The 248324-nt window shown below is 38.7% G+C and overlaps 15 protein-coding genes and 3 long non-coding RNA genes across 30 annotated transcripts; 10 read left to right on the plus strand and 8 right to left on the minus strand.

Annotated features, from left to right (window-relative positions):
- The first annotated feature begins 253 nt into the window (after positions 1 to 253).
- On the plus strand, positions 254 to 9722 carry LOC122664590 (probable plastid-lipid-associated protein 14, chloroplastic). The gene is made up of 14 exons (XM_043860469.1): positions 254 to 309; positions 452 to 766; positions 875 to 918; positions 1001 to 1079; positions 1228 to 1344; positions 1827 to 2009; positions 2115 to 2201; positions 3215 to 3321; positions 3416 to 3503; positions 4681 to 4761; positions 4851 to 4927; positions 5657 to 5792; positions 7605 to 7667; positions 9044 to 9722. The coding sequence occupies exons 2-14, from the start codon at positions 464 to 466 to the stop codon at positions 9668 to 9670; spliced, it is 1992 nt and encodes a 663-aa protein (XP_043716404.1). The 5' UTR covers positions 254 to 309; positions 452 to 463; the 3' UTR covers positions 9671 to 9722.
- A 1222-nt stretch (positions 9723 to 10944) lies between these two features.
- On the minus strand, positions 10945 to 21757 carry LOC122664693 (splicing factor SF3a60 homolog). Of its 2 annotated transcripts, XM_043860638.1 has the most exons (13): positions 21486 to 21757; positions 21212 to 21325; positions 20089 to 20193; positions 19185 to 19327; positions 18953 to 19049; positions 18342 to 18506; positions 16121 to 16192; positions 15467 to 15625; positions 14969 to 15046; positions 13945 to 14073; positions 12486 to 12632; positions 11502 to 11675; positions 10945 to 11388 (listed from the first exon to the last, which is right to left on the minus strand). In XM_043860638.1, the coding sequence occupies exons 1-12, from the start codon at positions 21657 to 21659 to the stop codon at positions 11529 to 11531; spliced, it is 1530 nt and encodes a 509-aa protein (XP_043716573.1). In that variant the 5' UTR covers positions 21660 to 21757; the 3' UTR covers positions 10945 to 11388; positions 11502 to 11528. The 2 variants fall into 2 exon arrangements, with proteins under 2 accessions (XP_043716573.1, XP_043716572.1); XM_043860637.1 differs by having other exon boundaries at positions 10945 to 11675.
- A 7553-nt stretch (positions 21758 to 29310) lies between these two features.
- LOC122666202 (glutamate synthase 1 [NADH], chloroplastic) lies at positions 29311 to 62617 on the plus strand. Of its 2 annotated transcripts, XM_043862349.1 has the most exons (23): positions 29311 to 29324; positions 49336 to 49748; positions 49950 to 50069; positions 50283 to 50396; positions 51305 to 51457; positions 51995 to 52095; positions 52273 to 52369; positions 52872 to 52981; positions 53677 to 53780; positions 54037 to 54216; positions 54346 to 54689; positions 54771 to 54841; positions 54933 to 55402; positions 55633 to 56502; positions 56892 to 57046; positions 57346 to 57507; positions 57625 to 59226; positions 60074 to 60289; positions 60448 to 60716; positions 61015 to 61320; positions 61439 to 61706; positions 61880 to 62137; positions 62346 to 62617. In XM_043862349.1, exons 2-23 carry the CDS (start codon positions 49362 to 49364, stop codon positions 62607 to 62609), a joined length of 6621 nt encoding a protein of 2206 aa, XP_043718284.1. In that variant the 5' UTR covers positions 29311 to 29324; positions 49336 to 49361; the 3' UTR covers positions 62610 to 62617. The 2 variants fall into 2 exon arrangements, 1 of the variants encoding a protein (XP_043718284.1); XR_006333508.1 differs by lacking the exon at positions 62346 to 62617 and having other exon boundaries at positions 61439 to 61801; positions 61839 to 62031.
- Positions 62618 to 66632: 4015 nt separating this feature from the next.
- LOC122665264 (probable F-box protein At3g61730) lies at positions 66633 to 70429 on the plus strand. The gene is made up of 8 exons (XM_043861369.1): positions 66633 to 66742; positions 67905 to 68104; positions 68200 to 68244; positions 68353 to 68517; positions 68745 to 68792; positions 69455 to 69625; positions 69874 to 69981; positions 70221 to 70429. Exons 1-8 carry the CDS (start codon positions 66654 to 66656, stop codon positions 70301 to 70303), a joined length of 909 nt encoding a protein of 302 aa, XP_043717304.1. The 5' UTR covers positions 66633 to 66653; the 3' UTR covers positions 70304 to 70429.
- A 1180-nt stretch (positions 70430 to 71609) lies between these two features.
- On the minus strand, positions 71610 to 100012 carry LOC122663738. Of its 2 annotated transcripts, XM_043859377.1 has the most exons (4): positions 99999 to 100012; positions 80643 to 80741; positions 79523 to 79689; positions 71610 to 71836 (listed from the first exon to the last, which is right to left on the minus strand). In XM_043859377.1, exons 2-4 carry the CDS (start codon positions 80710 to 80712, stop codon positions 71819 to 71821), a joined length of 255 nt encoding a protein of 84 aa, XP_043715312.1. In that variant the 5' UTR covers positions 80713 to 80741; positions 99999 to 100012; the 3' UTR covers positions 71610 to 71818. The 2 variants fall into 2 exon arrangements, with proteins under 2 accessions (XP_043715312.1, XP_043715313.1); XM_043859378.1 differs by lacking the exon at positions 99999 to 100012 and having other exon boundaries at positions 79523 to 79665; positions 80643 to 80775.
- On the minus strand, positions 95688 to 96020 carry LOC122666066. Its single transcript, XM_043862176.1, has one exon. It carries the CDS (start codon positions 96018 to 96020, stop codon positions 95688 to 95690), a length of 333 nt encoding a protein of 110 aa, XP_043718111.1.
- Positions 100013 to 101833: 1821 nt separating the features above from the next.
- Positions 101834 to 111368, minus strand: LOC122664167 (putative E3 ubiquitin-protein ligase UBR7). Of its 3 annotated transcripts, none has more exons than XM_043859875.1 (6): positions 111303 to 111368; positions 111097 to 111177; positions 110776 to 110934; positions 108443 to 108703; positions 102219 to 103076; positions 101834 to 102095 (listed from the first exon to the last, which is right to left on the minus strand). In XM_043859875.1, the coding sequence occupies exons 2-6, from the start codon at positions 111175 to 111177 to the stop codon at positions 102006 to 102008; spliced, it is 1449 nt and encodes a 482-aa protein (XP_043715810.1). In that variant the 5' UTR covers positions 111303 to 111368; the 3' UTR covers positions 101834 to 102005. The 3 variants fall into 3 exon arrangements, with proteins under 3 accessions (XP_043715810.1, XP_043715809.1, XP_043715811.1); XM_043859874.1 differs by having other exon boundaries at positions 111097 to 111189; positions 111303 to 111345; XM_043859876.1 differs by lacking the exon at positions 108443 to 108703 and having other exon boundaries at positions 111097 to 111189; positions 111303 to 111345.
- A 7201-nt stretch (positions 111369 to 118569) lies between these two features.
- Positions 118570 to 121930, plus strand: LOC122666067 (putative RING-H2 finger protein ATL21A). Its single transcript, XM_043862177.1, has 2 exons — positions 118570 to 119293; positions 121456 to 121930. The coding sequence occupies exons 1-2, from the start codon at positions 118570 to 118572 to the stop codon at positions 121914 to 121916; spliced, it is 1185 nt and encodes a 394-aa protein (XP_043718112.1). The 3' UTR covers positions 121917 to 121930.
- A 687-nt stretch (positions 121931 to 122617) lies between these two features.
- LOC122664168 (replication stress response regulator SDE2) lies at positions 122618 to 127240 on the minus strand. Of its 2 annotated transcripts, XM_043859878.1 has the most exons (4): positions 126600 to 127240; positions 125866 to 126505; positions 122903 to 123032; positions 122618 to 122866 (listed from the first exon to the last, which is right to left on the minus strand). In XM_043859878.1, exons 1-4 carry the CDS (start codon positions 127220 to 127222, stop codon positions 122850 to 122852), a joined length of 1410 nt encoding a protein of 469 aa, XP_043715813.1. In that variant the 5' UTR covers positions 127223 to 127240; the 3' UTR covers positions 122618 to 122849. The 2 variants fall into 2 exon arrangements, with proteins under 2 accessions (XP_043715813.1, XP_043715812.1); XM_043859877.1 differs by having other exon boundaries at positions 122792 to 123032.
- A 2933-nt stretch (positions 127241 to 130173) lies between these two features.
- Positions 130174 to 134658, plus strand: LOC122664171. The gene is made up of 3 exons (XR_006333303.1): positions 130174 to 130386; positions 130572 to 130620; positions 134595 to 134658. It is a non-coding gene; the product is annotated as an uncharacterized LOC122664171 (long non-coding RNA).
- A 6808-nt stretch (positions 134659 to 141466) lies between these two features.
- LOC122664169 lies at positions 141467 to 143393 on the plus strand. The gene is made up of 3 exons (XR_006333302.1): positions 141467 to 141530; positions 142776 to 142861; positions 143351 to 143393. It is a non-coding gene; the product is annotated as an uncharacterized LOC122664169 (long non-coding RNA).
- A 7163-nt stretch (positions 143394 to 150556) lies between these two features.
- LOC122664905 (long chain acyl-CoA synthetase 4-like) lies at positions 150557 to 162226 on the plus strand. The gene is made up of 19 exons (XM_043860931.1): positions 150557 to 150789; positions 152402 to 152465; positions 152602 to 152691; positions 154230 to 154286; positions 154563 to 154611; positions 154824 to 154900; positions 155250 to 155289; positions 155373 to 155467; positions 155854 to 156021; positions 156131 to 156241; positions 156337 to 156424; positions 156646 to 156712; positions 158076 to 158151; positions 158260 to 158377; positions 160140 to 160385; positions 160486 to 160625; positions 160837 to 161019; positions 161125 to 161244; positions 162106 to 162226. Exons 1-19 carry the CDS (start codon positions 150638 to 150640, stop codon positions 162139 to 162141), a joined length of 1977 nt encoding a protein of 658 aa, XP_043716866.1. The 5' UTR covers positions 150557 to 150637; the 3' UTR covers positions 162142 to 162226.
- Positions 162227 to 163888: 1662 nt separating this feature from the next.
- LOC122664907 (internalin I) lies at positions 163889 to 183572 on the minus strand. 3 transcript variants are annotated; one of them, XM_043860934.1, is made up of 7 exons: positions 183568 to 183572; positions 168285 to 168522; positions 167425 to 167579; positions 166336 to 166553; positions 164823 to 165438; positions 164167 to 164670; positions 163889 to 164051 (listed from the first exon to the last, which is right to left on the minus strand). In XM_043860934.1, exons 2-7 carry the CDS (start codon positions 168458 to 168460, stop codon positions 163933 to 163935), a joined length of 1788 nt encoding a protein of 595 aa, XP_043716869.1. In that variant the 5' UTR covers positions 168461 to 168522; positions 183568 to 183572; the 3' UTR covers positions 163889 to 163932. The 3 variants fall into 3 exon arrangements, with proteins under 3 accessions (XP_043716869.1, XP_043716868.1, XP_043716871.1); XM_043860933.1 differs by having other exon boundaries at positions 163889 to 164045; positions 164155 to 164670; XM_043860936.1 differs by lacking the exon at positions 183568 to 183572 and having other exon boundaries at positions 163889 to 164045; positions 164155 to 164670; positions 167425 to 167577; positions 168285 to 168422.
- Positions 173798 to 188425, plus strand: LOC122664908 (spermine synthase-like). 3 transcript variants are annotated; one of them, XM_043860937.1, is made up of 11 exons: positions 173798 to 173922; positions 174236 to 174450; positions 174570 to 174614; positions 175400 to 175476; positions 175644 to 175766; positions 180461 to 180565; positions 180672 to 180744; positions 180924 to 180995; positions 183613 to 183808; positions 184421 to 184550; positions 188155 to 188425. In XM_043860937.1, exons 2-11 carry the CDS (start codon positions 174267 to 174269, stop codon positions 188251 to 188253), a joined length of 1104 nt encoding a protein of 367 aa, XP_043716872.1. In that variant the 5' UTR covers positions 173798 to 173922; positions 174236 to 174266; the 3' UTR covers positions 188254 to 188425. The 3 variants fall into 3 exon arrangements, with proteins under 3 accessions (XP_043716872.1, XP_043716874.1, XP_043716873.1); XM_043860939.1 differs by having other exon boundaries at positions 174236 to 174421; XM_043860938.1 differs by having other exon boundaries at positions 173908 to 173922; positions 174245 to 174450.
- LOC122664909 lies at positions 176246 to 180218 on the plus strand. The gene is made up of 3 exons (XR_006333397.1): positions 176246 to 176647; positions 176997 to 177001; positions 180018 to 180218. It is a non-coding gene; the product is annotated as an uncharacterized LOC122664909 (long non-coding RNA).
- A 1344-nt stretch (positions 188426 to 189769) lies between the features above and the next one.
- LOC122664906 (endoglucanase 6-like) lies at positions 189770 to 193408 on the minus strand. Its single transcript, XM_043860932.1, has 10 exons — positions 193177 to 193408; positions 192867 to 193137; positions 192363 to 192575; positions 191832 to 192032; positions 191426 to 191515; positions 191144 to 191308; positions 190777 to 191061; positions 190333 to 190681; positions 190198 to 190249; positions 189770 to 190077 (listed from the first exon to the last, which is right to left on the minus strand). Exons 2-10 carry the CDS (start codon positions 193086 to 193088, stop codon positions 189774 to 189776), a joined length of 1881 nt encoding a protein of 626 aa, XP_043716867.1. The 5' UTR covers positions 193089 to 193137; positions 193177 to 193408; the 3' UTR covers positions 189770 to 189773.
- A 15694-nt stretch (positions 193409 to 209102) lies between these two features.
- Positions 209103 to 217297, plus strand: LOC122663673 (plastidial pyruvate kinase 4, chloroplastic). Its single transcript, XM_043859290.1, is given in 7 exon segments — positions 209103 to 209156; positions 210324 to 210419; positions 212755 to 213203; positions 213725 to 213955; positions 213957 to 215378; positions 216314 to 216462; positions 217239 to 217297. Coding segments are annotated over 5 exon segments (2295 nt in total). The 5' UTR covers positions 209103 to 209156; positions 210324 to 210362; the 3' UTR covers positions 216450 to 216462; positions 217239 to 217297.
- A 1616-nt stretch (positions 217298 to 218913) lies between these two features.
- LOC122664321 (cyclic nucleotide-gated ion channel 1) lies at positions 218914 to 234170 on the minus strand. Of its 3 annotated transcripts, none has more exons than XM_043860097.1 (8): positions 234060 to 234162; positions 230445 to 230590; positions 226896 to 227469; positions 225389 to 225601; positions 224438 to 224715; positions 222195 to 222288; positions 220271 to 220513; positions 218914 to 219689 (listed from the first exon to the last, which is right to left on the minus strand). In XM_043860097.1, exons 2-8 carry the CDS (start codon positions 230471 to 230473, stop codon positions 218991 to 218993), a joined length of 2130 nt encoding a protein of 709 aa, XP_043716032.1. In that variant the 5' UTR covers positions 230474 to 230590; positions 234060 to 234162; the 3' UTR covers positions 218914 to 218990. The 3 variants fall into 3 exon arrangements, with proteins under 3 accessions (XP_043716032.1, XP_043716031.1, XP_043716033.1); XM_043860096.1 differs by having other exon boundaries at positions 218915 to 219689; positions 220271 to 220507; positions 222177 to 222288; XM_043860098.1 differs by lacking the exon at positions 230445 to 230590 and having other exon boundaries at positions 218915 to 219689; positions 220271 to 220507; positions 222177 to 222288; positions 234060 to 234170.
- Positions 234171 to 248324: the final 14154 nt, after the last annotated feature.

Here is a 248324-nt window from a genome sequence, read left to right on the forward strand (position 1 = left end):
GGGTGCCTAATTAATGGATTGACAACGATGACATGGAGAAACCAACAAGAGGAACTCCCATAGATATTTGCAGAGCAGACGCAGACGTGAGGAGTCCCCATGGAAAAACACCTCAAGCGCTCTCTAACACGCAACTCTCACACTCTCCCTTTTGGCATTCTTCCCCTCCACGTATATATACTTAAGCTGTTCTGTTACGCACTGTTACACTACTCAGCTTCTCTCTCATTTTCATTTCGCACCTTTGTTTTAATTGTTAATTTATTTAATTCGCACGCCATTCCTGGTACTGGAGTAACTGGACCGCTGGTTAGTAATCTCCCGCCAACTCTCTCCCCCCCCCCCCCTTCTACGTAATCAAGGAGTTAAGAGAAGAGATGGTTCCTGTGGATCCGGAGGTTGATTCAACATATGTGATTTATCGACCTAATTTTTGAATTTGGATGTTCAGAGTTTGTAGTTAATGGCGTTATGTGGAATTGGATTCAAACCGGGATCGGAGGGTCTCGAATTAGTATATTTGAGAGGAAATTCGTCGAGAAAACTGATTGCAGCAGCTCGAACAAATTGGAGCAGCACTTATCGATGGAGAACGCGTTGGGCAGTAAGGTGTTCGACGGAGAGAGCCGCCTTTCCGTCGGAATCAAAAGAAAATGTGCAAACGGCTGGATCTATTTCCATGGAGGAAGAATTGGAAGCTGTTACGAAGTTTAAATTGTCCGATTTTACGATATGTGATTGCGTCAGTATTGGGCTTGGTGGTAGAGTACGTAGAATAGTGCATAGTATGTTATTGTTATTTTTATTTTTTAACGGTAAGGAGATTTTTATAGTGGACGTGTTTCTGATTCTTTTCTGTTTTGAGATATGACAGGCAGATGAAGTGGTTCTTGAAGCGATAGTGAAGGATTCTCACAGGTTAGTTTTAAGTTCTGTTGCTTATTTCTGATTTGATTTGGCAGAGAAGTGTTTCTTAGAGGCTGGAATCATGCATTTGCAGCCCATTGTATAACAAGAAAGTTGTGCTTCGACGACTTACTAGTTCTCAAGCCCAGCGTAGAGGGAGGCGAGCCATAGAGGTTGATGGATGGCTTGTTTTTTCACCTGTAGATATATAGTTCTGAAATTTTCATTGTTTATTGCTGCTCTGTGTTGGTTGATAATTAGATGTCTTCTTTTGTTTTGTTTTGTTTTGTTTTGTTTACATCTTTCTTAATTGTCTTGCAGGTACTAAAAAAGTTAGCCCGGCGCAGGCTTATGTATCATTCATATTCAATGCAAGTCTATGGCTATGTTTCTCCATGTACTACTGATGACCGCAGTTCATTTACCCTGGTTCATGGGGTAGGTCTCTCAGAAAATTAATTACCAGAAGCTGATGAAATCATGAGATGTCAACAATGCGATTTGTTGGCAGAAAAGACCAGAGAGAGATACGTTGCCCCTGTCTTCACTTTATGGATGATTCTCATTAAGAGAGTAGAAACCAATGGGTCTCTTATCCAGTGGCCTCTTTGGAAAAGATGAGGCATGACTCAATGAGTTTAATGGTTATAAACTTATTATTATCCATAATAGGAAATTTGTCCCTTTGTGTAAGAATTATCTTACCGGCCACTCTTTGTTTGTGGGATCAGGGGCAAGATGTTCTCTAGGTCCCTGCCTATGACATGTATGTCAGAGGCAGGGAAGATGTAATTTTCCCCGTCCCATTCAGTGCCATAATTTTCAATTAAGTAATTCTTATCATTTTCATTTAGAAAGATTAAAGAATTCCTCAACGCAGCCCAATGGAGTGAGAAAACTACTTATTTATTCATTTGCAGTATCATGGTAGTTATTCTCTGAGACATTGGCTTCAATTATCGGACTGGCTTCCAACCTTAGAAGCTACTCTAGCATTGGATGAAGAGTGCGTTAGAAAGGTGGGGGATGACACTGTTGGTGGACCTGCTATTTCTCGACAATTGCGGCTTACACGAATTTTAATGAGGGATCTCTTAATTGGAGTATGTATTAGTTTATGTAGTTGTAAACAGGTTAGGTATTATTTGTACAACCACAGAGGATGTCTGGATCAAAATAATTGTGTTTTTCTTGTTGACCTTTCTCAGGTGAATTACTTGCACAGCAATGGACTTGCCCATACTGAGCTAAGGCTAGAGAATATACATATAAGCCCGGTGGATAGGCATATTAAAGTGAGTTTCAATTGCATCTGGCCTTTATTAGAACTGTTACTGCACGTCGTGCAAGGGTGGTCAAAGTAGCCGGTTGATGCCTTGTTGTTTTGGCATTGTAAACTGATATTTTGTTGATTGTTGCGTAGCAACTATCTAATATAATATTTATTAAATTTCACTCGTTTTTTACTGCATTACTAATATTTTATTTTTACTTATATAAGTGTCAAAAGCTTTATTCAAATAATAAAGTTAAGCAATTCTGAGATTCAAATCTTCTGTCAGTATAAAACAATTTCCACTTCCACAAATCTTATATAAACACCAAATGGAAGACTGTGTTAGGGTTTGGTCGGTGTATAGATAGCTAATCCACTATCATGTACACACACTGACCATGCTTCCTTAATTGGTGAACTGCTGGGTTTTGATTTACTAGCTATCATCTAAGTGGCGCTTTAGTGTTACTCCATGTTGCTCACTTTCATTGGTAGGCAAGGCTAATTTTTCGTAAGTTGAGTTAAAAATGTGTCTTAGTATGTGAACATATGCATATCTGCCTCTCTTTCTCTCTCTGCCGAGTTCTTGCGATACAGTTATGTACAAATGAGTCTTTAGGATGTGTGAGATATGTTTTGGATGGACAAACAATTTTCCCAAATATTTTGCAATTCGAACTTGTTGAACTGCTCATACTGTTCGAATTTATGCTGTCTTCCCAAGTCTGTGTTACGTTACAGGACCAAAGAAAGTTGGTCCTAGAACAATCACAAAACTACAAAATTATTAGCTCTACATCCTAGGCTACCAATCCAGTTGTCTCATTCAATACTGATCAAGTAAAAGAAGGACTAAGTTTGATTTGGGTTGGAATTTAGGATAGATCAAGATGGTTTGATTATGTAGAAGAATGTATTTTATGTTTCTTAGATGAAAGAGATGGAAAAATTTCTTGTTGGGCTAGTTTGATTTCATCCTGCTATCTGTGCCTTACTTGTCTATCTGTACATTTTTAAAATAACTTTTAATAGGTGGGGATTCTAGGAAATGCTGCTGATTTCTATGACAATACTCCAAATAATAGTGCTATGGATAGTAATATGGAAAGGCGACGGATGATGATTGCATTCGACATGAGGTAGGATGGGAAATTGTTGATGTGTCAGATTCTTGTGTGTGAGTTTTGTTTGATATGTTTTTGAAGCATATTTCTTTTTGTGTGTATTTCTTAGATGTGTGGGGTTTATGATGGCAAAGATGGTGCTTCGGGAGCTGATGGACCCTTTGATATTCATGAAGTTCAAATCTTTCCTCACTAGGGTACAACATGCCACCTCCCTTTTTAAACTTAATTTCGCCATGACTGGTTGATGAAAATTTATTTGGATTCTTTGTCGAATGCAACAATACCATTTTGTGAGCTTAAGATTTTGGCCTTTGGGATCACTGGAACGTATGTATTGAACTTATGCCAGATAAATTGACAATATGCAGGGATATCATAAGCCTTTTCAATGGTTGGTTTGCTCTAATTTGCATTACTGTTTACATCCTGAAACTTGGTACTATAGCTGTGCAGTGGAGAGACTAAAACGGTGAAGCTTATTGTCCATTATTATGGATTCAATGAAGTTGCCATGCTGGACATATGTTGAACTAATTTATTTATCGAACTATTTGAGTGCTCTATGAGTTTTTGCAACTTGGAAAGTCTTTCTTCTGCCCTCTTCCTTCTCTTTTTCTACAACAACAACAACTACTAAGCCTTATCCCAACTAAATGGGAGTCGGCTACATGGATCCGTGCAAAGCCAAAGAAAATAAATTACACAAGTACAAAGAAAGGAACACAGAAACGTCAACAACAACTCAGAAATAACCCACCTAAATGGGGTTGGCTACATGAATCCTTGCCCTCCAATCAGCTTTATTTGAGATCATACTTAATACAAGACCTAAACCATGCATGTCTTTCTTCACTACTTCTCCTAAGGTCATTTTCGGGCTGCCCCTACATCTTTTGGTTCCTTCGATCTGGATCAGATCACTCCTCCATACTGAACCCCCACAGATAGTTCCATGTAGTTTGACTTAAGAAGCTCCTAGTGTTGAAATTTACAAACATATCCTAGTGGCTAGTTTGCAGAAATTTCCAGAACTGTTTGATAGTTCTCTCCATGTATTTGCTCAATGGTTTTTATGCTGAAAAGATGGACACAACCAGTTTTAGGTTTACTTACCAACTGCATAAAATTTAGGATTTAGCTTACCAACTGCATACAATTTCTAATTTTGGCACCTATTTATTCAAACCATATATTAGAGTCTAATATGCAAAATTGTAGTGATCATTGTTTATAGATTTTCAAAACGGACATTTGGTGTAAATGGTTGTTTTAAACTTAATCTGGATAGATTTGGTCCTCAACAGAGTTTGCATAATTGTTCATTGCTTTCAGCTTTTAGTACTGAAGTTTCCATCTTCTCTCAAAGCGCAGGGAAACAACCCATCATGCTTGCGTGAATTTCTATTGCCAATCCTTTGTAAGAGTTCCCCTTCCGGGAATGCTGGATTGCAAGTTAGTATCAACCTTTTGTAATCCCCAGTTTCTAGAACCATTTCCAAATTTTTACTTGTAGATCTAATGGTTTTGTATCTTTTGTGAAGATACTTGATCGGAACTGGGGAGCAGGTTGGCATCTTCTATCCTTGTTGCTTGCGACAAAGCCTTCTGAGCGATTAAGGTAGACATGAGTTAGAATTGATCTCTGGAATCTGAATTTCACTATTTCAAAATGCAATTTTGCTTGTCTATTTCTGGATGTCACTATTTCAAAATACACTTTGCTCGTAATATTTCTGGATTTCACTATTTCATAATAGAATTTCGCTTGGTATGTTTGTATTTCTCATCAGTTCTGCCAACTATACTATCCTGGGATGTTCAAGTTACCTTAATTATCTAACATGTAGGTGCTTGTCCACTCATCTCTTCTGGTTGGGGTTCTGGGGCTATATACTTACGGAACCGTTGATTGGTTTAACTTCCAGCTATCACTTATCTAATCCTTCCAGTTTTACATTGCTCAATCCATTGCCACTACTTGGGTTTTGTCTGGGAAACCCTGTAAACCTAAATGCCAAGATGTTCATGCTTGTATGTTAATAGTAGAATATTAAGGTTCCAGGAAAATAGTCATTCAACGAATGCATTAGATATGGAAATTTTTTAGATTGAGTACATATTTTCTCTTTTAAATGTCATTTGAATGATATTGAAAAAACTAAAGAAATATATTGTTTTCTCTAACATGTTAGCTGTTGTCTTAATACTGGATTTTTTTTTTGTTTTTTAAAATCTGATATAAATGTATACTTCATAATTATTAAAGAATGCAAACAAGAAGTGTGTTTATGATCCTGTGTTGTAGATAATGTTACTAATGATTGTCATGTATTGGGTTATCAAGCAGTTGTTTAGATTCCCTGAGGCATCCTTTCTTGTGTGGACCAAGATGGCGTGTAGATGCATCGATGGGCATCATCAGATGGGGTCTAGGTTCAACTGCTGTTCGAATTACAGAGGAATATATTTATGTCCGGCATCAGGTAAATGGTTTTTTTTTTTTTTTTTCTTATTTTCTGTTGTCAGTAACTCTTTTACAACTTTGGCATTTTATGGGTTTTTGAAATAAATTATTTAATTTCCTTGTTGCTAGTTTCCATTTCCTTTCTTTAAGCACTGGCAAAGACCTTATTGTAGGTACCTATGCAGAGACTTTTAATACCCTTCCATATGTCATTTATTCTGTGGAAGCTGTATCAGGTGTACAGATGGGTCATAGGTGAAGGAAACTGAATATAGAAATAGTAAAGCTGAAGCCATATTTAGGCCATTGTAATGATATGGAAAATGCAGCAAGGACACAGTGGATCTGCAATTCCTGACCTGAAGTATCCAACCTGGTAACACGGGGTTCAGCTGGCATTTTCAACCCAGTTGGTATTTTTTATTATTTTTGGGTGGTTGGGGGGGGGGGGGGAGTGAACCTTGAGCACTTAGCTCCTACCCTTGGTGTGCAACCAACTCTATCTGAGCATTTTAATTAGAACTTGCCGACCTGATCCTGCAACCTGATCTCTGGCTTAGATTGGATATCAGAACCAAGAATAGTGGGTTGTGTGTTTAGTTGTTATCCTTTTTGATTCCCAACCCAAACTTGATCCACTGCTACTTGTGGACACATTTATCTGCAATACCCTACTAATACTTCCACATTGCTTTATCAATATTATGAAAGGGTCATAAATTGTCTATTCTACTAGAATCCTTGTGTTGAATTATCTAACTGGTATATGAAAATGCCAACTGCTATACAAACCCAAGGTCCCAGAGTTAGTCAATTCGGTATTCTTCCTAACACCTTGGAATGTCTTTAGAGGTTAATAGTTTCCTGTCTTTCACTGGCGTATATCAAATGATGCAAACGCAATGGTGTAACTCACTATTGCTATTTCCACCAACATGGTAAGAGGAACACAACCCACTCACCTGGAAATTTGTCCATTTATTCTATGATTTCCAACCATCCAGAACAATGTGATAGATTGGATTGATACAAGCTTTCATGTGGAGGATTTCAGAACAGTTGCTTTTCCCATTGGACCTGATGTTGACTATCACATTGTGCATGCGCATTGCTTGCAAAGTCATTTCTGACTCACATACCCTTCCGCAGTTTGAAAACCAAACTTTATTGGAGTAAACCAAGGTTTGAAAACTCGTTTTGTTTGCTGATTCGGTCAGACCGAGATGAGCGAAATACCGAAATTTCAGCCAAATTTTGCTGAAACAGTGTATTTTTTTCCCATTGGTTTTGATTGGCCATTTCGGGGGCAAATGGCTGAAATTAGCAAAATTTCAGCGAAACAGTGCTAATTCTGGGTTTCGCCTTGGACATGTCGAAATCAGCAAAATTTCACCATATGCATTAAATTGTTTCTCCCCTAGGAACAGGCTTATTGTTGTTTCTTGGGGCCTACCCCTCTCCTTGCTGCAGCCCTCTGTCCCCTCTTTCTGAGGGATGGGTATTGCTTTTCTTTGTCTTGATTCTTCTGTAATGCTTTTTCTTCTTCCACTATTCTTGGGGCTTCCTGTATTTCTTTTTCCTTTTGGTAATGGATTTTTATTCACCCAAAAGAGGGGGGGGGGAATTGTTGGATGGAATAACCCTTTGTATTTGTATCTGTCTTTTGGGAGTACCAAATCTTATTACTTTTTATATCTTCAACCATTACTGTACCCTCAGTCCCTCACTAATTCCTGGTTAACTTCGATCATCAAATTGCTGGACAACTAAAATAGATGAAAAGACGTAAGGAGCAGAAGGTTTTCTAATGGTTTTATTTTCCTGGTCTTAGCGTAACAGGCTCGCTTACTTCATTGAATTGATGGAGATGTTGAATCCTTACCCAAAGACTAAGGTAACTTCCTATCTTAACATTATTTCTTAAGTTATTTTTTTTAATTCATTGCCCATCCTCCTGTACTGTGCTTGGGATTGTACAATTGCGGCTTCAAATTGACTTCTGTTCAGAGAAACCTGATGGTGTTGAGTGTCCCCATTACCTTAAGAGTGTTTCCCTGTCAAAAATTGAATTCATAATTTATTTGTTTGAAGCAGTTTAGGGTTTTCTTCAGCTGTAAATAGGAAATACAGATATTGTTTTTGCGAACAGCAGTTTCAATTGGAAGATGGAAAAATTTAGCTGTCAGTCAATAACCTAAGTCTCTGACCAGAGCTGGCAAGGGAATTTGCAACCAAGGGAATTTGCACACAATGAAATGAATGATAATCTCCTCTCACTTTGATTTGATAGTTGTAGGGAATCACAACATCATCTTCCTTGCTGAAGTATTTCTATTTGTTAAACAGCTAAACATCCTTCATTATAGAGAATTGCAATAGTATCTTCCCTGACATTTGTAATGAATATTTATCTTTCTTATCTAGAAAATGTAAATGCTATGGTATCTATCTTATCTTTAATAGACATTTACTTTTGTGGAGCATTGCAGTCATATCTTCCTTCCTCGGGAGACCCAAAAAAAAGAAGGAAGAATTGCCAAACTGCCTAACTGATGGCAATGTACAGGCCGCACTTTAAATCCCTTCATAGAATAAAAAAGGTGTACCCAGTGCACGAGGCTCCCACCACTGCAGGGTCTGGGGAGGGTCATAATGTACAAGCTGCATTTTAAATCCCTTCACAGGATAAATATGTAAATAAACCTAGATCTGAAGTTTCTTCAACTTCTCTAGCCCGGGGGCACTGTCAAAATTTCTCATATAAGGAAATTAGGTACCTTCTCATCCTTTCAACAAGTATGCCAGAGTTGGCTTGGTCAGTGAACTTGGACAATCATTGATACAAAATCTTTAGTTTTATGGATCCCTTGTCCTTTCCAATTAAAGTCTGTGTTTGCATCATCATAATCAGATGCCTTATGAGAAATTTGCATTGTTTCATATGGACTTCATCGGCTTGAAGGAAATTACCTGCTTCATCTCTCCCATCCTTTCCCGGAACCAATGTGATTTATAACTCCACCTAATTTTTTGGAGTTTGAAACTCAATGAAGTGAGCAAATACATCATCCGTCAACTTTAAATCACAACGCAACCCTATTATCAGAATATCTAAATAGTGTGGCCTTTGGGTGTGGAGGCGATGCACTAATTGTTTGTACAGAATAATGGCTATAAGACAAGTGTAAAACCAACAATGGTACCTTTTTCCTTTTCTAACCCCTCCCCCCTCAATCTTGTCATAATTTATACTCAATTTTGAATCTGCAGAACTGGTTGAAGTTCCTACCAGGAAGATGGCGTCTGTTGTACAGTACAGGAAGGCATATAGGGTTAACTCTTCGCCAGACTTCTTCCAGAGTTCTTATTGGTGATGTTCACCTTACTGTTACACGAAATTCTAATTCGACAACTACCCTCTCTGTCACCTCTGACATTTGCTTCACAGTTATTATTGGGCGGGATTGGCCCCATGACAAGACTGGGATAGCCGGGAAATTGCAGGTGGGCTCTTTAGCCAGATTAACTGCTGGCAGGCGACTATACCTTAAGGAAGAGAATGCCAGGGGCTCCAGCTCACCTAAGGCTCAAGAGTCATCAGCTCAAAAATTGTCCAGTAGAAAGTGGAGGAGGGCAAGCCCAGTAAAGGAGCTTCCATCAAGCCTTCCAGTGGCCAATCTTGGCTCAGGTGAGGTCGAGATGACAATGAACCTTGATGATACATCACTACAAGAGGTTAATGTTGCAAGCAATGTACTTCGTGAGGTCCAGTTGCAGGTCCCGCCAGAAATGTTTGATGTGTCAAAGATTATCTGTGGAACTTATTTGGATTCTAGGCTTCTGGTTCTTCGTGGGGTGAATGGATCTGCCTTGCTTTTCACTAGATCATGTGTATGAAGAGGAAACTGGTAGATGTAATTCTGTATGACAACCATTACCTGCTGTATCATTTCTTTGTACTGTCGAGGTCACATAGAAGGAAAGGAAAAGATTGGCATGTGCATTCAAAAATTAAGTTACTGAATCTATTTGGTTCAGGGGACGAAACAATAGTGCAGAGTTAATTTTAATGGTTAATTCAGATTTGGGCAAGAGATCACTGCCTGGTCTCGTGGCCCTTGCACCAGCATGGGGCTGATGAGAGTGCACGCAAGGGCATCATGGGTGGAAATTTTGATTTCACAAGAGGTGGGGCTGTAATTTTGCGTGTTCCTATGTCTGGGAGTAGGAACCACGTGAGCAGGCAACAGTCTTTTTTCGTTCAGATTTATCATATCCTTCTAAGAAGCTTTAAGAGAACTCAACTCTTTATGCTGCAATATGTTTCCCAGAACAATTGTTGACCACAACTAGGAAATGAAAGTCAAAGACTCAAAGGTATTGCCATGTTCAACCAAACAACGATGTGAAGGAAATCTCTCCCCTCATCCTATTTCATCATTTTTCCTTCTCACACAGCTTTCTTGGGAAGCAACGTAACAAATCTTATGTATTTCTTCCTCGTTTTCGACATTAATTTGGCTCACAGGTGAGCATATTTGAGGAATCCATACTATTGGTGCCATCGCACTACCATTGGATTTTATACATATCAGATGATTGACAGGGCATTTATGGTGAATGTCCAAAAAACATCGATTGTAATCGAGTACAATAATGCTGTGATATGAAACCTTAAACATATTATCAAGTGGTAGATAATTAAATCAGGAAGGAAAAAATCAAAGTGACACCAACAAAGTATTAAGGTTTCGCCCAGAAGACCATCGGACCCTTCCAATGAGAAACCTTAACATATTATTAACCATGGTTTTATTATCTTCCATCTTCAGGGCACTCTTCTAATTATTATCTCTTGTCAGAATTTGAAATCCTGCCAGTATGCTACGACACCAACTCCTCCCCTCCCTCCCCCCCCCGCCCAAAAAAAATAAAAATAAAAAAGGGTTATGAAATCATACTTGAGGATCAAATCAGCCAAAATCGATCTCAGAAACCCTAAAATCATCCCCTCATCTGAAAACCCAAAGATCCATTGAGAAAAACCTTAGAATCAGCTGGACCGGAACGTCCAGAATTGGGATCAGCCACAGTTGATTCCGATCGATCCAATTCTGATTTTTGGAAGTCTTCAAAGTTAGAAAGGGTCGGGTGGCCCATGGTTGAGGATATGAGCATGTATGCCATGCCAGTAAAATAACACAGTGGTATTAGGAGTGAGCAACACATGCAACTGTTGAGGGCTATTAAAAAGGGTTCTGATTCTTATTAAATGTCTGTCCCCTGAACAAAATTGCAGAGGCTGCCGTTCATACAGTAAATTCTCACTAGGTTACACAACAATGTATTCCTAACCGTTTCAACACTTTTTAAGTAACAAAAACTAGGCCCAAACATGCTATCACTTCTTGAAGCTTTGCCATGAAATCCTTCTCTTCCATCGTTTCTTCTGGACAGCTGTAGATGACTTCACACAAACCATCACAAAAGCTACCAAAGCACCGGTGCCCGCCATGCTCCTTCCCCACCAGTTGAACCTTTGAAGGATAAGTCCTCGCTGTTTGCATGATTAAGAGATCCCATGAAGAAAAGTAGAGGTACTCAATGCAGTTGAACTGTCCGTTGGAAAACAACCAAAAGGCAAGAAGTATGTCTCATTAAAGGGTCAGAACTTTAGAATCTCAGATTAATATGAATTTAAGCTCAAACAGTATCATTTCGAACTTACAAGGAAATGAAAGACACCTATAAGTCCTTAGATCAGGCCCTGGCGTTGCAGATCAGTGTATGTCTTCTTGTTGTAGATGTTACCTTCCTTGTCTTCATACTCTTCTTCAAGATCCGGACGCCACTTATTTAATCCTTGCCTTTCATGTATCCTCTCCCACAACAATCTTGCTTCCTACATTGAAGAGAAGTATCTTGGATCAGAGTATGTTTGACGTGTGTAAAGTTCTTCAACTTTTTTTCCCCCTTCTCTTTGTGCACGTATGTGTGTGTGGACACTTGGAGTGGGGTTACAAGTTGTGCGGGCTGGGCCAGGTTTTCCAAGACCCAGATTGAACCTGAGGTCACTTATGATCAGCACAAACCTGGAAAAGAAAAGGCGGACCAACCTCAGACAACATGTTTTTGGGGCCCAAGTAACAGTGCCATGATTCACGTGGGAATAGACTTGCACAAGGAGAAACTCTGTTTCCAGGGAAAAAGTTCTCAATATAGGCATGCTTAATAGGACAATAATATCTACCTCCACCTCTTCTTTTCCTGAATCTAGTTTTTTATACACAAACATTCACAAAATAAGTGATATTTAACATCTTTACAGGCCGTATAAAAACTAGAACTGCATCAGTGTGGTCTTAAGTACCACAGTAGTCCTTGGGTTGAGTCTCACAGGATCTATGGCATGAAATAACAGAAGCACATTTTATGACTACACGACAAGATTTGATCTGATATGGAATGATTCTAAAGAAATAGGGAGTTCATTGTTTGGTATTTTCTTGGTAATTTATTGGACCACTGACAAGAATATGCAACAGAGATCTGCAGAGTAGGTTAATCTTTTGGCGTATTAGATTCCCAAGGCAGAATACAATGATTCGTTTACTACGGGAAAATTTCCTCAATATTTGACTGGGATCAGAGAATCAGACCCCAAAATCTAAAAAAGAAACTTTAGTTACAAGATAACAGTGAGACATCATACCTTTATTGATGTAATTTCATTGAAATTCTTGGTGTTTGGAATCCCAAGGCAGCGCATTCCATGCTGATGACGCCACTCCTTAAAGTGCCGCTCAAAAGCCCTACGGCCCCAATAGCTATGATTTCCACATATTTCACACTTGAATTCCTGAAAGGCAGGGTAAAACCCCATCATATCAAACGGTACATCATATTTCTAAGCATCTGAAAACCAGGAGTTATTTTTACTCTCTGTCCTAAAAATAGTCTTGTTTGTAAAAAACCTGCATTTTAGGGAGGTTGGAGTCAATGCATTAATTACTCACTAATTCAAAACCTGTTTCCAACATCTACCCATATTAGTTTGGCTTATGTAATAGAAAGAACAATTATGACAGGTGAATACAATAAATGTGTGGATGATTAAATAAGTAAACTATGGGGAATCCAACAAAACTTCGTATCTTCTTGGCTTTTAAAACGAACAAACATTTTGGGGCAGTGAAAACCTCAAATAACTTTCTTTTTGGTTGTGTTGGCCTTTGGCCACTTCTTGTTGTTGAACTATATATCAAGTAGACATTGCTATTTCTTTCTAAAAAATATGTTATTCATTAAAAAAGAAAAGATATAACCAACATGTATGTCACATGCTTCCGGAGTGTTGTGTGATCAACATATTCCTTTAAAATTCGAAGGAAAATTTTATAGGATGGAAATCAACCAGCAATAATATATGAAGCTAAATGTTGGGCAGTGAAGAAACATCATATAAACAAACTTAGTGTAGCTCAAATGAGGATGCTGAGATGGAGGAGTGGCAACACTTAAAAAGATAAAATAAGGAATGAATAAATTAAAGCTACTTTGAGGTGGATTGGACATCTGCAATAGAGGCCTTTGAATGCTCCAGTACAGAAGGATGATTTGATTAGATTGAAGGAGCTAAAAGAGCTGTGGTAGGCCTAAAATGACTCTATGGGAAGTGGTGAGGAAAGACATGCATAGCGTGGGACTAGTAACAAGTATGGCGTTGAATAGAGCTGATTGGAGAAGAAGGATCCAAGTAGCTGACCCCATTTAGTTGGGAAAAAGTTGAGTTGAGTTGAAACTGCTAAGATAGAGCAATGGTGCAATTTTGAGAAAACTAAGAAAATTGATACATGCACACATGTATAAAACACATTTATACATGAAATTTTTATTGGCAATTGGATATATTTTCATTTACATAATACATGAACTTTCTATTGCAATTAGATATATTCATTAATTTCTAGAAAAATATACAGGTATAAATATATTTCATATGTAACTGATCTGGAAAAAAAATCAACTAGGATATACAGAAGAAAAAAAAAAATACAATTGCCAATGAAAAATAGTAGCAGTAATAGTAATAATAATAATAGGATGAACCACTACCATCCATGCTACCCAGTGTGAACTGTGGAGGCTTCTACAGATGATTGAAATAATACCTGACCAAGACCATGAAGCTTATACAACCAGTAAGGAATAGGCTTGCCATCCCATCCCATTGGCAACTTGAGAGGATTATAGATCTGTTGGTCTTCTTCATCACTTTCAGTATCAGCTTGTACTTCTTCCTGCTTGAAATTTAAGAAAGTAAATATTTTTTATTCTCCAACAGCAGAAACAAGAGAACAGAAAAAAAAAAGATTTGGGCTTGACCATTAAGAGATTTTCAATCCCAATCAAACTACTCAGGGAATAATTTACTAGTCACCAATTTACAGCTCAACTCATGTTTTAGACAGAAAGTAATGTAACCAAACCACAGTATTTGTAAAGGAAAATATGTTTCTAAGTGAATATGCATGATGGATCACTACATTGGTTAGCTTGAATAGAACCTCCCTTTATCCCTTCTCTTTCTCTTTGCACAACGAAATTATATCAATTGGAAGAGGTAACCCAAAAGTAGGAGCCCAGGACTAAGAAAAACAAGAAGTTCAGATAAAGTCAACTTTGCTTATTAAAGATCCTCTCTTTTGAACCAAGACCTAAAAGCCTAATGACTAAATATTACCTCATTGTATTTTCATAATCAAGGCAAAGGTTTATAAATTCTTCCCAAACTTTTTCTTTTCTTTTGTTCTTTATTCCTTTGTTATATTTTTCTCGTCATCTGAGAGGTAAACCATTTCATTGACAATAAAAAGAAAGGGAAAAAAAATATATTAATAAATAAATCAGTAAATCCCTAAATAAAACAATACAAATAACAAAGAATCTTCATTGGTTTGTTTCCTTGACAAAGGACACACCAGCTAACCCCACTTAGAGATTATAATTCGTTAGTGTTTAGAGATTATAATTCTTGAGTGTCTCATAGACAAGCCACAAATATATTAGGCAGTAAAAATTCCACCCAGAAAAAGGGGAGATACAGCCAAAAGAATTTGCCCGTTGATTTCCACAAACAATATATAACATTAATATAAACAACAAAATTTATCAAGTATGAAAGTGTAACATCACCTCTTCGCGCTCTGCTTCCATTTCCTCGTATGTTAAAGCCTGTTTCTTCTCAACATTTTCTTTAGTTTGCAATATTGTCTGCATATTATCACAAATAAAACCATCAAAATCTTCTAAAGATACACATAGAGGTTTGTGTGCATCTAAGATTGCTATTTAGTGGTGTTTGTCACCCTGGTCCAAGGTTTTAAACCTCAGTTTGCACATCAACTTTCGTCCAGGTCGAAATCAAATGGAATCCTTATCATGGTAATTTCCCCCCAGAATTTTATATATATATATATATATATATGCTTCTGTTAAGATTTAATGGGTATCGTAAAAACTCTCAAATATCAAAAATTCAAAACAGCTGAGAGCATAATGGATTGAAATTTTAGAAACTCTGCTGGAATTTAAAACCTTGGCTGAATCAGAGAATATTTGATTTAAGCTGTGATAAAAGGAAAACTGGACCAAGAGATAGATAGAACTACAAAATATATAGAAGATGCAAACCTCAGTTAGCAGTTCACACAGGTGTTTTATCTTGGCCTCTATCAGAGCAATCTCTTTTGAATTATCAATCTGTTGTGAAGATGCAGCATTACCATTTTGTTCTAAACCACGTGAGAACTTAGCAAAATGTTTTCTGTCCAATTGCTCAAGAGGTGTATGCTGAACAAAAGGAAAAAAGTAATTCAAGTTAAGCAGGATAATAAATCTTCAAATATTAAGGTTTCAAAAGAAAATTTGACCAAAACATTATGCCTGATAGTTAGAAACCTTTTCTTTTGCATAGGAAAAGCATGTCAGTCATTACAACCTTAGTTGTAGTTCTATGTCTGATGGGCTGAACAGCCGGAACTACAAGACCAATTGTGGGCAACTTATAGGATAACTGAAATCAAAACTAAATATGAACTTAATAAAAGAAGACTGAATGTAATATAGTTTTTAAATTTAAAATCATGCAGAATCTTTCTACATATAATAAACCCAGCAAATGCAATTGGGGCCTCAGAAGTAGAAATTGCATGGATAAAAAGACATCAGCTAACAGAGAAAAGGCATAGCTTTTAACGTAAGCACACAAACAGAGAGTTAAAGCCTCTGTTTCAAAGGAAAAAAGTAAGAGAATTAAAGCCTTCGACTGAATTGGAGAATTAATACCTTTGTGAGGAAAAGCCTCTCAGCACGTTGCTGAACAGTACCACCAGCTTTCAGTCCTAAAGCAGCCAATGCCTGAAAGAGGCGAAAAGATGGGAATTAACATAATAAAAATAAAAGGAATTTTCAAATTATATACTTCAGTTACTCCAGACAAATGGACACATAAACCGGAGAATCAAACCTCAGTGAACTTCATATCACTGGATTCTCTAACTTTTGGGGTACACAGATTAACAAAGTTAATCAAAACTAGTAAAATTCACTGTACGGGGTTGGTGCCTGTGGTGGCATAGGGTTCACAGTGTACTCACTGTTATTGTTGTATCACTAGCTTGTACATTTATCCCCCACCCCCACCCCCACCGCAACCCCTCCCCCCCCCCTTGGGATGCAGCTCCAAGAAGGAAGAAGAAGAAGAAGAAACCCTGAACTTAGGGTTTGAATAGGGAGCCGTAGGTTAGGAGTTATATTTTCATACTTAGTTTATTTTTATGTTTTTTAGATTGAACCGGGTTGAAATTGGTCGCATCCAATTGGTTCAATGGGTCCAATGGGTTTAATTTAAGTGAAGAGCTCCTATTGGCACATAGGTTCTTATATCCTATTGGCTAATGGGGAATCTTCTTTTAAATTAATTGTTTTAAGTTAGAGTATTTTAATTTAAGTTAAGTAGGGGTAGTTAGGACATTTTAAGTTTTAAATTAGTCCAATTAGATTTAAACCTCTCCCTTCCACGATTTTGTGAAGGAGAGGCCTTTAAGTTGTAATAGGATTTGGCCTTAGGCTTTTATTATAAATAAGAATATCGTGGGAGGCTCCCCCACAACAGATTTGAATTTAAAAATACAAATTTTCGTGGCTGTTTGCTGCTCCTTGCTCTTGTGAGTGTGTTGCATCCTTGTGGGCTTATCAAGGTGGAAGGGTGGGTGGAATCCTGCGACTCCTTACACCGTGACGGCAGGGAGGGTCTCTCTTCGAAGGTGATTTCATCCTTCATCCCTCAATTTACTGCCAGTGGAATCCTATGGTGAGTTGAGATTTAATTTTCTGTTTTAGCCTTCCTTCTCCTTCCCCAATCAATTCCTCTTTTATTTTCTGTTTTGATTCATAAAACCCTAGTTCTATAAAACCCTATTGAAACCCCAAACCCTAAAATCCCTCTTCTCCTTTAAACCCTAAAAAACCCTAATTTTCTGCTGGGACATATTCAGCCATCAGAAAACCTCCCTGCTGCAGCCGAACCTTCCCCCTAGTCCCTCTAACACTCGACCTTAACCCCTGCCCCTGAATCCTACTGTAAACCCTAGTTTTGGCTATTTTCCTAATTTTAAAAACCCGAAACCCTAATCCTAATTTCTGCAGGATTTTAAAACTTATTCAAATTCAGATATTTTTATACCATTTGACCCTCTAAACCTGCAGATTAAAACCCTATAAACCCTATTCCCAAATTCCCATCCTAAACCCTAATTTTGCCCTAAAACAGCCTCTACTCAGTCCTAAACAGCAGGCTTGACCCAAGCTTGATTCCAATTGGCTCCTAGTAGGATTATCTCCTATTCTAGGACTACATTACCCCCCCCCCCCCCAAAGAAAAAAAGAAGAAGAAATAACTAACATTATGCCAATGGTAGTAGGGGTTTAATGTTTTTGAAAACAGAAGTGGCAGAAATCGGTGTTCATGGAAAACTTCTGCCATTTTGCATGATTTTACTGTCATTTGAAAGTGATTTAATTAATTTTCCAATGATATCAAGTTCTCGCAAACCCATGACAATATGAGAAACCGTTGTTTTTAAACCAGACTGAATGAGCAGTTGAACCATAAAAACCCCAGAATCAAACACATCTTTGGTTATCGGCTTTCCAGTTAGAACCTCTGTTTTTTCACTGAAAACCATGGTCAAACTGGGAAAACTTGAACTGGGCATGTTGTTAATTTGCTGTCTAGCCCAGTTTAAAAACTATGAGGGAAAGTAATGGCCAGATCACTGACAGGGATTCAACTTATTGAAGATTCTTCCTTTTTAAATCAAAGTACTTTCCTATGTTCAGATTCTTTATATTGGAAGTGTACTTAGACATCCAAGGTGTGGCTATGTCTACTTTCTTCGCATATCTTTTCTATTTTATCCAATTGATTATGCAAGTCTTTTGTGCTTTGGTTGAAGAAAAATGTAGTCTGTTGGCCCAAAATATGGTAAGTAGAAAAGGTGTTAACCTCCTTTAATCTTTCAGGTCCCACTTCGATTAGCTCCTCCACACTGCTGTAGTAATCTAGATCAATTACAGAATCCAGAGATGAAGCATGTCCATTTTCTGGACTCTTATTTTCCCATCCTTGTATCTTACCATCCATCCAGAGTTCTTCAAATTCAGTTTCAACCTGCAAGAAGCCAGTCACTATTTCAGAATGGTGATATAGCATAAAGCAATTGAAAGACAATGAACCTTAACATAATTAGTCAGTCCAAATCCCTATTGTTATTTTTTTAATGATTTTTTAAAAGAAAATCCACATAGTTTATCACTATTACTAACATCTAGGATGGCCTATCCTCATAAACAGAAGTAAGAATTAAGCTTAAAACCTGAAACTGGCCACTTAAACTAGAGAACTTCACTGCCCTAAAGTTGGCATCATAGGAAAAAAGTATCCCATAGACACATACATTTAATATTGTAAACTTAGCAAGATACAATAAAGTAAGAATGCACTTCAGAGTGCCTATAAGATCATTGACATCTATGCAATGGTACTAAATCATTTGTACAGTAAACTAACCAAAGCAGCTAAGTAATGAAAAATACAGAATGCAACTGAGGAAAAACCTTTGAGAACACCCTGTCAAGGTCTTGCAAGGGCTCCTTGCGCTGAAAGAAATATATTAGATATTCCAGTAGATGCTCCAAATATTCCCGATACTGTCTACAGAGACAAAAGCAACAAACAAAAACAAAACTATTACTTCATGTCAAGACATAAAACACACATGAAATCTTAGTAGAAGTGGAAAAAATATCTGTCAATTTCTATAGCAAGCAGAACCAATAAAAGGATTACCTGGTTAACTTATGGTTGCGAGGGATTTTATGTGGTTGTGCAAACACATCCAGGTAGGCAGAGTACTCAATGGGCTCTCCAAACTTAGAATTAACATACTCATTATATAATTCATGCAAGTCCAGGTATCGGCCAAAAGCTTCCTGAAAAAATAAATCTCGATTAGTGAAAAAAAAAAACAAAAATTTTTTTTTTTTTGGGAGGGGGGGGGGGTGGGTGGTGGTGTTGGGGGAGGTTGCTTGTAAGAGGGTAGGTAATGATGTCGTAAATAAGCTAGATATTATAATAAAAGGGAAAAATTAGTCTCCCGATTTCTTGCGTTGGATTTCATTAAGAAGAGCAGTGGACCAGAGTAAGCAACATAAAGTGTGATGTGAAGCAAATTGGTCAAGTTATTTTCTTTTTCTCTGGATATGGTTTAGTTTGCCCATGATTTACATATATAAAATAAATGGCCTTGACTACAACTCACCTAAGGGCTGTGTTTTTTTGGTGGGGGGTGATGGGGGAAGAGTTCATATTTTCCAATCACTTTGATGCAATTTTACAGGAGAGAAGCAGCATTTCCAGACAAAATGACAGCTTAAGTGAAGCTCTTGGTGTGTTTCTTGCATATAATGAAATTAATCACAGGAACAGAAGAAAGTAAAAGCTTTCTAAAACAACATTTTAGTAAGATAAAGAAAATGACAGTCACAAAAACACTCATAAAACATGTTATTCATGAAATTTTTTGCTCAAAATTGTACAGCACAGTGCAAAAGGAAAGGTGTCAAGCAATACCTATTGAGACTACCACTAATCATCCTTAAATTAAGTGAAGATGCAAAACACTTCCACTGCAGTAAGATACTGTCACTAAAAATCAGAAAGAGGGGTGGGGGGCAAAAGATAAGAGTGTTACCTCGCCACTGAACTCAACATGTGGTTCTTGTTTGAGTAATTCTTCATACTCCTCCCCCGCATCAACAACACGTGCAACTGGATGACGTCTGTGGTACTCACGAATCTGCAAAGGTTGCATAGATTTAATTTTCATTAAGTCGTGATTACATTTCCATTAACATCAGTGAGAAAGCACAAGTTGAGGGCTGGCAAAAGATACAAAGGCACTAGGCAAGGTAGTGAGAAACACGGCAGGACTTGTGATTTAATGAATTAATGGCTCTAGATAGAATTGAATGGTGGAACACGTAGCCAACCTCAAGTATACAACAACAGCAACAACAAGCCTTATCCCAACGAAATGGGGTTGGCTACATGGATCCTTACCCTCCAATCAGCTCTATTCAAGGTCATACTTGATACAAGGCCTAAGCTATGCATGTCTTTCCTCACCACTTCTCCCAAGTCATTTTGGGTCTCTGCCCCTGGGATCTTTTAACTGTATCTGAATCAAATCTCTCCTCTTTACGGAGCATCTAAAAGGCCTCCGTTGAACATGGCCATGCCACCTAAAATGATTTCTTGTAGCTTATCATGTATTGGAGCTACTCCCAAATCAGTTCTAATTTGACCATTCCTTACTTTAACTTTACTAATTTTGCCACAGATCGACCTCAACATCCTCATCTTAGCTACACTAAGTAAATCTATTTGATGCTTTTTAACTGCCCAACATTCCACACCATACATCATATCGCCAACCTTAAGTCTTTAGATGGGATAATGCTTTGCATGGGTAACTTGTATGATCAATTCTAATATTTTATTAGAATGAAGCCCATTCGTCTCTCTTTCAAGTTTCAGTTTTTTACAATTATAATAACTGTTTGAGGGTGGACCTTGGTGGTGGTAGAAGTGTAAGGTTGCTCCATCGTGACCAAGTGATCACAGGTTCGGTCTCTGGAAACAGCGTCTCTGCGAAGTGGGGGTAAACCCGAGTACGTTATGGCCCTCCCCAGACCCCGCAGTGGCGGGAGCCTCGTGCCCTGGGTATGCCCCAATGAATGTTTGTCGATGAATCGTTCGTGTGAAAATCAGAATGAGAAAAGGAGAAAGATTTGAGTCGAAATAAGCGTACTTACCTCTTTCAGTCTGTCATAAAACGCACTAAACACATTGGTTCCGGTCGCAGTCTGACCTCCGAGAGCAGCAATCTCGTCCTTCCTTGCGTTATCTTTATCTTCGTAAATTTCATTCTGCAAAATAGTGATATTCATTAAACAAATCAGGGTACTCTAGTTGAACATTAAGAAACAGAAAATTTCAGATAGAACTTCAATTATGGAAGTGAAAAAGAAGGGGAAAACTTTGTTTTCACCCACTTTCGAAATTACAAAATAGGTATAGGAGACTCACGAGTTTCTCAGTGGTGGAAATGATAGAATCGATCATGTTTCGAACACGGTGACTTTGAAACAGACGTTCCCGGTTTGAAGCAGGCTCTTTCTGGAGGTCCTTCACTATAAGCCGTTCGAGTCGCTCTACTTCCTCGTGACCTGCCCTCGTTACTTCCAGGAGAGTCGAAGACATTTTCTTCGAATAGGGGCCTTTGATCAGCTCCTCGAATTCGCTTGCAGGAATAGACTGAATCGATCTAGGGTTTAGTCGGAACTAACAATAACGTCCGGAGGAAGTGCCACAACCACCTCTAAGTTTCCTGAGGAAAGGAAAAGCTCATCTCTTTTTCCATCCAACCAAACGTATGAAATCGTAATGCAAACGGACCGTCAATGCCCGGGCTTGGCCATGGTTGGCCTCGCTTTCCTAATCAAGATACCGACTCACCGTCCAACTATGATCATGGGTTTTATGGCTTTAATAGGAGCTCATCAACTCAGGGCCCAAGCTCAATCCGCTTTTAACAAATCCTATGGTTCACTAACTTCCAAATACAAGGGCTTTTTTTTTTTGTTAAATTTGGGGAAAGGGTTCTCTGACCAAGTTGGCATGAGGGGACATATCAATGAGATGTGATAAATTGCTATCATACATTGGAGGGCAGCGAGCTCATTTCATATGATGAAGAGAAAAGAGAGAAAGAGACAGAGAGATGCTAGCATACCTTGTCCCAGCAGCTAGAGAACTTAATACCATGGACAAGTTTCTCTTCACCTTCACCGAGTGGCGGGAGAGGGTAGGAGGGTATTTTGGAATATACTAAAACCATAGGAGGGGTTTGTGAATCCTAGGATGGTGGGTGAATCATCTTTTATGAGTGGAAGAAAACTTTGTCCTTATTTAAGTGTCCTTTGTTTATTTCCAAAAATTGTTGAAGATGGATACAAAATTATTTTTAAAAATAATTTGAAAGTGATATCACTATGTTGCACAGTTTTTTATTATACATGAAATGACACTATTACCTTCATTATATATTGCATTGTGGTATAATGGTCACAAGTTTGAATCGGGAAACAACTTTTCTGCATAGTGGGGTCCATTATGATCTTCCCTGACCGGTGGTGGGAGCCTTGGGTTCGGGTACACCCTTTTTATTTTGAGAGGGAGAGATGGGGGGGATTCACCGAGATTAAAATTCTTTGTAGTGTGGGCACCTGGTGGTGCACTGTAGTGCGGCTCTGAGAGCTCGACATGTTGGAAGAAGCTTCATCCAATGATGCGAGCACGATGCAAGGTTCCGTTGGATGTCGCATCTTCCTCGTGTCGAGCTCTCAAGTCCGCACTACAGAGGATCTTTTTCCGACTCACCGAGTCACTGTCAAAGTTAAAACATTGCCGCACCGCGTCGATGCGATCGAACTCAACAATCCGTTAAAGAGCAAATTTAAGTCTCATAAAATGTGGAAACTCAATCTGTCTCTTCAAGTTGGGGACGAAGAGCAGGAAGGGAGCTTGGTAGGCGAATCCGATCGCCCTTATTCGCGGGTCTCCATTGCAGGTTTATTGAGAGTAAAAGAAAATGTGCTAAATAATTTTTCCTTAATTTTAACCCGAACTGTACTATATTTCATCTGATTCGGACGGTTTCCATTTCTGCTGTTTTTTACTGCTCTTATGGATGCTTCTATCTGAGCAGAGTCCATGGATTTGCAGCGTCTCTGGTTTCTGGTATGGTTTGTATGCTTCTGTATGATCAATAATGCCCATTAAGGGTCTTGTTTATTGATGTGATTTCCTTTTTCATTTTGATTTTGTTGAGTTATTTTGGTCTTGACTATTCACCATTTTACTAGACTGTACGCATTCTCGATGAAAAAGCGTTTTGTTCACCTTGAGCTTCTACTTCAATGGGCCAAGAAAGTGGTAATTTGGAAGTTCTCCAGCTACAAAATTTACTTCTTTATATAGAATTAAAACGATTAACTGAGGAATATTTTGATTGATACTGGCTTAAATTCAGTTAAATTTAGAAGAAAGAATCTTAAAGTTATAATATAACGTGAAACTCGTCTGAGGGAGAAATGCTCATGGCCGGCTGTATCAAGTTATGTAAGAACCTACCCGAAAAAGGTCAATTGAACAATTTGACATGGTACATTTTCTATTGTTGTGTTGAATAACCATTTGAAAATGCCTAAAGGAAGCATCATGCCAAATGAACAACACTGGTTGAGTGTTGGGAGTCAATAATGAACAGCTGTGTTGAATTGTTTCTTACTTTGTTACAAACTTACAATAACTATACTCCCCCCAATTTCTTTCCATTTTTTTTTTGTTTTTATTTACAGTTATCTTTTGGCTTGAAAGATTGCTGGGAATGATTTGATAAGGTCTTTAACCTTTGTTGTTTGAATTTGACTAATTATTTTTATTATTGGCAGGGTTTAAAATCACTACCCACCATCAATAATCTCCCGAAGTTTAGTGATATGGTTGATCTTTAATGGTTTTCTGGAGAAAATCTGAAAAAATGGGTAGAAATATTACAAAATAAAATAGAAAATAGGGCAACACACGTCACTAAAGACACTTTTCTAAGACTGATTTGTCCCACTATTTTGTCAAAGCAAGATGATGTAAATAGTCTCAGAAAATGTTGTCTTCAGGATACGATGCCCTTCGCACTAGTGTTGAATAAGACTGCACTTCTCATCAACACTACAGATTCACATAAATATTGTCTACACAAAATTAAATATGTAATAGAAAAAACTACTAAAACAAAGTAAACCTAACAGGCTTTCCAACGCAGCAGACCACTCACAAAAAAGTTGAGTAATGAAAGATATATGAAAGAATGAAGATTACTCTTTAAGAAGATAGAGGAGAGAGAAATCCCAAAAGGATATTTATGAGATTACAATAGGTAGTATTTATGGTTTTTGAATGGACACAAGACATGTCTCTTTGTCTTGAAAAGACACACCCCTTATGTCTCATGGAGACAACAATGTCTTGAAGACATCTATAGATAGAGACTAATCTTTTTAAAAAAAGATACAACTCTATCTCTATTCGTACTTCTTAAAGAATCAATATTTATATGTGAATCTGTAGTGTTGATAAGAAATGCAGTCTTTTTCTACACTTGTGTGAAGAGCATCATATTCTGAAGATAACAATTCCTTAGAGCATTTGCATCATTTTGTTTTTACAACATAATGGGGGAAATCATTGTCTTAATGACAATATCTTAAGTGACATGCCTTGCCCTGTTTCTTATTTTATTTTGTTCCATTTCTAGCCATGCATTTCTATTTTATCCAACAATTTTAAGGCATTGATATTTTCAGATAAGAAATAGTTTTTGGGCAATAGTCACTTTCTGTAGATGTTGAAAAAAACATTAGAGAAATTGCTTCAACAGCTTCCAATTGAAGAGCAATCTCATTTCTGGGACTCAAAGGCAAATGGCCTTAACAAGAGCATTAATGCTTATGTAGTGGAGTCCAAGGAACATGGTGAGAATTCTGGGAAGAATATTCAAAAAAAAAAAAGGGGACAAAATTCAAGTCGAGACTTGAAGTTAAGAAAAAATCTAAAAGAAAATATGAGAGAAAGAAGGAAAAAAGTCCTTGTTTTGTTTGTGGCTAAACAAAGTCATTTTGCGAGACATTGACGATACCGGAAACTCTGTCCAAATATATTGTATAACGTACAGCCATGTTCATAATCTGATCATAGGTTTTTATTTTATGGATCTTGATACTATGGGCCATTGGATAAGCATTTATTTTGAAAATATTATTTAAAGAGATTGAAAGTTACAAAGAGAAATAGAGTCGTATCTACTTTAAAATATGTCTCTATCTAGAGGTGTCTTCAAGACATAATCTTGTCTCCTTCAAGAGTTAAGACAAAAGGGTGTCTTTTTTAATACAAAGAGACATATCTTGTGTCCATTCAAAAACTATAAATACCACCCGTTGTAGTCTCGTTAATATCCTTTTACGGTTTATCTCTCTTCTCTCTTCTTAAAGAGTGATCTTCATTCTTTCATATCTCCTCTCATTACTCAGTCTTATTGTGAGCCGCCTATTGCTTTGGAAAGCTTGTAAGGTCTACTTTCTTTTAGTAGTCTTTTTTATGCCATATTTAATCTTGTGTTGGCAATATTTTTATGTGAATCTGTAGTGTTCATAAGAAGTGCGGTCTTATTCAAGACTTGTGTAAAGGGCATTGTATCATGATTCATGGAGACAACATTTCCTGAGACCATCTTGATGCAGGTCTGAAGACTTATGTTCGGAAGAAGAAGAAGAAGTCCAAGTAGTCCAAGTAGTTGTTAGTAGTTAGTAGAAGTCTATACTTAGTTTTATTTTGACGTAATTTGTGTTTTAAATTGAACCGGTCCAAATCTGATTGAACCAGTGGTTCAATTTAAGTTTTAGTTTAATTGTTTTAGTAGGTCATGTGACAACTTAATTGTCCCCCCTCCTCTCCTTGGTTTTGAGCGAGGAAGTGTTGATGTAATAAAAGTTGGCTAGGGGTCTTCTACTCCTGAGCTGAATAGGATGTTGGCCTTTTGGCCCTTATAAATAAATAAAATCGTGGGGCTCCTCTTTACCTCACAATCTGAAAAAATATTCTACTAAGCTGCTGCTGCAACTTGTTTTCTCCAAGGAGAATTGTCTTGTCTTTGATCAAGGTTGACGGAATCGGTGTTTGATCCGATTGACACCTTGCAGTGGGAAGCCCAAGTGGTTTATGGTTATTTTTATCTTCTTCATTCACAGTTCTACATTCAAGTTCTGGTTTCAAGAATTCTCTACATCAACAAATCTGATATCAAGCTTGTTCATCATTAAACAAGTAAGTCTGAATCCCCCCAAATCCTGGTCACCCTTCTTAATTTCCAAAGTCCTCAATTTATCCTAGACCATTCCAGCCATGGGAATTGTCTCAAATTTTGACCAAGACCTCATTGAGGACTTGATCCAGTTTTGGTTCAATTTTGACCAGCCAAAGTCCTTCAACCAGCATTCCCCCTTTCCAAAACCTAACCCTAATTCAACCATTCCCTTCTCAACCTTGCTACCGATTCTGTATAGCAGTCTCTCTCTCTCTCTCTCTCTTTAAAAAAAAAAAACGTAACCTTCACTGGAACACCCCCATATATCATATAACCTTAACCCTAACCCTAAATTTAGCTGTTTCCATTAGTTTAACCCTAACCGAGTTACCTTTTGAAGAACAGATCCTTGTTTGTCTTCTAGGTTGATTACTTCAATTTAGAACTACATTACATCTGCATCATCTGGTTTTTACAAGATAGTGGTGGAAGTCACTGCCTTAATTCAATGTCTTAAGTGATGAACCTTGCCCTATTTCTTATTTTATTTTATCCCTTTTCTAGCCATTTCTTCTTCCAAGCTGTAATATACCACCTGTTAATGAAGTTAGTTAATGGATGTGGGAGATTTTCAACCCCTTCATTATTTTTGCACATCTTCTTAAGTTTTTCTGAAAATAGAAAAATGCACCATGTAGTGAAAAAATATTGGTGACACAATCCAAAACTGTGCTTCAGACCTTACAGTACAACAGTGTACAAGATGTTCTCAGACAATGCAACACCAAACAGTAGCAACGCAAAGGCAACTAAGGATAGGGTGCAGCAGGATTAATCCAACGGTGGGTGACTGACTATGAGTCTTGTATTCATCCAAAAAAAATATATATATGAGTCTTGCCAAGAGGTTTCAGGCCATACAGAATAGTTGCCCCTCTGTTGGTAGTCACACAACATATAACAAACACTGGTTATGCTAGAAAACTTCCCAACTGATTGAGGTACTTCAGTACAGCAATGAATACAGTTTCTCTCACAAGATTTATGTCAAACAGAAATGGTGTAACAATAGGTACAGGACATGACTCAACATAACAGCTGGTAATAGTAGCAGAGAGGGAGATGCAACCGTCCAGACCATTGCTCGAATGGAACTGCAGCTGAACATCTAATGGGTGGAATGGAGTGTGCAAGGCATAGAGTTCACTCCTCCAGTCGCCACCTTTAAAAGAGAACCCTCTTTCTTCAAAAATCAACTCAAAATTCAAATTCTTCTTCTTTTTAGCTAACGAAATGATGAAGTATATGACTATATAATACTGCCCTGTCAAGGAATTGACAGCTTTGCCTCTTTACTTACCCACTTGTTTTCATTTGGCTTTCTTTTTCCAACTTGTCTTGGATTAGGCTTGCTTCATGTGGGCTTTGGACTTTGGAGTGGGCTGCCAAACCAGAAGTGTTCTTAAGCTCATTGTCTTTTGCTGCCAACTCTGAAATACATTGGGACTTTCTCTTGATCTTATTGTCTTAGTCCCATTAGACCTCTAAACAGAATTTTGGAAGCTTAATTTCTCGCCAAAATTCATTGTCTCTTTGTTCAGCCGGGTTGAGGTATTTTATGTCACATCAATCACTCTCCTTTTTGAAAACAGCTTGTCCTAAAGCTTGCAATGTTTTTAGGTGGGAGGCCAAAAGGCAGTTCAACTAGTAACACACCTATGAACCTTGCTGGCTTGTAAGGATTGGTGTGTGGAACCTCTAAACTCAGTTTCTCAACTTCCTTTTGAGAGACTATATTCTCATCTTATCCTTACTTGTCATCACTTTCTTGTCCTCATCTTGCAACTTGTCGCAATCTCGTTGCACAAACAGTTGCTGTTGAACCCTGGGGGCATTCATTTGCATAATGACCCATGGTATGGCACTCACGACTCTCCACAACGACATTGTTTACTTGTGCTATATGCTTGACAGCTTGTGCAATTGTTTGAAAATGATGCAAGCTTGAGGACTAGCTCTTTTCAAGAAGGGGAGCTAATGTAGTACTGTTTGTATTTGAAAGACTCAATAGGACCCAAAGATAACAGCAATGAGAGCACAACTGCTACTCAAAATGGAACAGGAACTTGAACAGAAAATGAAAGACACACTATGACTCAAAAACAGAAAAATGAAGAGGATATGAACACAAGAGAACTAAAGGTTCAAGGGAATAAGACCAAGAACTTTATAGAACCAACACAACAGAAACTTACACAGAAATGGAAGACAAACCATGGTGCTCTGCACGTCTGGCAGCAATGGGGATGGAGATGCAACTGTCCAGTCCTACACTCGATCGAAGCTTTAGCTGAACATCCAAAGGGGTGGAATCTTAGAGTTCACTCCTCCATAGCCGCCACCCTCAAGGAGAGAGCCCTCTCTTTTCAAAAACCAGATTTCAATCTTGTTAGCCAACGAATGAAGAAGAATAGGCTATATTAATATTACGATACCCTATCAAAGGAACTGACAGGTTTGCGCCTTCTCTAATAACTTTGTTTCATTAGGCTTCCCTCTTCTAGCCTTTTTAGGTTGAGCCTGCTTCTTGTGTGCTTAGGAGTGGGCTGTAAACCAGAAATGTTCTTAAGCTCTTAACTTGGGCTGCCAAACCAAATACGTCTGGGCTTCTTGGACTGGGTTGTCACACTCTAATCTGAAGTATATTGGGGCTCTTCTCTTAGGCTTGTTGATTTAGCCTCCTTAGACCTCCAAATAGAATTTTGGGAGATTAACTAAGTTCATGTCCTCATCAAACTCCCCTTCTTGAAAACAGCTTGTCCTCGAGCCTGAATGTTTTCAGGTGAGAGGCTAGGAGGTAGTTCAGTTGGTGACACACCTATGAACTCCCTTAAAACTCTCTTGGCAGTTGCAGCAAGTCTTTCCAATTTCTTGTTTCAGCCTTGCTGACTTGTAAGGATTGGGGTGTGGCTCCACCTTTAAAATCAGTTTTTGAACTTCCTCCTAGCTTCCCACTTGAAGATGATGCACGCTCGAGGACAAGCTCTTTTCAAGAAGGGGAGTTTTAAAGAGGACATGATCAACCGCTTGGTCAGATGATTGATGGCTTGCCGGTTGGAGTGCATTACCCCCAGGAGGTCAAGGAATTGACTCTCCTAGTTTGCATATTGTGCCAAAAAAAGGCACTCCCTCCCCCCCTTGGTAGTTGTAGGTTTCTGTTGGCTTGTCTTAGCCTTCCCTTTGTAGCTTAGATTAGCAAAAAAATAGAAAAACTGCCATAACTTGATCGAACGAAGGAAGGAAGAATTTTGGGGAGAAGTTAAGCTCTCAAAAATTCTATTTGGAGGTCTAAGGGGGCTGAGGCAACAATCCAGAGAGAAAAGCCTTAATGTATTTCAAAATTGGTAGCCCAAGTCAGTAAGCTCAAGATCAATTGTAGTGTGGCAGCCCACTCCAAGAAAATCCCAAACTAGTTCTTGTTTACAACTCACTCCTAAGCCCACAAGAAGCAAGCCCAACCCAAGAGGTTTAGAAGAGTGAAGCCCAAAATAAGACTAAGCTGATAGGGAAGGGCAATGTCGTCATTTCCTGTGATAGGGCAACATAATATAGCCTATTCTTCTTCACTTATTGGTCAAGAAGATGGATTATTGAAGTTGATTTTTATTTTTTGAAGAGAGAGGTGCCTCCTTGAAGGTGGCCCATCGATTTTGATGTTTACCTAAATACTCTTTTTTGAGATGCTTGCTAATGTGGTGAAACAACAGCTCCCTCAGTGGTGACCTAAACTGTAGGAAATAATGGCTGACATCTCTGTGCCACTTACCGGGCAGCACAGCAACTTCCACTGTGAAATTGGCATCATTTTCTTGCCTTATTATCTGGCATTCTGTATTAGTTCATGCTTATCCACATATTTCTCAATTAACTGGGGCCATTTTAGAAGTATGTGGACAATTCTGCGCTATGATGACTTTGTCTTTGAACTAGTTGGTTTTGGCTTGGACCAATCATATGTTACATTTCCAAGGCATTTGTAAGTCTGATATTGCAGTCTTGACATCTCCTTTGCCCCTTCCCCCCAGCCATTTAATACTTGTAGAGTGACTGGATGCAGTGGATAGTGTCCTCACTACTCCTAGATTGTGCTATTTCCAGGTACAGTTTAGGTTTAATTTCTTTTTCTCATAGAATGGTCTCTGAATTGATCATCAATTGTTGTGACACTGAGATATAGATGAAACTCCCTCCCCCCACTCCACCCTGTAAATGATGGTCTGTGAGATTGATCATCTTGAAGTGTCATGAAGCTTGCAGCTTTGGCCTTTTTAAAAAAAAAAAAAAATCCTTTTGGTGTGCATGAAGAGTGTAATTTGCTTAGACTTTGGGCCCTCTAGGGCCTACAAGATGTATTTGCATTCTATACAGGATCGGTGACTCAGAATTCCAATTGTTTGCTTAAATTTGTTTTCTGTATTCTTTGGCCAAATTATCTGTTAGAAGTCTGACTTCCATCTCAAACACTACAATTAGTAACAATACTTCGATGCAATGATGTCTATTACTGTATTAACTTGATTTTCTTGCTCCTGAAGATATATAATAGTAGTATATCTTCCATTTGATCAAAATCTGCTCAAGTGGACTGGAGACACAGAGTTCTGTCCAATGCATTGGCTACCTGACTCATCCAGTGGCAGTGAAATCACAATGATGTATCGGAGGAGGAAAATACTACGAGCTGGGATCCTGCCCCTCAGTGGAATCCACAGGATCCCACCAGTGCATGTGCATCACAGAGCATGTGTTGTGATAGGATTGTAGACTGGAGATCATTTGCCTGGATAAGGATGAAGGAAGTGCAAATTCATGGGAATGAAGCACTATTGGGAAAACGGTTATGGTGATTTGAATGTGCATTTTGGAAGGATGTCATAGAAACGAAGTATGGATAAGCAGCTCTGGGTGGAATCCCTTAGACAGTTACGATGTCATATGGAAAGGGCTTGGAAAGGGATCATGTTTGTTAATGAAAATTTTTTGAAAATCAAAATTGGTAGTTGGTAAAGGTATGAGAATTAGAATGTGGTCTGATTGGGTGCTATGAAGAAAGGTGTTAATGCGATAAATTCCCTAGAAGTTCATTGAAAGAGAGGTTGAGTTGGTGGATGATTATAGTTCCTGAAGTGCAGATTCATGGGAATGGTACTTTTTTCACTGTGGAGATGTTACAAGGACCTGAACTGGGAGAATGGTTTGGAAGGAGTGCAAATTAATTCTGATGCAAGGGATGGAAGGAGATTGGAAGTGATCCGATCTGTTTTCTTTTTATTTATTTATTTATTTAGGGCGTCAAACCTATTTTATTTTAGCATGGTCTCTGTTGGATTGCAGGTTTCAGATTTGAGGAAGTATTGGAGTAAACTAGTGCTGCCCTGTGTTGAAGTTTTTGGTTCACTTTTGGCTTTTGATAAGCTTTTAAAACTAGATAATCCCAAGACTAGAGGCTTTCATTTGACAAGTAGACATGTCATGTGAAAGGAAGGAAGAGACTGCAGCTCATCATTTTATTAATTGTGTGTGCTTTTATGATTTGGAAAGTGTTTACCAGGCTGTTTCATCAACAATGCCTGGTGTGTCCTTTGGAAAGAAACTCATTTTTCTGCAGTGGACTGATGTTTTGTTGGGAAAAGGGTAGAGATTCTGGTATATGCCTTTGGAATTTCTGATTTCTATGGGCTGAAAGGAATATAATTTTTTTTTATTTTTTTATTTTATGGGAGAAAGAAGCTTCAATGGAATTTACAAGCTTAGTTTCAAATCAGATAACTCCTTTGGCAAAAGTGAGGAAGGAATTCAAGACTATTACTCTAGATGTACTAGAAAATTATTTCAGTTCTACTATTGAAATCATGATAAACTATGAGAAAGTTATTTGAGGTGGCATGACTATGTTCAACGGAGTCCTTTGGATGCTCCAGTATGAAGAAGTGAATGAACTAAAAGAGCCAGGGGCACACCTAAAATGACCTTAGGAGAAGTGAGGAAAGACATGCATAGCTTAGGCCTTGTATCAAGTATGACCTCGAATAGAGCTGATTGGAGAGTAAGGATCCATATAGCCGATCCCATTTAGTTGGGATAAAACTGAGTTGTTGTTGTTGCTGTATTGAGTCTTGTTGGGAAATGCATATTTTCTCTTTCAGTTTAATGAAATTTTACTTCAGCTAGTTGCTCTATTGCTCTACTGCTTTATTGTTTCAATGTAAATACTAAAAGTAAAATAAAGTAGGAAAAATCCTTCACTCTTACATTATTTTACAGATTTTGGACATAAGCCAGAAGTTGTAAAACTTTCTCTCAAGACTTTTTAAGATCTATCATTGCGCTTCCTACAAAACATAGTCTAAGTTCATGCTTGGAAAATAAGAACAAGAAGCATGTGTTCTTAGAATGGCCAGGAGCATAGGATCTCCTGTTACAGTGGGATCCACCTATTTATGGGATGTAGGGCCACTATTTTTTTTTTTAAATTTAATGAAAAAGTCCCCACCATTTTGTCTGGAAAACGAGTGTTCCTAATTTTTCAGCAGATGGTTCATATCTTGTGTTCAGCTTCAGCCTACCTACCAGGAAAGTTTAAAAAACAAAAAAGTTACCTTAAAAAGAGGGAAGCAACAAACAATAAGAAATAACTATCTTAAGGGAATGTAACAAAGATAATTCACGTGGTGGAATTGTCTTGGTCTAGTGTTGTCATTTCTTGCCTTTTTACCATAAATTTTCTTCCGACAGATGATGGTCCATGCTGATGCTTTACCCTTCTAAAGCCATTGGAAATCTGTGGTCAGGGTTTTAGTGCACGGTATCGGAATGGGTATCGGCAATATGCAAAATCGATAAGATATTGATATAGTATTGACTTGGTTCGGCTGTATGAGATAAAATTACCCTTGAATTTTCTTTAAAAAATGAGTTTTTTAACCATTTTACCCCTTGTATGTCCCGTGCTATTGATATAATATCGGCATGGTATCAATATCGATGACTATTAAAATTGATACGTTACCGATACTTCGAACCATGTCTGTGGTAGGTGAAAGAGAATGCTTCCACCAAGACCTACCCCTTACCTCTCATTAGAGCAGCTACCAAACCTTTCCACTGGTGTTTGGTATAATCATAAATTCTTCATTAAACCAAGGGCCTAGTTTTTGAAGCTGACCTTTTCAGTCACGGGATATGAACCTTTTTCCTTTATGCAATAGTTTTCATGCACGGCCTGCATTGAGTACAGTTGGATGGCCCCGTCCCAATAAGACAGGCTTGATGCTGTTGATGGGGGAATTTTCCGTGCACAAGTACTGTTCCTTTTTGTTTTTAAAGGAAATAAAAACATGAATTGAACGAAGGAAACAGAAAATCTACAATATTGTCCATACAATGATCCTGCATTTTTGGCCATGGGATATGACCCTTTGATTGCAACAAAGAAGGATGTTTCGGACTTTTGTTAGTAGGGTCTGGGAGCAGGGTTTTAAAAGCCAGAATCGGGCTCTTAATCGAGTCCAACTAGTTTTAATATGATTTGGATTGGAATGGGTCGGAATAAAGGTTGTACCCAGTGCACAAGGCTCCCGCGTTTAGCAAGGTCTGGAGAGGGTCAAATGTAAGCAACCTTACCCCTGTTTCTAGAGAGGCTGTTTCCAGGACTTGAACCCATGACCAAGCGTTCAGCAAATGAGCACCTGACCAACGTGTCAAGCACGACCTTCAGATTAGACAGAACCCTAAAAAAGCTATACAGAACATTGTGCGAGAAATGGGTATCAGATTAGCATTAGCGGAAGGCAATACCGATTATGAGGTGATTCCGTATCAATTGATCGGTATGGATCAAGGGTAAAAAGGTAAACATAAATTTTTATTGACAATCAAGGGTGCAATTGTCTGATACATGCCAATCTTGATGCCGATTTGTCGGATTGGATTTTTTTTTTTTGAACCCTAAGCTGGAGTTAAGTATGAGGGAGGGCCTTGGTGCAACGGTAAAGATTGCTCCATTGTGACCAAGTCACGGGTTCAAGACTAGAAAAGGCCTCTATAAAAACAAGGGTAAAGCTGCATACATACATTATGACCCTTCCCAAACCCTGTAGCTACGGGAACCTCGTGCACTGGGTAAGCCCTTTTCTGCTGGAATTTATTATGCTGGTTCATTGTTCTAGAGTTCTTTTAATTGGGGATAAAAAAGATTCTCTAAGAGAGTGACGAAAAACTTTTGTCTTAAACCAATGCAAATTTTGTTTCACCCCATTTATTAGTTCTAATTTCTAATATATATGGTCCTTGTGAAAGGAGCACAACTGTGCAAGGAACGTAATGTGCCGGTGTAATATCCTTAAGAGAACTATGGATTTGCTTGCGCCAAATACGGTCAATCATGATTTCAAGATTCCCAAGTCTTCTTTAAATAAAGAACTCTAAATAAAAAAAAGTTATTTAAATCTTTACTTCTTCCTTTTTATTCTGATTTCTAGGGTTGTGAGTTGAGACTAATTCCAATCCAATTCAAATCGAAATCGATGAAGCCAATTATGTGTTCAATCTCGCATACCTCCAGATTACGTTTCGGTCCTTCTTTATAGTATATATTTCTTCAGTTGTTACAACGGATGACTACAAATTGATTTAATTTGAAAACTAATTACAACAGATAAATATTGAACAGGTCAAGATTAAGTTTAAACCGTATCCTTAATATCAGTTAGGGTTTTGAAAATTGGGATTGGATCGGCCGAGCCTGATCTTTATTCAATCCAATCCAGCTTGGTGGCTAACCTTCCAAAAATTAGGATTAGTGCATTTTTAGTTAGTTAAAACACATTTAAATGTCGTCTTTTTGGTCATCCCATTTTCTTGGCATTTTCTTTATTGGTTTCAGTGATAAAAATAAAAAACTCAAAAAAAACAGCAAAAGTTGTAAACAGGTTTTTTTTTTGAAAAATTTAATTTTGATTTACAAAAATACTAATATAATATTATATAAATTTACGCATTAAATGATCATGAATTTGAGTCAGAAAACAACATCTTCGTAAAGTGGGGATAAGACTGCGAACATTATGATCCTTCCTACACCTCGTAGTATTGTATCTAATGCACGAGGCTCTTATCACTACAAGGTGTAGGAAAGGATCATAATGTTCACAGTCTTATCACTACGAGGAGTAGGAAGGATCATAATGTTCATAGTCTTATCCTCACTTTGCGGAGATGTTGTTTTTGAACTTGAATTCGTGACCGTATTTTCAACTGATCCATTCCATTCTCAATTCTCATTTTAACTAACTATGATCCTTCCAGACCGGAAAAACAGATCGGATCCCGAGACTGAGTTTGAAAACTCTGGTACGATTTTGCAATCACGTGTCCAATTAACCCAACCGTTACTTCCAGGTTTGCTAAAAAAAAAAAAAAAAAACCAGATAAAAAAAGGAGGAATAGTCTTCAACCTATAAAGCTCCTCAAAGATCGTAAAAGGTAGATACCAGTGGGGGGTACAGTGCAGCAACAGTACATGTCTTTGACCTTCTGTGATTGGTTGGCTCCTCTGCCTTGTCAAACGGTAATACGCCTTTTAATAAATACTGTAAACAAATAACGGCACGATCCCTCCTTCTCTCCGACCTTCCAAGCCTTCTCTGCGTCACTTTGTGGATACAAAAAACAGATCTCTCAAGTTTCACCCCAAACCAAATTCTATTCACCTATTTTTATATTATTATGTTTTTCTTTTCTTTTCTCTTCTATCCATTTCTTACATTTTAAATATAATCTATAAATACAATTTTAAGGATTAATGGAATTTAATCTAAAAAATAAATAAAATGAGCCAATTTTCTATCCATGTACGTCTATTGTCGTTTTAAGTCGTAAAAAGTTAAACATGTATGATCAAGGGAAAATCAACCATCACATCTCATTTCTCCCCCTTATATAATCTCGAAAAATACTATAATTTAGTTGGGATAAGGCTACGTTAAGTTAAGTTGAATTGTATACGAATTAGGAATATATTATAATTTTCTCTTATTAAATCTTTAGCCTCAAGAAATTGGACAAAAATTCGATGATCAATCGGTCATTATCAACAATGGAAATAGCGGCATTTGTGCCCCTTTTGATGGATTAAAGAAATCATTTATCTACGTGGTCAAAGTTAATTAAGTAGATTAATATCCAAATTATAAGATTTTTTCCTTTTTTTTTATGATACGAAAGGGGGATCTCTTGGGAGCCTGTCACTTTACTTTACAAGGCTCCAACCAATTGTGCTAGTAGTTGGCCTCAAATTTTGCCTCCTATGACGTTGACTATGAAGAGTGTGCTTCTGGTGTGTTAAGGGTTTTTTTATGTTGTCAGCCATGTTATGTAGGGTCTTATGATCTCATACTATCTTCTAATTTCTCTATCTTATTGGTTATTGAAGCCACCAATCCTTTCATTCTCCCAAAGGTCACATTTCATTTCCTTGATTTTTATTTTCGTCCATATAATACATCATGACCACCATTACATGCATTTAAGTATTTAACCTAGTCTTTAATACTATTAAAATAGAAATATTAGTCCTTAATCTTGTCCCCTTAAAGATAATTCTATCAAATAAATATTCTTTTCTTATATTTTTAAGATATTAGAGGAAGGTTTTCGTCAAACAGTTGCACCATATGAAGCTCACCCACATTTTTTTACCTAATAGTACATGGATCAAGTGGACACTTTAGATCACTTAACATGTAGGGATATTGTTTAAATATATATATAATTTTTTTTCCCATGACTCTACAAGTTAAAGATTCCTTGATTTATTTATTTATTACATATAAAGTACATTACCCATCATTGATTATCTTCTAATACCAAACTTATTGTAAAGTAAACCAACCAATTAATTGCCTTTCATTATATACTATAGGTGTTATTTAATTTTCTTTCTTTATCTCTCTTCCTTGTCTTTTTATGACTCCTTGAGCTTAATGACTTAAAATAAAACTCTAATAACATAATAAGCCAGATGTAATTCATCTTTAAAGTTTAATTTCCCATCTACCATTTTTTCTTGTCTCCATTGTTTATTTTGGATAAAAATTCTCTAAAATTTTCCTTGTCTTTTTATGACTCCTTGAGCTTAATGATTTAAAATAAAACTCTAAAAAGTCCACTTTTCTCGCCTCTCTATTGATTACTGTGGATAAAGATAAAATATGAGGAAATGTGTTGAGGTACAAAACTGCTTTTTCTCCTCTTTCCCTGTTTATTTCTTATATTTTAAGTCTTCCACGAAAGATACGTCACAGAATCAATTTTTGCACGGCTGAGAAGCCATTTTCAAGTCTTGGTTTGGAGTTTGGGCAATACCGAACCTATAGATTCTAATTTTTTTTACTAGGTTTGGAATACCCAAAGCTGCAAAATTTTACCAAATTAAAAAGCTGTGTAGGAAGCAAGTACCTATATTGGCCTATTAAAACTACTACTACACTGGAGGGTTCGTTAGAAAGAGGTGTTAGGTATCTGCTTCTTCTTCTTCTTCTTTGTTTTTTGGGTTGTTGAGATGCTTGTCACATCATTGAACTTGGGATTCATAAAATAGATACTTTCATGGTAGGTAGTTTTGGGATCTTCCATTCTCTGTAGCTACCATAGGCCAAAGAAGTATACCTACCACGCCACAAGGAAAGAATTAAGAGTGTGTGGCTGATGAGGTTTCTGAAATTCAATGCGTGCCTTCTCACCTAACCCATATTTGTTGATGTCATGAAGGGTTTTGTAAATCTTCTTACTAATGCAGGAAATTATGGTAGGTTTTGGTTAGAAATTCGACTAAAAATGTTGTAATCTCACTATATGTTTGGGGAGAGATTTCCTACAAAGGCAGTGTAAGAAGGAATCTGTATAATATAACCAATGAAAGGTTGAAAAATGATTTAATCCATATGGGATTTACATGAGACCTACATGATCAGAATAGAAGAGAGAAATGTCAATGTGGGTCCTACAATTTATTATGTGAGGAGGGTATAAAAACATTGATATATATACAAGGACAGTGTAATAATCTTTTTCCTATATGTTTATTGGGAGCCTTGATCAACTATCCGTTTGTTCATATACGATTTTGTGATAATACGTGTCCTTTAATTTGCTTTCATAAATGCCCTTTAAGCACTCTTACTGGCAGCATGGAGGGGCATTTATGGAAACAAAATGACATGTATCATCTCAAAACATTACATGAAGCATTCATGTATGGGTAGGTGATCCTATTTCTATGTTGAATCGTTATCCCCTCCAATTTGTTGCTTCCTCTAGTTCCTCCAATCCCTCACATGGGGGTGGAAATGACCACCTACCCCCTGCCCAAAAACACTACCCAAGGTGAGGTCCACTCCCCCCTATTAGAGGAATTGGAGGTGCCCGCGAATTAGAGGTGATAATTATTCATGTTTATGTTTATAGTCTTCTATTCATTAGGATTGAAAAGGTTGTTATTTCACTATATGTTTTTGGTTAAAGTCTTCTATTCATTAGAATTGATAAGGCTCATCTCACTATATGCTTATGGCTAAATTAATGTCTTTTATTCATTAGAACTGAAGAGGGCGGGCCTTGGTGCAACGGTAAAGATTACTCCATTGTGACCAAGTGACCACGGGTTTGAATTTGAAAACACCCTTTCTGCGAAAACAGAGATAAGGTTGCGCTCATTATGACCCTCCCCAGACCCCACAGTGGTGGGAGTCTCGTGTACTGGATACACCCTTTTATTCAATTGAAAAGATAAGGTGTTGAATACACTCAAATACTCAATGTTGAGATTCAAAACAAGAGACTCTGAAAAAACAAAGAGAACCAAATAATAACAAATCTAAGGGCAATGAATTTGCATATTTGTTTCTATTGGACTTCACCATCACCTTCTAGTATATCACAAACCATTGACTTATAATTTTATTTTTTTAATCCCTAGACCTCATCCATGCATCACAATCCTTTTTTAGTGAAAAAATAAAGCAGAAAAAAAGAAAATATTTGTATTTATGACTATTTTGGTACTAACATTTTTGACATGGTCTTCTCCTCATGTTTCAACTTTCTTTAAAAAGGACAATTATAGTTGTTGTTTAATGGTGATAAAATAAATCAAAACCATAATATTTATTTAATTATTCTATGTGAAGCTTATAATTGAATCCACTTGTTCTTATTCTTCAAAGGAAAGCTCAAGCTTCCTAAGTCTACAAGTTTAGACTTATTATGTAACAAATTTTTATTGGTTAACTTTTGCATGAAAAGATCAAGTTATTAATATTATCATTATTTTTCTAATTGTAATTTGTATGCTACACATAGTAATCTATAATTTTTAATATATTGTCTTATTGATAATTCGATCATATTAAATTTACAAATTAATAGTATCTACAAAATGCCTTGACCATGATTTCAAAATGTTGTACTTTGTTAGAAAAATGCACAACAAAATAGAAATTAATGGAATCATCCCCTATAAAACATCATATAGAAGAGTTTTTTCTTGGCCTTTTCCTTTATTTCAACTAGACATAGAGTGTGTGTGTGCGTGCCTGTAGTCATACTATTTATTAATATCTGAGCCATTTGCCTTGTAAGCACATTTAGAAGCCATAATTAAGTTTGGATATATAATATTAAAAAAAATTTAAAAAGAACTTTATTTAATTTCTCTATTACACTTTAACTTAAAAATATGGGTGTTACAACTATTGTTTATATATTTAATTAGGGAGAATGTTTTCTGTGCCGCAGTGCAGGCTGCGCCCAGGCACATGGGTTTGTCACTCAGGGGGGCAGGGTGGTCATTGAGTCTACCCTATATGCTTGGGCGTAGCTTACGCTGCAGCATAGAGAACAACACCCTATTTAAGAGCTGTGAGGTATTAGAGATCTAAACACATGTTTGTAAATTTTAACTTTTGACTTATAAAAGATTCTTATAAGTAAAGCTAGTATATATGCATTAGCTAAAGCAATTCAAAGATGATGGCTATTAATTTTTTATCATCCAAACTAGTCGAGATAGAAACCACTAGCCATGGAAGTTTTTGCCCTTTTCTATATATGTCATGGTAAACATAGTTATGATGTGTAATGAAGAAGTTTAGGAGCTTGATTAGGTAAAAAAAAAATTAATTTAGAGTAAGATGGAATTATTAATTTGTTCTCTCTACCTATGGTTAAAAATGAAAAGGATGATCAATCAGCTTTATGTTATTATTATGCCAATCCAATGGTTTAGAATTAAATGAAATTAAATTAAGAATGGCTGAGCTGATGGGCCATGCAATGGTTGTTAGGTAGGTCAATGAGGATGGTGGACAATATTGCAGTCTAATGTACACTACTTTTTTTCTTTTTGGTAAACTAATTTACACTACTCACACCTACCTACTTGTTGGCACATTGTTTAACATTAATATGAGGTTTAATTATTAGTGGGTTGATACATATCACATCAGTATATCGGTATATGTAGTGAAATACATGAGAAGTTGAGAACAAAGGAAAAGAGAAGGAAAGAATAATAAAAGGAAGTATAGTCTAGGTTCTCTTGGTTGAAAGAGAATAAAGTAACTTTTTAAAGGGAAAATGCCTTGCATTTTTTGCTTCATTATTGGGTTTATATTCTTTAATGTATGTCCGTTACTTATTTGCTTGAAACTTCCAAGAACCCTAAAAGGTAATATTTGTTCCCCCATCTTCCATTAAAAAGAATATCTTCTTCTTATAGTTCTATTCCTTTTAAGAGATTTTGTGGTTTAAAAGAACAATCTTATCAGTCATACCGACAACAAATCCAACCATACCTTTTAATAAATCTTGATAGAATGATCCAACAGTATCACAGAAAATAGAATACTTTTTACACTCTAACAACAATTTATATCTTTGTTAAATTCAAATTTTTTTTTGATTTATAAGAAATATTCAAAGAGATCATGGGTTCAAGTCTGGAAGCATCCTCTCTACAAAACAAGGGTAACATTACGTACACTATGGACCCTCCATAGGGCCCAGACCCTACAGTGGCGGAAGCCTTGTGCACTTGGTCGTATGTCCTTTAAGAAATATTCATCTTTGTCATGCAAATTATGCAAATCAAAACTGTCCTTTGTGTATTTCCGAACAAGCAATATAGATGAACTTGGGTTTCATAAAAATTATAGAATCTTTGGCATTATTGAACAAAATGCTTCTATGATTTTGATGCTCCAAATATAATGCCTTTAAATGATAGGATACAGTGGTGGCACTATTAAGTTAAAGTAGCTCTTTTAACATATGCATAGAATATCTATATAGTTTTATTCTTCTTAATGGGAACATCTTCATTTGGCTATGGTTTCAAACATCAATCTAGTTTCATGCAAATTAAAAAAAATCTCTACACGTGAATCTCAAGTAATGACCATTTCCTTTTTACTTCTTTTGTTAGGTACAATGGAAGATGACTAATTAAAATAACTTTGTCAAATGAATTACTCTTTCCCATATTATCGAGTATTCAAAAAATTTTCATTGAATTTTAAAAATTAGCGAGAGGTTCCTACACGTGCCCATGGTAAGAAATTACTTGACGTGACAACTTAATCCATTACATGTTTAGAGTGGCAAAATATTTTGAAATGGAAAGAGAGGAAAGTGGTTTACATTGTTATCTAATTTATAAAACAGATTTTCAATTTTGATTGTAATGCATGTTTGGTAATGTTTCTTAAAAATGTATTAGTAGAAAAATCTAGATTGATTAAAGACAATTCCCATAAAGCACATGCATAGAAAGTTTTTTGTTCTTTTGTATATTTTTCACATGTTTGGTTCGCAAAAAAAAAGAAAAAGAAAAAGAAAAACTACGATCTATACGACCCTATTTAGAGAGGTTTCTTAAACAATCCACTCTCATTGTAATGCATGGACAGATGAATTGATCATTCTAGCTTTTAGATTGAAAGATCTTGCATACACAAAGGTTAGATAAAAAACCCTAATCTAAGAACACTTGTAAACCCTCCACATAAGCGAGGAGGACCGTGTATGGATGAAGAATTCTTTTGTGTGTACTAACTACACTTATAGTCTCTACTAGTGACCCTTTTATGGTGGCTTCTCTTATTCGATGAGACTTCCTACAAATTTGGCAGTCTCCCAACGTATGCATATTGATCTGTGCCAAATGTCACCATTTTTGTTGCAATCCTATTTGATTGAGACAATCTACCATCTTAAGTGGCCTATCCTCAACCACCTACAACCAAGTCAAGCTTCTCTTAACGTTTTTAAATGATAATCATAAAATTTAATTTTTATTCGTAAGAAAATAATATAGCTTTTGGTTATTATCTATGTAGCAAAGGAATGTGACATTGCCGAAAACATAGGACAAATTCGAACCATTCCCCACTGAGAGTTGGGAGAGTGCACAATATTGTTTACGGTATTGATACACATGCATAGATGGGATAAATGCCGATACGTACAATGGGGTATTTGATTGAATCGGACTCTGAAATTTGACAAGTGACTAATCTAAACGATATTTTTTTAGTACTCATATTAACAAATAGTAGTGATAATTATACTTTTAAAATTTAATCTTTAATTTTCTTTTCTAATATAAAGAATTTGATTTTATAGTAAAATAAATTTTGAAAGTAATCAAATTTAAAATATTTTAAGAGTTAATTACACAATAATTACTTGATAAAAATTATAAAAGTTTCCGTCTTACTTTTGCAGTAACATCATTTCCCTTCAAACTAACACAACCCCACAGGTTCTTGACTTCTTTACCCCAGACGTAAGACTTTGAAAGTGGGCTGGGGAACAGGTCACCTAAATCCAAAACTCTTTCATGATCTTGACATAGACTGAATAGTGTACGATGTGGACATACATTGTCCATATGCCATACTTAGCCAACTTGAAGCATTATTGAGAAATGTTTCCTTCATTTGATAGATCTTGGCATTGGTGCTTGATAAGAAGAGATAAAAGATGTACCTGATGAGGTCCTCATTAAGGGTCCCATCCATGGCTTCTACTCAATTTCCACTCCAAAGTGAAAAGAGAATCTCTTCATCCAAGGTGATTGAAAGTCCAAAAATACCCTTTCTGGGTTTAATTGAAGGGTCAAATCGAGTAGATTAAAAGATTCTCTTTTCGCCATGGTTAAAGGAAAACTTGATCCTATAACATTACACAATCTTGTATGAGATGCAATTGATTGTATCGTATCGATTTCAAGGCCTATGGAGACACATACAAAATATTAAAATGACTTGATTTGAATGAGATCCAATCCATTTTGTGTATACGAAAAATGACATGAAATGTTTGACAAATAATGACTCCTATGAGATTCATTAATTGGATGGTCCACAAAATTTCCTATAGACGGTTAGCCATAAGATTGAAATTTGATGTGTAGATAGCTCAAATGTTTATCTTGATAAAATGTCACACATAACTTCAAACCTAAAAATGGTAAAAATGAACAAATAAAATTCTTTTAATATTTTGGATGTACTATCTAAAGAAACTTTTCGCCGGACTTCTTTCCCCTTCTTTCTTATGGCAAAATAATCAGACCAAAAATCCAATAACATTGCAAACAAAATTCAAAGACTCGTACAATACTAATTTGGTATCTAATGACATCAAATTAAAGTCATCAAATCACTATATATATACTTAGAAAGTAATGGGTGTATAAAGCATTGTATCAAGTCATAAAGAAAGTTCTACAAAATTGGATATTCTTAATTAGTGAAAAAATTAATTTTGTTTCTATTTTCGACTTTAATGCGGCAAACCGCCCATGAAAACAATGGATTATGGAGTTCAATTATGCAACTAGTGTTATAGCCTCTTGACCTTGACTTAGAAATTTTCGTATTATTAAATTTTGTTTTAAGGGTTTGTTTGTTTGTCAAGAAATGGATTAAATAAAGAAGAGATAAGGAAATAGTTAATAAGATATATGTAGGATAACATGATATGATATATGCATTTGGTCTTCTTATATATGGAAGGTGTAACTCAGTTCTTAGTTGGTTGAAATTCCAAATGAGGCCAACCAGTTTGTTACTAGTCATCAGTCACCACTGCCAGTGTAGTTTTATTTTAATTTTTTGGTAGAAGTTTTTATGCACGGCCTACATTAATTATTGTTAGATGAGACATTTATGTCTATTCAAATTGACCACAAAACCCCTACACCTCCTATTGAATGAATGATGCATGGAATCTGATCTCCTTTCCTTTTTTTTTTTATTTATTTATTTTATCTATGAGCGCTACAGTTTAAAGTTACAAGGGAGGGAGATCGCAATCTGTGGGTTCCACAGAAATTAAATTATTGGTCAGCTCACAGAAAACATCTCACTTTCAAATAGAAAATTTGTCGTAGATTTGCTAACATCATCCATGCCGTCACTTTGCGTGATCAACAACCTAAAGAGTTCTTTTCATTTTAGGTCACTCCGACTTAATAAAACTAATAAAATTAAGGGAAAAGGTTCTGTGAAACAGCGGCATATGGAGTGGACTAATGAAGACCGATAAAACAGTTTTAAATGTAGAGGGTAGAAAGGTCATTTCATGTGAAGAGAAGGGAGATGGAAATGGTACTCTGCAGTTGGCTCAGAAAATACTTCCCTCCCCCACCCGGTGAATGGATTCCCAACCACCACCAGCGGGCAGTGACATATATATGGAATGGACCAATGAAAAGTGATAAAACAGTTTCAAATGTAGAGGGTTGAAAGGTCATTTCATTAGGTCATAAAATATTTACCCTAAAACTAAAGGTCTAAATTTCCCTCCCCCACCTGCGGAATGGATTCCCACCATCCTAAGGTTGATAAACCCTCCTAAGTTTTAGTACTTTTCATAAAATACCCTCTGATTGAACCCCCTGCACGTGCATCTGAACCCGCCTTGATAAATGGATTCCCATTCACCGTGGTTGAAGGAAAACTCGACCCAAAATTAAATATCATCTTGTGTATTGACATGCAATCTTCTATTTTTTATCCGCATGGGAGGGTTTTTCTGAACCTATAGTGTTTCCAATGCCCCTTCATAATGGAATTATTTATTTAATTTTTTTAAGAAAGAAACAAAAAATCTCTTATAGAAGACGTAGGAAATGTCGTAGGTTCATAGACACTTTTCTCTTTCATATTTCCATGTATTCATGCATCATATCTTTTTTTATGGAAATAAAACTTAATTAATTAAAAAGAAAATTAGCTACACCTATTCATACCGTTCTATTAAGACTTTTCCTTCTACTGTTTACTGTCCATTTATGAACTATAGAGATCCTATCTCTATCTTGTTTGATAATATTTGCAAAATAAAAATATTTTATCAAACATAACTCATCTAAAGAGAAAATTAAACATTTCCCATGACCACCTTTCACTATTCCTTTGTTTTAACCATTGAATCATCTGCATGCAATCTTGCTCCTCTTGTAATTTGAAAAATAGTCCTTGAACCTTTGATTCTTATGGGTTCCCTATACGATCTTGATCAAAAGATACTAAAGTAAATTGTGAATTGAATATAAGATTGTTGTTCAGTAAGAGTAGCTTGAAGATGGACCAAAATTACCATCACAGGTAATAACACAATCAACCCCATGCAAATATCTAGGGTAAAAAAAAAATACATAAATACGGAGAATGCGGTATAATGTGAGTTATTAGTCCACCGCTGAATTAAATGTATATGTGATAGGGGTAAAGTTTCATTTTCTTAAACAAGACTTCATTTCTTGATATCCATAAAATGTAGAAAAGACATAGCAATCGTAGATAAGATCCATTTCTTAATTTTGAGAGATAGGGATCATCATGTAGGGATGTCTAGGAACTTCATAGATAGTTTATGGTTCACAATTGGTTTCGAAATTTTGGGTCAATATAGTTTAGACACTTTAAGTATGTAAATGCATTCTCATATGTAAACCCTAATGTAACACCCAAAAGGGAATTGTTCCCTATTCAAATCCTATTTGGGCATTTCAACAACCTTGATATCTTTCAAGTTATGAACTATAAGAAAATTATTTTTATAAAAATGGTTTACACACTATAGATTGTATATATATATTTTTGTGAAATATTATTGTTACAAGGGTATTTTACTTTTTTAAACATAATATGATACTTATTTTGCCACATGAGTAGATTATGTGCCAATTTCAACCGTTGGATAGAGAAGACAGTAGATAGATTAGCCACGTGTTAAATTTCAAAGTCTAGTTTGATCGAATATCCCCTCGTGTATTGGCATGCATCCTGTGTATGTGTATGTATGAGTACCAATACTCTACCTATTATGGTACACTCTCCCACTTCTGAAAAAAAAGAGAAAGTTTAAATAAGAAAAACCATGATGGCTCAAATCTATCTCGTAATTTTTGAAAACGTCATAAACACTTGTAACACCAATAACTATATTTTCTTTTTATTTAATTTAATGGCAAAGAAAATTCTTTCAGTGCAAGTGAAAGGAATCCCACTACGTGATGTCCTAATGATGTATGTATATACGAATGTCCAAATTATCTTCCCTATTTTTCAAGGAATTCCATTTGAACTCCAAAATCCATGAAGGAAGAGATTCTCATTTCATCACGGGTGACAAAATATCTACAACAAGAGTTGCGGAACAAATTAACAAAAAAAAAGAAAGAAAAACTTCCACCCCGAGTCTCTCTCCCCTCTTTTTTCTCATTAAACAAGTAGATTTCATTCTCTCTTCTCATAAAATCTTCTCCCTAAATATACGTTAAAGGGATTTTCTTATTGACATCCTCAAGTTATTAAATAATTTGTAATCTTATATTTTTGCCCTTTTAGTATTACACAATTTTTCCATAAGGATAAATAGTATTTCAAATATATACTAGAAATATATGCATGACAATGACATCTTGTTATAATAATATAAGGGAGAGGGTTCTCTACACTGTTTGAGTACAATTTCAAGTGAATGAGAGAACCCCCTTTAGAATCTGACAATAGGGAGAAGGGTATTTATGATATCACCCCTCACATGAATAATGATATGTTAGGGGGTATGAAATTTCATTTTTGAGCTAGTGTTATACATAACTTTTACCCGTAATATATCGATATGTCATTTTATAATTATTAAAAAAAACTCTTTTATACTCCTAATTTACAAATTTTGAAAATAGAACTAAGAACAATTAAATGGCGGTGTCAAATTCTAAATACACTTATAGAGGTGTCATTAGATACACCATACAGAAGAGTCACTAAGTTAAGATAGAGTCACTAATTTAATATTTGTAAAAAAATAAATGCATCGTTCGTTCGTGTCATATACTTATATTAGAACGGAAAAAAATTCTCTTCGGCAACACATGGAAGATGCGACATCTAACGATGTCGAATTCAAAACTGGGTCAATTGAACTTGCTCCATTGGATGAATCATCTTCCACGTGTCAAGTTCCGGAGCTCACATTGCGCCGCATCGACAGATGCGGGCAGCAGAGATTGAGGATTTTAACCCTATCCGAACCTGTGCACATGGTTTCAAGGTATTAGTATCGTATTAACCGTATTCGTCTCTATGATCGGATTTAAGGTAAATTGATCTAAAAAAATAAGTGTTTTTTAGAGAATTAAGTGGCAAAATCAAAACCGCCAGTTCCGGATCGATATCGGCATTGGCCGGAATCATACCGTCATTTAAATCCATGCATGTGCATCGCTGCTTCATTTGAGCCAACAACTTGAAACAGAAAGTTACGCAACATACGAAAAATCTTCTCCATCTGGCCTCCATCTGGCCTCCATGAACTGAAAGTACAGGCGAGGATTTATTGGAGGTTTCAATGAAAAAACGAGGGAAATTATTGTATCCTGTTTTTGTGTTGGCCTTTTCTGGTATTTCTTATCTTTTTCCCCTGTTTGACTGGTAAAATCCAATTTTGGAGTATTTGATTTTTGATTTTACGGAGAACGAGCCGCGGAGGCTCGGAACCGAAGCTGCAGGCGGCTAGGGGAAAATCTGGGGGCATCGTAAAATTGTCAGTTATAGGGGGATCCACCATGAGCGGTTGTCGCGTGCCGCATAGATTTTATATCCACGTGCCATTACAGAGAAGTCCGAGCTGTCACTTTTATGGAAAGAGAGAGAGAGGGGGGGAACCCACAGACTCTATGGTGAGTGTAGAGTAGTTCAATTGAAGGAGGATTGTAAATGTCGGTCCCACACTTCCCTTCTCTATTCGACCCTCTTCCTCTATAAAATGACATGTTTTCTCCTCCTGAGAGGAGAGGAACGAAGCCGGGATTGTCGGTCGAGTGAGAGGAACTTCTCGCTCTCTAGCCCCGCGCGCGCTTTCTCTCTGATTTCGCTTTCTTTTTTCTTAATCTGTCTTCAATTCTCCCTTCTTGGAGCTTTTTGGATTGAAAAATCAAATCGGTTTGAGGCTTAGATCTGAAAGCAGAGGCTGCAAATCTGCAAACCATAGACCGGAAATTCGGTGACTGCTCGGATAGTAGGTTGAAAACCATTCCTTTGCTCAAAATCGATTAGATTCTCTCTGTACGCACTGTTTTTTCGTGTTTTTGGAGCTTGAAAAGAGTACTATGAGTGAACGAGTTCAGAGACTTGGTGAAGAATCTGTTGAAATTGTTTGATCTGACTAATTCTGCGTTTATTGTTGTAGAATCGGAGGAAAAGGTGATTCGGCCGTGAGAAGGACACTTTTTTGGTGAAAGTTATTGTGAGAGCTGGCATTGAGAGATTGATCTTTTTTTTCTCGTTCAAGCGCTTGAAGCAAAATATATTGTTGAAATAAAACTAACTGAGAAATCGATCAATAAAAACAATTCTTTTCCGCTTCCAGTATACAAACTCAAAAAAGTTCTCCTTTTTCACAATATGTCGGCTTTATCCGGCTCCGCTCTGCAACTCCGAATCAAATCAGGAGCTTTTCCTTCTATTCACGGTTCTCCGTCGAATCATCAATGTAATATTGTTCCTTTGGGTAGCCATGGGAAGAAAGTCTCAACTTGCTCTGCTACCAAACGGCAAAACGCCATGGAAAACAGGTTCTTCGGGACAAGATTGCGTTCACCCGCTTCTGAACGTTTACATCTATGGAGATCGGACGGTCCTGGACGGCCGCCGGTGCTCAAGGTGGTGGTGCGTTCGGCATTGTCGCAGGTTCCTGAGAAACCACTCGGTTTGTATGATCCGTCCTTTGACAAGGATTCATGTGGAGTTGGATTTGTGGCCGAGTTGTCGGGGGACAGCAGCAGGAGAACTGTAAGCCCCCAGCCTACATCTTTTTTATCTTCTCCCCCTTCCCCTTTCCTGTCTGTAAGTTCTGTGTCGCAGTTGTTTTCAACTTGGCTTGATTGCTTTCTGAGCAATGAGTGCTCTTTTGACTTTTTGTGTTCCCCCCTCCGTGGGTATCCTTTCAGTCCTTGTTGTATTTGACTTAATATTAGCGGTTTCTGTTTGCAGGTAACAGATGCATTGGAGATGCTGGTCCGGATGTCACATAGAGGAGCATGTGGCTGTGAAACAAACACCGGTGATGGAGCGGGCATTCTTGTGGATCTTCCTCACAGCTTCCTCGCGGAGGCACGTTCTCCAATGTTTTTTTTTTTTTTTTTTTGTTTTCCTTCAAAAAAAAAAAGCTTTAATTGTTTTGGTTGGTAATGAATCACATAAATCGGGGTTCAATTACCCTGACCTGGCAATATTATTGGTTTTAACTTGATCTGTTGCTTGATGAATCACATAAATAAATCGTATTCTTATTTATATTTATCTTCCCTTTTTAACCTTCACCAGGTTACCAAGGATGCTGGGTTTCAGCTTCCCCCACCAGGCGAGTATGCAGTTGGTATGTTCTTCTTGCCAACATCTGAGACTCGCAGGGAAGAAAGTAAAACTGTATTCAACAAGGTAATTTTGTTACTCTAGAGCATTAGTCATGAACTCATTAAGGAGTATCCCAATTAGGTAGGATTTTGCTTTTGCAGGTATTTCAAATCTTATAATCTGCAATATGATTTTCTTTTAAAGGAAGAATCATAAAAAAATTTTGAAAGTCTGCTCCCGTGTATGGCATGCTTAAATGACATGCTAATTGATTTAAAATCAATTCATTTGTGTCTTATGTTTGGTTTATCTGTAAATTATTCAAATTATCTTCTGTATTTGCTTATATATTTATGTACACAGACAATTTTTTTGTTTTTTATGCATCTAAACATCTATTGGCCTGTATTGTTTGCCAGAATAGGTTAGAGTAGGATTTTACACTTTTTAATTCGTGTTGGTTATTGATTGTGAAGAGAAAACTTGATATGAAGGCTAGTGCTCCATCAGAAATTCTGAACCTGTCTCCAGGAGGGTGGGGGGACTGACCCTAAAAATGACGCCTTCAAGACTGTTCTTATGTTGGTGTTTACTCTTGAATAGATATTTAAATTTGTCATACTATTGCTGCCTGTATCTACACTTGCATCTATCAGCAACTCTCATCTGATATTTCCTAGATGTTGATGCCTTGTGTATCAGTACATCCAAAGGGATCAGAGAGAGAGAGGAGAGAGGAAGCACTCCCACTTCAATGGGTGTTTTTACCTAATATTGTGCCTCCCTCCCCCATCCAAAAACAGCTACCATGGAGCATGGATCCTAATTTTAGTCTCCACTATTAACTGCCTATTCATCATAGGTGATTTTTGGAGTAGAAGATAATAAGATGTAATCTTCCATTGTTTTATTTGACCTTTCTATTTGCAAATTCCTGTTTGGATTTTTTTTTTGAATACATTATTTACTGAAGTTCTTGATTCTACATGAAGGTTGCTGAATCATTGGGGCATGTTATTCTTGGTTGGCGGTCTGTTCCAACTGATAACACAGGACTAGGCAAATCTGCTCTGCAAACAGAGCCTGTTATTGAACAAGTATTTATTACCCCAAGTTCTAGATCGAAAGCTGATTTTGAGCAACAGGTAGTCACCTCTTTTGGTTATACTTCTTCTCATTGCATTTCATTTAATTGTGACTTTTAAGTTAGAAGACAGTGTATATTGTTTTTTATAGTGTATACTGCAGTTTTTAAGGTAAAAAAAATTCACTTTATCCGGGGGCGGGCCTTGGTGCAACGGTAAGGTCTCTCCATTGTGACCAAGTGGTCACGGGTTCGAGTTAGGAAACAGCCTCTCTGCGAAAGCAAGGGAGGCTGTGTACATTATGACCCTCCTCAGACCCTGCAGTGGCGGGAGCCTCGTGCACTGGTTATGCCCTTATTTTATCATTCACTTTATCCACATGCTTACCAGCCCACTATAATTCTGCATCTAACTATGTCCTGCACTTGGTTGATCCCCAATAAATAATTAGCTTGACCAGAGGGTCTTAACGAATCAGGAGCAGTTTTTCTACTTAACCCCATTGGAGATCTCAAACCCCCACCCCAATGGAAACAATGCTTGTGTGCTTAACTATTGTTTATCATTGTTTTTCACTTTGATCTCTTCATATCTCAGATGTACATATTAAGGAGGGTTTCAATGGTTGCTATTCGGGCTGCTTTAAACCTCCAACATGGTGGAGTCAGGGACTTCTATATATGTTCTCTCTCTTCAAGGTGTGGTTTTTTGGGAAGCCTTATCTGGTGCCCCCCCCCCCCCCCTCTTTAAATTTCTGAGTTAGGAAATGTAACTTTTGAGGACATTACAGCTCAGCATTGAGATAATTTATTATTTTTTTTTATCTCCTATTTTGAGAAGCAGATAATTAATGCTTTCCACCTCTTTTTTGCCAGGACTATTGTTTACAAAGGTCAATTAAAGCCAGTTCAGTTGAAGGATTATTACTATGCAGATCTTGGCAGTGAAAGGTTTATGAGCTACATGGCCCTGGTAAATATATTCTTTATGCCCTTGCTTCTTTCTCCACAAACTTCATTCTTCAACAACAAGCTGCATGAGGTATTTAATGGTAACAACAAAGATGTAAGGTTAAGCAACAAGTTCTAAGGCATCGAAGTTTGAATGATTTTTACGTGCTTGTACTCTTCTTGATTACTGTTTGAATTTGGATGCCGGATTGAATGCCTTGGGTGAGTTGGTGTGAAACCTTATTGCCGAGTAAACCATGTTGCAGAAACCTGATGTAGTGCTCCTCTCTATGGTCAATTCTTGAGGATAAGACTTGGAGGTGGAAAAGGAAATTGATTTGGTCAAGGTAGCTTAGGGTTCTCACAATGTGTTGCATTGGCACTGCAGATATGGCAAATGTATAATATTTATTGGGTGTCCTGAACCCAAATCTATCTTGCGATTTCTTGTATGACTTCTCCATACCATAAAATGAATAGATGGAAATTGTCAGTGACATTGTGGATATGTTTCATTGTGGCAGATTCACTCTAGGTTTTCAACAAACACTTTTCCTAGCTGGGACCGTTCTCAACCCATGCGTGTCCTGGGCCACAATGGGGAGATCAACACTCTTCGAGGCAACGTAAACTGGTATGTGCTCAGTTCCTGTGGATATAAAACCCTCCTTTTTTATTTTTGGGGAAATCCTGGTGATTTTCTTATATGTAGGAATTAAGGAACTACTAGCTGCTTACAAATGAATGTCCTGTCATTCATTTACAGTTTTTAATGAGTTTGCTATGCTAAATGGTTATAAGCATGGCTATCAGGCACTATTATGGAATTAGTGTTGGAGTTTAACAACCCAGTGACTAAACTTGCAAGAAAATATCTACTTACTAATTACGCCAAGTTGTATATTATGGGAAGAAGAACACTACCCAGTAACGTTCCCCTGCGCCCACACACGGGGTGGGGAATGACCATCTTGCCCCTCTTGATGGATGCCCCTGCACGCCCCCTCATTGGCCCCCGCCCTGGTGCAGGGGCAGGGGCAGGGGCCACACGACCGGGCAGCATTATTTTTCTTTATATTATTAATCATATCATTGTCCTCCTCCTTACCTGTTTCCTGTTATCTATTTATTGCACAATATGATGTAGATATACTATGTTTGGTATGCCTAAGAAATTTCTCAATAAATCCAATTCCTAGATCCATGCTGTGTAGTTGACATTGCAAACTTAAAAGGTTTGAAGAATATCACCAGATCATGAACTTTTGTTACATACATTGGTTATGGATTCCTAAATTCTGGGATGCTGATGAATTTTCCTTCAAACAGGATGAAGGCACGTGAAGGTCTGCTGAAGTGCAAGGAGCTTGGATTGTCGAAGAATGAGATGAAGAAGCTTCTGCCTATCGTGGATGCTAGCTCATCTGATTCAGGTGAGACTGTAATCTAACATGGTGCCATGCAAGTCACATATTTTTGCACACGTGCTTGCACCTGCATATGATTGCAACTGCATATGATTGCGATTGTTTCTAAACATAAACAATAAAGCTATGTTATGTTAAGGAAATATATATACAGTACAGTACCTAAGGAGAACAGTATGGGTGAGGAGGGCGGAAGAGGGACAGCCCAGTCTGCATTTGTGAGAATTTCCATTTGTAACTGGAACATGTCTGATCTTTGTAGGAGCTTTCGATGGTGTCCTTGAGCTTCTGGTTCGAGCTGGCAGAAGTCTTCCTGAAGCTGTCATGATGATGATTCCTGAAGCATGGCAGAACGACAAGAATATGGATCCAGATAGGAAAGCCTTGTACGAGTATTTTTCTGCTCTTATGGAGCCATGGGATGGGCCTGCTCTTATTTCATGTAATAATTCTAATTTGACTTTGTTCTGCACAGTGGTCCCCTTGTTTGAGTTTTGTATTTATGCTTCATTGCTCCTTGTTCCTCCATGAATAAGAATTTATTTGTTCTTGCATTTTCTGGAATTTGTAGTTACTGATGGCCGCTATCTTGGAGCCACATTGGATCGAAATGGATTGCGACCAGGTCGCTTTTACATAACTCACAGTGGGCGTGTCATCATGGCAAGTGAAGTTGGTGTTGTAGACATTCCACCTGAAGATGTTCTTCGGAAAGGAAGACTCAACCCTGGAATGATGCTTTTAGTAGATTTTGAGAAGCATATTGTTGTAGATGATGAGGCCCTGAGGAAGCAGTATTCTCTTAAAAGACCATATGGTGAGTGGCTTAGCAGACAGAAGATAGAACTGAAAAACATAGTTGATTCTGTTCCCGAGTCTGACAGGGTTCCGCCAGCCATATCTGGGGCCGTGCCGGTGAGTACATATATTTTTTCTCTTGCAATTTCTTCTGTTTGGGAAATTTGGTATCTGGTGTAACTATATATTTATGTGTAGGCTTCTGGCCACGATGAGAACATGGAGAAGATGGGTATTCACGGTCTGTTGGCTCCATTGAAGGCTTTTGGGTAAGTAAATCCTGAAGCCTTTCAGCCTCCTTGCACTTCTTGTTCTTTTGCATTTCTGCACAAATCCGACCTGACTGCTTTCCATGTGCAGTTACACAGTTGAAGCCTTGGAAATGCTGTTACTTCCCATGGCAAAGGATGGAACCGAGGCTCTTGGCTCAATGGGGAATGATGCTCCATTGGCGGTAATGTCAAACAGAGAGAAACTCACTTTTGAGTATTTCAAGCAGATGTTTGCTCAGGTGACGAACCCACCAATCGATCCAATCCGGGAAAAGATTGTCACCTCTATGGAGTGCATGATTGGCCCAGAAGGTGATCTGACAGAAACCACTGAAGAGCAGTGCCGTCGTCTCTCACTAAAAGGTCCTCTCCTATCCACTGAAGAAATGGAGGCCATCAAAAAGATGAACTACAGAGGTTGGCGGAGCAAGGTTCTTGACATTACTTATTCTAAAAGTCATGGTAGGAGAGGTTTGGAAGAGACATTGGATAGGATCTGCCTTGAAGCACGCAAGGCGATCAAGGAAGGTTATACGATACTGGTTCTGTCAGACCGAGGTAACGATTCTCAATTTATGAAACCCCTGATAAAACCTGTATCGTGAATGAACAAGCTTCATCCTTTTCTTGAGGAAAAAAAGGAGGGGGATCGCAACCATGTCAAAAATTGCTTAGTTGTCTAATCAAAGTTTCAAACATCTTTGTTCTTTCAACTGACTTAATATAACTTTTTTTAATTTCCATTTTCATTGCCATTCTAATCTCCATTTTTCACTATTCTGATGTAGCTTTTTCATCCAATCGTGTCGCTGTAAGCTCCCTGTTAGCTGTTGGTGCTGTCCATCACCATTTAGTCTCGAAACTTGAGCGAACTCGAATTGGATTGATAGTTGAATCTGCTGAGCCACGTGAAGTGCATCATTTCTGTACCCTGGTTGGATTTGGTGCTGATGCTATATGTCCATACTTGTCCATAGAAGCCATTTGGAGACTGCAGGTTGATGGTAAGATCCCCCCTAAAGCAAATGGTGAGTTCCACTCTAAGGAGGACTTGATGAAGAAGTACTTCAAAGCAAGCAACTATGGAATGATGAAGGTTCTTGCTAAAATGGGGATATCGACCTTGGCCTCTTATAAGGGTGCTCAAATTTTTGAGGCTCTGGGTCTTTCATCCGAGGTGATCCAGAAATGTTTCAATGGCACCCCAAGCAGGGTTGAGGGTGCAACGTTTGAAATGCTTGCTCAGGATGCACTTCGATTACATGACATAGCTTTTCCAACTAGGGTCTTGCCTCCTGGAAGTTCAGAAGCTGTTGCACTGCCAAATCCTGGAGATTATCATTGGAGAAAAGATGGAGAAGTGCACCTTAATGATCCTCTTGCTATAGCAAAACTTCAAGAGGCTGCCAAAGCAAACAGTGTAGCTGCATATAAAGAATACTCCAAGCGCATACAAGAACTCAATAAGACCTGCAATTTGCGGGGGATGTTAAAGTTTAAGGAATCAGAGTTTAAGGTTCCTTTGGATGAAGTTGAACCTGCTAGTGAGATCGTGAAGCGGTTCTGTACGGGGGCCATGAGTTATGGCTCAATATCACTGGAAGCGCATACAACCCTTGCTATCGCCATGAACACAATAGGGGGGAAATCAAATACTGGTATTGATCAACACTTGAATTTTATTAGTAAATTGTAGTTGTTTGAGGAAGTCTTTTAACTGTTTGGCAATTCTCGTTATGTCGTCATTTTTCAGTTATTGGAATTGTTAAATACAGTAATCACCTTGACTCTCTCTTAACAACACCTGGAAATCCTTTTTATTTGTAAATCTAGGCTTACATACGTAATTTAGGTTTTGGGTTATTGGGATTTGATTTGTTTTAGTAGTTTTTTGAGGTAGCCTAGTATGTATGCTTGAACCTTTTTTGGGGGAGGGGAGAGAGGTCTAGGTATTGATGGTTTAGAACACTTTGCTAGTTCCTTGTCATTTTTATTTTAATTGCCTGAGTTGTATAATTACTAATTTCTTATGTTCTTGTTACTAAAGGTGAGGGAGGTGAGAATCCATCTCGAATGCAGCCTCTTCCAGAGGGTTCAATGAATCCAAAGAGGAGTGCTATTAAGCAGGTTGCCAGTGGGAGATTTGGGGTTTCTAGCTATTACCTTACAAATGCTGATGAGCTACAGATAAAAATGGCTCAGGTAATTGTTAGATACCATATGTAGCCAGGTTCCATACTGATTTAGATATCTTATTGTCAAGGTTATTTCCTACCTATACCCTATATTCCTATTGGAACAGAAGTTCCTCTTGTTTATGTGGTTATGTTATGGGCAGATGTTGCTGAATCTGCAAAACACCTTCTGGGTGTCTTTGCATCTTTAAGACTTTAACTGATACACCTTTGGCATTTGGTGAGGTTATATGTAAACTGGAATTTTGCTTGTTCATGTTAGGTGGAATTTTTTTCCCTGAAATATTAGGTTACCTTTTCACACAGGGTGCTAAGCCAGGTGAAGGAGGTGAACTTCCAGGCCACAAAGTTATAGGAGATATTGCAGTCACTAGAAACTCCACTGCTGGTGTGGGGCTTATTAGTCCCCCTCCTCATCATGATATCTACTCTATTGAAGATCTTGCCCAATTAATTCATGATCTTAAGGTACAAATATACATCAATTGTGTGTGTGTGTGTGTGCCTCCTCTTAATTGCAGGGCATGTAGCTGTGTTTTTGAGTGGTTTTCTGTAACTGACTTATTTCACATTTATATTCCATAGAACTCTAATCCAGGAGCTCGAATCAGTGTGAAACTGGTGTCTGAAGCTGGCGTAGGAGTTATTGCTAGTGGGGTCGTGAAAGGCCATGCTGACCATGTTTTGATCTCTGGTCATGATGGAGGAACAGGAGCTTCACGTTGGACTGGTATCAAGAATGCTGGGCTACCGTGGGAGCTTGGTTTGGCTGAGACTCATCAGACATTAGTTGCAAACGACCTTCGTGGTCGAACTACTCTCCAGACGGATGGTCAACTTAAAACTGGAAGGGATGTGGCCATTGCAGCACTTCTTGGTGCAGAAGAGTTTGGCTTTAGCACTGCACCTTTGATAACCCTTGGCTGCATCATGATGCGTAAATGCCACAAGAACACATGCCCTGTTGGTATTGCTACACAAGATCCTGTTCTTCGTGCGAAATTTGCCGGAGAGCCTGAGCATGTCATAAATTTCTTCTTTATGCTAGCTGAGGAGTTGCGTGAAATCATGTCTCAGCTTGGATTCCGAAACATCAATGAGATGGTTGGTCGTTCAGATATGCTGGAAGTTGATAAAGAAGTTATTAGGAACAATGAGAAACTGGAGAACATCGACCTTTCACTACTACTAAGACCTGCTAGCGATATTCGTCCAGAAGCAGCTCAATACTGTATCCAAAAGCAGGATCATGGATTGGATATGGCTTTAGACCAAAAACTTCTTTCTCTATCCAAATCTGCTCTTGAAAAAGGTCTTCCCGTATATATCGAAATGCCCATACAAAATGTGAATCGTGCAGTTGGAACCATGCTCAGCCATGAAGTCACTAAACGTTATCACATGGCGGGTCTTCCTGCAGATACAATCCACATCAAGTTCAGTGGGAGTGCTGGGCAGAGCCTTGGAGCCTTCCTCTGTCCGGGCATCATGCTTGAACTTGAAGGTGACAGTAATGACTATGTTGGGAAAGGATTATCAGGGGGCAACATTGTAGTTTACCCTCCAAGAGAAAGTATGTTTGATCCTAAAGAAAACATTGTGATCGGAAATGTGGCTCTCTATGGTGCAACAAGTGGGGAGGCATATTTCAATGGGATGGCAGCTGAGAGGTTTTGCGTGCGCAATTCAGGAGCTAGGGCAGTTGTAGAAGGTGTTGGTGATCATGGATGTGAGTACATGACAGGTGGTACTGTTGTTGTGCTTGGAAAAACTGGGAGGAATTTTGCTGCCGGTATGAGTGGTGGGGTTGCTTATGTTCTTGATGTTGATAAGAAGTTCCAATCTCGGTGCAATCTTGAGCTGGTAGATCTTGATAAAGTTGAGGATGAAGAGGACATTATGACACTAAGGATGTTGATACAGCAACATCAGCGACACACTAACAGTAAATTGGCTAGGGAAGTCCTTGCCGACTTTGAAAATATTCTTCCAAAGTTTGTCAAAGTATTCCCAAGAGATTATAAACGGGTTCTTGCAAACATGAACGCTGAGAAAACCAATAGAGAAGCAGAGGAACAAGCTGCCAGAGAGGCTGAAGAACAAGAGGAGGCAGAGTTGATGGAGAAGGATGCATTTGAAGAGCTCAAGAAGTTGGCAGCTGCATCCTCAAATGGGAGTGCGAGTCAGGTAATGTGATTTTACTTTTAACCATGACCTCTGTTGAGTTATTCTTATAATAAATTCTTTTAATTTTCCATTCTAGCATATAGGTAGGCTACTTTAGTGGACCAAAAGGACAAGAGGCTGTGGTCTTCATCTGTTTCCAGTTTTTTGTGATTCTTGAGGTAGAGCAAGGAAAGATGTCCAAGAAGAAAATTTTCAAGCATAACGTTGGTTATTGGAATGTCACAATCCTTGGTTCCCACAAAACTGGTTTGGTCCTTTTTGGGTCTTCTGAGTTAAGAGACAAAGTGACATGACTATGAACCAAATGACGGACTAGCTAACTAACATGGAGTGCCAATTTTTCATCCAAGAAAGTAAATGGATTGATTATGTTTTTTCCTTTCCTCTGGTAATTAGTTTATTTTATACTCATGAAACTAGGTTTGAAGATCAGGGAAAGACATGAGTGCTTATGATTTTGTGAAATGTATGACTAGAGAGGGGATTGGGTAGAACAAATTTTTTGTAGCCAGACCTAGTTGGGATAAAGGCTTGAAGCCTTGAATTGTGATATGTCCACCAAGTCTACTCACTTATCGACATTCTTGCAGCAAGCTGCTCGAGCCAGGATCCTCCCCCTCCAATCCTTCTTTACTGGTTTTTAGAGTTTTTATGTCTGGTTCATTGAAATTATATATTATGGCATTTGTGGGAAGAGCATCAAAGTTTTGTTATTTCTGGGTGAATACATAACATCCTTCTCTGTCTGGATGTTACTAGATTCCAAGTTGTTTAAGGTTTCCTCCTCCCCCCACTTTCTTTTTTCCTGATTAATTGTCTGACAACAGTTCTGTGTAATTCACTGAAGGTGGCACAGGAAGAACCAGTAAAGAGGCCAACCCGTGTTGCTGATGCAGTTAAGCATCGAGGTTTTGTTGCTTATGAGCGGGAGAGTATTTCATACAGGGATCCTACTGCTCGGATTAGTGACTGGAAAGAAGTTACGGAAGAGTCAAAACCAGGAGAACTTTTAAAGACCCAATCAGCTCGTTGCATGGACTGTGGAACTCCTTTCTGCCATCAGGTTTGTGGCATAGAGCTACTGTTTATATGGTTAAAATATCTTCCCCTCTTTAACCCCCCCACCCCCTTTGAAAAGAAAAAAAATAAAAAATTTGTGGCAAGGAATGGTCTTCTCATCCAATTTTTTCTTTGTTTGTTTCTCCTTTCTTCTTAAATCAGGAAAACTCGGGATGCCCCCTTGGAAATAAGATACCAGAATTCAATGAATTGGTATATCAAAACAGATGGCGTGAGGCATTGGATCGGCTCTTAGAGACAAATAATTTCCCAGAGTTTACTGGCAGAGTTTGCCCTGCACCTTGTGAAGGTTCTTGTGTTCTTGGTATTATTGAGAACCCTGTATCTATCAAAAGCATAGAGTGCTCCATCATAGACAAGGCTTTTGAGGAAGGGTGGATGGTACCTCGACCTCCCCCTGTGAGAACTGGGTATGCTTTCGCTTCTCCATAAGCTTTAACTCAAGGGATTTTTGCTCTTTTGATAGATTGATTTCTCTACACTGTTGAGATCCGCTGCACTCCAGTTTGGAGGCCACTTTGTAAAGATTCTCAAATAGTGATGTAGATGCTCCCCTCCCCCCTTGCCTCTGCCAAGTAGGGTACCTAGTTGCTCTTGTTTCTGTGGGAGTAACCAAGTTACCCATGAGTATACCTTTTTTGGTGAACAGTATCTGTAATGTTCAATTTGTTTGAAATAAGAAGAATCTGTCTGTGCCTCTGAATGCAGGAAGAGAGTTGCTATTGTGGGTAGTGGGCCATCTGGCTTGGCTGCTGCTGATCAGTTAAACAAAATGGGCCATCTGGTGACTGTGTTCGAGCGTGCTGACAGAATAGGGGGGCTTATGATGTATGGGGTTCCCAACATGAAGACTGATAAGATGGAAATTGTTCAAAGGAGGGTCAATCTTATGGCTGAGGAAGGTGTCAATTTTGTTGTCAATGCAAATGTTGGAACAGATCCATTGTACTCTATGGAGCGTCTTCGTGCAAAGAACGATGCCGTAGTTTTGGCCTTGGGAGCTACAAAGCCAAGGTAATTGAAAACAAAAACTTGTTGAAATCCTTCATGCTATCTAGATCAATATCCACCATGAAGATATAATTTAGCCATGCAGCACAAAACAAAGATCTCATGGGCTGCTTCTCTACAGGGATCTTCCTGTTCCAGGACGGGAACTCACAGGAGTACATTTTGCTATGGAGTTTCTTCATGCAAATACCAAAAGCTTGCTGGATAGTGACCTTCAAGATGGAAACTATATATCTGCGAAAGGGAAAAAGGTGGTGGTAATAGGAGGGGGTGACACCGGCACAGACTGCATAGGGACATCAATCCGGCATGGCTGTTCCGGCATCATAAATCTAGAGCTTCTCCCTCAGCCCCCTCAGACCAGGGCTCCAGGCAACCCTTGGCCACAGGTTCGATCCTTTGACTAGATACTTTAAAGCAGCTGTTCTCTAAAACAGCCTAATTGGGATAGTTTCTCTCTCTCTCTCAATTTTGCCTCAATAAGACACTGTTAGTGCAGTGATTCATTCTTTTTTGGATTAGTGAAGTGATCCCTTCTATTTGTCCTATTCTTGTTGTGTAGTGGCCTCGCATTTTCCGTGTGGATTATGGCCATCAGGAAGCAGCTGCAAAGTTTGGCAAAGATCCGAGATCTTACGAGGTCTTGACCAAGCGGTTTGTAGGGGACGATAATGGAGCTGTGAAAGGACTTGAGTTGGTGCGAGTACACTGGGAGAAGGATGCCAGTGGTAAGTTTCAATTTAAAGAAGTTGAAGGCTCTGAGGAAATAATTGAGGCTGACCTCATACTTCTAGCCATGGGTTTCCTTGGTCCTGAATCGGTTAGTATTCTCCATCATCTATCTGTAATTTCCTTCTGGACCTGGTTGCGGCTTTGTAAATTAAAACTAACTCCATAAGTGCATTTATTCAGTTTCACACTTCACTTTGGATTCAAATTGATCTAAGAAAAGAAAATGCATGTGTTACGGAATTTTGGACTCACCTAGTTTTAACTTTGCAAATGTTTGTATCGGTGGATATTCGCAGACGATTGCAGACCAGATAGGCTTGGAGCGTGACAACCGTTCCAACTTGAAGGCCGAGTATGGACAATTCTCCACTAATGTAGAAGGGGTCTTTGCGGCTGGGGACTGCAGACGTGGACAATCACTGGTGGTATGGGCAATCTCAGAGGGCCGAAAAGCTGCAGCTCAGGTTGACAAGTATCTGATGACAGGAGAAGGTGGGGATCTCAACATAGCCAGTGACAATGAAGATGTCAAGAACAGCAAACTTACTGTAGTGACATAGATGACCTGCAAATCCCCCGTCTCCTTCGAATTCAACCCAAAATGAGAAGAAGATATGTTCAATGAACTTTATACTGAAATGGGATCCTGCCCTGACCGTAGAGGGTGCCAACAGCAAAAGGCACTTGGGCAATGCGGGATGCGTGGAATTGAGAGAGATGGAGGTGGGATACTTGTTGCAGGCCAGGCCAGGCGAGGCGAGGCGAGGCGAGAATCGTGTTGGGTGGAAGATTTTGCTGTGATTATTATTATATATAGTTTCTCAAATTTATTTTTTTGTGGAAAGTGGAAGGCCGTCTTTTTTGTGGTTAAGCGAATAATGTACAGTTTAATATTTTTTTCTGCAAATTATATGGGGCCCTTTTTATTTATGGGTCAAGGCTGATCTACACTTCTGTTGGTGTCATGATGCCTTGTAACCCAAATTTTATGGGACTGAAGTGCCCTTGTCCTCTTCTACTAGTGTTTGATAAAGTTAGGGGCATAATTGAAAAGGGTTTTGATGTTGATATGTGTGTTTGGCTTTGGCTTTCACTGAGTAATTGCACACCAGACTCAGGTTATTTATCAAATTGCAATTAATTCTGCTTAAATCATTTTTCGCCGTTTCTTTTTCCTTCCTTTTGTCTCACCAGGCCACCACCATCTCCTTGTCTCCGACATTGTCTCTCGATTGTTGCCATTGATTTTGACGGGGACATATTTTTGTTGTGTGTTCTCAAGTGTCAGTTGATATCCATTCTTTTTACCCGGTAAGATGAAACTTTATTGAGGAGGATGTGACGAAACTGAGGCTTCAGAGAAACAGAGCTTCAAAAGCCAGGGGAGAGCTCGTAGTGATGGTTTGGCTACAAGGGAAGCCTTCATCAAGCACCAAATCAAATTGGATCCTAAATGCATGAGATATGGAGAGGAGTTAGAATCCGTTGATCACATTCTTATCCATTGCCCATTCGTCCAATCATTTTGGTTTGGATGCCATCTATCTAGGGGTGTAAATGAAAGCCGAAATTTGTTTTCGTATTCATGCCTGTATCAGTTTAGCACTATCTGAATCCATCCCAAAACTAAATGGATGCAGATACAGATAGGTTATAGCTATCCAAAAAGCTATATTTATATGTAAACGGATAAAATATCCGATTCGTATCCGTGTCCGTATACATTTAGCACTATCCGAATCCATCCGATAGCTAATCGGATGCGGATGCGGATATAGCACTATCCAAACCGAATCCAATCCGTTTACAGTCCTACATCTATCTCTTAAACCATCTCAAAATCGAAATTCTTCCTTTTCAAAATGGGTAAGTCAGAGGAAGGAATTTTACAGAAATGGAAAATCAGATGGTAAGAGGATAGAAAGCTTGGCAAGTTTTATTTCATGGTACCTCTGGAAATCTCACAATGAAGCAACTTTCAGAAGAGAGAACAGATCCCGATTAAAGTGATTTCGATAGCCCAAAGAGCTCAAGAGGAATTCCTGGAGGACCGAGGCTCTTCTACTATCCCATCTGTTCACTCCCTTCAACAATGGACCCCTTTGAGTCCTTTTTTGAAGATAAATTGCGATGCTTCGTATGACCCTTGAGATCACAGATGTGGAATCGGAGTAATAATTAGAGATCACAATGGAAGTCCTTGCTTGGCTAAATCAGTAGTGGCATCGTTTAATGATATCTCTGAAGGGGAAGCTCTAGCGGTAGATATGGGATGCTGAAGGGTATTGTGATTGGAGTTGAATATCTCATGGTGGAATCAAACAATAAGAAGATTATATTCTACCTAAATGATATGGGTAAAGTAGTTCCTCAAATCTCTACCTAAATGATATCGTTAGGGCACATGCCTTGCCTTGACGACTCAGAATTTTTCCCTAAACTATTAATATTATGGGAGAGAGTTCTTTGAGCAAGCAACATAGAGGAGGAGCGAACCAATGAGGTGCGACAAAACAATATCATCTATTGATAGCAACGAGGTCATTTCATGTGAGGAGGAGAGAGATAAGCATAGAAGTGCTAGCATACCCTGTGCTGATTGCTCAAAGAAAATATTATGGGCAAGAGATCATTGCATGATCCCGTAGCATCTACACTAACACAAGGGGCCGATGAGAGGCATCAACATGGATATAATTTTTTATTTTCATAGAGGCGAGTGGTAATTTTGTGTGATCTTGTGTCCGGGCATAGGCTCCACACATCCAAGAACCTTTTTTTTCCCTAACATGGGAAAAGGTTCTCTAAGTTGTCATGTGGGGTGTGCAAGCAATTTTGTATCTATCTCTCTCCTCAACAGAAATGACATCGATGCCCCTCATATGTATGATACCATTTTGATGCACTTCACCGGTGCGCTCCCCTATGCCACTTGCTCAAGAACTCTTTCCCATATTATATATAGGGAAAAAGAATACTGCCTAGTCGTTTGTAGCCTACATCCAAACACAATCCCCTCCTGAAATGACCATCATGCCCTCTATAAAATGAAAAATCCTCCTTAATCTATGCCCCTACCCTACGTGCTCCCATTGCCCCCTCCGGCCTTCTCCCCCCCTCCCCAAAAAAAATAAAAACTGTGCACCCGCGCGTTGTACTCTTAGTTAGTAAGTTCGGGAACGGCAATTGAACGGGAACGGATACGTACGGCAATTAAACGGACTAGACGGATACCCCCCCCCCCCCCCCCCCCCCCCCCCCCCCCCCATACACTTTTAAAAAAACGGGCATATATTCATTATATAACATGCATTCACCACCTAATAAACAAAATAATATCATGATTTTATAAACTAAAATAAACACAATAATATAATATCTTATATTACATCTCTAAGATTAGCACTTAAAATATCAAAATATCAATAAAGTAGTCTCTAAACGAGAGAGACCCACACCCCATAGGGGAGAATGGTTTTTTTTTTTTTTTGGTTGAACCATAGTGGAAAATGTGAGAATTTTCAACCAAAAGTGAAGTTGAGGTTAGATTTCCACAAAATTCCAATTTCAGACAATGAGAATAAGAATAAAACAGAAATAAGGAGACCTGCAAGGCATCTTAAAACGAGAACACAACAACTGAAGCTAAAAAAAAAAAGGAAAAATTATGTGATTAACTACAAATGAGAATAGGGAAAAAATAGGGAAACTTGTTGTTTACCAAATTAATTAATCCTTGTAGATAAGAGTGAAACAGAGGATAGGTGAACGTGGATTGTGGTGAGAAACCGAAAATAAAAAAGGTTTCCCGTTTCTATTTTCCATGGAGATGCAGTTGGAACTTGTGATTTTTCGCTTGATTAGCAAACAATACGAAATAGAGAAAGGGATACTAACCACAGTGGAAGAAGTTCTTCCGAAGAACAACAGTGGAAGAAGAAATAAACAAGGAGAAACCGCCGCCTGCCGCCGTCCGCTCGCCGCCATCGCCGCCGCCGCCGCCGCTGCGCCGCCGCCGCTGCCGCTGCCGTCGCCCGCGTGCCCCGCTGTCGCCGATGTTGTTGCCGTCGAAGCTTTGACGATAGCAGTGTTGAAAGGAGATGGAGGGGCTGCCGCCTGTTGCCTTCTAGGGTTGGACTTTGGAGTGAAAACGCAAATCACAAAAGAAGAGAAAGTGAAATCGTGAAAAATTCTAATCTTTGGGGTTTTTTTTTTTTTTTTTTAAAAACATTAGAGTAAAATTTAAAAAGTATAAAAACGTATAATACCCGAATTATACGAATATAATACGCGATCGATTAAAAACGTGTTTTTTATAAAAATACGGGAAAGTGCGGGACGGGAGTATTATGCGTTCAAAAATTTGGGTACGCAGTATAATACGCGTATTATACGCGTACTTACTAACTAAGGTTGTACTAGCGTTAGTCTGTTCATCAGGAAACGAAAGCCTACATCGCTGGACAAAACTACCCTTGGATACATTTCCTTATTCTTTGTCTTCTTTTTAAAATTTTCCATCCACAGGCCCACACTACTGCGTCTATATATAGCCGTTTCGGTTATTTGGCGCCTCTGTTCTTCGAATCCCCTGTAAGAGGCAAATGGGGAAGCGAATACGAAGAGGCAGCTCGATTTGCTCCTGTTCTTCTCCCCGATCGAGTTCTATCAATCCAAACTCTATTTTCTCCTGGTAATCTGTCTTTCTCTCTGCAAAATTGAATTGAATTGAATTCGAAATTTTGAAGTTTTTGACTAATCGATAGTTCGATTCTATAAGATCTAGCGGTAATTACTGTATTTCAAGGTCAGAACCAGAAATCCATCGGAATCTTCTTAATTACCTATACTATTAGATCTTACTTTCTGAAGTTATTAAGGAATACTACGTCCTTTCTGATCGATAACATCAGATCCGACAGTGGATCCATAGCAGTTTACTTAAGAACTAATACTGTATAAGATGTTAGCGAGATTACCGTCATTTTATCCGGAATTCCAGTTTCTGATGCTTTAGGGTCTTCAAACTAGTGAACATACTGAGATTTCAATCACTGCAATGAAAAAAGCTTTTCATCCGTCGTTATGACATTCAGTAAAATTGGAACAAGCGGATGGATCGCCATACTTCAACTTCAACGGATTTGGTGAACGTGCTTTCTTTTGGACAAGACAAGCTTTTCTCTCGGAAGGTTATTCCTCAGTTTCCGGTAGATTTTGTTTATAGCACGAAATTCTGACCATCATAATTCGTTCGTTTTCCAAAAGCATTTTCAGCTTGGAAGTTCACTGATCTATTGATCATAGATTTCAGATTAGCTTCCACTAGTAGAACAGTTTTCAGAACCTCAAAACACTGAAACTCTTCTCTGGAAGGTTTTTTAGTTCTATTTGCAACCTGGAATCGGTTTTAGCTGAACCTAACACATTAAATGAAAATTTCTTCTGATCTAGAACTGTGATCCCCGTTGAGAGGTACGAAACAAAAGATACTAGCATCTTCGTATGTGCTTCTGAAGTTTTCGGATTCGAATTGTTGAAAAAAATTGATCAGCATCCTCAACAGATCTTGCGATCTAGATAGTTTTCTCTAAAATTTTGTTTTCGTTTTTTAAATAGTAACTGCCAATATAGTTTTGCCGGGAATGACGCTCACTCAAAAAGGTAAATGCCAACTTCCGACTATTTAAATTTTACATCGGTTGGAGAAGGATTTGCGAACTACGATATCCTAATACCTGAACCGTGTGAGATGAGCTTCTGTATTTTTTTGTTTCGGTGAAGATGATTATATCGTCTCAGGTGTTACAATTTCTTTTTCGTATCATTTTGATTTTTCGTGAACTCGTACGAAGGTATGAGGAGGACATATGGACGGAGATCGCGAAATTCTTGGACGGAATATCTCTGGTGATGCTTGGAGCAACGAATCGTTGGTTCCATCACATCGCCATGCAAGAATGCGTATGGAAGTTTGCATGTTTGCGAGATCTTCGAGTCCCGCAACCCGAACACGTGGATTTCAAGTGGAACAAACTTTACACCTCAGCTTTTGGTAAAGTTTCAATTAAATGACATTCCATAGAACAGCCATAGTATGGTAGTGTAATACACTAATACCTCACTTCACCAACTTTCGATCTCTGACAGATGGGAGTCACTCTTACTCATTTCATCAACAAGACAAACACATAGGTGCGTTGAATCACCTGTTGAACACTGAAGATTCCATATAGATGACCATGGCTTAGTTTAAACAATCAAATATGTTTTCAATTAACTTTGTTTTCTACGGTTGAGTAGATTGGATGAGAATCGGCGCGTTTTCCTTTGTGTCAACGGTTGCCCTGCTGACGGAGAAGCTGTCCTCTCCTGTGGCAATCCCACAAGGAGGAGGCACAGAGCAAATGGCGCGGGAAACTGGTTCTTGTGTCTTGAGCAACATTAAAGCGGGAATTTGGATAGCCGGTAAGTTTTTGTTTTTGTTTTTTATTTTTTGATTCCCTCTCTAAACCGACTTTAATGGCCTCGCTGCTGGTCTTGTTAATGGTGTCATTGCTCATCATTAGAGGAATCAGGCGCGTTGCAGCCAGAAATTAACTATAGCATAGCACTAACCTGTAAAGCGAACCTTTTTTGAATAATGAAACTCATTATAGAGCTGATTGAGTGTTCGATGGGCCCTTGTTTTTCAGATCTACAGCTCGTAAGATGCCCTGCCTGCAACCTCATCACATGCGAAGGTGAGAATGTTTTTCCGTACCTTCGGATTTAAAAGCTAAACGCCCTGCTCCCTTCCCAGTAGATTCCCACTTCCTACAGACACGGAGGATATGGCAGTTTGAATAATCCAGCAAGGACAAATCCAATAAAACAGACAAAGTTTCTCGTTTCGATCACCAATTCAATGAATTATATATCGCTCTCAGCCAGTATATTATTAGCAGGATAATCATTGCATGAGAATCTTTTTCTCCCAAAGCTGTGGAACATCTACGAATTCATTATCATTTGCTGGATAACTTTAGGATCTTGCATCTATTTGAGCCGGTGTTTTCTAGGTTACGTTGTTTCATATGAGATGGAAACCATATCGTGAGAGAGACCTTCGACTTCGAGTCTCTCGCACAACTCAGTGCTATGAAGTATAAACAGCAATCGCTTTGTTCAGGGATTCAGACCTCCAGATAAATTCAAAATCTCTAGTGGTGGTGGGACCAACCAAGATGGATTTAGATTGAAGTGGTAGAATTACTCCAGGCTTACTAATCTGGTGTCTACTAGAGCCTCTGCTGAATGGGGTGATAGAACAACCGACCCTAAACAGGGAGAGCAGCAGGTTAATGGGTCTACTTCTAGAAAACGCAGGTCCCTGACGTAACTATTCCTTGCAAATTTTCTGCAGGAACGATGCAGACGTTAGATGCAAGGCACATAGAGCTTTTCCTAAACGAGGAGTACAAGAAAGGGAGCTGGCAGTATGAAGAAATTGGATGCCACGAAATAAACAAGCACACAGACGGAGCCATGGCAGGCATTTTTGACATGAGGCACCTAAAGGATTCTTCTACCTCTGGTAACTGTCTTCAGTCTCAATATAATAGCGAGCTTAACACAACTGAAATAACAGAACTCGGGTCCAAAGCTTGGACTGTACATCTTAGGTAATTTCACAAGCAGTTGTTGAAATCCCTTTGGTTGTCGGACTTGGAGTACACAATCTGGTGTTCATGCACTATAATAGTCACCAGCAAAGTAAATTTTTTCCTACGATTAGCACTGTATTGCTTTATAACCGTATTTAGTATACAAATTGAATGGCAGGGGTTTTGGATCTCAAATCATGGGTAGGGAAGCCCAACGATTGGCAACCCAGGGCCCGAGTTACTTCACATGCAGTAGCTGTGAACACCAACTTGCAACAGAATGAAGGTGCATCACCACCAATTTTGACAAAGTTCACTCTCTCTCCCTCTCCTCTCTGCCGATGCTCATCAATTCATTTAAAACGATGGAGCTAACAACAATCAGAAAAAAGAACAAATTTTTTTTCCCTGTTATTTTGGTCAAACAGGAGTCGAGATTTCTATTAGATACTTTTAACATGGCTACTTTTCTTACCAAAAAAAAACATGGCTACTTTAGCTAACTCTTTCTGTGAACCTCTGCAGGAATTCATGTAAAATACCAAGCAATGAGGGCAGGAGCTGGAGGTGAAATTGTTTCAATACGAATCTCTCAGCAACTTATCTGATAACCCAGATAATCCAGAAATGATGCAACTTCTTGACAATCAAAAAGTGTAGTTTGCAATGTAAAGAGTACAAAAAAACCAAGTTCAGGTGCTTTGATTTGTCTTTTATCCTGTCCTGAGCATGCATTGTTAATAACAACCATAGTTTTAAGGGCAGAAAGATCTTGCTTTTCTTTTTTCCACATAGACCCTTGCAGATCTTGGGAGAGCACAATAAAGTCTATCATCTGATTCGCTCCTTTTCGACTCTCCACATCTTTTCGCAAGTATATTTTCTCTGACTACTCAACACCAACACATATTGGAACTGTTTTAAGCCCAATCCAAGTGGTCTCACTAAGTAATCCAGACTAATCCGAAAAAGAAAAAAAAATCTTCTGGACTAAATATTTGGACCACAATCATTAAATCACCACCCTGACACTACACATGCAGGCTATAACCCAGCAACTGGCAGCAAACCAATTAAGGGATAATCCAAAAGTAAATGTCCTATAATTAAAAAATTAAACGGGCTCAGTTTGGATGTGAATAGAAACTTGAATTATAGCAAAAGAGCCTGTTCTCAGATATCCATAGTATGTCAGTAACCTTTGTAATAGACTGCATCATGGGTTCTTCAATTATAATATATTTGCTGAAGCTTGTGTTTGCTATACATTCTTGGAATGCATTCATACAAATGCTGAAATGCATTCCTAACATAGAATTAGAAGGCTGTTTGGAACAGGATATTCTCGTTCTCAGCCAGAAAGCACGTTCCAGAATGGGTGTGTATTCTCTAAAATCCAAAAACGAGAATGCATACCCAACATCTCTTGTTTTTGTCTCAGAATGTGTTCTCGACCTAGAATGCATAGCAACCATGATTTTCCTGAACTAAAAACCCAGACTATGTGAAAATAAATGCTAGCCCTATGAACACGTAGGGAGGGCAAAATCTACAAAACTGGCCCTACCTGTTACACATGGACTTCAAAAAATAAGAAAAATAAAAAGTGAAAAACTACAAATCCCACATGTAGAAAAAGAGGGGGCTGGTTTCAGAGTTTGTAGCCATACCTGTTCCAAGGGTTATGATGTTTCTCCTATGTGAATTGTCAGTTCTACGGATGGCCAACTCTAGCTGTTAATACTTCATATGTCATTAAAGCAGTCCTTTTTACCTTTTCTGATTCCTCTTTACAAATCAACGCAACTTAAAAGTTATACCAGTATGAAGGCAGAAAAATTAAAAGATCAGTAAAGGTCATTCCATGAGAATGCAACTGTTTCCATGATAAATATGAAAGACATCAGAGCTCACTGGTATCCCATAAAAGGCTCATTATAATGTCATTTTTCTTTTGTTATTGTAGAGTAAAATTCCCAACTAGTCCATCCCATCTATAACATTGTATAAAAGAACAAATTTCCCTTGAGGTATATGTTTGATATTTCACAAAAGAAAGAAAATTAAAGGGGAAAAACATGCCAACATACCATCCTCTGTTGTTGGAGATGTAGGTCAAAATATCAGAAGCAGCCACCCAACTGCCAATATATGAATAGGAAAATAAATAAAATAAGAACAGTGAAAAAAAAATTTGACTAATTTGGCCACAAATCAGGAAAACAACAAACAAACAAGCATTAATATTTTATTACATGAACACACACAAAGAGGAAAAACATTTAACCAGTAGTACCCTAAGGCCTTCCTTGGAGGATCCTACAGCCTAAATTAGTGATTCAGATCCTATGAAATAAAAACTATCTTCCACATCATTGATTATGCGACGAAAGATACTACCAACCAGAATCTGAAGAAGAAGAGAACAACTGGAAAAAGCTATCTAAACCCAAGATGGATTCAGTGTGTGTTTCCACCGTGGCCTACCTTTTATTTATATAAATCTGTCCAACAGCAATTGTATACCTAGTAGGAATACAACACCTAATTACACAAACTAAAAAGGAAACATGAAGGAAGGTAAACTCAGACTCAACTTACTCCACAACAAGGGCACTCAACTCCTAAAACATCTTAACACTCCCCCTCAAGCTGGAGTATACATATATCAAAAGAAAGCTCCGGCTTGGCCCAACAAGAATAGAAATTAAACACAACACCAAACGCCAATGAGCACGTAAAGAAACATCATTCATGAATCAATATCAGCTCAAGCACACAAACCATTAGCAATATCAGTAGATAATAACCGTCGTATCAAACAAATCCAATCAACAACGAGCAAAATAAGCGGTAGTAAACAAAAATCGCAATCCACAATATCATAACAGCAACAACAATATCAAAAGCACTTCACAAAGAAGGCCAGTAGTAGGTAGTCAATCTTCTCAAAGATGGATAAAAATGCAGCATCCAACAGTTACATCAAAAGCCCTTATGAGGGAAGGCAGGTAGTAAGTAGTAGTGAGATTTTTCCTTTGAGTGGTGGATAATTGTTTTAATTCTTGGGCTGGGTATTGAGATGTGAGATTTTCCTTTGAGTGGTGGATAATTGTTTTTATTCTTGGGCTGGGGTAAGGCGGGAACGTCCCCCTCTTGTTTTCATCCTTTATTGGAGTTCTTTATTAATAAAAGCTTAGGGGCTGGCCTGTGTCCCTGTTAATATTCAGGTTTTTAAAAAAAAAAAAAAGTAGTAGTCTGCTCAAACAAAGGCAGATATTGAGCCCCAAACAAAGGTCTCAGATAATAACTCCATTGATAAATAGGCAGTATATGTAACTTTGGACTAGACAACATCAGAAAAACTCCAATGATAAAAAGGTAGTATAGGTTACTGCGGACAGATTGGCAGTATAGGTTACTGCGAACCTGATTGGCAGTATAAGTTACTGCGAACCAGATAGACAGTGTAAGTTACTGCGAACCAGATAGACAGTATAGGTTACTGCGAACCAGATAGACAGTATGGTTACGGCGGGCGGACTAGACAACATCAGATTGTTATAGACCAAATAAATATGAATTGTTGTTGAATACCATCTTCACAGATAAATTATTGCTGAGGACATGAACAAATAAATAATTGCAATCTTCAGATAAAAATAGTCTTGAGCTAATGACTTGAACAAATAAGAGAATAATAATCTTCAATAGCAAATAATAGAATGATAATTTTCAATCTCCTCCTCATGTGTAGAATTACACGTGGACAAATAATGTTCACCAATAATCAGCATGTTTAAAGGGTATTTTGGAATTTGAAAGATGAGAGGACACAAGGGGATATGTAATGATTCACAAGGGATACACTTGGAAACAAAAATAAATTAAAGGAGAGGAGGGTAAATCTTTAATTTGAGAAGCCAAAAAAGGGTATGACCAGAATTAAGGGGAGTGCAAGGGTATACTTGAGATTAAAAAAAAATTAAGAGACAAATTGAATAAGACGCATAGGCAAAGGTAAAATTGGAAAACAAAGCAATAAGAAGAATCTAAAAAAACTTATCGTCTTCAACCTCACGCTAAACAGAAGTACAGAATCAGCATAGCCAAGAACCACTTTGATTCAGTGATATACTGATATCCCCCCATCTTCGATCCAATCGGCCGAGGGCTTCAAACATCAAGTTGCCTCACCAAACCACATTGATTCCAGCCGGATTTAGGTTCAATCTTCAACAATGGAGTGGTAAAGTCTAAATAGCAATCGAACAAACAATAGAAGTCAGAACTAGACAAGAGGGCTCCTTCATATAGACACTAGTCCATACCACGATGAAGGAGGTGGTGTGGATCTTTGTTGAGGCGGATAACCAACAACCAAAGTGAAAACCATGGCGCTAAGAGGAGGTGACAACCAGTACCAACATCTACCGAAGAACAAGAACAAGGACAATAGCAATCAAACAACCAATAGAAGTCAGAACTTGTGATCGACATCAACGATACCACAGAAACACCTTGAATCAAAATCAGATTCGTCTCCAATACCGTAGAAACTAGCAGCAGAAACCTTTTTCAAGAATGGAGTGAATGTAGATGAGAACCTAGATTCAAATTTCGGCGGCAAAAGTGGGAGAAATTAACAGAGCAGGTATGATTGAAACAGTAACAGTAGTAACTTTTTTTTTCTTCTTCATCGCTCTGGTACCATCTGACGAAAGATTATACCAGCCAGCATCTGAAGAAGAAGAGAACAATTGGAAAAAGCTATCTAAACCCATGATGGATTCAGCGTGTGTTTCCACCGTGGCCTACCTTTTATTTATATAAATCTGTCCAACAGCAATTGTATTCCTAGTAACATCACCTAATTACAAACTAAAAACAAAACTAATATAAAAGAAAGTAAACTCAGACTCAACTACTACATGACAGGGACACTCAGCTCATTTACACACGCGATGTATAAAAATAGAATATTTCATATACATGCCCAAGTTTTCGTCATATTTTCCAATGATCATACCAAGTTATATCCAAACATATACCACATCATAGTTGTCACAGCATCTAAGCGACCTAAGGCGCTGGAGAGGGTCCAAAAACATGGCAAGACCAACAAGGCGCACAAGTCGACCAAGGCGCCTGGACGCCTAGGCGGCACCTAGGCAACGCCTTGACAACTGTATACCACATTGTATTTTTCCAATCCAGAATTTACTATGGTCCAGAATAAAAAAATTTAATCAATTATCGGGGTCTAAGCAGGCTGATTTCAAGTATTATGAATGTAAGAAGGTGCTCCACTATGTGGCAGAGCCAAAAGCCAAAAGAGGTGAAGTATGTTTAAACAAGACAAGATAACAGTGCAAAAAAATATAACTAAAGGATCAGGAACTTCAATGTCCATTGCTTATTTGACGACTAATATTATGGAACATCTTGTGAAAGAATAAAATTCCATAAAGAATCATTTAATCCAGATGCTTGAGATTGACTAAAACCATGGCATGTAGCAGAGGTTGAGTGAGGAATCACCAGATGTCTACTTCATTCAATATGAAGCAATGCTGTTAAGTAAACCACCAATTGCAATCAGATATTATAAATTTAAAATTTTAACCGTGAGACTAAATAGCTGCCCTGCCCCAGATACGTCATAGGGTAAAACGGTCAGTTCAGGCTCTATTCCAAGGTGAGTGGACCACCGGATTGCATAGGGAATAAAAAGCAAAGGAATTTCTGGATTGGAGGTACTTTTGGAGAGACTTGAATCCCCACTACCATAGTATATTAGGAAATATTTTTTTTTTTTTTTTTTTGGTGGGGGGGCGGGGGGGGGGGGGAGTTGGATTCAAGTTTTGTTGATTTTGTAATTGTTCTTGGTCACTTTTATTTTGTCCACATTAATTTTACTTTATAAATAAGTAGTTAAAAACTATCAAAGGTGTTTATATATATATATATATATATATATATATATATATATATATATATATATATATGCAAACTCCACCTGGTTTCAAGTTCTTTGCAGCTGAGAATAAAGTGTGCCGTCTCAAGATTCAAGAAGGCTCTCTATGATTTGAAATAGTCACCAAAAGCTTGGTTTAATAGAGTTAGGCAAGCTATGTTAAAGAATGAATACTCTCGAAGTTAGGTTGAGTATACCTTGTTCATCAAATCTGACGAGCAAAATCACTGCTCTTATTGTCTATGCAGATGATATCGTTGTGATAGAAAATGATCAAGAAGAGCGACTCATGACCTAGTTAACACAACAATTTGAAATCAAAGGCATTCTAAAGTTCTGTTTGGGTATTGAAGTGGAATGATCAAAGAGAGGAATCCACATCTGTCAGAGGAAATATGTGCTAGATTTACTGAAGGAGACTGGAATGCTAGGTTGAAAACCTGCTGACTCTCCAATTGACCAGAATCACAAGTTAGGGGAAGATAAAGAACTTCCATTGCTTGATGCAAGGAAGGTATCAAAGACTAGTGGGAAAATTGATTTATCTCTCCCTCACATATCCTGACATTACATATGCAGTTTGTGTAGTAAGCCAGTGTATTATCAGTGTTCCGTATCGTCAGGAATCTGAAGTCTAATCCTGAAAAGGGGTTGTTGTTTACCAAACATAATCACTTAAGGATTGAAGCCTATACTAATGCAGACTGTACTGAGTCTATGATGGATAGAAGATCCACACAAGATACTCCACGTTTGAGGCTAGGAACTTAGTCACTTGGACATGTAAAAAGCAGTCAGTTGTGACTAGATCAAGTGTTGAGGCTGAGTTCACGGCTATGGCCCAAGGAGTATGTGAACTCATGTGGTTCAAGGGTGATGATTCAATGAGACTATTATGGTGCTCATAATCCAGTTCGGCATGACCGTACAAAGCATGTTGAAGTTGATCGAACTTCATAAAAGCAAAGATCAACTCTGGGTATATCTGTACACAATTCATAAGGACTGGAGATCAACTAGCAGATGCGCTAACCAAAGGAGTCAACCCACAACAATTTCATACTCTTCTAAGCAAGTTAGGCATGCATGACATCTATTCCCCAGCTTGAGGGGAATGCTAGACTAGTAGTCTGTGGGGGTATACATGTCCTTAATTGTAATACCCAACATTGTAAGGGTGTTCTTGTACCTCTTCCATTTACGAATATATGTGTGATACTGTGTAGGTCAAAGGACAACAGAGTCTTCACACCCATCTCTTCTTCTCCTTTCTTTTTTCCTTCCTCTTCCTCCATCGACTTGAACTGAATCTGTATCTTACCAATTCTGGTCCTTTCCTGGTAGAATACACACACTATTTGTAACTTGAGGTGCCTCATCCAATTACAGACCTCGACCTCTTCAGCAACAAGCCCATGCTCTCCATAGGACTCGATAATCAATGAAAAGGTCACAAGAGTGAGAGCAACTTCTTGTTTTTTCATCTGTTCAGCCACATTCCACATGGTTTCCCAGTGACAAGTTCGGCCAAGAGTTTTGACGAGTTATTCATATTCAATGGAGATAGGTTTGTAGTGAGGTTGGATGCGAGCTCAATTGAAGAACAAAATAATTCAGTGTCCGACTTCAATCGGCTTCAAAGAACGTTGTAAATGAGTTCAGAGGTGGCGTTGATTCGCATCTTGTTAAGGGTTCGATTTGTGTAGGAAACGCAGCGAACAATGTTGGAGATGTGGTGGATGGCAGCAAAATAGTCGTACTCGTAGCTTCCTGCTTCGTTTTCTCCATGGAAGTTGTTGTCTTCAAGATGGGAAGTCTAGGTTTTGAGAGATCACAAGAGATGGATTGTTATAGAAGATGATAGGGACAGAGGACCACTTTCTCTGGAACAAGAAGAGATGAATCTTCTAAGAAGAGGAGCAATTGCAGAGATAGGAAAAGATCAGAGAAGCAGAGGAGCTCCATTGATCCCTGCAGGTGGATCATGCTACAACCTCTTGCAATCATAGTTATCAAGGCGACGCCTTGGGCGCCATGGCGGGCGCCTTGCCGCCATGGCAGTGTCGCCTTGAATTTTGCCTCTCTAAAACGCCATGGTCGCTTTCCAAAAGCCTAGTTCGTTCCACAGGAACACAAAACAAAGCAGTGTTGCCAAACACATTTCTACTCTTTTTGTGTTACTGTGGAACAAAAGATTGGCACCAAACAGTGCACGTAAGAGGTCCTAGGAGATGGCCTGACTCATAAGCAAGGCATGGGTTCAACTTTTCCTCATATGCTCTTCTAGTTGAAAACACGACACAGAGACCTGCACATAGAAGGGACACACCTAGGTATATCATCTCAAATGAAGTTAAGAAGTGCGTGCCTAGCTAGAAATAATGCCTATGCAGCTGCCTAGTTGCAATGCCAACCACTAAGTTATAGCTCATCCATCCTGCAATTGCCTACACATCCTAGGCCCACTTAGGCATCAAATTGGCATCATAGTACTTAATCAATGTTTAGTAATTGGATCTGAAACATGGAGACATTTTACATAATGCTTCACTACTGAATTTTCTTTAAATATTTTCTTTGGTTATTGTTGGTACAGTATTTAAATTGTTTAAAGATGAGATGCTTTCGACTACTTCTAGGTAAGACTCCTAGCAATCTATTGGAGAGGTCCTAGCGTGATCTATTCTTATTCTTAAAAATTATTGGTCAACAAAAGCACAGGGAATGTGAGTATGGACAAGAAGTTCTTGATGCATTTCCAGATACAATCTTCCAACTGCCCTTACTGCTCTTTGTTAAAGTGGAGAGATGAAGCAGCAAGTTCTTGATGCATTTCCAGATACAATCTTCTAACAGCCCTTACTGCTCTTTGTTAAAGTAGAGAGATGAAGTAGCAAGTTCATGCTTCCCCAAGTGTAATGCTAAGCAAACACACTCCGATGTCACACAATTCAAATCTAAACAAAAGTCTGAACTGGATGACTCCCTTATGAACAAGAGCCACATTTTCTTCTGATGAAAGAAAGCAGAAAGGAACCCTCTTTTTTGCCACAAGGCAGAAGACTACAGGGATGAAATGTGCAGCACAAGGAGATGAAAATGTGTCTACCACACTGGACCCTTTTGGCCACTACTCAGACTGTTTTCTAGGAGACCAGTTGACCCAAGGGTGTTCAGGAAATACTACTCTAGGAAATGCATAACTAAGTGGTGGCTTGGGGTTCTAAATGCACCCTGATGACCAGTTGACAACCTAGGTATGGTTTTTGGCTTGTAACTACCAGGCAATCTTGTTAAAATGATAGACTAATACATTTGAACCATAGTCACATGGAATACATGTCATGAAGAACCAATTGAGCCAAGACAACATATGTAAACCACAATGATTGTCCTCTCTGAGAATCCTCAAATTTTAAGGGACTGATTAAAGCATTAAAGACCCATTTACATTCCAAATTTTGGAATATGGTGACAGCTTACAAAGTCTGATGTACAGTGGACAAACAATCTGGGATAGACAAAAGGAAAGGAGGACAATCTTTGTGGGATGGAGGGAATAAAATTATTCTTCCCCCTGTACTACCTACATCAAAAACATATACTAAATTAACAAGGCGTATGGAAAAGATTGAACCCATTCAATGCATGAGGCAACTGCCTAGGCCCACCTAGGCAATCACATATGCTACCAGCCAGGTCCATCACCTCAGGCCTTTGGCCTTCAGGGTGTTTTATGGCACTGACCCTCAGCTACCACATCCAAAATTCTTTCTCAATAAGTAACATCCAGAAGGAAAATAATTGTCAATATTTTACTCCCCAGAACAAAGTACCAAGTTATGCATACCAAAATAGCTTCAATCTCCCTGTCAGACACTGGCGTGCGTTTTGGCTGATCAGAAGCCCTCCCTCCCGCAGAAGTGTTGGTAGGTGCCCCTGAAGCTCCCAACTTGGAAAAGAAAGTTGAATGAACACCTCCAGCTGCGGATGCTGCTTCAGGTTGGGAAACAGAGCCTGTTCATTGGTAACACACAGCGAACACAGTGGAAACTCAGTAACACAAAGGCGCACATACAGAAGAGAGAGAGAGATAGAACTCTAATAGAAATGGGGCTTTATATTCCCATAGCTATGCTTAGATATCTGTCAGTGTTCAAATACAGATAACGAGGGTAGTCGACATAACAAATTCAGAGTACCGTAGTTGAAATGCAGTCCATTCAGTTTGTTTTGATTTATTATAAGATAAATTTCTAAAACTATTTAATCCAATTTATTCCATAAAGTATGAGAAACATGTTTAGTTCAGTAAATGAAACCAATATAGAAAGAGCATAATTAGATAAGCTTTTAATGAATGAAAACCATGTAACAGTACCAATTGAAAAGCCAAAGAAACTAAAACGTTGAAAGGATTTGCTATGACACAAAATGATTCCATGTGAATTAAACGTGGGTTATATTTCACATCTATTAATATTTTCAATCTAAGTTCTTCCATTTGACAAGGCCATGAAGATAGATTTTAAATTTGTTGCGAAATTGATTTGTGGCAAAAGCACAAGCACAATTTGATCGATTTAGTACTTCGACTATCTGATTAAGATTTCGTTACAGTATCTCAATGGTGTGTGTTTAATAATAATCTCTGGAATTTCCACATAAAAACCATTACGCATTAATTTGATCTAACCCGATCGAACTCATGGAAGGATACATTTTTCTCAAATCACATTAAGAAAGCAAATTATTGGAAGGGAAATATATAAATCAAATGATTTGTAAAGTAAACAAAACAATAAAAGCAATAAAGGCTCAACAATCTCACATTAACGAGTATAGAAAGAAGTTTCCGATATGAGAGGGCAATAAAAATCATAAGATTCGAAATCCAAATGAAACCTGAGCGAGAGGAGTCTTCAGATGAAGGAAAAAACGAAGAAAACAGAAAAAGATAAAGAACATACCTGAAGGTTTTGGATGTCTTTGAGGGAATTTAATGAGTGGAATACGCTTCATCGCCTGGGCACCTGTCATCTCTTGCTTTTCCTCTCTCTCTCTTTCTCCTCCTGTTCGTATCTTTCCTTGCTTCTTTCTGCTCCTTTGGCGAATGGCAAAGGGAAGGCGCCGGGGGGTTTGACGATATTGTAAAGGTAGAAGACTATGACGAAAGTACTAAGGTGTAACTTGGGTGCACATCGAACGTGTGCTGAAGCAGTCGCCATTCGCCACCATAGTATCTTTCAAACGCCTAACTACAGATCGTCTTATCTGGATCGTGAAGCTCTTGTGGGCCATCTTTTCCATGATTCAATTTTAGTTTCCAAGTTCCACTAATAGAGGGAGGGTGGACCTCAGTGGGCAGTGTGTTTGGGCAGGGGTAGGGTGATCATTTTCACCCTCTGTATTAAAGGAACTTGAAAAAATAGACTTGGGAAATGAAATAGATAAAAATACTCGGGATGCAAGGTGCGTCTAAACACATGAGGTGGGTGAAATGAACGATGTACCCCTACTAATGATCAAAATCCCACCCTTGTCCAACCCCATGTGTCTTTGCCTGGCAAAATTTTGTAGATTTGGATATGGATGGAAAAAAAAATCTCTACAGATGTATCATCAAATTCAGTTACATTGGATTTTGCCAAAATAAAGCTCTTAAAAATTTTGTGAGAAGAATGAAGCTTTTACAAAAAGGTTAAAGGTTTTACTAGAAGACCAAGGTACTTTGAGGACATGGAAGGAATAGAAATCAACATTCTAAGGGCATATCAGAACTTCATCAAATAAGGAGAATTTTATTCCATTTTCGTGTGCTTAAAACACCACACCATATTGTTTCTTCTCTGATCCACCGACTACAAAACTTTTCTCCTATAAGAAGATATAAACGATTGAGAATACAAAGAAATATACCAAAGCATGGGAAGTATATAATATTGAATCTAAATCTAAAATTTGATTTGTGATAATCTAAACCATGTTTTAGACCATTATGGTTGAAATCTCCATACATGATAAATTTTGGTGTCCAACTATAGATGCCCTCTAAACCTAGTTTTTTATCTACAACCACCCTTCGATTTCAAGTAAGGGTCTTTGGAGCTAATTCTATTTACTTAAAAATAGTAAAGATGCCTCATTTGTTGGCTTCAAAGTGATTGCTGCAGTGTTAGCCTAGAAAATCTTTTGCCTTAAAATAAAATAATATCATCCACGTGGCCCAATACCCTTCCAATGATGTAAAGAGACTTGGTAGTTGAAGGTTGGAGCACATTCAGCTAGTAAAGATGTAAAGAGACTTGGTAGTTGAAGGTTGGAGCACATTCAGCTAGTAAAGCATGGAGAGAAAGGGAGATGGAGTGGAGGGAAAATAAAAAGAGACACAAGAAAAAAAGAACTGAGAAGTGGGTCTGCATAGCTAGATTTACTTGCTTGGTGTGATTACGGTAGATTATTTTTTTGGTTAAAGTGTAACCACGGTAGGTTATATCGAGCTTGGCACCAAGACAGCCCGAAGGACAAAGACGTCGGCTATAACCTTCATACAATAAGGCATTTTGGGTAATGAAAAAATTACCCTAATTATGACATTTTGTCTCATATCTATTATGCCACATAGGATGGTGACAACTTATCTTCACAATGTTTGATTTTACCAAGCTAAACCCTAATATTTGATAGGGAAAAGGAACCGCATGATGCCATTGTGTGGATTCCTTGGCATGCCCTCTCACATCTCCTATAAAGGTTGTAAAACCTAAGATAGTGTGACAAACGTTTCCATTGCGGTGGAGGAAAATTTTCTCTTTTTTATGTAGCAAAAAATATTGCAATAGACATGTACAGTACTTAACAAATACAATAATATCATCTAAAATAACATTTTATATGTGGTCCTAATTGCAATTATGCGTTACTATAGAAGAGGCAATTATTTTTCTTAATTATAAGATTGATCTCTGTTCTCAATCTATAAATTGGTAGCAATGCCCATTAATTGCTAACCCTAGATATTAAATGAATAAGAAAACAATCAAGATTAACTAGGAAGATCAAAGTACTTGATAATCATCTTCTTCAACTGATATGATCCAAATATGAGTTTGTTATCAAATATCTTGGTCATGTTTACATGTTCAATGATTCGTCACGTTAATTGTGTAATTAAATTCTAATATTATAAATTACTTTAGAATGAACCAAAGTTTGATATGTCATGTGAGAGCCAAAATCTACCAGATTTGGAGGTGAGTTCCATGATTCTCCCTTGATGATAGTGTATAAGGAGAGTGTTTCCCGTCCGGGAGCATAACCTATGTCGACAAGAAATACCCAATGATTGCCCTCGAAAAGGAATCGTTTCAAGCAAAGGGCAGAAGATCATTTCAAGGGGGGGAGAGAGAACAGGGTAGATTCGAAGGCTCTAAGCTGACTTGGTCTACTTTGGTGCAAAAAGTGAGATCTGGGGGCATAGATTATTAGATTCTTGAGTTAGTGTTAGTGGATGACTAATGAGATCTGATAATGATGAGTAGATTAGACTAAAGGCAATGAAGTTAGAAGGATGGACGACTTATTAGTATATACTCTTAGGAGGTCCAAACTGATCATAATCCTTAGCTTTTTCATTTAATTTCTTCATTGTGGTAATGTCGTTTCCTTTAATTTCCACAAACAAAGAAAGAGAGAGAGAGTAAAGAAACGTCTTTCATAATCCAAACACAACAAGACAATAAGAGTGAATTAAACGTTCAAAATCTCAAACAACCCATTGACCCGGTTATGTTGCGTTTAATACTGGAAATCTAGAAATCCCAAAAATAAGGGAAACGAATTTAGCTCGTCTTCAGGGAGCCCAGCACGCCCAGGGTGCTGTCAGGGGGCATTCAGCGGCTGAGCTGGGCCACACAATCAGAATCGTTGAAGACCGATTTATCCCCAATTCCAAGTTTTTAAAACCTTGAGGTTTGTTATTGGTAAAGCCTAAAAAGTGTTGTGGTGATTCTTTGGCGGGCCGTTGCGCCTACGAAACGCGTTAGAATGATCTAAAAGCATTGAGATTTTCATTCCTGATATGTATTTTGACATATATTGGGGCAGGTCTATAAACCAGACCGGGTGGTTCTCTTAGGTTTCTAGGGGTAGTTTTGTTCTTCATGAGTTCGGGTTTCCTTATAAAGTGCTATTATCTCTTTGAGAGGTGTGTGAGATTTGAGGGTTTGTAATTTTTGCTTTAGATAAGTAGTGAAATCATTCTATCGCTCGACCGTAGATGTAGCCTTCCTACTTGGGGGTGAACCACGTAAAATCTGGTCTTGTGTATTTGTCTTCTCTTTATCTTCTTTTTTCTTCTGCAAAATCGTCATTTTGGGCATTGTTTTTCTACCAGGGGTTTTCTCCACTATTTTAAAAATGGGATCGATCAAATCAACCTCTTCGGATTAAAATCGGCTGTGATCAATCTTAATTACATACATTTAACTGATTCTAGGATTTTTGGAATCACGAGGCTTCAGACATGAGAAACCAATTTTAAGATTTTTGGGTCGGATCAAAATCTACAGGGACACATTCGACCCTGATTCCAAGTTTTAAATCCTTGGTCCTCACTAATCCGACCCAGACCCAGTCTTGCATACTTTTCTTGATGATATAGATGGTGGTGGCCCACTGGGGGGGTGGGGTTCACTCTCAAAGACTGGCTCGACTAGACCTTCAACTTCATGGGACTTGACAGATTAACGGGCCCACTGGGTCGGGTCTCACATTCCTTGAGAGCTTTCCGCGTTGTTTACTTTGGCCTAAACTATTTTCAAAGAGTAACCCTCTCTATAAATATGGTCTTCTTCACTTCACTCCTTCCAAGTTGCAGAGTTCCTTCATCCTCTCACCTTGTCTTCTTTTTCTCTCCATCTCTCTTTTTTTCTCAATCTATGGCGAACTGTTGCTTGTTTACCTGCTTCAGTACTGCAGGAGTACTCAAAGATGAAGAAATAGCTGTGGAAGGTGCAACTACCAAAGCAAAGGATCCTAAGTATATTTGCAGAGATGATCACAATAAAAAGCCTTCTTCATCCTCCATTAAAGAGGGTTCTCCTGCTCCTGCTCCTGCTTCTGCTGGAAGAGAAGAACGAAGCAGAAAACAAGTAATTGGGTCTTCAGGAGGAGTGACTAGAGTGAAGATTCTACTTACAAAGAAAGAGGCAGCTCTGCTTTTATCTAATTGCAAAGTTGAGGAAGGATTTCTCAAATTCAAACTGAGTGATCCTCAGCTTCAAAGGATCAGTCGAACCACTTGCCCTACTACTACTCCTTCCAGAACTGTAAAATTTCCGACTAACCCTGATCGTTGTTCTTGGAATCCAGCTCTCGACAGTATCTCTGAAGAGTTCTAAATTCTCAATTAACCAATTCAGATTCATTCATGGATCGGTTCTTGAATCGATCAAGGCCGGGGTTCACGATAACTTTTACTTTTAAAGTTTGAAATCTTCTCAGTTATGATGTATGTAAATTTTTTGTTTTTGAATTCAAAGAGACGAGAGGGGTTTGATGGATTTCGGTGAATGCCCAATTCAAATCAGAATCCACATATTCCGATTCTAAGTCAATTCCTGTAACCTCTTTTGAATCGCCAATACTAATTATTTTCTTTTAATAGTCAATAAAATAGCTGAAAATCAATGAAAACATATGTCTTGTTGCAGTAAGATCTCAAGTTTACTGAATCAAAACCCCAAAAAGATCACAAATTTTAAAAAGGAAGTGGGTTCCAGCATGGCCCCAGCACCAGCACGGGCCAATGGAAGAATGCATGGGAGCTGTAGGGGTGAGATCTCCAACTTTCACAGGGCAGACGAAAATTATCTTTTCCAGTTTACTGTCCGGCCCAGTTCCCTAGTGCCTCTAATAAGGGGGTGAACCCTACTCGGGCAGAGTGTTCGGGCAGGGGTAGTAGGGTAGTCATTGTGCCCCCCTTGTTAGAGGCACTGGGGAACTGGCCCCGACAGAGACCTGTAGGGGATAAAGAACCGGGGGCAAGCGATCATTTTGCACCCCCATACATTTGGGGACATGCTGCGTATTGTGTTTCTTTTTTAAATTGCAAATTATTTAACACCTCAAGGGTTGTCAATAAGAAAACCCCTTTATAACAAATCCATGCCACATTGGCCATGCTTTTATAAAATCCAATTAAAGAACACAGATGACATTTTCTAAAGATGGTTACATACAGAGTATAGTGTAAAAATATATGGTCTGATCAAAAGCTAAGAAGAAAATAGAAATATGATTGTACATAATAGGGTAGTCATTGTGCCCCCTTGTTAGAGGCACTGGAGAGGGACTGTAGGGGATAAAGAACGGGGCAAGCGATCATTTTGCACCTCCATACATTTGGGGACATGCTGCGTATTGTGTTTCTTTTTTAAATTGCAAATTATTTAACACCTCAAGGGTTGTCAATAAGAAAACCCCTTTATAACAAATCCATGCCACATTGGCCATGCTTTTATAAAATCCAATTAAAGAACACAGATGACATTTTCTAAAGATGGTTACATACAGAGTATAGTGTAAAAATATATGGTCTGATCAAAAGCTAAGAAGAAAATAGAAATATGATTGTACATAAACTGATAAAAGTAGCATCATAATTCCAATACAAACATGTCATGTAGGATCTTTTGCCATCAGAATTCATAACTCGTGCAAAAGGGAGATAGGAAAATAAAAAGAATTCTCCCACCAAATGATTGGCTTCACGACTAGGGGTGTAAATGAATAGCTGAAATTCGTTTCCGTATCCGTGTCCGTATCTGTTTAGCACTATCCGAATCCGTCTGAACGCTAAACGGATGCGGATACGAATAGGATATAGCTATCCGAAAAGCTATATTTACATATATACGGATAAAATATCCGATCCGTAGCCGTGTCTGTATCCGTTTAGCACTATCCGAATCCGTCTGATAGCTAATCGGATGCAGATGTGGATATAGCACTATCCGAACCAAATCCGATCCGTTTACAGCCCTATTCACAACTCAACTTAATTTGGGAGGTTAGCATTTTTAAAGAAATGATGTTCTATTTTAGATAAAGGAGCTTTTGTATTTCAACTTGGACTTGATATGTGAGGTAAGGGATCTTATAGTTTAAAAGATTGGAGTGTCCATCCTGCAACTTTGCATGCATTTCTAGGGAGGCGAACTGTATCATCCATTCTCTAACTCGGAAGGCTCTGTCTTTGGCAAATAAAACGACTTAGCCACTTTCCACTCCTTGGCTTCTTGATCTTTGTAATCAAGAAGCCTCGTGCTTCTCTTGCCACCCCCTTGCAATAAATTTTGTATTTACCAAAAAAAAATGGTATAAAATTTTATAGGTGTATTTATTATTTAGAACTTGACTAATTCTTTTAATAGCCATTATATAGTCTTATTTTTAAAACTCTTTTAAGACAAGGGTATAAGTGTTTCCAAAACCAAGTTGAAAATGACACATCATTATATCATTATCAAAAGACTTAGTTCTTACCAAAAAAAAAAAAATCAAAAGATGTCATTGTCATATGCCTATTTTTCCAGTATATATGTGAAATGACATTATTACCTTCGTTTGGAGAAGAGTTAGTGATATTAAAAGGGCACAAAAAGTAACGTTACAAATTATTTGACATCTTGAGGGGTGTCAATAAAAAATTCCCTTTAAAAATAGAACTGTCTAAATGACACCTCTACCGTGTATTTAGAACTTATAACTTTCATTTAACTGCTCTTTTGTCATATTCTATAAAATTCTTTAGCTTAAAGGTAAAAAAAGGTTTTTAAAATAATTTGAAAATTGATTTCTCGTGTCATTATCAAAAGGTTATTGTCATGCAAATATTTATAACCTTACTTTTTGCCCCTTGTTGTATTCTGAAAAATTATTTAAAATTTTCACTACGTTCAGATAAGAGTTGTACTCGTATGGAACTCTTTGTTTCTTAGTATGATCTCTATCATCATCTCTTTACATTTACATTAAATACAAAGGGCAAAAAAGTAAGTAGATTCCCTACGGGAAAAAAAAGTATGTTACACTTAATCTTAAAAGGGCCAAAAAAATAAGTTACAAATTATTTGAAACCTCAAGCGGTGCCAATAAAAAAAATCCCTTTAAAAATTGAATCCTGATCCATAAAATCATCTTATTCAAATTGGAACTTGATATTGGCTGACTCCAATTAACTTTTGATCCAATTTAGATCGAATCAGAATCGATGGAAACTAAATTTATACCAAATTTTAAGTTTTTAATTAACTGATTCTAAAACTTTTGCAATGTTTAAAATGCAGAATCAGCCTTCATGAACTCTAGAATCGATCCACAAATCCAAAAACATGAAAATTTTTAGGGTTTTAAGTGTGAATCGGCCATATTGGATCGGTTAAGATTGGGATCGATCACCGATCCGATTCTTGATTTTTAAAACCATGAACTTTTGGAACTAGAATCATGAGGCTTCATATATGAGAAACCAATTCTAAGATTTTTGGGTCGGACCAGAATCGGTTGGGACACATTCGACCCTGATTCCAAGATTAAAATACTTAGTCCTCACTAATCCGACCCAGACCCAGTCTTGCATACTTTTCTTGGTGATATAAACTGTGGTTGCCCTAGTGGGGGGCTCACTGAAAAGACTGGTTCTGGACCTTCAAGAACTTCATGAGACTTGACGATTGACGGGACACGTTGGGTCGGGTCTCACATTCCTTGAGACCGATGCCGCGTTCTATACTTCACCACAATTTTGGGAGAGAGTTTAACCCTTTCTCTATTCTATCTATATATATCGTCTTCTTCACTTCACTCCTTCCAAGTTTCAGAGTTCCTTCTTCCTCTAATCTCATCTTCTTTTTTCTCTCTTAATCTATGGAGAACTGTTGTTTTCTTAACTGCTTCAGTATTGGAGTACTCAAAGATGAAGAAATAGTGGATCCAAAGCATGTTTGCAGAGATCATCTGAACAAAAGACCTTCTTTCTCCATTAAAGAGGGCTCCCCTGTTCCTACTACTCCTGCTGGAACTCATCATGGGAGAGAAGAACGAAGCAGAAAACAAGTAATTGGGTCTTCAGGAGGAGTGACGAGAATGAAGATTCTACTTACAAAGAAAGAAGCAGCTTTACTCTTATCTAAATGCAAAGTTGAAGAAGGACTTCTCAAATTGAAATTGAGTGATGATCAGCTTCAAAGGATCAGAGGAACCACTTGCACCAATACTACTCCTTCCAGTACTGTAAAATTTCCAACTAGCCCTGATCATTGTTCTTGGAATCCAGCTCTCGAGAGTATCTCTGAAGAGTTTTAATTAAATCCAATTCAGATTCACAATAGCTTATACTTTGAAGTTTGAAATCTTTTCAGCTGATGTATGAAATTTTTTGTTTTTAATTCAAAGAGAAGAGAAGGGCGAGGAAAACTTGGTCTGAGGGATTCCCGTGAATGCCCAATTCAAATCAGAATCCACATATTCCAATTCTAAGTCGATTCCTGCAATTCTCTCATTTGAATCGCCATTACTCATGTTTGATCTTCATTTTTGTAATTATTTTCTTCTTTTTAGTCAATAAAATAGCAGAAAATCAATGAAACCTGTCTTGGTACAGTGAGATTCCAAGTTTATTGAATCAAAACCCCAAAAAATCACAGATTTTAAAAATGGGAATGGGTTACCTGAAAGGCAGAGTCCCTTGCACCAAATGGGCCAATGGGAACATGCGCCAATGGGAACATGCGCAGAGGTATCAATAGGGGTGAGATTTTCTGGGGTGGGCGATCATTTTGTATCCCCTATGGCTTTTCAGGGTTCTGTTTCCTTTAAAAAAAAAAGTTTATTTCTTCTTCTCCATTTCAATTTCTATGGTTCTGATCAATTCCGATTATTCCAATCTGATTATGCCTTGTAATGTTAGACTCTTTGATATACATTTCTTGTATATTCAAATGATAAAAATAGTTGTTTTTATTGTCTAATGCAAAATCATCTTTAGAATACATTCCAAGAATGCTATCAAACACAGCTTTAATCTCAAATCCCCCCTAAAAAAAATTTCATATCTATCTAAAGCAATTAATAAATAAATAAAAATTTCATCACAAAAAAAATAAAAATATAAAAAAATAAAAAAAAAAAAAAAAAGGAACTCTATCCAAAGCAATTAATAATATCAATAACGGTAACAACGGTCATATTAAGTTATCAACGAGCATTTATGTGGATATTAAAGTGCGATCCAAGTATGTGGATGTATTTGTTTATCTTTTTCTGGGTTTTTCTGCAAAGGTGAATCAGTCAATTCCTCAAGACGTAAGTCGACAGCTCTGCTAAATTGGACTATGTCGCTGATCCTGCGCAACTTGAGAGAAAAAGCTTTGGGGTCTTGCGATTGCCCTTTTGGTGAGCCAAGTGGGAAGGGCCCATCGTGTCTCTCTCTTCTCTACCTCATCATTTCATAATCAAATTTATTTTGAAGTTATCTTTAATTGTATCCACCAAAATGGATGGCTGAGAGCCTGAGACTGATGGGGGTGGGAAGAGGATGCATTTGGAGACGAAGAAAGAGTCAGCGCACATACACAAGATAAAGATTTATGTGATTCATCCCCAAGAAGATAGAAGAAAGAGTCAGCACACATACACAAGATAAAGATTTACGTGATTCACCCCCAAGAAGGTAGGTTACATCGACGGTAGAGTCCAAATCTACTATTTTCTTAAAGAAATTACAAACTCTCACACACCTATCTCAAAGAGATATCCACTGCATACAGCTTTTTCACATGTATATAGGGGGGGGGGAAACCCTAACTTGCAAAAGTACAAAACTATCCCCAGAAACCCACCTGGTATGGTCTGAGACATGAACCAACATAGGGTGAATTATTTATCAAATCGAAGATCTCGACAAGCTTTATAGGAAAGAGCGCCTTTGGTGCTAATGTATGCGTGCTTTTTAGCCCTTCTTGCGTGTTTCAAAGGCGGAACAACCCATCGAAGAATCACTGTACTTTCTAGATTAAAACAGAGATCAAGCTTCACCACTAACACTCTCATGACTAGATTCACTTAAGCCCAATGGCAATCCAAATCATGGATCAAGGTATCGATATCATTATCCGTATTGTCGCTACCTAATATCGATACAATACTAATATGGATCAGGAGTATGAGAAAAAAAAAAAAAAAAAAGGGGGAAATTTACGTCTAACACCCCTATGTTTTTAAACAATTACATCTATTACCCTTAGAATTTAAAAAATTATGTTTGTACCCCTGAGTGCTCTCTGTTATTTTTATTTTGAAAAGACAATATTACCCTTTCTTATTTGTTATTAAGGAAATTTATGTTTACCATCCTTGTGGTTTCAAACAATTACGTCTACCACCCTTGAATTATTTTTTTAAATTCATAAAAAAGGTGTTTTTTTTTACATATTTACCCCCATTGTTTGAAACACCATCGTCTCAAAAGGGAAAGTCATCGCCCACATATCCTCTGCAAGTGATCGCAAAATGGAAGGTCGTCGGCTCTCAAACCCTTGTCGCTCCAGATAATAGGGTATGCAACGGTAACAAGGTTGGATGGAGTGAGTTTATTAATAGCAAATAAGAAAGGGCAAAATTATCTTTTCAAAATAAAATTAACAGAATTAGCACTTAGGGGTACGTACATAATTTTAAAACTTCAAGGGTGGTAGATGTAATTGCATAAAAACACAGGCGTGATAGGGATCGTTATCCTCTCCTATAACTACACGGTGCAGTACTGCATCGTACGGCGCAGCAGAGGCCTTGTGGCACAATGGGCCCCATATGGTGCACATGGCCTCTGCAGCTACCGCAGGATGCAGTACTGCTCTGTGCAGTAACTGCATAGGATAAAAACTCAGCGTGATAGACGTAAATTTCCCTTATGTAAAAGCACCTTCATTAAAGGTATTATGGGCATTTAGTTAATATTTAGGCGATGACATCATCATTTATCTATTCTCATCTAATGGTAATGGTACGTTACTACGTTTGTAAGAATCTTTCAAAATACAGGGGAGGTTTAAGAAATAGATGAAATTTCAAGGGTGGTAGACATAATTATTTGAAACCATAAGGGTGATAAACGTAAATTTTCCAAAAAAAAAAAAAAAGGAACCATTTTTAATTTTCCGTCAATCCGTGCCCGATATCTTTTGATACCCTGCCTGAATCGTAGTGGTATCAGTTGTTACCAATACTAATAACCTTGATAGCAATGGATATGTCCTCATGCCAAAAGGAATAATGACAACCCAATGAGAAGAAAAACTCTTGCCTTTTGCGTTTTGTGGGGGTTATTATCATCATTAGGAAGGGAAGGGAATCTTTGAATAAATTGGGTCATGGTTTGAAAATCAAATCTAAGAAGGCAGAATTTGGATTCGAATTGGCTTACCCTGATTTCAATTCATGCCACTTTGAATTGGAATAGAGATCTCTTTCACTTTATTCTTTATTTTTGATCGATTATTTTTAATCAATAAAATGGCAGAAAATTCAATAAACGTTTCTCTTGTAGCTACATTTATAGGACTTTTTTGAATCCAAGATTTGTAAATCATTTAGTTCTTTTCGATTTCAAATCTAGGGTTTCGGTTAATTCTGACCGATTAGAATTGGTAGTAATTTCTTGACCAAAAATATAGTTGTTTACTATTTCACGAAGTCAATCTAAAATTGAAATAAAAATCATATCAAATTTGATATAAATTACCTCGAATTTGCCTGATTCACATCTCAACATGAAGTGGGATAGACGATATGCAAAAATTAATACCTAAGAATGAGTGAATGAATTATAATGGAATAGTTGCGGACAGCATCCCTCCCCCAACACAGATCTTCTACGGCGCGTTGCCTTGTGCTGCACAGGCACAAGGCAGCGCACATTGACTGCCTTACCCTTGCCCGTGCCACCTTATGTCTGCGCAGTACGGCAAGACGGACAACCCACGCCGTAAAAGATCTGGATCCCTCCCGCGCACCTTCTGGTTTCTTTTCTTCTTCTCATCATCTATTCGCTTTCTCACCTGAAGTCGTGATTTGGATGAACAGGTACAGTCATGCATGGGGAAGTTTCATGGATCTCATATTACAGAGATGAACCTTCCCCATCACTGCAACCTGGTTCATACCAATCAGAGCCTTAGGTGTTGCAGAGACGAGAGATTGGTTTCTTCTTCCTTTCTCATGTGCGGCTGGGAAAGAATTGTAAGACAGAAAACAAACTTGCTAACCAATTGTCTCAGTTTAGGATCTCTACATAATACATATACTTACAAGCCACGCATTGCCAGCCCATACACACCCCCACCTCCTCCGTGATTTCAGGCCATTTATGTTTGTAGTGAATGGGGCTTTCCTATCTAATGCATACAGGGTTTGCTTGCTTCTGTGGCTTCTTAAAGATCTTCCATTATTTACTTGTGAAGAAGGAAGGGGAGTACAGTCTAGTTCAAGTGCAATGACTGAAGGTAGGGGTATCAAGAATCGCTATCCCCTCCGATTCGCTGCCCTCTCCAATTCCTTCAATTCCTCCGATTCCTCACATGGGGGTGGAAATGACCACCCTATCCCCTGCCCAAAAACACTGCCCAAGGTGGGGTCCACTCCCTCCTATTAGAGGAATTGGAAGTGCCCACGAATTGAAGGTGATAATTATTCGGGGTTATCAATCGGTCCCAGTGATTTAAGATTTTGCATCATTTTTATCATTTAGGTAATCGGGCCTTGTAGGTTAGGGCATGAACATGTTTCTATTCAATCAATCACTTACTAGTCCATAATTAAGCTATAATCGAACTAATTTCCTGATCAGGCTATAACAGATCCTTAACGGGCTATCATTGGGCCTGCTAAATAGGTTTAAAGGGATTAATCATCAATCAAGGTCAGTGTTCGACTAAACACAATTAGTAATCGGTCTAATTGATCTTGGGCTTCAACCGGTGGGTTCAGATCAGGCCAACTTTTGACACCATAAAGGTCCTAAGTGAAGGACCTTGTTGCGTGATACCTTCTTTGCATCATTTGAACTCCTTGGTCTCCCTTGACCAGAGGTGTGGGAAAACTCTAAACTGCTACCAGTGCAGAGAACCCCTGTAGGACAATTTTATTTATTTTTTGGGTTGTATAGAATCCTTTGAGCAAGCGACGTAGAGGAGCACACCAATGAGGTGCGAAGGAACAGTTTTGTACATGAAAACACAGTACGGTCATTTCATATGTGAGAGAGAGAGAGAGAGAGAACACGCGTACCCAAAAATCTTTTCACTTTTTGTTGGTTAAAAAAAAAATATAGTTATGTTGATTAGTTGTCCATGTAATAAAGGGATGTTAAGGCTATGTTTGGATGCCAAGAAAAGAGAAGAAAAATATAGCTCTCTCGATTAGTTATCCATAAATTAATTATTGTGTCATTTTCTTATTATGTTTCCGGAAATCACAAGACAAATTTGAACCATGCATTTTTATGATTTTTTCAATCTAAATCGTTTGAAACCGATCAAAGTTAGGAGAGTGGATAGTATTATCTACAGTATTGGTAGCATGGACATACATGGGATAAATGCCAATACAATGACATTAGAAAAATAATAGAACCGAGTGACAATAATAATTGATTTTTTATTTTTTTTTAAACTTTTAATTTCAGGCTTGCTACAAGTTAGGAAAGTTGTCAAGCTCAACCCGCCATGTTATTTATGGAAAACTCCCAACTCCTAACCCGCTAACTCCTCAATTACTATTGGTTCAAAATCTCACAAGACCTAGGCCGAGTCGCCTCAGCCACTTATCGATGATCCCACCTTGGCTCCACCCTATAGGACCAGCCTAGGGTCACCAGGGGATGCAGATTGTCTACAGCGCAACTGCCCGTCTTGCCTGTGCTGCACAAATATAAGACCACGTGCAAAGACCACCTTACCCCCACTCAGGCAAGGGTAAAGCGATCTTTACGTGCGACCCTGTGTCTATGCAGCTGCGCCGTAGACGATCCAAATCCGTCACCAGGTCCACCACACTTATTTGGGATTTGATTTCGTAGCTTTGACTAATTGAGGTTTGTCACATGCAAACACATAGCATGAAATCCTGTTTCTCCAATATACAAAACAAATGGTTCCAAAAGATGAATGGTCTCACTTTCTGATCCCGCAACCTAACCCCAAATTCTTGTCTGCCATCTTTTCTTTCTAAAGTTTCCATTGAACAAAGATCTTGATTCCTGCCTCTTGCTTGCCCAACTAACAACACAAGAGGAAGAGGGTCAAAAAGAAAAAATTAAAAGAGAGAGAAGTGAAGTAGAGGGAAGGGTTAGAAGATAGATATGAATTTAATGCAGATCTCTTTCCCCTCGATCCCATCAAACCCAGAATCAGATTTGGATCGGAGCCGATTCTGATTCTGATTTTGATTCTAATTTTGATTCCGATTCAATTGAAATCAGTTGGAATCAACTTAAACCCTAGAAACACAATAGGAATCTATCACTCCGGACGGTGAGAATTGGCTGGGATCAACAGGAATCAATCAGAATCAGCTTGAACCCGATAAACGAGTAGGAATCAATCACTCCGGAACAGCGAGCATTGGATTAGCCGAGTCAAATTGATCTGGAATCGGCTTGAACCCTAGACACCTAGTAGGAATCGATTACTCAAAAAGGATAAGAATCGGGATCAGCCTCGGCTAACTCGGCTAATCCGAGATTTCACCTAAAGAACAAGTGATCAGTTTACACCCAAAAAAAAAAAAAAAAAATGGGCTCAAAGTATAGAGAATTAAAAGTTTAATTACAAGTAACTTGCTTAATTTACATTATGGAAACTTAAGGGAAAAAGAGGAAAACAAGATGGTACAAAAATGGAGGAAGGGGGGGGAGGAACCTGGGCTTTGTGAGGGGTGGGTGGGAGGGGGGAGAGTCACCTGTTCATATCATGTACTTCTTCAGGACTCTCCATGATACACTCCAAAGAGGGTTTCCATGCTTCAGTTCTTCCTCTCCATTTCTCCAAATCTTCTAATAAATCTTCTAAGTTCTTCCCTCTCTTCTCCTTTAACTGAAACATCAACCATTCCAGCTCCTCCTTTGTCAATACTATCTTCACCCTGAGACCACCACCACCTTCTTTAATAAACCCATCTCTTCCTTTTCTTTCTGCTTCATCATGTCTCTGTTGCTGTTGCTGTTGCTGTTCTTTCTTCTCCTCTTGTTTTTGTTGGCCAATTCTACATGTCTCCAAGCAATTGCCCATGATTTCTTAGTAATCAGTACTTGAAAACTACCTCTCACTTCTCACTAAGATTTAGGGATGGAGGAGAAAAGTTACAGAAAAGAAATCTTTAAAAATGTGTTATCTTTGAGAATTCAAGTGGTGGTGCCCTGTCTTGAGGAGGAGAGGGAAATGGTATGGGTATTTAAAGCCTTCAATGGGGGAATGTTAATATTTTAGTTTCTTATTTATTATTTAATGTGATATGATTAATAGATCTCTAATCAAAATTTAAAAGCAAAAAAAAATTAATAGAAAAGAGGTACGTGGACCTGCGTTCCTTCCTCTGCTTTTCTATAGCCTCAAATTTTTCTACGCAGAGTGACTTGAGAAGGAAAGAGACGATTTGCTGATAGAGACGCTTTACTGTACTACTGTAGTCATAAAGTCCCTTCCATGGGTTCCTCTGTGGCGCACATCCCAAGGTTGGGAGCATCTTGGGATGCGGTCCAAGTACTCCCAGCCGTCGATAGTGCGTTGGACATCCTGAGGCGCCATAGAAGATCAGGGTGCAGGGATTACCGCAACTGACACAACTGCCCATATATTTCCTTAGATCTACTAAAATGCCATTCCTTGCCGAACCACTAAGGGTCGTTTTGGTTACAAGCAAATAGGGGAAAAATATCACCTCAATTCCCTCTAATAGAGGGAGGTGGATCCCACATCGGGCAGTGTGTTCGAGTAAGAGATAAGGTGGTCATTTCTGTCCTCTTATTAGATGGAATTGAGGAAATTGAGGGGTAGGCAAATTGAGGGAATAAAGATCCACAAATAGGAGGTTTGGATGGACATATCTTGGCCCTGAGGACGAGTAAGGGTTGAAAAGATTTCTAGCCTTGAGTCAGGGTCGGGTCGGGCCTGAGCCCAGCTAAAGAGACTCAAGGTTGGGCTAAGGTTTAATAAAGTCCGGCCCAACCCAACCCTCTTGCAGCCCTACTCTAGCTCTCTCCCGGATGAAATTTTGCTTGGAGTGTTCCTGTTACAAGGCTGGTAGCCAAAGAAATGAGAATACTACCTAGTTGCGTGTGTCGCGTAACTCTTGCGCTTGGACACAGGGCCACGCAAAATGACCACCATGTCCTCAACGCTCCACACGTGATCAGGTAGCGTTATTTTCCCTTATTTAATACATAAATCAAAAAATTTAATTGTTTTAACGGTTTCATGTTTTAATACCCAAACCGAACCATTTAACTAAATGGCCTCACTTTTTTAATTCAAAACCAAATGATTTATTAAATGATTTCTTTGTTATGATTTAAACGGTTCAGTTCAATTTTGATAATCGGTTTAGATTTGGTTTTGACACCCTTAAAAGTATTATTGAAAGTTAGAAGAAACATAACTTTCTTGAATTCAAAAAATCAGATGGGAAGTGAAGTGAAACCTTCCTATTTTGTCCTAAGTTTATGGTTGAAAGATCTTTTCCTCTGCAGCTGCTTAAAATGACCCCTTTCTTCTTCCGAAGGAAAATGTCCATATCTCTTAGAATTCTAAGGGAAATGAATTTGTTGTCTAACAAGGATAGAAGATAGAACCAAAAGAGCTCACAACATCCAGGATCTTTTGTCAAACGAACAGGTGAAAAATCAATTTATTATTTTCTGATTGGTAATTTTTGTTTTTTAGTCTAGCAAGATTAGAACATATATCTAACACCAAATTTTGTCACAAGAAAGGGTGATATGATAATTTTGACAATATGATTTATGTTCGTTTGTATATCCTCTCATAGTCTCATGTATTGGGCGATCCCTTTGTACTTTTAACCAGTCATTTTCTTTTTTTTTTATTCAATGGGACTCTCAAAACTTTGTTTTGTCACTTAACTGGCCCTGTTTTGGACTAAACTTGACATAAGCACAAGAGACCTTAGGGTCTAACCTAACATAAAATTTCAGAGTATTTTTGAGTTAATCTAGAAATATTTTCTAGATTTGTTAGACTGCAAAACTATTTCATTTTTTGGGGAAAGAACACCACCCGATCGTGTTAGACACATCGTCTCTGTACCTTGACACAAGGGAACGCAAAATGATCACCAGACCCCTGAATCAGATCCTCTCCAACGCACATCCAACAACAGCTGAAGAGGATCTAAATCTAGACTGAATAAGTTCAGACTGAACTTTGACACGCACGATGTCTCCAGACGACCGTTACTTTCTTGTTAGTTTTCTCTTCACGTAATTAAGACCAAAACATAATAGTCTGGAACTTCTGGAAACTTCAAATTCCCTCACAAATTCAAAGGGGAGCTCTTCTCTTTTTTTGTTTCTTTTAAACATTTTCTCATCTTGGAAGAAGATTCAACTTTCACTAGCCTCCCCTCCCCTCCCCGCTTTAGTGCCACTTAAACCTCAGTTACCCAAAATAAATAAATAAAACTCCAAAAACTCTCAGTATCGTCCTTTCCCTTCAACCCTTTTCCCTAAAGAAGAAATATAACAACTAAAGAATCTCTGGAATCTATTCCAAGTCAAAAGAACCATATCTCTGGTCAGCAATTTTGAAAATATGCCCACTCAAGTGAAACAGTTAACCATAATTTGCGCAACATAATTGTTCCTCTCATGTTTAATTAGACTAGCTTGTGTAGTATTATTAGTACATAAAAGTTACTCTTGGGGGGATTAAATTTCCACTCAAGACTAGTGGCCCAAGTGTTTGAAGACTTTAACAAGGATAGAAATTTAGGTACATGAAACCATACAATATAAAATGGAGAAATTATGAATTTTTACATGGCCCTCTAAGCCTTTTGGAGGGTTTGTCTCTCATAATATGACTATTGGTTATGTGATGAATTTTGGACCTCTCATGTAAATAATCATATGAGTCAACTATTCAACAATCTTCTTGTATTTTTCCCTCTATATTTTTACCCATTAATATTCAATTTTAATTTTCCAATGTTTCATAGCTTTTAAATCTACACAAGAAAGCCTTTTTCCCACCAACGGAGAACAGATTTAGATAATGATGTAGACAACATTGTCCAAGTTATGAAAAAGAACTTCTAGAGATAGGCCTTGCCAACCTCATAGAAAGCATATCTAAACACATTACATAGGATCGCGTGGGCATAATAAACCCCATAAAATAGGAGGATGAACTATGAAGAGATAATTATGATCCTAATTCTTGTCGATTTGAATTAGTTGATCTATCCAACAATCTTCTTGCATTCTTCCCCTTGTATTTTTTACCTATTAACATTCAATTTTAATTTTTCCAATGTCTCAAAGCTTTTAAATCTACACAAGAAACCCTTTTCACACCAATTGAGAGCAGATTTAGATAATAATAATAATAATAATAATGTGGACAACATTGTCTAGGCTATGAAAAAAGAAGTTCAAGAAATAGGCCTTGCCAACCTCACAGAAAGCATATCTAAAAACACATTACATAAGATTGTGTGGGCATAATAAACCCCATAAAATAGGTGGACAAAGAGATAATTATGATCCTAATTCTTGTCGTTTCGAAATGGTTGATCTAGAAAGGGTTTCTAAGGTTAAGACAATTCCGACAGATTCACGTTGAATCAGAATTAAAAAAACAAATGAAATCGGCTCAGGCTAATCCAATCGAGAGGTTGTGCTACACAAGTTGTTCATAACTATATAAATGTAATGCTGATGGATGAATGACGCCGGTACTAGTAGACCAAAACAGAAGATTTGATTATCCTTTTACTTAAAATTCTCTTTTGTTTCGCTTTCGCAGATCGGTGAGGGATCAGAGTTAGGACTCAGGACAGCGATGGTCAGATCACCTTTCTCTCCTGTGAGCCTTTGACCCAGTCCAGAAAGGGCCAAAGATGCAGGTGAATGTGAACTAATATTTTACTATTTTTTTCATTACTTCATAATCTTCTCTTTGGTTTTTTTTTTCAACTGGAGATGACTTAGAAAGCGGTCGGGATTGGGATCCCCGCCCCCGATTTGACACTCTCTCTCTCTCTCAGTCTTACAGAGACAATTATTTTCGTCCTTCAGTAGAAGACTAGCAGGTATTGACGGGGTCATTGTGTAATTTGATTCGGAATGAGGTTCCCAAATGCTTCTGGCGTTTGTGATTCAAATGGAATATCATATACATCACCGTAGCCTTTTATGCTTGAATGGAGGAGATAAAATTGACTCTAGGATAGGACCGGCATCATAGACATATATATCCCTGCATTCTAAGGCAAACGCAGTTTAGAACCCAAACTTATAGCCAAAAGCCATCGCCATCTTCACCCTCTAGTCATCACGATTTCATGAATCAGGCGATTGGTTTCGTTTCCCTAATGTGAATGGAAGGACGGATGGGTGAGAGAGGGAAAATAGCTTAATAGAGAAAGCTGAACTCTTCTCATGAAAGAGAAATTTTAGGTCTTACTTCTCATTACAGTAGCTTAAGGCTGTGTTTGGTATGCATTTTTGGTTGATTTCGCATTATAGGACTAAAAACAAGAATGCTTTACAGGTTGATTTCACATTCTTGGACGATATAAACAACTTAATATGCATACCAAACGCTGCCTAAATAAACATACAATGTTGATTAACTGTTACCAACTGATTACTATAGACATCCATTTCATCCACTACTACATTAAACCCTAATATAACTTCTATTAGGGTTTAATTAACTACCCGTTTACATGAAACAAATCGTGACAATGCAATACTCCCCACACCATCTTCACGTAAGAACATACAGTGCATGGCTCATGCAAGAGTTCTGCATGTGGCGGGTGTTCGTAACACAGGATCTGATCGAATCATCTGATTTTTGTACAAAAATATCCTAGATGCCAAGAATATATCAATTCCAGAGCTAATTCAGATCATGATCTGATTCGGATCGAAATAATCGTTACCAAATCCTAACCACTGCTCATCATTGTACCCCACTCATTGATGCACGGATGCTCCGTCTCTTCATATAAAATTTAATTTTGAACAAAAGTTCTTAAATAGTATGATAGAGAGGTTGCTAGCATACCCTGGCCTAGCGGCTCACCCTCCTATTTCCAATTAATGCCACTGAAACACATGTGAAAACAGCCTTGACCAGTTCATATTTTCTGCCACTCCCATTTTGTCTGAAGAATGTAAAACTAGTTGTAAAACTCTCTCATCTCTCTCGAACTGCTCAACATCATCGTCCCAACCTGTATCCATTTGGGCTGCAATGAAGGAAAATATTGTTGAGGGATCTAAAAATATCTTACTGTTCTTACCGAGTTTTATGGTTTTGATTTCATGTTGGCCGAACAAGGGGGATCTGTTATAATTTGTTTGTCTGATTAAGAAGCATTGGTTTTGATCGAAAAGGGGAAGTGGGATAGGAGTTTCAGAGATCAAAATGGTGTGTCATCAAACCTCTGAAGTGATTATCTGTTCATAAAATATAAACTACCAAGATGGGAATTAGGACAACCAAAACACAGACGTGAAAAGCAGATCATCCGAGAAAAAATCGCCTGCATATAACTAAAATTATGGAAAAATCCGGATCAAACATTCTGTATAATTAACAACCACCGATAAACAAGCTATCTCTAAATGCAAAGCAGAATGGTTTCATCAACCTTGTCAGCACCTAAGAAAGGAGCTAAGAACCTCAAGGTTGAGGTACAGTTCATCAACTGATTAAGTTTACTTCGAAGAAAAGAATAGTTTATGTTGTTTGTCATAGATAAATAGGTATCGAACCAGAGAGATCACAGATTAGAACACAAACATCATCTGAGTCGATTGAGTAGGATCATAAAAACAATAATGAATCATAGAAAGATGAATAACTGATCAAGTAATCATAATATTAAGTACTACATATCGGTTGAGCAGTCAAGTAACATTTCTACAAATATACATGCTTTCAGAATTGTTCCCATATCTTTTCCAAAACCGTTTGCAGCAGTTTACAGTTAATATATATCCAATATATGATCCAGGTAATAACTTAAAGTATACGACGGCGCTTCTTTGAAAGATTTTCAAAGAACTGATGGACATCAGCAGATGTGATTGGTTTTGATGGGTCAGACGACACCTGCACAGACAATTATATAACAAAAGCTTAACACATACCCTTGCCTTTCCCTTGTCCATATCAAACATGAATTAACAGATACGACAAACCAAGTAATAACACCTTAGATCATTAAGTACATACCAGGAAGGATCGTAACTCATTTTGCATATCTGCAATCCCATTCAGGATCTCTATTTTCTGTACATGGCCTAATCCGTTGAGAAAATTTAACTCAACTCCTTCCTGCTGATGCAACTTCTCCTCCCTCTTCTGCTTTGCCACTTTCTCATATTCTATAATTGAGTCCTCCCTGTCAATCAGAAAGCCAATACCCTTGTGGGTATAGAATTCTATACAACTTTCACACCTGCAGAGAACATCTCTCCAGTTTTTTGAGAGGAACAATGGTTTCTCTTTCTCTAAGAGAAGTGGAGCTACCCGCAGATCCACTCCAAGCATGCATTTGGAACTTGCACCAGCATTCTGTGAGCACTTGTTTAAACCCATAGTTTTCAATGGTATTTCTGCAAGCAATACACCCTCCTTACTCGCCTCATTTACAAATTCACAAAGGGGAAGTGAACAGTCCTTTCTCTGAGAATGAGAAGAGCTGCTACCATTCTCCAGCTTCCCAGAGGAACAAATTGAAGGTGCATCCACTGAAGCATTACCTCCTAAACCGATATTTTTCTCAGACAGCTCTCTGAGAGATCCACCTTTTTCGCCTGGTATTTTTTCAGTATCAGTATTGATAAGTGAAGGATCACTTTTTGATGGCTCCAAAGAACAAATGCTACTATCAACTCTCGCAGAGGAAGAACTAGCTGACAGTGCATCTCCCAACACATTACTTTCTTTGCTAGTGCTTAGTCGAGCATCACTTGGCCTCAATGGTATCCAAATGGTTCGAGGATAGAGGGTCAAGAAAGAACAGATAACAACACATGCTTGACAGATGAAATCTTCATATAATGGTTCATCTTTGTCATCTCTTGGTATCTATAGCATGAGCAGAAGTAAGACAAGACATTTTACTTCGCAATGACATCAATTTAGAAAATCTGAGTACAAAGTTGGTGTCAAAATCTAGGAACATCAGAGGTCAACCACTAAATATGATGAGACAAAATGTGGAGCTGAATTTAATGAATGATGTAATTTATTGCTGCATCTGCAAGTGCTACAATAAATGGGAGCAAACACAAGTCCCATGCGTTATCAACAGATTCAAACATACAAATAAATATGCACAACATGTGTGTGTTTCTGTGTGTCTGTCTATCATACAGCCCAAATGTGGGGACTTCCAATGGCAATGCAGGAACTTTGATGCGATCACGGGTCCGAAAACCCTTAAATTTGGATGGCTATGGGTCCACGATTAACAAATTAATCAATTTCAAAGGAGCAATGTCAAGTTTGTGAATTTGGAGAATAGATATGACTCTTTTAAGCAAGAAACAAAGTCAGGGACAAATTAACTTGGCAGGGAAAGGACTTACTGAAATTTCAATTGAGAATAATGTTAAAATAAAATAACTCACCAAATCAGGGACTCTTGAGTAAAGAAGGACAAAGCTGTCGTTACTTATAATTGAAGGAAGTATCCATCTTCAACCTCATGAATTTACCTCCCAGCAGTAACCCAACCTGCTCTTTCGTAGAGGAACTCAGCATCCATATGGGTTCCGATTGAGCTGGGATTTTTAGAGGCCAGAGACTTGATGACCTACTGAATAAACGCAACCAGCAGTCCAGATAATTACCAGAAAAATCAATTAGAGCCCAGCAAGTACTACCAGGTGGTAGTTGCAAGTTTAGGCATGAACTTAGATGAATCCCCAAAGTCCACGCACATTCTAACTCTTTCATCTTTCTTTGGGACGGGTACTATATTGGCCAGCCATTCTGGGTACCTCACAACAGAAGGTGAATTGGGGGACTATACTCTAGGGTTAGGGTCGTCTTCAATAAGATTTCTGTTAAAGGTTACTACTATGATGAACATAGTTGTCACGGCGTCACGGCGATCCAAGTCGGTGGAGGGGTGTCACGTCGATATATCGACATGTCGCCCGCCATGGCGAGCATGTCGACCATGTTTTATTTTTTATTTTCTGTATTTTTAATGTCATTTAGTATGCTATAATACATGTCCTATAACATCAAAAAATCAACATGAAAGTGTACTACTAGTATACTATGGTTTAATTCATGAAAGTGTAATAACTATTAAATCAGTGAATAGTGAATAGTGATGGACTACTGGCTGTAATAACTATTAAATCCCTCCCCCCTTGTCTCTCGACTCTCTCCCTGTCTCTGTGTGTGTAAGTGTAACTGTGTATGTGTGGGCCTGTGGCTGTGTGCCTGTGTGCAAGGTAAGAAGAAGAAAAAATCAAAAACAAACACCTTCTCTGTGACTGTGCAACCCTGCAAGGCAAGAAGAAGGAAAAAAAAAACAAAAAACAGAGATAGTTCGGCTGTAATAAATCCCTCCCCCCTTCTGTCTCTCGACTCTCTCCCTGTCTCTGTGTGTGACACTGTGTGTATGTGTGCACTGTGCAGGGCAAGAAGAAGAAAAAAAAAATACATTCTCTGTCTATGTGGAAGCCTGCAACTGCAAGGCAAGAAGTCCCAAGGTCTGCGACTGTAAGCAAGCTAGTTGCAAGGCAAGAAGAAGAAAAAAGAAAAAAAAAAAAAAAACCGAGAGGACTATGGTTACAGCACTGACTGGAATAAATCCCTCCCCCCTCTGTCTCTCGACTATGTCCCTGTCTCTGTGACTGTACAAGCAAAGAAGAAAAAAGAAAAAAAAAAAAAAACCGAGAGGAGTCGAGGACTACTAACTGAAATAAATCCCCCCCCCTCTGTCTCTCGACTCTCTCCCTGTCTGTGTGTGTGTACATGTGGCTGTGCAAGGCAAGAGAAAATTTTTTTAAAAAAAAGATACTACTGGCTGTAATCACTACCAGAGGCTGGGAAGAGAAGAACGGAAGAAGAAGAAGAGGTCTGCCTGGGAGGAGGAAGAAGAACCAAATTAAAAATAAATAAAAAATTTACTTACTTGGAGAGTTGGAGTCCTGGAGGTTGCCGGAGAACTGGAGAAGTTCGAACTTCGAACTTGTTCGAAGGCTGCCGAGACTCGAGAGTTGCAGGAAGCGAGGAAGTTACCGTTGCCGGAGTAACGATCCCTCTCCTCTCGATTTTCCCTTTTGCGATTTCTATTTCCCCCCATTAGGGTATAAGTTATTATGTTTAATATTTTTAAGTTTTATGATAATGTGTATTGCAGGTGTAACTTTTCAAGTTACACCTCCAATACACATTAACGAAAAAGCATCTAAGTTATTAAATCGTTTTATATATATATATATATATATATATATATATATAAACCTGACTTTTATACATTAAATGTTCAAATATCGATCGACATACCCATATATCGTGGTATGGCGTCCATGGCGACGCCATGGCGAAGCCATGGAAGCCATATCGCTCGATATTTATACATATACCATGGCGGACCTCGATATGCCCTTTCCCCCAGCGCCAGGACGCCATGACAACTATGGTGATGAATACCTCATCTGAACTCTGTACGTGTTCTGATATCCTTAACTATTAATCTTGATAAGCCTATGTTTCAACTTGATATCAAAAATATTTTTCTTTATGGTGATCTCGAGGAAGAGTGATGCAGGTGCAATAACTTGGACCAACCCAAACCCATTTGGGCATCCAGACGGAGATGAACCAGGTCCAATTTATTTGGGAAAATATTACGTAATCTTTTATTTTGGGTAGGATACATAGGACGGTAACTTGGTAGTTTCCTTGTTGGATATGTTTCTTTTTTTGTTTTAGGCTATGTATAGGTTTTCTTTTCTTATTTATATGTATGCTGGTACCATAAAAAAATACACAGATTTGAGAATGGAATGAATCAAGTTTTGTTGAAGCCTACGTGACCTGGTGTGCGTTTGCAAGCTTCTTCTCCTCCTCCCCCCCCCCCCTTCTTCTTATGCATTCCTCTCTCCCCTGCAACCCTCAGATTTCCCCTGCTCTACATCAAAGAGGTGTATATGAAGCAACCTCCTGCATATGTTGTACAAGGGGAGAATGCATCAAAGGTTTGCCATCTTTACAAGACTATTTATGGGTTGAAATAGTCCCTTGTGTTTGGTTTGACAAATTCAGTATGGTCATTGGTGGTTATGGGTTCACGCAGTGCTTCTCTAATTATTTTGTGTTTGTTCATCGGCATGGGTCCAAGGTGGTTATTCTGGTTGTGTATGTAGATGATATCATAAATTCTGGTGATGATTCTTTTGGGATTGAGGATGTCAAGGGCATATTTGCATCGACACTTTCAAATGAAAGATTAGGGAGAATTCAGATATTTCTCGGGTATTGAAGTTATTTGTATTACTAAGGGAGTCCTATCTGAGACTAGGGTGTTGGGCTCTAAGCATGTGGATATGCCTATGGATCCTCATCTGAAGCTTGGGGCGTGTGATGATAAAGAATTTGCGGATAAATATCAGTATAGGTAGTGCTGATAGATCTACTTGGTATTGTATGTTTGTTGGAGGAAATCTTGTTACATGGAGTAAGAAGCAGACTACAGTGGCTCGATCGAGTGCAAAGGCCAAATACAGAGCTATCGCACATACGACAGCTGAAATGAAGGGATTGAAGTCTCTTATTCAGGAGTTGAGATTCTCAATTTACTAAATCTAAGGTGATGTATTGTGATCTATATTGCCAGTAATTTGGTTTTCGATGAGAGCTATAAGCATATTGAGTTCGAATGTCATTTTGTGAGGAATGTTGTTATGCAAAAACTGATCTCTACCCTGTTTGTCAATTCAGAATCCAAATGACAATCTCTAAGACTAAAACAGAGTTGAAAACAAACTCTACTATCTACTAGTGTATCTAACTTCAATTAATAAAATATAAAAAAAAAAAAACAAATTACCAAAATATCCTAATTATTCCTAAGTGTAACTGCATCAAACTTTAAAAGTTTTTTATTATTCAAATATTTAATTATACCTTTAAATTGTCCATCTATGAAAGATTACTAAGTTGGGCTCTCACATTTGTGCTAGATACAACAGAGTGACAAACTATACAGACTTTTTTCCCTTTTTTTGAGGAAAATCTATAGCATAGTTGTCAAATGGCCACCTAGTTGACACCAAGGTGACAAATGGCCCTTGAAGCCCAAGGCTCCCAGACCCAAAACCCAATGATCTTGCCTTTTAAAGTCATAAACTAAAATCATTTCTCCTTTCTACCCGTACATAAATATCTCAATTTCACCCCTTCATGCACTATATTTTGACCTTTACAACTATAAGAATACATGACAAATATGTGGAAAATATGTCCCGAGATATAATATCCGGCATTCACCATGAATGCCTTGGCATCAAGGTAGCTCCCCACACATGTGGTCATGTGGCTCACCTTGCCACCATGACAACGATGATGTATAATCTGCGTTCAAAAGGCAAGAGATGGGGAAGGAAATGATGTATATACTCAGGTCTTACCTTCTCCTAAACAAATAATAAGGCATGAATAAGGTATATAACATTATAAATGTAAATTAAGCAAGCAAAAATGAGTAAAACGAATTCTAAAAGAAACTTCGAACAAAAAGGTCATTTAACAATATTAAAACATGATAGCAAAAAACAGGTCATGTAATCTATTGCAACATTGCAAAATATGATTGTCCCAAGATGTGTCTGGGCATGTCAAAGTAAAATGCACAAGGAAATGTGAGATATTTATAAGTAGAAAGTGCCTTACAAAGCATATCAAAAGCTAATAAGATTTGGTTCACCCAAAATGTAAATATCAAGGAATTGATGGATTTTAATAGGGCAGAAGTGGTGGGTGCAAGATGACATTGGTATCAATTTTGAAATAAATGTTATAGTAATCTGGGAAATTACATATTCACACCAACCCAGTCCCACTAACATATCATAGAGACAAAACTGCACCAACTGAGCAAATACTAATCATCCAAAACTCATAAATGTCCAGGATTTGGCGACTAGCCTGACATTGACAGTATGGTCAAAGTGATGTCAGAATTTAGTCCATTAAGAAAAGATCTCTTTGGTAAATCAGTGAGTTAAGATCAGTCAGATAAGAGGGCCAGGGTAAGCGACGCTTCGCCACCTGGGGAAGGTAAAAACAATTATACTATTAACAGTATGGGACAAGAGTCATCAGGACTTATCCCATGCAAAACCAAGATAACAATATTGATAGACCAAAAGAAATAAAGAAAAATGTGCAACCAACTGAATATACATAGTAACTATAAGCCATACAACCTCATCAGGAGATTCAAGACCCAAATGGTTCTCATGAAACCAGTCCTCGCAGACGCAGCACTGGATCATCTCCACCTGTTCTTCAGCATCTGGATCTGGGTAAGGGCGATTGCATGTGCAGTAGGAACCTTTGAAATTATGGTTGTACAAATTTCCCATATTCTCAGGATCTTTATTTGCAAAAAGCTTGCAGAAGAACACCCCAAATTTTGAATTTCCACAATCACACTTGAAGTTTCTCTTTGTCCATAACTCGACAACCTTATCAAAGTAGCATAAGGCAATAATCTCCATCAATATTTTTATATGAGTATGACATGTGATAAACTTCAAGAAAAGTTACACATATCAAACCATATTGGTTCACAGGTACATTAATAAATAAGACACTTTAGCAGAAGGTTTTGCAAGGAATTCTATATTTTCCATCAAGTTCCCAAATTGCTAAAGAAAGTTCTCAGGCAGTGTATACAGTACAAACAAAAAAAAAAAGTATAGACCTGATTGCTTCATGAATTTTCAATTTTTGCCAGTCCAAAGCAAATGCGAATTAAATTTGAAGGAGAGGGTTCCCCACACCTCCAGTGTGGGGGAATCTCACATGCCATACCAATGGCAATGCAGAGAACGGTATCATCCACATAGGACCCACAAGGTCAGAACAGGAGAGAGAAAACACACTGTGACGTGGGAAACTTTTTCGTATATTTTAAAAAGAAAAGGTAAACTGTAATAGAGCTGCATTCTTGTCTGGTCAAAAGATGCTACTGCGGGATGATGGATTTCATCTAAAACTGAAATTAAAGTGATTCAGAAGCAAAGGCATGGTTGCCCAGTTTTCTTTCTGCAGTCACTTTGTTCCTTGAGTTTCTAATTTGAATATCAAAAAGTTCAATATCTGATATTCGGTTGAAGGACTAAGTTCTTCTAGACTGTGTCCAGACAGAGATACAAGCATTACAAGCTACTATATGCAGATTAACAACCAAGCATTGTTGTCTTCATCCATTCCATCCTCACAACAAGGTTCCTAAACAGATTTTTGTCACCCTTTAATCTTATATTCTGCCTTTAAATGACAAAATTTATTATTCGTCGTTCAAATCTGATAAAAGCTCTCCTCCAATCGAGGACTTTATTAAAGGAAACTTCCAAGAGCCAATATGAAGTTATTAAATTGACCATCCTTCTGTTGGGATATTGTAATTATCCCAAATACTCCAACTTGGCTTTAGTGATGTCAAACATGGACATTTATGTGTCAACCTAAACAATGAACACCCTGGTCATGATGGTTTTGGGAATACTACCACATTCTGTTGGGATATTGTAATCATCCCAAATACTCCAATTTGATTTTAGTGATGTCAAACATGGACATTTATGTGTCAACCTAAAAAATGAACACCCTGGTCATGACCTGAAAGATGTTCATGATGGTTTTGGGAATACTACCACATTTTTTGAGTGTGAAAAGGTTAAATTTCCAAGGAGCTCATGATGTACTTTATATTGGAGAAGCAAACATCGAGCATTTACTGAATTAGAAGTATTAAGTAACCCTCTTGAAGAGCAACAGAAAAGTTGGCAATAACAACATACAAGCTTCATTAAGCCATGGTTCTTCATGTAATGACGGATGCCAATGACTTGGAAGAAGCTCATACATCAAAAGGTTAAAGTGATCAAGTCCAAGCTTCAAGAGTTCATAGGATAAGATGCTTTATTTGTATATAAAAATGTAATCCTATGTAACAACTCCAACAGCCTAGATGCCCTTTATTAATGCACAATAAGTCACTCATAAAGAATAGGTAGTCATAGATTTATACCTTTTTAGATCATTTACCTCCTCAATCATCTGCTATTCTTAAAACTAACTTTCTTAGACTTAATGGTTGCTTGAACCTCATCATCCCACCACCAAGTCTCCCTAGGGGCATGACGGATTCTTTTCGATTCCCCTGGGACCTCTTTAAGAACTTTCTTCAGGTGTATGTGAAGTTAATATCACTGCCAACCTAAATAATTGGTAACCAGCTGAAAACACCCAGAGAATGGGGAAAAAAATAGTGTGGATTGCTTGAAGGCTACAAACAGATGCATCGTACCTTATACTGTAAAAATATTGTGCAAAAAGGTTTTTGATACAATGCAGTTCCAATGAGAACTATAGAAAACAACCATTGCATGATTGGTTCAAGAGCACAAGAAAAGAGATGGAATTAAATTAAAGGAGACCTAGCAATGTTAAGCGAAATATAGCCACTCAACATTTTCTAGTTTTCTCACCAAAGTATGACACAAAAGTTGTAACTTAAAAAAGTGATTACCTCGTGTCCATCATGGCAAGATAGGCTACATGCAGTGCAAAACCCAGCATTCCCGTCTGGAGTACAAGTCAGGCACGAGAAAATCGCCTGCCTCTTCATGTAACCTTTGTTGTAAGTGCACTCCTTACCATCGTCCCCTCCCAAAACCAAATCCGCCTCCTTCGAACAATAACAGAAACTTTGAATGAGAGCAACAACAGCAGTAGTTAAAGACAAATCTTTAAGACAACAAACGAGGGTTAAAATAATTGTAATATTAAGAAGCTTAGTGTCAATATATAGATAATGTATTGAACGCCGCATAAGGGGAAAGAAAATCACCAACTCCCGTTCTTCGACATCATTAAGGTATTCATGGATTGTCACTGTCTGCTCTGACTCCTCTTCGAACACATCGTCCATCTTCGCTCGAAGCTAGACAAAATGAAAAAATGCAAAGCAATCAAAATTAATAGTCAATTGAATTCTCTTCTGTTAGCAGAACCTAATTAAGAAGAATAACGATTTAAACCAAAAGGCCAAAATACCTGAGGAGGATGCCCTTGGATAAGATGAAACCCTAGATCCTATTTAATCTGATGGTTAATAGAGATTTCCAGACATTTTTAGCAGTAATAATTGAAAGTTGAGCAGGAGAGCTACAGAGACGAAAGAGGGTTTTGATTTTGAAGAAGATAGTCGAGAGAATACATGAGGATGAAGAAATGAGAGAACGAAAGAGTGCGTAAGGCTCGCACTGGCCTTAGATTTGGGTTGGCTTATTTATATTGGGGTACCTTCGACAACATTTTCCCGCCACAAGGTGCCAGAACTGTGAAGGATGGTTTTGGACGAATAAAAAGAATTGAATTCCCTCTACCCATAGAGGACGGATCATTTATCAACCAATAGAGGAAGGTTCACCCAACATCTTATGGTTCACAAATCTCTCTTAGGTTTTTATATGTTTCAAAATATCTTTTCTATATATTTTCCCATCCCCTCCCGTCTTGCGGTTCACCGTGGGTTGGGGAAACTCGATCCAATAAAAAAGGCGTGAATCCTTCAATTTTAAACTTGGGAGAAATAATCCTTTCTTTTTTCTATCAGAAAAAAAAAAGTTGTCAAATGGATCATGTAGATCATTAGGTGCAAATCATGGTTTTAAGTATTGGTATTATAGCGATCGAGACTGATATTGATATGAAGATTCTTTTCTTTCTTTCTTTTTTGTTGGGGGGGGGGGGGAAGGGAGGGGGAAACACTGTCAAGCTCTATGATGCCTGCATTTAAACACAGAAAGAGCAATATGATCACGCCGTCATTTATGAATGAAAAATCTCACTCTTGATGAATACTCCCGTGTTGGTGCAAGTACCACACAACCTGGCAGAGATCCTCCTCCACCATTTTTTTTTATTAAAAAATGGATGTTTTGATTTGTATCGACTCAACATGGCCGATATGTATCGGTATCGATATCGAATACTGGGAAGTAAATCTATTGCTAATTTGGGGCCTTGTATCATAACTTCCATTTTATCCCTTTATGTATCGTATCTTGTTATTGTATTTGGTAGCAAGGGATGGTGGATCAATGGACCTAATCTATTATTAAAATTTGTCCGACGTGATTTATTAGTCACGGGTTCAAGTTAGACCCAAAAACAGAGGCCACACAAGACCATAATGAAAAGTTTTGGACCTGTATTGGGATTCTTAGCCCATGGGCCAGGCCAGCTTAGTTAGGGTTGAGACCTGGGCCTTGCTCAAGCCCAATTTTGCAGGGCAAAACTGGAGGTAAAAGCAAACCTGCTATTTTTCATAGATACTTTAAAATCGACAGCAAAAAAGCATTAAGCATACAATGGAAAATAGAGGGTGGAAGATTTTTTAAGGGGATTTTCTTATTGACACTTCCAAGTGTTAAAATATTTGTAATTTTACTTTTTTGTCCTTTTATTACGATAAACTTTATTTAACGAAGATAATTAATATCATTTCACATAAAATCTAAAAAGTGCATTAAAATGATTTTCACTTTTTTGAAAACTCTATTTTACCTTTGCATTAAATAACTTTAGGAAATAAGACAGGGGACAAGTTATAAACACATATAGAGTTGTCAGTCAAATACTCTCATTCTTAATACATAAAAAATCGCACAAAAAATCTTTCATTTTGACCATCGTCCAATTGATAAATTTGAGAATTACTCACGATGCAAGATTGGGGAGAATCTACACATCACATTAGTAGCGGTGCATAGAACGGAATTATTCCTATGGGACCCAAATGGATCAAGAGAGAGAGTGTCTGTGTGTGTGTGTGTGTGTGTTTGTGGGTCCTATTTGCTAGGTAAAACCTCCCTTTTTCTTTAGTTTTAGTTTTAGTTTCATCATTTGACATCCTCTTGACTTTTCTTTATTTTGTATTTTCAATTGAGATGTGTGATCCCATATCTTTAGATGATGATCACACACACATCTTTTTTATTATGTTGTTTGATTGTATGTATCTTTAATGTGTGACCCTCATCTCTTCTAGAAGAGACTTCCCACTTGCATGTTTCCCCCTCATCATATTCCTTATTAGATTGAACCAAAAAAAAATATTCCTTATTAGAGGTTTTGGAATGTTTTCCATGAACATACGTCATGTTTCATCCTCTTTATAAAACCAATTGTGTCCATACATTCCGAACATTATTCATGACCCCAAACCCCCCATGATCATTCATGTATACTAGGTCTATGCATCTTTATGTTTGTAGTCTCTTTGGAATACATATAGACTAGGTTTTTTATTATTTTCCATGTCTCCATATTTGCTGCATTTTCATCTTTTTACTAAGGGTAGGCCTAAAATGATTATAAGAAAAGTAGTGAGGAATGATATGCAAAGCTTAGGCTTTGTAGCAAGTATGACCTCGAATAGAGTTAATTGAAGGGCAAGGATCTACGTAGCCATCCTAATTTAATCGAGTTAAGATTGTTATTGTTGTTGTTGTATGTAGGTGACTAACTTTCAACTCCGTGAAAGGGTGAGCCGTAGGAGAACCAATTAATTGACTCTATTACAACCATAGTAATATGTATCCCTAGTGGTGCATATATTAGTCTTAGTTGATATCGACACATACTGGGTGGATCTGGGTGGATTTGGGAAGTATCAAGCCGATTTGATTGGCCTGGTCAACTTTTTAACCAATTCACTCCATCTATATCATATTGGTATCAAACTCTGACAATACCGATAATTATCAACCGATATGCCGATACGATACCAATAACCATGATTATAACATCTAAACTTCCACAAAATAAACCTTGGAGAGAATGCAACACATCCTCGATCTTCTCCAACAAGACACTATATATGATGTCACGTTATTAATTTTCTTATTAAAAATTTTTTTGGTCAAAATAATAATTCAAAGCTTTTTTGGGAATTCTGTAGTTGGTGGAATTAAAAGAGAGATCGACATGATTGCTTTTGACAATGCTTCAACCTAAATAAACAAAGGCCCGATTATATACAACGGTTAGCGCGTTAGAACAGGCAAGGGATGAACCCAATTACAAGTAAACTGATCTTTTTTCTTTTTAAATGAATTAATTTTTGTGAGCTTGAAACGCTAAAATGTATATAGATTTACTAATGAATAAATGATTTGACTCACTTGAAGGCTTGAACAAGACCATTTAATAAGTGAATACATGGGCAAATATATGATTAAATATTAATATAATTTTTGGGAGAATATTCTTTGTACCGCAGCGCAAGTTGCACCCAGGCACATGGGCCTGCCACTCAGGGGCCAGGGTAGTCATTGCACCCAACCCCATGTGCTTGGGCGCAGCCTGCGCTGCGGCCCAAAGAATAGAACCCCATAATTTTTTTAGAAGAATAAACTTTAAATTACTTATTATAGAAAGAAAGAAAAAAACCTATATTATTTGTGAAAATGGTCAAGTTTCAATATCCTCCTTCTTGGACAGAGAGCTTATCTAGTTTAAGCCCTATTTGCCCATTTATAAGCAAGAGATACTTATGCTCTAGAGCTCTTAACAAAATATATACATGCAAAACATATTTTTAGTTGAAACATATCACACAAGATATTAAATAAATCCCCATAACAACCCTTAACATTCTCTTTCATTAGTCAATTTACAACTTCTTGACAATCCATCCAGATTATTAAAAAAATATATAGATTCAAAATATTTCTTTAATATTAAATAAACCCCTAGACCAGTCCTTAACATATTCTTATCAATGACTTCTTGACAATCCATGAAGACTATAATATGCAAACACTCCTGTTCTTGCGCTCCTTGCAGTTTTTTGATTTATTCGTCATAGCTCTTAGTTGATACCAACTGTGATTTCGATACGGATTGGTCGTATCAGGCCAGATACCTTTGTTTTTTTTATTTTTTAATAATTTTACCCTCCCTTGTATTGATAGCACTGGCATGTAGGGGCCGGGTATCAAATCCTAAATCGAATCGATCAAACCGACTGAAAAACCCAATCAAAACCAAATTGAATCCTTATCGGACAATCTTCGGTTTGGGGTATTATGGAATTTGATGAAAATTTACTAAACCAGACCAACAAAAAAACTACATCAAACATGGAAAATTGGACCGAAACCAAATACAACTGATACCAACCCAAAAACCATAAAGCCATGTTTTTTTCCTTAATCATGTATACACGGCAAATTGAACCTGATACTAGACCAGTAAGAGTAAACCAAAATAAAACGAATCCAAATCGGACTGAATCCAAAATGAACCTTCCCTTATTGGTTTGATTTTGGATTCAACCATTATCACCTTGAAACCGATTCATCCTAACCAAAATTGCGGGCCAAGCAAACCGATTGATACCCCTACTGCTATGGTAACGGTCAGGCATGGCCAATACCAATATGATTCGACTGATATGATTGATTCGATATTGATACCTTGACTTGTGAGACCTAACGGACACTCTTTTCCTCCCTAGCCATGTAGACCATCTATTGATGAACCCATTTCCTAAGCCATGAATAGTGTGGCTTGGGAGATTCCTCCCACACCAGCGGCATGAGGAATCCTCTTCCTCTTTTTATGAAAAAAAAAAAAACCGCTCCAATTCGAGTGAATCCTACGCCTAGAAATAGAAGCATGCAAAAATACTATTCCACCCTCATTCTAATAAAATAAAAAATCTCATTCGTATTGATACCCATGCACAGCCCAACTAGGCAGTAGTCTCTTGCCCTTCTTTTACTTTATATATGGGTCAACATTCTCTATGGAGAGCATGGCCCTTGCGTGCATGCAAGGGCCAATAGCGGCAGAATTTTTGTCTTTCATGGGGGTATGATGATCATTTCACCTTCTCGGTGTCTAGACGTGGGCGATACATTTTCCCATACAGAATTTTTCTACATTATATATAGAAAGTTATTTTTCTATATATATTTTCTATGTTTGAATTTCTCTTCCGTAGTACCACTAGAGTACAGTCCACTAGGGAATGACTCAGTTTTGACTATTGATTCAAGAAGCAAGTTTGAATGAGTCCCAGACTCCCAACCCCTAGGCCCAGTTGTTGTCAATCATTCCCATCGTTCATTTTCCTTATTTTCTGAACTTTTGAATCTAAGGGGGCATTCAATATTTCAGCCTGGTTTCATTCCGTATGGACAAAAGTAGGCCGCTTTCATAATACGGAATCAGATCCTCATCCTTCACGCGTTTTCGCAGTTGGTGTGTCAACAACATCTTCCCTACATCCAGGGGTGGGCCATGCTCCTCCAATCTTCTTCCTTTTCCCAGACGTTGGATGAACAATTGGGACTCCACAGCTGTTTCTGTTAGGCCTTAATTTGAATCTTAAATATCATTAAGTTCAATAAGTTAACGGATTTATGATTTTGATTTTTTCTTAAACAGAACTTTCCACCCTCTCCTCACCCCAAAAAAAAAAAAAAAAAACCCTAAAAAGAGGAAAATTCGCTAACTCCCTATCAATTAATGTAGAAGTATACTTTTGACATCTCAATTAACATAATTATAACAAAAAAAAAAATAAAATAGCACATTTTGAGCAAATATAGCACACATTTACCAAAAAAATAAGATGGAATTAACATCTTCTAGTGTCCATGTCCCATAGGAATGACTCAATTTGTTGCAATCTAGTGATAGTTATCATAATTTTAGTTATATACTTCTTCACAGGTACCCTTTTATACTGATGATGAAAGCCCATAAATTTTTTTTTCTTCTTTTCTTTTCTCATTCTCTAAATATATTATACCATTCATTTGTATTTCAAATCGATCAACAAATCTCAATTTGGATGATTGATTACACCAAAATTCATGACAAAGGTTTTACATGAAAGCAAAGTTCTTAATGAAATTGACTATAAGTTATGGGAAAGAGAATGCTACTTAGGCGTGTGCGGCGTGCTATTCCTACACCTTGATACAGGGATGCGCAAAATGATTGCTGCATTCTCATGGAAATGAAGAATTTTTCGGAGCACGATAGTCATTTTGTATGCCCTTGCGTCTGGACGGAGGAGCAACACACCGCACACACCCAGGTAATGTTCTTTTCCCCTCAAGTTATTAAAGAAGAGGGTTCTTTGAGCAAGTAGACCTACCTCGATGGCCCATAGAAAGGTTTTATGGGAAAATGTTATTTGAGTTGTGGGGGTACATTGACACTCTATCTTTATCTCTCTCCTCAAACGAAATGACCTTGCTTCCCTTCTAGTTATGAATCCATTCCATTGCACCTCATTAGTGTGTTCATCTATGTCACATTGTCGCTTGCTCAGAAAACCCTCTCCCATAAGTTATTTATGCATTTGTATTCATATTCATCAAAAGGGTCCATTTAATTGGATGTAAAATGCCCAAGTAAATATAATTGACGGGAAGTAGTTTTTTGTCGGTGAGTGTGGCCTACGTCAACACTCCCATGTATCTATCTCTCTCCTCCTGAAAACAAGAGGGTAGAGATGTCTTTTCATATGGGAAGGAGAGAAAGAGACTCATGAAAATGCTAACGTAGACCACAATTGTGGACATAGATCTTTTTCCCATAATTGACTTTACCACAATGTTCCATGCTTTAAAATTTTATGTTTTCATGGTTATCCATTATGAATCAAGCGGAATATGTGAAATTGATATATTTTTTTTCATGCTTAGTGAAGTATAACTCTTCACTAAATCGATATCCACCCTATTAGAAATTGAAAATAAAATGCTCTTTTTTTTTAAAGATAAACATATGGTATTAGCTAGTATAATTTAAAGCAAATATCTATTAATTCCAATAAAAATAATAATTAATTTTTGTCTTCCTCTGCAACTATTAAATGTTCGAGAGTCACAAGCCGATGCCAGTCTGACTCTTACCCATTTCATTTCATCACACAGCCTTAAGCATGTTTGATTCATTGACTTCCTCACCGATCCAAAATTATTCAATAGCTGTGAAACTCCGTTAGTAATCAGGTATCACAGAACCTGGTTTTAAGGGTTTGATCAAGACTTGAAAGCTAAGTAAAAGTCAAGGAGAGAAGTGTCAAGTCTCTGTTCATCACTTTTTTGACCTTTTTTTTTTCTTTCCCTGGAGCTTCAATGGTTGGCAATAACGACGAAAGTTCCATCCTTCCCTGGGTTTTATATATAACACAAATTATTTTGCTTAGACTTCATTGGTTTAGCCTTTGAAAAATCTTGTAAATTTGAACTATTAAATGCTTCTGAAGTTCTGATGAATGGAATTAACTAACATGGATTCCTCACTCGTTCTCTCCTTTCTCCTTTTCATCTTCTTATTCCATTTCAGTTACAGGGTAACAGGTCAAAAGAGTTGCCAGACTTATACCTGCAGCGACAGTACCGGACCGGCGATTCGATTCCCTTTCAGAATAGAAGGGCTTCAGCAGGAGACTTGTGGATACCCAGGGTTCGACCTCAAGTGCAGTAAACAGAGTAATACGATTCTGGAGATTCCGTCTTCAGGAAGGTTTTGGTTACAAGAAATCGATTATACCAAACAGGAGATCGGCATCGTCGATCCAGATAACTGTCTTTGGAGAAAATTACGTTCTTTGAATCTCTCTGGTTCACCTTTCAAGGGATTTTACTACGAGAACTATTGGATGGTTAAGTGTTCGACGAAATTGACGATGGTTTCTGTTCCTCCGTCGAAGTTCATAGATTGTATGAGTAATTCGAGTTATAACGTTTGGGCTACGGCTTCAGAGGTGGATGCGTTGATGATGTTACCGATGGGTTGCGAGCTGATTGCGACGATGTCGGTTCCGGTTCCTTGGTCGGGATACTATGAGAACGGTGATCAAACCTCGTTTAATGGCCAGAGAGAAAACCTTGTGCTTAAATGGGATGAGCCCTATTGCGCTGATTGTGAGGCGAAGGGAGGGAGATGCGGGCGGTTGCAGAGCAACTCCAGTCTTGAAGTTGGATGTTTCGATGTTTCTCGAACTCGACACGGTGAGTCACTCACTACTCATTACTCACTTTCTATTTTTTTCTGAGTTAATCTTCTAATCTTTCATTAGTTTAAGGCTTTACTCTGCTAATCATTCAGCTTGTCTCTCTCAATCTCTCTTTTTCCCTTACAATAAGAGAAAGAGAACGCCACGTGCGCCCTGACAAGGGGTGTGCAATGACCGCCACACTCTCTTGGAACTACGAAAATGATCAGGGGTGTAGTGGTCATTTCACTCACCCTTGTGTCAAAACGTAGGGTGACATATCTGGTTTGATCGGGTGGCATTGTTTCTCCCTTAAAATAAGTTTTGTTTTGATAGACTTAAAATAATTACTACTAAATGACTATAATTGGATGAGCTAATTATTGATGATGAAGTCTATGATTTTGAAAAAGGGTATCGGATTGAGCGTATCAGCCGATATTTGTCATGTTCGATATTGATATCTATCTTGTATCGGTAAAATATTTTTAATTGGAGATAAATCTATCTAAAAAATGATTTTTAATCAAAATTGAGGGCTAAACCATTCGGTTTGGCATCGATACCAATCTAGATACCCTTCGTCAAAACCATAAAGGAAAGAAACAACGTCTCTAAAACCCCAACAAGGTTCCTCATCCAAGGGTGTCAATCAGGACGACTCTAAGGAGCGAGTTAATCCCAAAACTATCTCATTTCTTAAACGATTCAAAATTTGGGATCTGATTCTGTTTAATAATGGATTGGTCCGGTTTCAGTATCTTAATGGTTACATTTAAAGAAGTCTAATATTCTAAAGTATACAAATAATTGAATATATATAATTTTAAGCATATGAATAATCAAACGTCAACCTTTATTTTTTCTTAATAATTATGATATAATGCTTATAAGTTATAACTATTAAATACTAACAATGTGGGAATGTTTTCTCGCGTCATCTCACATCTTGATCATATGGGTCTCGCAGAGACATTCTCTTTCCCCCTTGACCATATGAGCCATCCAGTTGATAAAACCTTCTCATGCTGTGATTAATGTGGCATGGGAGATTTATATAAAAAAAATATTTTGTATAAATTAAGCCCCTCCCCTACACTGTCAGCAGGCATGGGTAACCCTCTCGCATCTAACAATTAGCTAGGCTAACCTTCTTGGAATTAAAGCTAATTGGATCTTGGTTTGGTAAGCAACAGGCTTAACCGCTTCCTCTAAATTACATTAATAGTTTGATTTAATTACAAGTTTAAAGTGCTGATTTGATTGGAATGGTTAAACTTGTCTGACATCGCTATTAAATCAAATTAGGCTAAAGTTAGCCATGTAATCCAAGATTCTAGCTTGCTTAATTTGGATTTCTATTTAGATTTTTTTGGCCAACCACTGTCATCACCTTAAGATTCTTTAAGAAAATAAAGGTCGCTAGCAGTTGCATATAACTTACCAAAAATATATAAAACAGATGTTCGTAACAGTGTTTTATTCTTTATTTTTAAGGTTTTGAGATATAAAGGGGTGGCACCTGTTGTACCAACTCACCTAAGTTGTTTTTTTCTAGGGTAAGGGATCTCTATGCCGCCAGGGTACCTTACGTTCTCTCACAGAGATTTTTATATTCATTTGATTAGAACCGAGTTGTTTTCATCTAATTGTATTTGACCGAGTGAAGAGATTCCATCTCTCTACTCTTCATCATGAGCAGAGTTTTAGTTCACGGTATACTGATCTGTATCGGACCAATACTAGATCAAAAAGTCATTTTTTTTTCACCAAAAATCTAAGGTTCATGTTAAATCACCGATACCGTATCGATCAAGTGTAGATATCGGGCAGCACGGCGGATACCAATATGGACTAGGCAATTCCTAAAGCCCTGATCATGATTGAAGAGAATCCATTGTCTTTACATTTGGGGAAAGCAAATTGAAGCTAGAAATGTTTAAGGCTGTGTTTGGTATGCATTCTTGCAATGAATTCTAGGTCAATTTTGCATTCTTGGATGATAAAAACAACTATTTATTTTTATCAGTCGAAATGCGAAATCGACTTAGAATGCATTCGAAGAATGCATACCCAACACTGCTGTAATGAAACATTCAAGATGAAAGAGTTCCATTCCAAGCTGCAATACTCAAACTCATTCTTGGAAGAAAGAGATGAAAAGCTGAAATTTTCTTTTGTTGTACTTTTGGGGGAAAACAGGATTACCAAGGAGTGTGAGCTATGCAGTGACCATAGGAGTTGGCATACCAGTACTCTTATGTGGGATTGGGCTTGCATGCTATGTTGGTGACAGGGTCAAGAGATACAGGAGACGCAATACTCATGTAGCAGAGGCTGGATCCTCCTCCATCATCAATTCCCAGCCCATCGTCATCGTCGTCGGCCTCGACAACACAACCATTGAATCTTATCCCAAAGTGGTACTCGGTGAGAGCTGCCGGCTACCCAAACCTAATGACAATACATGCTCCATCTGCTTGGCAGAGTACCAGCCCAAGGAGACACTCAGAACTATACCACAATGCCAACACTGTTTCCATGCTGACTGTATTGATGAATGGCTTAGAACCAACGCGACCTGTCCCCTGTGCCGGACTTCTCCAGCGCCACTGTCGTCTGCCCATTCACCTCCATAATCTATCTTCTTCACTACCTTTCTTTAGATCATAATCTGTAATTCTTTTCTGCCATTTTCTATTTTTATCAATTTTGTGAAACAGTGCTTCACAGTGTTTGTATATAATTTTGAGAGCAATATACAAGTCTCAGGTCAGTTGGTTATATTAGAAAATTGCTTAGGATTTTTTCTCAGATTAACATCAATATTAGTGTTTGGATTTGATTATGGAAGTTACTTATTCACTATTGTTATGGAAGTTTTCTCTTAGTTGATGGAAAGGATCCAATTGTTGCCACGTTGCAAATCTTTGCGGATATCTCATCTCTATGTTCATGGATGACCTAATGATCTTTGTAAAGATAATTCGTAAATTCCTTTTAGTTGGAAGCATGGTTTTACGCACGGTATTGGATCGGATATCAGTCACCTGTTAAAATTGATACAATACCAATACGGTATCAAAACCGTTACATATCATCCGTATCAGGCAATATAATACCAATACCTCAAACCATGGCTGGGAGCCATAGATTAATTTACTATTTATTTGGGTTGCATATTAGAGTTTCCTATATGATCCATTTGTCTATCTCATCTAGATTTTATTCATAAGTTCAATTTAAAGAAAACCCTTGCCTACTTGTCAACTCATCTGGGCACCGACGTGGCGGGTCGCTTACAGTTACAGGGGACGCCCTAGCTAACCCTGCTCAATATAAAAATGCCAAATATACCATACGAATTTTACAAATTAATTTGACAGAATGCAAACTAATTATCATTTGATTGCTACAATTCTTTCAAACAGGTACATATCCAAAAGCCAACGTAACTTTTAGGATTGTTCAGACACCCAAGGTTGATACATGTTATGCAGACTTCATTGATTTCAGAAGGTAAAAATTTCTTACATAATAGAACAAGTTAAGATTAAACATACAGAATAAGCTCATTTCTTGGCAAGAATTAAGCATACAGAATAAGCTCATTTTTTGGCAAGAAGTTTCTTGGGAAGCATCTCTACAGGTGTTGTTTTGAGCAGGAAAAGCCTAGCAGCACGCTCCTGCAAAGTACCCCCACATTTCAATCCATGTTTTTGCAACTCCATCTTTAACCTCTCCATGCCAAGAACCTAATGAGAATAGCATTTATATTAGTAGAGACGAAGGAACAATAATAACAGACAGCAACAACAACGGGAAAACTATATTACAGCAATTACACAAATAACTAGTGCAGCAATTGCCTAAATGAACTAATAAACAGTCATCTTCAATCGTTTCACTATGTATGAACTAGTGTATAGCTCACTGTCCATTTGCCATGGCTTCTTGGTGAAACCCACTGTTTGTAAATATGTCATATCCACCACATAATTAGAAAATATGTTCCTTAAATTATGTGCAGGAAGGAAATTTCCATTTCTTCCCATATGTAGCACTGTAACATCACCCTCATATATGCCCCCTACCAACAAGTATGATATATATAATTATCATCATTGCAGTAACAGAATCTGTGATTATTCTTGTTTTTGTCTGTAACTGTTATTTTAGGATAGTGAGGTGTCAACTGTTTGTGACACTCCTCATTAACAAATTATCATAACCATCCATTCTCAGATATTTCTTTTAATCTTGACTGCTATTTTGCAATCTTGAAAACGTTCTCCTCATCATCCGGCGCTTTCATTGGAAAGACCTCAACAGTACTGTACATCTCCTCAAGGGTATTGTACCTCTCTCTCTCTAAAGTTCCCAATCATGGAATTTGAAAGCTCTTATCTGAATCTCTAGGTTAGAGATGATGAAGTTCCACAGCTAAACGCAGTGGCTCTGGTGACCAGGAAACTGCACGAGTGTTGAAGCTATATCCGCTTTGGTCGTCCTTGCTGAGCACATCTGATGCAGTTGCATTAGACATTAAACCCGTATGGAAGCCTTTATGCAAGCTTGGGAGGCCCATGAGGTGCTAGTGCCGATCCAACGGGCTGAAATTGACCTTTAGGTAAATACATTATAGGTTGGGCCTTTAATTTTTGGGGTTTCATACATGGGATTAGTAGTTAAGGATGCTAGATTAGGATACCTAATAGTGTGGTAAAGTTCAATTTTGAATTTATTTAGGACAAATAAGGAATGATCATATTAGAGCTGATTTGGGAGTAGCTACGATACATGATAAGCTACGAGAAAGTCATTTGAGGTGTTATGGTCATGTTGATGCAGATTCATCATCGATATGGGCTTATTTCATTAGAAATAAGTCTAGGGTTGGGATATATATATGTTGGGCCTTTGATCCCAAGGGTTTTTTATGTAATAGGCCACTTTTATGGGCCTCAAGTTGGGGTACATGAGTAGCATACGGGATTAGCCCTATACTTAGTTTATTTTCATGTTTTTAATATTTTAAATTGAACCGGTCCAAAGCTAGTTTGAACCAGTGGTTCAATTTAAGTGATTTTATTAGTTTTTCTTTTAATTGTTTAGTTGGGGTGGATTAGGACTCTATTTTGAGTCTATTTCAGTTTCCTAGTCAGTTTAAGTTAGCTAATGGGTTAAGGATTGGGTTAGGCCTTTCTTTTTTAGTATCTAAGTTTATTTTTGAGTCTTCTATATAAGTTTGTAAGGGAGGCCAGCATGGAACACGAATTTGATTAATAAAAACTCAGCTTTATACTTGCTGCCTTTGTTGCTACCTTTGCTCCATCGTGAGTGTGCCTTGTGAGTAATATCTAGGTGAAGGGATTGGTGGGATCTCCAATCGACTCCTTACATCATGAAGATCGGGAAGTCTGCTACTTATCTCCTTGCATCTTGTAGATCGGGAGACCCCATTGTATTTTCAAAGCTGCTGCCATTAAAGATCTCTTCAAATCCAGTAAGTTTGAATCTCAACTTTGTTTAAACCGTCTTCTTCTCACTCCTATCCTAACTAGGATTCCTCCATAACTTCAAATCTGTCCATTAGTTTCAAACCAAACTTTCAGCATACATCCCTTACATCATTATTGACACTCGATCCAAGTTTCATCAAACCCCCACCACCCTAAACCCTAGAATCCCCTACTCCCACCTCCATTAGGAATTGTCTCCAATAACCTTATCTTGCTGTCCAACTCATCTACCTACTTCCATTCACTCAAACATCATAAAAACTACACCATTAGACTTCCCTACACCTGCCTATCATTACCATATAAGAAAACCCTAACCTAAACCTAACTTAACCCTAATTTTGACCTAAAATTCAATTCTGACCCAAATTGCAGAGTTTCAAAACTCATCCAAACCCTAACCTTTTTATACCATAATAGCCCTCTAGACCTGCCCATTAATACCCTATAAACCTCTTTCCCAATATCTAACCCTGATCCTAGTTTTGCCCTAAATTACTAGACCCTAACCCAATCGGCCAGCCTTTGTGTGTGACCCCATTACCCTGGTTCCTAGTGGGATTACTCCTATCTAAGACTACGTTACATGTTCAACGGAGAAACCAGAAAGTCCCTCTTAAATTTTCCATTTTAATTCAACAATAGTTTTAATCCTTCCCACCAGAATTCCTAGAAACATATGCCTGTTGTCCCCATAATACTCATAATTCAACAATCCTAACCCTTCTTACCAGCAACAGATCACAACCTACAGTCATTTTCCCTCCTCTCTCCACCCACCAACCCCTTAGTAGCTTCAGTTGTGCTATCAACCCTGCATTATGATGTAAACGTACAGGGAGGACAAAGCCAACATCTTTTTAATTGTTGGGTTTAAATTCAGATTGATAACATTCAGTTGTCATTTAGAAAAGAAGTTTTCATCTGTACATATTTCAAGAAATACAACCCTGTAATAGAATTATGACTTGGCATGAAGTATTAATAAAGTACCAAAGAGTAACATCCTGATAACATAAGCCAACCCAACAGAAACAAAACACATATGTATCAAGGGTAAAAGTACCTCCATCTCTGCTGCCGAGTTGAATTCCTTGAAATTCAATGGCTTCTCCATATCTGAAATGCTTGCATCATCAACCACCATTTCATGATTTTCTGATTTTAGCTCAACAGAATCACATAGTTCGGCAGCAAGTGCTCCGCCTTCAGAACCTTTCCCCTCTCCCATACCGGTTATGCTTGTAGCCTGACCAACTTCTTCACGATTGTCAGTATCCGGTTCAAGAGAATCAGTCCCTTCAGCATGAACACCTTCACTTCCAGAAACTGCCACCTCCAAATCAGATATATCAGGGCGTGGAACAATTGTCTCCTTGGAAATCCCAAATTCGAGCTCAACAAAAACCTCTTCTTCAGGATGAATTGCTTCACTTCCGGGAGCTTCACCTAGTTCAAAACCCTTTCTATCGGCGGCAACGTCATTTTCTTCCTCCAAGTTGCTTTCTGTATAATCCCCACCAGAGGACTCCCCTTCTGGTTGTCCATCAGAAACCGAATCCGAACTTGAATTCCCATCCCCTTCCTTACTGCGTCCTGAGGAATTTCCATCATTCAAAATAACGGATTTTTCATCATCGTCATCTTCACTTTCAGCCTCATTCTCCTCATCGCTATCGCTCTCATCAAACGTTCGCTTACCCATCCTACAAGAATTAACCATCAAAACCAGAACAAAATGAACTCCCAGGGACCCAAAAAACAGGGGAGAGGGAAGGAGGTGTTAACCTAAAATCTTACCATATCTTTACCCGCTTCGACTCGGGCCCGTTATCAGTGGTGATCTTACGCTTCGAGCTCTCGTGAAAACTGAAGGCCTGCCTCACTGCTGCTTCAACCTCTTCCCTGCACTTGGCCGAATCTTCCCTGTACTTCTCGATATACTTCTCGGATTCACCCGACCCCGACTTCTTAGCCGCTTTGGCCTGCTTCTTAAGGAAGTCCTCAGCAATCTTCTCCAATTTCCGTTCCTCAGCCTCGGCTTTCCACTCTTCCAATTTCTTCTCCGCATTAACGTGCCGAAGCCTTCGACCGCTCATATCCCTGCACGCATCAAAGTTATTGGTCTTCTTTTGACCGGCTTTTGTGGCAGCGCCTCGGAGGAGAGACCCAAACCCTCCTTTCCCCCCAATAAGACGCAGCAAGAGATGAACAGAGGGGAAAAAACCATCTTCAGAAGCTACAATTAGGGTTTCTTCCCTTATATTTCGACAACCGGTGCACAATCGTTGATGCTGCGGAGGGATACTGGTTAGGTCGTAGAGATGAGCCTTTAGGGTTTCGCCTGAGATTGTGGGGAGTGGAAATTTTAGGTCTACAGATTTTCCATCCAAGAGACTGACAAATAGCTGGAAGACCGCCATCGAGCGCTCAAGGAAAGTCGATCGGGGACTAGGAATGGGTGGTGACCTTGTGGGTGAACTGTGAAGGTGAAATACCGTTTGACCTTGTTATTGATACGAAGAGAAAACTACCCGGTATATATATATAGAAGTAGGAACTGGCCGTTCCTGAGGACCAACTGGTCAGACCGGTCTCAACTCTCGAGTGTGAAGATTTAACATGTGTCAGTTTATAAACGATCTGATTTGCTACTGGATGGGTTCCAGTAAGATCAGACGTTCGTAAGATGTTTGTTTGGGTGCAACTTGAACCGTATTTCCCCGATCCAACCTGGTTCAACCCAATGTCTGTTGGAGTTTAACTGGGTTTTCCTATAAATGGGCTGGTTTTCTTATGGTTGGAGCATAATTGTGGGTTCGGTTTTGAAACAGGCTAACAGCCTCACCTTACCTGCAAACTCTCTCTCTCTCTTGCAAGTCACAAGCAATCGCGCTTGCGGAGACCGGAAAGGCTTGAAAGTGGAGAAGGAGATGAAGGATGATCTATCTGATAAGGACAGGAGCTTCCATGTCGATCAGTATCTCCCGAGATGGATCTGTCAGAACTGTCGTCACACTCTCTGCGTCGTAGGCGTCGATTGATATGATGACAAGTTCTTCAATGACTCTTCTCGTTCTGGCTGGGCTTTCTTCTGTCGTGTTGCTTTGCTTTACTTCCTAGTTGATTACAATCATCCTGTGCTTCTCACAAATGCTGAATTAATTGTTGCCTTTTTTGAATATTTGAGTTCAAATTTGTTTCAGACATTTCTTGTTGAGCATACCCACTTTCGCTTATGGAAATGATACATAAAAATGAAATTTCACTAATGTGTAAATATTGTTTCATTTGGAGACCTCTTCGATAAGCAGATGGGATTTTTAAAACGGTTAACTTGATTATAGTTTAGGCTCCCTGAGTACCTGCGATTTTTGAATTCTTTTATGGGTAATTTGAATCGAATTGTCTGGCTGTGATTTTTTTTTTTTAATTCAACTGGTTTACACAACGCCTTTTCTCCTGGAATTTTTACAGGAACTGTCTGAGCTGGCTTCTTATCAAGTGTTTCTGGTTCTTCTTAACTTAATGGAGATAAGGAAGGACATATTGTGATGTATGTTTAAACTATCTATACAAGATAATCAATTATAAGCAATCATTTAAAATTTACTCTTCTTATTCAGCACATCAGAAAACATATAAGCAGCTTTCTATCATTCTCGGGTCTGGACCTGATTGATGAATCCTTTCCCCATAGCCTCTTTTGATCCCTTTTTGAATTCATACCTTGCAATGCAGCCATTGATGAACTATTAAAAGGAATCTATCAATCTGCAACTTTAATACGTGCCTGGGGACATTATGGCATTGGATGTCTCTTTTCCTCTCTTAGTTCACTACATTTGGGACAAACATTTGCAGGGATGCAGGGATTCTCAGTCCATGGGATGCCAGGGATGGGGAGTGTGTTCGGTTTGACTCCGATGAATGTGCTTCCAAAGCAAAGAACTCAGGCACAAGGGGTACCTCCTCGGCCCTGCAGTAGCTCCAACCAGCCTGATACAAGCCAGAATGGGAGGACAATGGAAGAATCATTTGTGGTGTTACCTCCTGCTGCTGCTTCCATTTACAAGTGTGGATCCACATCCGATGGAATAATACCACCCCATTATGGAATATCCAGTAGCCCCTTGCAGCCAAACAATCCTGGTTTTCACTCAAGCATAACTGTCCTGAAGCACGCATTTGAAATTGCCTCCACCCAGACACAGGTATATTTAACCAATTTGCACACACTCCCATTGGCATGCTTTGTTGATCTTTCAATCTTGGAAGTTAGATTTTTCTTTATGGTAATTGCAAGCAAACTTAAATTTCAGATCTCTCTCTCTCTCTCTCTCTCTCTCTCTCTCTCTCTCTCTGTGATTGTGTGTGCATAGGTTGAACAACCTTTATGCCTGGATTGTATGCAAGTGCTATCTGATAAACTTGACAAAGAGGTGGAAGATGTGAACAGGGATATCAAAGTGTATGAAGCATGTCTTCAACACCTTGAGGAGGCATGTGATGTTCTTAGTGAGGCTGATTTTCTCTGAGAGAGGTTGAAGGTTCTTATTTGACTTCCCATGCTTGGATTTAAATTCGTTTGGAATGAAATCATTGTTTTGTTCATTCATTTGGAAGATTGATAAATCCCTTATGGTGTCAAATATCATTGTTTGGATCGTATATGGTACCAACATCACTTCATAACCTTTTGGGTGAAACAAGTTGATTGGTATAGAAAGATATGCATGCCCAGGCAATGGGGGGGGGGGGGGGGGTTTCAGTATAAATGGTTATGGGTTCCAGTCCAACTTCAGAAAATAACCTTTTGTGAGGAACATTGTATTGGATGACACTCTTCTGAAATGTGACTAACCCTATAAGATTGGGTCGGATTAAAAGTGGCAATTGATGATGGGCTCTCACAGGTTGTCTTTCACTTTGATTGTCAAGTTATTGTGATCCTTCTATCCCTCCCCCAATTAAAGTCTCCACCATTATGATGGATATTAGACTTCTATTACCATGCTTCGAGTCTATCTCTTTCTCTTTTCTAGGTACAGATGACAATACTTGTGCCCATGCTATTTCTAAGTGGGCTTTGTGCTACCCTTATCTGGGTTTTTGGAAGTCTTCCTTTCCGGTGGTCCTACTTGGAATTGTACTTTCCCTTTTGCCTTCTGGGCAGGCGGGGTTTTTCATGCCCAAAAAAAAATAAAAATTGGGAGACATCTGTCTGCCAAACAGGGAATTTCCATGAGACTAAGACGAAAAACGAGTAAAATTCTACTATATACACCATGAAGCTAAATTTGAATCTCAATATTTATTAAGTTTGAGTTGCAAAACTATTTTCTCTAATATTCATGTTTATAACATGTTTACCAAGTAGTATGAACTGAAAAAGACGTTGGTGCAATTTCTACATTTGAATATCGAATATATTGTTTAGTTAACTCTCATTACTGTTTAAGGTTGAAGAAGAAGAGCGAAGACTTGAAGTAGCAATTGAACAAACTGAGAAATAGTGTACAGAGGTAAATTCTGAGCTGAAAGAACTACAATTGAAATCCAAGCGCTTTACAGAATTGGAGGAACGGTAAGTTTGAAGCCTTCTAGTCATTGATAGTACTTTGAATATAAGAAATGGTTCAGTTAACTAATTGCACAAATTTGCGTTTTTGGATTCTCTTGATTTGGCAAAATGCTATGTATGATTTTATTTCCTCACACAAAATTCTTGATTCTTCAGTGGTCCAATTTGTTGCTTTGGATGTGTCTCAGATATTGGCATGAGTTCAACAATTTTCAGTTTCAGTTAACTTCACATCAGGTATGTTGAAAGCATAGCATGCTAACTCAACTTGACTCCCAAGCATCAGGAGTCGAGTCAATATGTCAACTTCAAATGCGTGAGACTTGGCCAAGTCAATCCTATGACTCGCGCTGAGTTCTCAATGCTTCCACCAATTTCACAAAAATGCTAATTTGTAGGAGTCTAATCCATCATGTCGAGGAACTCAAGTGATCTGGCAATCATTATGCCAACTCAATTTTTTGGTTAATTATGAAAAAACTAGTATTTAACCACAAAAGTGTTTAAATTCACCAAAAAAATGCATGTGACATAATTCGTAATTGTGAAGTCATGAGTCATATATTGTCATTTGTCACCACCAGAAGATGACCGTCAATAGGCACAAGAAAGGGTATCTCTAGGAATCCTATCCTAAATAGGGTGCTACCAACAATTGTACTAATCTACATATGTCTCTCGCCCAGAGATTTTGTTTGCTGTGGGAGTGATTAGCCCCAATTTTTTGCAGTGGACATCCCTTCAGCAAAGACACTGAGTACACCTTTCGACATATCAATATGCTTAAAAAACTTTAAAACAAGAAACCAAACCATACCACTACGACATAAACAGTTCTAGTTGTTGATCTCCAACAATAATATATGTAGAGAACCTAGGACCTGTAACTAGTAACTCTAGAGAGAAGAAAAGAGAGAAGAGAAGATGGAAATTGTAAAATACTTGAATTAATTAATTGATAGGTAAGCCCCTCTATTTATAATAGAGGGGAAATTACAAATAGACTAAACTAGGTGATGTGGGACTAAAACCCACATTGCCGACTGTACCTAATAACATAATAAATAAACTAACCCCAAAAGGACCAGAATACCCCCACGGTATTCTGGATTACATATTCCAACACTCCCCCTCGAGCTGGATTATACAAATAAGTAAAGAAAGAAGATCCAACTTGAACTAAAGAAAAAAGAACTCCAAATAATGCTAACACTCCCCCTTAAGTTGGCGCATATACGGTACTAATGCCCAACTTGAACAAAATGGGAAAAAACTAAGTTGCAGCAGAATCCAGCTTGACATATGAATGCAGCTCTCAAATAAACCTTCAAGAACTTGAAAAAATAGATCTTCAAAACTTGGACAGACATGATCAACAAACCGGGACTGAAATGTCTTCCAAACAAAGCAGCTTTCAATGATCTTCAGTAGCTATCCAGTGATGAATCTCCGATTGTCATAGTGACTTAGCATCTTGAAGTGAAATAACTAGAGCAAAGAAGCAAAAAAACAAACTAAATCAGGCAAAGTGGAAAAAATACTGTATCAACCCAACTGAAAGTCTTCAAATAGGCAACAACCAAATATCTTCAATACTCTTCAATACTTCAATCTCCCCTTTACGGCAAACTTAACCCAATAACGAAGGATACCCAATGGCAATGGTGGAGAAAACTGATCTTCTATGTTTTGCACCAATGTTCCTGCAAGTTCTGTGTTCTGCAATGTCTGCAAGTGTATTGTACATAATCCCCCCCTCACGTGTAGTACACGTGGACATAATAGAGATGATGTAAGAAATAGGGCAAAAACGTAATATTTCAAAATTTTCCAAAGGTGCTATGAGTAAATAAAAATGAAGGAATGGCAAAATTATAATTTACCAGAAGTTTCCAAAGGTGTTACGGGTAATACCAAATGTATGGGATATGAAGGGAATTAGAATTATTGAAAAAAAACGGTGTTGGAAAAAAAGGATGGCATGGCTGTAATTTGATGGAAATCCACTTTTAAATACAATCCAAGCCAAAGGGTAAACTGGTAATAAATCAGAATTTTCAAAGGTCAATTGGGTAGTCAAATAGGGGAATGTATGAAAAAATAATGGCAGTTCCGTAAATAACCAGAATTATGCAAGGGGCCCTTGATAAATAAGAAAGTAATGGATCATGTAGGGAATTAGATTTATTGGTTTGGGAATGACAGAATTGCAAATAACACAAAGTTGAAAAAGGAATGGCATTCTGGTAAATATGGTGAACAGTATAGAATTCCTTTGAAAGAAACAAAGAAGACCGTAGGATGTAGGAGTAAATAATTTCAAAAAATAAGGGCAAAGCTGGAAACTCAAATAAGGTAATGATGGCACATGATGACATGAAAATTTGGAGAATGGCTTAAGTGAAATAAAGAGAGAAAGGAGGGGTAATATATGAAACCAGAATAAAAGAAAAGAAAGCCACTTACGTTAGGAAGGTTGTCTTCAACCTTCAGTCACGAACAAACACCTAGTGGAAAGAAGAAACTCAGATCAAGAGAAAATCCACGATGATCTTTGTTTGGCCTAAAATTTCATGGTAGAGTCGCACTCCCGTGCCCTATTAAACCCAGGTGGTAGTTCCTACAAACAAGAAGCTCCACTCAAATATTTAGAGCCCCGAAATCAGATCTCGCGGTAAAACAGGGAAGCAGGTCAACTGCTTTCGACTTAATCTTCAAAACAGAGGTTGGTTTGGGAGATGAAACCCTGGATTAGGATCGCCTATGTGGGGTATTGCCTCATTAGGATCTCAGGCCAAAACCAAAGAGCAGCAACAGCAATAATTGAAGAACCGATGAACCATCCAAAATCAAACAAAAGGGTTTCAACAATAGAAAAGCTCCAACATTAATCGACTACAGCGTGAACCAGCCAGAAACCAAATTCGAAAAAAAGGAGGCGATAACCAGAGGCGGAAATATTGTCTTCAACCTTTGAACTCAACGAAACACCATCAAGCAGAAAAAAATCATCAAAAGTCCAAAAAGGAGAGCATGATTGACTATAGATCGATCAGCAAAAGTTCTTTGATCAAACCAGAAAAAAACTTGGTTCGATCAGCAGAAATTAATAGCAGCCGAGGTATAGAAGCAAATCAGAGGCAGCGAGACTATGTCTCTCAAACAGAGGCAGCATACGATCGAGAAAAACCCTCTTTCAATCACCAACATAAAAAACCCATACGAAACCCTAGTTCTTTTTTTTATGAACTAGGGTTTCTCCATAAATCGGAGAACCTTGAAACGACTCTCAAACCGGCAATCTTGGAGAGAATCAGTCACTGGTTGTCTAGCTTTGATACCATGTAGAGAACCTAGGACCTGTAACTAGTAACTCTAGAGAGAAGAAAAGAGAGAAGAGAAGATGGAAATTGTAAAATAATTGAATTAATTAATTGATAGGTAAGCCCCTCTATTTATAATAGAGGGGAAATTACAAATAGACTAAACTAGGCGATGTGAGACTAAAACCCACATTGCCGACTGTACCTAATAACATAATAAATAAACTAACCCCAAAAGGACCAGAATACCCCCACGGTATTCTGGATTACATATTCCAACAATATATAATATTATTATTATTATCTTTACTACTTAAATAAATAAAACCCCTTATTTAAATGACTCCTCGCAGTGGTAGGAGCCTCGTGCACTGGTACGCCCTCTTTTTTTAAATGACTCCCCGAGCCGAGTCTTTGACTCCCCATTCGACTCAACTCATGAAGGTCCTGAGTCAAGTTAAAAATTCAAGTCAGTAAGCTATGGTAGAAGTAGTTTTTTGTCTTGTTGTCACTTCTCATCTTCATCATCACAAAATTTTGTTATCTTAAAAGAGAAACTATAGGCAAACAGCACACCAAAAGAAAGGAAGTAATGGTGGCGAAAGAAATACTTCCCTAGGGCAATATGTAGAATAACTCCTTCCATTCATGCATTTGAGTTCCTCGCGAATTAATTCTAATTTGAATGCATAGTGCTCACACTCTTGGTAGGAATACAATTTCCCTTTCTAGTCCAGTGAAATAAGCATCATTGGTAGCCACTGTTTGATGTGATAGTGGAATTTATCCTTCTTATTAAATATTTACTCAGAATATTCCATTTCTCTTAGTTTTTCTTTTACTTCTCTATCATGCAAATGTTTACTCTTAAGATTTTTCAATTGACAGGAGGACAGAGATTCCATTTTGGCTAAGATTGAAATCTCACTAGCAAATTTGGAATTGTTAAAGCACACCAATGTGCTCAATGATGCATTCCCTGTTGTAATAAATCGATCAGAAGAGGGACAAAATCCCAAAAGCCAGGATCTCCATAGAGCGTTTAAGAACACAATCTAATAAATAATAGAAAATAGGGATAGAACCACTGACCTTGTTTCGCATCCATAGTGATGATGATTGCAGCGGACAATAAAGAATAAAGATCTAGGTGCTTCCCCTCTATTCCCAAAGTAACTGGCCTGATGAGAATACCGAATGCGCAGGGACGACGAACACTGAATATCTCCCTCTCTTTCTAGAATGCACTCCTCAAAAGCAATTGAGAATAATAAGTTGTGTTGGGTAGAGGGGGGACCTAGCTCTCCTTATATAGTAATCCCTATAGGGTCCGACTCATCACACCCCAATAGGAATCTATCCGGCCCACACTAAGCCACCCACATTAGACTTCTAATATAACTTAATGACCCCACTTTATTAGACCAAAACCCTAATTAGCCTGGTTTAGGGATTTAATTATGTCCATATAGAGTTTTATTAGAATTAAAATTCTAACATTCTCCCACTTGGACTTACATTAAATTCCTTATATTTAAAAGGATTTAAAAACGATTTGACCAAAACAAATCACGTGCTAACAACTCTTTAAGAAAACTTTATGTGCACAATTTTTAAAATAAATTGGTCTAGAGGTCATATTAGAAAGTCAATCCTATCCCATAGAGTTTTAGACATGAATCATGGCGGTAATCGCATCTATGATCAAGCGACACGAGCCTTCCATGGTCACGAGAGCCCTCAACTCTACTAACATGGATGCAATGTGGTAGTGTGGCAACGAGATAATACTCACGTAGTGATTCCTTATGTATTATCCGTTTATCACCCAAAATTTCTCTTCTTTAAGTGGCACAGCTCACTAGAGAAATAAACTTCGTGATTCTAACGAATCGATGTCTCATCTTGAATAACTCGAGTTTTACTTTATGTGTTACAAGACATACCTTTAGGCTAATAACTTAATGCCCCAACTTGCTTAAGGTTAACACATTCCTTAAGTCTTTAAAACTAGATATATATACATCATGTCAATAAATGAAACACCCAAGTGTTCAAAAGAATTTTGCATGCAATGACAATCGATACATATAAGCCAAGATTTACCACACGGTAAAAATTACGATGAAAATAAACTTTATTTTACAATGGAGCAAAACAACTCCCACTAACCAACCGCATCCCATGATGCACCTAAACCCATGCTTATGACATGTCTTTCAAAACACAAGGGCGAAGACCTTAGGTTAGGGATCTATAACCATATCATCTCGTATTAATATGCTCCACCGCAATGTCACCTTTCTTTATCGTCTCCTTTATGGTCAAATACTTGACCTTCATGTCCTTAGACCCTCTAAGTTCTTTATTGTTGTTTATAAACAACACAAAGAAATCGTTATTACTATATGTCCGGATGGGTCTATCCACAGAATCTAAAATGGTCAACTACTTTATGAGATTCTGAGTCAAATAACCCGAGTAGCAACCCCATGGCATGCTACAAACTTTACCGTATAGTCAATGTGGTTACCAATGTTTGTTTTGTATTGCTCCATAATACTACCCTTCCTTGCCATTAGAAAACTTAACCGGATGTGGATCTCCTATCATTCTCACAAGCTAGCAAGGTCGAATCAGATGACCCACTAGCTTGAGTTCAGAATGTGTCTTTATGTTACATATAATCTTTTGTCCCCTACAAGTACCATAATACTTTCTTGCGCAAGAACCTGGCTAAGACCAGGATCTCACCGATATCGCCAAGAAGACCCATCACAAAAGTAATATCCGATCCGCATACGTGAGCATACATGATACTACCTAGTGCGCTAGTATAAGGCACCTCATTATGTCATCCTTCTAGACTTCATTTTTCGGCACCGTGTCGAGCTCGGTTTGAGAACATGAACATTCTCGTGTTTGCAATCCAAAGATATCGAACCTCTCCGAATACGACCAACATAAGCCCTCTAAGAAAAACTTAGTAAACGACGAGAACGATCCCTATGGATCTCAATGCCAAGGACAAAAGAAACCTCACCAAGGTCCTTCATGTCAAATTCCCTAGATAATAGTTGTTTTCATTTATGCAACATCCCAAGGTCACCGCTAGCAAGCAGGATGTCATCCATATAAAATATGAGAAAATAGAATTTGCTCCCACCGACCTTGTGATATATACACTCGATCCGCTTTGTTTTCCACAAAACCGAATGAAGTCACGACACATCCAAACTTCAAATACCACTGCTGGAAGCTTGTTTGAGACCGTAGATAGACTTCTTGAGTCTACGCAAGATGGTCTGAACCATCCACCGCAAGACCCTCAGGTTTAATTCAACAAGCTCCCAAACATCATTATGTTTCATCGATTCCACCTCATCTCTCATTGCATCTAACCACAAATCTAACTGAGAACTAGAAACAACGCCTGAATAAGTAATCGGATCAACCACACAACCAATGTCGTAGTCATGTTCTCTCGTATAGACCTCATAGATAGATGGTATTTCGAATTTCTCCCCTTGATGGATTTCCGTGATGGTGCTAATCGCTCACCCCGAACCGAGAAATCTCATTGAATCGCATCAATGATAGGATCTCAATCGCATCCCGATTGAGAGGAATCTCATCAGTGCTACATGAATGTCAAGGATAGTTATCAATATCAAGCTCCCGAACTCCACAGGTGTAACTAATGGCGTGGTATGCCCCACATCCGTCTGAATAGGTAGAAGAACATGTACCAATGTACCAACCATGTCACTATCTCGAACAGTCTAAGAACAATCATTCCTTTTGGCCATATCAAATTCCAGAAACTTCGCTGCCTATAAGTCCATAATTCTAGTGTCTCCGTAGGGGTTATAAAATTTATATCCCTTCGAATGATCTGGGTAGCTAACAAAATAGTAATGAGTAGTCCGGGATCCAACTTGTTCAAAGTCGGATAATATAGTTTTACTTCGCAGGCACCCCAAACTCTAAGATGATTTTCGGGTTTAGTAACTACATGGTTAAGGATACAATGAGTAGTTTTCAAAAAACTTCTCCCATAAGAACTTAGGTAAAATTTGTCTTACTAATCATACTCTTCACCAGTGCGGTTATGCCTTTCGGCGACACCATTTTTCTCAGGACTTCCTGGCATAGTAAATTGACCAACTATCGCAGAGTCCTCTTAGTATTTGGAAAATAGGCCCTTAAGCTATCCAGCATCGCCATGTCTGCCATAATACTCACCCCCACGATCGGATTTAACAATTTTAATAACTTTCCCCAACTGTTTCTCAACTTTAGTCCCAAAAATCTTGAACTTGTCAAGAAATTCAGACTTTTTCTTTAATTAAGAACAGATAGCCATATCGGGAGTAGTCGCCTGTTAAAAGTGATGAAATAAAAAATTTCTACACAATGTGGCTGAACAGGGACCACTGATGTCAATGTGAATGACCTCCAACAGGTCAGAACTATAGACTACAGTTTTCTTCTTTATCTTGGTCATCTTTCCCTTACATCAGTCTACATAAGTTTCTAGATCACTTTCGAGAGTAGGTAGGATGTCAGACTTTATCAGTCTTTCCACTCTTGCCTTAGAAATATGACCTAACATTTTATGCCACAATGTGAAAGACCGTTCTTTAGGTAAAGGTCTTTTGGAAACAACGTTTTCAATATTATGGAAGGCGTAGATATCATTGGGAGATAAACACAGTCTGTACAATCCATTGGACGTAATGTAGGAACCAACTTTATTTGAAACAAATTTATCATACTGTTCTTTATTTCAAAATGGTAACTACCAATGTCCAACACTGAAATCGAAATTAAATTTCGCCTGAAGGATGGTACATAAAAAGTATTCTTTACAGTCAAATTAAAACTAGAAACTAGTAATAAAATGATATCTCCCACGAACTTTACGTCAATCATATCCATCATTCCCTATGACAAGTCTTGATTCATCCTGATTTGGCCTCTTCCGGTTTATGAATCCCTATATGGTAAAAGCAACTTAGTTAGTTGCCCCGCCGTCTAGCCTCCAAGTACTGGATGAGGCTTATGATAGATTGGACTCACAAACAAAAGCCAAAGAATCGTTACCTGATGGCCTGGGTTTTGATAACCAAGTCTTGTATTTGTTGCAGTCCTTCTTTATGTGACCCTTCTTCTTGCAAAAGAAGCAGCGATCACTCTCTTTCTTGAAAGAGTCTTTCTTAGGTCCCAAATTGTTAATCCGATCGCACTCTTTATTGGCAGACTTATGAGTATGGTTTTTAGACTTTTCACTCTCATGGGATTTGGAAATAACAAGTAGTTTCTCTTCCTCGGATACAACCCTAGAAATAAGGTCATCGATACTCCAGACATCGTCCTGGGAAAGGTAGTTGGTTTTGATGATGTCAAAATCAGAAGGTAGGGTATTAAGAACTTGATGAACAATCAAGGCATCAGGAAGAACAATATTTAAAGCTTTGATTTTGGTTTGATAGTCAATCATCCAAACAATATAATCCCTAACACCCCCAGAACCATGGTATTCCATATTAAATAGCCCTTGCAGAAGTCTCCCAATCTTAGCATTCGATGAAACTTGGTATCTCTTGGAAATTGCATCCAGCAATACTCTGGCAGTACATTTATCAGGTAGACCACTCTTAAGGTGTTCCGGTATCGACCTCTTTATAGATAGTACAGCTAAGCGATTACTCTTTTCCCATGCAGAATGCACAAATTTTTCATCCTCAGTACTATCAGCTGTTAGGTCCATTGGTTTATCTATAACAAGGGACGTATGCACATTTGCCATCTTTATGGCAAACATAATGTCCTCTTTCCACTTCTTAAAATTTGACCCAGTAAGAATCTCAATAGTGACCATGTTATTATTGACAGAAAATGTGACTGAAAATTTAAACAATGAACAGTACAATAATCAGCATGATGCAAGTACAGCTTGAAACCTTATAAGCTAATGAGAATTTTACACACATCGTTGTGAAAACACCTTTGGGCTGAATTCCCAACATGCAATTGTAAAAATCCCTACATACCAGTGGCCATGGGAATACAGCTCAACTTTCAAAATCCACCACCTTTGGGTGTGCAGAATTTTAGGGTTAGCCTATTCATATGCATACTGTATATGTACCCCTTCAAGTACCAATACATGACCACCACCTTTGGGTGTATGACCACACATTAGAGTTGAAGGACATCCCACAATCGTATGAGACCGGTGTTTCATAAATCCAACAAGGAAGGTCGCTTTGGCGGCTGCATCCTGTCGAACCCATGGAACCCTCTCTTGGGATATTCCAAAATTACTTACATCCTTAAACAAATCGTGTTATTTTATACTTTATGACAAGGGGCTTAACTGTCTCAAAATTAACACAAATATGCCAATAATATTGTTCATCAAAGTAGGTATTCCAAGAAGTCGAAAATTAGTTCGGTTCCCAATGGAACGAATCGACAAATTCCATAATAAGGCATGCATCAAAAGAATACCAAAAATATTTAAAATATTCATATCCGATCAAAACAGAGGGCACCACTGTGTAGAGCACGAAAAACAGAGCCAACGCAAAAACGGACCCCAAACGAGTCTCGTAGCCCCGTAAAGTCTGGCCAAAGTTCAAGTCAAAACGGTTGATCAGACTGGTCAAACCGGTCCGAAAGTCAAACAAAGCAATTTGGTTCAACCCCCGGTCCGATCGAACCTGTTCAAACCCGGTCCAACCGGGTTCGGGTCAGACCAAAGCGGGTCAGTAGGCGGGTCAACGGGTCGGGTTTTCGGGTCAGAAATCGGGTTGGCCCGACCCGGGTGGCGCACGTTAGCATCGCCTATACATAGAATCAGGCGCACGATAGCAAAACCCAGATTCTCTCTTTTTTTTTTCTTTTTTTTTTTTTTAACATCTGCCGGCGAGTGAAGATCACCCGCGGCTGCCGCCGGCGCGTGAGAGCGCGTCCGGCAGCCGCCGGCGGTGATCCACCCACCGAAAACTCTGATTTTGCGAGCTCTACGCCCCCATGTGATCAGATCCGTTTCGCCGGCTAAAAAAATCGGCAGAATGCCAGTGTCCGTACGGGTTTTTGAAAAACTGGAAAAAACCCTAAAAACCTTGATTCGAATCAAAAAATTTTCGATTCCCTTATTATGTTCTATTATTTTGAATCCATATAGGTTCAAGAACGGATCTATGGAGGCTCTGATACCACATGTTGTAATAAATCGATCCGAATAGGGACAAAATCCCAAAAGCCAGGATCTCCATAGGGCGTTCAAGAACACAATCTAATAAATAATAGAAAATAGGGATAGAACCACTGACCTTGTTTCGCATCCATAGTGATGATGATTGCAGCGGAAAATAAAGAACAAAGATCTAGGTGCTTCCCCTCTATTCCCAAAATAACTGGCCTGATGAGAATACCGAATGCGCAGGGACGGCGAACACTGAATATCTCCCTCTCTTTCTAGAATGCACTCCTCAAAAGCAATTGAGAATAATAAGTTGTGTTGGGTAGAGGGGGGACCTAGCTCTCCTTATATAGTAATCCCTATAGGGTCTGACTCATCACAGTCCCAATAGGAATCTATCTGGCCCACACTAAGCCAGTCCACATTAGACTTCTAATATAACTTAATGACCCCACTTTATTAGACCAAAACCCTAATTAGCCTGGTTTAGGGATTTAATTATGTCCATATAGAGTTTTATTAGAACTAAAATTCTAACATTCCCTATATGATAAGATGGAGAATTCCGAACTATTAACAATTTTCGACTTAGCCGCCTTCCTAAAATATCGGTATGGTCTGTCAAGAGGAGGCTATGTGTGAAATTGATTTTGAGGAATGCTTATGCCATATGGACTGAAGCCCCGTCCTCTGCTTTTGTACTGTATCACATGGCACAAGTCTGTGACACTTGCAACCACCTTCTCTGAGTTCTATCTGAGATATATTTAGAACTGAGATAAGAAGATGAGGGTAACCATCCAATCCATGGAATTTTGTGTTTGATCAGACCAAAATATGGAAAAATGTCGAAGAACATTCTGATGCCGGATAGGGCTCAAAACAAGACTATGTTCTTAAGTGAACACTGAATTTGGAATTCTGAGAGACGACTGGAAGAAATTTCTTGCAAGAACATTATTTTAGTACTGCTCTTCAAAAATTGGAAAATTGATTACATTAATTCTGACTTCTATTATCCGTGTCTAGTATGTGTAGGCTTGAAACTGAATTTTTGAGTGAGAATCAATGAAAATCCTAGGTCTCTATTCCCCAAAAAAAAATAAAAATCCTATATATTCTTCTTTTCAAACGTAGACAGTTGTCCTAGTTTAGTGAGATCCTTCCAGATTAGCGGAAAATCCTAGATGTTTTTTCCGAATGTAGCAGCTTCACAGGTGGAAATGTTTCTTATATTCAATTATCTTTTAATCAACCAAGATCCTCAGTCCATCTAATCTCTTATACAGGGGTTGGTTAGGTGTGAATTGAGAGCTTGCTGATTGGGTAATCCCATGTGGTGTACTATAGCCAATAGTTGCTCTCTATTACAAGTCTACAGGTTGGGTCATGATTTTAGGTATCAGGATCAGGATTGGCCATATCAGTGGTATCGAAACAGGGGAGGGCAAAATAGAAAAAAAACCTGTATCAGGGTTTTAGGGCTAAAAATGTCCAATACGGCCGATCTGTATTGGTATCATTAGCTACCGATACCTGTCCTGATACCATGCACTAAAACCCTGGGTTTGTGGATTTTATGATAGAAAGGGTTGAGTTGTGAGTTTTGATATGATGAATGGAGGTGGTGTCCTAGTGCTCCATGCTTGCTACTTGCGTTGTGCCGGTCTTTGAATGCAGGATGTGCAGCTGTTCCTACCCGTTTGACTCAACTGTTTCTCGATAAAATTATGCTATACTCAAATATTTTGATATGGCTTTGTGATATTTTTGTTTATTTTGTCAGGGAGGTTCATAATATGGATCTTTTCCAATATGTTTTCCCCGAGCATGCTGTTTGAAAATTGAAAATTCAGGTTGAGTGGGATGAAATAAATGCTGCATGGGGTCAGGCATGCCTTCTCCTCCACACAGTGGCTCAGTATTTCCGGCAAAAATTCCCGTATCCTTTTATTGAAAATTTGGTTATATAGCTTACAGCCTTACACACAGGTAACTTGCATATCAAAATCCTCAGCCATTAAAGTCCTTGGTAACTTGCCTCTTGCCTTAGAAACTCTGGGAATATGCTTGGATATTTGGATTATAGAAAAAGGGAGGGGCGGGGGGGGGGGGGGGGGAGAAGACAATCTGGTAGTTTTTTCGATCATTATTTTTTGGAATTATCCTTGCTCTTACTTTTGGTTGATCGAGTTCTCTTTATGACTTTAAAATAGAGAGATCATTACTGATATAGCAATAAGAGAACAGTAAAACGTGGAATGCAAGAGTCTAGTCCAAGTTGTTCTCCCCAATATTTAGTGGCTTGATAGCTTACCCTCCAAGGCTCCAACATATTGCATACTTGCATGATCTAAGGCATTACTTACATCAACGAAACTAAATTTTCAATATGAAACAGTTTGTAGGATATCCTAAACTTGTTTTCCAGATATCGAATAACAATTCTTCCTCTTGGAAGTTACCCTCGAATTATGGACTGCAGCAATAACACATATGAGCTGTAAGTATGAGAAATCCTCTTGATTTAATTGGAATTGTTACAAAGTTTGAAGATTCTTCTCAAAGATATTAAGGTGCTTGTTGGATTAATTTGTATTGATTGCCAACCAACAACTAGTCAGTATACATACCACACAAACAAACAGAGATATTAAGGGGTTGTTGGACCTGCCATCTGAGAGGTCCATCAAGGAGATCACAATATTTCGTATTTGTAAGTGATAACAATCAAATGCCCATGACACCAGTTCAGGCATGTCCTTGGCAGGACTATCAACTGGTATTCTGAGCTCTCTAACTGTGAATATATGCCATTGGCTGTTTCTGGGTCATTGTTTTGATCTACTCAGAACCAATCTTGATTTCCCCTGCCACCAGGTCCATCTGTCATTTGATTTCTTTGCACAGTGATTCTTCGTTAAGTGCTTCACACTGATAAGGGAAAATTTTCTCTCCTCAAGGTTTGGTCCAGTCAACTTGTTTTGGAGCTCTCGCTATTGCAAAGCGATGACTCTATTCCTGACATGTTTGAAGGACTTTGCAGAGTTTGCATATTCTAAAGATCAAGAGAACAACATACCACCAGAAAAATGTTTCAAGCTACCATATAAGTAAGCATTCTTGGTTGATTTGTTTCTTTACTGTATGTCAGTTTTACTTGTAAAATCTCTATATCTTCCCTTTTTTCATGCAAGTGTGGCATTTGTCTTAATATATAGGAATCACTCTCCTGATATTTATCATTAATTTAATGTTCATCCACAAACTGTTAGGTGGAGTAGGTAAATAGTTATTGTGAAGAAAATAAGGAAAGAAAAATAGAGGGTGTTTTGTAATATGAATGGTGGAGACATGTAGAATCACCTCTCTGTAGAGTTAATATAGAAGATCACTTTAGTGTTTATATTAGTTTGGTGTTCTTACTTTCTTGCACAATCATGAGTCCCCCCCCCCCCCCCCACACACACACTTTTGGGATGGGGCTGGGGGAGAGGAGAAGGGGGTTTATACTGGTCCAACCTTCGGGTTATTACATCTTTTCCCATTTAAGTAGGACATTTATGATGAACCTGAGGTCTATGGTCCTCAGTGGACCCAATCCATTATAACTAGATCTAGCTCACCAAGTAATCTGTATTGATTATGCCATTTGGGGGCCCCATCCTTTACACTCTGTGGAGCCCAAACTTCAGAAAGGGTGGGTTCTTGAATGGTACAGTATAGAAGACAGTTGTAGAAGTATATCATTGTTTTGGGCTTGAAGAAACCGAAGTGTCCAAAAATTCAAGAATTGATCTAAGTTTTGTTTTATGAAACTAGATATGGCATTTCTCTTGGTGAAACATTGGTTGGATTAATGCAAGTGCGACCTGTAGACAGAAAGACGGCTAGCATCAAATGTTCTTAAAATAATTTGAGCTTTATCTATTTCTGACATTCCAGGTTGACCGTGTAGGATCGAAAATGACAGAGTGGAGAACTACACCATTACGCAGAGTTTCAACTTTCAACAAGCAGGAGAATTGGACTAAAGCTGTAAAGTACACCCTCTGTAATCTCAAATGAGCTCTCTACTGGTTTGTTGGGAACACGAACTTTCAGCCTCTTTCTGCAATGGTCTCCTGCAAGAGGCTTTTTGTACACAAAACCTGCTATGGACTCATAAGTCTGATCCTCTAAACCCACCAAACCCATGATATGTCCAAAAAAGAGAAGAATTGATACAGTTTTACATACACATGCCAATCTGTATATAGCAATGTACGTGCAAATCAATAGTCAGGAAACTGGTTGCTGTATATTATAGCTTTTATACAAGGATGTTTCTCTATTTTTCTGTATTACACACAAATCTACTCTTGAGGACCCTAATGGGGCAGTTTTCATCATAGGACAACCCTACCCTTTCTGAAAATATTGCAAGCGTGAGGTATACTGCTTTTACAAGGTAACCATGGCAGGTACCTATGGGTTGAGGCAAGGCATCTCATATGGGTCTTACCATATTCCAACTAGTGGGAGTGGGGGTGGGGGGAACGTGGCTCTGGTGCAGCAGTGGTAGGAGCTGCACAGGTGCAGCACCAAAACCATCCCAAATACAAAGGGGGGGGGGGGGGTGGTCATTTCACATGTGGGGCCCAGGTGGGACCCACCTGTGAAATGACTACCTTACCCCCTTTTTTGCTGCAGTTTAGCGGTGCTGCACCTGTGCAGCTCCCGCCACGGCTGCACAGGATCTTTTTCAGGGATGGGGATGGGGGTGGGTTACCACTTTGAGTAGATAGATGGGTGATTACTTGCGAAATTTCAAATTTCCTGATCTATCTACACCATATGGCTCATCTTATGTTGGGTTTTCTCCCCCAGATTTTAAGTGACCCATGCTTCATGGTTGGTTGGGGTTCAATGGGATTTCAAGGGATTATAGGTTGGTTTTATGGAACTCATGGTTCAGGTATCTGCCATTTTGGATTTCATGGTTTAAGGTAAGATAGAAGGGTTCATGGTTTCAACTATGGTTTTAGGTCTCTCTCTCTCTCTCTCTCTCCGCCCCACTACCTACCACACCAGAAGATTTGGTAAATGTTGGACTTTACTTATGCGAGCCTAAGCACACCAGATGAGCCAAAGCCCACTGGAGTACCTACCACCAATTCAAAAATAGGTACTGGACCACTGGTTTTAAGTAATAACACCAAGAAGGCCCAGTGTTGCATGATAATGAGTTAATAAAGGCTCTCTGTTTGTGGAAATCTGATTTCAGAAAAAATATTTTCAGGACTTTCTTATTTTTCAATGTTTCTTCTGGAAAAAAAAATAATTCAAGTTTGAGGAGGTGAACTTGGAAAATTACATCCTGGAAAATTTCCGTAATGCTCTTTTTCTGGAACTTTTTCGTAAGCTTGTCTTTGTTGAGTAAGAGTGTGACCGTTGATCGAATCAGTAATGAACTCTTTCTCTCCCTCGCCTTTGATAATTTATCCCTCTCATGTGGCTCCGTTTGATTGTAAGACAAGGGAAGAAAATGAAATCAGGAAAAAAAATCCTCTGTAGTATAGGCATCTTGCATGCGGTGCTTGAGAGCTTGACATGTGGATGATGTGACATCCAACAATGCCGAGTTTGAGAAGAAAAAAAAAATAAAATTTGGATCAATCGAGCTCACACCGTTGGCTGAAGCATCTTCCACATGTCGAGCATTCAGACTCAAACTGTAAAGGATTTTCATCAAGGAAGTCAAGGGAAATATTTGCATTTTCTGGACATCAGTCTAAAACCCCGTTACTACACATCCAGTGACTTCGGTCATTTTTATCACCTCACGTACAGTACACCAAAAAGGTACATCTGACGGTGCACCTTAAAGTGATTTTGTTTAAAACACTCCCCCAAGTGCATGTGCACTGTTAGTTGTACTTTTTTGGTGCACTTGAGGGTGTATTGTACTTGAGGGGATAAAGGTCCGTGACTTCAGCCACCATTCAATTCACTCTCTCTTCAATTCACTCTCTCTCTCTCTCTCTCATAAAAATCCTTTGCCGTACTGCAGGGTGCACCCACGTGACCTCTACTATGCGGCAGGATGTGTACCACACACCTTGCAATACGGCTGAGAATCCTGATTCGGGTAGGTACATGTTCACGTACTTAGCGGGTCCTCACCACCTGCCCGCTTCGTTTCATTAATATGAGTAAATGAAAACCGGAAATAGAAATTTCTTCTGCGTGGGAGACTTGGACGGATTAGAATTGTTCTCAAAAACCTTAGAATCAGCCTTGTAATCTGTTCGAAAATCCCTAGAATCGACTGTTCAAAATTAAAATTTGTTACTGCGTATGCTAGTCCAAAATAACCGATCCAATCGATTCAATTATGATCTAAATTAACCAATTTAACCGATTCTAATTCCGACTTTAAGACTTTGGTACCACCCAATGGTGGCCCAAGAGAATCTTTTCCATTTATCCGTTATCTTCCTCCTTTTCTGTATAAATAATTCGTCTCTTTTTTTCTGTGGTTTAGATATTGAAAAGGAATGTTGGCAATTGGTTTAATGAGTCCAAACTCCTACGGCAACACTCCCTCTTGCCATTGTAAAGATGATTTGTATTCTTTGTTGTTTTTGGTTGTTAACACCATGCGACCCACACTGTAACCATATAGCAATCCAACGGATCCACCCCGTATTAAAATCCTCTACAGTATTGGTGGGGTGGCAGTGCACATCCGGCGGCACAGCAGAGGCCATGTGTGTCATATATGTCACCTAACCTCTGTTGTGCCGTTAGATATGCACCGCCACCTCGCCGGTACTGCAAAGGATCCTGGTCCCTCTCTCTCTCTCTCTACGTTTCTTATTTTAAGTCGTAATGAAGGGACAGATGGAATTAATTTATGGACCACACCATCCATATTATCTTAGGATATACCCCTTACCTTAGGACTTTCTAAAGTATCTTGGTATCTATACTAGACCCACTTAAGGTTTAGTATTTAAGTTCAATGATTCAAAAAAAAATCAATGATTTAGAAATTTGAGATTGACTTGTATGATCCAAGGCACTTTAAATTAAAATCTATCCATTTGATTCCAAAAATCTTGGAATTAACCATTCTGGAACGATTGAAATCGAAATTAATCATGCTCGATTCTAATCCAAATTGGACAATTTGGTTGATCCTATTGACCTATTCCGAATTTTAAAACCATGGGTCTAGTCCATAGTTAGTAAGTTCGGGAATGGCAATAATATGGGAACGGATACGTACGGCAGTCAAACGGACTATCTGACAATAATACTATTCAAAAAATCCGACATAATAATATGGTACGTGTTTAATACGTGTATAATATGGTTACTATGTAAAAATATGGGCATACATTCACTATGCAATAGACATGTACACCTAATAAACACAATAATAGTATTTACTGATGTGCCTAAATATATAGTTTGATTGGTTAATAAGCTTAGATTCATTACATTCTTTATTGTAGGGATTAGAATGGCCAATCAAAAGGGATGATTGAAATGAATGTTACTTATAAAGAGTCTTTTTAGCTTTTATGTACCTAACAAGAAGTAAGATAACATGATTTCTCTTCATTCATAAAATCTTGCCGTCTCTAGAACAAGATAAACGTCTCTCCCGCAGCACTCTCCCCCCTCCCCCTCATATTTTTCTTTCTAATTTCTTCTCTAGTTTCAGATTATATTTTCAATGTCTAATTTTAGGTTTCGGTTCTACTACTGAATTGAGTTTTGTTATTAAATATTAACTAAATCTGAGTTTATTTCATGCTTCATGGATTTTGGACTTTAATAAATCCCAAAGTCTGTCTCTTTGACCGTCAAAAACAAAAAGAATAGATGGTTCTGAATCTATAGTGATGGAGTTTTTGGCTAAGAAAAAACTTTGAGTTCTCACAGATTGTATATGTTTCGTTTGGTTGGATTTCTTGAAAAAAACTGAACGAGTTCCCTTGTGTTGTTGTTGGGCTTCAATTTCTAAGCTCTCCCTGCGATTCTCCTCCATAGAATGGAGGGAAAAAAGTTTCTAAAAAATACCTTAAGAATTGTCGTTTCAAGTGCACCGCTGCAATCGTCGGCTTGACGAACGCAAGAACCACTGTTGCAATCACCGACAGAACACAAGAAGAGGAAGAAGAGACAGAGAGGAATGGAGAAGGGGAACCAGCCGCTAGAGGTTTGGTTTTCCGCTGGAGAAGAGACGAGGGTTTGGTAGATTTTAGGTTTTTTTTAATCTAACGGTTAGTATTAAGAATTGGTTTAACGGTTAAGAAAGATTTAGTTTTTTTTTAAAAAAAAAATATATATGTAAACGTATAATACGCGTATTATATGCGTTTCATTCAAGTATCATACGACGTTCCTTAAAATATGTATATTTTATCAATTCTAAAATATTATACGTAATACGGAGTTTTTTTCATTCATACGTTCGAATATGTGTATAATATGCATATAATACGCGTATTTACTAACTATAGTCTAGTTTGTTTCATTCGGGCCTAATCAGCCCTACCAATTGAAGACCTTGCAAACATTACAAACCATTTATGTAATCAGGCTTCGTTGGCAACCTATGGGTATGGACACACTTTGGTTCAATCGGTGGGTTACTGGTCTATAATTATAGTAATTAGATTTTAAACAAGTTAATTGGCTAGTCAAAGTATAAATAGGCCTTAAATGGGCTATTATCTTGCTAATCGGAATATAAACAATTGGTTAATGGTGCAAGTTGATCTCGATTGGATGCCCATTAGGTTACGGACCAGGCTCCTCCGTAGTACCAACGGGGTGGTGGTGCACATTCGACGGCACAGCAGAGGCCAGATGGCACACATGGCACACATGACCTCTGTTGTGCCACCGGATTTGCACCGCTGCCCCCGCCAGTACTGCAGAGGATTTTAATTCACAGGGTTACAACCAAACATTGTTACCGACCTTTTCTATAATCGGGTTAGACCAGCACCGAAAATGTCTATTAACCGATCAGTCCAGTATTTGGCTTTAATTGGTCAAGCCTACCAGTTCATAATATCAAGCTAGCATTTGACGCCCCTACTGAACTAAATCTAGAGTTCGGATCTGCTCCTGCTTGAGGATGGTGGGTATAAATCTGAACCCTCTATGGGGCATTGGTCCTACAGCCTATGGTGAGTTGGGATCGGTCCCCACTGCTCCCATGTGGGTAGCTGATCCCAACTCCAAATTCCACGGTCGCATGTTCTTGTGGACCCAAAATCTATGTCTCAGAATAATGTTGTATATGGTTTTATATGAGAAAAAAAAAAAAAAAAAAAGACTCTGATTCTTGGCTTACGTGGTGTGGTGGTCTACAAAAGGAGTCAGTAACTGCTTTAGCTTTCTCTGTAAAGTCTCTCTGGTCTCACTCTCTAGTCGCTACTGGTGATTTTGGTGACCAAAGACGAAGATTGTCTTAAGAGAAAGCGATCCTTGAGTCTTCTTTATCTTTAATTCACAGTGAAGAGAAATTCTTTCATCCACAGTGAAAGAGAGAATTTCTTTAACAATTTCATCTCTTAATCCGCAGGTTCCTTCTACCAAAAAAAATAAAATCCGTATGTACACAAAATTTCCTTTCAAATTGTTTAGATTAGCGGAGAGAGAGAGAAGACTGAGAGGATAGAGTGAGGGAAAGATCAAGCTTTGTTTGCCAATAATGGCGCAGAAGAAGTATATTTTTGAGGTTGAAAAGGCAAAGGAATCGAAGGATGGAAGGCCTTCGGTAGGAGCGGTTTATCGGAGTGTGTTCGCTAAGGATGGGTTTCCGCAGCTATCTTCAGGATTGGAGAGCTGCTGGGATATTTTTCGGTACGTTTTTTCTTTCAGTTTATCTATGAATATCTCTCTACTTTTGATTTCTATTTCCATGGAAGTTTGTTTCTTTTGGTTTGTTAATTCGTAATTTGGTGCAGTCTTCCAAGCTTTGATGCTATGCTTCCTCTGCTATGCTTAGCAAGTTAAAGTTTCTTCTCTTTACATGCTTTAAGAGGATCACAGTATTCTTAAACTGTTCTTTTTGCGAAGAGAAATTAACTTGATCGTTGGTTCTTAGTTCATTGGAATGGTTGGATTACATTCTTTCTCTTTTTAACAGAAAGAGATCGATTTGAGTGTTGCATGCAGGACTGTGTTCAGTTTAAGTGGATTATTTATAGTATTCTTCAACTTTTCAAGGGAAGGAAATTGATTTCATCATTGCTTCCTCGTCTGGAAATGGATGGTTGGATTACAAAATATGGCCCTCCTTCATGTTTCTTCCTCCCTTTCCCCCTCTGTATGGAATTGTCTTCTCTTCTGTGAATTGCAATTCACAATTTCCTGAAATCTGCTAGGTTGTTTTGGTAAATAACAATTGGGCCCCCAACAATTTATTTAACCTTCACTTTTCTCCATGGCAAAGAACCAGAGCTTCCACACTAATTTTCACCGACTGTCAATTATCAACCATGAAGTTGAGCTTAGTATCCAATAAACATCTATCCTATGGGGAAATTTAAGATTCGTTTTATTCTACACCAAGCAGGGATTTAAATCACGGTACCGGTAACGGTATTGGTCTCGGCCGATACTGATACTGATATGGATTGGCCGTTTTGGGTGGGATTAGACCATTTTCCCCTCAGATTTGGATTTAAGAAAAAAAAAAAATTCAATTTTTAGACTAAAAAATCTGGAGATGCTAACACCATTGACCTATACCGGTATTGTATCAGTATTGTTCTCCAGCGATACAGATACATATCGGCTGAGACGCCAATATGATACTGATCATTAATACCATGATACCAATTACCAAGCGCTGATGATGCTATGACTTTCCAAGTCTGTCTTTAGTCTTTACTACAATGCAAATCTATGTTAGACAAATGTATTGGCCATATCCTGTACACATGGAGGCATGCATTTCCATCAAAATAATTTGAATTCATAGTTGTCCTCTTTAAATGCAGTCTGTCAGGTTAAATTTGCTGATTTTTTTTCCAAATATCTCCAATTATGATATCATTTTTCTGAAATATTTTTGTTCAAATCTCAGATCCCAGTAATTTGAGTGTAGTAGGTTTTTATTTGCTCACATAATTAACAGCATAAATCATCAAAAAATATGATGGGCAGTGTCATTATGCAAATAACTTAAAGCCATGATATGCATATCTATGTGCCTCCTAATCATGAAAATGTGACTCATACCTGTATTAATTCCTGTTACATAAGTCCAATCTCAGTATATAGTGTTCTTTTGGCATTCAAATTCAAAACTACTGATGCATATACCAGTTAATGAACTTGCATTCTGTTGGCTATTGTTTCTTGAAAGCTTGACGGTGAGTCATTGAATGCCTTGAGTAGTTAAGAATGTCTTCTTGTTTTATTTTTCATGCTGATATATATAACTAATATTGTTGTGTTCCTTTCACAGGTTATCTGTTGAAAAGTATCCTGCAAATCGAATGCTTGGTCGTCGAGAGATAGTGAATGGGAAGGTACATCTTCATTAGGAATTCTTATTAGTGCTTCTTCACATAGTCTGCAGCTCTCCAGTGAACCATATCTTTTAACTTTCTGTTATTACCTTTCAATCTTTATAATTGTTACAAGTATTGATTTTGTTATTTGCAGGCTGGTAAATATGTGTGGCGAACTTACAAGGAAGTATTTGATATTGTCATGAAAGTTGGACATTCCATCCGTAGCTGTGGTGTTGAACCAGTAAGTTGCTACTGTTCCAGATAATTGATTCGTTGCACACAACGACTTGAAATTACCAATCCATTAATAGTTTTTTTTTAGTTCAAGCTCAGGCTTTCAAGTTGAAGACACAGGTTGAGTTTGAGGGTGCCTTCTTTGTGTGAAAAAGGCCGAAGGTTATGACCGACCCCAAGCTACCCCTCAGGGGACCCTGTAAAAGTGGGACCTGCTCTGGGCTATGGCCCTTAAAAAAATTCTTTATGTGGGGCTGTCAATCTTTTGAGTCCATGAAGTGCCAAGTCCTATGCCCATCACAGAGCAAGGCTCTGTGAGTGACACACTTTGCAGAAGCACGTCATCACATCTTCACTTGTCATTGATATCAGTTTGGAGCAGCCCCACAAATGGCGCAAGCATGGAGGAAAGGAGAAGAAGATCAAGCCAGATCCGCCAAAACAAAAAATAAAAAATGTATAGAGATAAATTTTTTATTTACTTTTTTGTAGAATTAACAGCTAACTTTATTGGTTTGTAGAATAGAATTTCATTTTGTAAGTACTTTATAACTCCAATAAATTAGATCACATGCCGTCATGGAAGTTAAGGTAGAAGTGCAGAACAAATTTCATGATGACGTCCTACAGACCAGATTGTTAGGATGGGCACAGTCAATATGCCCAGATTTTATCAATTTCTGTGCAAAACTGATACCTAAAATCTAAAGCTGGAGTTCAGGAAATGGAAACCAAAATCAGATCTAAGAACAAACTATTAAACGAGTAAGAAACCTTTAAATCATGCTGGACAAACATGTTTTAGAAGTTGGTCATGGATTACTGGACAAGGCTTTCAACTCTTAAAATGTCTTCTACTGAAATTTATGGCTGGGAAGCGACGATTCTGCAGATGAGGTTTTGTTACTGTCAATTGTTCCACAATCTTTTTGTACTGTAGGTCTTGACCTTTTTTTTGTTTTTTTTGAAATTTCATCTGCCCTTGTAGTGGACACCTGCATGGAGCATGAAAATGACAGTTTTATTCAACATCATGAATTGGTTTGGAGAAGTGTGAAAACATTGAGACCTTTATACATCTTGTGTTGATCGAGCCTGTAGTTATATAATACATGGAAAGATAATCAAGCATTATCCATACTTTCTACTAAAAGGAAGGTTTTTTATGTCTTAACTGCCTTACGTTCACTTAGTGCACCTTACCATTTTATTCTATTATTTGTGAATTAATTTTGAGTTTTCTGTCCTTTCGTTTTTCATGTTGTTTGTTAGAGAAAACACTACTTCTCCCCTATTTTAGATTTTCCGATGATGAATGACATTCAGCATTTCCTTCATTTAAGGTTCCATCATCGGGATTCTCTCTATGGGTTTCATGTAAATGGGAAATTTAACAATTGCATCTCCTCTCTGTTTTCAAATTTTCTCTGATTTGAAACGATTTAGTTCTTGTCATCGCATGTTTTTCTATTGCCAGTATGTGTTTGATATCCTTTTATGTGTAAAATATGTCCAACTTAATCTTTTTTATTTTCTTTTCCCCAGGGAGGGAGATGTGGTATATATGGTGTCAATTGTCCCGAGTGGATGATAAGTATGCAGGTGCCAATTTGCTTTCCATACTTGTGATATTGTCTTCTCAATTAGAGTTTTGGCTATAAGTTTAAGCAGTTTTTGTCCTAGTACATTTCTTTCTCCTCCTTAATGGTATTATGGTTTCAGCTTCTTTCTTTTTTTTTTCTTTTTTCTTTCTCGTGATTGTTCTGCTTACATGGAGTCAGCATTTTTAGGTCAGTATTGTTGATTTTTGTTCTGTTACTGTTTTGATCCTATGTACATCTTGTTGAGATTTATTCTAATGCTACAAAATTTTTGCAGGCTTGCAATGCTCATGCACTTTATTGTGTTCCTCTATATGATACTCTTGGTATGCATTTTGGGCATTTTCTGTGACATTTATATACAAGTGTATTTCTACAGATGATGTCCACTTACCCATAAAGTTGCTTACGTGCTTGAAGTTATTTCATTAAATATAGGATATCTATACCTACTGATCTGAAGCTTCATCGATCGTGAAGTTTGGGTCTGCTAAAACTGTAGTTGATGAAAATTTGATTATTTTCTGTTATGATTTAGGTGCTGGTGCTGTGGAATATATTATATGCCATGCAGAGGTTTCAATTGCATTCGCAGAAGAAAAGAAGATTCCAGAGGTAGATGGTATTCTATGTTAGCATTTCAGTTCTGGAATAAGTTGGTTTTGAAAAGCTTTCAGGGGGGGGGGGGGATATTTCCTCTCTTACATCTGTTTGTTTCATATGTTTACAAACACTGGAAATTTTAGCCAAATTGACAATTTATGTGGCTACAGGAATTCGGTTCTGTTTGAGGCACAAGTTCATTCATACAGTAGTTTTTCTGTGTAATAAGTATTTACTTGTTTGAGATTTGAGAAGTATTAATACATGCTAGCAATGGAGTTCCCAATTCTCTATTGACATTTCCCTCATATATACTAGCAATGTAGTTTACAATTCTCAATTGGCATTTCCCTCTTTTCAGCTGCTGAAAACATTTCCAAAGACAACAGAATATTTGAAAAGTAAGTTAACTTTGTCGATTTCTTTCTCATGCTTGATGCATTTTGTTGTATAACCATTGATACTTTTCCCCCCTCTTTTGTAGCGATTGTGAGTTTTGGCAACGTTGCACCTGAACTAAGAGAAGAGGTCCAGAAGTTTGGTTTGGCAATATATTCATGGGACGAATTTTTGCAACTGGTAGGCTAATTGGTTCAAAATATAAATCTTCTCGTTTGCAATTGTTTCATGACCTCACGGTCAATATCCTCATAAAAAGTTCTCTCTGTTGCAGTTATTATTGTAGTTGCTGTTGCATCTCCTTTTTTTCTTGTTAGTTTGTCTAATTTAATCCAAAGAGTCAAGAAAATGTCAGTGTTTCACAAGATTATTAGTTAAACAGGAATTTCTTAACTGCCTTATTTTTGGGTTCGGGTTTGCTGTTTCCAACATGGTGTAGATTTTATGCTTGGGTGGTACTTTCTCAACTTGATGCAAAAAGTTTATGTTATAACTTCCCATGTGGTTTCTTATGCATATGAAGCCCCTAATTTTTTATTTCATTTTGTACTCTGTTTTATCATCAGGGAGATGATAAACAATTTGATCTTCCAGTGAAAAAGAAGTCGGACATTTCTACAATTATGTATACAAGTGGAACAACTGGTGATCCCAAGGGAGTACTGATTTCCAACAATGCTATTGTTACTCTTATAGTGGGAGTAGAACGGATGCTAGAGCGTGTGAATGAACAGGTGAGTCATAATCAATTTAGTATTTGTTTCATGTGCCATGTGTATAGATACAAATACTATTTGAATCTTATCAGTTTCTCATGGACTTTCATTTTCGTAAGTGTTACAGTTGACTACAGTTGATGTTTTTATGTCCTACCTTCCTCTGGCTCATATCTTTGATCGGGTGATTGAGGAGTTGTTTATTCATCATGGTGCCTCAATAGGATTTTGGCGTGGGGTAAGTTAATTACAGCATATAATTTTACCTGGACAGGATACATTTTTACCTAGAATGATTCCAATTTATAAATTGATTATTGTTTTTATTTTCAGGATGTCAAATTGATGATTGAAGACCTTGGGGAGCTAAAACCAACTATTTTCTGCGCTGTTCCACGTGTGTTGGATAGGATATATTCAGGTAAATTTGGAAAAAATTATACTTCAGTGTGCTAAGTTATGCTATTCTCTGCTTCTCCGGTAAATGTGCACTTAATATCCACTGATTATTTGTACGAGGGGTAGTAGACATTCTTACGTGCAGTGGCATCACTGTTCAACTCTTTGTTGATCATCCATTTGTTACATTAGATGAGATAAATACATGTTCACATTTTTAGTCATTGGCTTAATTTTATTCAGGTCTGACAGAGAAGGTATCTTCTGGGGGATTCTTGAAGAGCACATTGTTTAACATTGCATACTCATAGTAAGTTTCTCCTCATTGTTTTAATTTTTTGTAGTCAAAATCGTTCTGTTCTGTCCCCACAAGCTTTGAAGCCCGTAGTGACAGTTTTCTGCCAAGCTGGGGGATTTTATGGAAAATCTAGTCTATCCATCTATTTGAGTACATTCTGGATTATATCTATATGATGCCCCTGTTCGAAGTCAGGTCCATGCCACTCCTGTTGCATTTTTCTCCAATCAAAACAGCCCATAAGGCTAAGGATTTTTACTTCTCATTTAAAAAGGATGACAAAGCAACTCTCTCTTTTCCATATGGCAGAAGGTTATTCGGATAAGTTTGCAACATGGAAGGAGGCAGACATGGCATAACCTATTAAACCTATTTTGTGTTGCAGTTCAGCGGCCACATGTAAAATCCCATGCTTAAATAGGCTTAGGGTAGGCCTAACTATTTATAAGTCTAGGCTAGTGCTTGCTATCTAGAAGATTGGACCGGACCCCATCATCAGGGCTGAAGTTGAAGCCTAGCCCTGAAATCTGACCAAGTTGTGCTAGTAGCCCTTGATTTGAGCCATATGGAATCCGTTAAAACTTTTGAATAGATAGGCAACCATTTGGATTGGGCATATTTCAATTTTGTGGTTTCAACTTTGTGAACTACCTTGTATTTGTCTTGCCCCTTTTACTATCAGCCATAAACCACCTTCCAATTCAGGACTAACATTTTATAGGTTCCACCTAAGAGAACTACTTGGCCAAAAGGTTATGCAATCCGATGGTTTCGACCATCCAATTTTAATCTTCCATTTTAATGTTGAAAAAATTCTGCGAATGTTCCAGAAAACAGTCTGCAGATTAGATGGTTAAAGATAGCCAATTATTGGATCCTATTCATAAATAGTTTCTTATCAACAACACTGATGCATGGCCAGAATTTCTGTTTAGGGATTGAAGTTTCTTCATCTTTCCAAATATGAAACTTCATCCTACCTTTTATCTAATTTTTTTAAGCCCTAACTTCTCATGTCGAAGCTCGTGTAACTCTAGTGAAACAGGATCCATCCCAAAGTAGTTGTGATAAAGCTTAGTTGAGTATTGAGCTGGGTGGTCTTTGTATACTGCCTTGGTACTTAACAAAAAAAAATGTTCCAGTAGCAGTTCAATATGTTCCTCGCTTTTTTTTTTTTTTTTTTTTTTTTTGGGTGGGGGGGGGGTGGGGTTATAATCAGTTGTTTGTGGTTCATTTTTATTTACTCCGATTTTTTTTCATCCATTCTATAAACCAGTTTTCAGATTTTTTTTGTGAACTTCTTGATTTACCTGCAGTGTATAGTGCACACCACTTCATTTTCTGGTTTTTAACCTACAATATGCAAATGTTGCAGCAAACTAAATAACATGAAGAAAGGGTATAAACATGAGGAGGCCTCTCCACTTTGTGACAAAATTGTTTTTGGCAAGGTATTGGAAGTGCAAAACTATATGTTCTCTAATTTGCTGCTTACTTTTGCAAGAGTGAACTTCCTAAAATTTACATGGCAGTCTTGATGATTTTCATGACTTAGTCAGGTAAAGCAAGGTTTAGGAGGGAATGTACGACTCATTTTATCTGGAGCCGCTCCTCTTGCAAATCATGTTGAAGCTTTTCTGCGTGTGGTGACATGTGCCCATGTCTTACAAGGATATGGTATGCAGTATTTTGAAAACTCGTGTCGTTGAAACCATTTTCCCCCCTTATTTTTTTGAAGTGCTATTTTATTGCATTGATTTCAATTACCATGGCTGTAATGTTATCTGCTGAAAGCTTGATGCTCTCCAGTCATTTACAGGTTGGACATTTAGTTTAATTTTTAGTGGGTTTTATCTAGGGGATGGATATATTAATGCTTCAAAGGTGCTATTCACGAAGCATGAAGTATTCTGTTGGGTAACTGTTGTAACGCCGAGGGATGAAATTCCCATCCTTTGTTGTATACGTGACTTATGCTTCAAAGTTTAATTTTTTATTGTTTTTATTTCTTTCCATCTTTTTCTCGGCACTTCCATGATCTACATGTTGTGTCTAAACATGGGAAGGATTAGGTGACTATATCCGGACTCATCTCCTATGCTAAAATGTCGGTTCTATGAGCATAGCACGCATGATTATCATGTGGACAGTTTATCAGTAGTTAAGCTTGTTTCACTGTTCCCTCAAGGCCATGGCCTAATGATTTGCACTGTTAAGATGACCCAACTGTCTGACAAGGGGTCATCAATAATAGGATTTGCAATGTCCAAAGTTCAAGGCAGAAGCATACTTGTAGCATAGCTAGGACAATTCCTTGGCAAATTTCTTGTTTATGCTTCACATTGATGACAATTTGTCATTTGTACAACATTCATTTCATGTGTAGAGAATCCACAGTGCATCACAACTTTTGAAAGAATGAAAATTCAAAATAAAAATGCTAAAAAATTCTCAAATTAAGTTTGTGTGTATCATTGCCCTCTGTATTTATGAGAAATCTTCATGTCAATTTGCTTATGCTAAATTAATGTTCCTTTTAATATTTTGGCAAACAATAAACCAACTCGATAAATTAAGTGTGATCATAACTACTTGAGGTGATCTTTATGAATCCTGTTCTCCAAGTCAATTGTATCTACCACCAATGTCCTGGAAAATCATGCATGAATGAAAAATGTTTAGTTTGATAGAATTTACTTGCATCCACCTGTATTTTGTGTGTGTATAGTACTAAGATTCCAAATTTTTATCTTGGAATTAGGGCCGCACCTTGTCACCTTCTGCCTCAGCTTATGATTCCTTATGTTATGAACCATGATGGCAAAATACCAAACAGATGAAGAAGCTGCATTTTGTTACTAAAATGCATTGAATACATAATCTGATTTTATGCAGTTCCTTTTTATCAACCACTAAAAATTCGGAATGGGGTATGGGATTGATCTCCCATCAATTCTGATTCGAATCGGCTCAGAATGGGCTGGAATTGTCCTAGAATTGGTCAGATTTTATCAGATTTGGTTAAACTTGGTATGCTAGGAATCGGGGTTAATCAGAATCGGTGTCAGTCGATTACGAGTCTAATTGGCCGATTCTGATCTGATTTTTAAAACCCTGCTTTCTGTTGATGTAGCATCAACTTGTCCCAACTTTGCTGCTAATTATTTGAATACAAATAGCTGAACTATGAGAAAATCCCCATATCTAATCAGACCTCAGAAAATACTATAACCATACAATCCATCATTCTCTTGGGCAATCAGGGGAAAAGATGTGTGCTGTTACTCAATCAATGAGGTCTCTCCATGGATTGTTGCACTTGTCTGATCAGTTAGTTATGTGAGACAAAGTGTACCAACATTTTTTCTCTAGTGTCCATAGGACTTTGATGATATCCATATCACTCTTGAATGCTAATGACCTTTAAATGTTAATATAGGCCTGACGGAAACATGTGCGGGGACATTTGTCTCCCTACCAAATGAACTATCAATGCTTGGTACAGTAGGACCTCCTATTCCAAATGTAGATGTATGCTTGGAGTCTGTTCCGGAAATGGGATATGATGCCCTTTCAAGTACTCCACGGGGAGAAATTTGTATACGGGGAGGAACCCTGTTTTCAGGATACTTCAAACGTGAAGACCTCACCAGAGAGGTATTGATTGATGGATGGTTCCACACAGGTTTGTCCATCTCGGCATCTATTCTTCAATTATTTTGGGTTTTTATATTTGCAAAGCTCTGTTCTTCATCAAACTTGTTCTAATGACCTTCTCTAAGCAGGAGACATTGGTGAGTGGCAACCAAATGGAACCATGAAGATTGTTGACCGCAAGAAGAACATCTTCAAACTTTCACAAGGAGAATATGTTGCTGTTGAGAACCTTGAAAACATTTATGGTCTTGCTTCTGCTGTCGATGCAGTATGTCTCTTATTATATTGATTTGATATTTCTCAGAGTGGGATGAATCCCTGTTTCATTTTAACAGATCTTTGATATCTATATTCGAACTTTAATTCTTCTCTTCATTCTTTTTCTGATCAAATGAATTTATTTCTGTAGTTGGCTTTTATTGTTCTTTAATCTCAATGTTTCGTTTTTCCTCTTTCGATCCATGATCTCTCCATTTCAGATATGGGTTTATGGGAACAGCTTTGAATCCTTCCTGGTTGCTGTCGTCAACCCCAATCAGCAGGCCCTAGAGCGTTGCGCTGAAGCAAATGGAATAACGGGGGATTTTATTTCCCTCTGTGAGAATCCCAAGATTAAGGAATTCATCATTGGAGAACTCACCAAGATTGGGAAGGAAAAGAAGGTTTACCTACTTAACTCATAATTGTTAATAAATTTGACCCCATTAAGAAGATGATCTTTGTGAACTTGCAAGAACTTCCTCCTAACTTATTAATGGTCTTGACAGTTAAAAGGTTTTGAGTTTATCAAGGCTGTCCACCTTGACCCAGTGCCATTTGACATGGAGCGTGATCTTATAACCTCTACCTACAAGAAGAAGAGGCCTCAGTTGCTGAAATACTATCAGGTAAGCTTCTCTTGTCCTTTCAGTGTAACCTTAGAGCATACTATCAATACTATGCTGTATACAAGAGACATGCATCATTTCATTTTATAGGTTTCTCTGAATATTAATATTACATGGCTGGTGTATTATGAAGTTACTCGGTCAAAATTTGATCTTCTACTGTATTATTCTTGATTATTTTAGATGTCTGTTATGTCTGGATAATGTTATCCTTAAGTTACTTTGGCAATCTACCAAAAAAAAAAGTTACTTTGGCAATCTTGTGGAACTTAAAATATTAACATATTGGAACTTCTATTCACCCTTGTAATTCTTGTGCATTCTCTTTTGACCAATTTGCCCCAGACACCTTTGCTTTTGGTAAGGCTCCACTTGTTTCCAAGTGAAAAGCATGTTAAAAGGGAAACTTTCTGGTGAAATCTGTGTAAAAGAAGAGTACTTTTCTTGAGTTTTTTCCTTTTACATGGTTCTTGCCTGAAACAATGCATAGAATTTGGTGTTGGCGCCTGGTAGATCAACTCTTTGATGGAATATATCATTTAGAGTCATTGATTGTAGTAAAATGCTCAGAAGAAAGTGCATATAGAATATTCCTAAAATAAGTTTTTAAAAAAAAACTATAATTTAGAAATTGGATCACAAAATTGGTACATGGCTTGTTTTCTTGTTGCCTTGTTCCTCTTGAATCCTCAGAATGGTTATTTGTATACTGCATGGTCTTTGCTGTCTAACTGTTCATGCTCTGTAACAACCTTCTGGTTCATGTCTCTAAGAGACGATCATTGGAATTTGGAATTTTAGTTTCTTTCCATTTTGCGTGTACATTTATATGCTGCTGCTGACTGCAACCCATTTTGACAGAGTGCTATTGACAACATGTACAAAGCAGCAAAGTGAGCATTTGGCCCTGCTGGGGTCGAGGCCTGATCAAGTATTTGTTATTGGCCTTCAAGTCTTTGCCTCACATCTTATTTGGTATAAAAAGAGTTGCTTTCCCCTCCCCTCTTTTTCCCCTATCGTCTGACTTTAATATATGTTCATTATTCGGGTCAGATGCTAAAATTAAGTCTTTTTTGTATATGATTATTTAAGTCTATTTGTGAACAAATGTGTTTAAAACAATGTAAATGTATATTGCTCTTCCCCTATAATTGATTACATCAAGTTCATTATTCTAATTCCTTATCCAATCGCAATGGCTGCATAGTCCATCAATACTGATTTTCAGGTTTTACAGTGACATTTCTTTTGACAAAGGTTTTGATTTAACCAAAACTTTTTGGAATATTAGTCTTGGGTATAGAAACATTAAGAAATTCCAGACGGCATCAGACCGAAATTAAGTATTTTGTGATTTACTTCCAAAAGTGAGGATTAAATTGTGAATGTAGTTTACAAAAAAAAAAAAAAAAAAAAGAAGATTAATTATGAATGTAGCCTATGTTCTCTGTGAATGTGGATGCAGGATTATTCTCCTGTATGATGCTGCATTACACATTTCGGAGGATCCAATGTATTATTTTTGTTAGTCATATAGGGCAATAGTTGTCTACATGGAATAATTATCACCTCCAATCGCTGCCCACTCCAATTCCTCTAATAAGGGGAGTAGACCCCACTTTGGGCAGTGTGTTCGGGTAGGGGGTAGGATGGTCATTTTTGCCTCCTATGTGAAGAATTGGAGGAATTGAAGTGGGCAGTGAGTTGGAGGGGATAGCGATTCAGGAGGAGGTAGACTTTAAAAACATAGAATCAGGATCTGGATCAGTCCTGGTCAATTCCGATTTGGATCGAGATCGGTTTGGATTGGACCCCAGAATCAGTGTGTAGATCCGTTTACTCTATTTTCCATACAAAGATTCTTTTGATCCGGATATGTCAGAATCAAGACCGGCCTCAGCCTACTCCGATTTAGATCTGATTTTTCAATCACTTGGGGAAGGCGGAGACCCATGACCGATCCCTATTTTGGCCAATTCTAGGGTTTTCATCACCAGACTGTTGGGATTTTGTTCCATGATGGTGCTGTCAGATGAGGCTGCAGCGTTTATAGCATTTAACCATCAGATTTGTTTTCGAAGGCCCCGTTCAAACTTAATAGGAATCTATTTTGTGAAGCAAGGTTCAGATCCATTGACTCGTGAGAAACCCTACAATGAAGTTTGGGGCATCTATCGAAGATCTGAGAGTGGCAAGCACTGAATCACATCTAATCACAAGAAGAGAAAATGACCAAGTCAAACACAAGAAATTGAAGAAATTCCAGCATGGACTTTAAGTTAATACAACTACTCAGCCTGATCCCAACTACATGGAGTCCGCTGTATGGATCCTTACACACCAATCATCTCTATTCAAGGTCACTAAAAAATTAAATTAGGATGGATGAAGTAGAGAAGTGTGTCCAAAGTGTTGTGTGATCGGCCTATTCCTGTAAAACTTCAAAGGAGAAATTTATAGAATAGTCATACAACGGCTACAAATACATCATCCACAGTCCTAAAAATTTATGGGGATAGTGCCACATCGGGTGTGTGAGTGTGGTGTGAATTGTGTATATCCACCATTCCGCAGTCCCAAAAGTTGGTTAACCTTTTGAGATTGGCCTGTGGTTTGTGTGATTACACAAAAAAAAAAAAAAGTTTTCAAATTGTTAATACAGAATACAGAAACTAAATACTTAGGTTATTAATTTGTCAGCACCTTTGGTATCACAGTACCCTTTCCGTGGGGAGAAGCACGAGATAGAGGTGAGAACTGCAACTTCAGTAGTTCCTCTCTGCTGTACTTCAACCTCTCATCTATTTGAAGAACAATGAAAGAAGAAAGAATTAAATAGGGCAGGGAAAATAGGAGATCAAGAAAGGAGGCTACTACTTTGAGGAAATTATAGCTTGGAATATTTCCTACCTACAAAACTCCCCTCCAAGAACTGACTGGGGACCTTAGACATTTTCCCCTTCTTATGTTTCAACTGTGAAGATCCTTGCAATGACGATGGACGGTCACAAGCAACTTGATCTGCAAAGAGGCCTGCAGAAAGTTCATGCTTCACCTCAATATGAGGATGATTCTTGTGAAACAAGGAGAGAGCATCCTCAGTTAAAAGCCAACAGCCGCTCAGATCCAGCATCTCCAGCATTACTGGTGGTCTGAATGCATGGAGTCCTGCATTGGTCAAAACCCCACCACAAATCCTCAGAAATTTTAGCTTTGGGATAGATGCCATAAGCTCCAATGAAACATCTGAAATGTTTCCTCCCTTGAGAAACAAATAGTTCAATTCTTGTAAACTGGATAGAGGAGACATGGCCCCATCCCCAACTTGGGTGTCTTCCAAGTCCAACCTTTCTAAATGGTTGAGATTCTGCAATGCTGTCAGTGAGGGAACCTGATCTGGATCGTCGCCAACCCAGTAAGTGAAACCTGCAATTCCAGCAAAAACATCATAAGAGCCATCTTTTTTTTTTGGTAGAACACAAGAACAATCTTGCAACTGTAGAAGTTGAAAGAGGAATTACAAAAATCCCACTGAAAATGTTTTGATTTCAAAGAACTTGACGCATGCTTGAGTATACCTCTAACTGCTGTGTTACTTAAGTTGATAACCCTCAGTGAGGGCATCAAGCTGATATATGAGAGAGCAACGTCATCAATGGCTGTGTGAGATAATGAAAGAGTTTCAAGATTCGGAACATGCCCAGCTAAAATCTCTACGCCGGCAGACGTGAGCCTTGTATTGCTCAGATTTAGATTTTTCAAATTTGCTCCAACATGTGCAATCAGTGCAATAGAATCATCGTCCATCCCACTAAAGCTGACATCCAAATGTGCCAGAGCATCCATATTAGCCAAGAACTCGAAATTATGAAGAGAGGAATGGGATAAGTCAAGAAAGGCCAGGCGACTTGCATCAATATAAAAGAACACTTCATGCGCATCTATGAATGTAGCCCCAAGGAAAACAAGCTTTTGCAGAGGAGCTTTAACTCTATTGTCAGCTCCTTCAAATACAGAATTGATGGTGCAGTTACTCATGTTTAAGCATTCGAGAGAGGGAAGATTCAGCAACTTAGTAACATTGGTCCAAGCTAGATTCAGGGAACTCAGCTTGGTGAATAGTTTAAGCAGAGAAGCACCTTTGTTGGAAATTTTACTCCCCCACAAATCCAAGCGTTCCAGTTTGGTGAGTACCTAATAAGAAAACAACAAACCTGAATAACTGTACCTACAAAACCAGTTGGAAGAAACACACAAACACGTAGAGAGAAATGGAGAGAGGGAGACGAAGAAAATAAAGAATTTAATAGCCTGGAAAAAAGTAAAGAAGGAATTAATAAGTCTAATCATCCACTCAAATTGTTGACTGTAAACATGGATTCTAGAAACAGAATAACTAGGTTTTGGTAGTATAAGTTGCAAATTTGGCGTTAGAACTACATATCCTGGCCCTAATAAGAAGAAATCAAATCTAATTAACTGAGCTACAGATCCAGTTGGCAGAAATTAACAGTTACACAGAGAAAGAAGAGATGTTGAAGAAGGTAATGAATTTAATACCCTCAAACAAGTCAAATATTTACCCTTAATCTGGATACTATAAACAGAACCTATGCGCAGTGGCATTAGAACTACATCTCTATGGACCCCACCTAGGAAGTTTCCTATGTTAAAATTTGAACCTACCAGGTGCATGTGAACATCCACTCTACCTTGTTCTTTTGGTCAGTAAGAAATACATAAAAACACCTACAGTCCACAAAAGTCTATTGCTGGATGGTGATTAGGGTTTTCCAACCCAGTTGATTCTGACCTCGGAAACCTGGTAGACAGGACCAATGGAATGGTTAGTTTTGAGCCACACATCTTTTGGCATACACTAAACTTGTACTAGTTGATTTAAAAAGGTAATAATTATTGTTTTCAATAGTTGAGGTATACATGGTTCACAATTAGTTCACAAGCCATCATCCCCTAACAAAACATTGCTAATTATGAGAAAGTTGGAAAAGAATATCCAAATAGATCAGTCTATAAAAGACACAATAAGAGAACCGAACCAAGAGGAAGGGGGGGGAGGAAGACAAATACCTGTAGAGAGCATAGTGCAAGATCAGTGACGGGTAGACCTCCCAAGTCCAAAATAGTCAGATTTATAAGAGAAGAGAGCCGTGTAACCCCTTCTGCAGACAGACATGTTCCTGAAATACATAATTTCTTCAAGTTTGTAATGGATAGAAGATGTCCGATCCCAGCATCAGTAACCCGTTTGCATCTAGAAAGGTCCAACTCCTGTAAGCTATCCATTCCTAGAACAAGTGATATCAAAATCTAGAATAAGTACTTGTCTCTGTGCAATGACATGCAAAACTCTTATCTCAAACCTTGGCACAGTTTTGACATCTGCATCCAAGAACATAAATTTTCTTACTTGTTTAAAAATAACACCCATGCATCCAACATTCTACATCAAAATTTTTTCCTTACTCATGAACAAGTCAAACAGGTAGGCCATATTTAAGAAAACCTAAGGCAGGCACATACCAAATCATCAATCAACCCTATGTCTTAGCGGTTGACCTGATTGGTGCTTGTCCATGCCTTAGAAATAGGAGAATGGCTAAGATCCTTGTCGAGCCATGCCCATTCAAATAATGACCAACCAACTAAAAAGGTCAGTGTCAAAACCAGTTGGTAGTTAGTTGTGCATTTGCATGGGAAGTAAAAAATAGAACTAACACCCTCGATGCTCCTACGGAACATCATGATACACTTTTCAGGATTCATGCAGAAACCCAAACGTTGAAATGAGACTTCAACAAATTCAGTTCAGTTTTGTCCAAGAAATTCAATTACAGAAGAAGCAAACAACGTAGACAATTGGATGATTCTTGAGATAAACAGATTGGTTTAGCTAGATTCTAATCGTTTGAAAACAGATTATTTTCATCACAAGAAAATAATTTCTCCAATATATCTACACTATGTTTTTTGTTCAGATGGCAATGTTATATATGGGAATTAAATAAGACTATTCATTTCACTAAACCCAATAAACTTTTTTTTCCTTCCCATAAATAAGGAATAACTAAGAAGAGAAACCTTAAAAAGCTTTGAGGAAGGCAACTCCTTATTCAACCTGCTAAAGCACATGATAAGGAATACATTGAAGGCCCATACCAGTAATGGCCCAAAGGGCAGAATTATTGATACGTTGGCAATCTGCAAGGTTCAATGTACGCAGGTAGCGGAATGCGCCCAAGTATGCCATCCATTCCGCGTTCACAGAGCTCTCACCCTTTAGATCAATCTCCTCTATAGAATGTTTGAAAACTCTAGGAAGGAAAATTCTGACAGTTAGAAGACCACTATAGAAGATAATTCCAAAACATTTATGGGTGTAATGTGGGTTAAATTGCCCAAAGATTCCATTTGTTTCCAGACGAAATATTAACATCAAGATGAAATTTGGACAAAACAGATAATGACACCGTGACATACATAGAAAGCACCTTTAATGTTCAAGGAATATCCATGTCATCTTTATGAATGACAGAAAGTTGAGAACAGAGATAACAGATTCCGGAACCTGGTTCTATCCAATTTACAACGATTGAGCTACGGGATTAAAATTGCAATGTGGTAGCAACTAGCTTCCCAGAATGCTATGAGCTCACTTTTCACATAATAACATTTAACTACATTTACAACCCAAAAGAGCCTTTGATACACTAATTAAGTCAATAACGACTGGAAATTGGGAGTATGGAACTTATTTTAAGATCTAAAATCACGGAAACATCAATTACGATTAGAAACATTGACTTATTAGGATTTAGAATGATCAAGCAATTTCTATTATTTAGGATTAGAAACATTGACTTATTAGGACTTAGAATGATCAACCAATTGCCTCACTTTCGCTCTAGTTCCCGTCAAACAGCATAGGTTTCTCCAATGATTTGCCCCAAGGATATCCAAACTCAATTCAAAAGAAGATAAACAGGTTCAAAAGAGTGTATATTGAAATCAGTGCTTACTCGAGCAAGGAAGGAAATAGAAGTCGGCGATGGAGAAGACGACGTAGAAGAGCTTCTGCGAGCTGCGTGGGCATTTTTTCGAGAGTCCTGCGCTGCCTCCGCCATTTCTCTATAGTTGCTCTGTTTTCGGTGGCAGCTTCGATGCAGAGACGAACGAGACCGCTCTCTACCTCCATTGCTTGATTCGCCGTTTCTAGGGTTTGCCGTTGCACCTCAGACAGGGCAAAGCTTCTGTGATCTCAGTTGTGTGACAGTGAAGATGGCCAATGTCAATTGGGAATTGTTGGAAATTGAAAGTTGGCCGGCGTAGACTCTGATGCTAATGTGTAAGGGGTGTTTACTTTTGAAACCTTTGACGAGAACTCCGTGCGGTGCAAGGCTGCAGAGCACGTTGTATTCCTTTTCTTTATATTTTTTCGGGGGATGTTCTCGGCACCGCAGCGCACCGGGGCGCAGGCGCGACCAGACACATCACACATGGGGTGGGACGGTAATTTCAGCCATTCAGGTGGCTGTCATTTTACCTACCCATGTGTGGGCTGCAGATTCAGCCAAATCAAGCGTTGGGTTTTTTTGTAGAGACCACAATGGACAACCTTTGCTTGCTGCTTCGTTCCCGACTCCCTTTTCAGATATTTTAGTGGGTGAGGCTATTGGTGTTTGATATGCGATGATGGAGATGATCACGGCTGGGTTTGAGCGGGTTATGATTGAATCTGACAATATGAATCTGATTTCATATGTCAGGGCTGGTGGTGGAACTTCACCTCTGCACATTCGTGTGTTGGTGGATGATATTATTCACATTTCTTTCTCTTTTGTTTAGTGTTGTTTCTTTTCAATTCCAAGGGAGATAAACAGCGTCGCTAACTCCTTGGCTCGGAGGGCTTTGTCGTTAACATGCGCGACTGAATGGCCCATTTCCAATCCATGGTTGCTTGAGTTGTGTTCCTCATTGCCACCATGAGTTTTGCATGTCTTATTTTCTAATAAAGACTTGTTTACCAAACAAAAAAAAAATGTCGGTGCAATCGGTTTTAGAGAATTTTTTTTTTTATTATTATTTTTTTAAAGTAGCGTCACACCACCGGAATATTCCATTTTTCCATAAGGGCATGACGGTTATTTCGCTTGCCTCTCTATCTAAGCGTAGGGGCAGCACGTCGCATGCGCTCAGGTGGCTTTCTTTCTCCCTTTTATTATTATTATTTAGGGAAAATGAACATTGACTGGTCAGCACAGCGCCACGTGTACGTGCACCCAGATACAACCACACATGGAATGATCGTCGCACCCCCCCCTCGGTCATTTTGTGCGCAACTATGTCTGGATGCAGGTACACACCGTGTTGCCCTATTTGCCCTTTTTTGGACGGCAATGATATAGTCGGGTTCCTGGTGGCAGGGCAATGTAAGAAAACCTTCTTTTTTTTGGGGGGGGGAGGAAGAGAATACCACCTGGTTGCACAATGCACGCCGTCCTGTGCAGTCGTGCCCTGATATAGGGGCGCACAAAATGACTGACGCACCCACTAAAACCTCAGAAATGACTAGGGATGCGACAATCATTTCATACACTCCTATGTCAAGGCACAGGGATGGCGTGTCTAGTGCGAACGGGTGGCATTCTCTCTCTTTTTTTTAAAAAAAAAAGAAAAAAGAAAAAGAGAAAGATATCTATCATGTTGCGTGCCGAAAAGGCTCCTGTCCTGCAATGGCGGGAGCTGGAGCGTCCAGCCCAGCAAAACCACAGCAAAAACAGGGATGGAGTGGTCATTTCACAGGTGGGTAGCACCTAGGCCCCACATGTGAAATGACTACCCCACCCCATGTTTTCAGGTGGTTTTGCTGGGTTGGACGCTCCAACTCCCGCCACTACAGGACAGGAGCCAAATCCACTGCGTGCACCCAGTGCACAGACACAGTATCACGTGAAATGACTGCTTACCCCTAAAATAGAAAAATCCTACCCGTGATGATTCCCCCTAGGTGCTTTATTGGCCTATGCTTATGCAGGGACCACACTACTTGGCCATAAACTTCAGCCCCAAAAAAAATTTAGAATTCTAAGTTTTTAGTTGGATCAAAATCAGCTGAAGTTGATCCCATTCCAAATCTAAGGTAGGACAACTTTTGGCCAATTCTGACCGATTCTTCATTGATCTTGATCAGATTGATTGGGATTGTTCCAAATCTAAATTCTGGATTTTTAAAACTTATGTAAGATAAATATTCAATTAAAATGAAAATGAATTACAATATATGTGTTATGTGTCTAATGGGGTCCACTCTAGTGCATGGGCGCTAGATTGGGCCAGCATAGTATGAGATAGGTTAAAGGGCTTGATTTAATGCATTCCATCAGCTCTTGAGCTTTTGGCGTATCGATCAAGTACCTAACATTTGGTATCAGAGTCGGACTGCACATCACGGGTTCGAGTCACAGAAAGGGCTACCTGGAGTAGAGAGAAAACCGTCAAGAAAGGGTTACCTACCGCCGAGCAAAAACCTTGGAGTAGAGTGGAGCCACTTGGAAATGACTACGTACCGCTAAAGTGAAAGCTACCTAGAGTGGGATCCGCCAAAGATGACGGCTGTGGAAGCGTGGTGGTCCGTTATGTGTTTAGTGGGATCCACTCTAGTGTATGGGCACTAGATTGGACCAGCCGAGTATGAGATAGGTTAAAAGGCTTGAATTAACTTGTTCCATCAGCTCTGAAGCTTTTGGCATATCGGTCAAGTATCTAACAGTGTGAGTACATACTTGGATTGGCAATCCAAAGTATGGCCCACCATCTACCCTATCAAGTACAAGCAGAGTTTAAAAATCTTGAATTTAAGATCCGGATCAGTCCTGGTCTATTTTGGTCTGGACTAGTTAGGAATTAGGATCGGTGATGAATGAATAAGACTCAGACCAAATATACCCTAACCCTAATGTTTGGAAGGGAATCAGCTGAGTTGGATTGGTTAGAATCGAGATTGGCTGAACTGATTGACCCAATCCTGATTTTTTAAACCGTATGTACACGGTTCTTTCCTTTCGTTTCATATTTCACAGGTTCTTTTTTTTTGCTAAATATAATTATAATTAAAATTATTAAATGATGACATAGATAACATATCCATAAAATTTGTGATTTCAAACCTCACATAAACTACCAAATGGAAAATGTTAACAAATGAAAACCTCTAATTTTCCCACTACCAACCTAAGAAAGCACAAAGTTTCTTAGCGGTAGGCTCTAGGTGTGCTTAATCCATGTCAAAGTTTAAGTCAAAATAAAGTAAGCTAAAAAAAAATAAATTAAATTCTGGTAAAAATTATTGAAAATGCTGAAAAACAATTAACTAAAAATATGAGGGAAAAACCAATTTAGGGGTGAACATAAATGATAAAATTCCCTTTTGAGCCATCTAGAGATGAGTGTCAATAGTGGTCTGTCTATTTCTTTTTTGGGGAGTGTTCTGCGTGGGGAGTGCAAGGGCCACGCGTGTGTAGTAGTCAGTGAGAGTGCGCATGCTTGCATCTTGGGGGATGGAATTTTCGCCTTTCATGGGGGGTGGGACGGTCATTTTGTCCCCTTGTCTGGGCGTAGCCCTGTGTCCCCACAAAGAACTTTTCTTATTTTTTTTGGGTAAACAATGGTATGCCTATTTCTACCCTATGGTTAAAGTTGTAGAGGGTTGGAATTTAGTGAAAATTTTCTTTTCTTTTTTTTTTGTAAAATTTTGGTGAAGAAATAAACCCTTAGTCGCATATACTCACATGTCAAGGTTTAGTTCAACAGGTTTACCAAAAGGTAAAATTTCAGATTAAGGCATTGATGAATATAGAATACCTAGAATTTTGATAGATTATAGAGAGATGCCCATACATCATTGAGAAGCAAAATATTATGGGTCCGAAATTTGATACATGGTCAATCCAGACCATTCCTTTGCCGTTCAATGGCTGAAATTATTACGTCATCCTTCTATTTGAGATGTAATATATGGCACACACATATCCTTAGTCCTTGGGAGAGTGAGGCAACCAAAAAACTTGTCGTACTTTGAAACCCATGGTATTACATGCTTGGGTACATTATAATGGGAAAATGTCTCAGCGGGGGGGGGGGGGTGAAATGATCACCCCACACCCGAGATGTCATGCATACTCTCATTGGCTGCCATGTGAACATGGTCCATGCGCTCCCCCAAAAAGAAATAGGCATACCATTATTGATACTCATCTCTAGGTGGCTCAAAAGGGAATTTTACCATTTATTCTCACCCCTACATTGGTTGGTAAAACTTTTTTTTTCAGGTTTGAGAGACACTATGGTGCTGCCAGTTATCAATGATATTCGACATTTGTTTCCGTACTTCCAACAATGCTCCTTCTACTTCATTTCCAGAGATAGCAACTCAGTAGCGGATTCTTTGGCTCGAAAGGCCCTCTTCTTAACGTGTAGGATAGATTGGCCCATATCCAGTCCTTGGATTCAGACCTTATAGTTGTTGTGCACAATGGGCCCAACCGCACGATGGGCATTGGACCGCCCCCAGTACTGGGGGCAATAATTTTTCGTGGCCATATGGGTGCTAAGCATGGTTGCAGGCATGGCCGCATGACACTAGGCATGCCTGTAGTGGACCAAGCGTTGCGTATGTGAATCTATAAAATATGAAGAAAATTTCTAGCACAATTGGTTGGTACTTGGTTCCCAATCAATAGAATGTTGATGTCCCAGGATGTCAAGGGTTGGACTCTCTAATCTTCATCTTGTGCCTTAAGAAATGCCCTTTTCCCCTCACTCCAATCATGGGTGTGAATTCATATTCGGAATTGAAACCTTGAACTGAAGTCAAAATCGACCGTTTAAAACCTAATCAAATTGAAAAGATTCAATCTTGTTTTGATTAAGGAAAGTATAATTTCATTCCGTTTGGTTTGATTTCGATTTTATACTAAAAATAGCGGTTTGAATTGAATTGAATAATATGAGATTTGACACATATAGACCGAACCCAAACAAAATCTTAATCGCTTAACACTACAATCATGGAATTGAGTTCCTCTCCAGGGAGTCCAATATGCCCAATACGCTCAGAGAGCATCCAGCCATTGGACTGTACCACACACATTTATAGGAGGGCACCGAGATAACCTAGATCGCATTCGAACTGAAATGGAAACCTAATAAATTGAAACTGAAAAGTATTCGATTTCGATTTGTATATATTATATTATACCTAAACAAAAAGGGGAAAAGAAAGAACCAATACGGAACCAATTGATACCCTTCGTTTTTTTTTTTTAATTAAAAAAGAGCTTATATATTATAAATTATCAGCAGAGAATTACATTCTTAGATAATTCTTCCTCCTAGCATCATTCTGCAGTAGTAGAGAAAGTGCTGTGGAAAGAGCGAAAAATAAAAAGAAATTTTTTTTTTTAAGGATATATTTAGTCATTTCTTCAAAGAAAATATGTATGATACTATAAATAGGCATCAGACGTTTTCAGCATTTCCACCTGAACGGGAAACCAGAGGCCGAAGGAGAGAGAGAAGGCGCTCTCACAAAAAAGGCTTGGCGGCATTTGCTTGTTGCTTGTATCAGAAGAAAACCTTAATCACCACCATTAAAATCAGGTAACAGAAGCAAAGTGCCATCTCCTTCTCTTCAAATCACTCTATTCACTCGCCAAGCCAATTGTATTTTCTGTTTCTTCTTATTCCTTGTCATTAAGAATGGTATGAGAAGAAGTCTCCATGTTTCAACTTCGACAGCCTCTCGGTCCTTGAACCCTAGGTACATGGTCTGTGGACAGTGTTTGTATTTTATACTGTGTCTTGATTTGTGTTTTCTATTGGAGGAAGAACATTGGTAGAGCTTTATCTTTTCTTTTACCTTTATTTTTTGTTCATCCCTCTTTTTTTGTTTTGTTAATTCTTTGTTGTTTAGACACTGGAGAAGGTGAAGAAAAGAATTATCTATGGAGGGAGACACAGGAAAACATTTGGTATGCCAGATGATTATGGATGGGAAGGAGACTGAAGAAAATGGTCTATGGAGGACTATCCCTTCCTGCTGCATTAAAGCAAGGGCTTCGGCACCTGAAGCAAAATGCAACTCCACAGTTGTTTCTGGGTGGTTCTCAGAACCTCGGTCTTGTTCTGGTCATAATCAATGATGTTTCTTCTTTGGCTCTTAGTTCACTTCTTTTTGCACCTTGTTTTGTCTATATAGTTGTTGTTCATAACCTTTTCTTTCCTTTTGCCATCCATTATCATTGCAGATGGGACTGCTGACCTGATTTATTACAACAATCCTATGTGGCCTGGTATGCATTACCTTCATCTGAGTCTGTACAATTAGCCTGTGGTAATTCCCTTAGATGTTAGGTAATAGTGGCGTATAGCAAACCAAACTTCTCATTAGACACATTATTATTATTATTATTTGGCTTCCTTGCTTGCACAATATGTACCATCTAAATCATGTGCACTTCCTGATTCTGAGACCTGTATTTGTCAAGTACGAATATGTTCTTAATTACCATAAAACAAAAGAAAAGATGAGAGACAGCATGAAAAAAATTCTTACGAACATTGAGTTTTCTGTCCCTTTTTTATTTAAATTCTACCTTTGCATGGTAAATAATATAAATAAGTTGCGATCATGTACCTCCATTTCCTCCTTGAATGGATGGTTGAGAGTACCGGAAGCACTGTTCTAAATGCTTGTTTGGTGATGCATTGTAATGGGAGATCAATGGCTAGAAAATCAATCTAAGAATGCTTCAGAATGGTTGGCTTCTTTGCACAGTGCTCTGAAGGGTCTACAAGTTTTCATGTTTGGGATCATACTGATGGTTAATTATTCATTTTGTGTCATTCAATTTATTTATTTGATGCTTATATGGCCCAAATGTTAAATATCCATCATCAAATGGCTACAATCCTGGGGAACAATCATATCTATCTCAAAAATTGGCACAACTTACACTTTTACTTTCAAGATGCAAATAATATCATAAGGTGCTTTTCCCCCTTTAACTGATTTGAAACAATGAAACTGTATTTATTGGCTATTTTCATGTTGTATGCTTTTGCATCCATTTTGTAGGGGAGGCACATTCGCTCAAAGTAGAGAATATCTTATACAAGGGCAAATCAGAGTTCCAAGAGATCTTGGTTTTTGAGGTTTATATTTTCATTTTTAAATATTTAACTATATATATATATCTATATATATATACATAGAGAGAGAGAGAGAGAGAGAGAGAGATGATTTAAATTTTGCATTTATCTTGATCTTACATCTTCCTTCTTATTTTATTTGCTAATGATGATATATATTTTTCTTGCAGTCCTCAACATATGGAAAAGTACTCGTGCTTGATGGTATCGTTCAGTTGACTGAGAAAGATGAATGTGCTTACCAAGAGATGATTGCTCACCTTCCCCTTTGTTCGATTCCATCTCCCAAAACTGTAATTTGCTAATATTTGCTAGCATGGGTCTATGTTCCTTGTTGATGTTGGATGTTGTGTCCTATCATATTTACCTGGTCTAAAAGAAATTTCTACCGGTGCATTGCCTATATATTAGTCTAAAAGATATTTTAACTCATTTAATTTTTTGGAAGAACTATCATTTTGAACATGCTTATGGATTTTGTTAATTATTTTCTGCTTTAGTTGTAGTATGAGTGGCACACTCATCAGTTTTTGCTGATTATTTTCTGTTTCTATAGTTGCAGTTTGAGTGCCACCCTCTTCAAAATACTTGATGAAACTGTAAATTCCAATATTGCTATATAGGATTGAAGCATTTTTCTAAGTGTCTTGTTTCAGTGCTTGTTTCAGTGCAGTAAGTCTGATTATTATGGCTACTTTAGAATGCAATAAGATTCGACTTTTAGTCCATAAAATAATCAAACAGACAAATAGCCGTCTGAAAAAGAGAAGTTTAACTGAAGGATTTTGATGCCACCTAATTTGGATGCGTTGAGTTTGGATGTAGTGCACCTTTTGTTTTCTGTATGAGGCATCTTTCCTTAGTTATCTCTTGTTTAACCTATTGTAAGTTGTAATTCATTACAAATAAAAAGCTCTCTTTGGGTATTACTCTATAGAGCCAATAGTTTCATCATATCAAGAATCAATATTAGTTTCTACCATGTGAGCTGAAATTTTGGCTAAAAAAGTTACATGCTAAAAAAGTTATACATACAAATTGATTTAAATCTAGGCATGCCCAGCCTTATCAGGTGTTGACTTTGGCTGGCTGCGTGGTATGTGGAAATGTAACCTTATCTCGATTCACATGTGTCAAGCATCTCAATCAGTTTTTCTGTATGGAAATGGTTTCTGTAGGTGAGTAATGTAATCCTAGGTAGGAGTAATCCCACTAGGAACCAGGGTAATAGGATCTCTTAACAAGGCTGGCCGATTGGGACAGCTTAGGCTAATTAGGGCAAAATTAGGGTTATGGTTAGGGTTTTGACTTAGGGTTTTATTTGGTAATGATGTGCAGAATTGTATGAGTCTAATGGTATAAGTTGGATCAAATTTGGTTGAGGTTGGAATTCTAGGGTTTTGGGTAGGATGCCTTATGAAAATGGACTGTTTGTAAGATCTAGGGTTTAGGGGCAGATTTTAGGAAAGAGGTTTATAGGGTATTAATGGGCAGGTCTAAGGGGTTATTTTGGTATAAAGAAGTTAGGGTTTGGATGAGTTACAAAATTCTACAATTTAGGGCAGAATTGGATTTAGGGTTTTAGGGTTCTAATGGATCTATGGATTAATGGAAGGGGTGATAATAGGAGTAGATGGAGCTTAGGTTAGAGGATTAGAAGAAGAAGGTTAAATGCTGAATTAATAAACTACTTACTTGAAAGATTAAATCTTCAATGGTAGCAGCTTTGAAGAACTAGAAGAAGGACCTCCCGATCTACAAGATGCAAGGAGTCGATCGGAGTCCACCAATCCCTTCACCTTGATATTACCCACAAGGTAGCCTTGATATTACTCACAAGGTTCACTCAACAGAAGCGAGCAACAGCTATGGCAGAAACAAAAGCTTTTCATTAATCAAATTCGTGTACAATGCTGGCCTCCCTTACAAACTTATATAGAAGACTCAAAAATAGACTTAGACACTAAAAAGGAATGGCCTAACCTTATCCCTAACCTATTAGGCAACTTAAACTGACTAGGAAACTCAAATAGACTCAAAATAGAGTCCTAATGACTTAAAACAACTTAAACTACTTAAAATAAAGAAGATTCCCTAGTAGCCAATAGGATATAAGAACCTCTTAGCCAATAGGATCACTTCACTTAAATTAGACCAATTGAACCAATTGGATGCAACCAATTTAAACCGGTTCAATTAAAAACACAAAATAAAAACTAAGTATTGGGCTAATCCCGTATGCAACCTATATACCCCTATTTCAGGCCCACTAAAGTGGCCTAATACATAGAAAACCCTTGGGAACAAAGGCCCAACATATATATATCCCAACCCTACACTTATTCCCAATGAAACAAGCCTTATTTGATGATGAATCTGCATCAACTCTCCCCAACTTGAAAAAATTCGTCCTCGAATTTTGTAGTGATGAGGGGAATCAACATGTGATCGCGACTTTGACCATCCCCAAACAGAATTTCGGTGAAGCGGGAACATTGGGGATAAAGTCTTCAATGTGTGGAGCGTTCTCTTCAAAGAACCATAGTGGCATAACAAACTCTATGTGCTCGACCTCTTCAAGAACAACATCTTGGATGTCGATGATTTCTTGTGGAGTGTTGTCAATCACCACTTCATCCTCCATGTCCTCACCTTGTCTACTTTGCCCTCTTCGTAGTTTCTTCTACCATTGTGTGTTGGACTTCCACATCAATTTGATGGCCGAGCTTCTCAACCATGATCTCAACTTGGGGCAGCTTGGTCTTCTTGAATTTCTTTAGCTATAGGTTCTTGAATCTCTTCAACACAAACCGCTTTAGTAGAATCTTTTGTTGGTGCATCTGCCATAGGTGAAACTTCAAACACATCGATGTCACTTGCATTTGAGTTGACATGTTCGGCAGATCCTTGTGGCTGTACAGTTGATGTGGTCACCTTTGGTTGTAATCCTTTTAGAGTAAACAAATGATATAGACGCTCATCGATCGGGTAAGACACACAAGTTGTTTTCCGGTTCAATCCAACCTTGTCGTCGTCCAACCAATTGCAACCTACTGCAATAAAGCTCCTTAGAGATGGTACCGCTTACACCAAGCACCATCATGATATGAAGAACACCCAAATTCAACACAGACTTTACCGTAGGCTCGATGCAAATCTCTCCTGGTTGGGACAACAAATCCACCACGGATTGTGAAATAATGTTGTTACGTCTCCTCTCATCAACAACTAAGATGGCGGTGCTCCCATTGGGTAGACGAACTTGGGTCTTGAAAACGAAGGGAGGTGGGTCTTTCAAGGCTTGGTTGGAGCTTCCCTCCGCCATAGCTCTAATACCAATTTAATGTAATCCTAGGTAGGAGTAATCCCACTAGGAACCAGGGTAATAGGATCTCTTAACAAGGCTGGCCGATTGGGACAGCTTAGGCTAATTAGGGCAAAATTAGGGTTATGGTTAGGGTTTTGACTTAGGGTTTTATTTGGTAATGATGTGCAGAATTTTATGAGTCTAATGGTATAAGTTGGATCAAATTTGGTTGAGGTTGGAATTCTAGGGTTTTGGGTAGGATGCCTTATGAAAATGGACTGTTTGTAAGATCTAGGGTTTAGGGGCAGATTTTAGGAAAGAGGTTTATAGGGTATTAATGGGCAGGTCTAAGGGGTTATTTTGGTATAAAGAAGTTAGGGTTTGGATGAGTTACAAAATTCTACAATTTAGGGCAGAATTGGATTTAGGGTTTTAGGGTTCTAATGGATCTATGGATTAATGGAAGGGGTGATAATAGGAGTAGATGGAGCTTAGGTTAGAGGATTAGAAGAAGAAGGTTAAATGCTGAATTAATAAACTACTTACTTGAAAGATTAAATCTTCAATGGTAGCAGCTTTGAAGAACTAGAAGAAGGACCTCCCGATCTACAAGATGCAAGGAGTCGATCGGAGTCCACCAATCCCTTCACCTTGATATTACCTACAAGGTAGCCTTGATATTACTCACAAGGTTCACTCAACAGAGCAGAGCAACAGCTATGGCAGCAAACAAAAGCTTTTCATTAATCAAATTCGTGTACAATGCTGGCCTCCCTTACAAACTTATATAGAAGACTCAAAAATAGACTTAGACACTAAAAAGGAATGGCCTAACCTTATCCCTAACCTATTAGGCAACTTAAACTGACTAGGAAACTCAAATAGACTCAAAATAGAGTCCTAATGACTTAAAACAACTTAAACTACTTAAAATAAAGAAGATTCCCTAGTAGCCAATAGGATATAAGAACCTCTTAGCCAATAGGATCACTTCACTTAAATTAGACCAATTGAACCAATTGGATGCAACCAATTTAAACCGGTTCAATTAAAAACACAAAATAAAAACTAAGTATTGGGCTAATCCCGTATGCAACCTATATACCCCTATTTCAGGCCCACTAAAGTGGCCTAATACATAGAAAACCCTTGGGAACAAAGGCCCAACATATATATATCCCAACCCTACACTTATTCCCAATGAAACAAGCCTTATTTGATGATGAATCTGCATCAGTGAGCCTCCCTATAGAGGAATCTCTATGGATCCATTGGGCTCTTTTATTTGCTGCTCAGTAGGTGCTCAAATTATCTGGAATAGGTGGCCAATTCAGTCTTGACTCATGGTCCATATTTCTTATAACCTTATTAAATCCAGTCTTAACATATGATCTTTCATTCCTAGTAGATTCACAAAAAGGAATTTCGGCAATGCTAGGAGGACACGAGGAAAAGAATTCATGATTTGTATAGTAAATTTACTTCCCTTAGTGACTTCATGTCTTCTATTTGTCAAAACAAAGGAAAAGAATTCATGATTTGTATGGTAAATTTTTTGGAGTGGATTTTGAGCAAAGTTGGTAGCTCTTTCTCAAGTAGTTCATGATGAATTATCTTTTATTGAAGAGAAAAAGGGAAGTACTTTTATTTTCTAAGTGTTGCTGGAACTGCTTAATGCAGGTTCTGGTTGTAGGTGGTGGTGATGGTGGGGTTTTGAGGGAAATCTCTCGCCATAGCTCTGTAGAGTACATTGACATTTGTGAGATCGATAAGATGGTAATAGATGTGAGTATGTTCTGAAACATTAGATGGATGGATATTTTGTTCATGTTCATGATTAGTTTTTTATTTTAATATCTCTCTGGACCTAACTGTTTGTCTTCTATTCTAGGTGTCTAAGAAGTTCTTTCCAGATTTATCTATTGGATTTGAGGATCCTCGTGTCCGACTTCATGTCGGTGATGGTACGCTGGACATTTGTCTACTTTCTTGTTCTTGCCATTATTGAACCAACATCTACTTGTGCCTTCAATTTGTATTTTTTTTTGGGGGGGGGTATTTTAACTATGTTGAAGTTGTGAATTTTTTTTCATTTTTTTATAGTTGTCACTTAATTTATTTTCATATGGATAACTTTTGACAGGTGCAGAATTTTTAAGGCATGCACCTGAAGGGATGTATGATGCAATCATTGTGGATTCATCGGATCCTGTGGGTATGTTCTAAACTATATCCTCACTGTTCCAATTTTTTTCTTCTCTAGGTATTCATAAAAATGCATTTGGTTCAACATACTCTAATAGACATCTTTATCTGGTTGCTGTTTGAAGATGATGGTTTTTTTTTTTTTTGGACAAAGGGAGGGAGCCAAAATGTGGGCTTCCACATTGAGGGATCGAGGAACAAACAAAAATTCTACAGAAACGAACAACAAAGAGAAAGAATATCCACAGAAATCACCTGGGTAGCCCAGTCCAAAGATACGTCCAAACGATTTTAGAAAAGCAATCAGTGATTTAGAGTCTGAAAAAATGGTAATGTGCCAAAGCTTCATGCTTCGAACCATTAATAATCATCTCTGACTGCCTCTGCCTCCATAGATGCTGAAGAGAAGCTCCTTCCATGTTTACACTTTGCTGGCACGAAACCGCCCTTAGAATTCTTGATGAGTACACCACTGCCACCCAATAGAGAGTGGGATTCCATGCACCATCAGTAAATATAAAAACATGACTGCTAGAGTGAGAGGGAAAGGAAGTGCTTAAAGCAACAGGGGCAAACTTACCCTTGTCCCTACTAATACCCCCGCGACCTTCTTCCACAGCATGATAAAAGCCTGAATAATTCCATCAAGAGAAAGGTTAGAATGATTAAAAATGAATGCATTCCTAGCTTTCCATATTTTCCCTTGAAACAAAGAATCCCACTGAAGAATAGCATTACTCCTATGTGGAATTGATGAGACCAAACAAGAAATTGGGAAAAGATTTCCTTCATAGCTAGACCTTGAAAGCACCGTGTGTCTAGTCTGAAAGGGGAAGCCCTTCAACAAAACAAAGCAAAGGAACATAAAAATAAAACATGCTCAACAGATTCCTCAGCATTAGAACACACAGGGCAGACAGAATCAACAGATAAATGTCTTTGTATAACATGAATTTAACAGCTCATTTGTGCTTACAGCATTTCCAAACGCAATGCTAAAGTTTGGTTAATAAAGGCAGCTCCCAGAGATTCTGCCAGAAAGGGTCCTTACTATTTTTCGAACATTCAGGGTGCTTAGAAGATGACTCGGCAAACACAACATGGTAAGCAGTCTTCACAGAGAACTTCCCATCTTTCCAAAAACCCCACATCCAGGAATCAGGGGAAGGGGAGAGAAAGACACAAAGGAATAGAAAGGATAGTTTTGGCGTCCTCCACACAGAAGGCAGCATGAATCAGGGATTCATCCAATTGAAGCCTCCCAGGAATAATAAGATCAGAGACCCTCTGGATACTCTTAAACTTGGGATTAGGAATTCTACCATTACAGACCGAAGGAACCCAAGCATCATTGTATACATTTATTGAAGCACCATTCCCGACCCTCCTACGAAGACACCCTTAAACAAAAAATCCCTCCCTTTTAGTAAATTGCGCCAAGCCCAAGAGCAAAAACCCCTACTCGGAGCATCTACAGAACATTTCCCTCTGAGCACCTTAACCCACAAAGCATCATAATTCTCCAGCATTGTCTTGCTAAGACAGCAACATTAAAACATTTGAAATCCCTAAATCCAAGCCCCCTCCCTTTTTACTTCTACAAAGGTGCTCCCATAGCCCAAAATATATCTTTATTCGAACTATCTTGACTGTCCTATGGGAATCATAACAAATAGATGCAGGTAATAGGAACATTGACATTGCATATGCAGGAAAACATGTAACAACAGCTTTAATTAACACCTCTTTACCAGCAGGAGAAACTAAACTACTTTTCCAACCAGAGTTTATTGTGAACCCTTTTTGCAATGTTAGAGAGTATTTTCTTAGACTTACCAAAATCAGTTGGCATTCCCAAGTTTTTTCCATGGTTCATCACCTCAGCAACATTAAACAAATGGCAAATATACCTTTTGACAGATGAGGAGGTGTTAGCACTAAAACTAATGCTAGATTTCTGAAATTCAACCTCTTGACCCAACCCTAGGCAATATTCATAAAGCAGGTTAAAAATAATTCTACACTCGTCCATTGCAACTTTGGAAAAAAAAAAAAACAATCATCAGCAAAGAACAAGTGAGAGATGGTAGCCCAGACCTACTAGTCTTTATCCCAGAAACCAGATGGGAAGATTCAGCTTGCAAGAATTTGCATGACAAGGCTTCTTGACATAAAATAAACAAATAGGGACTGAGAGGACAGCCCTGTCTCAACCCACAATGGGGAGTCACCTGGCCAATTACCCCACCATTGAGCTTAACATGATGTTCTACTGTTGTAATACATTGCATAACCCAATTTACCCAAGTCCTTGCAAATCCTGTCTTAAAAAGCACCTTCTCAAGATAGCCCATTCCATTCTATCAATAGCCTTACTCAAGTCAATCTTTAATGCCATAGCCCTCCTTTTCTTTTAGTATGCCTCATTTGATGTAACACTTCATGAGCCACATAGATATTATCAGATATTGCATGAGGGGGTACAAAGGCACTTTGAAAAGTGCTAACCAGAAAGTTAAGAATGGGATTCCTAAGACATGTTTCAATACTAAAATAAAATAAGACCCGAAGAAGCTTCTCACTGAGATCCTCATTTTTTTGTCCTGTGGTTGGGGGGCTGGATTCAGGTCCTGCTCAAGAACTTGTTGAAAGGCCCTTTTTTGAGATGGCAGCAAGAGCGTTAAGGCCCGGTGGTGTTCTTTGTAGCATGGCAGAAAGTATGTGGCTTCACACACACCTTATTCAAGATATGATCTCTATTTGCCAGGAGACATTCAAGGGTTCTGTTCGTTATGCATGGACAAGTGTTCCTACATATCCAAGGTATTGACATACTTCGGACTTTTCCAATATATTATTTTTACACAAAATAAATTCCTTGTCTTCACAAAGATTAAAAGAGGTCTAAAGAAGTTGTTTGTAGTCATGAAGTCCTGAAAGGCATTTATGGCCATCGGGTTTTGTATTTTAGTGTCCTACCTGATATTTTTACTAACAAATCTAAATAACTCATCATTAGCTTGAGGTGCATAAATGAAATTTTGCCTTCTTTGTTTATTGGAAGCTGGGTGTATTATAAAAAGGTCAATTCATTGGTAAAAAAACTTGAAATAATGAAATGGAAGAAATCCGCTTTTAAAAAAGATTTGTTTAGCCATGCCAACCCAGATTTTGGTATGCAGCTTAGTTTAGTTGGAAACCTTCTTTCCATTTTTTTTTCCTGATTGAACAAACTGCACAATTGTAGGAAAAGTTTCTGCTCTACCTCCTTTCTGGTCTGTTTGCAAAGCAAAAAAGTAAAGATTTATTAGGTATTTTGGTCAAACTATGACAGCAACAGTTAATGATATATTTTAGTATTTGTATTTCATTTGCTGATAAAATTGCACTCTGTGAAATTATTCTCATTTGTGGATATTTATTTTGTTGAGTTAGTGGTGTGATTGGGTTTCTGATATGCTCAACGGATGGACCACCTGTTGATTTTTCAAATCCTATTAATCCTATAGAGAAAGTAGAAGGAGCTATTAAGTTCAGGAGGGAACTCAGGTTCTACAACTCAGAGGTAAGAGGTTTATTTCTGTTTAAATTTAGTCGATATTATGTTGTAAATCTCTTCCGATTGGAGTCATATATGAGAGGCTGCGCTTTGTTTAGTGTGATTCACTATCTATACTCCAACCTAATTAAACTAAAGATAGCATGTTAATGGGTTTATAGGTCGCCTAAGGACTAGGGTTCAGAAATCCCAGAGAAATCCAGAATTGCAGGAATGTAAGGAACCAGATTTAGGAGAAAACTTGATAATGCGGTTAAAACAGATCAGATGAGAAAGAACCTACTGACCGAGTACGGTTTTATTGATTCAAACTGAAAACAAAGATTAAATTGATATCAGGAATAAATCAGCAAGCATAATCAGAACCAGAAACGTAGAAATCAAGTTCAGAAAGTGGAGTACACTAGGAAATTTATAATTTGATTTAGGTTTCTGAAGTTCTAAAACAGACCTAAAATTCAGGAACAGGAAATCAAGTCCACTTTAGCATTTCAGGATATTTGAGTGGCAACTAAACAACCATATTTTAAATTATGAACAAATAGAAGCTGCAACTGATCATAAACAGGAATCTAAGGTGGTGTAGGACAGGTTTGGAAAACCTAGAAAATTATTCTAATTGAAAGGTAGGAAGGCTGGGAAGGGCATCGAACTCATATATCTCTGCATACTTGCAGAAATTCTAAACGAGTACAGCTATAAATAAAGGAACAAACAAATCATATGTGCAGACTTTCATGTTAAGTATGCAAAGGAAAATTTAATAAAAGAAACACAATAGACCAGTACCTTCCGGTGCTGTCCCACGGGTTAGAATGCTGTGAATAAGTACTGAATCAGTACCTAACTCCAAAGATTGTGTCCTCAACGTCTCCTTGTTGTTGGTAGAAGAATATCCATGGTTTCTGGGGGCTGAAGTTGAGACAAAAATTTGAAAAAAATGGAGCTGATACAAGAACTGGTAAGAAATTTAACAATAATCAAGTTCAGGCAAGAAGGGAAAATTGGGTTTCTTGGAGATTTGGCTAAGGAGGGTCAAGGGAATATGGGATACCACATCTTTCATCACAATCAGTCCTATTCCAGCCAAATAGGTATGATATATTGGGGTTTATGGGCTGCTGTAGTTGAAAGAACAAATGGAAGGCTCTTGAGAAATGAAAATGGAGGTTAGGGAAATATGATGGTACAAACATCAATGGGTTTTGGGGGATCGAACAGAGATGGTTTGCTGTAGATATAAAGTTTGAAAGAGAGGAGGAATGGACAGAAGAAGAAGATAGTTTGTATCTTTTGGATTCACTCCAAGAATTGCATAGTCACTCATGCTACATAAAAAGAGAGTAATCGTACAAGTTCACAATACTCTCATTCATTGTCTTTCCATAATAAGTACAAAGGGCCTCATAATTACACCAAAAAAAAATAGTTATTTCCTCTAATGACTACCCATATAACTACATATTAAACCTCAAACAGTTATTTCCTATCATAACTACCCATATAACTACAACACAATAACAACACAGCAACAAAATAAGAGAACTACACATAAGACTGATCATTTAGCCATAATGAAGTGACTGATAAGTCCTAAATCCTTGAGTGATGTCCTTATCAAACGTGTATAGAGAAAGAATGATTGACTTTATGGAAAGCATCCACCTGAAAAAAAAAAATGTTCTGACCTGATACTCAATGGAGAAATAGAATAGAAAAAGAAAGGTAAGAGAGATAGTTCAGGAATCCACCAGATTTACCTATTGAATCCACAACGGAACATGGTACTGAATCTGACAGCAGCATCATACCTGGATCCGCATGTGCGAAACCCCCTTGAATCCACAAAGGCTTTACCTGAATCTACATAACCCATACAAACTATAACAGTCTTGGGAATGTCCTACTCTGATTAAAGTAAATAAAATAATAAAAAAATAACTTAAACTAAGAAGGAAACCTCTTCCGAATTAATCGCTTGTCTTGGGAGTTAGTCTCAGCTGACTAGGACACTTGTAAAATAAAAGAAAGCAACCTGACATACGACTGGACTCATAAAGTTTTAATCCAACCAAATTATTACACATCAATAATAATAAGAAGAAAGAAATAAAACCCCAACAAGACCTCACAACTTGGCTGGTAAGTTTCCTGATATGGTCAGTGTACTGATATATGAATTGCATATGGTCAGTGTACTTATTTCTGAATTGGACTGGTTCAATGGACCTGGGCTTTAAAGTGGTCTAGTCGATTGGACCAGTATTTGATCCAGTCCCGGTCCAATCTGACCCAGCCGACTGCCCTGGTTTTCTGGTCAGCTGCTGATATAGCCTGCAATTCTTCCTTCTGCCCATCTGAACTGCGTCTCATGTCAGAAGCTCCAGTTCTTCTGTGAGAACATCAGTACACTAATCAAGCTTACATTATTCTTCTGTGAACACGGCAATTTGTACTTGTTTTCCATCTCAAAACCATTACAGCCGTTGTGCCTGGTGATTGCTTGCTCCTTCTATATTTAAAGCCCTTTATTCCAAATTATGTTTTTGTCCACCACTTATATGGGTAATGCAGGTTGGGATCAGAAGATTCTAGAAAACATGCGCTTTATGGGTGCTGTCAACTAGGACTAGAGATTGCACAATAGGGTAAGTGAAACCTTGAGCAGAATCGGAGATTTGAGCCCAGATCCAGACCAAGCAATGGGACTGGTAGGTTGTTTGTGTCCTAGAGTCTAAGAACAACAGCAAGTTGGTTTGAAGAAAGGGAAAAACAATGTAGAGTTTGAATCGATCAAGCTAGTAAGCTGCAAACTGAAAAACAGGATTACTGACAAAAAAGGATTAAGAAGCAATAAAGGCAATGAGCAAGCGATTAAGCAAACAGAAGAGTGACCATAAAACTATATCCCTGGCTGTGGCCTGGGAAGTCAATACACAACTTGTAGAGCAATCATTTACTCTATTCCATGATCAATCACGCCTTACTATGGCTCCCTTATGGTCTATTTATATTAGACAGTCATAGCTTTATCATCATCCTAACCGATCGAAATAAAGAATCGCTTTTGACTAAATCAAATAAAACACCAGCACTTTAGACTAAAAAGTACCATGTAATTGTAAAGATCTACTTTTAGAAATTATCTGAATTAAAATTTGAATTCCTAGTAGTACCTTGATATGGGCTTACTATTAAGGCCCGTTACCATTTAAACCAATGGAACCAAAGGCGCCTAATATGTGAATAACCCATCTTCGTATTCGTTTGGACTTGCGTTGGGCATTTTGGCTGCAGCAATGGGATATGGGTTTTTTTACTTGGCGAGACTCATGCTCGTCTCCTGTGACTGCTCGACCTGAGCAATCTCTGAGATTCTTGCCCGTCGGCCTTACTGCCTGGATATGAGCAATGTCTATTCGTGGCTCATTTACATTCCATTCACTAGTGGGTTTGGTGATGTTTGGATGATTAGTGTTCTTCTATCCTCTCTCTCTTACACACACACACATGGGGACGATGCGTGGGTGCTTTATTTAATTATTGTTATTATTATCATTTTTTTTTTGGAGGAGGATTGATGCAGCAGTTACTCTTATCTGATTGACAGATGCATTCAGCCGCCTTTGCCTTGCCTTCATTCTTGAGAAGGGAAGTAAGTGTCCTTCGTGACTCCCAATCCTCTGTACAGGGAATCTGTGTTTCGTAGCCCAATTGATTGGCAAATTGTACTTCATTTAACTTTCTGGTATATGGAAATGCGTGTGTTTGCTAGAAGGGTAGTCAATGTAGCTATGTAAACTTGTAACTTAGACTTCCCTACTTATTTGAGACCTTACAGTAAACTTGTTCTTTTTTCCATATAAATTGGGATTTTTTAATGGGTGTGTGTTGGGCCGGGTTTTGGGGGAAGGGGGGAGGGGGGGGGGGGGGGGAAGGGAGGGAAGCGGAGTCGCCACATGCCCTCACTCTGAATTAAAATTGCAAATCCTTCAATTGCTGCCTTGTAGCAGTTCTGACTGGGTAGAAATTGTGTGTGGAAGTGGACCCTAATGTCCTCTGTTCACCTGTCAAATTCTAGTCTAATCTGAGTTTGCTAAGTGGCAAAACTAAATATTAAAAGAATTAGGGAATACCAAGGACTATAATGAGGTGTATGAACATAGAGTCTAATTCAATCTAAATACTCTCCCATGTATTGACATGTTTTCCCAATTTTTCTCTCTGTAGTTATTTCAGCAACTACTACGTACACTTAGTCTTGGATTTTGTTTCAGGTTTCAACTAAAAAAAAGTTTTGGATTGTGTAAAACATGTGGTTGGCCAACTGGAAAATTCCATTTGGGTTAAAACTTTATATGTGAACAAGGGACCTAGGGGTTTGTTTATTTGTCTACATATTTTAGGCCTCATATGAATTGCCTTTTTTTTTTTCTTTCGGTGAAGGCCTCATATGAAATTGCCAAGTTGAGAAATTTCAGTCCAAATGAAATAGAGCTTTGAAAACATAGGGCAATAAGAGAAATAATCCATTTATGGTCAATCAAATAGTCAAAATTGTCATATCATCATTCCATAAGTTACAAGTAGGAATGTGCCACTTATCTAGGGTTTCTACGCTGATTTTTTCAAAAAAAAAAAAAAAAAAAAAAAACTTTGATCTATTTTGTTAGTCAATTTAATGGCTATCCCCAAAGGAGGAGTTTGGAGGAGGGGGGAAGGCAATAAGACTTGAAGCATCGTGGCACAAAACAAACTATATTCATCTGATTCATTTGGTAATGAAAAAGTTGTAAAGCTTACAAACAGTAGTACACAGAAACCCGTGAAGTTTTTTTAAAAATAAAGAAACAAAGACTCCAAAGAAATTGGTTGAGAGTTGAGACTCTCAGATCTCTCTCTTCTCTTTCTAAGTAATGAGGTGGAGGAGAAAGAGGATGAGCACTCCTTGTTCTGTCTCTTCACTCCCTTCTCCCCTCTGATCCTCAGTCTTATTAAAGACACTAAAAACTGAGTCTTAGCTAAGACCCCTAACGAAAAGAAAACCCCACATCTAAACGAGGAGGAGATTCATAATATCTATAAACAGAAAAGAGAAAAGGAAAGCCACCCTTGTGTGGACTGTCACTACTTCTCTATCTCGCCGTACCTTCACAATTTCTTGGTTCTACAGCTCCATAGAAAAATCAGAGCGAATCACGCTTGTGTGTTTTCTTCTCTTCTCACTCTCTAAAACAACGTGTAACCTGACACTGATACATCAGCAGCAGAGGTTGAATGGATATACACGAATTCCAGGCTCTTACCGGCACCCAAAGATTTGAGCCACGACGGAAATCCGTAAGAGGCTCCGCCGGAGTTGGAGAGGCCCCAAAGTGGACCGTACAGTTTCGATATGGAAAGCTTCAGGTCCTTCACTGTCTTCCCAGATACATTGGTCACCACTGTCGAGTATCTAAAGTATGTTTTTCCCTTTGCATTCCATGAAGATGTTGCCTTCTGCTCGATTGTGAACGGAGCAGAAGATTTAACTGTGTAAATCCACCAAAAAAAAGGAAAATGTCAAAATTCTTCTTCACAAGAATACTCCAAAACATCACCGATTCAGGAATGTAAAGGTCTGTCTGGTTAAGAAAATTTACCTGCTGGAGATGGAGAAGGAGTTGGATTTGGTTTGCTACCGACAGTCTCAGCCGGAGGTGAAACTGTGGAGAGTTCAACGCATTCATGATTAACAAAAATTAAAACTAGAAAAGAAAGAAGAAAACGAAGATGGAAAAAATCTTACCAGGTAATTGCTGATCGTAACCGCCATAGCCAGCGTGGAGTCGGGCCAAGACACCAAGAAGGGGAGCATTGTTGTAGGTAGCGGGCTCTGTCTGCTCGTAGTTGTCTCTCTGATCAGCGAAGTCGTCATAGGCATCTGGGCCACCGACGATGGCACCGGTCAAGAGATTTGGGTCACTAGCCTTACGGCTGAACCATGTGCCATACCCTCCACGGCAGCTAACGAAGCTGGGGTTGACCTTAATGGAAACAATGGAGGATGCCCTGTGGTGAACCTGTTGTGGATAATTGTTCCCGTAGCCCACCATGTAACTTGTGGCTCTCGGATTGTCTCCAAGTATGTAATCCACCTGCAATTTCAACAGTAGAGTAAGATTAGATCGTTAATTTCAAATAAATCAAAACAGAGACACCAAATTAAGGAAAAAATCTCTATCGAAATTACCTGAGACTTGGCGAAGTTGAGAAGGTCGGAAGAGGAAGCAGAACCGGAAGGACAGGAAACGGTTTTCCGAGCGGAGGAGATGTAATCGGAGTAAACAGTGAGAAGGAAAGAAGCGCTGGTGACGAATTGCATATTGTTCCACCTTTGCCGGTAGAGGAGACCTCCCGGTGTCTTCTGCACATTCCGGCTTCCCTTCCCGAGGCATGAACACATGAAGTACTCTGCTTTCTGCTGGTATTTCTCGAACACTGAAGCGTATTTTTGCCCCTTCCCTTCCATTAGGAACTACACAGTGCACACAAAGATTTAAGTCTGTGTTTGTTTGGATAGAAAAGAAAAGAGCAAGAAAATTGGGAATTGATTTTACCTTGGAAACAAGAACTTGGGCACCGGCGTACTTCACATCCCATCCGAATTCGGTCATGGACCAACCGGTTCCACCTAAGGAGTCACCGTTTTGTCCCAGGTAGTCCAAGTAATACTCCTCATTGGTTGCCTGATACAACCATGCGGCAGACCATAGCAACTCATCCTACACAACCAAAAAGGATCCACCCCCGTCCATTATTCAATGATCAAACATCAGAGGCTAAAAGAAGATTAGAATTTCACTACTAGATCAGAGATATTCCAAATCAAAGGTACATACAGCGTAGCCACTATAAGATCTGTAGTATTTCTGCGCCACTGTAATACTGCCGTCGTATTTTCCCCTGTATTTATCCGCAAATTCGAAAAGCTGCATTTTAATTGGAGATAGAATTGTGTTAAAAGTTTAGGAATTTCCATTTACGGCGGGCATGTGAAAAACAAATCAATGTGAGGTTATTTCCGTAAATAGCTAATTTGACGCATTTTGACGATCCAGATCCTCATTAAAAGAACAGATCTGGACGGTTAAGAAACGTGATCCGTGAGAACCGGAAGAGACATCACCCACCATCCCCGCCACCCACTCCGCCGTAAACTGCTCAACGGCGGAAGAGGGATCTCAGAGATGGCTGCGCCAGAACCGAGAAGTGAAACAATGGAGTAGTGGAGAATGGAGATTGGACCTGTTTAGCGTGGGTGAGGAGTTCATTGGCGTAAGAGGGATCAGACTGGCGGAAGACGAGAGAAGCGGCAGCCATTGCCGCTGCAGTTTCTCCGGCGAGATCAGATCCAGGGTTGTTAACGTCGATCTTGTATGCTTGGCGATCTGTCGTCATATCCTCCGGCCGTTGCCAGCAGTAATGGTCAGTGTTCCCATCTCCCACCTGTTAAAATTATCAATAATGATCACAATCACCGTCAACATCAACCACGTTCCAACCCTTAAACTACAATTAATAACAGTTCCACTTCCATTAGAGAAAAAGACATCAACTGAGAAAATGGCTACTCAGGCTAATAATAAAATAAAAATAAGAGCTTTCAGTTTCAGAATCTCAGAAAGAATTAAATTTGCCATTGTACAGGTTTTCAGGGGAGAATTTTCTTAGAAACGAAAAATCCTAGAGAAGTAACTACAGTATTAGAATGAGATGCCATAGTTGAAAAAGAAAAGAAGAAACAGGTATGGAAGATTAAGAGAGACAACAACCCACCTCTCCGTACAAAACATATGGTTGTGGGTGAGCTTTAATGAGGTAGTCAGTTCCCCACCTGACAGCTTTCATGGCATGACCAAGCTCTCCACTTGAAGCCATTTGCTTCCTGTACTCTACTATGCTCCAGGACATCATTGTTATGGTGAAGGCCATGGGAAGTCCAAACTTCACGTTGTCCCCTGCATCATAGTAGCCTCCAACCAAATCCACCTAAAGTACAAGAATTGGGGCGAGGAGGTTTGATTAAATCAATCAGTAACAGAAAATGAGCATTAAAGGATGAAGAGAACATTAAGCTGGAATTGTTCCCTGTTCCCAGAAAGAATCCAGAATTAAGTCTTCTCGAAATATATTTGCAGAAGATACAGAAGAAGAAAGGGTCAATTGGAAAACAAAGTATTTCAGGACGAAAAATTAGATAGTAAATGCTTTTCCTGCAAACCCATTTGGATTATCAGCAATGGAACTGAAACTAAGTTCTAAGATGGAACGAGAACGTACCCCATTAATCTTTCCATCACGCAGACCAGAATCTCCTCTCCATGTAACTCTCTGGTCACTGGGAAGGTACCCAGACCTCTGAGCTTCAAAGAAGAGAATGCTTTTACTTAAAGCCTGACTATAGTCATGCCCAGCAAGAGCACAAGGAAGACAAACAAGTAGTAAATGCAGAAGCAGAGTAGCCATGGAAGTGAGTCTCAGAAACCTCCCGAAGTAATCCATACTCAATAATTTCAACTTTCAAGCATAAAGAGCAAAACCCAAATGCAGAAGCAACCTGACCTGCTTAGTAAATAAAGTTCAAAAAAAATAGGAAGACAGATCTGCTCTGCAACAAAAATAACTACTAAATGGGAAAGGTACTTATAGGTCCCAAGACAAACCCATTTATCTCCTCAAAAGACTACCAACAATGGTAGATTGATTAGGAAAAATGGCAATGTTGGTCTGGTTTATCAGCTAAAATTTCTGCCAAACCCACCGAGAAAGAAGAGGAACAGTGTTTCTGGGAGAGAAACAGGGGTCTGTGGGTAGAGAAATATGTTGAATTGTAGACCTCAATCCTCTATATAAGGAGGAGGGAAGGATGGTCCCCAGAGCTAAGATAGTTGGCAGAGATTAATTAATGTTTTGTTTTTCCCTAAAAATTAAAATTTTAACTCAAATATTTTCTTATGCATTTCCCTTTCGAGGGGCCGAAAACAGTTGAGAAAGAGCGAACAGAGTCATGTGGTCGTTTGTGCATTTGCTGAAAAGAGTGGGTGTGTTTTCAATTAGGTCTTCCTATAGAATTTACTGCTACTTATTATGATAATTATTATTTTTTGTTAATACTTTTCTGGAAAAAAGAAAACCGTCAGGCTGTGTGCAGCCTTCACCCACAGGAAGGGCAAAATGACCGCTCCACCCCTGAGAAGTGAAAAATTCTACCCTTACCCCATACTGTTCTCATTTGCCAGTACGCTGGTGCCTGCCAACAATCCTCCTCCCTATCTTTTATTTTTTTCCCCCTTATATATAACCTGGTCATGGTTTTAGGCATCAATAGCACATCGGCTTATTCATAGTGGTTTTGGCTGTGATGGATATTGATACCTGACTGATACACTATAGTAGTGTTGGAACATGAGCGAGTAAAATGGTCAAAAAACTTAGGTATTAGTTTATTGAGGGTTAAAATGAATTGATCCGGTCAATAAGTATCGATATCGATATCAATATCAATTTTAAAATTGATAGATACCCAATCCAGTACCGTGCACTAAAACCATGCTTATGATAACTTCATGTTTGATGCCATTTACCACAAAAAGCAATTGATTAGAGTGGAATGGCAGATGGCTGCTTATGAATTGTATTATTGGAAACCAACTATGGTAGTAAGAAACCAAGGTTGTGAATTGGTTTAGTTTCGATTCAAGATACAATGTATGGAAATCGAAACCAAATAAGAACCTCTTTTTCAAACCAAAATCAAATCGGCAATATTTTATTTTTTGTTTTATTTTTATTTGGTTCATTATTCGATTTTGACCCGTTTGTATTTGATTTAGACCATATTTTAGGTGTTTAGGTAAACTTTTTACATCTTCAAATCATTTTCAATCCAAAAATCAAATCAAATTAAAAAAAGATTTCATGTTTTAAAATCTAAATCGAACCGATTTGTTTTGATTTGATACAATTTGATTTAAAACGATTGATTTCAATTTCAATTCTAAATTGACACCCTTAAAGAAACAATCTTTAAAGGATATTTTGCATACTTTGAGATAGAAAATGTCTTTTACGGACCGTAGGAGCCCGTGAGAAAAGTGTTCCAAATAGATATGGATTGGGGGATCCCACGCTTTTGCTCTGTTACCACTTTTTCTCTTTGAATTGTTCTAAGATACGCGCCAGCACTAGCTTAAAGTGCAATGCTACGTGACTCGTGAGCACATAAAGAAGAGACAAAAAGTGCATGCGCTCAAAATAGGCAAAAATCCCCTTAGCCTAGTTTAAAGGTGTCGATATTCAGTCCAAACCGGTCTGATTTGATCAATTCAATCCGAATCGAATATTTATCTGTTTAGTTTTGGACTAGGATTTTATGAAATAGGTGGAAATTGAAATAAAAAACTGGACCAAACCCGATAAAAAAACTAAGACTGGATCGATGGTAATCCGATAAGGAATCGAAAACCCCGAAAAACTGATTTTGCCAGTGAAGCATGCATGGACAGTACTACTACTACTAGTGGCCAGAAGTACTTGATCCTCCTTAGTCCTTGCTCAATCCTCTACCGACAAAATTTATATGTATAGTCAGTCTCGGATTGCTGATGGCCACTTAGAGTCTCGACAGAGAGGGAGAGACCCACACAAGTCTCGCCGATCTGATGATTCCATACTTGTTGTCGTCAACGCCCTCATAGAAATGTGTCCTTGAGAGATTGTTCCGTCTGGTATCATCTCCGCTTTTAGCGCCGATCGAAGAAACCCTTCTCTTAAACCTAAGGAGAATCCAATTATTAATTAGATTAACAGCAGCAGAGAGGAGAGAGAGAGAGGGAAATGTTATGATCCAATGATAGATTAATACTAGAGTTAAGGGAGCGCAAGGACCACGTGTCGTAGCATTAGGGTCGGATTTTCATCTTTCATGGGGGCAGATCAGTTACAAACGAGAATGGATCATTTGCACGTATCAACCGGTGAACGTACATCTCAGGGTCAATCATATTTTAATTTTATTTCCATAAAACCCTTCCCCTTCCCCTTGTAAATGATCAAAATAGGATAGGTGGTTGGTTCTCACATGTACGTTCACCTGTTGGTATGTGTAGAGGAATCGAACTCGTTACAAACACACATACACTCTCTCTCACCTAGGGGTGTCAATCGGTTGATTAGGTTCGATTTATTCTGTTTCGGTGTGGCTTTTAGGGAAACCAAAATCGAATCAATAAGGATTTTTTGATTTCGGTACGGTTTGGTTTCGTATCGATTTTCTATTTATGATAACGGGCTGATAGCAATTTGGATTCGATTCGGTACCAGTTTTTTTAAAACAAGTTGGACTTGGTTTATGCCTATTTTCGCCTATTTCTCTTTTCAACTACATAAAATATTTCATTAACCCCACACTTAAAAAGGAGATAAATGAAAAAAACATTGTTACAAATCAATTTCTCTATTTTCATAGCCTCATATCATTGATTTGTAACAATTTCCCTTATAACCATAAATTTGCTCACTAATTTTGAAATCAATTCAATTATTCATAATTTTATACTCATTATTTTTTTATTGGTTTCATTCGGTTCGATTTTTTATATGTTATCGATCGGTCCAATGCAGTCCGATTTTCAATCAGTCCTATCATACCCCAATCCAGTAATAATCGGTTCAGTTCGATCTCAAATTTTCTCGATCGGTTTCGATCGATCTTAATGGTTCGGACTAGGTTTTGACACCCTTACTCTCACCCAATGCCCATGTCAAGGTTAAAAAGATCCGAATCTGGATCTGAATCGGTGTGGCAGATTCTGATCAAAATCACGGTTTGGAACAAGAACTCAGTAAGATAAAAGAGAGCTTATGATCCGATTTCCAAACGATTCCAAAACTCAACAACCCGATAAAGAGCACACTCTCTTCTCAGGCCGACCTTATTTAATTTTCCACTTTTTATATTTATTTTATCTTATTTCTCCTATAGTAAAGTTAAATCCGCCGACTTGTGTTTTGTCCTCAAACAGTGGCTTCTACACTTTATAATTTGAACTTTGAAGAAAGTCTTAAATTAATGTAATATAAATTAGTTAGCTAATCTACTATTAAATTCCTACTGTTTTTCCATGTTAAAAAGGGAGAAGTCGTAAGAGACTTGAAAGGGAAATATGTAAAGTAAAAAAGAGCATTAAAAATGAGATAGAGAGAGTGTGTGTGTGTCCCCACCTACACCACATAAACTGCCTTTATTCCCCAACCCCAACCGCAATCAACGGCCTTCTCTCAAGAGGGAAAAGTTTTAAAACAAACAAAAAAGCGCAAAGAGATTGTCCTTCTTTTCCTCCTCTTGTTTTAGATAGAAAGGGTGAAAGCATTGTTTAAAAATTCATAATTGGAATTAGAATCGGATTGGTCGAATTAATCATGACTGATCCAGCCAAATTTGTTTTTATCGGTTTCGAATTGATTTAAGGTATCTGATATCGGTACGAATTGGGAGTTTTGGCAAAAAAATGATTCGTTTTTTAATTTACGCTTGATAGGGCCCAATAAAGGTTGATATGTGACCGATATGGTTCGTTTCGCATTGCATATTCTAATCTAGTGCAAATCGTTCGAAATCTTCTTGAACCCTAGAAATTCAGTATTGATAGGTTAAGATTTGTATTGGGATTTGCCGATTCGATTCAAACCAATAATCTAAGTGGACTGAATCAGCAATTCAAACCGTTTCAACCTAAATTAACGATCCAATCTGATTCCTTGACCGGTTGAACCCGGTTCCATGACGGCCACGCCAATGTTCATACTCCAGCCGCCACCGGCTTGTCTGGACTCTCTTTATATTAATATGTAAGAATGGTGATCGAGAAGGGAAGAGCACCAAGCAACTTAAATCAAATAAAGGGTTGCTTGGATTAATTGATAATTAATTAGTTAGTTAAATCAGAATTTCATAAAGTGCATGTTAATTTGAGATCCCCTAATCCTCTTCTCATCCTTTTCGAATCTCTCTTTCCGTTTTTCCATTTCTAAAAAGAGAAAAAAATAATTTTTTCGTATCTTATGCAATCGTACTTTTCTTGATTGGGAAGACCACCACCTTTGTTAGTTTCTACATTCACATTGTATTGGAGAAGCTAGAGGTGGATGTAACTTTGGTCCAAACTCGGAATCGGGTATGGATCAATCTTCCTCAATTCGGATTTGATTCCGATTTGGGTCATTCCAACAAAGTTGGAATTAGTTTGTAAACCGGTCAAACTCGGCTAAACTCGATCCTACTTCAAATAAAGGGATTTTAAAATCCGGCTTTGGTCTACTCAAGTATTTTATAGTTGGATTTGGAATCGAATTGTTCCTTGTCAATTTGGATTAGAATTAATTAGAATTAGTCCCATAAACCCTAGAATCAATCCCTCAGATCCAAAAAACCTAGATATTCAATCTCAAAAACCCTAAAATCGCCCGTTCCAAAATGTCCAGAATCAAATTCACTCATGGCCAAATATGCCAATCCAATTTCAATTTTTGAAAAATGGTCATTATGCATTTTCCTTGATAGAAAAAAGTGTGACAATATCTCTATGGAAGAAACATTATACATTCAAATGATCTTCAAAGGATTTAGTTTTTCTTTGCCCATGGTGAAAAAAGAATCTCTTACCTCATTGTTTCTGATAATTAAATGTAATTTTAGAAATAGTAAAAGACATTTTGGACCTTTATCCTTCTTCAAAACTGTTTGCAAAAGGGGGGGGGGGGGGGGGAGGTGTTTCTTCAAACTTTTTTGGTGTCTTAGACTAGTCTTTAATCTGGAGTTCTAAGATTCTCTATTATCGATTACTTGTGTCCAAATGCAGCGCATTAGGAAGAAAAGTTCCCTTATTTTTGTCACTTTTGTCAATTAACTAGGTATCAAAGTCTTGTCACAGGGTCCAGGTTCGAGTCCCCACCTATGAAGCGTTACACAAGGTAGAGGGACAACTTCATGTAACCAGGGTTTTACTTTGGACCTGAACCGTAAACTCGGGCAAGTTAAAGAGTTTCCTCTTTAGCGAGAAAGAAAAATGGTATCAAAGTCTTTGCTTCATGGAGTTTCAAACAACATGTCACTTGCTTGCCACTAAGCATTTTAGAAATTTGGAAACCACATCATCGGTTGAGACTTGGGATCAGGTCAACCTAGGATAAGTCGGGGTTAGAAGTTGGAACTAGTTCAACCTAGGACAAGGACAATTAAGGTTATCAAACTCGGAATCAGGATCTGGAATCGGGTTCAACTGATTCCGATTTAGTTGGAATCAGTCTGAAATCAATCAGAATTGGCCTGAACCTTAGAAATCCAGTATGGGTGGTCGTTCTGGAATGTCTGGAATTGAGTTCGATGATTCTGATTCTTGAAACCCTAATTCCAAATGGAATATCAAATTATGTTGGGTAACTTATATAAAGTCATGGATTTAGGTATCAGTATCATATTTGCCAATACATATCAATATCGTTGGAGATTGATACTCGTCAACCAATCACTATATGATATTTTTTTTTGAAATTCTGTCTGATCCTGATCCTAGACCAATATTAAACTGATACGGACATTCAGGATCAGTATTGGTATCTCTGGGTATTATTATCACCAGAGACTGATACTGCCTCCAATATCGATATGATAACAATAGCCTTGTACAGAGTAGAGCATCCAAATAAAGACACCAATATTTGTAGTGAAATTAAGATCCTAAGATAAATAGATTATGTATATGACTCCCACCAAAATGGCAAAATCTTGATTTTGTTGTTAAAAGCTTTTCAGAATATATTATTTAATATTTTTATTTATATTTTCTTCTTCTTTCTTTTCTTAAATACCACCCAAACCATCAAAAAGAAAAATTTGATTTAAGGAAAGAGATTCACTTTAATTGATTCTTCCTTCCAAGCAAACGGTAACAACTAGAGACTTTCTGATCCACCATCACACGTGCACATTGGCTCCAACCAGAGACACAAATATGGCCATGAAGATCTTGACGATATTTTCATGTTCCCTCTTGAGAATGATGGAGCACGATCCCATGAATGGTGCTAGGGGCCCTCGTTCCCCACATATCATCAACCATGATCATCTAAAGTGCTCTCTCTCTCTTCAAATTATTGGTATCGGTCTCGGAATCGAACCGGTATTAGTACAGGAAAGATAAAGTGATTTAAAAAAAAAAAAAAAATCAAAATATCAATATTTTACATGGAAAAATGGTCCAATCCGGCCAATCTGTGTCAAGTATCGGTATTGATATCGGCTGATACTCTTACGGACACTGATGCTGATACCTAAGGTGTCTCTCTCTCAACCCTAGACCCACCTCCAATGGCTAATAAATTTCATTCATCTAAATGCCGTATTATTATTGTTCTGATTAGGGATGTAAACGGATTGGATTCAGCTCGGATAGTGCTATATCCACATTCGCATTCGATTAGTTTTCAGACGGATTTAGATAGTACTAAATGGATACGGACATGGATATGGATCGAATATTTTATCCATTTACATGTAAGTATAGCTTTTCAGATAGCTATAGCCTATCCGTATCTGCATTCGTTTAGCTTTCGAACGGATTTGAATAATGCTAAACGGATACAGAAACAGATTTCAACTATTCATTTACATCCCTAGTTCTGATTGACAATTCCTACTAAATTGTAAATGTGAGTGATACATTTGGCTTCATTATATGAATCAATGGAGTTGATTTCTCTTTTGGATTTGTTCCCAGTGATGTATCCATTAGATTCAGATTTGGTGATACTTATTTTTTTTAATAGTATTATAGCGAATTGTACATTGCTACCTAAAATTTATCGATTAATTATTCAAATGATCCACTAATAAGGGTTTATTTATTTTGATATGAAGATGTAAATAGATAACAAAAGTGCAAGGACAATCTACTTAATGAAAGGGGAATTAGAGGGATGGAAAACCCTAGTGGCAGCTCAATGTGGTCCATGTCCAGTTTAAAGTTGAATTAATTAGGTCTCCCTAATGACCCAAATTGATTTTTAGGTCAGGTTGGGGAAGGTTGGGGAATTAGTGTGGGACATTTTTCAATAGTAATGAGCACTACTTATTGCTACATGCCTATCTCTTTTTAATAACTTAATATTTTAGGTCAGACCCAACATAAGTAGCACTAATTTTTGGGAAAAAAGTTCTCCGAGACATTGGGGTGGGGGGGGGGGGAGGTATTAAAATCCTCTACAGTACCGGTGGGGCAGTGGTGCACATTCGGCGGCACAATAGAGGCCATGTGTGCCATCTATGTTGGGTGGAGAGGGAAGAAACCATGGATTTAGGTATCGGTTTATCGATATTGATTCCTGGCCAATCCAGTATCAGTGTGGTGGTGAAATCAAGGGTAATGAAGTAAAAAAATATTTTTTAGACAATGAGAGGCAAAACCGTCCGATACCATGTCAATTTATCAATCTATAGCTGATCCCATATCGGTTTCCATTGTGATTGATCGATCTCAATCCAATACTCCATATGCACATACAATATGACTTTACTGCCCTCATATGTACAAAACCATTCCATTATGCACCTCATTAGTGCGCTCCTCTATGTACAAGTTCTTAAGATTGTTTTTCTTTCCTAGAAAAATAATCAAACATAGGAGAAAATTTTGGGAATGACTTTTACTACCGAGTCTCTTCCTAGCAAAAGCATAGCATTAGAGACTATCAAGTTCAAAATTTTGTGTCCATGTTCGCTAAGGTTATTAGAATTGGAATCGGGGGTTAAATCGATTCCATCGAGTCTAATACAGATTGGATCGGATTGGATTGATCGGAATCAATCCAAGAAAACCCTAGAATTGACGCCATATCTGAAAACTCAACCATCCAGTGATCAAAACCCTAAAATCAACCAGAATTAGGATCAATCACGGTGGATTCTAATTCTAATTGACCGATTCAATTCCTAGTTTTTAAAGAGAGATGTCCGGCCACATGGGTTTTTGGATTTTTTCTACGTTTCCATGTTCCCCTTCATATCATTTCCTTTTCAAATGTTTGGTTCCTTCTTCTATTGGTACATTCTAAGAGTCAATAACTCGAATTAAGATTACTCGATCACGGTCCCCTCTCTAAGCCCATGACCTCATGAGGGTCTAAGTAACACAGAAGTTAGCCCAAAGTGGCTACCATGTCTTGGCCTCTTGAGGAATAATACGGTCATGGATCGTGTCCTTGTACAAGTACCGTTCAATGCTCTCCTGGGCCAGTCACATGGAATTCATTGTGGAACAAGAACACGATCCAGCCTCAGATAATACATACTGAGTCTGAGCAAATTATTACGATTCCCTTGAAAAGTTGTATGGAATTACTTGAGGCAAGCCTCTATCAATATTGTCTCTTGACTGAGTCCTAATAGTACTCATTCAGCCCAACTCTCCTTGCCCTCTGCTTTTGCCTTCCTAATTTTATTCCTCTCTTTCTCTCTCTACCTAATTTTGTATTTTGAAGATACCCTTGACACCCGTGAATCAAGGTGGTTATGATCAGAAAAAATTTTCCAACAAATCGGGCAGCCCATGATCTCATGCGCGGAAATGGAATAATCCCCTTTTTCTATGGATATTTGTATTTTTCGAAATACATCTTTTAAAGTTTTAATTGGAACAATGTTCAAAACGAAAGTCAATGTAGGGACTTGGATAGAATTCATTCTTAAAAAGCTATCTTTTAAGGAGTGTTCACGTATGATGTATTTATAGTTCTCTACATCGGGCTATTCATATCGGATGTGAGATTATTATTTTCATCGTACGTGTGGAATCCCAACACTACCACATAACATGAAGATGTGGCATCAATTGTTGAATAGAAAAGGAAAGGTCTAGATATGTCATATTTCAAATTACATATTCAAATTTAACCGTATACTGTCTCATGCATGTTTATGCATCCTTTCCGTATTCTTAAAATTTTTACTACTTCATTTTTGCTACTTTAAAAATTCTATTTGTACTTAAACTTGACCTATAAGCAATGTATCGTGGATTTTAATTTTCTCCAATCCCCTAAACTATGCGGTGTGATAGTTTAGGGTAGAAATTTTGATACATGGCAACTCAGACATCCAACGATCTGAACTCTATAACTTTCATATTTTTTTCCAGTTGAACTAGACACCATTGGATATCCGAACCGCCGCATTGTACAATTTTAAGGAATTAGAGAAGATTATTTTTTCATTTACCGTGGAGTCTACCTGGTCTACCTATCCATAAAATTTGAATTCATCTAATCAAAATATGTCAATCCAATCCGATTTAAATCGAAATCAGTTAAGATGGATCCAGATCCAGATCCTGATTTCTGTTTCTGAAACCCAGTTTTGAGTCCCCCCGTAAGAGAATGTGTTTTTTAATAGGGAAAAGTAAAAGAAGTAGAGCGGGTGTCGAGAAAATAGAAATCTTAAAAAAGCCGACACCAGAATCCGAGCAGACCAATGCCGTGTTAACTGCAAGATATTCAGGTAGGTGGGCAGCGGGTCTTAGTTTGGCCTTGCAACCTTCTCTGTGCTTTCATCCGCCACTTGGACATGGACTTGGCCCTTCTGTTCTCTTCTATTAATTCTATCAGTATCAGAATCGTATCCCTCGTCTTATTTGCGAGTACTGTCAGGTGTGTCTGTGTTTTTCAGAGAATCTGTTATATCGGAATCGGATCCCTCACCTGATTTGCACTGTCACTAAATCCTTGAAAAGCCCACCCCTACCTATTGGACGGTTAAAAATGAAACCTCACTCTGTCACTTCCCTGTCGCTACTAGGGTGTCAATTTTGAGACCGAAAGTAGGAACTGTTGTCAAATTGATCCGCTACACAAATTATCCCCTCCAGGTCCCTGTTCGGTCCGGTTGTCCAGTGCCTGTAATAAGGGGAGTGGATCCGGGCATTGATAGGGTGGTCAATGCAATCCTCTTTATTACAGACATTGAGGAAACTGAACCGGACAAAGAATTGGAGGGCACAAAGATCTATTATAATCTCTAATGATTTGTAAGATCAATGGACCGTTAAGAACTAGTTAGAACAAGAATCATGAGGACCGGTTTAGAATGCATATTTAATCTTGATTAAAAATTAAAATTTAAGAGAGGGTTCCTTGAAAGACAACGTGCATGACCCCTATGCCAGTGAGATAGAAATTTTACCTTTCATGAAGTTTAGGCGATCATTTTAAACTCCTATGTGTCTGGTGCAAGGGTTACGTACGCTGGCTTTTCAAGTACTTTTCCTCTTATAATTTATAAAGGTTATTGTGTACTTAAAATTTTATATTTGAAATAAATCTCCTCTTTTGTTAGTTATAACTAGGACTGTAAACGGATCGGATTCGGCTCGGATAGTGTTATATTCACATCCGCATCCGATTAATTATCGAACGGATTCGGATAGTGCTAAACGAATATGGATACGGATACGGATCAAAAATTTTATCTGTTTACATGTAAATATAGCTTTTTGGATAGTTATAGCCTATCTATATCTGCATTCGTTTAGCTTTCAAACGGATTCAAATAATACTAAATAGATACAAATACGAATACGAAAATAAATTTTGACTATTCATTTACACCTCTTGTTATAACCTTGGGAACGGAGAATGGGACATTCAGAATTGGGTTGGCCCTTGGAGGGAGAAAGGCCATCAGGCTCAGGCTCAGGCTCATGCCCATGCCCATGCCCATTAGCCAACCCATCCGACGGGCCTCAGACTTCACAGTCTACCCACGACTAGCGTGAATTCCCAATGGTGGGTCCCACTCCCTTCCCACGGGCAATCTGTGTCTACGAGGCTGTGAACAAGTCTTGGAATTAGTCGCAATCAACGGCGACGGCGGTCTCTAGCCGAGAAATCCGGAGAAAATTCTGAACACGCGTCCGATGGAGGGAGCTTTAAATTTCGGCCATGTGAGTGTGGCTATCGTCTTCTGAGTTCTGACAATATACGGTCCCACCATGTGCTTTACCTTTTGCCAAACAAAAGCCAAACTTCATGCACGTGTTTTGTCGCCATCACTGAATTGGAAGGCAGCACGTGGTGGTGTTAATATCCATCGATTTGTTCTACTGACATATCTCACATGCCTGTTCTACTCCAACTGCTGGCTGTGGCTACTGTCACACAAGACTCACAACTCAGAACTGGTATTCGTATTTCTACCAAAAAAAAGAACTAATAATCGTATTTATTAGAGTAAGAAAAGGAACGGGGATCGGCACACCCTTCAAAGAGACATTTTGCGCTAAGCAAGGCTAAACTTCAGGGCAAGGTACTGGTGTCGGTATCGGGCGGTGACCAATATGCATGGTTTGAGGTATCAATATAGTATCGCCCGATTTTGCAAGTGACCGATCTTGATACTGTGCGGATATCATATTTATGACACAGTACGAATAAGGGGTAAAATGATAAAAAAACACATTTTAAAAGAAGAATCAAAAGTAAATTTATCCTATTCAATTGATTCGATATTGTATGGATTTTCGAATTGACTGATACCCGTTCTATTACCGTGCACTAAAACCATGCCAATATGTATACCAATGATAATTATATGGATCAGTCATATCAGTCTATGTCAAATCGATTCTAGCATAAAAAGTTAGGAAGGCAAGAGATAGATGCATGGTTGCATGGCTCTTGCCACACGGAGGTCAATGAGAATGTGCACAAGACATCAACATGGATGAGGTTTCTAATTTCACGGGACTGGAGTGGTAATTTCTTGTGCCCATATGTCTGCCTCTGGCACAAATTCCACATGACCAGGCAACATTCTTTTAAATCAAAAAAATTTTCATTAAAAAAAATAATTTTATGACAAGATCAACGAATTCACATGAAACTTATGGATGTGTACGCGCTACTTCTTTAGTTGTTACCCCCTACTTGACTTGCTCAAGAGCCATAGCTTGCTCTCATGCAACCAAGCAAAGGCTGAGCTAGCCTGCAACCACTTTTTCTCAGTGATCCAACTGATAATAGGCCAACCAAGCAACGGAATGAGACAGATATATATGCACAAAAGTCGTTGTTTTATGTCGCCACCAACCAACTACTAGGAAAACACAGCCAGGCCCCCTCTTGAGAAACATGGGTAGGGGTGTCAATTGGTTCGGTTCTGGGCTATCGGTCCGGATCCTTAGTGGTTCCGACTCTAAGGTGTCAAGACCATAACCAGACCAATACGCTTACCAGATCCAAATCTGAGACCCAGGACCATTAACCAATGGTTGATCCAATTTCTATTTTTAATCGGTTCTAAATATTATTGAGCCCAAAAGAAGGACAATGAGAGTTTCTCTAGGAAAACGGAAGCTTCATCGTACATAGATATAATTTTGTAGAGCCCAAAATAAGGACATTGATGCATATATAAATAAGGAGACCGCTTTAAGAGTCCATGATTTCCGTTTCAAACTCAATTCATATACTGAAGACTTAAAGAGCAACAAAAGAACGTTACTTAAAAGTCCCAAACAATGTAATGCTATTAATAGGTTAGGGTTTAAAGCCTTTTAGGGTTTTAGATTTCTAATTTTCTATTCGATTAGTTACATATCATCCAGTTCCAACGGTTCCAGTGCTACCAGGTCCTTAATGGGCTATCGGTTCTGGAACTGTTGGGAGACCCCGGACCAAAACCGATCCAGACCAATATTATATTACTAGGACCAGATCCGTCCCAATAAGCTATTGGGTGGTCTGATTCCGATTCCTATCAATCTAGATCGGTTCTAGTTTCCGGTTCTAGTCCTAAATTGACACCCCTAAACAGGGGTGGGGGTCCAACAAGCACCCAATCTGCCCCTTCATTAGTGAAGGTAACCTCTTTTTTGTAAAAGAGAAGCGATTAATGGAGAAGATGGAAATCCAAATTCAACCATGGAAACCACTTGTCGTTGGTGGCACACAATTACTATCTTATTTATCTTCCCATCATTGGTAAGCCGCACACGTTAGTCTCATACCTTCAGGTATATTAAGAAGATTCCTGATCGTATTGTTTGATCATCTTACGTGTAGGTGGGGTGAGACGTATCTTGTCAAGGGAAAACTTTATTTCCTAATCCAACTGTCATGCATTTATAGGGATATAAAGTCCCAAACGCTTAGGATATGACATACTAAGTATAATATTAGGTGATAACCCATTCAGTGCTTTTTTGACCCTTTTCTTTCTCAACACATATATTTTTCACATCGTGAACCTAGCCGGTTCTAATGTGGTTCTCAATGTTTGATCTAACTTAGAACTCATTCAACTTTGTACCCACATTTACTAACCCTTGTTAGAGTTTGACTTGTTTATTATTATTATATGATATTATTTGCTTATCATATGCATGCATGATTCTTTCGACCATGTCAATTGATCCGTATCAACATGTATGGGCACGAAGGATACCGACGTATTGGCCAATTGTGATTCTTAGGACACTGATTGCAAACCTTGACTAATTTTCACTAATTAGCTGGGATGACCTTGGACGAAATTTTGCTGCTACATTCCTTCTACAATGTTGGCCGCCAAAGAAATGGGATCTTAAAGGGCATTTAGAAAATACTAAAACCTAGGAGGAAATTTATGAACCCAAAAGGGAAGTGAATTATTCCATTTCCTTGGCTGCCAGTCTCCTAATAGGAACATTCTTGCTACAAGTGTAACAGCAAAATTTCTTCCGATGACCTTGGCCCAAATCATTGATAGTTAAAGAGAGAGAAAAAGTGGGAGGAGGGCTAACTGATAAGTAGGGTTGTAAATGGATAACCGAAAATCCGAATTCAATCCGCATCTGTATCCGTTTAGGAGCATCTGTATTCTATTAGAGATATCCAGAAAAAAATCCAAATATTCCGATAAAAATCCGAATCCGAATACTTAATTATAAAAAATTAAGTAAATAACGATCTTGAGGGTTTTTGAAGATTCAACAGGTTCTAGAATATGAGGAGAAGAGAATCATGATCTAAAACTATGGATTGAGAGTGAATTGTATCCGCTAGGGAGAGGCAGGTTCGGGTTACACAAGGCAGAGATGTAAACGGATGGTCAAAAATCCAAATTTGATCCGCATCCGAATCCATCTGAATCCGTTTAGAAGTATCCGTATTCGACTAGAAAATATCCGAACCCGATTCCATCCGATCCGTATCCGAGCCGAATCCAATCCGTTTACAGGCCTACTGATAAGTGGTGGTGGTTGCCACGGCTCAGGTGATCCACGATGGAAATATATGCTTTGCGTTGTTCATACCTATCTTCGGTTCGGGCTCCTAACAAGCCCATAGACGAGTCATGTTTAAAGGTAGTGATTATGGAGTCACTCATTAGGAAATTGTAATGTTTCACAACAATGCTCTTCTGGGCTTTGCATTAAGAAAAAAAGGGAACCCACAAATAATAAGTATGAATCAAATATGACCTAGTTTCTCCACCCATGCTGAAGAGATAATCTCTTTATCGACCCAATCTGACTCTCCAACTGGTTGAGAAAAGGGTATTTCAGAGATTTAGAGCATAAATAAGATTGAAAATTAATGATGAGTCTTGAGTCTAATCATAACATCACATCACCATTCTTAGGATAAATTTTCCTTCACTCAATCTCCATTTGTGATCTGATTGCTATGATTTGACTTTGAGTTTATTGTTAAATCCCATCTCCTATTGTTCATGGTTTGAAATATCCTTCTACATTCCTCCTTTGGTAGATTATATGAAGTGGATGAAGAGATTCTTTCTTCACCATGGGTGGATATTCTTTGCATACTCTCATTACCCCCTACTGGTGCAAGGGCCACGCAGCCTAGTAGCGATCTCACTCCCTTTATATAATCTATATAATATAATAATATAAAGGACATATACATATAGGTACATGTACCTATATGAAGAGTGCGCTAACTACCCCTCCCTAGAGCATCCGAGAATATCAATGCCCACGATGAAGAAACCATGGATGAAGGGAAACTCAGTCCTATTCACAATAAAGAACCCAACTAGCTGACCTTGCCCCACCAGGACAGGCTTTTTGGTCTGGGCCTAAGCTACGCGAGCTGGAAAGAGTTGGGCTAGGAATCCTTCCCTCGGGCTGGGGCTGGACTACATCGGTGTGGGCATGGGTTTTCAAAATAACCCGGTAAAACCGGGCCCACTTGCAACCGTTGTTAGATGATCACGTGGGTTTGACATTTCACCATTCCAGAAACTACAAAGGCCAAAGGGTTTGACGGAATCTTACTTAATTTAGTTTTTCCAACGGATTCGGAATCTGCCACGTCTCAAGGCAAAAAAAGGAACATGGCACGCACTCCCCACACCACGATCCCTCCCTTTATATCCAGTAAACTTGAGATATCCGCCTCGTTCGCGGCATTCTTACCTGAGAGCCTGGAAGTAGTAGCGAAGAGCGAGCAATGTCAGAAGAAAACTCAAAAAAGCATTTGCTCTATCAAACTTCTTCATAGCGAGGCCTTCAAGAGGTAAATGCATGAAACTTTCGTCAGTTGTTTCGATTTGAGAACCTTAATCTTTCTATGTTCACTTAAAGCCGAAATGTCGAGGAAATTTTATTTTGTAATCTTCGATAAATCAACCTAGCAAGTTTTGATTCTAAGCTCATTTGTGTTTTTCTCTTTGATTTTTTTCATTATCTTTTTTATACTTTTTTCGAACTACGTTTCTACGGATTCTTTTATCAGCTTTGGCCAAGAAAGATTGAGTACATACAATAGATGAGTTATATGTATCCACAAATCCATTTTTGAATGGAAGGCGGTGCCCTTTCTCACTGTTCTTCGACTAGGTTACAAAACAATCGTTGTGGTTGAGTTAGAAATTACGTCTAGTGCCAGTTGTTCTAATCGGAAGTCACACTGTAATGTTATGCTTACCATTGGAAATCTCCTCCTGTAAAAGGCGTAATTTTTCCTTTTGTTTGCTCTGTAAATACGGAAGGAAAAAACCTTGGTCGGAGGTAAAACAAATGGTGTTTACAGCAATTCTTGTATACATAGATTTAAGCTTCTTTAGGTTAAAAAAGAAGCTTAGAACTTACAAGTAAGTGGTGGAAATGAAGCGAGAAGTTTTTTTTTTTCTTTTTGCCTTTTCTAATTTCTTTGTCTTCCATTTGAGAATAAAAATAGATTATGTAAGGAGGAGCATCGCTAATGCAATAAATATATTAATTAAGGTGGTAGGGTGTTGTCTTCTTGTTTTTTTTTTTTCCATTTCTTGGTACTTGACAGTATGTTATCATTCAACATTACACCATGATATTGAAATCCTCAGTGCAGCAATACCAACCACCTTTGTGCAGGAGCTCTTTTTTTTTTTTTTTTTTTCCTTCTTTTGGGTCGTCTATAGTTGGATTCTGAAGGTGTTAGCATGATAACTCAAAGGCCTTCTTTTATGCTGGTGGTTTATTGTTGTGATATACAATCTCTTGAAGGATTTTGGACTCTTTCATGTTCTTCAAAGCTTTCAAATTTTTTTTTAAATAATTAGGCCATCCATCTCGCATTTGATGATACTTCTATCATATTTTCAGATTTCTCTTACCTAAAATTCTTATTTCACTAAATAGTTTAAAATCTGATACCTTCCCCACCCCCACCCCCACCCCCAGGTTCATCTGGTGTGTTGTGCAGGTTTTGACCTCATATGTTGCTGAATAATAGCCTGAAAAGATGCTGCATTCACCCTCCATCCATTTTAGTACTGATCACTATTCACTTCCAACACATGTAAGTTTTCTTCTTTCTAAATTTTTGAAGTTTCAATTTTCCCAACCATGCACTTGCAGCTGTACTGCCTAATCCATTATGCATGCAGAATGTAATTCTGTTCCTTGTTACGCCACTCATAATTCTTCTTTGGACAATTGCTGAGTAGAGAAATTATCACGCAGTGCTGCACATAACTAACAGAGTAAGAATTGTGGCACCTGGCGTACCTCCTCACTATAATCTGTATATTCTCATTGGTTGGATTGGCAACAATCTGGAATCACTCTAGCAGGTGATCCTAACAATCTGACAAAAGAATATCTTGTGTGATGTCTTCAAATGAGTGCTTCTGATTGTTTGTCCACCATGATACTTGGGGCGACAAAGGCTGGACCTTTGCTCCAGTAGATCTTCAGAAACGATCAGTCATTCCACCTCATGGAAGGATGCTAATCACCCTAAAACACATTTGAATGATGTTATTTAGACCTTAAGATTGTGATATATCCAAAAAAAGATGTGGACATTAATGGTAAGGATAGTAGTCTGTGAAGGAAATTGGTGCTCGCTTGCATATGCACCACATGTCTGGTATAGGTAAATAAGTGTTGGTGGTGAAGATGTCCAACACTCTCACAAAATGGCAGGGGCTAGAATGGGTGCAGGGCGTGCCAGAACCTTTGACACAGGCTCAAACGAACTGGGGTTGTTGCCTATCTGACTATCAACCAGGGTATATATCGTGCCTGAGTTAACTCTAAGGACCTTTGGGTTAGACTTTGAAGGTGACGGTCTCAATGGAACTGGCCAAAAGCATGCAAGAATGAACAAGAAAGAGATAGAGTCAAACACAGCAATAAATAACTGAATAAATAATGGGAAAGTACACCAACCGATTACAAATTAGACCAAACAGCTAGAGATGGATGAATTCACTGATCCACCTCCTCACTGGCTGACCCACTGATGGTAAGCACGCTTCCCCAAATGGATTCGAAGAAAGCCAAAAAACGGAAAACTAACAAAAGCTAACAAATGGAAAGCTAGTAAAGAAATAAATGCCAAGAGTTGTAATTGTAGTGTGTCCTTCCATGCGACAGTCCTTGGCTTTTTATAGTAATCCTTATCTAATCAGTGGCGGCTGCCTCCTTCATAGTGACCTCCAAACCCTACGTCCTTGTCCTCCACGTGGCCCATTATCGCAGCATCCCCTGTTCCTCCTTTGGCCCACTCCGATGTGGGGTAGTGGCTCCTAACTCCCCTTCCTTGGAAGTAGGAAACGTTACCTCATGGGAGAAATTCCCTCAACCACTTTTGACGAGGTCAATCTACGCCCCCTATTCTGGCTGCTGATGTGGCATCCACCGTAAAATGGCTCCCAACAATAAGATAATTCAACTTTGTGAAAATTGGCAGTGTCAAACACATGCATTATACTCATCTCTGATTAAAACATCTAACTTATCCTCAATGAGTTTCAAAGGAAGGATTAAGAAAACGGGTGTACACACCCATGCAAGTCATTGGCTTTTTTTTAAATTCTTCAAGTATTAAGAGTATGCCTTACAGGCAAACTGGTCATTGGTTCTTTTTCGTCCCTTCTTTTTGTTTGGAAGAATGAGGGGAAGGGGAGAAAATGACAGAAGTAATGAAAAACTTTGCATTCTGTAATAAAATATAGAAGGTTCAAGGCTACATTTCCCCCTGCATGTATTAATAAATAAATAGGATATTCTTTGTTGGCTTCTATATTTCCTAACATTCCATGTGATGATGAACTGAGTGATGCGTGCTGCATATTTCATATATGTTGGGGTACCTTTTCAAGGCACTGCTAAGGCTATAATAGAATGGACTGGGTCCTTCTTTTGGTTAAGAATGATGAAATCTTTGTTACCTGGACACTTCAAATTATGAGCAGTACCTCTGTCCAACACTTCCAACGCTTCATGTTAGTCAATTAGAATGCAAGAATTGAATATTTGCCAGACTGAAGTTGTACCCTTTGCCATTTCTGGATAACATAGGATGAAACCTGACATGTGTTATTTTTCATATTTTGTTTTCATTCTTCTTAGCCATATTAATATGTCTTTAATTGATGCATTTAATTTATTTAGGTTCACATCAAAGTGAATAAAAAAAAAAAAAATAAGAACAATAACATGATAAACATGTATAACAGCTTTCATCATTGAGTTATTTAACTTGTCTACGTCTTCATGAGGCATAAGTCCAGATCAGAATAAAATGGAACACCTCAAAACATGCCTTAGCATTTAAACATTACAATCTCAATATAATATTTATGAAGGAAGCACTTATGCATTTGTTTTATGATATCAATCTGCAGGCATTCCGTGGCACTTATCCCTCAGTTCTTAGATTTCACAAGCAAAGCGTGAGGTTTTCACACTCAACTTGTGGGGTTCACTTTACAAGTTCAGTGTTTCAGCATCACCTCATTGAAATACTTGCAAAACAAAATGGCTACCTGAACACAAGCCCTAAAGTTTTTGCTACTCGAAACAACAATGTTGAACATGAAAGAGAGAATTCAAAACCTCAAACTAATGATGAAGTGCTTCATTCGGTCATGGTAGCCTGTGGAAATATTGAGAGCCCTGAGAATCCAGATATGGTAGCTGTTGCATCAGATCCAAACTTAAGTTTGAACCTCACTCAAGGCATCCTTGAGCATCCAATAAACCAAGTTAATCTTCTTGACAAGTTAGAGGCCATTCACTTGCATTTATTGGCCATGGAACAATGGAATTCTTCTTGCCTTAAACTATGTCACAGGTATGTGATCCTGTAAAAGATCCAATCGCATTGCTAGAAAAGATATAGAGAAGCATATAATCAGTGAAATTTTTAGTCCGTGATCCTGTAACAGGTAGCCAACCAACTAGTGGGTGTGGTTGAAGGATTACTGACCGATTTTTTTACTTACCAAAGAGTATAGAATCCTCAGTCAGAAATGGTATTTCTGGATTTTAACTTGGGGAAAATTGCCTAGATCTATGAGATAAGAAAATTAATTACAAACAAGTAGGTTTGACTTTGTTTTACACTTTGTCTTGTAAACCGACTTGTTTTGTAATTCTTTTTCTTATCTTGTAGATCTAGGAAATTGCCCCTTTTACTCAATACCAGTTGACGGTATAACATCCAACCACATCAATGACCTGCCCCGAGTTGTATACTGGACAGGGTCAAGAGCCAAGAACATGTAATGGATGGAAGATAATTGATATGTTTCTGATACTTCCTTATTATTATTGTGATAGACCTTCTAACTTCTGCTTGGAGTGTCTTCACAGAACTTATTTGGCTAGTGCTACAAACTTAATACACTATCTGGCTTTAAAATGCCTGGATGTTGAGCAACTTAAAGAAGATCTTTCTTCTGTTGGTCTTCTGAGTCTAGAAAGCATCAATGCTAATGTTCTAGCTAGTATTACTGCTGGGATCCAAATGTTGGAAAACCTGAAAGCTAATATGCTGAACATCGAAGACGACGAGGGAGATAATAATCGTACTCTGTCAGGTTCAGACTGCAGAAAAAAAGGCAGAGTTCAGTATGACCGCAATGAGGAAGAAGGCTTCCACCCATAGAGATATATTGCTGGGTCAGCTTTAAGATGCGAAAACCAACCGTATTATGGTAACAGTTGGCAGAGAAGCCATTGAGAATGAAGCACTTATAAATGACCTTCTAAAGGCAGGGACCACCATTTTCCGAATCAACTGTGCACATGAAGACACTATTGTCTGGAGCAACATCATTGGAAGGGTAAAAAGAAGCTCCCAGATGCTTGAGAAACCATGTAGGATACTCATGGATCTGGCTGGACCAAAGCTCCGCACTGATCCCATGAAAACTGGTCCATGTGTGATGAAGATATCGCCCAAAAGGGATGCAAGAGGAAATGTAATTTTGCCTGCTCAAGTCTGGTTTTCTCATGCAGAATCAGGACCCCCTCCTGCACACTTAAACGCAGATGCTGTTCTGTCCATTAATGATCAAGAATTTCTTAGTAATCTTGAGGTGGGTGATATTCTGAGATTCTCTGATGCTAGGGGGAAACGAAGAATGCTAAAAATTTCACAGAAGATTCCCATTTTTGCTGGCATTGGTTGCATAGCCGAGTGTTTGAGGACTGCTTATGTGGAATCCAGCACAAAATTCTATATCAAGGGGAGGAAGGGCAGGCTTTCAGTTGGACGTGTGGAGGGTGTACCTGCCATAGAGCAGTTTATCAAATTGAGAGTGGGAGACTTGCTAATCATATCTCGAGATACATGCTTAACTGAAAACGATGATTCGGCCGGGTCCACAAATGTTGCTCCAAGGATAACTTGTTCCTCTAGCCTTCTTTTTGATTCTGTCAAACCTAGAGAGCCCATTGCATTTGATGATGGGAAGATCTGGGGAGTAATCCAAGGAACTAGTATTTCAGAGATTATTGTAAAAATCACTCATGCTAGTCTGAAAGGTTCTAAACTTGGTTCAGGAAAATCCATCAACATCCCTGAGAGTGATACTCGTTTTGAAGGCCTCACTTCAAAAGATCTAATGGACCTTGATTTCATTGCTGCTCATGCTGACATGGTGGGGATCTCATTCATCCAAGATGTCCACGATGTTGTAATTCTTCGCAACGAACTGGAGAAACGGAAGCTTCCCAACTTAGGAATTGTGCTAAAGATTGAGACTCGAAGTGGGTTTGAAAAGTTACCTCTCCTTCTACTGCAGGCAATGCAATCTCCAAATCCTTTGGGGGTCATGATTGCCAGAGGAGATCTTGCGGTAGAGTGTGGATGGGAAAGGTTGGCAGATATCCAAAAAGAGATTCTGTCCATTTGCAGTCCTGCCCATGTACCAGTCATTTGGGCAACCCAGGTTCTTGAGTCACTTGTCAAATCAGGCCTGCCTAGTAGAGCTGAGATTACAGATGTGGCCACTGGAAGGAGGTTCGTGGAAAATACATACTTTCCAGTCTTTAATTCCTTGGCCTTCAGCTGCGCTTGTTCACCGGTTATACTCTTCTGGATAAACTTTTAGATGTATCTCAGGATTCTCAGCTGCCAGAGGATGAATTTGTATATTCTATGTTATACCTCCATCACATGTGTGCTTAGACTAAATTATCATTTAGATAAATAGGCTACCATTGTCATCATCACCCTAAGCATTGTCGACCTTGATATGGCTACATCAGCATTCCATCTATTGCATGGCTTCAGATTCTCTCGTAGACTCCATTACAATTCCAATTCCAATTTTTTTGACTTCCAGCTCCCTTTGGAACCTTGAACTTCCACCAATTCACCATCCTATGGAGAAGGCAAGGGGGACGGCCATAACACTCTGGAAGTCCCCTACTACACAATCTCTAAAGTACACTTGGCATATGTTGGCTTTCATCAAAATTCCATTCATTGATGTCCTTATCCTTGTTTCAAAATCCAAACTCTTTAAATATGAACAAATGCAAGTCTAATTGGTCCCAATCCCTCTTCATATAACCTCCACTGTAATGGGAATGTGGTTATTTTACATTCTAGCAACATTTTTAAGTTGATCTAAATTGAAAAGTTCTCTTTGATTTTCTTAGTTAAAAATCGCACTGGTTTCTCAATGCCTGAACTTGAACTTGAAAGAAAAGAGGAATTAAAGGCATGGATAACTTGATATTTGGTTCATCTGATTGATTTTTCTCCTGTTATGATATGGACTATATAAAGGAGAAGGCTTAGCCATTGATTTTCTTGATTATGCACTTGTACATGACACCTTTGGTTAAGTCTTCCATTGAATAAATATTCTTGTTTTTGGTCAATCTCACAGTCACAACATGCTTGATCTGCCCTGGATTTAATCAGGTATTCCTGCTTTGATTTGGCAGGGCTAGCTGCATCATGTTGAACAAAGGCAAACATATCTCTGAAGCTGTTTCAGCATTAGATCCAATTCTTCACAGCGCTACTAAAAAAGTGAAAGCAAAACTGAAGCCTTTTGTCTTGTCAAGCCACCTCTTTTAGCAGGTTTTCTTTGATTGGCTGTTGGATTTAAAGTCAAAAGATTCAAAATTACTTTTGTACTTTTTGTTTCCCTCACTTTCCTCACTTTTTGTTTCCCTCTTATTCATTATTTTGAATCTACACTAGTTATGGTAGAGCTAAAAGCAAGCAAAGAGTATGAGAATCTACTTCTTTTTAGTCCCACATTGCTTAGCTTGTAAGAGGTGAACTTGTATATAAGTTTACTTGAGTCCTTAAGGGACATAGGATTCCAAGGGAAGTGTCCCTTCTCTCATGGGTGAGGGTGGGGTTAGGGGTGCTTTTCACACGCACGCACTGAGCCGAGCCAAGCCGTGGCCGAGGTCGGGTGTGGGTGTGTGTGTATATATTGGTTGGATACATGTATTGATACAAGGATACTCTTTGCTTGCATACAGTCAGTTCGACATTCTGTCTCTGACAGAGAACCTTTCTTTTCTCTGTATTTGTTCCTTCCTCCTGTTTTCTTTTCTAAGAGCATTGAGTGTAGCTTTTGAGCCCCTTTTGTAATCACTTGGGAGTGCTGCCTAAAGTGATTAGTGGATTATTTTATCTTGAAGGTGTAATCGCACGTCAACCCGGTCTGCACTAATAACGGGCGATAAAAGATCTTAAGGAGAGTGTCTTGTTGATACGACTCAATCCAGATTTCTACTTTCGTCTGCTTTGAACTGCCGGTCACTAGTAAGTGTGTGTTATTTATTATTTACATTACTGCTTTATAGCATTGCTTATACTTTTATATCTCTCAGCCCGTAGTGCTTATATAACATTGGCTCCATTGGATCAGATTCCTCGATTATGTATAGTATAATATCCAGTTTCTTAATAGGAAAACAGCATCTAGCCTTAGCCTGATAGGGTTGATAGATATAACTCAATGTTTGCAAATATATAAACATTTCTAAGAGAAACGTTTACATATAACGTGATACCTTTGGGGCTCTCAGTGGATACTGTTCCTCGCCTTTCTCTTCTTCTTTTGGATATGAATTTTGATCAGCAAGGAATCCCAGCCGGACCTCTCAGTTCCTGTATGAAGATGTAAATGGTTCTGGTCCGAATTTCAACAATGCACCACGTTACAGAGGCGTAGGGCCGTCAAGACAACCTTATCTTAATGGCTAATAGACGGTGAAGGAGACCCCTAACTAAATTGAGAATTACAAAGAGGATCATTGAATGTTGCTGAGCACGTAAAGAGCCCAAAGCCCAGAACCCAGAGATTGCAGATATGGTAGACTGGTAGAGGAAGGGCATCACATAAGGTACTCTCAAGCCCTATCTTCTCCCCATTCACCATTCATATTCCGTCACCCGTTGGTTTTGTAGAGGATGGCCATGGTGCGGAGTTTCCTAGCATCCAACTTTCCTCTGCCACAAACAATCCTCACATATGAAGCCGAGATTAACGTGTTTTTTCTGTTTTCTCCATTGGTCTGAGTTCATGACCGATCCATCATAGTTGTCCATTCAGTCAAGATAATGGATCCGTGACAGGGTTGGCCGTTCCAAATCGATATGGGTTAAAATCCTACAACTCATGGTTTTTTTAAAGTATTGGTATTGTATCGGTTGATCCTGATACGTATCGGTCATTAAACCATGTCTCAACCGATACATATTGGTATCGATATTCATTGACCTTAAACCATGTCTGAGTTTCAAAACATTTTGTCACAGATTCACTATGCGTCAACGCCCTCCTGTTGTCCAAGTGGATACAGAAAGATCATTTTTAAAACAACGAGTTGGGTTTGGAACTGTTTTAGACTTGTGAGTTACAATAGGGGGTCAGAACTCAGAAACTTCGAACCTGTTCCATTGCCTTCCCTAGGTTCTTGAAAAACAGCAAATTTTCTGAGATTTACAGTTAGCAGAGCAATTTTTCCTACAACTCTCTGCCCGAGGTTTAAAGCATCAAGTATGCATATTGGAGAATCCATATCGGGACCAGTTAGTAAAAACGTATTAGTGAGTCCGTATTGGAATCAGCCGATACGGATCCAAAACTCAAGCCAGAATTGGACCATAGTTGGATCTGAATCTAGGATAGCTGGAACTTGATCCGATCTCAAATACCAAGTTTGATCTCTGCCACCATTTGGGAAAATTACAACTCCTCAGGGCCCTCATCCCAACCCATCTAAAAAGTAAAACATGTTCCAGGAGTATAGGATTCACAGAGAGAGAGAGAGAGAGAGAGAGAGATCAGCAAAAAGCATTAAGCATGATAGATACACAGCGGGCTTGCCCTTGCGCCAAAGGAACCATATAATGGTTTGCAACAAGCTTTCATGGTCAAGTGACTTAAATATTATAAAAGAAAAATACAGATATATCTTGTACCTTGCACAAATACAACTTATATACTCACTGATTATATTCACAATACGTGAGAACTAGTGAATCAAAACCAACCATGATACGTCTATTCAGACTCTACATATATTTTTTTTTTAATTATTCAAGCTTTACATGTAAACACAAAAATATAGCATGCCAAAGGAGGATCTTTCCTCCCTAATGATCTACGGCAGTAAAATCAGGTTCTGTAGGCTTCTGAAGCAACAAGGGTGGTAATCTCTCTGGGACCCTCGCTTTGCATGCACCACTACGCCTTATAGCACGTAATACATTAGCAGCAAACCGTGAGGCATAAATGGTGGCACCAAGGCTTGGAGAGCTGCCTCCCTCCCTGGCCAATGCATCCTGCAACCTGTCTTCCTCCTCACGTAGAGACTCTTCTACTTTCTTCTTATAGTACCTGCGCCAAGCTGCTTGTATGAAACAGGCTGCCCATGTCCTCCACTGCTGTGAGTAGAACCTGAAAGTGTGTCGGAGCTGTTTGCTGTGAAGCCTTCGAAACTGTGAAGCCACAAACTTCAAGTCCTCTGCCTTGAGAGCGAAGGCTTCAACCTCACTAAGGGCCTTCACCGTTCTGGTTGAGATGGGAAGGTTGGAAGATGAGTGGGGATCCAACGCCCATGTCAGCAGCTCTTCTCCACAGAAGTCCCCAGCCTTCAGATATTCAGAGTTGAAGAAACCAGTCCTTCCGCCATTTGTAGTCACAGTCCATAGCTTTCCCCTCATGATGAAGAGCATCTCATCAACTGGATCCCCTTCACGGACAATGAAGCTTTCCTCTGTGTAGAGTGCTGGTTTGAGGTGATCACACAATGCGTCCAATAATTGTTCATCCATTTTTTCAAACATTGGCACCTGAGGAAGAGGAAGGATTAAGGACTAAATAAGAGCATATGAATTTCCAGCACCAAAACTTGCTAAAAATCAAAGTCAATTTGATGCTTATAGATATTGGCACGAGGAATATGGATTTTTTTTTATCAACACAGGCAAGCAGTAGCTAATATCCTCCATTTACAATTACTAGAGTCAAACCTAATCACATTCACAAGCACCTCTCAAAAGCTCGATAAATTTGCCTTTAGAGTGCAACAAGGTTTACAAACTCACAAGGAACAATTCTATTTGATCAAGACATGAGTTGATTTTTTTTCTCTGACAACATCAAATAAAAGAACCACAAGGACTTAATCAACAATTAAATTTCTTCAGAGATCTTTAGTGGAGATCCAGAAAACACACTCAAAAAATGTGTGAGAATGACCAGCCCCCAGCCTGTCAGCACATGCTTCAAAGTCACAATTCAGAGAGGGTGGAAAAATCAAAGTTAAACGGACAAGCGTTAGATGGTCAATCACTTGTTCACAACAGAAAGTTTAAAGAATGCATTATGTCAAGCAGAGCAGAGATGGTGCTTTATGTTTGAAGGTACTTACTCTCATTAGTAGAGCCAAGCAGAGATGGTGCTTTATGTCTCTTCTGAGGTCCTTGGGAAGGTTACACAGGAGATCCTCTTCATCAACACCTCTTGTTTCTTGCCACTTGTACTGTTCATACCGCCTGATCCGTTCCCTCAGGCTGTCAGGTAGCAAACGGTGGGACATCCATTGTTCTGCATCTCGCCTTTTCAGTCTCATCTCTTCTAGTCTAACAGTAGTGGACTGCAGATATGTCTGTAATAGCATAACAATATTAATTCTACTCTACAGGACGGTGAAAGGCAGTATTACAAGAACACTGGAGGTTTTTTATCACGAATCAAGGACATGAAAAGTGGGATACAGAGTTTCAGAACATCCAAATGGTCACTACTATGAGATTTCATCACCTAAAAGTACAACCTGACGAGATACTGCCTATCCAATCAAATGATTTTTAAAACAATTGTCCCCTGTACCCACATACAATATTGTGTTTGAAAGGTTTGGATAAAGAGCATGTAAATGACATCTACAATATATAACCCATTTCCAATCTTCACACATATTTAAAATTCGAAATGGAATAATATATTAAGATGCCAACACGAATAGCACACTTTTTCAAATGACAAGGCTCATCAATGCTAATCAGATATATGAATGCATGTCAGAGTCACTTTTTAAGAATCATTGTGAGTGTAACTTTTTAAGAATCATTGTGAGTGAACACAGAGTAATCTTTGTAGAGTGGACAGGCAATATATCAATATGCAAACATTACTTTGTATCATTATGGATTTATGGGTGCATCCCGTATGCGTTCTGAGTTTGTTTTCTGAGCTTAGAACATGATCTGGCATTAAAACCCTTGCATTTGATTTGCATTATTGTTCTTGTTCTACAGATTGAGAACATGATTCTCACCGGTTCGAAAGCTCGTCCTTGATCCAGACCAATGAGTATTGCTTGTTCTCTTCAAGTGCACTGACATTATTGCACACGGCAAACCATTGTTGATGGCACCGGTGATGCAGCGTCCCTTACTTCTATCTGGCAAGTTGAGCTCTCTCTCTCTCTCTCAAATCCCAACCCAAAGGAACAGGCATGCCTGCAAAACTATTCCAAGGATGTCTCTCGCTGCTTTCTCCCTCACTGCAAACCTCCCTTTCCCCCCGTGGTCAAAACTATAGATCCCCCAACAAAAGGAACAGCCGTGCCTGCAAAACTCTCCCAAGGATGTGATTCTAGTTTTGGTGTACCAAATGGCATTGCCATTCCATATTAACAGTGTCATACTAACTTCTGGGAATGGGATTACAGTAGTTGGGAAGACATATTGCCTATTGTTACTTACAAGTTAATAGCTAGGTTACTGAAAACTAAAAAACCCAAAGAAGATTGGTAATTTGACATGATCAATAAGACCCCCTGGTCAGCCAAATGCATGCTTATGTATGACCAATGTGTAACCATTCTGTACAACACTACCACAGATCTACCAATAATAGCATAATTGTTATTGCTGAGGAAATCATATTATTAGCATTCCTATGCATTAAACAAGAGTTTTGCTAATAAGACCGATGGAGGATGAAATTTTATCCTTTTTGTTCGATGGCAAACAGGAAAAAGGGAAACCAACAATTTAACAATTTTTAAAAAACTTTTGGTCTAGTCCACGTTTTGACCAAACAGGTCAGCCAGTTACTGCATTAAACTGAGAAACATTCCATACATGGGAGGCCAAAAATTCATCCTCCTGTGAGTCGCAATATATCTCTTACCTCTAATTTTCCAGTGTATCTTAAAAGTAACAATAGAATATGCTGATATATCTTAAATTCAAGTTAATATGCAACAGGTTGGCTTTTTTAAGCCGGCTAAATAGTGTAGAGTGAAAGGAGAAGAGTTTTGTAGTAACCTGCATATTGCCTATGAGAAACGCAAAGAGAACCAAACCGAAGATGGAAATAAAGACCGCAAATGCTATCTCCCAAACAAAAGTACTTGTTTCCAGGTTTTGCCCAAGAGAACTGTAAACAATACAGGCACAAAGATCACATATTAGTTCTAAAATTACTGCTCCAAAATGTGATAGTGCAGCTACAAGCATTGTGGACTTTAAAGTAACTTTTGAAAAACTAAAATGTACCATCATCAACTAAAAAGGATAAGCCATTGGAGAGGACGGTAAGGAGGGTCCATGTTCTTCAATAGGCCAGCCTCAAAATAGAATACCAGGAGGAATGGACCGGATAAGAAAATCAACAAGATCTAATCATTTCAACCAAACTAGTACAGCATATTTTTGTTCCTAATGCCTCCATATTTTACTTTTTGATCACCCAAAAACAAAGAATGAATGCATACTTGATTGATATATTCGGCATCAGAGTCAAGTAAAATCATCATGAGAGGATGGCAGTAACCATCTTAGTAGTCATGGAAACAAGGCGTCACTTCAATGGGGGCCAAGACACCAATGCGAGCACCACAAGAGACCACATTTTATATTTATCTAGTCATATAATTGGGAAAAGTAAATGTTCATGACCAGTAGTGAACTTCGTAAAATTCACAATTTTTTATTTGCCATGTTCCACATTGAGGGGGTCGTTTTATAAAGGTCTCCCCACCCATCTCATAGGTAAAATCTCAGCTCATATCGAGCACGCTAAATTAGTGACATACTTTGTAATTTTTCATAACCTTGGACATCATCTAAAATTTTTTACCCATATAACATGCACAATTTGAGTTGAGATTCACCATACGAGACTGGTACGGGAGACCTGCATAATTGTCAAGGCTTCCCCTAGGAAATGACAAGGCACCAGGCACCCCTTGCTGGAAGGGCACCTTGTTGGTGTCGTCTTGATTTTTCCCCTCCTTCAACACCTAATATATCATTTAGACACCAATGACAACTATTCAAACCTGTCTAACATGATCTATGGATAAAAAGTGGGTGAATTTTATAAAATTCACTAAATGTCAAGAATGTTATCAAGACCCTATATAATTTATATGCTTATTGTAATTTATAAGTTCTTTATATTATATATATTTACAGTTAGGGAAAAAGTTAAGTGCACAGCCATGTATGTACACGGTTGTCACTTCAGTTGTCAGATAGGCATGAGTGACAACTTGTAATACCATTGTTGCTCCCCCCAACCCAACACAAAGGGTGGCCGTGAAGATACACGACATTGTATGAAAACCAGACCTTTGTAGCTATTTATTTAAAGGGCAAGAGATCGCTGCCTGGTCATGCAGCCCTTGCACCAGCGCAGGAGCCAATGAGACCGCGCACGGGGGCATTTTCCTGGATGGAATTTTTTATTTCACAGGGGGCGAGACGGTAATTTCACAGAGTCCTGTGTCTGGGCACAAGATCCACGCAACCAGGCAGCGTTCTTTTTCCCTTAAATATTTTATAGTACTTCCCTTTTCTAGGGGGTAGGCTCCTCATTCCTCAATGTTACCAGACACCTTAAGAACATCAAGGAGCGCAATGTTTCCAAGGTGACGCCTTTGGACAACTAGGGTAACCATCCATCCTGTAAAGAGTAAAGACCTTTCTAACTACCAGCTATGTTTTAATTATATCCTAATGTGATAGAGAAAGTCTTCAATTGGGTGAATCTTTCAGACCTGGAAATCTCTTAAGTCATCAAAAAGTGGCCATGGACCCTGCATGTGCACACCATCCATACATTTACCACAGCATATACTGAAGTAAAAGACGGCATAGCAACAGCACATACACCAAGTTACATTGATATCTTAATAAACCTGCTAATGTTCAGCATGTTTCCAGTGAAGATGTGAGGAACACAATCTGTATTTTTAAAGACAGATTATTCATCAAGAATAGTGCTATAAGATCCCATTTGTTTCCAAATAGAATAGATGTAACTAAAGTAAATAACCTAAAATATGCTACAGTGGGTCGATGCTTAGATATCCAAAGAGTAGTTTATGCAACCCTTTGATTTCAAGTGTCCTGCAGTGGGACCCATGATCCTACGAGCCTCTTTACAAACAAATTCTTGTCAATTTTTTTGGATGTAAAATTTTTAGTTGTCTAGTTATCCACCTGACCTTTGTTCTTATCCCCCCCCCCCCACAACGAAGAAATAAACCAGGTATGAGGAAACAAAAATATGCTGCACAAACCTCAGATTGCGCAGGCCCCACCAAAAGCAGTAAAAGATCTTCTGTGGGAAATCGTTTGAATTCACCACACCAGACTGAAGAGCACCAAGGAATATTCCAAAATTAAAGGGCGGATCCTGATCCGTATGATTACAAGCAGTATTTAGAAATGACTTGTCAATGCTACCATCACCACAGTACATATAATGAATATCACAGTCAGATCGCTTCTGACAAGCATCTCTCCAGCATGTATATTCTCGTTCAATTGAAAACAAGTACCAAAAGGCCCCAAGTACCTGATTGTCATTCAATTACGCGAAGGTTAGATGGATTCTAAGAAAGAAGAGTGAATCCTACTATTTGTCGGAATCATAACCTGCTGAGATATTACATAAAAGTTGTTTTCCTTCACATGGATCTAGGAATTGATCTGGTCATCCAGTACACAACTCCTAAAAGGGCAATGAGTAAAACTGTCATATAAAATATATAATACAGGGGCCATCTAATGAACTTATTTTCTTTTTTGGTGGGTTTGTCCTCGTCTTCCTATAACCTGTCATTTTCAATTTGAATAAACGCTTCATAGTCCATGCGACTTAACATTTAACTGGCTGGGACCTCTATAAGAGTTGCCACTGACAAAACTGTCTAGATTGGTTTACAGACCCATGTGTGTTTCTTAGACATAAGATTTGGTCTCCTCAGACTAATTTTTAAGCTGTCTTGTTTCACTCATAGAACTATCTGCTTAGGTTCATTAACTGGAATGATCAATAAAAAAAACAGTAATCTAGTCAATACATTCAACTTCTTTACTAGAAACCAAAGTCAAAATTCAAATAAAGTTATAAAGACCTTGAGAAAGTTAGATAGTGAAGGCAGTTGGAAAGGCAAAAGATCCTATCAAGGAAAAGCAAAATTTTGTAGAACACTACAAAAAAAGACTGTATGGATAAGCAAACTTACATGGCTTGCAAGCATGTAAAGAAAAAGATTAAGAGCAGCTCCAGCCCAAGCAGTCTCAGTAAGTATGCCTGAAGTTCTTGTAACTTCTTTATATAGTGGATGGATTCGAAGAAGCCTTGGCACATACTGGAACAGAACAACAAACTTCAACAAGTTCTTTGTATTCAAAGATTTTGAGCCCTTCAATCTGGGGATGACAATCAAAATTACTACCTGAACAGATTAGACAAACAATCCTCAATCCCATGAGTGACATCATCTCCTTAAAAGAATGTACCACGGTAACAACAAAAAAAAAATAACTTATGGAACATTTCTTTATATAACAAAATCAACTTATAGAAATTACATGTTTGAATTAGAAAGATAACAGAAGTCAGACTCAAATTTAATAATCAGTGGCATCCATACAGTACAAATTTCTTTTATTTTCTCTTTGTCAAAAATTTTCACCCTCAAATTTGCAAATAAGATTAAAAATACTAGGCTCCTATTTTTCAGTTAGATAAACACATACATATATGCAAAATTAAGTTTTAGTTATAGTACTAAATACTCGCCTATTATTTCTTTGCTATTTTCTCTTTTCATTGCTGCACATGAAACGGAACTGCAGTTGGGCATGAGAGAATGAGAACGAGGACTAAACCATATGATATAAAGTAAGGATCTCCCTGGTAGGGATGGTATGATTAACCGAGGCCGAACCATTTTGTGGGAAAAAAACAGCCTTTAAAAATCTCCTCCATGAAAAAATTATTCATTAATTAAGATCTCAATAAGTCTTAAATTTATTGAAATCTTGCGTCTCAATTTAATTCAGAAACAGAAATAAAAAAACACACCCAAAAGAAAGGGTTACTAAAAAATAAGTCAATTTTCAAATTCAAATACAAATTATTGTCCAACTTAATTGTAAGAATAATTTTAAACATAAAACCACAACTTCGATGCGAAGTCTTCCCTCTCTCTGGCTCCTAATGCAAGACATTCCATAAAAGTTTGCACATAAAACACACACACACACATGTGTGCACATGCATGTGTTTGTGTGTGAGACAGAGTGGAATAGTGCATAGAAAATGATTAAGAAAGAATGTGGGTATGGTGCTATCGAACTGTGAACCATAAGAATAGAATTCATAAAGCATCCATACCAACTATTGACAAACTTAACAGCACATACATATTCCTTATAGTAAAAGCAAACAATGTAACATCTTAAGAGAGGCAAGACTTATAACTCTTTCAGTTGTTGGGTCCAAAGAGAGAAAAAACCATTTAAGTAAATAGACAAAGAACTGTAAAAAAGAAATTAAAAGCCTCAAAATGTTGTAAGAAATGGCAAGTCACCCACACTACCGAAGCCGGTGACTGAGCCCTCTGGTTTATCATTTCAATTTTGAGGGAGAGAGAACAGTAGTAAGTTCGAACAATCATCTTCTAAAGAAATTTGGTAAAAAAGCTCTATGGTATCTTATGTTGACTGCTGGAATGACTCTTGTACCTGTGGGAGTGGAAGAACTGCAAGAATGTCAATTAGGAAGTACGATGACAAGTAGCGTTTTGCTATGGCCAATAGATCTTCAACCAAAACACCTCTTCCAAATACTCGAGAAGGAGGAGCAATGAAACCAGTACGGAATTGAAAGATGATGTGAAGTATATAAAAAATATCGGTGAAAGAACGAACAACATTGGCAGTTATCTCCAACTTCTTATCCAAACCAAGACATTTGGCATTACCATCAACCACTGGGATATAAAAGAACAACGGATCCAAAGACACTGCAATCACACATGACAAAACAAATAATTTGTTCCATTTCTGAAGAAATGACCCCTGTGGGTCAAGAATTTTCTTCCTAGACCCAGAGTCTTTTACCAATGGATCATCTAGGGACTGGATCTTTAATGACTTCCTAATATTCTTAATCCCTTCAGAAGCCCTTTCAAATCCTCTTTGAATCCTTTCTGAAACTGAGCCTAGTGCTGTTTTAATTTTTCCTGAATACAGTATATCTTTCGTGAAATATTGCCTCTCAGAGCTTGAAGATCTCTCTGGACTCCCGTCTTGAAACCTGAATAAACAGAGTCAGTAAAAAAACATGCAATCCGAGCAAAACAGGGAAATCAATTTATTTTGGTGGAGAAGACTACTTTATCATCAAAACTCACCCCTCACATGAAAATATCCAAAAATTGGAAGGGACACATGAAGATTTTATTCCCCCTGTCCCCCAACAACTCCTAAACAGAAATTAAAAATAAAGCCAATTCAATAACCCTTGCCACTTGATCTACAGCACTGTTTGGATGGTCAAGCTTCATGAGATATTGCTGTTTCCTCATAACCAACAATCAATATAAATCCGTAGCAGTTCTAAACAGCATACTATTCTTCAAGCCAGTAACTAATAAACCTACTCTTAATTACTGCTGAATAATAGAGAGTAGAGATAGACAAATGGTTAAAGCTCAAGCATTTGCAAAATATGAAAATGCTACGAAAAAATTACTGTTAAAAAATTATTTATCCACCCGTGTCCCCCTTTGGATAGTCCGACGTGTTAAAAGCTCATGTATGATATACATATTGTTTCCTCCTTTTCCTACAAGGTCGGCCTTTTTAGAGAAAGCGGTTCCAACATTGTATCAGAGCAGGCAGAGGTCACGGTATCGAGTCCCCTTGGGAGCGGGCAGGTGTTAAAAAATTATTTATCCACCCGTGTCCCCCTTTGGATAATCCGCCGTGTTAAAAGCTCCTGTATGATATACATATTGTTTCCTCCCTTGCCTACAAGGTCGGCCTTTTTAGAGGAAGCGGTTCCAACAATTACAATTTCCAAACAAATTCTTGCAACATCAAATATTTCATTTTCTTTTTTTTTTTCTTTTTTTTTCCGGTAGGGGGTTAAGTAAAAGTAATTCATTTCTAATATTTCAGTTCAAATTCCTTAAGAAGTTTCAGATTGGCACCTGAAGTGGAAAAAGTGACCCATCATTAAGCACCCATATGATGTCGAATCTATCATATATATTGAAACCATAGTTCAAAATTTGGACGAAAAATTTCAGTTTCGACACTTGTCAAAACAATATGGCATGCAAATTGAGGGGTCTTCAATGTTTCAGTTTTTTACCAAAATGGATCATGTTTCGGTGTCATTTCAGCCATTTTGGTTGATGCAATTCAAAATAACAAGAAGGCCAGCAGCATACCAGGCCATCAAATTGGACCAAGAATGGACTAATATGTTTAATTTTGAGTGTCCAATGGGTTATATGGGCCATGGGCTTAGTATTATTGGATTTACTAATTACTATTGTAACGGGTCAATTCTATAAGCCCAAATATTAGGGATTTAAGTTTCATGCGGGAATAAAAAGTTAGTTTCTATTTTGCCAAGATTCTAGAAAAGTTTCGATTTTGTGAAAGTTTTAAGGGATTCTCCCTAGCACATATAGGGGTTTCCTTATTTGCTTATTTCCATGAAGTTATAAATAAAGAGTAGGGGATCATATCCACTGCCAATGATTTGAACAATTTGTTAAGCTTATGCTTGCTGATTTCTATGATTATTCAGAACTCCTTTGTTGTGAGATGCAATGAAGCCCTTGGTAGGATGCCAAGTTGGACTGGTGAGATGGTAGTCAAGTTCTACGTGGGAAGCCTAGTTCATATCTATTAACCGAACCTGGGCAGACCCGGTTCAGGTTTGGCACCCACCCATGGGGCAGCCGATTGGACCAGTTGGGTTGGCCACTTAAGGAGGTGGCTTTCCCCCTCCCCGGGTCTCTTCCCTCTCTGTGTTTCCCATTTACAGTGGGACACTGAGGAGGTGGGGACTGATTATATATATACATAATCAAGTCACCCCCTAACCCTAATGCTATTATTGAGATTCTAGTCTCCCTGTCTCACTCTCAGTCTTGTTCTCCAAGTTACTACTGTGTACTCTGTGGGATTCCATCTCTTCCCAAGGATTTGTGGTGTGGAGTTCTCCATGGAGAAGCCTTTCAAGATATCTAGATATTGAAGAAGATCGTTCGAGTTCATAAAGCTTGTAACTAAATCCGTACGAGATCCTTCCGCTGCATTCTCATCTCCATTCAGGTAACACCCTAACGGGTGGTGATTTATTTACAATATCCTTCATCTATTATCTTATATCTTTTTCTTCTACTCTTTTCCCCAATTGATTCCTATCATTGATAGCAGTATTCTGCCATATTTTGAACTATGAGGCAGCACCAATCTTTGGCTAGTTTCTAGTATTCCTTTTAGAGTTTTAGTTACTATTTTGCACAAAACTTTATATTATGTTTGCACCACTTTCTAATTCCTTTCTCTAGTTTCTATTTTGGCTCTACTTGTTAATCTATGAGTTGTTTACTATTGTTCTTTAGTTTTTAATTCCGTTTTCGTAGTTTCTATTTTCTATATTCACTTTCCATGTTGGTTCTGTAGTTACTAAATCCAGTCACTCACTTTCTATTTCGGTTTATCTTGCTATTCTACCTTCTAGTTGCTGTTACACCGATTTATCTAAATTTGATTCCCATTTCCCAGCAAGTTACTATGTTAGTAATTTCATAATACGCTCAAAACAGACCGTTGGTTCTGGTTCAAACTTTAAAGTTTTATTCTTCTTCCTTGGTAGCTCACTCGACCAGAATTTTGGCCACGTCAGACTTGTCTTTTCTCTGTTTAATCAAATCTCAGTTGTTGGTTTTGGTTCATATACATATACTCCCTACGATTCAGGAGTTACATGAGGTTTTCTAACCCTAATCCTTAGATGATTAGAATCCCCCATTATTTCAGTGATATATTTCGACCATTTTGATCATTTCGGCAGTAAATTTCAGTTTCAACTAGGGTTGAAAGACTCAAAACCCCAATCAAAATCTTGAACCTTGCTTGAAACAATAGCAATCAAAGCTACATATGAGCAAACTTAAAAGCACAGGACAGAAGAAATAATTTAAAGCAGGAAATATTTTAATGGAAATAATTGAGCATGAAGAGATGCAAAGCCTCAAGTTGACCAACCTCACAAATTTCTCTTGACGGTGATTCATAACTTCAGCTTACTTGGAACACAGTGTCAATCATGAGTTTCCTAAATGAAAGTAAGAATCATTTTCCTTGTTGTGGATTGGAATTTAATAACCTTCCAGAAGTTATGATGCAAATCCCTGGAAAAGGCCAACTTCAAATTAGAATCTCTCAATTACTCATCATCAACAAGTTGTGACAGAGAAATAGTCGAGCAAAAAATATAAGCTCCAAAATCAATAAAACAAGCAACACCAATGCAGACACTTAATTTGGTGGCAAATAAATGCACTGGGTCAAATCATATGATGTTAATGTGAATGCATCAATGACAAGTAACATTGATAGTTACGCTTGTTTGAATTGAGTATGAAACTACCAAAATAGGATTAGGTTAAAAGGCCCTAACCCTAGTGGATAATGGACCCAATATGGCTGTTGGTGCTGCCGAGTCATACACAAACAGAAATTTAATTGGAACAAAGGCTTGGAAACAACATGTAAATCACTCAAACTTCAATCCTTAATCACATTTTATAGCCTTCTCAGCTAGTAAGGCCACTTGCTCGTGATACCAGTGATTTCAATTGAATCCCGCCTTCACCTTTTCCTTTTTTTTATAAAAGCAAGAGAGGTGGGTTGGGTTATGGGATGAGGGTTTTCCTTGTAAACCATTTATAGTATCCCACACACACACACACACCAAAAAAAAAACCCACTCAGCTACAACTGTAAGAGCAATAAGAGAGAGCAGAAACTTTTCTAGAAGGATTTCAATAACATCCTATGAGATGCCAAAACTTGGGAACAATATGGTTTAGAAAGAAACCAGTGTCTACTTCTAAGAAGAAGATTATAAGAAACTAAACTTTCCTAATTGCTTCTTAACACTAGATTTCACAGAAGAACAAAAAGCTCCATAATACCAACTAATTATGTGAAGTTTCTAAAAATCAACTTTTGGAATTACAAAAATACCCAAATCTTCAAACTCCCGGAAATTAACCAAAAAGAAATTTAACTCAAAGCCTCATGAGTCAAGACCCATGGAACGAAAACTGATTGCATCCCCTGTTTGCCCATGTGGCTGTTTTCACACTCATAGCATTTTTCCTGAACCACCCTCCATCAAGGTACTAAAACTCGGGTCTCGGTGCCAACTCGACTCTTGGAAAACCGAGACGAGTCGAGATCTCGCCGAGATCTCGCCGAGTTGGTGCATTTTTTTTTCAACTCGAAGCCTCAACTTTGGGTCAACCCAAGTTTGGACCGAGATCCGAGATCTCGCCGAGATCTTACCGAGATCTCGCCGAGATCTCGCCGAGATCTTCCGAGATCTCGCCGAGATCTCGCCGAGATATGTCGAGTTTTGTCCAATTAGGTAAGGTATTTAAGTGGTAGGTAGGTTAAAATAATGGGTTGAAACCGAGATCCAACCGAGATCCAACCGAGATCCGAGATCTCGGCGAGATCTCGCCGAGATCTCGCCGAGATATTGCACTTTTGAGACTCGCAAGCAATCTCGTCTCGAGATTTCAAAAATCCGAGAAACTCGGCGAGATCTCGGCGAGATCTGCCGAGATCTCCTGAACCTTGCCCTCCATCTCAAAATCATCAATTCTGATCTTAATTCTTCCAAAGCGGATATAGAACCCTCATTAAGATTTGATCCTCAAGTTGTTATGTGCCTAATGGGGCCCGGTCTAGTGTATGGGCACTAGATTGGACCAACCTAGTATGGGATAGGTTAAAGGGCTTGATTTAACGCGTTCCATTAGCTTCAGAGCATTTGGCATATCGGTCAAGTACCTAACATTTGGTATCAGAGCTGGGCACCACGTCACGGGTTCAAGTCACAGAAAGGGCTACCTGGAGTAGAGTAAAAGCCGTCAAGAAAGGGCTACCTACCACCAGGCAAAAACCTTGGAGCAGAGTGGAGCCACTTGGAAAGAGCTACCTACTGCCAAAGTGAAAGCTGCCGATTACTATGGCTACGGAAGCGTGGAGGTCTGTTAAGTGCCTAATGGGGTCCAGTCTAGTGTATGGATGCTAGATTGGACCAACCTAGTATGGGATACGTTAAAGGGCTTGATTTAACGGGCTCCATCAGCTTCGGAGCTGTTGGCGCATCGGTCAAGTACCTAACACAAGCTCCATAAAAAAGGTCGAGTGCACTAAAGATCTTCCACAGAAGAGTGTAGGGCTTGCAAACTTTGATGCCCTTGCATCACATACTTATGTGTGAGTGGCAATCAACTCTGTGAAATAGACAGGCATTGACATGAAAAAAATCCCACCACAAAGTCTGAATAATCATTTAAAAGAGCTACCCAACGCACAAGGCTCCCGCTACTGTAGGGTCCGGGAGGGGCAAATGTATGCAATCTTATCCCGTGCTTTGCAGGAGAGATTGTTTCCAAGTTTTGAACTCACAACCAACAGGTTGCAATAGCACAACTGAATAATCATTTGTTTTTGTAAATTAAATAAATGGAATGAACCCCACACCGGCGGTGTGGGAATCTCTCTCTCTCTATTCCCTGACATGTGAATCCCCTGCGTATGAACTGTGTGGTGCCCCCCTCCCGTGCCCCATTGACTGGGCGAGGTGGTCGCCAGCGTGGCAATCCCTTGCCCTTAAATAAATACTACAAGACTATAACTGTAGCATTGTACCATGAAGCTGATCTCAACATTCAAGTCATTCTTAAGGTCATAATGGCAAGTTGCATAGAAGAAAAAAAAAAAAGCGAGAGATTTGGTTAACCCGTTTGATAACTTGAATTGAGTGTGTTAGAGAGTTGCTTAACAAAAAAATCACAGCACGGCAGGAACAGCACTTGTGTGATGTCAAGGCATACTCAAATTTCTGAAGAGATATTTGTTTAACCCGTGAGGCAACTTGAACTGAAGACTATGCTCTGGGTTTGCTTCATAAAAAGTCACACTACGCAGGAACACCACTTGTGAAATGTCAAGATATACTAAAATTTCTTCTTCTGTGGAGCCATTAGTTTCTGGATGCCACCCCATTTTTTGCTCTTCTGAAACGAGCAACGTTGATGCACTGTCCAACTCCACACAGAACGAGTAGATTTAGAACAGAGAAGGCTGCGATGCGAGGTTCTCGATCACCACCTTGAAATGAGAAGCTGGGGACAGATTTTCCAAAATTATGCCCGACCAAACCATATACATCGAACTGATATTTCAAATTATGGGAAGATGGATATGACAACCATGTCTTCTCCCTTACTAAACAGTAATCCATCATGATAAACAAAAAGAAAGAAGGTGGTGTGTGGACCGTGGAGAGGGGACGAATTCTAACAGAATTTAAACTGGAGTGCACCTAAGAGTACATGAATCAAACAAAATAAAGGATTCACTACAAGGTCCTAAAAATTTGAACTTCAATCATTTGTTTAGGGTTTCCAAAACTAATCAATGTTTAATCCTAACAACATGAACTTCAAACAAGTCTTTTTTCACGGTTTACAAAATCAATCTTTTGGCAGAATTCAATCCATACAATATGAAAGCATTAATGAGACTGTGAGAACAAATTCAAGCATGAACGAAGTAAAACGAAGATTAAATGGAACTTACCTGCTCATCCATCGACCAAGTTGGACTGTGAGAATAAGTGCTTCTTCAGGTTCTTAAAGATGGATAACAGTAAACCAGCCAATAAAACTAAAACAAGTCCGGGACCTCAGAAAAGGACTTTCATGTATTACAGACGGTTCATTATCAGAGGAAGTTTCCTCGAGACTTCCATGGCAGCAAACCCTCTACAGATTCCCCGCAACGTTTTCCCGTGAGAGAGAGAGAGAGAGAGAGGGATGGAGTCGTGGCCTCATGGAGGGAAAAGGTTTCAGAGTTGTCAGAGCACAGAGATAAGGTGGACAAGTAACACAAGAAAGTCCTGGGGGTGGGGTCCACACTATATATTGGGGGAGGTGAACAGGTTAACCCATCACGAAGGTTACAACAGTCAATAGTCAGAACTCAGAACCACCTCAGCAGATCCGCTGTTGACCCATCAGTCAACATATTCCTTTGCCGAATTATTTTTTCCCTAAACCCGAATTCCAAACTGGTTTAGAATTAGTATTAAAAAAAGAATAAAATAAAATAAAAGTTGTAACCGAAATGAAAAATGAGAAGTTGTGATCTTGCAGATTGCAGTGGTGTCAATATGGGTCTACAAGTTGTAACTGAAGTGGTAATTGAGAAGTTGTGGTAATCTTTTGTAGTGGTGTCAATGGATCAGGTCCGTTGGTTTTGGTCAGATTTAATTGGTCTCCATCAATTTAAGGATTTGTATCGTTGTTGTTACTATTCGTTTAGGTAATCTAGCTTCATAAGTTTAGGCACGGACATATTTCTGTTTGATCGGTTGGTTTCTGGTTAATAATCGGATCTGTGGTAATCGAGCTTTAAACGGGCTATTTGGTTATTTGGCCCACAATCAAACTTTAAATAGACCTTAAACAAGACATAAACAGGGTATAAGCGGGCTAAATAGCCTTAAACGGGTTAATCACAAACTATCTACCAAGTCAAAGTACTAAAGACAGTGACTTTAACGGTTCATGGATGTTTATCAAAAAAAAAAAAAGGGTTCATGGATTGAGTAAGCTAAATTCCATCAGACTCCTCAATCAATATCAACAAACAACATGTCGTGATCAGCGAGGAAAACAATTGGGTGGTCTATGATCAGCAATAAGCAAGAAGCCGAATGCGCCAACGTGCCCCAGCAAGAAAAGGATGCTATAAACAATTCATTGGTGGTGTTGATCAGTCTTGGTCGAGCACCTTAGTAGCTGCAACCAAACATCGTTACTAACTCTTTCCACAATCAAGTTAGGCCCAACACCAGACTATTTATTAATCCGATGGTTCGGTGTCAGGCTTTAATTTGTGGGGCCCGATTGGGCCTACTGGTGCAATCTAGCATTTGACACCTTTGATTATCCCTTGTCTTATGTGACAAAAATTTTTGCCAAAAAGTTTCTTTCGATTCAACCAATCGACGAAATAAATGTTTTATCAATAAACTTTCACCCCTTATTGATGAATTAAAAAATACCCAATCCCCTTAGTTATGTGATTATACCAATGGCCATAAGCAAGGGATTTTTCATAAAAAAACTCAATCCAAAAGATACCCTAATCTTAAAAATCCAATAAGGATTAACAGATCTGGATCAGCCGAAATCAGGATCAGCCTCATCCGACCCCATTCCGATCCGACACGATCCTGATCCAACCCAGGCCCGAGCCGGTTAATCTGCTACCAATCTTTTAACCCTGGCCCCTGCCCTGTAGTGTATAATCCAAGAAGCATTTATGGAAACACTTATCAGGTTACTATTCAACGACCCTTCATCAGAATTTACACTCCCTTGCTTCCGAGTCGCTTTTAAAGAAGTCGTCGGAAGCTAATGGAGATGAGTGGCCAATAATTTAACCAAAAATTGGAAAAATATATAAAGGAAAAAAAGTGGCCACTCACTACGGAAATCGTTTGCTTTTTTTCAGAAATCAACACTTATCCAAAGTCTCTTCTTTATGTATGAAATTGATACCATTGCGTCCGTACTCCTTGGCATGGTTTTAAGGACCTGGCCCTGGCCAGCCGTGGCGGGAGATGGACCACCTGTGAAATGACCATCTCATTTCTGATTTTGCTGTGGTTTAGCGGGGCTGGATATTCCAGTTCCCATCACCGGTTGGATAGAATCATTTTTCTGATTTTAAATACCGGTTAACCAATATTGAACGAGTTTGTCCTTTTTTATTTTAATTTGATTTTTAGATGATTTTAGTTTACTATAGAGTATAGATCATTACGTTGATACGGTATCGGTCAAGTATCGATTCAACCTTAGTCTACACTGAATCACCCGATATTTGAAAACCATGCTTTTGGGGGATTTTTTCCCCTCTTTTGATATTAGTTAGTGACCAAAACCACAACTCAAAAAATATCTAGATTTGATGCATGACCAGCTGATCAGTCTTGACAAAAATCACTTGTGGTGTTTCACGTTTCCAGTTTTGGATAATATATTTCGTTAAAGAAATATGTAGTATTCCATCCTCCAGTCAATTTTGAAACTTTACGAAGGTAGAGACTTTAGAGTGAAGGATCGAGTTTTCCTCCACTATTTCTTTATTATGGCCATTGATATTGTCTGATTACATCAAGAATATGGTAATTTAAACATTTTTTAACAGGAGATGAAAATGTAATGATGATACAATACTCTAATTTTGAAGTGAAAACCGTGAATGAAAACTTTTTATAGTTTCTAGAGTGAATAGGAAAAGTTTTAAATACCCTGCAACTTTTGAGATTCTTTTGATTTTGTCCATTATGTGTTGCTACAAATATGTAAGAAGGGTGAATTTTTCATCCTTCGCATGTGGCATGTGCACCATGTGGCAGGCTTGCACAATTATACATATAGGGAGGCAGCAAACATCAGGAACCATAGCGACCAAATTTGGCCGAGTAGTTGGGGAGGGTGCGATGGGATAACCAATTCAACCCCATATCCATGTTTTGGAGGGAGTTTATTCAATTCTAAGAGATTTTTTGTTGTAATATGGTTCTGAACAATTATACTAGCGTTAGAACGATTTCACAGATAGTGGGTAGGGAGATCGTTTTATGTGATAAGGAGAGAAATATAGAGAGAGAACATGTGGTAGCGCATCATCCACCAATGACTCATAAAATATTTTCTAATAAAATATGGTAAAAGGTTCTACCACGTTCTTTTGGTTTGATAAATGGATTCCCAATATGTCAGGTAATCTTTCCTTGTTGCACCCCTCGATATTAATGTCCTCTGATAGAACCACAATGGTGACCTCCTTTCTTCATAGTAATTGCGGGGATCTTAACCGGTTTAAGGCTGAGCTCCAACGACCTTTATCTAATTTCTTGCGCTCTTTCCAGTCCTCTAATACTGAGGACAGTTGGATTACCCACCAAGGCCACTCTTTCAAAATGGATCTAGATTGACTCAACGTGTGCTCTTTGTGAAACTGGTGTTGAATCCTTACGGCACCTGTTCTTTTCTTGTGAGTGGGTCAAACACGTCTGGGTGGGAGGTCCTTTGGGGTTAAAAACTGATCTTTTGGATCTGGATAATCCCAAATCAGTGTGCCACTTTTTCTTCCTTCACCTTAAATCGGATAAACATATGCTTCTTTGGTTTTTCAGTGTTTTCTTCATTACCTGTTATTTTATTTGGATGGCTAGAAATAAGGCGGTTGTGGCCTTGCTTAAGCCTGATCCTGCATGGGTCGTGGACATGGTTTACAAATGGTTATCAGATCTTCATATCTCCCCACCCACCATTTCTTCCCTGGATGTAACTGATAATTGTTTTCATTTATCATTGCATTATTTGCCTGAAGTTTTGCCCAAATTTGATTTTCTTGTTTTAATCTGTGCAGGACTCTCTAACTCAGGACTAACTACCGTAGGATGGTCCTATGTCTTTTTGTTACATAGCAGACTAAAGTTTTTTGATACAAGAACTCTCTCTAACACTACAGAATTGGTGGCTATTCTTTTTGCGATCCGCAAAGGCTGTGATCGAGCGAGAGACTTGGGGTTGAAGATCAAAGAGGTTTGGGTGGATCATGAGTTGATTACGGAGACCCTTCCTTCTCCAACCAAATGCTTCTGGCCGTGGGTTTTGTTTAAAGGGTTTATGTATATCTCTAATGGTACTCAGGGAGTAAAGTTTAAGAGGGTAGATGACAAACTGTGTATAACCCTAGCTAAAAATATGGCTTGCAACGCTTGCTTAGGTTTCAATGTAGTCGGTGTAATCTAATTTCGCTAGTTTTAATATATTTCATTTTTTTCTCACCAAAAAAAAAAATATATATATATATATGGTAAAAGGTTCTACTAGCAAGTGGCATAGGGAACGCCCCAATGAGAAACAATTAAACGATTTCGTACATAAGGCAGAGCTATCATTTCACGAGAGGAGGAGGATAGATAAAGAAAGAAGACACTAGTGTAGTTTCTCCCACATTGTGTCAAAGAACCTTTTCCCTTAAAATATTTTATTTATCTTAATAATTAAAAAAAAAAAAACAAAAAAAAACTCTGTAATTATTACTCACATGGTTATCAGGTTATGCCACTAACGGGGTGCAATTTCATGCTTTGGAGGAGGGATAACATGGGAACATAAAAAATAAAGGGTATATGAGACATTTTACAGGAGTGGTATCACAATAATATGAGTCTTATGAGGGGTGTCATCATGCAATTTTGACATTAAGTTGACATTGTGCAATCCTTTAACCCTATTTTCAAACCTAATAAAGAAATTTTTGTAATCATTACTTACATGATTATGCCACTAACTCCAAGTCATTACATATTTAGTTATTAATATAAGTAAAAATAGGGGGTATATGAGACATTTTATTGATGCCCTTGCATGCGCTCTCATTGGCACCTACGCCAGTGCAAGAACCACACGACCAGACAACAATCTCTTACCTATTAATAACAGAAGTCCTTCATCTTCCCATAAGTAAGCTAGATGAACATTCCATTAACCATAGTTACAGATTCGGCGCACCTCTTTTATGTTTTAGAAAGTAATATATTTTGTATCCTAAATCAACATGTCTCATCGAATTACCCCATATACAAATACTGTGAAGATAAAAAGGCATGGATGTCATAAGCGAGTAGAAATTGGTAGCATTCATCATAACTAGAGTTTTGTTTTTTGTGTGTGTGTGTGTATGGAGGGGGGGGGTTGCAGACAGTGATTCAAGAATCGGGATTAGATCAGCCGATCGATCGAGATTGATGTCCGATATTCCCAATTCCTGCTCTTTTGATCCTTATAGCAAAAAAACCTAGAAGGCATTAAACTACCGATTCTAGAGTTGATTCAAATCAATTCAGACTGGATCGTAAGCAATCTGAATAGATCCGATCCCTATTCCGTGTTTTTAAACCTTGGGTACCGGTAGGCTCCATAAAGATTAAAGGTTGCCATTGGCCAAAGAGGACTCTATGCCATCACTTTTTAAAGAAGGCATCAACTGATCTATTGGGGGTAAGAGATTGTTGTTTGGTCGTGTAACGCCTGCATCAGAACAGGGCTAATGAGAGTGCACGCAAAGGCATCAATCTAGATATGATATTTTATTTCATAGAGCGTAAGGCGATACTTTCACATGCAGAGGCTACACGACTATATAGTGATCTTTTTAATTTTTTTTTTTGGGTAGACATCAATATGATCTTTTTAAGTTTTTTTTTTTTTTGGGGGGTAAATGATCTTTTAAGTTCACCAATATGCCAAGCATTCTTGAAGTGGACACTAGGATGTAGGCAACCATATAAATATCAGCACCAATGCCTTCACCAAGCTCTGCATCCTTGATTGCAGGAAATTAAAATTGAATGTTCAGAACCTTTCCATTGGTTAATTATCACCGGATCTCCAAATAATTGTGTTCATACTGTAGAAAAGTTTGGAATTTCCTTTTGGATAAGCCATATCATCTAATTAATTAATCTTATCTTTGATGTAATGGACTGAATGAATAAAAAACTAGAAGATTAAGAAAAATAATCATCTAGTAAATAGTGCATTAAAAGGACCACAATACCAACAATAGTCATTTGGACTGTGGACCTTTGTCTTTTTATTGAACAATCCTCCGAAACGTTGGACTATTTTAGTTTGATTCTTTTAGATCATTGGACTGTGCACTTAGACCACTAAGACCTCTTTTCATTGCACAGGTTCAATTTAAAAAGCATTGATCTTATGCACTATCAATGTTCTTAGTCAAATGGATAAGTTATTTAAAAATCACAAAAACCCCACCTTTGCATGGATTTATTTACACTTTCAGAGACTCTTACGTTACAAACATTCCATATAAAAGTGTTTAGTCAGTGCATGAGGGTCCCATCATTACGGGGTCTGGGGAGAGTCATAAAGTACACAGCCTTACAATCCTCGCTTCGTAGAGAAACTGTTTTTTAACTCGAACCTACAAATACTAGCTCACAATACAACCGAAGTCTGCCCACTGCAAGCATTCCTATATGCTACACAATCAATCAAGGGGTTTCAAAATAATTTGAAAGAGACTGATCCTTATGTTATTTTTAAAAGTTGTCGTTGTCTTGCACATTTTTTCGAGTACACATGTAAAATAACATGATTTATCTTCATTGGAGAATAAAAAAGAGTATTATACTAAAGGAGAAAAAAAGTAAGCTAACAAATTATTTGGTGCCTAGTAATTCAAATAATATAATGTTTGAGATGTTAAACTGATAAAGTCATTGGCTTTGTTGTTACGGAGTGGTAAAATGCTTGATTGGTTTTCTCCTTATTAATTTTGTGGTTATATTTGATCGTATGCGTCATCATTATTGTAAAAGAAAATTTGCAGTTAGCATGTTGAGATTAATTAATGTAAAGTAAGTATAAAAGTACAATTGTAACTAATTGAAAATTATTTCTAATGAAGGTAATTGTCTATAACAATTTATATTTTTTGTCTTGGTGTATCAAATTATATATGTTTGACATAAAATGTGGAAGAGCATAGGAGAGGACATCAATGATAAATACGTAAAAAAAGCATTAAAACCATATAGAAAATGAATTTGTAATATAGGGGGAAGGATCTAAACGCCATCTGCGTGTATTGGTATATCTCACATCAACTCACTAAAGGTATAAACGGGAGTGTCTCGTGATTCATATATACATGGAGACCCACATGATCAAAGAGGAAAAAGTACCAAGGACAAGAGAGTGTGTATTATTGACAATATGTATATCATTTTTCTTATAATGACCTTAGTGGATAATTAAGAGGCATAGATGAGCATCCCCACCCCCATCCCCCAAAAAAAAAACTTGAACTAGTTTGGTAATATTATAGATTCGGATCAAGATCTTCTACGGTACGCTGCCCGTAGCAGCTTGAGCGGCTTAGACTAAGCCGCACACGCAAAGACCGCCTTACCCCTACCCTAACGCCTTACCCGAGCAAGGGTAAGACGATCATTGTATGCGCGGTCCAGTCTGCACCGCACAAGCCGCTATGGGTAGCTGCACCATAGACGATCTGAATTATATAGATTATCCAAGTCTAATCCTACACTTTAAAAAAAATAAAAAAATCCCCCAACTTGGAAAAAGAAAAATTATCTTGAAACTGTTTCCCTGGAAAGCAATAAAGTAGCTAAGCAAGTGGAGACTGCCATATAATTTGATGGGTTATTCAAGCCTGACCTGAGCCGACCAGCTACCAACTCCAGATTTGTGTGAATAGAAACAAAATAATAGTAAACTAACTATACCAATAATGATATAGTCACCCACATTGAGTGTGTGCGTGTGGTGTGTTGTGTATTTTTGTCATTTCACGGTTCTAAAAGTCAGTTAACTTTTTAGGATTATTATGTAACTTGTGTGTGTTGCGTGTGGAAATCTCCGACTCTTGGTTCGCCCACGGATGAGCCTACAAGGACCAACTGATGAGCACAAGAGGGCCGGTGTGGCTCCGGCCTAGGACTCTCCGATGCTCAAGTTAGATCACCAGTGCAACAGCGTAACAGCTAGTAAAAAGCGAGATGAGGAATGGTGCTCCATACCTAGGTATGTATAAAGTGAGGATGAGATGAGGCAGTTGGGAGAGTCCTAGTATGGTAGGAGTCCTTCTTTCGGAAGGTTCTCTCGCGTAGAGCGGAGTGGAGAGCTATTTTTGGGGTCGGGCTCTTATTAAGGTAAGAGTCCATGTAGAGTGTGACTCCGTGTTGCGCAAAGATCGTGGCTCGATCCTTATCCTGTGATTCTTGGGATGCGCTGACGTGGCCCAGAGATCCCTGGTGGGGCGCTATGGTAGCTTCAGTGGAGGAGGGCTCAGCCTAGGAGGTCGGCCCAGGGGGTCGGCAAGGGAGGTTGGCCTGAGAGGTTGGTCTCGACCGTAAGCTCGACCAGGAGTCTATGGCTGACCTGTATGAGCTCAGCCTCAGCCACTGGCTAGCTTGCGCGAGTCTGGTTTTGTCAGGTGACTTATCGGAGATGGGGTCGGCCCGATTTCCTGCTCGGCCCAACTCGATCCTCGAACTGAGGTCGGGTCGGCCATGTGGCAGCCTCTGATAGGTGGGGTGTTTTATGCCTCATCACAGGCCCCTCCACTCATCGGGGTCGGCTCGGCACTGATGAGTGAAGTTTCCTGGTCTGCTTGTCTGGAAGATTTTTACGGTCGAGCCGAGCTTTTTTTTTGCTGCGGATTTGACGTTGCACGATCTGACGGTTGGGTGTCATTGCCACGTCAGTAGAGTCATTATAGTAGGCTCGGGAATTCAAAACGTCCTTTGATCTGGGCCGTTGAATTATGCTGAGCTTTGCTCGGCCATTGGATTAGTTCAACCCAAGAATTATAAATAGGCGACTCCTAACTATTCATTCTTCACTGCTCTAAGTTATTGACTCCTCGGCAAGCTCGGATTCTTCAGCTCTGTAGCGCTTGGTGTTTACTGGTTCGTGATCAGCTCGACCTTTTCTTCGTCCGCGCTCAGCTCACCCTCAGCTCTTCTTCAACCAGTAAGTCTTCTTCGCCCAGTATGTCAGTTGGTAGTAGTCTCATGAGCGAGCTGTTTGTCGGGGCGGCAGAGGGTGCTAGTCCGAGCCGAGAGCTCCCCGCTCGTTCTCCCACCATAGACTTGTTGGGCTCGACTTCGGATGAGCCAGATGTAGTAAAGCCTCGTCAGGCCAAGGTGGCCGAACCTCTGTTGCTCCTGGAGTTCTACCATGCAGCCCTACCAATTGCCACGGACCGAGCCGAGAACTCTGGGTCGTCCTCATCCGATGAGGAGTCAAGTGGGGGAGATTCATCCGAAGTGGGGGTTGGCTCGGTCAACTCGTCCGTTGAAGCCCCTGAGCTCGAAGAAGGGAGTGTCGACACCGTTTCGAGCACAATCACGGATGCCGACCTCGACTATCTGAGGACGACCTATGCCATCCCTGAGGACATCCAGCTTCGAGCTCCTAACCCAGGGGAGATGGCCTGCTACATCAGGCCCGGCGAGGTGGCTTTGTACGAGCTTCCCTTCAAGTATGCGTTCAGGCTTCCCGTCCTCGGCCTGGTGGACCAGATCTTGAACCACTTCCATCTGTCCCCGGGTCAGCTGGTGCCAAACTCCTAGCTAGCCGTGTACGACTTCTACGCCTTATTTTGTGAGATGGGCCGAGGCGCAAGTGTGGCGCTCTTTTCTTGGCTCTTCTTCTTGAAGAAGTCTCCAGAAAAGGGGTGGTATTATTTTAGCCGCCGATCTGGGAAGAGTGCGTCCCTGGGCGGCCACAAGTTTTTGGTCGGCACACCGAGCTTCAATAAGCTGTGGAAGCCCCGCTTCTTCTTTGCTTCGATCCCAAACAGCCCTCTCCGAGCCGAGTGGAAGGAGATCCATTTGAATTATGTCAACAGGGTACTACCCCTAATCGAGAACGAGATGACCTCGCTTGACTTGATCCTTCAGCGTCCGCCCCTCGATGTCCTCCAGCTTCAGGACTAGGGGTTTCTTCAGAGGTGGCATATGACCCCTGGTGGGAGCCTGAGCCGAGCCCGTCTCTGTTGTCCGAGCTGACCCCTTTACTTAGTCTTCTTTTCTTTTTCGACTTATTTTTTATGTTCTCGGTTTCTCTTGCAGTGGTCGGCCACATCCCCCCTATGGATACAGCTCAGCTAAGGGTCGAGACCCTTGCGGACCGAAGGAAGAAAAATGCAAAGAAGAAGTCCTGGGGCGAGTCCTCCAAGGCCCCCAAGGGCAAGGCCATGATGCCGGGCCCGCTAGACGTTGTGGTCGGCCTTGAGGCCGAGAAGAGTACGGGCCCAGCGGGGTCTCCCAGGAAAGGGAAAGGCCGAAAAGGCGAGAGGAGCCCGCCGAAAGACACCAAGAGTCAGAAGCTCTCGGTCAATTTGACGAGTGGTGGCCTTTCGCCCGTGGCTTCACCCCCAACATCTCCTGATATGTCTTGGGGAGGGCCTCGGCCAGTAATGTTCCTGTGAGGCCGACCTGGTGCCTCTTCCCCCGGGACTCGGCATTGACGTCGACCGCACATGCTAAGGAATGGCTGGACACAGGTCGGTTGCCGGCTGACAGGGAGAAGCTTAAGGCGCTGTCTGACCCTGAGCTCCTCTCCACGCTGTTTCAAGATTTCAACATGGTGAGTTTCCTGGTCGGCTCTTATGATTAGGTCCGACCTGTGTAGTCTGTCCTGACTTTTGTTCTCATGTTTTTTTGCAGGGCTTCGCCAAGGCAGTGGAGACAATGCTTCGCTTTGAGCGGCTCCTGACCTAGAACCACTCCTTGTGCGTCCAGTGCAAGAAGGCCTACCAGGATGCCCAGGATGCTGTTCAGAGGCGTTGGGAGACCCAAAAGAGGCTTACTGCCGTCGAGGCTGAAGTGGAGAGCTCTCAGGCCGAGGTGATCAGGCAGAAAGAGAAGGTCCGGGCTCTGCAGGCTCAGCTTGCCGAGGTGAGGGAGAAGGCCAAGGAGGACCTGGCCACGACTCGGGACGAGGCGATCAGCGACTATTTCTAATCGAAGGAGTACGCTGATGTGTGCCACGAGATCAGGAAGCCTCCCTTCGCCGAAGGCTTTAAGGCAGGCCGGACTGATCTCTTGGCCGAGATCAAGGCGGTTTATCCCGAGCTCAATCTCTCACATTTTGATGATGACGCAACTACCTTTGCCGGGGAGTTGGGAGATGAGGAGGGAGCCGAGGTCACCCAGGCTCTGCCCCTCGAGGAACCTCCACAGGCCGACATCTTCCTTCTTGACGCTGAACCCCAAAACCCACTTGCCGAGCCTACCGTCGTGGATACCGTCGAGGTCGCCTCCAAGTCCAACGCCGAGGAGATTGAGATGTAAATTTATTTTTTTTTGGGGGGGGGGGGGCCGAACTGCCCATCTTGTAACCATGCCGAGCAGTCGGCTTATAATGAATGAAAAAATCTATTTTTGTCAGAATTTGTCCAAGTGTTTTAGCTCAGCACTGTCAACCTTCTCTTCCTTGTGTACGTTGTTCTATTTGAGGTTGTGGCCGAACTGCCGAGTCGTTCCGCTAGCCGAGCTTAGGAACTTGTCTCTTTTTTACCCATGCTTCACGTGGTCGGCGGCTCGGCCATGCCATGCTCGAGGTCAATGTGATCCTCGCTTTGGTTGGTTAATTCGCCAGCTCGGCCAAAGGGGGAGTTTCCTCTTGAGAGGTCGGCCAGGTCTATGAGGACCGGTCTTACGACCTTGCTGCCGACCTATGAGGGTCGGTCTTTGAGGTCGGCCAGGTCTATGAGGATCGGTCTGACGACTTGGTTGCCAACCTATGAGGGTCGGTCTTCTAGGTCAGCCAGGTCTATGAGGACCGGTCTTACAACTTGGTTGCCGACCTATGAGGGTCGATCTTCGAGGTCTGCCAGGTCTATAAGGACCGATCTTACGACTTGGTTGCCGACCTATGAGGGTCGGTCTTCGAGGTCGACCAGGTCTATGAGGATCGGTCTTATGACTTGGTTGCCGACCTATAAGGGTCGATCTTCGAGGTCGGTCAGATCTATAAGGACCGGTCTTACGACTTTGATTTAGGAGCTTGCAAATACGTTAAGTAGTGGAGAAAGACTTTATTTAATTGAATCAAACGTCGGGGCTGAAGCTGAATACAAGCATGCTCAGTTATTGAAAAAACTTCTTCAAATTTTCTGAGTTCCAAGGTCTCGGTACCTTCTTGCCCCCCGGAGTCTGCAAGCGATACGTGCCAGGGCGAATTTACTTGGAGACTATGTATGGGCCTTCCCAATTTGGTGCTAACTTTCCTTGCTGCCTTGGCTGGGATGCGCTGAGTTTTCTGAGGACAAGGTCCCCTTGATGGAAGTGCCGCTCTTTGACTCTTGAGTCATAGTACTTTGCCGTCCTCTGTTGGTATGCCGTGTTCCGGAGTAGGGCATTTTCTTGAACTTCGTCAAGGAAGTCCAGGTTGGCTCTCAGTCCATCTTCATAGGTCTTCTCATCGAAGTTGAGCACTCGATACGACAATGCCATAATTTCGATCGGGGCGAAGGCTTTGATCCCATAAGCGAGGCGAAAAGGACTCTCCCCAGTTGGTGTTCTTACTGTCGTCCTATATGCCCATAGGACACTTATGAGCTCTTCCACCCATCTCCCTTTGGCCTCGTCTAATCTTCTTTTAATGCCGGCAAGTAATGTTCGGTTGGACACTTCTACTTGTCCATTTGCTTGCGGATGTGCTACTGAGACGGGTCGAAAGTCAATGTAGAAGTGTTCGTAGAATTCTTGGAAGGCCGGATTGTTGAATTACGTGCCATTATCTGTGATGAGCACTTTGGGTAGCCCGAATCGGTAGATGACCTTATCTCGAAAGAATTTCTCCATGTTCTTCTCGATGATGGTTGCAAGGGGCTCGGCCTCGACCCACTTGGTGAAGTAATCGATCGCCACTACCACGTACTTCCTGTTTCCCGATGCCGGGGTGAAATCTCCGAGAATATCCATTCCCCACATAGCGAAAGGGATTGGGCTCAGCATTAAGGTCAGCTTTGTTGCTGGTCGGCTTGGGATTGGTGCAAACAGTTGATACTTCTCACACGTCTTCACATACCTCATGGCCTCTTCTTGCATTCTTGGCCAATAGAATCCTTGCCGAAGTATCTTGTATGCAAGAGCTCGGCCACCCATGTGACTCCCGCATATTCCCTCATGCACCTCGGCCAAGGCATACTCGGCTCCCTTCGGTCCAAGGCATCGGAGAAGAGGGGCCGACATTGCTCTTTTGTAGAGCACTCCATTGATCATGGTGTACTTGGCAGCTCGGATCTTGACCTTTCTTGCTTCGTCTCGGTTCTCCGGGAGCAGGTCATTCTCCAAGTAGTTGACAATGGGGTCCAACCAGGTTGGCCCGTCCTCTTCAATGTGCTTTACGCTTTCTTCTTGTAAGGAGGGCTTCTCCAAGATTTCTATGTATACTAATCGGCTCAGATATTGGAGGTCGGCCTCGGCCAACCTGGACAAGGAGTTAGCCGCGGCATTCTCTTTTCTCGGTATTCGAGTCATCTCAAAGTGCTCGAGTTCAGAAATCAGATCTCGTGCTCGGCTCAGGTAAGCTATCATCCTTTCGTCTTTCACCTCATAGTCTCCATTGACCTGATTAACCACGAGTTGGGAGTCTCCTCGCACCTTCAACCACTTTACGCCCATTGCTTTGCTGACTCGAAGTCCAACTAGGAGGGCTACATACTCGGCCTCGTTGTTCGAGGCGGGAAACTTGAATCTCAGGGCATATTGGATCAGAAACCCTTCGGGGCTTACCAGTATCAGGCCGGCCCTGCTTCCTCCGGAGTTGCTTGAGCCGTCGACATTCATGGTCCAAGTCGGGTCGGCCGTAGCCCCGACCTCTTCTACTATCTTTTCTTGCCCGACTTCAAGGTCGGGCCCTGGGCATTCGGCGATGAAGTCGGCAAGGGCTTGTCCTTTTATCGTTGTCCTCGGATGATAGCTTATATCGTATTTACTCAGCTCAACCGCCCAGGTGATCAGCCGTCCCGAAACGTCGGGTTTGTGTAATATCTTCTTGAGTGGCTGGTCGGTCAGTACCGTGATCGGATGAGCTTGGAAGTACGGCCTTAGTTTCCTTGCGGCCGTAACAAGAGCCAATGCTACTTTCTCGAACCCGGAGTACCTTGTCTCGACGTCGACAAGAACATGGCTGATGTAGTATATGGGTCTTTGAGTTTGATTTGCTTTCCTAATCAACACCGCGCTGA

Source organism: Telopea speciosissima, chromosome 6 (assembly GCF_018873765.1).
Source record: "Telopea speciosissima isolate NSW1024214 ecotype Mountain lineage chromosome 6, Tspe_v1, whole genome shotgun sequence".
NCBI classification, from domain to species: Eukaryota; Viridiplantae; Streptophyta; class Magnoliopsida; order Proteales; family Proteaceae; genus Telopea; species Telopea speciosissima.

Excerpts from the sequence above, each read along its gene's own strand:
- LOC122664908 (XM_043860937.1), top strand. The coding sequence starts at position 174,267 with ATGGAGGGAGACACAGGAAAACATTTGGTATGCCAGATGATTATGGAT. Across the intron at positions 174,615-175,399 it reads CAACAATCCTATGTGGCCTG|GGGAGGCACATTCGCTCAAA; the intron begins GTATGCATTACC and ends TCCATTTTGTAG. Across the intron at positions 180,566-180,671 it reads TCGATAAGATGGTAATAGAT|GTGTCTAAGAAGTTCTTTCC; the intron begins GTGAGTATGTTC and ends CTTCTATTCTAG.
- LOC122666067 (XM_043862177.1), top strand. The coding sequence starts at position 118,570 with ATGGATTCCTCACTCGTTCTCTCCTTTCTCCTTTTCATCTTCTTATTC. Across the intron at positions 119,294-121,455 it reads TGTTTCTCGAACTCGACACG|TGTTGTACTTTTGGGGGAAA; the intron begins GTGAGTCACTCA and ends GAAATTTTCTTT.
- LOC122664693 (XM_043860638.1), bottom strand. The coding sequence starts at position 21,659 with ATGTCTTCGACTCTCCTGGAAGTAACGAGGGCAGGTCACGAGGAAGTA. Across the intron at positions 21,326-21,485 it reads TTTCCACCACTGAGAAACTC|AATGAAATTTACGAAGATAA; the intron begins GTGAGTCTCCTA and ends ACTATTTTGCAG. Across the intron at positions 11,676-12,485 it reads ATGAAATTACATCAATAAAG|GAAGCAAGATTGTTGTGGGA; the intron begins GTATGATGTCTC and ends TCTTCAATGTAG.
- LOC122665264 (XM_043861369.1), top strand. The coding sequence starts at position 66,654 with ATGGGGAAGCGAATACGAAGAGGCAGCTCGATTTGCTCCTGTTCTTCT. Across the intron at positions 68,105-68,199 it reads ACTTTACACCTCAGCTTTTG|ATGGGAGTCACTCTTACTCA; the intron begins GTAAAGTTTCAA and ends GATCTCTGACAG. Across the intron at positions 69,982-70,220 it reads CAACTTGCAACAGAATGAAG|GAATTCATGTAAAATACCAA; the intron begins GTGCATCACCAC and ends GAACCTCTGCAG.
- LOC122666202 (XM_043862349.1), top strand. The coding sequence starts at position 49,362 with ATGTCGGCTTTATCCGGCTCCGCTCTGCAACTCCGAATCAAATCAGGA. Across the intron at positions 54,217-54,345 it reads TGGGCCTGCTCTTATTTCAT|TTACTGATGGCCGCTATCTT; the intron begins GTAATAATTCTA and ends TGGAATTTGTAG. Across the intron at positions 60,717-61,014 it reads CCTCCCCCTGTGAGAACTGG|GAAGAGAGTTGCTATTGTGG; the intron begins GTATGCTTTCGC and ends CTCTGAATGCAG.
- LOC122664321 (XM_043860096.1), bottom strand. The coding sequence starts at position 230,473 with ATGAATCACCGTCAAGAGAAATTTGTGAG. Across the intron at positions 220,508-222,176 it reads TTCTCATAGGCAATATGCAG|ACATATCTGCAGTCCACTAC; the intron begins GTTACTACAAAA and ends ATGCTATTACAG. Across the intron at positions 219,690-220,270 it reads GCTTGGCTCTACTAATGAGA|GTGCCAATGTTTGAAAAAAT; the intron begins GTAAGTACCTTC and ends CCTCTTCCTCAG.
- LOC122664905 (XM_043860931.1), top strand. The coding sequence starts at position 150,638 with ATGGCGCAGAAGAAGTATATTTTTGAGGTTGAAAAGGCAAAGGAATCG. Across the intron at positions 150,790-152,401 it reads AGCTGCTGGGATATTTTTCG|GTTATCTGTTGAAAAGTATC; the intron begins GTACGTTTTTTC and ends TTCCTTTCACAG. Across the intron at positions 154,287-154,562 it reads AGTGGATGATAAGTATGCAG|GCTTGCAATGCTCATGCACT; the intron begins GTGCCAATTTGC and ends AAATTTTTGCAG.
- LOC122664168 (XM_043859878.1), bottom strand. The coding sequence starts at position 127,222 with ATGGCGGTCTTCCAGCTATTTGTCAGTCTCTTGGATGGAAAATCTGTA. Across the intron at positions 126,506-126,599 it reads TCGAAGCGGGTAAAGATATG|GATGGGTAAGCGAACGTTTG; the intron begins GTAAGATTTTAG and ends TAATTCTTGTAG. Across the intron at positions 123,033-125,865 it reads ACTCGGCAGCAGAGATGGAG|GTTCTTGGCATGGAGAGGTT; the intron begins GTACTTTTACCC and ends TATTCTCATTAG.
- LOC122664167 (XM_043859875.1), bottom strand. The coding sequence starts at position 111,177 with ATGGACGATGTGTTCGAAGAGGAGTCAGAGCAGACAGTGACAATCCAT. Across the intron at positions 103,077-108,442 it reads GTCTTGAATCTCCTGATGAG|ATACCAAGAGATGACAAAGA; the intron begins GTTGTATGGCTT and ends CTCATGCTATAG. Across the intron at positions 102,096-102,218 it reads ATGAGTTACGATCCTTCCTG|GTGTCGTCTGACCCATCAAA; the intron begins GTATGTACTTAA and ends TTGTCTGTGCAG.
- LOC122666066 (XM_043862176.1), bottom strand. The coding sequence starts at position 96,020 with ATGGGCAATTGCTTGGAGACATGTAGAATTGGCCAACAAAAACAAGAG.
- LOC122664906 (XM_043860932.1), bottom strand. The coding sequence starts at position 193,088 with ATGGATTACTTCGGGAGGTTTCTGAGACTCACTTCCATGGCTACTCTG. Across the intron at positions 191,516-191,831 it reads TCCTCACCCACGCTAAACAG|CTTTTCGAATTTGCGGATAA; the intron begins GTCCAATCTCCA and ends ATTAAAATGCAG. Across the intron at positions 190,682-190,776 it reads TCAACTTCGCCAAGTCTCAG|GTGGATTACATACTTGGAGA; the intron begins GTAATTTCGATA and ends TTGAAATTGCAG.
- LOC122664907 (XM_043860933.1), bottom strand. The coding sequence starts at position 168,460 with ATGGAGGTAGAGAGCGGTCTCGTTCGTCTCTGCATCGAAGCTGCCACC. Across the intron at positions 167,580-168,284 it reads CTATTTCCTTCCTTGCTCGA|AGTTTTCAAACATTCTATAG; the intron begins GTAAGCACTGAT and ends TTTCCTTCCTAG. Across the intron at positions 164,046-164,154 it reads CTTGGAGGGGAGTTTTGTAG|ATGAGAGGTTGAAGTACAGC; the intron begins GTAGGAAATATT and ends TTCTTCAAATAG.
- LOC122663738 (XM_043859377.1), bottom strand. The coding sequence starts at position 80,712 with ATGACAGGTGCCCAGGCGATGAAGCGTATTCCACTCATTAAATTCCCT. Across the intron at positions 79,690-80,642 it reads AAGACATCCAAAACCTTCAG|GCTCTGTTTCCCAACCTGAA; the intron begins GTATGTTCTTTA and ends ACCAATGAACAG.
- LOC122664590 (XM_043860469.1), top strand. The coding sequence starts at position 464 with ATGGCGTTATGTGGAATTGGATTCAAACCGGGATCGGAGGGTCTCGAA. Across the intron at positions 767-874 it reads GTATTGGGCTTGGTGGTAGA|GCAGATGAAGTGGTTCTTGA; the intron begins GTACGTAGAATA and ends GAGATATGACAG. Across the intron at positions 4,762-4,850 it reads CCGGGAATGCTGGATTGCAA|ATACTTGATCGGAACTGGGG; the intron begins GTTAGTATCAAC and ends TCTTTTGTGAAG.